At 56.0% G+C, this 227,760-nt stretch overlaps 10 protein-coding genes and 1 long non-coding RNA gene across 44 annotated transcripts; 7 read left to right on the top strand and 4 right to left on the bottom strand.

Moving 5' to 3' along the window:
* Nucleotides 1-7,950: 7,950 nt before the first annotated feature.
* On the bottom strand, nt 7,951-35,906 carry LTBP4 (latent transforming growth factor beta binding protein 4). Of its 7 annotated transcripts, none has more exons than XM_044759613.2 (33): nt 35,746-35,906; nt 33,859-33,917; nt 33,553-33,691; nt 32,912-33,021; nt 27,981-28,172; nt 27,328-27,575; nt 27,149-27,251; nt 26,670-26,744; nt 26,444-26,566; nt 25,706-25,870; nt 24,871-25,020; nt 24,603-24,746; nt 23,891-24,022; nt 23,682-23,807; nt 22,753-22,878; nt 21,685-21,927; nt 21,079-21,204; nt 20,872-20,991; nt 19,784-19,912; nt 19,427-19,552; nt 18,898-19,020; nt 18,478-18,609; nt 16,513-16,644; nt 16,308-16,433; nt 14,876-15,022; nt 13,350-13,616; nt 12,983-13,054; nt 12,543-12,671; nt 12,192-12,338; nt 11,099-11,251; nt 9,801-10,181; nt 9,255-9,410; nt 7,951-8,365 (listed from the first exon to the last, which is right to left on the bottom strand). In XM_044759613.2, the coding sequence occupies exons 1-33, from the start codon at nt 35,889-35,891 to the stop codon at nt 8,211-8,213; spliced, it is 4,902 nt and encodes a 1,633-aa protein (XP_044615548.2). In that variant the 5' UTR covers nt 35,892-35,906; the 3' UTR covers nt 7,951-8,210. The 7 variants fall into 7 exon arrangements, with proteins under 7 accessions (XP_044615548.2, XP_044615549.2, XP_044615552.2 ...); XM_044759614.2 differs by having other exon boundaries at nt 9,255-9,407; XM_044759617.2 differs by lacking the exons at nt 32,912-33,021; nt 33,553-33,691; nt 33,859-33,917; nt 35,746-35,906 and adding an exon at nt 31,457-31,764.
* LOC139042197 (uncharacterized) lies at nt 29,773-39,262 on the top strand. 2 transcript variants are annotated; one of them, XR_011498635.1, is made up of 3 exons: nt 29,773-29,907; nt 30,387-30,495; nt 39,127-39,262. It is a non-coding gene; the product is annotated as an uncharacterized lncRNA (long non-coding RNA). The 2 variants fall into 2 exon arrangements; XR_011498636.1 differs by lacking the exon at nt 39,127-39,262 and adding an exon at nt 31,107-31,228.
* Nucleotides 39,263-39,608: 346 nt separating this feature from the next.
* On the bottom strand, nt 39,609-50,752 carry SHKBP1 (SH3KBP1 binding protein 1). Of its 2 annotated transcripts, none has more exons than XM_014860279.3 (18): nt 50,605-50,752; nt 50,327-50,380; nt 50,139-50,184; nt 49,955-50,028; nt 49,603-49,661; nt 49,291-49,371; nt 47,890-48,051; nt 47,718-47,808; nt 47,437-47,627; nt 46,701-46,816; nt 45,831-45,918; nt 45,605-45,721; nt 43,534-43,704; nt 42,344-42,499; nt 41,839-41,935; nt 40,535-40,713; nt 40,135-40,246; nt 39,609-40,022 (listed from the first exon to the last, which is right to left on the bottom strand). In XM_014860279.3, exons 1-18 carry the CDS (start codon nt 50,688-50,690, stop codon nt 39,791-39,793), a joined length of 2,112 nt encoding a protein of 703 aa, XP_014715765.3. In that variant the 5' UTR covers nt 50,691-50,752; the 3' UTR covers nt 39,609-39,790. The 2 variants fall into 2 exon arrangements, with proteins under 2 accessions (XP_014715765.3, XP_014715764.3); XM_014860278.3 differs by having other exon boundaries at nt 40,135-40,249; nt 50,605-50,751.
* Nucleotides 50,753-51,114: 362 nt separating this feature from the next.
* SPTBN4 (spectrin beta, non-erythrocytic 4) lies at nt 51,115-123,783 on the bottom strand. 3 transcript variants are annotated; one of them, XM_044759612.2, is made up of 36 exons: nt 123,628-123,783; nt 121,334-121,520; nt 110,802-110,953; nt 109,536-109,709; nt 106,815-106,906; nt 105,608-105,688; nt 104,311-104,426; nt 102,471-102,583; nt 102,190-102,377; nt 101,998-102,115; nt 101,570-101,728; nt 100,322-100,624; nt 99,362-99,512; nt 95,023-95,971; nt 93,302-93,439; nt 90,209-90,959; nt 88,392-88,594; nt 85,018-85,108; nt 81,409-81,555; nt 80,144-80,407; nt 68,311-68,535; nt 67,560-67,649; nt 65,147-65,425; nt 64,925-65,055; nt 63,895-64,099; nt 63,114-63,494; nt 61,590-61,834; nt 59,126-59,264; nt 58,947-59,031; nt 58,428-58,624; nt 57,194-57,813; nt 56,073-56,142; nt 55,176-55,468; nt 53,610-53,783; nt 53,422-53,464; nt 51,115-52,148 (listed from the first exon to the last, which is right to left on the bottom strand). In XM_044759612.2, the coding sequence occupies exons 2-36, from the start codon at nt 121,503-121,505 to the stop codon at nt 51,990-51,992; spliced, it is 7,698 nt and encodes a 2,565-aa protein (XP_044615547.2). In that variant the 5' UTR covers nt 121,506-121,520; nt 123,628-123,783; the 3' UTR covers nt 51,115-51,989. The 3 variants fall into 3 exon arrangements, with proteins under 3 accessions (XP_044615547.2, XP_070354748.1, XP_070354749.1); XM_070498647.1 differs by lacking the exon at nt 105,608-105,688; XM_070498648.1 differs by lacking the exons at nt 85,018-85,108; nt 88,392-88,594; nt 90,209-90,959; ... (13 more) ...; nt 121,334-121,520; nt 123,628-123,783 and adding an exon at nt 83,499-83,652.
* A 1,348-nt stretch (nt 123,784-125,131) lies between these two features.
* BLVRB (biliverdin reductase B) lies at nt 125,132-136,864 on the top strand. The gene is made up of 5 exons (XM_014860277.3): nt 125,132-125,362; nt 132,719-132,883; nt 133,020-133,109; nt 134,232-134,360; nt 136,605-136,864. The coding sequence occupies exons 1-5, from the start codon at nt 125,284-125,286 to the stop codon at nt 136,763-136,765; spliced, it is 624 nt and encodes a 207-aa protein (XP_014715763.1). The 5' UTR covers nt 125,132-125,283; the 3' UTR covers nt 136,766-136,864.
* A 2,397-nt stretch (nt 136,865-139,261) lies between these two features.
* Nucleotides 139,262-142,665, top strand: SERTAD3 (SERTA domain containing 3). Its single transcript, XM_014860276.3, has 2 exons — nt 139,262-139,500; nt 141,427-142,665. Exon 2 carries the CDS (start codon nt 141,433-141,435, stop codon nt 142,018-142,020), a length of 588 nt encoding a protein of 195 aa, XP_014715762.1. The 5' UTR covers nt 139,262-139,500; nt 141,427-141,432; the 3' UTR covers nt 142,021-142,665.
* A 6,095-nt stretch (nt 142,666-148,760) lies between these two features.
* SERTAD1 (SERTA domain containing 1) lies at nt 148,761-151,744 on the top strand. Its single transcript, XM_014860274.3, has 2 exons — nt 148,761-148,955; nt 150,674-151,744. Exon 2 carries the CDS (start codon nt 150,674-150,676, stop codon nt 151,388-151,390), a length of 717 nt encoding a protein of 238 aa, XP_014715760.2. The 5' UTR covers nt 148,761-148,955; the 3' UTR covers nt 151,391-151,744.
* Nucleotides 151,745-156,948: 5,204 nt separating this feature from the next.
* Nucleotides 156,949-171,543, top strand: PRX (periaxin). Of its 5 annotated transcripts, none has more exons than XM_070498747.1 (7): nt 156,949-157,343; nt 161,643-161,686; nt 161,770-161,868; nt 161,980-162,105; nt 163,991-164,147; nt 166,636-166,832; nt 167,468-171,537. In XM_070498747.1, exons 1-7 carry the CDS (start codon nt 157,301-157,303, stop codon nt 171,338-171,340), a joined length of 4,539 nt encoding a protein of 1,512 aa, XP_070354848.1. In that variant the 5' UTR covers nt 156,949-157,300; the 3' UTR covers nt 171,341-171,537. The 5 variants fall into 5 exon arrangements, with proteins under 5 accessions (XP_070354848.1, XP_070354849.1, XP_014715757.2 ...); XM_014860271.3 differs by lacking the exon at nt 156,949-157,343 and adding an exon at nt 158,303-158,413 and having other exon boundaries at nt 167,468-171,543; XM_070498748.1 differs by lacking the exon at nt 161,770-161,868 and having other exon boundaries at nt 157,286-157,343.
* Nucleotides 171,544-173,866: 2,323 nt separating this feature from the next.
* HIPK4 (homeodomain interacting protein kinase 4) lies at nt 173,867-180,412 on the top strand. The gene is made up of 4 exons (XM_014860265.3): nt 173,867-174,352; nt 177,460-177,816; nt 178,499-179,347; nt 179,941-180,412. The coding sequence occupies exons 1-4, from the start codon at nt 173,888-173,890 to the stop codon at nt 180,118-180,120; spliced, it is 1,851 nt and encodes a 616-aa protein (XP_014715751.2). The 5' UTR covers nt 173,867-173,887; the 3' UTR covers nt 180,121-180,412.
* A 788-nt stretch (nt 180,413-181,200) lies between these two features.
* Nucleotides 181,201-200,225, bottom strand: PLD3 (phospholipase D family member 3). 7 transcript variants are annotated; one of them, XM_014860268.3, is made up of 13 exons: nt 200,053-200,213; nt 190,556-190,588; nt 189,549-189,640; nt 189,373-189,447; nt 189,142-189,284; nt 188,483-188,666; nt 186,462-186,582; nt 186,246-186,373; nt 184,998-185,198; nt 183,575-183,714; nt 182,775-182,940; nt 181,784-181,883; nt 181,201-181,698 (listed from the first exon to the last, which is right to left on the bottom strand). In XM_014860268.3, exons 3-13 carry the CDS (start codon nt 189,573-189,575, stop codon nt 181,511-181,513), a joined length of 1,473 nt encoding a protein of 490 aa, XP_014715754.1. In that variant the 5' UTR covers nt 189,576-189,640; nt 190,556-190,588; nt 200,053-200,213; the 3' UTR covers nt 181,201-181,510. The 7 variants fall into 7 exon arrangements, with proteins under 7 accessions (XP_014715754.1, XP_070355042.1, XP_070355044.1 ...); XM_070498941.1 differs by having other exon boundaries at nt 190,206-190,588; nt 200,053-200,117; XM_070498943.1 differs by lacking the exon at nt 200,053-200,213 and adding an exon at nt 192,765-193,078.
* Nucleotides 200,226-200,327: 102 nt separating this feature from the next.
* On the top strand, nt 200,328-219,623 carry C26H19orf47 (chromosome 26 C19orf47 homolog). Of its 14 annotated transcripts, none has more exons than XM_070498949.1 (12): nt 200,328-200,463; nt 202,091-202,203; nt 202,896-202,948; nt 204,227-204,278; nt 207,486-207,573; nt 207,688-207,802; nt 209,194-209,275; nt 213,684-213,821; nt 215,356-215,508; nt 216,623-216,693; nt 218,332-218,683; nt 219,339-219,623. In XM_070498949.1, exons 4-12 carry the CDS (start codon nt 204,260-204,262, stop codon nt 219,425-219,427), a joined length of 1,107 nt encoding a protein of 368 aa, XP_070355050.1. In that variant the 5' UTR covers nt 200,328-200,463; nt 202,091-202,203; nt 202,896-202,948; nt 204,227-204,259; the 3' UTR covers nt 219,428-219,623. The 14 variants fall into 14 exon arrangements, with proteins under 14 accessions (XP_070355050.1, XP_070355053.1, XP_044615564.1 ...); XM_070498952.1 differs by having other exon boundaries at nt 204,227-204,331; XM_044759629.2 differs by having other exon boundaries at nt 202,091-202,347.
* The last annotated feature ends 8,137 nt before the right edge of the window (nt 219,624-227,760 follow it).

Here is a 227,760-nt window from a genome sequence, read left to right as displayed (position 1 = left end):
CTACGGTTCGTCTGACCTGCCCATCCTTCTTTCTTTACAGCCCCCAGGCTGAGTCATCTGCTTGTCCAGGCACCAGGCCTAACACAGCAGCCAGGGCTCCTTGTCCCCTCCCTCCCCTTCAGCCAACAGGGCACCAAGTTCTGTGGTTTCTACCTCCATTGCCACTGGAATTCACCCCCTCCCCAGCCCAGAGTCCCCAGGGTCTGTCCCACCTGGGTCCCTGCCTGGCCTTTAGCCCTGCCATGCGTCTTCTGGGACCCAGCCCCCTCAGCCATCTAAGGGGACTTCCTAAATCTCGCCACGGGCTCCCGTATCCCTCGGGATGTCACAGAGCCCTGCCAGGCACCTCCATTCCCTGTATGACACAATTATTTCCAGTAACATCAGGAAAGGAAGCGAACAGTACTAATGGCCAGAAAAGAAATGCAGGCGGGGAACATTTTCTTGTCTTGAGCCTCATCTATATAAATTCATGCCAGCAAAAAAGAATTAAAAAATAAATATTACAGTACAAAGTAAAAAAAAAAAAGCACTACTATTTATTCAAAGTTTATTGAAAGATTGAAGGTTTGAATTTGGATCCTTTGGTTAAAATCTGATGTAATAAACCTTTATGTAAATAACTGCGAGTTTTTTCTCCTTGAGGAGAGAGAGGTGGGAGGGAGGGAGGGAGAGAGTCGCAGAGCCAGAGAGACAGGGAGAGAGACGGCGCAGGAGAAGCACGCCAGCAGGTTGCGTTTCCGAGGCTGCTTTGCAAGAGGGCTCGCTGGGCCCTGAATACTTGGGGGCGCCCTGCAAAGCTCCCCCCACCCTCCCTCAGAATTTAGGGCAAGAGCATCGCAGAAACATCACCTCCCCCTGCCCTGGCTCCGTCGGGAAGTCCGTCTGTCAGTGGCCCGCCTCCCCACTCCCAACTCGCTCAGAGCCCACTGCTCCTGCTCTGCTGGTTAAACTGGGGAAAGGAACTCAGGTTACAAAAGCTCATTGTGAGGGGAGAGAGTGGCCTGAGGGCTGGGAATGCCTTGTTTCTTTCCTTCTTTTTTTTTTTTTAAAGTTACAGGAACAGGTTTTTTTTTTTTTTTTTTTTTGGTGAGGAAGATTGGCCCTGAGCTAACATCTGTTGCCACTCCTCTTCTTTGTTTTCTTTTTCTCCCCAAAGCCCCAAGACCTAGTTGTATACCCCAGTTGTAAGTCCTCCTAGTTCTTCTATGTGGGATGCTGCCACAGCATGGCTGGATGAGCCATGTGTAGGTCCGCGCCCAGGATCTGAACCCACCAACCCTTGGCCACCAAAGCAGAGTGTGCGAACTTAACCATTACACCATTGGGCCAGCCACAAATGCCCTGTTTCTTAAGCTGGGGACAAGAAGGTTCATTTCGTGTCTTTTTGTTGTTGTTGTTGTTGTTTTAACTGTTTATTGAAGTAGGCACACATGCAAAACGCTACAAACCGTAAGTGCGCCCCGGGGCGAATTTTCACCAACTGAACACACGTGTCGCCAGCGCCCAGACCAAGAAACGTTTCCAGCCTCTCAGAAGCTCTCTGCGGCTGCTTTCAATCCATCTTCTCTCCCCTCAAGGTCGCCATCATTCTGACTTCCGATTGCACAGACTTCCTGTCTTGAATTGTATGTAAGTGGAATCAGAGCATATGTCATCTTTAGCGTCTGGCTTTTCCCCTCCACAGAGGGCGAGATTTGTTCTTGTAACCGTGTGTCCTTATGGGTTATCTGCATGCAGCCGTGTGATTCGTCTGTGTGAGTGTACCCGGTTTATTTATCCATTCTCTGTTGGTGGTGGGCGGTGAGCCAAGTGGAAAGAGTCCCCCAGGCAAAGGGCACAGCCAGTGCAAAGGTCCTGAGGTGAGAACATGTCTGGTATTTTAGAGCAACAACAAGGAGATCCATGTGGCTGGAGAGGAGCGAGCCAGGCCATGGGGGCAGGGAGTGGCGGGCAGACACAAGGTCAGAGGGGGAACAAGAAGCAGATGGTGCAGAGTCTTACGAGGACTTGGGTGTCCAGAGTCCCTCTATGCTGAGGAAAGAGACCCCCGGGGGCAGCAGTGGACAGGAAGCCCAGCGAGAAGGGTGAGACCTGGGTGGAAGCAGGCGAGGCAGCAAGAAGTGTGGAGACTCAGAACACACCTTTTGACTATGTGATTAGTGATATATTTTATCTACATCTGCTGTCTTACTCTGTGACTCTCTTGTCCCCTTTTTTCTAAACTTCTCCTCCACTCTCATTTAGGCATCTTTGAAATGGCTACATTTTTTCTTTGGTTTGGTTTTATGTTTTCTCAATCCCTCTGCTAGTTTGGAATGAGTGCACCATTTCTATTCTATTAATAGTGATCCTTGGAATTTTACCATGCACACTTTTTTTTTGGTGAGGAAGATTGGTCCTGAGCTAACATCTGGGCCAATCTTCCCCTATTTTGTATGTGGGACACCACCATAGCATGGCTTGGTGAGCGGTGTGTAGGTCGGAGACCCAGATCTGAACCCGCGAACCCCCAGCTGCCAAAGCGGAGCGCGCAAACTTAACTACTGTACCAGCGGGCCGGCCCCTCCATGCACACTTTGAAAACTCAGGTCTGAAGTTTCATCAAGAGTCGCATCGTTGTACCAAACACTACCGGGATCACAGAGTCCCTTATCTTTATCTCCCAGGGCTATTTATATTATGTTGCTGTCCACGATTTCGGATCTCTCATTTTAAAACATATTTTTTCACTTTTTATTTGGAGATAATTACAAATTTACAAAGGAGTTGCAAGACTAGGAACAGTACAAAGAACACTCATATACTTTTTACTCGTTCACTGATGTTAACATTGTTGCTCTATTTGCTTTATTGTTTGCTCTGTCTCTCTAGCATGTGGTTTTGTGGGTTTCTTTCTGCACCATTTGAGGTTACGTTGCATACACCATGACCCGTCACTCCTAAATACTTCAGTGTGTATTTCCTAAGAATAGGGATATTCTCTTACACAGCCACAGTACAATAACTAACTTTAGTAAATTTAACGTTAATACACAAAATTTTCCTAATCTACTTATTGTCGTCCAGTTTTGTCATTGACTCAGTGATGTTCTAATTTATAGCGTCGCTTTTCCTCCAATATGAGATGGCCATCTTTCATAGGTGGAGTTGATGGAATTTGCTGATAGAGTTGATGAATTTAGGGATTGGCTGGACCCAGAGGCACAGATGACGTATGTCAGGTACCGTCTATCTGTTGATCTCCCAGCCCTGCTTCCCCCTGTGTTGGCTTTGTTTTCAGACCAGCTCCTCCCCCATGGAAGCCCCCAGTGTTCCAGGCCTATGCCCCTCCAGCACAGCTAGCCTAGGAGGCGGGGCCCCAACAGTCCAGGCGTAGTCCCAGGGCTGGCTCTCATTGGTCCAGCTTCAGGGACACGCCCCTCCCTGAACCAATTACAAAGGCCAGGCGGAAGGGATTCACTCATTGGCCAATCCTGGAGTCTTCTGGGGGGCTCAGCTGCATGGAGACAGTTCTCCCAAAGAGAGAGAGTGAGTGTTGGGCACACAAAACAGCACACGTAAGGACCTGCGTTATTTTGGGCAATGGTTCTCAGAGTGTGGCTCCTGGATCGGCAGCAGCAGCAGCAGCAGCCCCTGGGAACTTATCTGAAGTACAAATGCTCAGTTCCTACTGCAGACTTACTGGGAGGGGCGCTCAGCAATCTGTCTTTTTTTTTTTTTTTTTTTAAAGATTTTATTTTTCCTTTTTCTCCCCAAAGCTCCCCGGTACATAGTTGTATATTCTTCGTTGTGGGTCCTTCTAGTTGTGGCATGTGGGATGCTGCCTCAGCGTGGTTTCATGAGCAGTGCCATGTCTGCGCCCAGGATTCGAACCAACGAAACACTGGGCCGCCTGCAGCCGAGCGTGCGAACTTAACCACTCGGCCACGGGGCCAGCCCCGCAATCTGTCTTTTAATGAGCCCTCCAGGGGATTCTGATGCCCTCCTTTTAGGATATGAGCTAAGTCGCTGTAACAAAGAGACTTCAAAATAAAAAATAAAAAATGACTCAAATAAAAAAGAAGTTTATTCGCACATAATACGCCAAGGGTGAAATGTTCCAGGCTGGCAGTGTGGGGACCCAGGCACCTAAGTTCTTTCCGCTTTGACACTCAGATGTTCTGTAGGATTAAAGCAATCCCCAACCATCAGGTTATTTCACTTCATGCTTAGTTTTGAATGGTTCAGAAGATGGACTCTGGGCCCAGGCTGCCTAGATTCGATCCAGACTCTGCCACTTAGTAGGTGTGTGATCTTGGGTAAGTTTTCTTACCTCTCTGTGTTTCAGATGAGGAAAATGGAGATGATTAGTACCTATTTCTTAGGTCTGGTGTGCGAATTAAATGAGGTGATCTATCTATCTGTCTAGATAGATAAATATAAAGCAGCATAGTGCTTGCCACATAGGAAGCGCTATTTACGTATTAGCTATGATGATGATGATGATGACGATGGCGACAAGGAGGATCCCAGTCTGCGGACCACGGCCTGGCACTGGAGGTGGGTGATGGCTGATGATGACTGTATGAGCATTGGCCATTAGGGGGCGCGGGCGGCTTGGGATGCGCCGGCGGGCGGTGACCGTCAGGGGGCGCTGCGGCTCTTGTCCCTCGAGCGCGGCGACGGCCTGGACTTTTTCCCCTCATGTCCTCTGGACATTCCAGAGGAGAACGCGTTGGTCCCGGCCGGTGCCAAGGACCCCCACAGCGCCGGGGCTGCGCTGGGGATCAGTGGGGGGGGGGGGGTGTAGACAGGATAAATGCTGGATCCTTGGCACGCCCTCCAGGCCCTGCAGGGGGTGAGAGGGATGCTTGGACATCTCAGACCTCATGCCCTGGTCCACAGGACGCTGGAATTTGACAAAGCTTCCCAGCTTCCCAGCACTTGGCCAACCCTGTCCCCATTGCCATTGCTGGGAATGGGGACATTTATTTTATTATTTATTTTTGAGAAAGATTAGCCCTGAGCTAACTACTGTCAATCCTCCTCCTCTTTTTGCTGGGGAAGACTGGCCCTGAGCTAACATCCGTACCCATCTTCCTCTGCTCTGTATGTGGAACGCCTGCCACAGCATGGCTTTTTGCCCAGCAGTGCCATGTCCGCACCCAGGATCCGAACCGGCGAACCCCGGGCTGCCAAAGCGGAAGGTGCGCACTTAACCACTGCACCACCGGGCTGGCCCCTGGTGGGACATTTATACAGCAGGGTGGTTGTTGGGGAGAATGGGATGCTCAGGGGCTTCCCAGGCACAGGGGCTTCCTGGAATGGGAATATTCGGGAATTGCCTACAACGTTTGCTTGTGTGTTTTTCTTCTGTGAACGTTCAGAGCTTTCAGGAGATTCTCAAAGAGATCTAGAACCCAAAACAGATCGAAACTCTCTCTTCCTCCAGCAGGTGTTCCCTGACATTCTCTCAGACTGGGTCAGGTGCCTCCTCTGGGCACTCACAGCCTCTGACCTTCCCCATCCCTGCCCCTCTACCTGGCCCCCCATCCCACCCTGACCCCTCTTCCTGGGCCCCCCATCCGGGCCCTGACCCCTCTACCTGGGCCCCCCATCCCACCTGGACCCCTCTCCCTGCGCCCCTCGCCCACCCCAGCACACATTGTCATGTCTGGCAGTATATGTCTGCGTCCCTCACTGGAGCTCCATGAAGGCAGGGACCAGGGATTTCTTAGGGACCAAAATTGTCACCATTTTTGGACAGCATTGTCCAACACAGAGACTGACAAATGAAAAAAAAAACCAAGGCATTTAAAGGACTTTGCCTTCCTTACCTCCAGGCCTTTGACACGCTGCTCCCTCCTGCTGGCACACCCTCCTCCACCGCCTCATCTGGCTCTCTTCCCCGAGTCGTCAGCTCTCCCTCCCCAGCTCCCAGCCCCGGAGGCCGAGTTAGGGTTTGTTTTTGTTTCCAATACTCACGTATTACAAAGCAGATGTAAAAAATGTTTGTCGAGTGAGTGAATGAGAGGTCAGTGTTTGGGCCGGGTTCCTGTGTCAGCTGGCGGGTCGCTTCCTGAGCCGCCTTTGTAGAGTTCTTTTTTCTTTTTAACAGTCTAGTTGAACTATAACTCACACACCATGCAACGTACCCCGCTAACGAGTAGGTTCCAGTGGTTTTTAGCACAGAGCTGTGCAGCCCGTGCCCTCTCTGTGGAGCCTTGAGCCCCTCGGGTCTGACGCCCCGTCCTGTCAGGGCCTCTGTGCTGGGCGTTTCTCGCTGTCCTGTTGGAGGAGATGTAGTCTGGCTTCCTCCCCGACCTGGGAGGGAGATCGGGCAAAGAACAGGTCTAGCCACCTGCCTGTCCTCCGCTGACCGGCCACAGGGCTCGGCGTTTCCCCGGAGGCCCAGGCTTGCTTGCCGTGTGCTGGGCACAGGTCTAAGGACTTGACACAGAGCGGTTCATGGAACTGCCCCCGACACTCCTGCAGAGCAGGCACGGCGAGGATGATCCTCGTGGGTCCCCGGCGGGAACGCGAACCCCCCCTGAAGCTCAGGAAGTAGGTAGGGGTCAGGTCAAGGACGCCCGTCCCCCCTTTACACAACGTGAGCTGCACTGGAAGAATTAGAACTGGTGGCTCATGGGCCATACATGACCCACAGGGTGGTCATAAAAAAATATTATTCTTTAAAATGGGGAGATTTCCCTCTCTGTTCCACCCGCCCCAACCCTGACACAGGATGTCTCTGATTGTGTGTTTTCACCTTTGCACTTCCATTTTCTTTCTTTCTTTTTTTGAAGATTAGCCCTGAGCTAACATCTGCTGCCAATCCTCCCCTTTTGGCCAAGGAAGACTGGCCCTGAGCTAACATCCATGCCCACTTCCTCTACTTTATACGTGGGACGCCTGCCACAGCATGGCTTTTGCCAAGCGTTGCCATGTCTGCACCCAGGATCCGAAACAGCGAACCCTGGGCCACCGAGAATCGGAACGTGCGAACTTAACCGCTGCGCCCTGGCCAGCCTCTGTACTTCGATTTTCTTATCCTGCACCTGCTTGCCTTTAACATCATTTGCCTGGTCCCCGAAGCATTTGACTTTGAGACCCCAACACTCATCGGGGGGTGACGAATGACTCAGTACAGTCTTTGGTTTCGGTGCCAGCGAGCTCCTCCGTTCCTGACCATCTTCTGGACCCTGAGTTTATGCCTCTCCAGGCTGTTTTTTGTTCCTTTTTCCCGGAGGGGAATTTTGGACTCCCCCATGGCCAGGAAGTCGGCCACTGAGAGGTCTGTGCTGGGCACTTTACCGTCACACACACAGCTCGTTCCTGCCTCCACACGTCCTTGCACAGGCCACCCACCAGGACGGCCACTCCCTACTCTGCCACAGCCAAACCCCAGTGGGAGGCCCAGGTCTGGGTTTAGCCTTCCGGGGACACCTGCCCCCGCCCCCTCCCCATACCCCACTGGTCCCACGATAGCTTTTGACTGCTTTGGGGAGTCGAGGAAATCTGGGGTTCCTTCTGGCTCAGTTAAGGGGGAGCCCCCTGAGCAGAGGCTGAGGCTGCCCCGTCCCATCCCTTCCTGGGCCCCACACAGGGGGAGGCGGCGGCTCCCGCGCTGATTGGGATCAAAATTCGGGAGGCAAGATCTCTCTGGAGATTAGAGATAATGAAACGGACAGAGGAGGAAAGAGACAGACACAGAAACAGACGAAAAGACACAATGACAGAGAATTCGGCAGAGAAGACGAAGCAGAAAGACAAGAGACAGAAGACAGAGACAGAGAAACAGACGGAGAGGGAGAAAGATGAGACCAAGAGAGACAGACTAAGCGACGCAGGCACGGGAATTAAGAGACAGACACGGCGTCAGCGGTGAGAAGATGATGCAATTTAGCGGCTCCAAGAATAAACTCCGGAGCCAGACTCTGAGAAACATTGGCAGATAGAGGCAGAAGGTACAAAATAGGTGTTTTTTAATTGAAAAGTTTTATAAAAAGGAGAGGGAATGTGAAGGGGACCGTGGGCTAGTCCCGGGCCCCGTGGCGGGGGTAGACGGGGCTGGGGGTGGCGGGAACAGTGAAGGGCGTCCTTCCTCCCATCGGTCTGTCTGTACTCTCCAACCAGGCAGGCATCCCTGTGCGCATGCGCGTAGGTGGGCGGGCGGGACCGCGGGGCAGGGCCCCGAGTGCGCAGGCGCCGGGTGGGCAGGCCTGGGCTCAGGCTCGGGGCCGGGCGGGCGTGCAGTGGTGCGGCTGGTGCGAGGGTGCGAATCCCGGGCGGCAGACACAGCGGAAGGAGCCGTCGGTGTTGACGCAGCGCGCGTTGACGCACAGCGGGGAGGCCGCCTCGGCCTCGTCACACTCGTTGATGTCTGGGGAGGGGGGTGCATGGAGGGCTGCTCAGGACTGGGGCCCCGAGAGCCGCCTCCCTAGTCCCTCACGCTCCTGGGGCAGAGGGGTGTGGATGCTGAGCTTCCTGTTTGGAGTCTAATCCAGCCACTCCTACCTGCTAGCTGTGTGACCCTGGGGAGGTGACTTAACCTCTCTGTGCCTCAGCTTCGAGTTCTGTAAGATGGGTATGGTAGCCTCTAGGTCACTAGGTTTTTGTTAGGAAAATAAAACTGATGACGATATCCACAACAACAAATGCTTACTCTATAGCAGACGTTGTTTTAAGCATATTACTTGTATTAACTTTATCCTCCTAATAACCCTACGAGGTAGCTACTGTGATCCCGTGTTACACATGCGCAAACTGACGCCCAGCGTGGGGAGGCCCCTTGCCCAACGTCCCGCCAGAGCCCACAGTCTGCCCGGGGGCTTCTCAGACCAGCTCTCAAAGTCTCTGGGTGCCCGGCCCCCCCGCTCTTTCACAGCTGTGAGACCCTGGGGCCCTTAATTCTCTTTTCTGCGCCTCGGTTTACACATAGGCCTCAGCAGCGTTGTAAATCCATGTTAACGATGTTCTCAAGACTATGAAATGGGTTCTATGACTATGCTCACTTTTCAGATGAGAAAACCAAGCAAGGGACAGTGACCTGTCCAGAGTCACACAGCAAGTGACTGGACTGAGTCTGAGATCTCTGCTTTCCTCCCGGTCCGACCCCGCCTTCTGCAGGCAAGCCCCACTCCAGTGCAAGAATTACTTCCTGGTCCCTCCGGGCGGGCCTGCCCCCTCGATGTCCCTGACCGCCCCCTCTGTCAGGGCTTCCCCCCTCCCCCCCCCCCCCCCCCGCATGCTGGCCCCGGCCCGCCCCTCACCGACGCAGGCCATGCGGGTCATGTCCAGGCGGTAGCCGTCGAAGCAGTCGCAGGTGAAGCCCTCGGGGACACGCACGCAGCGGCCGTGCGCGCAGCCGTCCAGGATCCCGCATTCTTCCGCCTCCAGCCCCTCGTAGGGCCCGGCCAGGGTGCCTGCTGAGAATGTGGGGACTCTGCCTTCGGTGGCTCAGGGTCTCTGCCTTCCGTCCCTTATGCCCCCGCAGTGGGGGTGCGCCCCTGGCTCCGGGTGTCCCCTTCTAAGCGGTCCATCCCGCTCAGGGCTGTGGGGGGCGCTGTGGGGCCAGGAGGGTCACCTGGCTCCGCTCTCCCCAGCCTTCCCTCTGTCCTCATGTCTTTCTTGGTGGCTCTACAGGAACGTCTCCGTTCCTCTTCATCGCTGCCCTCCGTCTGTATCTGTTTTCCCATCTCTCTGCGCCTCTCTCGCCCGGGCTTCTCTCTGGTTCTGTATCTCTCCCTCCCTCCTCCCTGTCTCCATCTCTCGGCACACCTCATCTCAGTCTCCATCACTCGGCGCGCAGTGCTCACCAGCATAGCCTCCACCTTCAGGCGACTCCTCAGGCTCGGGGAAGGAGCCGCGGGTGTCGCGGGGCCGATAGCGCCAGCGGGTGCCCGGGCCGGGTGGAGCAGGAGCCTCAGAGTCACCGTAGGGGCCACCGTCGTCCTCAAAGTCGGGCATGTCGAAGGGTGGCGCCCCGTAGGGGGCCTCCCGGCGCGCGAAGGGCCCAGGTGGTGGTGGGTAGGGGTCGTAGGGTAGCACGGGGGGCGGGTACAACTCGGGCCCATACGGAAAGCCCTGGTAAGGTGGACCTAGGTCTGGGCCATACTCGTAGGGGAGTCCAAAGCCACCTGGCCGCACGGGACCGTACGCAGGGGGGCGCAGCACATTGCACAGGGCCTCAAAGTCATCTGCGAACAGGAGCCAGGCCTAGCAGTCAGCCCTTGCTGGCCTCACACCCACCATTCCTTTTCCCCCTCTGGGAGGGGGGGCTGGACGAGAGGTTGGGAGGGCCTTGGGCTGAGGCATGGGAGGGGCTCCAAACGAGGGGCGGGATCAGGGGTTCCGGAGCCAAGATGGAGGGCTGAGGGCTGAGACTGGGATTCCACGGGTCTGGGATCAAGAGGACCAAGGACTGCAGGTGGGCATCAGGGTCCAAGTGCTGGAATTGGGGGACCCATGGGAGCTCGGACTAGGGGCCCACAGAAATGGGGTGGGAGTGCTTTAGGGACCAGGACCACTAGTCGGGGCTGGAGGGGCCAGGATGTATGGGAGGGGCTCTGAGCCACAGGCCCTGGAGGTCTGAGGATTGAGGACCGGGGTCTTTGGGCCTGGGGGTGCAGCTGGGTGCCCAGGGGCTGAGGACTGGGGGACTCGGAGGTTTTAAGAGCCAAGACTTGGGGATCTCCAGGGCTGTGTGTTGGGGTCCTAGGCACTTGGATGTGGGTGGGACTTGGAGGTCTGTTGGCCAGGATGGTGGGGTCTGAGCAACTGGTATTTGAGGCCTAAGGGTCCAGGATTTGGGAGAGGGGCTGTCTTATGGGCCATCCTGGGGTCCTAGAGACCAGGAGTGGAGGGTCTGAGAGACCAGACCTCAGAGCTCCATGGGACCGGAACTATGGGACCTGCTGAGTCAGGCATTGGGGTTTCTGTGGTTGGGACTTGGAGGTGTTTGGGATGTGACGTGGGGTATAAGGGACCAAGGTTTAGGGATGGGCTGGGACAGAGAGGTCTGAGGGGCCGAGTTTGGGGCCATCTGGGAATCTGAGGGCCTGGATCTGGAGCCTGAGGGGCAGGGCCCTGAGGGCAGCCAGGCAGGTGGCAGTACCTGAGTCCTGGGCGGGGCAGAGGGCGCAGTCCATGCCCCAGGCCTCGCCGTAGAGGCAGCAGCACTCCGTGTAGGTGGCCTGGCGGTCCAGCCGAGGGCGACTGCACACGAGGTCAGCCCCCACCTCCTGCCAGCACACCCCCAGATTGTCATCTGAGGGTGGAGACAGCATGCATCAGGGTGGGACCGGTCCTCGGGTCCTCCCCTGCTGGAGCAGCCCAGCCACCCCCTGCCTATCACCAAATCCTCGTCGTTGGCTGTGATCTGACTCCCGGCGGCCCTCTGAGGGAGCTGCGGGTGTGTACAGCACTTGGTCTGGCATGAGGCTGTGACATAGGACGAGAGAGCAGGAGGGGTCCAGTGGCTGAGAGATAGGGTCTGAGAGGGCTCTATGACCTCGGGGCAGTTGCTTTTCCTCTCTGAGCATTACCTGAATGAAGTCTCCGGGTGTGGGGGGCATGTTGTAGGAACAGGAAGTGGGAGAAGAGAGTTTGGGTCAGTGGGCAAAAAGAGAGAAAGAAAGGACCCAAAGACAGACACATCTAAAGAGTCAGAGACTCAGAGAAAACCAGGAAAGCAAAGACGCAGAGACGGAAAGAAACAGACCTGGAAACAAAGTCAGACCCAGGGAGTGTCAGCAATTCAGAGAAAAACCTAAAGACAGAAACCCACAGAGAGGTGGAAAGAGACAGAGACACACCGGGAAATAATAACAGGAAGCGCGCCTTCAGCACTCAGCAAGACCAGCTCCCGCTGTGTCCTTAAAAACAAGGTTCCTCACAGCCACCCTGTAAGGAGGTGCTATTGCCAATCCACCCAGTGTGCAGAAAGCAAGCTGGGGCCCAAGAGGCGACGAGCAACGGGCACCTGTACACACGCCCAGCAAGTGGCAGCCTCCTCTAAAACCTTTGCCTCTAACCCCCAGGCCGGCTGGCCTCTCCAAGAGGCAGACACAGACAGGCTAAACGGGGCTTGACGGGGCGTGGCCGAGACGGGCGCGGGGCGTGGCCTTTCCGAGGGCGTGGCCTGGGGGGCCTGAGGCTGAGCCGAGGGAGCGAGGGGCGGGGCGAGGCGGGCCCGGGGACGGGGTTACCGAGGCTCTGGCTCTCGTTGGAGACGCAGCGGCGCCGCGAGCCGTCCAGCACCAGCGGAGGCTCGCACGTGCAGTGATAGGAGCCGATGGTGTTGACGCAGCGGCCGCCCTCACAGGCCGGCTCCTCGTCTGCGCACTCGTCGTTATCTAGGGAGCCATGGAGGGGGCAGTTAAGAAGCAGCCCGCCACTCTTTCCCATTTCCCCAGCGTCCTGACAGTGTGATGGATGGAGTCTAGACTCCAGGAAGGACCTCCTGCTGGTGGTGGCCACCTTCCAGAGAGCAGCTGGCGTGGTCCAGGGTTGGGGAGGGTTCCCCCGGGGACACGGGGAGGCGGGGGGGGAGCTCGTACCGATGCACTCCAGTCGCTGGGCATGATAGTAGTAGCCGTTGCTGCAATAGCATGAGTAGCCTGGGGCAGTGTTCACGCACACGCCGCTCTTGCACACCTGGTCTCGGAAGAGCTGGCACTCGTCCACGTCTGTGGGAAAGATGGTCAGAGATGCACCCCCCCACTAAGAGAGATGGGGGTGGGCTGGAGCGGGGGCAGGGGCAGGGGGAGTGTGTGTCTGCGGGGTATGACCAAGGAAGAGAGAGACAGAGATGGCCATAGAGACCCAGAGGTAGAGACAGGGAATGATGGAGACAGAGAGAACAGAGGACTCGGGGAGGGTCGGGGGGCGGAGACCAAGAGAGAAACAGGGTGAGAGACAGAGAGAAAGAAGACAGACAGAGACAGGGTGAGCCGGAGCTGGGCCTGGGGCTGCGGTGGGGGCTTGACTCTGGCCTCACCTCTCCGGAGGCTGGGGTCTCCGCTGGGTACCAGGTAGCCGCGGCCGTGAGGGCACAATGACTGGTACTCGGCTGCACACAGAGACACGCCTGAGACAGACCCTGCGGCCCAGCCCCTGCCCTGGGCCTGTCACGCCCACCCATCTCAGCACTTACTGTTGTCCCTGCCCAAGCCGCCCAAGCCCTCAGCACCCATACCCATTTGTGCCCACTTCTCAGCCCCAGGCACACCGGGCTGGCAGCTCACTCTTGCCCTTGCAGTACCAGTACCTCAGCCCCGTGTCCACATGGGTCCCCTGTGCCAGTCCATGCCCACCTATTTCCACCCCACTCTGAGCCATGTGTCCACCCCGTAGCCCATGCCCACCTGTCTCGGTGCTCGGGCACTGCTGGATGCGGCAGCCGCTGCCCCAGCCCTCGCCCACAGTGCAGCAGCACTCCTGCCACGTCACGTTCCGCGCCAGGATGTTGTCACATGCATCCGGAGCTGCTGTGTCAAAGTAGCACTCCCGGCGCCCGCTGCTCAAGGGGCCCTGCCTGGGCGTGCTGGGCCGGCGGGGCGGGGGTGGCTGGGGTGGCCTGGCCGGCAGACTGGGGCTGGCAGGTGCCTGGGGCTGTGAGCCCGGAAATGTGCCTGGGGAGACCAGGGGCTTTAGCCCAGTGTGGGCTGAGCCTCTGGCCCCCACATTACAGATGGGGAAACTGAGGCCCAGAGGGCCCCCAGCCATCAGTGGCAGAACCAGACTCCACACTTCTCACCATCTGTCATCGTCTCGCTTTCTCCCATCCCCGCCTCCTGTCATTTCTGCATCTCTTGCCTCCCCACCTCACACTCTCCCAGGCAACTTGCCAATCATCGCAGCTGCAGTTTGGGAGGGAGGAGAGGGGACTTCCCTGGCCTCCTGGATGCCTCCCTGGGCCCTCTTATCCAACATGTCCCAAACTGGCCTCGCAGCCTTCATCCCCAAACCCAGGAATGGGCCTGGACACCGCTCCCTGACCCAGGTGGCCCCATAGCCTGTCCAGTTGCCTCTGGAGCCTTTCTCCCACCGACCCCTCCTCCCCTCCCATGACCCCTGCCATGGTCCAGCCCTGTCTTCTCCTGCCCAGGTCCCCGCCCCAGCCTGCTCCCTAGGCTCCCAGCTCCCAGTGTCGCCCCCTCCAATCCACCTTCACACGGCAGCCAGAGGGAGGTTTCAAAATACAATATACCCCCCTCCCACTCAAAACCCTTACATGTGCCACAGTGTCCCTGGGAAAAGGCCAGCCGCCTGACCACAAGCAGGTCACTGTGACCCTACAGCCCTCTGGCTGTGTCCTCTGCCCGGAAGGCCTTCCCTCCCTCACTTTGCCTGGCTCCTTTCTACTCATGCTATGCCTTTCAGTTCAGACATCTCCTCCTACAGGAAACCCTCCTTCCTCTCCTCTCAAGCTGAGGCAGGCACCTCCTCTGGATTCCCACAACCCCTCAGCCTTTCCCCATCACAGCCTGGTTCCCTCAGGCCTGTGCTTCCTCCATCCCAGCCCTGATTTCTCTGGGTTGCCACTAGCTGGTGATATCTCTGCCTGCACTCCCACTGGATTGTGGGCCCCTTGAAGACAGAGTGGTCTTCCTGGTCACTGCTGTGTCCCCAGTGCCCAGAATAGTGCCTAAACACCGAGGATGCCCTGTGAACATTTGTTGAATGAAGGAATCTGGTAGAGTCAGGGCCAGGATCTAGTTCTCCTGATACTGAGTCCCACTACCCATGTGAACCCGGGCATTCTAAAGTTTTTTGTTGTTTAAAACAACAACATTTAATTGATGGCAGCTGTCCACATCAGGAATGGTCAGACCACATCACTTTTCTGTGGGGCCAGCAGCCATCAGTTAAATAGACACATCTGTCTCACCAGCAGAAGTCCGCGGGGGAACACAGCGTCCGGTCATGGGGTCAAACTCCTCAGGGCTGGTGGGACAGACACAGAGGAAGGAGCCTTCGACATTCTCACACAGGGCAGCTCCACACACACCCTGTAGCGTTTCACACTCATTCACATCTGTGAGCAGGAGACAGCAAGGGAGAGGGAGTCAATGGTTGTAACCTTCTCAGATTTCAAAGGTCTAAAATCCTGAGCTTTCAAATATAATGGGTATTTTTAACGGCCCAGACCCCATCATCCACTTAACTTCTGGTGACAAACCCTGGATTTCCCTTGGGAGCCCTCTGCTCCTCCATTTTCAACTCATGTGTTTTCGAGCAGGGCTAAATCTACTCCGAGGCATGGGCAGAAGTCCCAGGCAGGGCCAGATTATTATATTTCTCTAGTTCAGAGACAGGCAGTGACCAAGCTGGGCCAATCAAAGCCAGTCCTGGGACTTTTGCTAGAAACATCCGGAAACAGCCTCCCTTTTTAGCTCTGGGGTTGCCAAGCTGACGATGTTAGCTGGGAGGGGCTGGGCCTCCTTCGTCACCATGAAAATGGAGTCTGCCTGAAAATAAATGCCACGGAGGGAGGCAGAGCCGAGAGAGGGAGATGGCTAGCCTGGTTACAAGGCCTGGATCCCGGTATGCCTGAACTTCAGAGATCCCAGGACTTCACAGTTTTAATTCCTTTAAAGAAATAAAGCCTGTTGTGTTTGCACTTGTCAAACTTAAAGAACGGACAATTAAGATTCATGCATTTCACTGTATGTAAATTGAACCTCAAATGAAAATATCTGTAAACACCTACTGAAGTCCGCTTAAGGCTATGCATACTGAAGAATTTAGGGAGACTCGAGAATTTAATTTTAAACCTATCCAAAAAATTAGGTGGACTAATGGCTAGATACGTGAAGAAACAAATATTATAAAATGATAATAATAGGATATAGGTCCCGGGTGTGCAGGTGTTCATTCTACAAATCGTTCAATTTGCTATATGTTTAGAAATCTTTCCTATAAAATGTTGGGAAAAAAGAAAGAATGTTTATATACACTTAAGATTAGGGCAATTTATACACTTTATACATGTTTTGTCTTTGTTTTGTTTTTTGGTGAGGAAGATTGGCCCCGAGCTAACATCTGTTGCCAATCTTTCTCTTTTTGCTTGAGGAAGATTGGCCCCAGCTAACATCTGACTTTATGCATGTATTTTTTAAGCACCCCCAAAATAAATCTGAATGAATAGAGTTCCCGTCATTTGCAACCAGAACAGTCCTGACTGACATGGAGATCATCTTATATTCTAAGGTCTAAATTGCACACCCTAACGGTCACATTTGTTGAAATCTATGGAGAGGAGCAGGGCCTGACCAACCTCTCCCCCACCCTGGCCCCACCCACCCCTTGGAGCCCCGTACCCACGCAGTGACGCCCGTCCCTCGCCCCCTCGTATCCCTGGTCACAGAGGCACTGGAAGGAGCCGGGCAGGTTCTGGCACACGGCGTGGGCCCCGCAGAATGACCGGTTCCGGCATTCGTCCACGTCTGCAACCACCAGACAGTCAGGCCATTGCTGGACCCTCCATCCCCTCCACGTCTCACCCAATGCCCAGGGGACACTCACCCTGGCATCCACCCCCTGGCGTGGGCTGATAGCCAGGGTCACAGGCTGGCGTGCAGCGGTACGAGCCAGGGGTGTTCTCACAGCGCTGGGCTCCACAAATCGCTGGGCCATATTCTTGGCATTCATCCACATCTGCAAGAGTGGGGAGGGGCGGGGTGGGAGTCACAGGCCTGGATTCACAGGTTCCTGACACTGCTCCTCGTTCTCATGACTGCAAATCCCTAGGAACCTGGTATCTAGGATTCTGAGCTTCTAAAGACTGACAAGTGTTGATAACTCTGAAGGCATCATTGCCATTTCTCACATAGCCAAACATGGTCCCACCTCAGAGCCTTTGCACTTGCTGTTCCCTCTGTCAGGAACACTCTTCCCTCAGCTATCTGCATGGCTTCCTCCCTCACTTCACTCAGGTGTCTAGGTTATACCTCCTAGCACCCCCTCTCCCACTGCCCTGTCATCTCTGTCCATTTCTCCTGCTTTATTCTCCTTCTTAAACCTGACATTGCATTATATCCATGTTTTTTTTTCCTTCTTCTTCTCCCCTAAGCCCCCCAGGACATAGTTGTATATTCTAGTTGTAGGTCCTTCTAGTTGTGCTATGTGAGATGCCACTTCAGCATGGCTTGATGAGCGGTGCTAGGTCAGCACCCAGGATCCAAACTAGCAACACCCTGGGCCACTGAAGCAGAGAGCACGAACTTAACCACTTGGCCACCGGGCCGGACCCTATCCATGTATTTCTTGGTAAGCCAGCTGTCACCTCCCTAGAATGCAGACTCCACGTGGGCAGGACCTGTGTCTGTCTTGCTCCCCGCGGTATCCCCAGGGCATAGAACAGTGCCTGACACAGAGTGGGTACCCCCCCAAATTGCTTGTTGAATGCATTTTGCATTTGTTCCCATATTTATTGTCTCCCCGCCTAGCATATCAGCTGCAGGAGGGGAGGGGTTTCGTTGGACTCATTGCCTGTTGTGCCCCCAGTGTCTGGCACATGACAGGTGCTCAGCAAACTCTTGTGGAATTAATGAATGAGACCCCATGAAATCAGGTTTCCATGAACCAGAGGTCTGGCAACCGGAGAGCCAAAGGGAGCCAGCCCACAGACGTCTCATTTGTTCCACGAAATGCTGGCCCACACACCATCCAAAAAAACACTTGGATTAGTCCTGGCCTCCTGCCTCGATCGGTCCCCTGCTGGAGCCTGATGGGGGAGCCAGGCAGGGGGCATGGGAGGTGAGGGATGGGGTGGGGGAGTGGAGGGCTGGGAAGGCGTGGAGAAGGAGAAGAGTAGGCAAGGGGCGGTCTGAAGGCGGAGCAGAGACTGGAAGGGGTTGGGCCTAGACGTTCCCAAGGCCTGGAGGAGTCTGAGGAGTGGAAAAGGACAGAATCTGGAGAGGTGAATAGAGTGTGGAAGGGCAGAGCTTAAGCGGGCAGAGATCAGTGCTGGGAGAAACCCGCGGAATTTCGCAGCAGGAAAGGATGGGGCCCAGGACAGCTAGGGTTGGGCCTCTTTGGAGGGGAGCTGGAGGCGGAAGGAGTGGGGAAGGTGGGAAGAGGGCAGTCCAAAGTGAAGGAGCCTGAAGAGGGGGAAACGGGGGGTTTCAATCCATAGGTCCATTGGAAGGGGGGGGAGGCTAACAGTTCTTACTATAGGAGATGTCTTACTAGGGGACCGCCTAAAATGTGGAGTGTGCTCAAGCGGCAGAGGGGCATGGGCTGCTTCTGGAAGCGAGGCTTGGCCTGTTTCCTGATAGGAGTGTCTTCCCCATCCTCCTGCCTCGCTTCCACAAGAAAGTACAAGGACACGCTGGTGGCTGATTTCCACCACAAAGATGGGGAGAGGATTAAATGCATTGGTTGGGGGCCCTTTCCCTTCCCGCAACTCCGTGAGGCCTGGTGCCCCTCCTCAGTCCCAAGGGAGCCAGCTCCAGAAACTCGTCGTGGGGGCGGGGGGCGTGGTCTCACCGTCACAGGTGCCCCCCGGGCCCGCGTGGTAGCCAGGGTCGCAGTCGCGGACACAGCGGTAGGACCCAGGGGAATTCTCGCAGCGCTGGGACCCGCACAGGGCCGGGCCCCGCTCGCGACATTCGTCCACGTCTGAGGAAGGGAGGGAGGGCAGTCAGATGGGAGAAGCAGGGAGGCAGAGAGGCGAAGGAGGAAAGGTGCGGGGTCAAGGAGGGGAGAGGAGAGTCAGAAGGGGGGAGGGGGGCGGGGGGCCAAGAGAGGAAGAGGGCAGAGGAGGGGAGATGGGGAGGCAAAGAGGAGAGGCGGGAGACGCAGGAAGGTGGAAGGGAGGAAGCAGCGAAGGGGAGGCGGGGGGAGGGGAGACAAATGGGGGACACGGGAGGCAGGGAGGAGGGGTCAGGCCGGGGCGGGGCCTCTCACCTAGGCAGGAGGCCAGGTCCGGGCCGGCGCGGTGTCCCGGAGGACAGACGCACTCGAAGGAGCCGTCAGTGTTGGTACAGATGCCGCTCTGGCAAAGGTCCTCCTCGCTGCACTCGTCCACGTCTGCAGGACAGAGTGTCGGAAACCGCCGCCCCCTCCTCCTCCGCTTAACCTTCCAGGCCCCGCCCCCGCAGCCCTTGCCCCGCCCTCCACCGCCTTTGCCCCGCCCCTTCGGCTCCAAGGCCTTTAACTCCTTCCCCCACCTGCCTTAGGCTCCTCCCTTCCCTGCCAGCCTCACCCCTCCCACGGGGTCAGACCCGACCCTTGACATTCACCGCCCAGCTACCCAGACTCCGTCGTTCCCGCCTTTCCTCTCCAAGCCTCGCCCGGGGGCTCCGCAAGCCCCGCCCCCAGGATGCATTAAGACCCTGGCCAAAAATTCAGACTCCCCATTCCGCCGTCTTCTTGTCCCGACTTTTCCTGGTATTCGCCCACCCTTTCCCGGTCCAGGCCCAGGCTGGGGACAGACCGAGGCAAGAGGCTCCGCGGGGTCCGGGCCGGTAGCCGGGGGCACAAGTACAGGCGAAGGAGCCGTCGGTGTTGAGGCACTCGCCGTGCGGGAAGCAGAAGTCGCCCTCTAGACACTCGTTCACGTCTAGGGTTCGCGAAAGAAAGGGCTGCCGCCCAGCTGCCCGGACCCCAGCCCCGCCCCCAAGGCAGCAGCCCCGCCCCCACACAGCAGCCCCGCCCCCAAGCCGCACCCCTGAGGGCCGGCTTTTAAGCTCCACCCACAGCCCCTTAGTGCAGCCTCCACCTGCCTCGCACGCTTTGCCCAAGACCCCAGAACTCCACTCCAGGGCTCTCCGGCCTCTCCCCAGCTGCCCACCTGCGCAGGGCCCAGGCCGACCAGCCGGCGCCCGGTAACCCGCCGCGCAGCTGCAGCGGAAGGAGCCTTCGGTGTTAGTGCAGTGCCCGTGGGGGCCGCAGGAGGCACCCGAACTGCACTCGTCCACATCTGTGGGAATGGGGGTTTCAGAAAAGGTCCAGTCTAGGGACACGCCAGACAGATCCCCTTGGGGCAGAGACGTCTGGGGGAGATGATGGGAAGTGTCTTAGGTTGGATATGGGGTGAGGGCTGTAGGACAGAAGTGGGTAGGGAGGACCAAGGTCCCCTGATTCTGGGGACCATGATGGGGGGCTCTGCGGCCTGGGTTTCTGGGAACTCCCTGTCCTAGGATCCTGGGGTCAGGTGAAGGGACTCTGGACTGAAACAGGGGTCAGAAATGAATAGGGTAAGGAGTCAAGTATTATAAACCAGGATCATTGGATGGGATTCTGCTGAGTCAGGGGTCAGAGTCAGTGACTGGAATCTGAGACCAATTAGGGTCAGGGGTTACAGTCAGGGTCCCAAATTCTGCCTTTAGTCAAGCGTTGAGGTCAGTGATCATGAACCCAATCAGGCCCCAAAGAAGGGACTCTGAGAAGGGGCAAGGGCAGGTGCAATGAAAGAGACAGAATCAAAGGTCACACAGAGTCAGGGGTTATAGTCAGGGTTATGGTCAGGAGTTAAGGTTAGGTCAAATGTCACAGTCAAGTTCAGCAGCCACAGGTCACATTCAAGGCCAGGAGTCGGGAGGGTCACAATTGCTATCAGGGTGGGGTCAGGGGTTATCAGCAGGAGTCATGGTTAGAGTCAAATGTCACAGTCAAGTTGAGAGTTCATGGGGCACAGAGTCAGAAGACACATTCAGGGTCAAGGGTTGTGGTCCAGGTCGGGAATTGCAGTCTGGGTCAGGGGCCCATAGTCTAGGTCAGGAGTCACAGTCAGGCTCTGGGTAAGTGCTCCAGGTAAGGAGATTGAGGTCCAGGTCAGGAGGTCATGGGCCAGGTCAGGGCTGTAGTCCAGGATAGGGGTCACAATTTGGGTCAGGGGTCATATGCAGATCCAAGGTCACAGCCAGGGCCTGGTCTCACCAGTACATCGGCCACGGTGCAGGTGGTAGCCAGCAGGACAGGCCCTGCACTGGAAGGAGCCTGGTGAGTTCACGCACTCCTGCCCAGGACATGCCAGGTGGTTCTCACACTCATCCACATCTGGGGGCCAGAGGAGAGGGTGGCCTTGAAGAGCAGCCCAATGCCCCCGTCACCCACACACGGTCCTCCCTCCCTCCCCGGCCTCACCCTCGCACTGGGAGCCAGCGGCGTTGGGTTGGAAGCCCGTGGGGCAGACACACTGGAAGCTGCCTTCCGTGTTCTCACACCGGCCGTAGGCACAGGGCGGGGGGCTGCGGGCACACTCGTCCACATCTGGGGCAGAGGGGACCCGTGGGGCTGAGGAAGGGGCCTGGACCCAGACTCATTGCCATCACTACCCACCCTGGCATTCCAGTCTGGAGGCAGCCTGCTAGACTTTGCCCAGCCTGCTCCCTCCTGCCAGGAGGACAGACCCCTCCCTCATTTCCCCAGTTAATGGTCTCTACATCTGCCAGCGTAAGGCTAGGGCCCCACTTCCTGCATGTGGCCTTCCCTGCCTCAGAGTTGTCCCCTCCTCAGGGTTCCCACAAGCACAAGAGTATCACCCAAAAAGGGAAGAGGAGTGGAGAGCACCCTTGTATTTAGAGAAGGGGAGAAGACTCTAGAGTCAGGCCCTCCCCACCCTCTCAGTACCCCCACCCCTCTGCCCCTCTCCTCTATCACTGAGCTCCATCATACTGCCTCTCTGTCCGCGGTCATGTCTCTCTCCAGTGCCCACAGCAAATAGGAGTGGAGAGGACTCAGCACCCTCACCTTGGCAGGGGGCCCCCGGCCCTTGGGAGCGGAAGCCAGCAGGGCAGGCACAGTGGAAGGAGCCTGCCGTGTTGTCACAGCGGCCTGGCCCGCAGGGTGGTGGCTCCTGGGCACACTCATCCACATCCTCTTCACACGCCGAGCCCCGGAAGCCAGCCGGGCAAACACAGTGGAAAGAGCCGGGCAGGTTCTCACAGGCTCCTCGGCCACAGAGGCCCGGGCTCTGGATACACTCATCCACATCTGTGTGGGGCAGGGGCCCGGGGTCACACCTCCCTTATGCCCCCCATGCTCCACTCTGCCTCCCTGACCTCCATTGCTTTGACATTCCACCTTCCATCATCCTGCCACCCTGTCCTCATCACTCTGCCTTCCATCCTCCATCACTCTGCCTCCTGGTCTCCATCATCCTGCCACCCTGTCCTCATCACTCTGCCTTCCATCCCCCATCACTCTGCCTCCTGGTCTCCATCATCCTGCCACCCTGTCCTCATCACTCTGCCTTCCATCCCCCATCACTCTGCCTCCTGGTCTCCATCATCCTGCCACACTGTCCTCATCACTCTGCCTTCCATCCTCCATCACTCTGCCTCCTGGTCTCCATCATCCTGCCACCCTGTCCTCATCACTCTGCCTTCCATCCTCCATCACACTTCCTCCTGTCTCCATCATTCTGCCACCCTACCCCACCATTCTAACTCTCTATCCTCCATCCCTCTACCCTTTCAACCCCTATTAAGCTGCCTGTCTGCCTCCTAGAACTCTGCCTTTCTAGTTCCCATCAGTGGGCCTCCTTCTACTTGTCCTCCATAACTCTACCCCTTCCTCTATTACTGGTACCTCCATCCTCCATCCCTCTGCTTCCTCATCCTCCATGACTCAGCCTTTCTGTTTCCATCCCGGTGTCACTCTGTCTCTACAGCCATCAGGCCATGTTCTCAGAACCTGGCCTCTGCCTCCCATCAATCACCCTCCCTCTGCCTCATTGCTCGTCTCTCCATCCCTCATCACTGCCCTTCAACCCTTCCCCCCCACATCCCTTCCCCTCTGCCCCTCCTAGTCCCTCACCCTGGCAGCCAGCTCCGTGGGGCGCAGCCTGGTACCCAGCGGGGCACACGCAGAGGAAGCTGCCTGGTGTGTTCTCGCAGCGCCCGCGGTCACACGGCGGCGGCACGCGGTGGCACTCGTCCACGTCTGCGGGCACAACCCCAGGCGGCTGAGACTGGAGCAGACACTCTCCCCACCCACCCCTGCTCCAGACAGCTGGGGGGGGGGAGGCGGGGAGGGCAGGGGCAGGGCCAAGCTTGGGCCCTGGCCAGGCTGGGACCGGAGCCAGGAGCAGTAGGGGGGACCCAGAGTGACTAGGTTTAAGGCGAAGGCAGGGCTTGAGTGGGGAGGGCAGGACAAGGGCTAGGGACCCGGCCAAGGCAGAGGTGGAGAGGGGAACGGTGAGGGGGGCAATTTGCGGAGGGCAGGGCCTGGGCAGGGCAAGGGCGGGAAGGGCAGCTTTGGGGACCCAGCACAGGGAAGGCAGGAGCGAGAGAAGGGGCGGTTTAGGGATGTAGCACTGGTGTGGCAGGGTGGCAATCAGGGGTCGTGGTCAGGAGAGAGGTAGCCGCGGTCACAGGATGGGGCGGGGCCTGGGGGTCGGTGGGAGCGCCTCTGGAATATGTAGGGGCGGGGCCAAGACAGGGGCGGGGCCAAGGCAGGGGCGGAGCCGAGACCAGTCCCTGAGAGGGGTCGGGCCCCGAAGGAGGGCAGCGACCTGCCCCGACCGGAAGGGTCAGCCGGGCGGGGAAGGGGCAGCAGTGCGGCCGAGGGGAGGGCAGGAGCTGGTCTGGGGGCGGGCCGGGGCGGGCCAGGCCGGGCCAGGGCGCGAGTATAGTTGGGCAGAAGGGGCGTGGGGAAGCGTGGGAGGGCGCCAACTGCTCCGGAGGGCCAGCGGTAGCGGGACCCGGCAGAGATGGGGCCCGGAGCCAGCGGGGCGGGTTTCTCACCCAGGCACTCCCCAGCCCGCGGGCCGGCTCGGAAGCCGGGGCCACACACGCAACGGAAGCTGCCTGGCGTGTTCTCGCAGCGCCCGGGAGCACAGGGCGGGGGCACGCGGCGACATTCGTCCACGTCTGAGGGCACGGAGGGGCTGGTCAGGAGGGGAGCGGGCAGAGCCCCCCGCCCCGCCTCCGTGCGCCCCCTCTGCCCGGCTCACCGATGCAGTGTGTGCCCTGTGGGGTGAGCCGGAAACCGGAGTCGCAGGCGCAGGTGTAGCCACTGGGCCGGGGGATGCAGCGTCCCGGGCCGCAGACCTGGGGATTGCGCTGACACACGCCCGCGGAGGGACCTGGGGGGTCCAGTCAGCCAGGGTTCCCCCATCTCTGAATCCTCTGTCCCTTTCGTCCCAGTACAATCCCCTCAGATCCTCCGCCTAAAACACCCTCACGGATGTTCCTCCCCAAGCCCAGGCTTCCACTCCCCATCCTGCTCCCCTTTATCATGGGACCTTCTCACCAGATCCTCCACCTGAATCCTCCCATAACCCTCCACTCCTCTGCCTGAGATAGGTTCTTAGTGCCATCCGTGAGAAATAATTATTTGTCATTACTGAGCACTCTCTGTGGGCCAGACACTTCAGAGATAGCTCACTGAATCCTCACAATGGTCCCCATTTTACAGATGAGGAAACTGAGGCTCAGAGAGGTTAAATGACTTGTCGAATTGACAGAGAATTTGCACCCAGGCCTGTCCCACTCCAGCTCCCGATGTAACCACCATCCAACCCTCCAAATCTTTATCTCTTCCCACCCCTGCCTTAACTCCTCTGCCGGTGACGTCCCTATTTGTTCCATCCTGGGATCTTCACCTTGGAACCTCCTGCTAGAACCCCTACCCGGCATCAATGCCGTCGATTCCCTCTATTGCACCTGATTCAGGGATCTCAGGACCAGTCCGGGCGGGGATGCTGGGCAGGGGAAGCTCAGGGCCTGGCCGGGGTTCAGGCCGGGGCTCAGGCCGGGGTTCCAGCCGGGGCTCCAGGCGGGGTTCTGGGCGACGGGTGGGCAGAAAGCCTGGTAAAGAAGGGGCATCAGTGAATGGAGATCTGGACTTGGGTGTCCTCACTCCCTCTCCTTTCCCCATGGGGCTGGGGCAGCCCCTGGGAGATGACACCCCCTCCTCCAGAAGCCAGCTCACCTGAGGGTGGTCGAGAGGTGGAGGGGGGGGCTCGGGGCTGGCTGAGGGACACGCGGGGTGGCTCCTGGCCCAGGGGTCTGGTGTTGTAGCGGAGGTCGGAGGCCGAGTAGTGGTAGCCAGGGCCAGCAGGGCAGATCTCCCGAAAACCCTCTAGGAACGGGGAGGCGGGGTGGGCAGAGAGAGGGCATGAGAGCAGGAGGGAATGAGAGAGAGAGGAGGGGGGGTCTAGGGTTTGGCTTTGGCTGGGGGCGGGGCTTGGCCTGGGAGTGTTGTCAGGGGTTTGGGCTGGATGCTGGGATGGGGTGGTACCCAGGCTAAAGACTGGGAATTCTCAGAGGCTGAGGGTGGGACCACGGATGTTTTTCCTTATTTGGGATGGGGGCAGCAACAGGGGTTGAGGGTCTGCTTTGGGGTCTACAGGAACTGCGTTCAAGGCCAGGAAACAGGTCCATTGTGGGATCTGGTTTTAGGCAGAAGCTCGATTGCCAGGGAGGTGTCCCAGAGAGGGTCGTGTCTAAGACGGGGCCCAAGGCGGAACCTAGGCTGAAGGTAGTGTTTCAGGAGCTGGGGACTAGACCAAAGCTTGGGGACAGCATATCTCAAGGACTAGGAGCGGCCAAGGCTGGGTGTGACGCTCAGGGGGCTCAGCCTAACTTCAAGGTGGGGTATCTCAGGGGTGGGTGTGGCCAAAGGTGGGCGGAGTCTCAGGGGTCGGGGCGTGGCCAAGGCTAGCGCCCAGCCAGGCAAGTGGGCGGGGAGTCTTCGGCTGGGGGTGGACCGAGAATGAGCACAGAGCGCGTTAACTCTAGAGACAGGCCCGGCGGGAGGCGCTCACCTGAGCCGAAGGGTGGGCAGAGCTGGCAGCCCCGGCCCCAGGCTTTGCCCACGCGGCTACAGCAGCAGATCTGTTTGGTGATGTTGCGCAGAATGGGCAGCGAGCAGCCGCCGTCGCGCAGCACGCGGAAGCAGGGCCCCTTGGCCTCTGAGATCACGTGTTGGGCTGGGGGAGGGGGAGGAAATTCTTCAGGGCGGGGTTGGGAGTGCAGCGGAACTGGGGGATCTGAGAGGTAGGGGAACGGTCTCAGGGAGGGTTTGGTGGGTGTGAGGGGCACTTGGGAGAGGTCTGAGAGGGTAGGAAGGAGAGGCGCGGGGTCTGGAGGTCTGAGGAAGGTCTGGGGCCTGCGGAGAGTCTGAGGGGTGAAGGAGAGAATCTGAGAAGGATCTCAGGGTCTGAGGAAGGTCTGGTGGTCCAGGGAGGTGACGGGATTTGGGGGCCGAGAGGAGCTGAAGAAAGTCTGGGGAGCTGAAGGGGTCTGAATCCAAAAGCTTGGAGGGGTTCTTAGAGGGGCTGAAGCAGGTCCAGGGGGTCTGAGGTGTATGAGAGTCTGAGACGTTCTGAGCGGGATCTAGTAAGAGTGACTGGGGGGACCTGGGCTTCTAGGAGGATGCGGGGCGCGGGGGTGGGGGGGCGGGGAGCTAAGGGAATTAAAGGCCCAAGGATGCTCTCCGATGGGGTCTGAGGGCAGGGCGGACAGACGTGGGACCCAGCCTCAGCCCCCTCTGGGTGGCTCACAGATGCAGCTGCTGCGGGACGAGTCGAGCAGGAAGCCATCGGGGCACACGCATGTGTACCCGCCGTGCGTGTTCGCACATTCCCCGTGCTGGCAGCGCCCTATCGTCGCGCATTCATCCACATCTGCGAGGGATGGGGTGGTCCCAGTGGCGTCAGGGACCAGCTCTTTGCGAGCTCTGCCTCTAGAGCCACGCCCCTCCCCCCTACCCCGCTCACCCCCGCTCACCTTCGCAGGACCCATTAACCCTTTCAAAGCCGGTTGGACAGGGTCCATCTGGGGCGCCCAGGCGGTCCGAGTTCCCTGTCGAGAGAGGAGAGGGGTAGGCCAGGGGCGGGAGGAGTGAGAATGGAGTGGGCGGGGACGAAATTGGGGTGGGAGGGACTAAAAGGTGTTGGGTGTGGTTTGAGCGCAAGGTCAGCCTTAGGTTGGCAGTCTGACAGAAGGCAACGTGGAAGGTTCCAGAAATGCAAGAGTGGGGCCATGGCACAGAGGCAGGGTGAGAACAGTGTAGTCAAAGTCAGAAAGTGGGGTGAGCGGTCCCAGAACGGTATGGATAGGTCTAGACTGGAAATGATCCCCACAACTGGGCAGGTGTGGCAAGAATTTGTGAACAGGGTTCATTTATGGGCAGGGTACGAGCAGCGACGGGGTTATTTATCACCCCTCCCCGGCTCCGAGCACCTCGGGGACGTCCTGGGGCTTACCCAGGTGCTCGGAGCACGGCTGACAGTCGTGAACGCCCCAGGCCAAGCCGGCCCCTCTGCAGCAGACCTCCTGCGTCCGGAGCCCGGGCAGCGGGGACGCACACTGTGGGGAAGTGTTGGGTGAGCGCGCCCCCGCGCGGTGGCACGCTCCGGGCCCCTCCCCACCAGCCTCTTCTCACTTCGCCTCTGCGCAGCTCCCGAAAGCAGTAACCGAAGCCCGAGGCGTCCGAGTAGCCGTCCTCCCGCGGCGCGCTCTGTGCCAGCACCGTGTAGGGCGCCGCCGCCTCTGCCCGCGCCGCCGCCTCTGCTCGTGCCACTGCCTCGGCATCCGCCTCTTCCCAAGGACCGGACACACGCTCCACCTGGTGCACCACCACAGACGCCTCCTGAGGGTGCTCCACGTGGACGCTCACCATAGATGCCACTCCTGGAGGGAGGCACGTCGGGCAAAGGGGTGTCTAAACGAGTGTGGTTTTTTGTTTGTTTTGTTTTGTTTGCTGGAGGAAGATTAGCTGTGAGCTAACATCTGTGCCAGTCTTCCTCTACTTTGTATGTGGGGATGCCTCCACAGCATAGCTGATGAGTGGAGTGGGTCCGCGCCCGGGATCCAAAACCGTGAACCAGGGCCGTCGAAGCGGAGCGCGCATAATTTTAACCACTCGACCACCGGCCCGCTCCTTTACACAAGTTCTTAGGGACTGGGACTAAGAAAGGGGGTAAAGGGCGCACTGGAGAAGGGTACTCCGGGGAAGGCAGGAAAGATGGAGGATCAGAGGAAGGGAGAGGTGGTGGACGGAGGGGTCAGAGAGGACCCCAGCCTCACGCTCCTCACCATGCTCGTCGTCGCGGTGATTGGCCAGCGGCATGGTGTACACGGAGCGGGTGAGGCCTGGCATGGCCGGGGCCGGTGGCCGGGCACCCGTGGAATGCAACTGGCAAAACTTGCCAGCGAAGTCCGGCGGACAGAGGCAGCGGTCAGGCTTCACGCACACACCGCCGTTGTGACAGATCAAAGGACACAGGACTATGGGGAGAGTGAGTACACTCAGGGTCGGTAATTGCCCTGGCAAGCACCCCTGGAGCCAGCGCATCCAAGCTAGTTCAGTCCCTAACGTTATAACTACACCCTCAAAGGCATCACTCTCAGTCGCTCCACCTTGAGCTGTCTTGTGCCACCCCCACCAATCCTGGCTATCTACACTGGCTGGGTCCGGTCGTAGTGCTCTCAGAGGTATAGCTCCGCCCACTGGATCGGCTCACCACGCCCTCCGGCTCTTCATTCACTTTCATGTCACCCCGCCCTCGCTCTGGAGTCCCACTTTCTTGCAGAGTCCGCGGTGTACCAGCCCCGCCCAGACAACGCTGTCCCCGCCCACTCTATCTCCTTCCTTAGCATGGTAGCCCCTCCCATCTCGTCGACAGGCTAGGTCTTTTGCTGTTCCAGTCCCTCAGCTGGTCCCTTTCATTGACTAAAATCACAGTTTAGTCACTGCCTGGCACCGCTCCTCCCTCCCAACTCTGTGGTACCATTCTAGACACGCCCACACCCTGTCTGGTCGGGTCCACGACGTTCAAGCTCCGCCCACTGTCTAGGCGTAGACAGGGTCTATGCGGCCCGCCCACATCACCTTCTACCCGCGGGATTCTAAACCCCGCCTTATCAAGGCGTCTAACATGCTGCCTTTAGCCCCGCCTACCTTCCTTTCCTCACTCTGATTTGCCCGGGCTCTTTCGCTCACGCCCCTCCCACCCCACCTCCCAGCCATCGGGGCACCCTAGCCCCGCCCACCGCGCTTTGTCTCCGCCCACCTCCCCTCTGGCTCTGGATCCAGCGTTCTAGCTCTGCCTTCCCGCCTCCAGTAGCCCCGGGGCGGGGCCACTAGCGGGAACGCGCCTCCTCTCCCCTCTGCGCGCCCTCGCTGGGCCCCGGGCCACCTCTGGGCGGGGCACTGCCAGCTGTGCGGCGGGGTAAACAAAGAGAGGGGTGCGGCGGGGGTAGGGCGGCGGCTCCGCATTCCGGACCCTTGGGGAGCCCCGAGCCCGCGGAGCCAAAGAAGGCCGGACGTATCCTGCGAGGGCACCCCCTCCCTTTCTCCCCCGGGGCTGCCGAGAACAGCTGGAGACAGCTGTGCGGAGGGGAGGATGGGGGCAGGCGGCCGGGGCCGTCCAGGAAGGCGTGTGTGCACACTGGAGAGAGGAAAGAGAGGGGGTCCCCTCAAGAAGGGTAAAGAGACTGGACTCCTGGGCGATCAGCTAGGGGGCAGTACTCTGGGGTTCAAAGACGGCTCGAGGTTTCTGGAAGGGAAAGGGAGCCTAACTCAGAGCAAACTGAGGCGCCCTTCAACAGGAGTCCTTTGAGTCCTTTTGGGGAGAGTTACCTAGACAACAGGACTCTAGTGTCTTCTAGAGGATAGCCAGTTAGAGAGTGCTGAGAACAGCATTTAGATTCAGGGGGAAGTGGGATCCCTGGGAGTTCCCAGCACATGAGAGCTTCAATTGTCTGGGAAGACTCTATTCCCCCCTCCCCTCCCAGCTAAGGGATTAGGTACCCAAGTCTTTTCATTAATGATTGCTTCGGGCAAGAACAGTGTCTAGAGACCTCTTGGGAGGATCAGCAGATCAAGACCAACTCTGGGGTTCTCTGAAGGTGGATGGAGCAGAAGTTCCTGGGGAGGGGAGGGGTCAGCTGGAAGAGCGGGACTTGGATAGACAGGAATGGGGGATCTCTGACGGGACTCCATCGGAAATATAAGAAAACGGTAGGCTTTGTGGGAAGAGAATTCAGCTAGGGACCGGGGTTAACTGTCATAGGGTTTATAATCTAGGGTTTCTCAGGGAAGTGGGGAGGACTAACTGAGGGACAATACTACCGAGTTTTCCAGTGAGGGGTACAGTTTGGGGAGATCACATAAGAAGAATGGGAGGGAACTTCGCTGGAGGGGCTGGTCTCTGGAGCTGTTGATAGTGGTGGGGAGAGTGTTTAGGGTCTGAAGGCAGACATTCTGGGCTCCCTTAGTTAGAGGAGTCGGGCCAGGACTCCAGGGGGCTCTAATATGGGTCCTTAATTGAGTGGCAGGCCTAAAAGAGGCTTAACTAGGAATCAAGATTCCAAAATAGGAAATCTGCTGGGGGTCGTGGTAATCCAGCTAGGTCTGGGTGCATTTCCCAGCCTCCAAGGGCACTTCTCAGCCTTCTCTTGGCCTGAATGCAGCACCCCCCCCCCCCCCCCCCGCCCCAGCTCCCTGAGGGCTCCCACACCGGGGGAGAGCCGCTCGATGGGCACCGACAACTCCATGGCCCACGACCCTGGAGGAATGAGGAGCTGAGGACATCGAGGTCCTGCCGAGGTCAGCCCCCTTTCACATGCCCCTCCTTGTGCCTCCAGGGGCTTGGCACCCGCCTGGGCATGGCGCCTGGCACGGGGCTTGGGGCCGGGAGGGAGTGAAGGAAGGAGAGAGGAAGGGGAGGAGAGAGGGAGTGGCAGCGGGCGGGGGCTCAGGCGGGAGATGAGCTCACGCCGGCCCCGGGCTGGGTTGGCTGGGGGCCAGGCTGGGCGAGTTCTCGGCGCCAGGGGCCCCCACTCCCCACTCCAGAGGACCTCCGGGGTTGGGGGCAGGTAGGCCCCGATCCCGAGAGCCCACCCACCCCCGCACCTTGGGGCCAACAGGTGGCCCACCCTTCTCACCTCACCTGAACCCCCCCGCGGGCTCCTCATCTCTAGGGGTGCCCGGTGCGCACCCTCCTCCTGTCCCCCCGGCCCCCAGGGGGCGCCCCTTCCCCCTAGGTCTCCTATCTGGATTTCTCTCCCACGTGGGACCCTTGCAACTCAGGGTCCTGCAGAGACCCTCCTTCTGGGGGCTCTTTCCCTCGCAGCCCTCCGGATCAACTTTGCTCACCCCAATCTCCCTCCGGCCAGGCACTCCCATCCTGGACTTTCTTAATCCCTCCCACCCCACAGACGGAGCAACTGGGACACCACCCCGCAGGGCCCTGAACCTCTCTCTTGGCCTCCAGGGACCCCTTCTCCCAAGCTCCCAGGACCCTCAATTCAGGTATTCCCCACTTTGACTCAAGGGCAGGAAAGCCGACCCCAGTCCCCTCACGTGGGACGCCACAGGTCCCCGAGAACCCTCATTGCTTGCAAAATCAGGACCCTCAGGACTCAATTCCAAAAGCCAGGAATTTGATTCCCCAGCGCTACTGCACACGGAATCTAGGCTCCCTCTCCCTGGGGGACTGTCTCCACCATCCCTGGGGATCCTCCTCCCCCGGGGAACCCCTCCCGCGGGACCACCACCCCGCACTCACAGGCGCGGAAGCCGGGTCCCCCCGGGGCCGCCCCGCCGGGCGCGCCGCTGTCCACGCTGGTGGTGTTGCGGGGCGCGCAGGTCGGGGTACAGCGGGGGCCGGTGGGCCCGTGGACGCAGCGCAGGCCGCACACGGCCGGGGTGAAGCGCACGCGGAGGCGCTCTCGGGGCCGGCCCAGCCCGGGCTGCGGCCGGAGCAGCGCCAGCAGCACCAATAGCGACATCCAGAGCAGCCGCGCGCCGCCCGCCATGGCTGCAGCGCCGCGCTCCGCCGCGCCGCCGCCCCAGCCCGCCCGAGGGGCCCGGCCGCGCCCGCCCGCCCGCGGGGGAGGGCGGCCGCGCCCCCGCTCAGGCCCCCCCTCCCCACCACTCCCTCCCCGGCGGCCGCGCGGGGGCGCGTGGGGCTGGGCGCGCAGCCAGAGGCGCGCAGGCTGGGCGCTAGGCTCGCAGGGGGGAGGGGACGCCCCCTCGGCCCCCCCTCGCACCAACAAGTGAATGGGGCCCGCAGGGGAGCGGCGAGGAAGGGAACAGGTGGGGGCGGGCCGGTTTCTCCCCAAACAGGGCTGAATCCATAAAGAGGAAAGAGTATTGGGGGCCGCATTTGGGGAGGCCGCTAAAGGCTGATTCTCCGCCCTAGGCACAGAGAAAGGGCCTTCAGTGGATAGGGGCCTGTCATTGCACATCTGGGCAGCCAGGTGGCACATCTGGGGGAGAGGAGAAGGGTCGGTGCACCTGGGCACATGAAGGAATTGAGGGTCTGGATGGTGGGCAGGACGCTGGGGTGGGGGACACACTTGAGGATGTAGTCACGTCTGACCAGGACCCCCACACCTGGTAGGAGAAGTCAGAATGGATAAGGGGAAACGGTGGATTGAGGCTGTGGGCGGGGGTCCTCACATCTGGCCGGAGGCCCACATCTGGAAGACTTTAGGGAGGAGGGGACACATCTGGGCTGAAGGCCACAGCAGGAGGGGGACTTTTGAGGGTGGTTGAGACCAGGGGGTGTGCTGGCCCAGGGGCAGAGCCGGAGCTGGAGGAGGGCAGAGGGAGGGTCCAGGAAGCAGGGGGAGGCCTTTGGCCCCTAGCCGCCCCGCAATTTTGGGCATTCGGTGACAGGGCAGGCGCCAACCCGCACAATCGCTTTTGTTGTCTGGGCTAGTTCGGCTGCGCTCTCTGCAGGCACAGCGCCCCCCTCTTCGGCCGCGGGGAGCCCGGACGCCTGGCTTCCCGGCCCCACCCTCGCGGGTCAGCGCCTCTGGCCGGCGTCTGGTCCTGTCCCAGGCTCACCTCACGCGGCCGGACGCCGGGGTCCCTAGAGGGGGCCATGTCCTGGGGGGGGCTGAGCTACAATGGGGGGCGGCTAGGCGGCGGCTGGACCGTGGGAACCAGACGGTTTTATCTGGCCCGGAACCCCCCCCCCCCCGCCCCCCGGCAGAGGAAGGGCGGATGTTCTTACCCCGAGCCTGGCCGGCAGGGGCGCGCTGTGGGGGCCTCCTTCTCAGCAGGGCCCGGCCCCCCGGCCCGCGGGGCCGACGTCGCCTTAGCAGAGCTCGGGCCTCCTGCAGCCTGGGTGGGAGGGGGCAGAGAAGGCGCTGTTACCGCGGTTAGGCTGACCCCCACCCCCCCCCACCCCACCCCCCCCCCCCGCTGAAAGGGGCCTCCCACACCAGGATGTTGTCCAGTGCCGGCTCAGCCCAACTCCCCCAACCGCTTTATGGGGACCAGGCCTCGAGTGTTGTTTCGAGGCTTGGTGAGAAACAGAGACAAAGTTACAGAGATGAGGAAGGGAGAGAGAGAGAGGAGAGAAGAGAGACACAGAGACAGACAGAGGCAGAGAGAGACACCGAGGAAAAGAGAGGCAGTGAAGAGAGAAACAGAGACAGAGATGGAAAGAACAAATACAGAAAGAGGGACATGGCAACAGAGACAGAGAGACAGAGACTGCAGGAAAAGGAGAAACAGAAACAGAGATACAAGTTGACAGAGACAGAGAGAACAAGGGAGAGAGCCAGGCTGTAGAGAAAGGTGAGCCGGAAGTGCTGGGCTTGGGAGCTTCTGAGCACCTGGCGTGGGCAGGGGGAGAAATTGCACACTCACGTCAGTGGCTGCCAATTCAGGGACACCTGTCTCTTCCTCGCACTGGGGCCGAGGCTCGGCAGCGCCCGGGGCACTGGAGTCAGGCACCGCTGAGGGCCTGCACACTTTCCTGGCAGGCAGCTCCGGACCCTGCAGGAGGCTTCGGAGATGGCCAGGGACTAAGTGGAGAAGGAAGGGACCAAGTCCCTCTTTCCACCAAGTGCATTCAGCTCTCCAGCTGCGATGAGGGGTGGGGAAGGGAGCCCCCAGCCCCTCTGCTCCTACCCTCTTCCACCCCCCTACCTATACCCCCCTAGAAGAACCCACCTCTGAAGCAGCGGCTCCTCCTGGGCGATTGGCCTGGGCAGCAGCGACAAGCAGCAATGCTATAAATAAAGGAGAAGTCCCTTAGGCCCCTGGCACCCTAGAACCCCCCAAAGGAAGGCAATGGGGGATAGGGGAGGGAAAGCCAAGATGAGGCCTGAAAATGCTCCAAAGAAACAGACGTGCGACCAATTTGAGGCACTGCGCTCGATGCCTCAGTTTCCCCATCTGTACAATGGGAGGCAAATCGGCTTAGACTCTCCAGGGATGAAGGCCACAGCAACCTTACTTTTATTTATCTTCTGAAGTGTTTTGCGGTGAGGTCTTACTGGAAAAGACGTTTGAAAGTCTTCTTTAAAAGTGATTTTTCAAAAAAGACTCAAAGAGGATTTCTGAGTGCATTGCCAAGCCCCGACTGTCTGGGAATCTAGAACTCGGCCCAACGCGCACATCCCCGTCCAGGACTCAGCCGTCATCCCGCGCGTGGCCGGCAGGTGGCGCCACTTCCACAGGCCTCAGCCGTTGGGGAGGGAGGTCCTCCTTTGACGGTGGGTCCAGCAGGGTGCTGAGGTGGAGCGGGATACAGAAGGAGCCACGGCCCAGGACTGGGAATCCCGAAAGTGGGAAGCCCGTTCCTGCCCTTCCACGCTGTGTGTCCTGGAGCCAGCGTCTCCCGCTCCTTGGGCCTCAGTTTCCCACCTGACTAAGAGGAAGGAGTCGTTTTTGGAGAAATCTCCGCGCCCAGAGGATCTCAGACTCTGAGTAGCGGAGCCCTCAGCTCCGGCGCAAGTGCGTCGCAACCAAGGGGCCCCCCAGACAAATCCATTATCCCCAGGCTAAGGGGGACGCGGGATGAGGGCTTGCGCGCGCAGGCCCCGAGAGAAGGGCAGTGGGGGGATGCTGAGAAGGGACGTCGGGCGCATGGACTCTTTCCAGACGGGTGGGGCCCAGTGGGGGAAGAGGGTGCCCGCGAGGAGCCTCCGGGACCCCGATTTCGCCGTCATCCCTCCCTCCTTTTCTCCAGGTTAACCCCTTCCCGGCCCCGCCCCCGGCCCGGCTCGGGTTACTAAACGCATTCGCAGAGACCGAGGCGGGAGCTGAGCCCGGGGCCTTTGTAACGGAGCGCTGGGCCGCTGGGCCGCTGGGCGGGGGGTGGGGGTGCTGGGCAGATTGTTCCCTTCGATCTCGTCACCCGCAGACAGGAAGGATGGCTGTAACCCCCAAATCTATAGGAAATTCTGGATCTCTCGCCGGGAAATCACTGGTACCTCATTCAAGCCTGGAGTTCTCTAATTCTGGGAAACTAGAGCATCCCAAACATCATGAAATCTGGACACCCCCCCGCCCTGCACAATTCCCCACAAGCCCCTCGGCCATCAACCCCAAAGTTCACTTCTTCCTAATGAATTAGGAAAATCCAAGGGTCCCTCTTAATTAACCTAGCCCCCCAAACCCTTGAAAACCAGGACATCTCAACTCCTCTATGAAGTCCCTTCGTAACCCCCCATACTCTTCCTCCTTATGAACCCGAGAAGTTTGCGGAACCCCATCCCAGCTCGAGGGCACCACTCATCTGTCATCCTGGGAGAACTCAAAGCCCTAACCCCATATAAACTGATACCTTTCTCCGAATAAACCTTAAAATTCCCTGGAGCCGTATCCATCTCTACCACACCGGAGGGGAACCCCTCCCCTCAGAATCTCAGTGCTCCCCGGATTCTAAGCCCCACAAAATAGAGGGCCCCAATAAATCCAAGGGCTCTGGCTCTTTCATCCCCACCCCTAAGCAGTGGGTTCGTATTCCCCTAAATCTGAAAGTCCTGGTCCTCCCGGATCACCAGCCTCATTGGGTGGAGGGAGCACAAAAAAGGGGGCCGCAGCGGGGCTTACCCGGCCCGGCGGCCCGGGGTCATCACCTCGACGGCCTGGCTGGAGCCGGGGCTGGCGGCAGAGGCGGCGGTGGCGGCGGCTGCGAGGAGCGGCAGCAGCAGCACCAGCAGGAGGGGGCGGCGGCCGCGAGGACCAGGCCGCAGCATCGTGTCCGGCGTGGAGTCCGGCTCCAGGCGGGCCGTCTGTCCAGCGGGTCCAGCTCAGCGCGGCCCCGCCCCCCGCCCCCGCCAGAGGCCGACTCATTTTCTCCAGCGTCCCAGCCGCGGGCTGCGAACTTCCCGCCAATCAGAGCCCGCTGCCGCCAGGGGGCGCTGCCCGCGCGGCCAATCGGGAGGCGGCAGGGGAGGGGCTAGAGGGACAGGTGCCGGGCGGGGGGCGCAGGGGCCGAGAGTTCTCAGTGCCATTGGGGGGGAATGGGAAGTCGGGTACCAACTCGGGGACCCCTCTGGTGAAGGAGAGGCCCATGTGTTGAGGGTCTGGGACCCCTCCCACGACGGGGAGTGATGTGCAGGCAGTGGGCAGTGTCCCCTAAGATAGACTTCCACTCGCAGCCTCATCCCTCGGCTCGCAGTTGTGGAAGAATTCCATCAGAATTTGCTCCCTGACTAGTGGGGATGCTGGAAGCCCCCACAGGTGCCCACTTCTCACGTGAGAGACTCAGGATTCTGGGGACGGAGCGCTAACCCTGCACTAGGCCCCAGGTCTGGCCCTTCTGAGGGTCCCAGGGCCCCTCTGGACCTTCCCAAAGGATTTGCCGCTTCTCAAGGCCCTGTGCTTCAGGGGTTCCAGGCTCAACAATCAAGAGCTTGTTCCTTAGAAGGCTAGAGTCTCTGCCCCTCAGAGGACCCAGGCTCCGCCCCCGACCCACAGACTCAGCTCCCAGAGGGCTCCCGGCTCTGCTCTCCACCTTCCACCCCTCTCCCCGGGCCGCCTCTCGAGGGTACCAGACCCCCTTCCCTGTCTGAATCTTTAAAGGCTCCCAAGAGCACCCCTCCCACTCCTAGAACTGCAGACTCTCCTTAGAAAATTCCAGTCCTTTCCCTTCGCAAGCCACAGGGGGCCTTGGGCCCCACCTGCACCCCCTTTAGCGGGTTCCAGGATCTAAGCCCTGCTCACAGCCTCCCAACGCAGGGGGTCTCAAGCCCAGCCGCTTCCCTTCATTATAAATTCAAGGCCCCACTCTCTTTCCTCGGAATTACAAACCTCCGCCTCTCTTCTCCGAAAGGCACTGCCCCCAGAGCTTCAGACCCTGCCCCCAGTCGCCCCCTTCTCCCGTTAAGTTTCAGGCCACACCCCTTCCCAGAGAGAACTGGGGAGCGGCCCTAAGCTTAGGGTCCCAAGCACCACCCCTTTTGTATTTGCCCCGCCTCCAGGGGTTCCTGACAGTTTGATTCTTACGGTTTCCAGTTCTGTAGCGTGAGCCCCGCCCCCAGTGGATCCCAGGCTCCGCCCACACAGGGTACTAGGCCACACGCCCTGACCATAGGGCCCACTCCGGGCTAACAACAGCAGCTGATCCAGCGTCCTCATCGCCCACTGCCGCTCCTTCTTCCAATGGAGGGTTTGCAGGACGGACGGGAGACCCCTTCATCCTCCCCCGTTACAATGAGGCACTCGGGCTGACTCACACAGCCACACTCACACCGTTACTGCCACCTACAGCAATCCACGCCTCCATTCCACACTGACACCCAGAAATCTGGGCTTACCCACTGTCCAGGAACACACAGCCCCTTGGAGCAGTAACGACGGCACTCAGACCTCACTCACGGGCATTCGTGGGCTGTCCCAGCGTGATGATGGAGTGCCTGGCTCTGCGCACAGAATGTGCTCCGTGGCCCTGCCTTTGTGTAGTCTCCGCCATCCCTGCTAACATGGCCTTGCAGGACAGCATGTCCCTGCCCCGGTTGCCCCCCTTCTCCCCCTCCTACCCTGTGGCTGGAGAATTTGCTGGGGGCGCTGCCGAAATTTCTCCCTTCTGCCTGGGATCCAGGGCATCTTCAATGCTCGTTGCTAGGCAACAGCCTCTGGCTCACCACTGCAACTTCCGGGGATGGCGTTGGCTTCCCCTCCCCCTCAGAATTTGGAGTCCCCAGCTCCCAATCCCTCCCTATCAATGCCACTACCTCCCAGGGTCGTTTCTACGTCACCCCTTGGATCCTGATCTGATCTCAACCCTTCAGAATCCCTCAGAGTTCTAGAGCTGTGGCATTCCAGAAGCTTCCTCCCATTGTTTTATGCGAGGGTTTTATGTCTGGTATTAACAAACAAACAAATCTCTTCAGTGTTCTAGATTTTCCGACATTCTCTCTGTTCTGCAATCAGTAGCATTCCAGAAACACAAATGTTCTGGATTCCCTGGCATGGAAAAAACTATCGCAATATTCTAGACCTGTGAGCATTACAAAACACCCCCATATTCTAGATTACCTGACATCCCGACCCTCTCCTACGTTCTAGTCTCCCCAATGCTCAAACATCCCTTCAGTGTTCCGAATGCCCTGGCATGTAAAAACATTTCCAGAGTTTGAGGTTCACAGGCATTCCAGAACACTCATGTTTGAGAATCACCCACCTTTTAGGCCTCCCATTCATGTCTAGATTCTCTGGCATTCCAGAACCCCAGGCATTATGAATTTCTTGGGATGCAAACAAGCCCTCTAACGACCTGGAAGGGCTGACATTCCAGAATACTCCTATGCTCTAGATTTCCTAGTAACCCAGATTCCTTTCTGTGTCCTATAATTCTCAGCATTCCAGAATCTCTGGCATGCAAAATATTCCTACTGGGGTAGATTCATAGGTATTCTAGACCCCTCCCCTATTCCAGAATCACTGACTTTCCAGGTCCTTTTGTCAGAAATGTCTACAGTCTGGATTCTCTGATATGCAGGAGAGAACCTTAATATTGCTCATCCACTAGCACTCTAGAATATGCCTGTGTTCTAGATTCCCTAACATTCTAGACCCTGCTCCACCATGTTTCAGAAGCTCTGGCATTCCAGAAACTCTGGAATTCTAGAAGTAGCATACTCTAAAATCCAGTGTTCTTAGTCTGGCCTACTTTCTCTCTTCATTGGCCCAAGGAAAAGAGGCTGAAAATGCCTCTGGGGAGACCCCATAGTAATAAGTATTATTTGGGGAAAAATCCCAAAGATGTCAGGCTGGGGCAGGTTCAACCTGTCCCACATGCCCTCTCTGGTGTGGGCAAGAAAGGGGTGAAAGCCCGGGCAGCCAGGGATGTGGGCAAGGTGTTTGCCGTGGTGAGGTTTCGGGTACAAAATTTAAAGATGTGGCAATCACATGGCCGACAGCGGTGTTTCTGCCAACCACTAGCCATTCATCCCACCTTGGGTAACAGTACCCCAATTCACCTTTCAGGAACTCCTCCTGCACTCTGTCAACATGGGGCTGACCCCACCACCTGGCTTGTGCGGGCACATGATCCCTGGGACAATGGAAGGCTTCCATCACCCTGGCCATAGTGATTGGTTCAAGGATGGCCATCTGACTCAACTCAAGCCAATGAGAATCAGTGTTGCAATTTTTGCTGCTGCTCGAGAGAAAAATGTTGCTAAGGAGCTACCTAGAATCATCTTGGCACAGAGAGGGGAAAACCTGACTGAGAATGATGCATCCCAGAAGAAAGCAAAGCCAAAGGATGGAAAGGTATTCTGGATGTGTTTGAACCCCTGGATCCAGCCATGCCTGAAGCCAAAGTGTAAACCATACATTCCCCTTCTTTGCTTAAACCTGAAGAGACAGATGTTCCTGAATCCACAGCCAGGGACCTGGTTGGGGCCCCCACCTCTCTCACTCTTTCCCTAGGAGTCTCAAAACTCTTTAAGAATGTAAGCAAGGTGTTGGCAGTGAGAACTTTATTAGAGGAGGGTGACTTTGGCTCCAGAAAAGGGGGATAGTGGGGGCCTAGTAACAGTGACCACTCCAAGGAGGCCCCGGCCCTGAACCCAGGGCTCTGACAGGAAGCGGGAGGCACCTGAGTCCCCCAGGACCTGGGTAACTGAAGGCACCATGGCAGCTATGTTCAGAAGGAAGTTTCATTGAGCTTCACCTTGGGGGGGGTGAGGGGAGCCCCGAGACCGGTGGAGGGCCGAGGGGCTGGGGTAGGCGGCCGCCGGGGCTCCGGCCCACTCCGCACCAGTTCCTGGCAGCGCTCCACGAAGCTGCCTCCGCCCCGGCGCCGGGCCTCAGCCTGCGGGGGGCTCGGGCTCCCGCGGCGGCCAGACAGGGAGGTGTTGCTGGAGGCTGAGTGGAGGCTGAGGGGGTGATGAGGGTCAGGGCAGGTCATCGTGGGGCAGCTGAGGCCCCATGGCCACCATGTTCTCGCCACCCCCCAGGGCACAGAAGGGGAAGTGGGGTCATGCCTACCTGGTGAGCGAGGTACGGGGTGAGGGGCTGGGGAGAGAGCCCCGTGAGGAAGCCAGCGGGGCTAGCTCGCACTGCTCCAGCTGTTCCATCAGCTCTTCCTCTGTCAGGCCACCTGCTGGGGGCAAGGAAGCAGGGTCAGGGGGCAAGACAAGGGTCACAAGTCAAGGAACAAAGGTCATGTGCAAGGATTGAGGTCAGGCTAGGAAAAAAGATGTAGAGGTCAAGGGACAGGGGTCAGAAGCTAAGAGGGGGTTGAAAAGCCAGGGCCCTGAGGGGTTGGAGGGCAGAGAAAGGGGTCAGAGGGCAAAGCCTGGGAGGAGAGATCACAATGGAGGTGGTGGAGAAGGATTCAGGGTGAGTGTGGGGGGCTTGGGACGGGATGGAGGCAGGGCAGGAGTACCAGGGGCCTGGCCGAGGCCGTCCATGGCGGTGGTCAGGTCCCACATGGCCAGGCTGCCATTGGCCTGGCCGGTGAGCAGGTAGCGCCGTGGCCGCGAGCCAAGCCGCCGGGAGCCCTCGCACTCGAGCACCGTGAAGGCGGTGGTGGGCGAGCCGTCCACCGAGCGCACCGAGCACACCCTGAGAGGGAGGCGAGGAGGGGTCATCCCAGCCACACCAGGGCCTGCCCTGGCCCCTCTTCTCATCCTTACCCGCTCCCCAGGCCACAGTCCCCACCATTACGGCTTCAGGTCCTGCCTCTCAATGACCACCCCGAGCTTCTTCATCCTTCCCCAACTTCCTCTCTTGGGTTCCAGCCCTGGGCATGCGCAGCCTCCTGGATGTCCCCCACCCGCCCACACACTCACCCTGTGTCCCAAATGGGATTCCCCCCAGATTGGCTGCTCCCCCCTGTTCCTGGCTCAGGGAAGGCCTGGGTCCCGGCCTCGGCGCCGCCCTCGCCTCTTATCCTTCTCGTGGCCGGTCCACTTGGCCCCCTCCCCTCCCCGTCTGGCTCTGCTCAAGCTCTGAGCCTCCTCCCTGGGCTCGTGGCCTCCTCTCCATCCTCCAGTCCATCCCCCTCACAGCAGCCAGGGCTCCCCAGTACCCTCAGGACAGTCTCGGCTCTTCCATACGATTGCCCTGCCCTCTGCAGCCTCATTCCTCACCTCCAATTCTGTGCTCCAGGCCCCAGACACCACGTGCACATCACTGGTTACCCTACTGGGCCGCTCCAGCCCGTGCATGGCTGTCCCTTCAGCCTGGCACACCCTTTCCCCTCCCTTCTTTCTTCTGTTCACTCCAGTTGTCCTCGGGGTCTCTGCTCAGTCTCCTCTTCAAGAAAATCTTTCCAGGCTCCCTTCCCAGGCTAAAGCAAGCAACTCCTTTGGGATCCTACAGCTCCCTGGGCCCCTTCATGCCGTACTGACTCCCCTGCCTGGCCCCCCTCCATCCCGCCCTGACCCTTCTGCCTGGCCCCAATCCACCCCTGACCCCTCTGCCTGGGCCTCATCCCCCGCGACCACACAGGGCGACCTCTGTTTGAGGTCCAGTACGGGCACCCGGGGTTTCTCCAGCTCCACTCCCACCCACACAGGTTACATCTTTGATTCCGGCAGCCCCAGACCTAGGACCAAGCTCCTGCCCCGTTCCAGGCTTTGCTCCATCCGTGCTCTGGGGCTGGGACCCCCGTCTGGCCACCGTAACCCAGCTGGCATCTTGCCTTCTCCTCTGACCACCCTCCCCATTCGAAAAGCCACTCCTCACCGCTGCCCAGTGGATGAAAGGCGCACGAAGAGCTGGCTGGCGCTTGGCACCACCTTCTGAATGAACACCTGCTGGTCGTCCCGCTCGCCGTACGGGCCTGGCCAGGCAAGGGTGGGGGTCAGGGCCGGCCGGGTCCCCAGGGCCCCCAGCCCCAAGGCCCTGCCCCCTTCCCCACTGAGCAGCCCCCCTGCCAGGACTAGGACTGCATCCCCGGGCTGCTGGAGCTGGGCGGGTCAGAGAGGGCTGGGGGTCAGCAACAGTCAGTAGAGTTCGGCCACATCAGGGAAGGGGGCAGTGGCTTGGAAGGGGGTCTTGGGTCAGGTGGCGGTCAGCAGGAATCAATGGGAGTAAAGGGAGGTCAACAGGGGTCAGGTGGCGGTCAGTGGAGGTCAACCAGGTCAGCTGGGCAGTTCAGGACAGGTACAGGGGTCAGGTAAGGGGTCAATGGAGGCCAATGGGGGGCAGGCAGGGCCCGGGGGGTGGGGGGCAGGGGGCCAGGAGGCACCGATGTCGTTGCCAGCACTGCAGCCGCCATGCCCATCAGCCGACTCCAGCGCCAGGATCTTGAAGGAAGCGAGTGGGGTGGAGCCGGGCTGGGTGGAAATCATGCCGCGGAAGCGAGTCACAGACCACGTCCGCACGTGGTTGTTGTCGGCACAGACTGAGGAGCGCGGGGACAGTGGCAGGTCAGCCCAGCTGGGCATCACTACTGCCTGACCTTCCCGAGCCCCGGGATGACGCCCTTTCGAGGGCGGCAGGATCCAGGCCCCTCTGAATCCCTCCGCCCAGAGAATTCTCTCTTTCTCAGAACTCCAAAGGTCAAAAATCCTCCAAAATTATTCCAGAGCCTGACCTCACCTTGCCCCGCCCACTGCCCCCACCTGCTCCTGTCCCTCTCATCTCCTCCCTGGTGTCCCTACTCCTGTCCTGCCCCCACAGTCTGTCCCGACACGCAGCCTGAGGGGGCCTGTGAACACCTGCCTCAGGTCATGTCCCTTCTCTGCTCAGAGCCCTCTTGTGGCTCCATCTCAGCCAGGGTCAAGGATAGTCTTCTCCATGGCTTTCAAGGCCCCGCCGACTTGCCCCTGTCACCTCCCACCCCTCTCCGTCGCCCACTCCACTCCGGGCCCAGGGGGCCCCCTGCTCTTCCTCAGACACGTCAAACATCCTCCCACCTCAGAGCTTTTGCAACGTCCGTTCCCTCCGCCTGGAACACTTGTCCCCACCAATCGGCACTGCTCATTCCCTCATTCTGCTCAAAGCTCCTTCCTCAGAAAGCCTGTCCCAGAACCACTCCCTCTCAGCGACCCCGACAGGCTCTGGCCACCCACACAGCTGTGTTTCCTTCACAGCCCTCATCACTGCCTGATTCTGACTTGTATTTTTATTTCTTTAGTGTCTGCTGGCCCCACTAGAATGTCAGCTCCACAGGGGTAGGGACCTGGCCTGTCTTGTTAACCACTGTATCCCCTTTGCCTAGCATACAGCAGGTGCTCAATAAATGCTTGTTGAATTGATGAATTCTGCTTCTCCCCCGCAAATTCACTCTTCCCTAAACTGGTCCCCTTCTCTAGGGGCCTCTCCCTATACAATGCCCCTCCTCAGCGGAAACCCTCATCCACCTGGTCTCGTGCTCTGACCTGAGCCACCCCTCCTGCAGGGAGTCAGGCCCCCGGGGAAGCTGGCGAGGCCCACCTGAGATGAGGTGCTTCTCCGAGAGCATGATCTTGGTGACGGGGCTGCGGTGCACGGTGAAGGTCTGGAATAGCTGAGGCCCCGAGCCCACCGTCTCAGGGTGCTGCACAATGACCCGCACGCCCCCTGAGCTGGTGCCGTAGGCGATCTCAATCCAGTTCCCACTGTCACCTGGGGAGGGGCCGAGGATGAAGACAGGGACAGGGTCACAGAGATCAAAACTCAGGCAGAGAGAAAGAGACAGACAAAGACCAGACATAGAGTCAGAGAGGGAGATAAGGTGGTCAGATGGGGGAGACAAAGGGACAGATCAGAGAGATAGAGAACTAGAGACAGAAATTCAGACAGAGACAGAGCTAACAAGAGAGGGAAGAGAGATGGGGCGGCTCTGTGGCACAGTGGTTAAGTTCCCGTGCTCCGCTTCAGCGGCCTGGATTCGCAGGTTCAGACATACACCACTCGTCAGCCATGCTGTGGAGGCATCCCACATATAAAGTGGAGGAAGATTAGCACAGATGTTAGCTCAGGGCTAATCTTCCTCAGCAAAAAAAAAAAAAAAAAAAGAGAGAGAGAGAGAGAGACGAGAGAAAAATAGAGAAACAGACACACACCGCCAGCCAAGAAACTGAGTCACAGGGAGGGTTATAGAGACAGAGACACACAGACATAGAGACAGAGGGAATTAGAGAGACAAAAAAAAATAGAGACATATAAACAGACAGCCAGTAAGACAAGAAAACACAACCCCATGTGTCTGAGGGACTCCTAGCTCAGGCCAACTTTCCACAGGGGAAAAGTTACTTCGTAGCTGTCAGAAACTTAACAGACCATCATAAGGAATGCGGGTAGAAAATGTGTTGTAACATTTGTGCAGCAGTTGCCAGCAATGGATCAGGGTTGTGCAGAGCAACACGGATGGGTATTAAACCCGGGGCAGGCAGACAACAGGAAGGGACAACTGGGATGGACACCCAAGGCCATTTATGCAAATTCAAAAACCTGTCTACCACCCCCATTCTGTAAGGACACACACAAATGAAGAGACACACACTGAACATGACAGAGCAGTGGCAGGTGGCAGGAGGGGCAGGGGAGGGCAGGACTAAATAGCTGGAATAAGAAAGGGGCTGATGGGACAACACGCTGAGCACTTAGGTGTGGTAATCACTGACTCCTGCAGGAAACAAGTGTGCTGTGACCCCGACCTCACACCGTACACAGAAGTTCATTTGAAATGAACAGAAATCAACATGCAAGAGCTAAAACTAAACTATAAGCTTCTAGAAGCAAACAAAGGGGAAAATCTTTGCAACCTGGGGGTAGGCAAAGATATCACAAGATCCAAAAAGCACTAACCATGAAAAAAATGGACCCTTATGCTAAGAGAAAAAAGCCAGGCACAGCAGGCCAATACTGTATGATTCCATTTACATGAAACGTCTAGAAAAGGCAAATCTATAGGGACAGAAAGCAGATTAGTGGTTTCCAGAGGCTGTCATGGGGAAGGAATGGGGTGTGACTACTAATGAGGATGGGCTTCCTTTTTGGGGTGGTAAACATGTTCTGGAACTAGACAGTGACAATGGTTGTATAACCTTGTGAATCTACTAAAAATCACTGAATTGTGAATTTTAAGGAACAGGAACTATACTGCAATAAAAACAAACAAACAAACAAAAATTAACCCTTTTTTTTGCCTTTGTGGTCAAGAAAACAAAACCAAACATTTGTCCCAAGTGAGGGAACTCAACTCCGGCCACTGTAAAACATGCAGCCTCTTTGTGTTAGGAGCACGCAAGCATCATGCCCTAACTGCAGACATGGGAAAGAAACACAAAGATGAAGGACTAGCAGCCAATTTTGCCCCCGGTGGAGAGACCCATCACCATCCAGCACCTAGAACAGTGCTAATATACAAGCAGTGCTCAGTATTTGTTGAACGACTAAATGAGAGTTAATCTGTCCTCCGCCCAATAAATCTCACTGGGTCATGCTACCCACGCAGGGGGGACACAGCTGCGGGCTGGGGCTGGCTGCTGATGGCAGAGCGGGGAGCTGGGTCATAGCTTACTGGTCTTGGGGGTGAGGTAGACGCTCAGGGCTGTGACCCCATCCTCTGCCGGGTCCCGGTAGAGCTCACAGACAAGGAGGTCATTGTCCTTCATGCGCAGGGGGAACTTCTGCACATCTGGGGTGCAGGGAGGGTAGAGCGGGGTTGTTCAAGGTCCCAGCCTTTCCCCTCCTCGCCCGCTTCCTGAGGAGGGGCCCAGGCACTGGGGGCGCCGTCTGCTGCTCACCCACGTAGTAGATGGAGCCATTGTTGCAACCCAGGAGGAGGAAGGAGCCGGCCGCGTCATAACTGGTGATGGGCTGCACCTCCTGGACCTGGGGGCAGGCAGGACAGCCTGTGGCCCTGGAGGTCCCCCTGCCTCGGCCTCCACAGGGGCCCCTCCCGGCATGCCCTCTCTGCCCAGCTCCAAAACCCTCCTGGGGTTTCTAGGCCCCCTTCCCTCCAGCCTCGCCCAGCCCAGGCCTATCTCCATCCGTGTCTGTCTGTCTCTGACTGTCTCTCTGTCGGTGTTTCTGGCTCAGCCTCCCCTTGACTCTATTTCTGACATTTCTCTACGCATCTCCGTCTGTCTCTCTGCGCCCCTTCATCTACCACAGTCATTCAGTCCTGATTTCTCTCTGTCCACCCTTCTTTCTGTCGCCTCTTCCTCTGCTTCTATTTATCTGTTTCTTTCTCTCTTTCTCAGCTGGTCTGTTTCTCTCTCCCCCACATTCACACTTTAGCAGGAGAAAACATGATGTGTATTTTTTTTACACTTTGGACATGGCTTGGGGTGGGTGCAGAGAGAATGACAGATATTTGCACATCCATCCCTGGGTTTCTGTCTCCTCACCCTCTCCCCTCACCTGCTTCCCCATCCAGTGCCTGGAGAATCCTCTCTCCTCCTTTCCAAACCCACCCATCCTTCATGTCAGCTCAGCAGCCCCTCTCCCCTGATGCTCCCCAGGCCTTTATAACACCCCCGCCCCCCAGGATCTGCCCACTGCTGGGTTCTCTGGCTCTCTCCAGGTGGAGCGGGGCAGAAAGGAGCCCCTCCCTGCGTCTGCACAGTCTGGACACCTGGGACAGGGGCAGCCAGGCTGGCCAGCACTCTGACCTGCCAGTGCTTGGTGACGGCATTCCAAACCCCGATGCGCCCCGTGTGGCTTGTGGCGATGAGCTGGTTCCCGACGAAGAATAAGGCCTCCACGGTCACCCCCAGATGGAAGACCCCTGCAGGGGGCAAGGAGCGCTCAGCCAGGACCCCGCCTCACAGGGGGAAAGAGGGTGGTGGGAAGAACTCGAAGGGCGGGAGGATTCAGTGGGCCATGGAGTCTTCATAGGATAGAGGATTCCAGCAAGAACGGCAGAGTTTACAAGGGGCCAGAGCGCTGACGGGGTGTGGGACTCTAACCCGGCTGAGATGTTCAATGTGGCAAATGACCACCGGTGGCAGAGGATTCTTATGAGGATGGAGATTTGTCAGGGCACAGATTAGTCTAAAAGTCAGAGATTTCTAACGGGGACACAGATTCTAGCAGGCTCTGGGACTCCCCTGGCACGGAGAACTCTCACAAAGCAAAGAGATCCAACAGGGCAGTGAATTCTGACGGAGGAGAGAATTGTATGTGGGGGCATTTTTCTACTAGGCCAAGGAATTCTAACAGGATGTGGAATTCTAAAGGGGCGGGGAATTCTAAAAACATAAAGAGTTCTTATGGGTCTGAGAATCATACAGGGTGGGTTATTTGAACAGGCCACAGAATGCGAATGGGGTAGAGAGTTTTCACAGCTCACATGTTGGGGGAGAATTCTCAAGGGCAGAGGGTTCTGGAAAAAGCCTTGGGCCATACCTATCTCAGAGCCACCACCTTCTGCCTGCAGAGCCCACAGCAGGATCTCGTTGCCTGTGGCCGCTGCCACCATCTTGTCATGTTCACCCAATGCCCCACCGAGCACCCGGGCTGTGAGCGCCAGTCGTTCAATGGGCCAGTCCAGGCGGGGGCTGGAAAACACCAGCTGCCAGCCAGAGGCCTCCTTCAGCCTGGAGGATGGGGGCACATCGTGAGCCCTCAGCCCAAGCTCTTCCCAATAGCAGGGCCCACGGCCTCCCACGGGCACCCTCCCCAAGCACCTATAGCAGACAAGAAACTGGGTATAGGCCACAGCGATCCAGTTGTGGTGTCCACACACCAGCCGCACCATCCCCGGCTCCTCTGGTAGTCCTAGGGGGGGCAGAGCAGGGCTCAGGGCAGAGTCACAGGGGTCCCCCTGGCTCCCCAGCCTCCCAGGAGACAGACACATACCTGATGGGGACGGAGGGGCTTTCTCATCCAGCATTCGGCCCAGCAGCCCCGCGTTGCCCAGGTTGGGGGGCATCGTGTTGCTCCGTCGAACGGGGGCCGGGCGTCCCCCCGTCTGCTGGGGCCCCACCATGCTGTGCCGGTTTCGCCGCTTCACCGGGAACACTGCGGCAGGGAGAAGGGGTGGAGTGACAATAAATGTGATAATTGCCATGTAGCAAGCACTTAAAAATATGCCAGGTACTGACTTCCCCATGTGTAAAGCATAGTCTCCTGGGGAAAAGATTTTAGGTGGTGCGGGGGGGACACGGCATTCAATGACATTGAATCACACAGCGAGTTACTCCCTTTTCAGTTCCCTTTGAGCCCATCACAAAGGAAGAATCAGTTTCCATAATAGTGATACCTCTTCAATATTTGCTAATCTTCCCCTTTTTTGTTGTTTTCAAAATTGGCACCTGAGCTAACATCTGTTGCCAATCTTCCTTTTTTTCTTTTTTTTTCTTCTTCTCCTGAAAGCCCCCCCAGGACACAGCTCTATATTCTAATTGTGAGTGCCTCTGCTTGTGTTATGTGGACGCGGCTGCAACATGACCCGACAAGTGGTGCCATGTCCGCGCCCAGGATCCTAACCAGTGAAACCCTGGGCTGCGGAAGCAGAGTGCGCAAACTGAACCACTTGGCCACGGGGCCGGCCCCAATCTTCCCTTTTAAGAGATGATGCCTGTTGCCTTGGCAGGCAACAGCATCCAGCCAGAGTTTAATAACACTGATGTTTGGGTTTTAATTTCACGTTTACTTACTCATGGAATAAAGGTATTGATATAAAGCTTGTATTTAAAACGATTTCTTTTAAAAAATCAGGGCAAAACTAAGTTTAGGAAACAACAGCATATGTCTTCATATTTGGCAAACTTCATGAAGGTAGTTGAGGTTAGAGACATAAAGCCACAAACTGAATTTCCCCACTCTGTCCTTTCTACCAATCAGCAAAGCCCAGTGGACTACAATTCCCAATAGCCACTGGGGCATATTATCCGTGGCCAGTGGGCTGGCTGCCCCAAGGTCTCATGGAGATTATGGTCAATAACTCTCCTCTAATATGTCTCCCCTCCATGCAGTGGATCCCATATCTTCCTAAGCTTCCCCACAAGGAAATCAAACCTGGACTACAACTCCCACAAGCTCTAGGGCACGCTTCTGAGCCTTAAGGAGGCTAGCTGGCCCATTGCCTCATTGGAAATGCTGTTTCCTACTTCCTTTCCACGCATCAATCCAAGCATCTGATATAGAACTACAACTCCCATGGCATCTCAGGGTTCACAGCATAGGCATCCAAGGGCTGCAGCCTTATGGGAAATGTAGTCTTTGCTCCACCTCCCTTCATCCCTTAATAGTGCCCACCTGGAGGAGGCAGGTAACCGTTGAAGAGGACATTTCCGCAAGAAGATCGATCCAACTCCTCCCGCAGCTGTAGACGGCGAACTGAGGCGGAAGGACTCGAAGGCTGGGACTTGGCGGGTACTGAAGCAGATCCCTTTTCCCCTCCCCCCTCTCTTTCTCCACAGAATAGGACCACCACTCCCCTGAGACCCAGGACCACATCCAGTGCTCTCAGCTCTAACCCCACCTTCTTTCAGGAAAGAGGGACAAGAGGGAGGATCACTAGCGAGCTAGATTTCTATGCAATGCGGATGCTAATGGGGCCCTGCTTACCCAGAGGAGTGAGCCCATAGAACTGAGCTTCGTGGAGGAGGCTGGAACCGTGGACACCCCTGGGTAGTAGAATTGACTAGGGGTCAGGGTCTGGGGGGTGGGAGTGGGCAGAGAGTTCTGAGGGGAAAGTTCTCGAAGCTGGACAGAGAATCCCCACAGGTAGCAAATTTTGACGGGATCAAGATTCTAAGGAGCGATGACATGGGCGGTGAAAACGTGCGTGTGTTTGGGGACGATTCTAAGGACACAATTTAAATATGATCAAGGAGCTTTAGTGAACATTCTGGGGGGAAGATGAGACTTCTCAGGGGGTGAAGACGGTCGGGCATTCCCCTTTATCCTCCACGCCAACCTGGGGTCCAACTCTTTGGTGCGCAGGAAGTTGAGGATGGGGGCGAAGACGGTGGGGTCCCTGTCGATGAAGATCTGCGAGTAAGGGGAGCAGAGGATGGATGGGGCAAAGAGCGGGGCTGAGGCGGGGAGGGTCCTGTCCCTCCTCCTACCGGCCGCCCCGTTTCAGCTCTTGCCCTACTCACGGCTCCGGTCTCATCTTTCAGCGTTGAGATGCGTCCGCTCAGAAGACTGCAAGGAGGGGACGCAGAGCAGGTGTAAGGGGCTGGGGGGGCGGGGTGTGCGGAGGGTCTGGTGGGGGTGGGGACTGGATCTCCCCATACCCTCCTCTCCCACTCCCCAACTCCTGCCCCAAACTCGCTCTCACACTCACCTGGAGAAGAAGGAATCTGGAATCCAGGTGAGAGTCTGGCGAGAGGTACTGAATCTGTGCGGGGAATGTGAGCGGACGCGAGAAGAGGGAGGGAGGGTGAGGAACGCGCCCCCTACTTCAGGACCGGGGTCCCTCCCGGTACGCTAGTCCGGGCTCTCGCGCCTCCAGCAGGGGCGGAGTAATCCTTGATGGACAGGGATTCCCCCCGGGAGAGGCGGGTACTCCCACCCTGCTCTCCGCCCCCGACGGTGGGGGCCTCAGGAATCTCCTACACTCACCTCTTGCCTCCCACGTTCAGATGAATCACCTCCCCAGGAGGCCCCCGACCTGGGACCCCCTCGGCTGCAGGCGCCACGGCAGCCATGGCCCCCGGGCGAGCCGGCCGGCCAGCACCCGCTTCCGGGTGCGCACCCAGATCCCGCCCCCTCGCGTGCTCATTGGGCCGGAGACTCCCGGAGCCGCCGGCCACTGGACAAAGCGCTCACCCGTCTCAGTTAAATTCTCCGCCTCCTTAAAGGGGCCCGCCTTTCCTGTCCTGGACGGGGCGGACCCGGCGGCTTCTTTGGGGAAGTTTGGTTACGAGAAACAGCAAAATGTTCCTCCACCCCTATGGGGTTCCCATTTCAGGAATGGCATCTAGGTACTTCGTCGGGGGTATGTATTTAGACCCTAAAATTAATCCACATCAAGGGGGACATCTAAATGTTCTCCGCAGCCCCCGTCTCTCCCCCACACCTCACATCTTCCCGGGCGCAGCCCATAAAACGCGAACAAACCAGCATCGACCGTCAAAGCCAAAGGATTTATTATAGATACATACAGTGTGCGCCTGCCACACCGCCCCACACCCCCGAGCCCCAGCGGCTTCTTCGCAACCCGGTCCCCCACTCCCCAGGGAGGTGCTCCAGCCAGAAGCATGCAGGGGGAGGACTTCCCCTCGCCCCTCCCCTCACGAAGTCGCTTTTATAGCTGGAGGGGGGAGGAGAGAGGAAGACTGTTTTGAGCTTTGACGCCCCTCCCATTAAAAGCCTTCGCGGATGCGGGGCGGGAGAGGAGGAGGTCGACATTTTGCAAAAATAAACTAAGTCAGGAATTAACCGCATGGCCCTGAGACGGCGGAGTGCGGGGGCTAGGGCCCCTTCACTCCCCCTTCCCAGACAGAGATCAAGGCAGCATTGGAAGTGAGGTAAAGGCGGGGAGGGCGCGTCCCCTCCCCACCCCCTAGCACCCTGGATGGTCCAGGGGACCTCACCAGCGCCCCCGTGCCCATCCCTAGGGCGGAGAGAGGGGGCAGGAATTCTCGCCCCTACCACCCTAGCTTCTTGGGACAGGATCTGGGGATCGGGGCAGGGGGCTTGGCTCAATTGGCCCCTTACCCGCCCCCCCAAGCTCAGTTATTGCATAAAAACAATGAAGCCCCAGCACCTGGGGTGGGGGCGGGGGTGGCGAGCGGGAAGGGGCCGAGATATGGCTATAGGGGCAGCAATCCCGCCACCACTTCTTGGGGTGCAGGAGAAGTCCCCTCCTTTCCAGTGCCCGTCATGGCGCGTCCGCAGTGTTGGTGGAACTGGGGGCTCCAGCCCCTGCGGAAGAGAAAGTGTCTTTGTGGCCACAGTGCAGAGAAGAGGGGCGAGGATATGTGTCAGGCCCCAGGGGTGGGAAGTCACTTCCGGCGCCCGCTGGCCCTGCGTTCCCCCGCTTCCCGCTTGGGGTTGCCCTCGTCTGTGGACGACGTGGTGGGCAGTGTCTGGCCCCAGCGGGCGATCTCGGCGTGTTCCCCCACCGAGGCGGCCACAGCCTCGAGCCAGCCGTTCATCTCCTCCTGGAGAGAGAAACAGGGCAGAGTCCGTATTTGGAAGAGAAGAAATGGAGTAATCGATGAGTCTGGAAATCAGACTTCCCTCTCTCAACTTCCGTTTCTTCATCTATTGAATGAGATTGTAACAATAATGATGATGATGATGATGATGATGATAACAATGATGGAAACGGTTACACAGCACTTATCTGCCAGGCTCTGTTCTAAGCACTTTTGTGGATTAATTCACTTAATTCTGTGCAATAGGATTATATCTAATTCCCACTACAGGGATAAACAACAATAAAACACTCGCAGTATCAGCAGACACTTAGAGAGCACTGACATTTTCCAGGCCCTGTAAGGACTCTGCATATGTCAACTTATTTCTCACAATAACCCTATGGGGTTGATGGAAAACTATTTTTATCTCCATTTTAAAGATAAGTAGCGGAGGCATGGAGAGAATAAAGGCCTGCTTTGTAGCCTCTTGTGAAGATGAATAAGATAACAAGGAATTGTTTTCAATGTCTCTTCAAACCACCTCCACGCCTTCTCCTCCCCTGACCTCTCACCTTAGCCCCAGTCCCAAGGTCCACTCCCATTCCTGTCTCTCTCACCCACCTCTTCCTGCCCTCCCCACAGGCCTGCCCTGATCCAGCCTTGTGCTCTCCCATTTGGGTCCCTGTCCTGGCAGCCTCCTGGGCTCCCCACCTCCATTCTCACCCTCTCCAATCTACCCTGCATCTGGTAGCCAAAGGGATCTTTCTTATGCATCTCTGTAACCCTCCCTTACTCAGAACTCTGCCATGGCTCCCCAGTACCCTTAGGACAAACTCCAACTGCTTCCAAATGGCCCACAACGCCCTTTGAGATCCAGCCCCTGGGAGCCTTCCTCCCTGAATGCTCCTCCAGCATGGCTGATGCTCTGCAATTCTGCACCTCTGGTTCTCTGCACTTGCAGTTCCCTCTCCCTGTCTCATCCTTTTTTGTTTTTTTTTAAGCTTAACTCTCTCCTCTTATCCTTCCAGTCTCACCTCAGAGGCCAAAGCAAGGAGGCTGGACTTTATCCTGGGGCCTCCAGCAGCCCTCCGGACCCTCCTCCTCCGCCCACCCCCAGCCCCATAATGAGGTTAGGAGCTTCCTCTGGGCTCTCACTGCCCATGGGCTTTCCCATGACAGCCCTGGTAACTCTGGCTTGTGCTTCCCCTCTCACAGCCCCATCACGCTGGGCCAGGAACCAGCCAGCCTCGTGGCTCCTGAGGTCCCAACATAGAGATAAAGGACTAGATCTCACCTCATCTTTAGCTTGGAGCAAAAACTCGCTGCCGTCCTGGGTCCTGTAGGAGGGGACACAGGACTTGGGGGATCTGGGGCAGGGTCCTGGCCCACCCGTCCACCAACCGTCTTCCAGGGGAGCAGGGTATTGCTGGGAGGGGGACGTTGGGCCTTGGATCCCTCCCTCTTGCCCATTGGGGGGCTCACTGGAGCTTGAAGACGTGCTTCTTTTTCTTGTAGTCACTAGCCACCTCGCTGGTGGCTTTGTGCAGGCTGAGCAGTGGCTCCCCACCGTGCGTGCCCCCAGATGCAGGGCCCTTGGCGTCCTTGTAGAAGCCCAACTCCCCCTTGCTGAGCACGCAGTATAGGCTCACCCACGACCTGGGGCGACGAGACGGGGCTCAAGGCAGAGTCGCAGCACCGCCTGGGTCCTCTTCATTAATACCCTGCCTGGGTTTCCTAAGTCTCCCGCTGGGCCTTTGCCCTGGTTGGGCCACATGCCTAGGGTGCTCTTCCTGAGCTGAGGGGCAGGTCTAAACCTCTCAGTACCAGGCCTTTGCCTAGGCTGGCCCCTGCCGGAGCTGCCCTTCCTTATTCCCTCCCACACTGAATTTCCTGAAGGCAAGACTTAAGCTGTCTCCTCCATAAGCCTTTACTTGGACACGCTCTTCGCCACTCCTCCACCAGCCGCGTAAACCCCTTCAGGGAGATCTATTGGTCTACTGTCTGGAATAAGAAATCCCTGTCTCCCCCTTCAGCCAAAACCTCAGCAGAGGAGGAAGTCTCCCGAGAGCAAAATACACAAGGTGGCGGCCAGCCTGGTGGCACAGTGGTTAAGTTCACACAGTCCGCTTTGGCTGCCCAGGGTTCGCAAGTTCAGATCCAGGGTGTGGACCTAGGGGCCGCTTGTCAAGCCATGCTGTGGCAGGTGTTCCATATATAAAGTAGAGGAATGTGGGCACGGATGTTAGCTCAGGACCAGTCTTCCTCAGCAAAAAGAGGAGGATTGGCAGCAGATGTTAGCTCAGGGCTAATCTTCCACAAAAAAGAAAAAAAAATACACCGAGGTGCCCAATTTATTCCCACCTTGGCCTCTGCACAAGGAAGAAAGACCACCTCCAGATCCTAAAGGCAAAATCTACTTTCCTCCCCATTTCACGTCATGGGTCCGCGGCCTCACTCTGCTCACTGGCCAGCGCTTCCCTTTTGGGCTCCTCCTCTCCCCAGATTCTGCCTCCCAGTTGGACAACCCAAAGCTGGACTCCAAGAGCAGACACATCACCGTTAGGCCCCCATTTGGAAAGCTATATCAGGTACCTGCCTACTCAGGCCTCAGAGTTTCGGATCCGCCCCTTTTCAGACCCTCCCCCAATCTGAAACTTCGAGGGTGGATCTACCCCAGTCATTGGTTGGATGACCTCTCCAGGCTCCACCTCATTGGAACCTTCTAGACTGGACCCCACTTCCAGTTTGAACTCCTGAGTTGGTTGCTGTGAGATTGGGTCACTATTTATTTACGTTTGGAACATTTTCTCCAGGTCCCGTCCCCACTAAGCTCCACCCACTCGCCCATTGGACGCACTAAACAGAGGCCTCGCTCCTCCTGTTCATTGCTTGAAGTTAAGCCCCGCCCCTCTTCAGGCCCCGCCCACCCCCGCCACCGGTTGGACGCCCTGAAGCTTAGCCCCACCTCCCCGCCGCAAACCCACCTATCCACTCATTGGACACGCTGAGCTTGGGGCCCGCCTTCCACAGCCCCGCCCACGCGCTCACCGGTTGGACGACTTGCGGTTAGCGTCGAGCTCGCGCTTGCGCAGCAGGAAGCCCTCGTGCTGCACCGTGTGAGCGGGCGGCGGCGGCGGCGCGGGGGCGGAGCCGCCCTGGGCCGGGGCGGAGCGCGAGCGCCGGCTTCCCCCGCCCTCACCACCCTCCCGCGGCCGCGGCCGCCGGCGGGGCTTGGGCCGGTCCCGCGCCCGCGGCCGATCGGGCCGAGGTGTCCGCTCGGGGGGCTCAAGCCCGTTGGGCAGGCGGCCGGGGGGAAGCTCTCGAGGCTGAGGCAGCGACGGCTGTGTGAAGGGAGGGGGAGAGGGCTGCTGTCCATAGCGGGGTGTGGAGCCACCTGTCTGGGGGAGCTCATCGTCTGGGGACCATCTGTCTGCAGGGGCCATCTGCCTTGGAGGCGAGGATGGGAGGCCCAACGCTTAGGGGCCCCTCGGGGGGTCTTGGCAGTGAGTCTGCCAGGACTCCTAGGTTGGAAGCCCTCTCAATCTTGGGGAGAAGGGGGTAGACCTAGGGAGGTGGGGGTGCAGGTGGCTGTCCCAGCTGTCTGTGGGAGGAATCTGGGGCTTCCTTCTGTGTGTGTGTGTGTGTGGCTGCCTGTAAGGAAATTTGAGACCCCCCACTGGGCTGGAACAAGAGTCCAGGACAGATGTCTGTGTGTATAGAGGGGGCAGGAGTCTCTTAGGTTGGTGGCCTCATCTTTCTAAGAGAGACATTTTCAGATTGTCGGGGGGGTGGGGAGGGGCGTCCAGGGGCCCTCTCCATCCCCTGAGCGTCCCCTGCAGGGTTCAGATGGGGCGGGCCGGGCTAGGCACTGGTGTTTCTGGGATCCTGACTCCTGCTCTGAGGAGAGGAATCCTGCACCCCCACCCACGTTGAGCCTCAACTTACCCCAACGGGGAGCCCTGGGCCTGCCTCTTTCTCCTGCAGCTGCTCCACAATGTCAGCCAGAGTGGCCTTCCTAGGGGGGTGGGGAGGGGAGCAGAAAGACCCAGTGGAACTGGGGGACCTTGTCCGAGGGACGGAGGAGCCTCCACTTCAGCGTGTATGCCTGACCCTTGTCCACTTCTGCAGCTGCCTGTCCCTTACACACCACAGGTGCCAGGGACACGTCTGTGGAACGGAGCACGCAACCTCTCTCCCCTTTGAGTTTTAAGCAGCATAAAGCAAAATGCAGACGGGTGCCTTCCAGCCTTTGGAAGTACCAGTGCCTTTCTCCACCCACCCCCTGAGCTCACAGGGTCCCCGGACTTCACCCATCTCAGCCCTGATCGTTCTGGGTCATCACTGTCTGGTGACAAGTCTATTTCCCCCCTGGACTGTGAGCCCCCATGAAGCAGGGCTCAGGCTGGTCGGGTCACTGCTCTCCCAGCACGTACCACACACAGAGTGGGCACTCAGCAAATGTTCATGAAATATGAAATTAAAAAGGGGTCAAGAAGTCATTGTCTCTGACACATATTTGACCAAAGGCCTCTTTCTGGGGATGCAGTTTGCACAACACACTCTGGCTAACTCTGGATTCTGAAAGGCCTGTATTCCAGTCCTGGTTCATCCAAGCTGGGTGGCATGCCCTCTCTGAGCCTCAGTTGCCCCATCTATAAAATGGAGATTACAACAGCCCCCAGTTTATAAGGCTGTTGAGAGAGATTATGATAAAGGGTCTTAATCTCTAGTCAGGGAGGTGATGGTTCCACCATTAGTGGAGTGGAGAAACTGAAGTGCAGAGAGGACAAAATCCCTGCCCAGGGCCACCCAGAGGATTTGATGCAGGGGTCAGAACTCAGTAACTGAGAACCTGCACCTGGAGGAAGGCACTCTGCCGCTGTGGGACAAGGGCGCGTCTCCTACCCTCTTTCAGCCTCAGTTTACATCTCTGCAAAATGGGTACCACGTCGGAATCTCCCTCTTTAGGCAGTTCTGAGCCCAGAAGCTCTCTCCACTGGGCCTGCGGGGCTCTAGGAGCTCTCCGTGTCCCCCTCCCCGTCCTCCCCGGCCACACGGGGCCTCACCCCTTGGCCAGGTCTCCTCTGGCGGGCATCTCCTGTTCGCTGGACTCCTGCCGCTCCAAGCGCCGCTCGCGCCGCTCGCGCCGCCGCTCCATCTGCTCGTAGCGGCCCAGGGTGAGGCTGTGCGCCGCCTCGTGCTCCGCCGACTCCTGCCGCTCTGGCCGCCGCCTCCGCGCCGCCTCCTCGGATTGATCAGCCGACTCCTGCCGCTCCGGCCGCCGCCTCCGGGGCAGCTCCTCCGCGCGATCAGCTGACTCCTGGCGCTCCGGCCGTGGCCGGACCTGCTCGGCCGCCGCGGGGGCCCCGGGGATCTCGGCCGCGTCCTCCGATGCGGCCGGCGGGGCCGTGGGCTCCACCCTCCCCGGGACCTCCGGCAGCCGGTCGATGCGCGGCTGGAGGCGCTCGGGCTTGAGCTCCTGGCGCACGTACCCCACCCGGGTCCGCACCTCCGCCGACAGCGTGTCCGAGGCCCGGCGGGCCAGGGGCTCCAAGCCCCTCTCGTAGCCCCCTGGCCGCAGCAGGGGCGCCGCCTTGGCCGCCAGTTCCGTGGGGTCCCCAAAGAACTTGCGCCCGAGCAGCGGAGTGGGCGGCTGCTTGCTCTGTTCCGCCTTGAGCTTCTCTATCTGGGGACGGAGGGGCCAGGGTCAGAAGGAGGGGCGTAGGGGTGTGTGTGTGGGGGGCGAGGTCTGGGAAGACGGCTCAGGGTTGTCTGCCTCACCACCCGGTTTATTAGTTTTTATTAGTGAAAAAGCAAGGTTGGCCAGGCCCGCGCCCATGCTTTGCTCTCTGCCGAAACCTCATTCCTATTTTCTCCAGCAAACATCGAGGGTTCTTTTAAGAACGGGCTGAAGCATCGGATCCTCGAGGTGCCTTCCTGAGCCGCATCACCTCCTACCTCAATGTCCCCCCACCCGGGGCCTTAAGACTTTTTCTTACAATGGTCTCTTCTCCTCATTCTTCAGTCCCAGACCAGACTCCCCCAGGTCAGGACAAGTGCTTCCGGGTTCCCGCATCTCCCGTGCTTCCTCCATCCTAGCCCCGACCACTCTGGGCTGTCACTATCTGGTGACAGGTCTGTCCCCTGTTCCCCCTCCCCAGGCTGGACTGGGAACCCAGTGCGAGTCTGTCTTGGCCTCACTCAACACAGCGCTGAGCACCAAGCCTGCGTGTCTATCTCCTATGGAGGGATGGGGGCGGGCCCCGCGGGGGGTGTTGGAGCAGGATCTGGGGTGCTGACCGTGGTCAGGCGCCGCAGGGAGCTGAACCTTTCTTCCCAGGCTGCAGCCGCTTTGCGGAAGGCCTCGTGGCGCCGGATAAGCTGCTCCACCTCGTCCACGCTGCTGCCCAGCTCGCGGCTCTGCAGCAGCGGCTCTTGGGCTGTCAGCCAGGCGTCGGCCACCACCGCCTCCTGGGCAAACTGGTGCACCTCCAGCACTGAGGGCAGACGTGCGGGGTCAGGGTGCTGGGAGCACCTGTGGGCCCTTCAAGGGGCAGTGAATGTGTTCTCGGGCCTTCCACCCTACCCCCCACCCCCTCGGCTTCCCGTATCCCAGCTCTGACCACTCTGGGCTCTGCAGGAATGAGAGGCTGTGGCTGTTTCTGAGGGCACCAGCTTCCTCCTACTCAGGTGTCTGCCACCAGGACTCAATGGCAAGGCAGCCCCCTTGTCCACCCTCCCAGGCCTTCACGTTTGCTGCTGGGGCCCCGTGAGTGGTGTCCAAAGCATGACCGTGTCACCCTCCGGGCCCCCACTCACTCTGCTGCAGCCACTCCCAATGGCGGTCCCACTTGTCCGACACCTCCTCCTTCCTGGTTCCCAGCTTGTCCAGCTGTGCCTGGATCTGGGAGTGGTGGGTGGGTGGGAGAGGTGTCAGGGGTGGTTCCTGCCCCAGTGGGCACGGATGGCAGAGGAGGACCCCTTGTGCCCCTCCCCACCTCATCAGCCATGGCGCTCTTGTTGACCAGCAGAGAGCGCCCCAGCTCCTGGCAGGCCGTCAGCTCCGGCACCCTGGCCTCCAGCTCGGTCTTCAGGCCCTGGTGGTAGTTCATGAGCACCTCCACCGAAGAGACGTCCCTACAGGGGCGGCGGGTGGGGATCTGAGCCACGGGCAGCCGCCCTCGGCCCGCCCCATATGCGCAGCTCCTGACGAGCCAAAACCACGAAACTAGGGTTTCCGCGTCATCTCAGGACACCCACCTCCTACGACCAGTCTGAGGGTCCAACGTACTTCACTGATTCAATGATTCCAACTTTTTCCAACGTGCTAAAATGTCCCACTTTTGGGATTCTAACCTAGAATTTCAAGATCCAACTTTTCTAATTTTCTAAAGTTATGTTTCTGAAGGTTCCACCAGCCAATGACTCTAACCTTAGGTTAGACACGGTCTAGACACCAGTAGACATGGTGGCAACTGAGAACTTAAAATGCGGCTAGTCTGAATTGAGAGGTGTCGAAGTGTAAAGTAAACACCACATTCTGAAGATTTACTCTAAAAAAGAAAGTAAAGTGGCTCCATAATTTTAATATTGACTACACGTTGAAGTGATAATAGTTTGGGTCTACTGGGTAAAATAAAATGAATTACTAAGATTAATTTTCACTTGCTTCTTTTTACTTTCCTAATGTGGTTACAAGAAAATCTTAAATTATATATGTGGCTCACTTTTGTGGCTCGCCTTGTATAACTATTGGACAGCGCCGTTCTAAGCTGTCGTGGGTCCAAAACAAATTCCAAATTTCTGAAGCTTCCACCAATCAGCAAGTGTAGCTTCATAAGATTTAACGTGTCCAAACTTCTTTCTGAAGGCCCCACATTGTAGTAACTCCTACCTCAGACTTAGGATGTCTGGAACAATCTTTCTGATTCTCCCAAACGGGCCCTCCCTGGAAATTCTCCATCTCAATAAATTCACCCATCCTTCATCCATGACTTTTCTTTCCCTCGGCCCCAAAGCTAATCCATCAGTCATGACTGGACATTTATAACTTAAAATATACCCTGTGAAATGATATGAAACCTGAGATTTGTTTTAAAATAACTCAGCAAGGGGTGGAGGGGGAGTGGGGGAATGTATAGATGAACCAAGATTGGCCAAACGTTGACAGTCGTTCCAGCCAAGTGTTTACTATACATATGTGGGTTCACTATACTGTTACTGCTACTCCTGGATATATTTGAAATTTTTCATAATAGAAAGATTTTTTAAATCCCTAAAACCAATTTCTCCATCTCTAAAACCACCACACTTGGCCAAGCCACCAACATCTCTCACCTGGATTATTGCTGCCTCCTGATTATTGCTGCTACCTTGCTCTCCACACTCTATTTCCCACAAGGCTTATGGAGTGATCTTTTCCAAATGTCCATCATATCGCATCACTCCTCTGCTCTATACTCTCCCATGGCTCCCATCTCACTCAGAGAAAAGGCAAACTCCCCATGACACCCTATTGCCCCTCAAATCTCATTTCCTGCCACTCTTCACTCCCTGCCTCACTCACTCCATCCAGCCACAATGATCGGTTAGCTCTTCCTCAAACACGCCTAACCACGACCTACCTCAGGACCTTTGTACTTGCTGATCCCTCCACCTGGAAACCCTTCCCCCAAAACTTTACCCAACTCATCATCTCTTCCTTCAGGTCTCCACTCTAACATCACATCGTCAGAGGGGCCTTGCCAGCTAGCCTCATCCCCTTACCTTGCTTTATGTTTCTTCAGAGCACTATTACTGTGTGAGATAATATTAGGTGTCTGTTTATTTACTTATCTGTTGCCTGTCTCCACCCTCAGAATGTAAGCTGCATCAGGGCAGGGGCTGGCCCTGCTCACCATATAGCACACAGTAGGCATTCAATAAATATTTGCTGAGTAAATGAACGTAGGCCCGAGGCCCCCAGTCACAGAAACAATGCTATGTGAGTCTCTGAAAGTTCCCCGTGACCCTCCTGCTCTCTTTTTCTCATCTGCAGCTGGATGCAGAGGGTCCAGGCAACACCTCCCAGGGCCGAGGGATGGAGGAGCCTTGGCTCCCGGTCACTGTGGACCAGGCTTCTGCTAGACACTCACATCGAACCGTGGCATGAGCATCAAATCAAGGTCCACTAGGTTAAGCCACAGATACGGTCCCACACTTCCGGGCCGCAGCCCATCCCATGCTGTGACACCCCCAGGGGAGAAGCAGCACGGGACAACTGGGGAGGACAGAGGCAGGAGGATGCCCCATGGTTGGAGCCCCCGTGCCAGGCCTGACAATGGGGTCTAGATACACACGAAGCATTTAAAAGAGTGCCACGCAGGGACGGGCTACCGGGATTTCTCATGACAAGGGGACTGCTGGTGGCTGGGGGTGGCTGCCCAGAGGCGGGCAGGAGGCCGGAGGTGGGATGAGGGGCACCTGGGCTTGTCCGCTGCCCCAATCTGGCCGGCGATGCCATCCATCCAGGAGAGCAGGTCGCGGGCCTGGCTGTGGAACCGCAGGGCGTCGGCTGTGGAGCTGACGTGCAGGCGGGCGTCCTCGCAGGCGGCCAGCAGCTCCTTCCAGCCCTGCAGCACCTCCTGCTCCCGGCTGGCGATGGCCTCCGCGTGCTCCCCTGCGTACACCGTCCGCAGCTGCGCAGCCCCCTCCTGCAGCTGCCGCACCTGTGGGGTATGCCAGCTGGAGCGCCAGCCCTGCAGGGGGTCCAGGCCCCGCCCTCTCTTCCTGCCACCTGCTGGCTGGGTGCAGAGCCTGAAGATATCAGGAGCCCGCCCCCTTGGGATCCCACAACTGGGTTTCCCTCCTACGCTCAGCCTGAGTTCTTTTTGACTTGCCCACTTTCTGACTTCCTTGGCCCCACTACCACATTTCTCTCATGCCTGCTGCCTGAATTGTCTTTGACTTACCTGCATTCTGACTGCTTCTAGACCTCCTACCAGGTTCCTTTCAGTCGCTGCCTGATTGCTTTCTTCTGAGAGCTCTATTCTCCTGGGCCGTCACCTCATCTCAGGCCCGCCCCAGTCTTGCTTCAGACCGATCTTTCAGGAAACCTCTCTCTACTCTGATGTCTATTAGACTTGGGGTCCCATTTTCACTCAATTTTTTTCAGACCCACCACCGACTGCCCAATTTCTTTCAGAACGCCTATTCACTGCCGCTCAGGGCTCCTGCGCAATTTCTATCGGTTCTGCTGGGGGAGTTCTACTGGATCCACTGCTCACTCTCTATCGAGTCAACCGTCCGATTTCTCACAGATCCACCACTTCATCACTATCAGTCTCTCCGCCTGATTTCTAACAGTCATCTGTATGATTCGTATGAAAATAACCGTCCAGTTTCTACCTTCCGTCAGCCCTGCAGCCTCATTTCTTTCAGTTCCGCTGCCCGAGTTCTGTTAGGCCCTCGGCTTCATTTCCATCTGATTTCTCAGATCTGCCTCCCAATTCCTGTCAGGCCCCCTGCCTGACCTCTGTTAGCTCTGTTGCCATTTCCACTACATCCACCCCTTCAAATTCCTTTGAGGGAAATCATAGGATTCCTATCAGAGACCTGCCGCCTAATTTCTATCTGCCCCACAGCCAAATTTCTCTTAACCCTCTCGCAGCTCCCTTTAGACTCTCCCTCTGGATTTGGGTAACATGCACTTCGCAGTTTCTAGGAGAGCCCCTGCCCAGTCTCCACGGGGAATATTGTCTAATTTCTACCAAACATACCACACCACTTTTTTCAGTCCCCGTCTGCTTTCTGTGTGCCACACAATCGGTCCATTTTCCACTTGCCCCATCATCTAATTTCTCCCTGTGCCGTGGTGTGTTTTCTGTCTGTTCCCCCGTCTAATTTCTGCCTGCTCTTAAGCCTGATTTCTGCCTGCTCTGCTGCCCAGCCTTCCTTGGCCACACTGTCCAGGCCCCCCACCTCCCCTCCCGGCCGCCGGCGCCCCACCTGCGACACGAGCAGCTGCAGGTCATGTTCAAAGGCGCGCAGGGTCCGCTGCATGGCGCTGGCACTGGGCCTTGGCTCAGGCGGTGTGGTCAGGCGGGGCAGCCGCCTGCGCTTCTCCTCGATCTGTCCCTGAAGCTCGCGGGCATCGCTGAAGAACTTGTGCAGCTCCCGCGAGGCGGCCAGCAGCTGGGCCCGGGTGCCCATGAGCTCGAGCAGCTCGGCCCAGGCCTCGTTCAGCCCGTCCTTCCACTCGGCCATGGTGGCCGCCGCCGTGTGGCCGCACTCGATCAGCTCATCCACCATCTGGTTCACGGCCGCCAGCCGCTCCCGCCCTGCCGTGCCCGTCTCGCTGGCGAACTCGGAGAATTTCTCCTGCAGCACCTGCCACCGGGAAGTAGGGGGCACAGCATGGGCGAAGGTACTGTATGACATGCAAGCCCCCTCCACCCACCATCCTACAGCAGGTAAGAGTAATAACAAAAATAGTAATGACAATAGCAATAAAAAATAATATCTAACACTTTAGTCTGCAGCAATAATAGTAACCACAATAATAAAAATAAGATGATAATCATAATGAACACTCACTGTGTCAGGTACCACGTGTGCTGAGGACCATCTTAAGTGCTTTACACTATGTTAATTCCTTTGTCTCACAACAGAGCCAGGAGTTGGGTGCTGTTATTACCCTCAAATTATGGACGGGGAAACTGAGGCCCAGAGAGCCTCAGCAGCATACACAGGGGCCACTGGTGTTACTGCTAGTACTGAGGATGCTCACCGTGACGTGCTCGAAGTCCTGGCCGAGCTCGGGGGAGCCAGCCACCACCTCCTTCTCGGCAATCCAGTGCTCGAGCTCGTCCACCTGGCGGCTGAGTTGGTACAGCCAGTACTGCTGTTCCAGGCTCACCCTGCGCTCCTCTCCCAGCTCCTTGAGGGCTACATACAGGCGGTCCACCTGGGACTGCCGCCGGCTGATCTGCTCGCTGTTGGGGGACAGGCAGGGGCCGGGATGGAGCCTCGTGAGACTTCCAGGATTGAGCTGTGACCGCCCCCCCCCACCCCCACTCCCAGGCCAGGGCTGAACCTTCAGGCAGGGCTGAGGCCCCTGGGACTCCGTCCGGGTAGGACTCTGTTTTCTACATCTTGGATTCAGTTAACCCGGTCCTTGCATCTCAGCGCTCAGGGCAAACTCAGAGCTTGATGAGCTCGCTGCCCTCTCTCCTTGCAGCCTTTCTATCTGTGGCCCCACACTTGCCCCTCCAGTGACCGGGGTGGGGCTCAGGACTCCCTACATGGGTCCCCAGCCAACCTGACTCACCTACAGTCCCACTCTCTGGGCTCAGGGGGACAGAGGGCCAGCTCGCCCTCCCTCTCAGATCTCAGCCCTGGTCCAGGCCTCCCAGATGTGGCCCCTACTCCTGACCTGAGAGAAGCCACACGCTGGGCCATTCCGGAGATCTCAGGCCCAGCCACAAAGCTCCAGGCTTCTCTGTCCTCCCACAACTGGGTAGCAAGAGGGTCCTCCCCTGTTCTGAACTCTTACTTCTCTCCTGAGTCCTACACATCGCCCCCCCACTACTACACGCAAATGCTCGTGCTCCTGGCCTCACCCTCTCAACCATCCCTGGGCAGTGCCCCTCCATTCCGGCCCCAACCACTTGCCAAAATCCGAGGGCTCTGGCAGGAAGCAATGAGGGTCCGTCCCACCCAAAAGTCCAATTCTGGCCCTGTCCCAATTTCCACAGCGAAGCTTCAGATCCTGCTGGACTCTACCCTAAGAACTGGCCCGGATCCCGCCGCCCGCGCACCTGTCCGGGTGCCCCATCTCCAGCAGCGCCCGGCACTGGCGCGACAGCTGCGCGATGCTCTCCTCGTAGTTCTCCACGCCCTGCTCCAGCTGCAGGTGCTTCTTGAGCAGCTGCAGGGTGCTCTGTTCGTCCTGGGGGCACAGGGCGCCCGCGATGAGGCGGCAGCGGCCGGCCCCGGGCTCCAGCGCCCCCAGGCCCCCCGCACCCCCAGCCCGGGCGCACCTTGCCCTTGTCCTCACTCATCATGAGCAGCTCCTGCTCGCCCAGCCACGCCTCCACCTCGGCCACGTCGAAGTAGTACTGCTCCACCTGGAAGGCGGCGTCCAGCACCTGCTGCCGCCGCTCGGCCGCCTCCCGCAGGCCGGCCCAGGCGCTCTGCAGCTGCTCCTGGCCGCGGCGCACGGCCTCCGCGTCGGGGCTGCGCAGCGAGGCCAGCGCGCCCGCGCGCTCCAGCACCTCCTCCAGGCGCGGCCCGTGCGCCTGGATCTCCCGCCGCAGGCCCTGGGGAGGCGGGAGGGGGGCGCGTGGGTGGGGAGGGGGCTCCCAGGCCGGGCCAGACCGCGTGCGCCCCCCGCCACCGCACGGCCCGGGAGAGAATGACAAACACTGCAGATGGCCCACCACGGGCCAGGGACCGCGGAAGCGTTTTGCGGTGACTCGCTCACCCACACCCCCATGTTGCAGGTGGGAAAACGGGCACCCTCTGGAAGGACGTCGCTTGAGAACAAGCAGCTAGGAAGGGGGTGACACGGTTTGAACACGGGAGGCTGGCTCCAGAGACGGCGCGCTGATCCAAGACGCGGGGTGACACAAGATACCCCTTATTGGTTGAAACACAGGCCTGAAAATCAGGTTGCTCACGGGCAGCTGGGGTATAACTTATAGATAGTGAGTGCTCGAATCTTAGGGGTACAGCTCGACATACTTTTACACATGTCTACACCCGCATACCCAGATCAGGGCATGGGACACTCCTATCATCCTAGAAGGTTCCCTCAACCAGCGCTGTGCTTGCTGATGACCTTATTTCACCTCTCCTGGGCCTCAGCTTCCTCAGCTGGTGAACAGAGATGACTATAACAGCCCACACTGAGCGCTGGCCTCCTGCCCAGTACTTTGCCAAGTAAGGGCTTTGCATAACGTAGCCACTCATCTAGTCCTCACTCGGGGACCCCAGGAGCCAGGTCATTAGCGTCCTCACTTCACATGAGGAGGCTGAGGCTCAGACAGCTTGAAGAGCTTGCCAGAGTCACACGGCTATGGTGTCCCGCCAAGATCGACCTTACGGGGTGGCTGTAGCGTGGAGCACTCAGAACTGGGCCGGGCACGCAGAAGGTGCTCCGTCAGTATGAGCTGCGATTATTCATTTAACAGCCCCGATGTATCCGGCGCTCTCACACACGGCTGAGCGGCCCCAATTTTAAGCATTAAGTGCACTCGATTGGGTCCCTCGACTGTGAAAATGACAAACCGGTTCTGTTTGTCCCCAATACTGTCAACAGCCAAGAGTACTTTCATCAAGAGAGAAAAACAAAATCTAAGACAAAGTCCAGCCTCTTGAAGAACTTATCCAGTGCAGCATGAACACGAACCATTCTAAACCACCTGTGTAGCCTCCTCCCCACCATCCTTCAGTGCCCTGGTCTCCCAACCTACATTTTTTTTGGTAAAAGGGGGTAACGACAATACCTACCTCATAGGGTTCTTGTGGGGATTAAATTAAATAACTGACATAACCCCCAGGACAATTCTTGGCACACAGTAAGTGTTTAATCAACGTGTTATTATTATTATTAATCTCTTTTGTGTGTCTTTCTTTGGGCTTTGTCGAAAGAGTTACTTTGACCTACAGGTTCCTCTGCGAAGTGACTGGAGACCCACTGCTCTAGACCACCTCTCTGCTTATTTAGAAGTGGAAACTGAGGCCGGAGAGGGGAATAGAGATTCAGAGATTTTAGGGGCTCAGAAGCCCCCCGCAGTGCTCAGCTTAGAAGTCAGCACTGGCTCGCTGATGATCTCTGCCCTTTCTCCCTGTGGGCGTTTTGAGCTCTTGTTGGTTGCTGTCTTTTTCCTTGCCCAATAGCCATTCTCCTCACTTCTAGCCATGGGACCCTGGTTTTCCTTTGGGGAACCCCCTTGCCTCCATCTCAGCCCAGGTGACTAAGTTAAAGCTGACTCTACCTGCAGGTTCTGAGGACGGGCCCTGAGCCCAGCCCAGTCAGAGCTGTCTAAATTCCAGGCCGCCATGACTGATTCAGGGGTGGACATGCCACTCAAGTTGCGCCCATAAGAGTTATTCCCAGGACGATGGCTGAAATTACTGAGAGAGAGAAACTCCCTTCAGTTTTACTGGTGGGATGCAAACTTGAATCTGTTGGAGGTCTTTTACCATCAGGAGAGGAGAGCTGGCCTGAGAATAAAGTTAACACAGAAAAAAACCCCAACAAACCAACAACGGAGCTGAGAGATTCATGACATCATGGAAACACCTGGATGCATCTGTACCTGCTGTCCACAAGTCTTTTCATTACAAGAGCCAATAAATTCCCCTTTTTGGTTTTTACCACCTTGAACTGTTTTCTATCACTCATACGCAAATGTGTCCTCACCCACCCCTCGCTCTGGCTCTGCTCACCTGGTTCTTTTTGATGTACTGCTGGACAGCCTGCAAACCACTGCCTCGCTCTGTCTGCATGGCCAGCGGCAGCCGCTCCTGGACCCACGCCTGGAGAGCACACAGGGAGCAGGTCAAGGGGAGGAGACAGGGAGCAGGCCAAGGACCTCTGCATCCCAACTAAACTGTCAGCCACCTGCACAGCATCCAAGGCCCTTTCTCGCCTGCTCCCATCTTCGACCTCTTCTCTGGACATGTTCTGTCTGCACTCTGCACTCAAGCTTACCTCTGGCCTCTGTGCAGGCAGGTCTTGCTTCCTGGAATTCCCTTTCCACTCCCCCAGCTCAGACTCCATCTCCTCCGGGAAACCCTCCCCGACTTCGCACCTTGGTCAGTTGCCTCCTCTGGGCTCCCACAGCCCCCTCGTCTTGCCCCGTCACAGCCCTAACCACCCCGGGTTGTCGCTGTCTGGGGACAAGTCTGTTTTTCCCTTTGGATTCTGTATAGGATGGAATAAAGGATGAGTCAATGAATAAATGACTTTATGCGTGATTGGAAGTGAATAAAGGAATGTGAAAGAATGAATGAGTGAATAAGCAAAGGAGTAAGAGAAGGATTGAATGACGGAGCCTCTGGCGGGTTCCACCCTGGGTCCCGCCAAGGTCCCACGGCCCCGCCCCCGCGCCCAGGCTCCACCCCCTCGGCCCGCCCATCCTCGCCCATCCCTCCGGGTTTTGCGGGTCCCGCCCCAGATGCCCGCGCCGGTCCTCACCAGCTCGTCGTCGAGGTCGTGCGCCACCTGGTGCAGCTCCTTGGAGGCGAGCAGCAGGCGGCGGCGCTCCTGCAGCGGCTCGAGCAGGCGCACCAGGCGCTCGCCCACCGCGTTCTGCCGCTCGCCCACCAGCTCCTTGCTCGCCGGCTCCAGCGGCAGCGCCGCCGTCTGCGCCTGCAGCTCTCCCACCTCGCGGTACCACTCCTCCACCTGCGACTCCATCGACTGCGGGGACAGGGGCGGGGTCAGCGGGCTCCACCCTCCCTTCCCACCCTGCTGTGACTCTCCAGGACCTTTATGGTGACAGCCAAACCCCTCGCCGCCGCCCACCATCCACTCTCCCCTGGCTCAATTCCCTGCAGAAGCGCTGCCCTCACACACTAAGCTAGTTCCTGCCTCAGGGCCTTTGCCCTTGCTATACCCTCTGCCAGGTACGCTCTTCCTTGTCAATTAGATTTCAGCTCAAATGCTACCTTCCCAAAGAGGCTTACCTGAGCCCCGGGACTAAAGTGGTCCATTAATTCATTAATTCTCAGAACAATGCTTCAAGATTGGTGGGATCCGTTTCACAGAGGAGGAAACTGAAGCCCGGAGCAGTTAATTTGTCCAAAGAGCCAGCTTTCCAAGCGTCATAAACAGAAAGCTATAGTGATTTCAATGGTTGATGCGATAGCGGGATAGAAAGTACCAAAGCAGACCCACATACACAGGAGAATTCATATACTTTCTAGAGGCCTTTTCAAATCTCTAAGGAAAAGGTGGATTATTCAATGAATGGTCATGGGCCAACTGGCTAACCAATTTAGCTGGATCCCTTCCTCGCTCTTTATGCTGAAAACAATTCCAGATGGATTAAAGACTTAAATGGAATAAGTAAATCCTTAAGGCATTAGAAGAAAACCTGGGCAAACGCTTTTGTAATCCTGGGATGGAGAAAATCTTTCCAGGCATAAAAACCATAAAGGGAAAGATTTATAAATTTGGCCACATAGAAGGCTTTTGCATCAACCCAAATTTCTAGAGGTCGTTAGAAGGCAAAAGACAAACTGGAAAAATATTTAATACGTATTAGAGCAAGGAACCAGTTTCTTGAACAATCAAAGAATTCTCCTTTATCCTGCTTCCTTTGTCTCCACAGCAATTAGCACCATCTGTAACTCTGTCTTTACTTGTGGGTTGGTTTTGGTTTGTTTGTTTGTGTGTGAGGGAAGACTGGCCCTGAGCTAACATCCATGCCCATCTTCCTCTATTTTATATGTGGGATGCCACCACAGCATGGCTTGACAAGCGGTGCCATGTCTGCACCCAGATCTGAACCCACGAACCCCTGGCCACTGAAGCAGAGTGTGCGAACTTAACTGCTACGCCACGAGGCCAACCCCTACTTGTGGGTTTTTACTCGTCTCCTGCTTCTAGAATGTGAGCCTCATGAGGGCAGCAGCTGTGTCAATTCACCTCTGTATTCTCGAGTGCCTAAAACTGTGTCTGGCATGTAAGAGGCCTTCAACTCTGAGTGGTTCAATGCATAAATGAATGACATCAACAAAGAAAAAGACGGCCCCAAAGAGACATGGGCATCCGATGTGAACAGACAACACATAGAAGGGGGAGAAAAAGCACATGAAAAGATGCCCAGTCTCACTAATCAGCAGGAAAATACCAAGTAAGACAAGGTAGCCTTTTCTACTCATCAGATTGGCAAAAATGTAAAAGATTGATAATATCTAGTATTGGCAAAGATGCAGGAAAACGGGCACACTCAGCCACTGTCAGTGGTGTGTAAATTACTAGAGCCTTCCTGGCAGGCAATTTGGCAAATCCTATCAAAATGCAAAAATGTGCATATGCTTTGACCCGGCGCTTGCACTTCCCCTTCTAGGAATATATCTAAAGAAATACTGGCACATATGCGCCACGATGTCTGTCGAAGGATGTTCATCGTAAAAGGGATGTTTGTCCAAGGATCTCACTGTAGCAGAGTTTATAATAAAAATAATTGGCAATCACCTTAAAGCCCGTCAATGTGAAATGGTTAAATAAACCCACATCAGTATGGAATAATAGCCAAGACTTACCGTTCAGAGGAAAAAACAGTTTAGAACACACCTATGAATATATACTTGTAGTGGCTTGCACATGCATAAAAATTCGCTGGAATAAACAAGAAATTAATAACAGATGGTACGTATTGGGGGAGGAGAACTCAGCGAATGGGTACAGAGATGAAGGAGAGATTTTTCCCACAGGCTTTTTAATATCATTTTTGATGTCTGAACCATAAAACTTATTTATTTAAAATTATAAATTATAAATAAACAAAACATGAAAAGCAAATAAAATAAAATGCACATTAAAACTCCATATAGGTAGATTCCTAAACGGTCTAGAAGAACGCGCACCAAATAATTGAGGTTCCCTTTGGGATGTGGGACAGGAAGTGGCCTGAAGGCGGACTTTACATTTTACTGAAGACTTCTGGGTTAGTAAGATCATTTACCAAAAGACTAGATTTATGTATTCTTCATGTGATTCTAAACAGATGGAGGAAAACTAGAAAAGAAAAGAATAATGAAATTAAGTGGTAACAGATTACAGCAAATGACTACAGCCCCAAACTTAAAAACCAAGTGAAGACTTTTGTCCCAGGGTCTCTGGTGCAGAGCTGTTGTCTTTGCCTGCCCAACATCCATCCCCTCCCAGGACCTGAATCCCACTCTCAGGTCCTCCACTTCGGGAGGGACTAAGAAAACCTAGAGGTCCGAGGGTGGCCACATGACCCAAGCTTAACCAATCAGAACACTGAAATCACCCTGGCCACAGGGATTGGGTAAGAGATGGCATGTGACCTAAGCTGGGCCAATGAAAACTCTTCCAGCTTCCACAGGGGCTGATGAAATCCCGTGGTCCAAGGATGGCCATGTGACTCAGGCCTGGCCAATGACAACACCGAATCACCCTGGCAACAAGGATTGAGTCAGAGACGGCTCATGTGACTTAAGATAAGCCAATGAAAACTCTACCCACTTTTCCTGGAAAAGTGTTTGTGCCCAGAAGGGGTGCTCTCTTTCCCATGGGGTTCCTAAGCTGGTAGAAAGTAGGTCTGGGGTACTGGGGGCCATCTTGCCACCAGGAGGGAACAGGCTCCCTGACAACGAGGCCGATACAGAGGCAAGCAGGGCCCAGAAATGCAGACAGAGATTCCTGAGGACGAGGTCTGAGTAACTGATCCAGCCATGCCTGAAGCTGCATCGCCTCTGGGTCTTTTAGCTATCTGAGCCAATAATGCCACCTTTCAGCCTAAGTCAATTTGGGTTGAAGTTCCAAGAGCTGTATCCCAAAGAGTTCCAGATGGTACATGCACAATCTGTAGGAGTCATAAAAATCAAACCTCACAACAAGTCAAAGCTACGTAAGAGGGAAATTTTTAAAAGGCACAATGACAAGCTGTAGAAATAATAAAATAAAATAAAACAGTCACCCCAAAACCATTCTTGCTGAGAAAATTATTGTAGTGCTGTGTAGAAAAACTAAAATGCATTAGATTTCAGGAACTCTTAAATATAGTCAGAACTGTGAAGGTTATAAGTTCTGGTTCCCCATTCAAGGAAAACCCCTCCACAGCCTCTCCAGAAAGTGGCTGTGTGACCTGAGATGGTATACTTCCAGGCACTGATACTTTTCTACCTCTGCAAGAATGCCACATATTCTGAACACCCATTTACTGTGTATCCTTTCCTGCAAACACGGGCAAAGGATACAGAAGTACAAAGGTCATTAAACACACGAAGAGATGTTCAGCCTCTTTCAGTGTTCAGAAAAATGCAAATTAAAATAACTACAAAACAGTATCTTGTAGGGCTGACCCCATGGCCGAGTGGTTAAGTTCTAGAGCTCTGCTTTGGCAGCCCAGGGTTTCGCCGGTTCAGATCCTGGGAGCGGACATGGCACTGCTCAACGCACCCATCTGAGGTGGCATCCCACATAGCACAACCAGAGGCACTCACAACCAGAATATACAACTATATACTGGGGGGTTTTGGGGAGAAGAAAAAAAAAAGGAAGATTGGCAACAGTTGTTAGCTCAGGTGCCAATCTTTAAGAAAAAAAAAAAGTATCTTGTAGAGAAAAGGGAACCCTTGTGCACTGTTGGTGGGAATGTAAACTGGTGCAGCCACTATGGAAAACAGTATGGAGATTCCTCAAAAAACTAAAAATAGAGCTACAATATGATTCAGCAATTCCACCTCTGGGTATTTATCCAAAGAAAATGAAAACATGAATTCAAAATGATACCTGCACCTCCATGTTCACTGCAGCATTATTTATAACAGCCAAGCTATGGAAACAAACTAAGTGTCCATCGACGGATATATGTATAAAGAAATCATGGTGTGTATATATATATATATATATATACACACACACATATACATACAATGGAATATTATACAGCCATAAAAAAGAATGAAATCTTGATATTTGCGACAACATGAATGGATCTTGAAGGCATTAAGCTAAGTGAAATAAGTCAGACAGAGAAAGATAAATACTGTGTGATGTCTCTTATATATGGGATCTAAAATATATGTAAGTAAAATATATATATTAGATTTAATATATTATATATTTTAATATAGAATATATTATACATATATTTATAGATTACATTACATTATACATATATGTATAGATATAAATACATATATATAATATAGATATAAAATATATATTAGATATATATATTATATAAGCTCATAGATGCAGAGAACAGAGCCAGAGGCAGGGGTCGGGGTGGGGGGTGGGAGAAACAGGGGGATGGTTTTGGGTGGTTTTCTAGTTTAAATAAATTGAATTAAAACAAATAACTAAAGACAGCATCTTTCCTTTCTCACATTAGCAGAGATCAGAAAGCTTGGTGATACCTAATGATGGTGAACAGGTGGGGAGCGGACGGCTGTCATGTGGCAGGTGTGTCCACTGTCTTGGCAGGAGGACACTTGTCAATATCTAGCAAAAATATTAATGCGGGGGCCAGCCTGGTGGCACAGTGGTTAAGCTCGCGCTCTGCTTCAGCAGCCTGGGGTTCTCGGGTTCGGATCCCGGGCGCGGACCTACACACCACTTATCCAGCCATGCTGTGGCAGGCGTCCCACATATAACATAAAGAAAGATGGGCACAGATGCTAGCTCAGGGCTAAACTTCCTCACCCAAAACAAAAAAGAATAAAATATTTTAAAAAGTTAGTGCACACTCCTTTGGGTCCCAGAGCTTTACTTGGAAGGACTGTTTTCTGCGGAAACACCTGCAGGTGGGCTCAGATACACACGGATGGGGCATCTGCAGCAGCACGATTTATACCAGCAGAAGCCTGGAAACAGCCCAAAGGTCTGTCCACAGAGTGCTGGTTAAGGATGGACTGTCAAACGACCCCATGGAATACCACGCAACCGTCTAAAAGGACGAGGTGTATCCAGAGATTCTGCGTCAGGGAAGGACACCTAGGATGTACTGTCAGGCAAAAAGGCGAGCTTCGCTGTGGTCTGTAGGGCACGTGTATGTGGGTGCGTGCACAGAATGTTTCTAGAACGATAGAGAAGAAACTGTTGAGAGCAGCTACACCCGGGGAGGGAGACTGTGTGCGGAGGGGCAGGAAGACTTGCGACTGTTCCCATTAAACGCCGAGGTTTGAGTTTCTTCCCTTAACAGCAATCATAGCTAACACCGCCTGACGGTCGCTCCCTGCCAGGCACTGCCGTAAGCACTGGACGAGGAGGAACTCATTTCATCCTCACAGCAGCGTCTGAGGTCAGCGAAGACGGGGCTGTTTACTTCCCTCACCACTGGATCCAGGCAGCGGGCACGTGCCTGGCACGGAGCACATCTCTGTAAACGCGTGTCGACTTTGCTGGACTAGTCACCGTGCTGTCCTGCCTCTCTTAGCTGGGCAGCATTAAAGATGAACATTTAAAAAAATTAAACTCTATTTAAACAAGAAAACCAGTAGGAGCCACTGATGCATCCTTCAACATGGATGACTCTCGAAAACATTATGTTAAGTGAAAGAAGCCAGACGCAAAGGGCCATATGTTGTATGATTCCATTTATATGAAATGTCCAAAATAGGTAAATCTAAGGAGACAGAAAGATTCGTAGAGGGAGTAAATTAGGAGCGGGAGCTCATGGGTACGGCATTTCTTTTCGGGGTGATGAAATTGTTCTGGAATTAGTTAGTGCTGAGAGTTGCTCAACTTTGCAAATATACTAAGAACCACTGATCTGTATATTTTAAAAGTGTGCATTTTAAGGCAGGAAATTAAATCTCAATTTTTAAAAAAGACATCAAAGTTCAAAAAACAAAACAAAGACAGGAACCCACTTCCAAAAGGCCTGAGGCTATGTGGGTAGTGATACAGCCAGTACCGACCCCAGATCAACCCGGCTCCTGCTCAGACCCACCTTGCTGCCTTCCCATTTTCCAGTTGGGGAAACTGAGGCTCAGAGAGAAGCAGTCACTGGCCCAGAGCAAAAACTGCCAGAGCCCGAATTTGAACCCAGGACCATGTAACCACAAAACCCTCGTGGCTCTCAGCCACTCTGCTTCTCCATCATTCGGGAGGATGAGGATCAGAAAGGTAGAGTCCCTTGTCTCAGGTCACACAGTAGTGGATTGGGGATTCCAACCCTGGCCTGTGTAGCCCCTGGGGCTGGACTTTTCGCCTAGGCCATGCTCAGCTAGATGAAGAAATGGGGGACGCAGAAGGAAAAGGGGAAAGAGGCCACTCCTTGGCCAGAGAGCGAGCCCTGCTTAGGGTGAGCGGTGAGGAGCCCCCAGGGACTCAGAGTAGCAGCTGCAAAGCCTCCAGTGCATTTTCCCCTGGCTCGTCCCCCTCAGATTGCAGGAGACCAGCGCCTCCCTCCCCAGGCAGGAGCCGGTGGCTGAGCCAGACCAGCTGGCTGGGCCCCTGAGGACTGCGAAAGCAGGGGCTTGGGACTCCACCATCTGGTCCCTCAGCCAGGAAGGACAGTTGGGCAGGAGGCCCTGAGAGAGGGCTCTGGGTCATGTGGCCTAGACCTGGCAGGTGGGGTCCCAGGAGGCCTGCTGCAGCGGCTGGGGCAGGGGGCAAGGGGGAGGACAGAAGAAGGACACAGGGACAAGGGAGAGAGGCAGAGATGGAGAATTGAAATAAAAAGAGAGAGAGGAGAGAGTGAGAAAGACAAAAATACAGAAAAAGAGAGAGACCCAGAGATGGAGACAGAAGGACAAAGATACAGAGAGACAGACAGAGAGATGAGAAAGAGACAGAGATGGGAGAGACGGAAACTAAGAGAAAGAGAGACACAGAGGAACTTGGGGCGCAGGACTGAGAGACAGGCCCAGAGAGAGGCAGAGGGGGACAGATCACTCACACATCCACACCCCCTCAGACCCGAGCCAGCACCTCCCCCAGCTCAGCCTGGCCCCAGCGAGGCAGCCAGGAAATGCGCCGGCTGGACGGCAGCCGCCGCTTGCTCCTGCGTCTGCCCAGACTCTGGGCTCTCAGGAGGGCCCCAGAGGACAGCGGCCTTGGGAGCCCCTCCTCTCCCCAGCGGCAGCTCCTGAGGCCCAGCTGGGCTCCATCTGGGGGCCGTGGCCCACTGGGTCACTCTCTGCCTCGGGCTCCCTCTGCTGGGGAAAGGGCCCAGGAGTCCTGTGCTGGGGCCTGCCGCTGAGGTCCATCGCTGTGTGACCTCGAGCCACTCCCTAGTCCCCTCTGGGCCCCAGTCCTCCCTTGAACAAGGAGGACCCCACCTCATGGTCTCCAGAGCTTGGTGGGGCTACACCCGCCGTGGGGAGGGACCAGCCGGCTCTGCACTCTGCCGGAGCAGGAGCCCCAAATTCTCCCTCTGCGATGTGAACGGCCAAGACAGACAGGATACTCCAGCTCACCAGTTCCCCCAAAAATGCAGGTGCAAACACTCATCCATCAGGCTGGGAAAAATCTACAAAATCTGACAATAGCAAGTGTGGGCAAATATGGGCAGAAACAGGAGGTCTCCTTGCTGCTGGGGAGAGGGCATTAACGGCCACTAGGACTCGGGCAAGCAACTTGGCAAGATTAAATGAACTGATGAGAGTTCTGACTTCTAACACTAAATTAACGTTTCCTATATCACCCTCCAAAATACATTTTTAAACAGCTATATGGGTGAGGGGAATGCCCAAGTGGAATACAAACAAACAACTGTTTCACATAAATAACATAACGACACCGAAGGGGGAGAAATAACTAACTCTGGGAACTTTCGAACACAGTGTAGTGATGATATATACCCTCTGGGTGAAAGCAATTAAAATTTAAACACCTGTAAACAAATACTGAATCTTAGATTTGTTGCATCAGCAATTCTGGAACGACATTACACATTGTGTCTTATAATCTTTACCACGTCCACAAGAGGTCAATACTGTAATTACGTCCATTTTACTGAAGAAGAAACCAAGGCACAAAGAGAGAAGACATTGCCAGGTCACCCTGTTGGTCAGTCACAGAGGCAGGGCGTGACCCCAGGCAGCCAGGCTCCAGCACCCATGGCCTTGACCTCGGTGTTGTACTGTCTCCCACAATCCCGCTGTCAAGGAGTGGCTTAGCATTAGGGTCCTTCTCGTTGCACAGACAGGCACCTGGGGCTCAGAGCCAGAAGTAATGCCACTTGCCTAGCATCACACAGCTGGTAAGTGGCGGGGCTATGATTTGAACCCAGACCCTCCAGAATTGGCTCCCCCGCCTTCTGGCTTGCAGGTAGGCTGGGCTCAGGAGTGGCGGCATAATCTATGGGGTCCAGGGCAAAATGAAAATACAGGGCTCCTTGTTCAAATATTATTAAGAATTTCAAGAGAGCGACAGCAGAGCGTTAAAACAAGTGCGGGGCCCTGCGCGAACACACGCATGAAGCTGGCCCTGGCTGGATTAGGGGGAGCCCGCAGGAGCCCGGAGGAAAGAGGAGGCAGGCGGGAGCATCATTTCCCAGCTCCTCCCTGCAGCAATGCCTCGGGCTGGCTGCCATTCTGACTGAGGATCCCAGCTCCCGCCTGGCGACTCTCTCCTTCCTCTCCCGGGGAAGTCAAGGCTCCTGGCGGTCAGCCCCACCATGCTGCACTCCCCCTGTGGCTTCCCCATTCCCTGTTCACACCTTTGTCAAGACTGCCCATAAGCCCTCCTCAAACTGTCCTCAGAGGACGCCTTCTGGTTCCCGCTGGCACCCTGACAGTCACCGACCCCCATTTCGTGGGAGCCCACCACACCCGAGGCATGGCACTAAGTGGGTGCTGTCTGTGCACAAACTCACCTGGCCCTGGGAGGCCCAGACAGATGTGGTCCTCCTCAAGTCCTCAAGAGGGGGCGACAGAGGCTCAGACAGGGACTGAACGTGCGCCCTGGCTGGGATTTGAACCCAAGTCCATCTGCGTCCCCTGTCCAACCTTTCGTCACTTGGCCCCCGGCTGCTTGAACTGCTTGCTCCCTTCTCTGCCTGACCATCTAGGCCACCACTTGTCTCTGCTGACATTCTGGGCAATCCTTCAGAGCAGACTTGGGGCCGAGTCACCCCGTGTTGTCCACGGCCTGCCCAGCCAATGGGGTCTGGATCTCAGGCAGTGATCGGTTTCTCAGAGGCCAGCAAGAGGGCCACTCTCCCCACTGTGGCCTGGGAGAGTCAAGGGAGGAGGGTGGACAGGAACTAAACAGGGCTCTGAATGGCCTCTCGGTGGCTGTGTGACCTCAGGAAAGCCACGGACCCTTTCTGTGCTGTGGTTTCCTCAAGAGTACAAGAGCACCTCCCTCGCAGGGCTCCTGGGGAGGCAGGAGGGCGACCAGTGCCCAGCACGTAGCGTACATCAGCGGTTCTCAAAATGCGGGCCAGGGACTCCCTGAGATCTTTCCAAAGGGTCTGTAAGGTCACAACCATTTTTATAAAAATACTAAAGTGTTATTTGCCTTTATCACTTTCATTCTTTCCCAAGTGCACTGCGGGGTTTGCAAGGACCAGATGACCCGTGCTGGTGTAACAGACTGGACGCAGAAGCAGAGGTGGGGATCTGCGCTTTTCTCCAAAGCCAGCCATGAGAGAGAGCTGCGACACTGAACACAAGGCCCATCTTCTGACTGCATTTTCTTTTGTCTTGGAAAATAGAGTTATTCTTCCTAAAAGAATGCTTTGGGGTGAATAAGTGATGGATTTGTTACTGCTGTTTTTATGAGAATCAATAATTTAAATAGTTCTCAATTTTATTTTTTTATTTTTTTTGCTGAGGAAGATTTGCCCTGAGCTAACATCTGTTGCCAGTCTTCCTCTTTTTTTTTTTTTTAAATATAGGCAGTATACTCTTTTATTTATTTATTTATTTATTTTTGAGGAAGATCAGCCCTGAGCTAACATCTGCTGCCAATCCTCCTCTTTTTGCTGAAGAAGACTGGCCCTGAGCTAACATCTGTGCCAGTGTGCATCTATTTTGTATGTGGGTCACCACCACAGTATGGCCGCTGATGAGTGGTGTTGGTCTGCACCCGGGATCCTAACCAGGGCTGCCAAAGCAGAGCACGCCAAACTTAACCACTAGGCCACAGGGCCAGCCCCAGTTTTCATTTTTAATATGGTACATTTCAAATCAGTATAATCCACACACAAAAGCTCTCTGGGGATTGCAATGATTTGTAAGAGTGTAAAGGGCTCCTGGAGACAAAGGCATTTGAGGCAATGATGTTACTGGCGTCATATCTGATCTGCTTGTCTCTCTGCCCCTTTGCCTGCCTCCCCAACAGGGCAGTGATGTGGGGTCACTTCTGCCCACTGCTGTATTCCAGCCCCTAGAAAAACACCGTGCATTCAGTAGGTGCTCCATAAAGATTCGCTGCATAGATAAAGGAATAAATACTAATCCGTGTCATTATGCTTTTATTAGTGGTCAGCCTTTTTCTTTGCCAGACCCAGTGCCAAGCACTTTAGAAGCCTAACTATGCAGGACGCGCATCAAAGGGGCAAGAAGAGTCGAGGGACCTGGGTCTGAACTCAGGCTCTGCCGTTTGCTACCCTGGGCCAGTAAGTTCACCTCCCAGAGCCTCAGCCTCCCGCTGGTCATGGCCAGGCATTGTTCCTGGCACGGAAAGGCAGGAGCTGTCACACGCTGGGAGGCGTGACGCAACACACATGTTCACACCTCCAGTCATTCAGATCGAACGGTCAGATACTGAGCATCCACTGGCTGCCAAGCCAGGAACAGAGATAAAGCAGACACTATGCCTGTTCTCTCAGAGTCCCCTGTTTTGTAAGGGGGACACTGGCTAGCTGTGTATCCTTGGGCCAACTATTTCACCTCCGTGCCTCAGCTTTCCCACTGGTAAAACAGGGGATAGTAACAGTATCAATCTTATATGGCTGCTGGGAGGAGTCAGTGAGAGCTCAGCACAGAGACTGTTGGAGGACGTACTCCATGACTCTCACTATTATTCTGTGCAAAGCCATTCCCCTGCCTCTGGGTCTTGGTTTCTCCATTCAGGAAACAGGCATCCAGGTCCTGTGAAACCCTCCGTGGGCTGGTTACCCATTTACTGCTTCTTGGCTCTAAATCCTTCCTAACCCCTTTGCATCCCATGCCCAAGGGGTGGTGGCTGCCTCCACCAGCTACTGTTAGCTGGACTGCCTCACTATTCCCTTTCTGCTTCCAGCTCTTCCAGCACATCTGCAATAAATCCCTGTATTAAATCCCCTCTGTTTGAAATACCTTGAGTAGGGTCTGACACCGATTCAGGCCCCACTGTGGTGTAGAAAGCCCCACCCAGGACGGCCAGGCCATACCTGCAGCTTCTTGAGTTGGCTGTTGACGGTGGCCAGGTCCCCACCAGGGTCTACGTCTTGCAGCTGGCTTTCCATGTGAAGGAGCTTCTTGTCCAGCTCAGCAAAGCTCTGCACCAGCTGGTCAGCCTTGCTGGCCTCAAACAGCTGTCGTGCCTTGGCCTGGGTGGTGCTCTCCAGCTCCGCCCAGCACTGCCGGATCTCACCCAGCTTCTTCCGCACCGAGGCTGCCAGCTCAGGCTTCTCCTGCATCAGTTGCTGGCCCTCCTGCCCCAGATGGGTAAGAGGCAGGAAGTGAGGGGCAGGGCATGGATGGTGGGGAGGGACAGAGAAATATGGGGACAGCAGGACACAGGGGCAGATGTGGAGAGAGAGAGATAAGGAGTTGGAGACACAGAGACACGAGGGGTGGATGCAGAGACAGGCCCAGAGATGGAGGGAACCAAGGCATGGGAAGAGAGACAAGGAGAAAGACAAACAGATAGAGGTATGATGAGGGAGACAGAGAGATACAAACAGACACATGGGAAGGAGACAGGGAGAGACAGGCACTCATAGAGTGATGCACACAGAGACATACCCATAAAGTCAGAAACACAAGGAGAGGACCATAAGAAAGACAAGTAGGGGGAGAGAGACAGAGACAGAAGAAAGACACAGAGAGAGAGAGACAAAGAAAATGAACTTCCATTAAACTCAAAGTCAAGAAGAGTGGCTTTGCCACGTGCCACCATTTATGGGGCATCAACGACCATTTAAGGGCTTAAGGCCAACCTGGGTGTCTCCATTTGAGTCAGAAGAGTGGGGGTATCCAGGGCTGCAGGTTTGGGGTTCAGCCAGCCTAGGGGGCAGTTTTGGTGGTTGAGGCTTGGAGCAAAAATCTGCCTGGGACCCTCCAGGACTGAAGCCAAGCTCCAATATACGTTGGCCTAGAGCCACATATGCCACATTACATGTTGAAAATAAACACTATAGCAATTACAGCTCCTAGGTGCCTGGCTGCGTGTTAAGCACGTTACGTGCTGAAGGGCCCAGGGAAGGAGCAATATTTACTATTTCCTTAATTTTAAAGCAGAGCAAACTGAGGCTCAAAGAGGTTCCATGAATGACTCAAGGCCACACAGCTAGGAGCAGGTGTGGAAATGGTCCGTGCTAGTTCAGAGGTGTGAGAACAGCCAACTGGCAGCGGAGGGTGTAGGAGATGACATGTGGGTTCCCTGGGGGCCTCTGGCACCTGCCACGGGCAGAGGGGGCTTCTGCATCCTCACCCTCTCGATCTTCTCCAACCACTCCTTATTCTGAGCCAGCTCGGCCATGAACGCCTGGTGCCGGAGCCATCTCTTATGCAGCTTGTGGCCATCTTCCCGCGTGCCATCTCGAGCCATCAGCATCTTCTCATGGATCCAGCCATCCAGCTGTGCAGGGCAGGGGGTGGGGCTCAGCTGGTTCCCCCAACCTGGCATAGTTCCCCATCCCGTCCTGGAAGTCCCAGGTTCAGGGCCTACGATGCTGGGTTTGAGGTGGGGAGGGGAGGATGCAAGTGAGGCTTTTATGTGTGTGTGTGTGTGGGCAGCTCAAGCTCTTTCCACAGAGTGGAGGACGGATGGACAGGTCCCCAGAATGGCCCATCCTTTAGCACCCCTCTCCTCGGGCAGCCCTTCTCAACTCCCTATAGTCCTTAAGCTTCAAGGCAGGACTACTGGGCCACTCAGAGTCCCCCCACCCACGGCCAAAGCAACCCTCCAAATTAATTCAGCATATTTCCAATTCGCCCCCTCCCCAGTAGCAACACTCAGACTCTTCAATTCAGCCTCCGTCACCTCCAAAAGGACCAGTTCAAGATCCCCAACCCATCCCCAAGGGTATCAAGTGAAGCCCCCATATGTAGCCCCAGGCCCCCAATAGGGTCAGATGAACCCCTAAACAACCTCCCAACTGGTGTCAAGTCTAGGTCCCTCCAAACCAGCCCTCCCATCTCAGGTAGACCCGTTCCCCACAAGCCAGACCAAGCCTTCCTAAGGAGCCCACAGGTCTCCCCAAATCCAGCCGTGAGAATCCAGCCCCAAACCACAACCAGTTCTAGTCCCCTAACCAAAGCCAACCCCCCAAATGCCAGCAACAGGGCTGCCTTCTGGCTCCCCAAACGAGCCTGCCTCAAGCTCTAGCCCCAGGCGCCCCAACACGGACAAGACAGAACCTTCCCAGCCAGCCCCCCTCCCAGACTAAAGCCAGTGCTAGTCCCCCCACTCACTAACAGCACCAGCCGTCCAAAGGCAAGCACCAAGAATGGGCCCCTCACTACCCTGACCAGCACCAATGAAAAGGCTGCTTTCTGAGCCCCCCCAAAATAAGATTTGCCCCCCAAGCCGGAACCTCCCCACTCATGACCAAACCAGGCACATGGGCAGTTGGCTCCTCCCCCTCCGCCTCCCCACCTCAGTCACAAGATGCTCCTCCTCCCTCCTGAAAAAAAAAAAAAAAAAAAAAAAAAACGGACTCCAGCTCGTTGGTCCCAGGAGGCAAATGCAGTCATCGCCAAGGACGAATCCGGAGCCGACCAAACCCCACCCGGAGTCCCCCAGCATCTGCTCCCCAGGGGTCCAGGGCAGCTTCAGACTCCCTCATACGCACACACTACAGCCAAGTTAACTGCCCAATTCAATCCCCCAACTCAGTTTACAGGGTCCCGATACCCAGGGAAGAGCTGGCCAATGGCAGCCACAGCTCACAGTGAAGGCGAAGCCCCCAAAGGAGACGGCACTCCGTCATCAAGGTAAAGCCCCCCAAAAGTGACCGGCCCCCATCAGTGAGGGCAAAGCCACAGTCCCCAACAACCAAGGCAAAGCCCCCAAAAGTCAGAGCCCCCAAAACCAAGTGCCAGTCCAAGACCTCATCGCCCAAGCAGCCCTTCGCAAAAGTGATTCGCCCCCATCATCTAAGGCTAATACAGATCCCACAAAAACCAAGGAAGAACCCCCCAAACGGATGAAAGCCCCCCTACCCCAGGGCAAATCTCAGATCCCCCGTTACCCAGGCCAGAGCCCCCTAGAGAGGCTGAGACCCCCTTCACCCCCAAGGCAAACCCACACTACCCCAGGAATAGCCTCAAAGTCCCCCTTTTCCGCTTCCCTCCCTTGGGACCCGGTCCCTTCGTCCCGTCCGCAGCAGCACCGCGGACAGCTCCCGGCGTCCCTGCCCCTCCCCAGGGCTGGGGTCCCGGCGCCCAGCTGACCCGCCTCCGCGCCGCCCGCGCCCCTCCCTCCCGCGGCCTCGGCGGGCGGGCACGCGCCCAAGCCCCCTCCCCCGCCCGCCTCGGCGGGGGCGCGCGTCAGCCCCTTCCCCCGGGCGCCCCCGAGACCTGGAGCGGCAGCGGCGTTGGCGGGGAGTCCCTGCGGCGGGCGGGCGGGCTCTCGCCCCTCCACTGCGACGGCGGCGGCAGCGGTGGCGACGGCTGAGGCTCCGGCGGACGCGCGCCCCCTCCCCCGCCCCCGCGCCGCGGCAGCGCGCCCGCCCGCGCGCGCCCCCTGCCTGCCTCCGTGCCCGCCTCCCTGCCGGGCCCCAGTTGGGGGTAGAGGAGGAATCACCACCCTCCCTACAGCACTGGGGGCGGTGGAGCAGGGGGAGGAATTCCTGCGCCATCTCAGATGATTGCTTCTCGGTCCAGAACAATCTCACGAGAGGGGGAAGGGGCTCCTGGACCAAACGGAAAGGCAGGAGGGGGGTGCCTGGGGCCTGGGCTACCTCCGCTGTGTGAAGGTGCGGAGTATGAGGTGGTGGTGGGGTGGGCTCCTGAACCATCTCTAATGGGAAAGGACTCAGGTTCCGGGATACCTCAGCTATACAGGGTAGGGCATATGGGATGAGGGCCCTGGAACATCTCTTGTAAAACTTCAGTCCAGAATAATCTCCAACGGGAAGGAGGGGGACAGGGGGTTCGGGGACCCATCTCTGGTGGGCTTGAGTCCCAGACCCATCTCTAATGGGCTTCAGTTATGTGGGGGTGGGGCTTATGGAGGCCCTTGTCCATTTCACATGCGGGGAGAACAATCTCCCATGGGAGTTCACCATGGAGGGAGTCAAACGATCTTTAATTAGGGGGATCTGGGCTTGGTTCCCGAACCATCCTTGGTTGGGGTAAATAGGTACTGTTTCATCATGGAGCAGGGGGCCGACGATCCTGGGTCAGGTAGATGGGTGAGGTCGGGACCATCTCTGCTTGGGATTAGGAGAATGTTTACCAGGCCATCTCCAATGGGGCCGTCTCTTACATGGTCAGAGTCCAGAACATTTTCTATGGAATGCAGGGGAAAGGAGGGGAAGGCAGCGTGTCTCCTGAACCGTCTCTAATGGGAAAGGGGACCTGGACCACCTCTGATTTGGGGCGATCCTTACGGGTGTGTAGACCATCCCTAAAGGTGCAGAGCTTGATTCGCGGACAATTTTAAAGGGGCGAAGGTTGGTTCTGGACCATCTCTGACCGAAGTTGCGCTCTGGGCGGCTGGTCCACCCACACCTCCCCCGCCCCTCCCCCGTCTCCCTCCTCTTTCCCCAGCAGGACGCTTCTCACGAATCTCCCCAGAGAAAGGTGAGATCAGCGCGCGTCCCCGCGAGACCCGTAGGCGCGGACGCGAGCCGTTGCCATGGGCGCCCAGGGCCTCTAGCTCCTTCCCGGCGCCCGCGTGGGCGGGGGAGGGACCTGCGGAGCATGCGCACTGAGGCCAGGATACACACGCCCCCTGGCGGCGCAGAGTGAACATCGCTCGGCGACCCACTTAGACGGGGCGTGCCCGCCGCCACCGCGCCCCCGCCCACCTCTGCCCTGGAGCGCTTCCCTCCGTACGAAAGAAGTCACTGCCCAGCAGAGCTGGAGTTCCTACCTCGTGGCAGTCTCGGAGGAAGTGCTGCAGCTCAAGTTGGTCGTGTAGCTTCTGCATCCATTGCTGGGCCCGCAGTTGGTTTTCCTGGCTCCTGGGGATGGGGAGAGAGGGGCTGGGGGAAGCCTGGATCCGCGGATGCTGTCAGTAGGGCTGTGAGGGCATCGGGCCTGGCACGGCTAGGAACCTGGGGCATATGTAAGAGCGAGGAGGAGGAGAGAGCAAGGTGGGGATGGGGGGAGGGACAAGGAAACATCAGTGGGGGCAGAGCAGGGACAGGGCTGGAGAGGGACAGAGAGAGAGAGGGTGGGAGAGACGGAGGGAAACAGACATCTGGAAAGAAAGAGATAGAGACACTTAGAGACACACAGAGAAAGAGACAGAGAGACACAGGTCCAGAGAGAGAGAGAGAGAAACAGAGACACACACTTAGACACAGACCAGAGACAGACAGAAACAGAGACCTCAAGAGGGAGTGATTGACAGGGACCCAGAGAGAGACAGACAAAGAGAAGAAGACTCAGGGAGAGAGATAACAGGGCACGACAAGGAAGCAGGAATAGCGGCAGAGAGAGAGAGCAGGAGACAAGGAAAGAGAGAAGGAGGCAGAGGGAGGGAAAGTGACAGGGCAGGGACAGCCCAGAAAGAGACAGGCAGAGAAGTGCCGAGATGCCACCAGTAAAAGACATGACACACAGAGGGTGCCAGAGAGTTGGAGAGAGGGAAGAGAGCCGGGCATGGGGAGAGATGGGGCTGGAGCCACAGTGAAGGTTTGTGGGTGCGCCAGCAAAGGGGCAGGCCTTTGGCCTGAGTGAACCCAGGCCTCCCGACCCCGGAGCCAGCCAGCACCACAGCCCCAGGCAGCCTGGCCTCCTGCCCACTGTGCAGGGCAAAGGGCCACAGAGGCCTGGTGGAGGGGGCTGGGGGCATCCCACTTTGCTATGCTTTGAACAAGCCACTCCCACCTCAGGGCCTTGGCACTGGCTGTTCCCTCTGCCTGGAATGCTGTTCCCCCCAGCGTCTACTCAGATGTCACCTTCTCAGTGAGGCCTCTCCTGACCACTCCCAAACACTTTCTGGCTTTCTTTCCTTTAAGTTTCTCCTTCGCACTAACACTATCTAACACACTGTATATGTCACTTAGTCATCTTCTCCGTCTCCGCCACTAGGATGTCATTCCACGAGGGCAGGAATTTTTGTCTGTTTTGGTCACCACCGTATGCCCATTGCCTAGGAAGAGGGCCTGGCACACAGTAGGTGCTCAATACATATTTGTTGAATGAATGAACGAATGAAAGAGAGACACAGAAGCAGAGAGAAAGAGAGATGACAGAAACAAAAGTCAAGAGTGTGAGAGAGACGCAGAAAACAGAGAGATGAAATGGAGTTAGAGAAAAGCAGGGAAAGAGAGACAGAAACTGACACGGAGATGGAGGCAAAGAGACAGAGAGCGTGCAAGGAAGGTACAGAGAGAGCCAGGGGCAGAGCTGGAAGGAGGAACAAGAAGGACCAGACACACAAGCAAAGTACTGACTCCCTCCTGCCCAGACTCAGCTCTGGAGCCAGGAACTAGCAGACGCCTCTGAAACGGAGCTGAAATCAATTCCTCCAGGCCCTCCCCAGCCACTTGTGAAGCATCAGGCCCGGGGAAGAAAACCCCTCCTCTCCAGGAGGGTGAGAAAATGCAGGGGTCACATCCTGCCTGTGACCTTGGGCAAGTCGATGACCTCTCTGAGCCTGCCGTGCAAAATGCAGATAAGATGAGCACCCTGCCCACAGGGCTGGCACGTGAGGCAGGCAGAGAGAATAAGTGACTTGCCCTGAATCCCGCAGGTTGAGGGGTGAGGCGGGAACTGTCTGGGTCCCAGCCCCCAACTCTGCCTGGTTCTGCCCGCCTTGGTGGTGTGGAAAGCCCCCCCCCCCCTTGAATGGATGTGTTATTAGTTCTCCTGAGTGGGAAGCGTGTCCCTAGACCAGTGAATGACTGGGATCCTGGGGTGAGGGTGCAGGAACTGGGTCTGTGTCCATTCCTGCTGTTCCCTGCCTCCCCGAGCACAAGCCTGGGGCACGTGCCCCCGCTGGGCTCCCCCAGCCCCTGTGCTTCCCCCATCCCGGCCCTGACCACTCTGGGCCATCCTTGTCAGACAGCCTGCGAGCTCTGAGAGGGCAGGAATAGTGTTCTGTGACAGGGCCTGGAACAGAGCACGGACTCACTACCTGTTTAATTGGCTGAGAAATAAATGAATAAACAAGAGAATGAAAGGAGCAGCTATGACTAGCAAGGGATGAATGAGTGAATCAGAGAACGAGCAGTCCTCCCGGCTGCTCCTCCTCGTTGGGCGGCGCCTGGCAGACAGCAGGTACTGGAGAAATGTGAGACGGAGGAAGCAAGAGTCCAGGCCTGGAGCTGGGGGCACTCGATCATGAGTCTGCATCTTTAGGAGCAGTATCCCCATGAACGTTTCCTTTAGAAAACTCCAGCCTCGTCCCAGGTGAATTTAGGGGAAAAGCGCGCCTGAGCTCCAGACTGAAGGGGGCCGGGGTCTCGGGGCTGTGGATGACCGTGGAGTGACTGGGGGTGCTCTCCTCCAAGAGACAAGAAGACAGAAGGAGGGGCGCTGGGCTCTCTCCCAGCCTGGATCATGCCAGAGAGGAGAAAGCTGGGGTCCCCAGGAGGGGCAGAAACAATGACTGTGACAGAAAGAAGTGGGCCTGGCAGAAACCCTAGGAAGGGCTCTGCTGGAGGGCTGAGATTTTTGGGGGGGATGTGATTTTGCTGAGGGCATAGAATACAGCGGGGCACACAGTAGATACTCAATTAGTGCTCAGTTAGTCTCTTGATTAGTGCAAGGACAGACGAGAGGGGGTAGTGGTGAGACAGAGGGCAACAGAGCAGAGAAGGATCATGTGCAAGAGAAGTGTGAAAGACACACACACACACACACACACACGCTCTGCGTGCCTCCTAGAGAAGGGGGCGGTGGGGGCCCACGGCAGGGGCTCATTCACAACATCCAAGCAGCAGCAGGGCAGGGACACCGTCCCATCGGGGAAGCTGGAACAGAATCTGTGCCTAGCTGGTAGCTGCTGGATCTGGGGACATCTGGGGGTTCCGAGGGAGGGGCCTGGACAGCAGAGCAGATGCTGGAGCACCCAGGAAAACATGTTAACACTCTAACAACGGGTCCAGTCATCCCTGAGGGCAGGCTCGCAGAGAAACTCCCATTGTAAATATCAATTTAAATCGAATCAAACCAAGAAGGAAGTAAATAGAAACCAGAGAGGAGCAGAGAGGCAGAAACTGCGATGGAAAGGACAGAACCTTGGCCTCCCTCACCACCCACCCCACCCCTGCCCCTGGGGATAGAGGCACCTACTTCTCCAGCAGCCGGGTCACGGCCTCCTGGGCCTGCTCCCCGTAGGCGTTGCCCTGCCTCAGCAGGCCCTCGGCAGCCTGCACGGCCACCTGCATCTTTTGCTGGTTCAGCTCCATCGTGGTGAGAAACTCGCGGTGCCGTTTCAACGCCTCCTCCACCGACTCCACGGTGCCCGGGAGCTCCGGACCCGACAGCGCCACCTCCTGGGAAGGGGGGAGGGGTGGCGCTCAGGTCCGCCCGGATCCATTCCAGGACGCGGGAGAGGCCACCTGCCCGGCTTGCCACCACTGTCGTCTCCCCCTGCTCACTGAGTTCTAGCATCCAACATGCCAGGCATGGTCCCACCTCAGGGCCTTTGCCCATGCTGGTCCCTCTGCCTGGTAGTCTGTTCCCCTCAGATATCCCCATGGCTGGCTCCTTCACTTTCTTCAGGTCTCTGATCATCTGCCAAAGGTATCACCCTCCACCCCAGCTATATCCCTTGACCCTGCTTCATTATTTTTCATAGCATATAGGTGACATGATACTATAGACGCAGTTACCTATTTACCATCTCTTCTCCCACATACACACACACACACACGAGCATGCTGGCCACACGAGGGTGGGATTTTGTAGAGCCTGGCAGGAGGCACTCAGTAAATATCTGGTTAATTGATGAAGACTGAATGGGTGCTATGAGACCTCAAGGAAGTTCTTCCCCTCTCTATCTCTCTTTTTTTTTTTTCTGAAGAAGAAGATTAGCCCTGAGCTAACATCTGCTGCCAATCCTGCTTTTGCTGAGCCCATCTTCCTCTACTTTATATGCGGGGTGCCTCCACAGCATGGCTTCATGAGCAGTGCGTAGGTCCGTGCCTGGTATCTGAACCGGGGAACCCTGGGCCACTGAAGTGGAGCGTGCGAACTTAAACCACTATGCCACCAGGCCAGCCCCAGTTCTTCCCCTTGCTGAGGTTAGTTTTCTAACTGGTAAAATGGGTGGGTCAGAAAAGGTCTCTCAAGGCCACCTCAGCTCCAATTTTTACTAACCTCATGATTCTGGGGCCTCCCTGTCTGTCCCCTAGATAATCCTCAAACTGGGTCCGCTTTCTCCAGACAACCAGCACGGATGGCCACCCTTTCTAAAATGATGCCTAAAACTTGGCACCTACTCTGGGACAATCGGAAAACTGAGTGTTCTATCTTGCCCAAATCCTCAAACTTGCTCCCCTCCCAGAATGATCCCCAAACTGAATCTGTTCCCAGATAACCATCGTGCTTGATGCCTCAAGGCGAATACACAGTTACTTTCTCCAGATAATCTGCAAATTGCCATTCCCAGCAAGAAGGCAGTTCCCTAATTGAGGCGCCCACAACCGCATCATCCACAGTCACTTACTGATCCCGACAATCTCTCAGTTTGAATTACCTACTTCCATAAGCTTTATCCTCGGTGATGCTCCTCAAAACCCCCATTAACCGTCACCAGCCAACCTCTGACTCATTTCCTTCCAGATAATCCACAAACCCACGAAGCCACTCGAAGGAATATCCGAGAGCATTACTCCCTCGCGATAGTCCACCAACTGTCAGTCAGATAAAACACCAACTCACCCATCATAATCCTCAAATTCTGTCACACACACTCACACACAGGGTCACACTGGATGATCCACAAACCCGGCCATCCATACCGGGTACCTCTCCCTACTCCCACTGCCCTCGGAGGAGCCACGAACCCAGGGGTCCCCGGAAACACACTCTTGCGTGCATCTCCCCATTCCCGCAATACCCCGAGGCCTCGGACCCTCCCAGCCCGTGAACCCCGAAGCGGGCACCTGGTTGCGCAGCACTGCGCGCGCCTGGCGTAGGTCGCGCAGGAAGAGCTGGTAGACGTGCGCCTGCACCAGCGCCTCCCTGCGCGCCTCCCACAAGCCGAGCAGCTTGTGCCAGCCGAGTTCGAGGTGCGGGAGCCACTCGTCGAGGGCCAGGCCCGGGCCCAGCTCGGCACCATCAGCCGCCAGCAGCGCCTCGCTGGCCGCCACGATGCGCGCATAGTCCTCCTCGCGCTGGTCCACTTCTTCCTTGAGCGCGGCGTGGCGCGCCAGCAGCGCGTCCGCCTCTTCCAGGCTGCCGGGCAGGGGGCCCTCGTCACCGCCCGCCGCCTCCTGGGCGCGCACAAGCCAGTCCAGGAAAGCGTCCAGGTCGTGCAGGAAGCGCTGCAGGCGCCCGGCCGCCGCCACCGCCTCGCCACACGCCTGAGCCGCACTGGCCAGCGCGCCCCACTCGGCGCCCAGTTCCTCGGCGCCCTGGTGCAGCCGCGCAGCCTGCGCCGGGAAGCGCGCAGCCAGCAGGGCTGCCTCCTCCAGGAGGGCCGCCTGGCGCGGCTCCAGTGCTTGCAGAGCCGCCTCCAGGCCGCTCAGGCGCCACTGCAGGGCGCCGCCAGCGCGGGGCGCGCTCTCCACAGCCCTGCGCTTCTCGCGCACTTGCGCGCGCACCTCAGCCACCTCCAGCACGTGGTTCTCCACCAGCAGTACCGCGCTCATCTCCTCTTTGCGCTGTTCCACCAGCTCCACGATGCGGTTCCATCTGCCCAACAGAAGGAGGGCGGCTTGAGGAGGACGGGGACTCCTCTTGGGCGGGGAGGGCCCACCGGCCTGGGGTAGAGCCCAGCTACAGTGTGACTTTGGAAAGTCGCTTTATTTCACTGAGCCTGTTTCTGTGTGTAAAATGGAACCCTACCCAGCACATTTGTTTAGAGCAGCTGTTCTCAAAATGGAACCTGAGCGACGTCAAAACTATCTTCGTGAAAATGCTAAGATGCTATTTGCCTTTCACTGTTATTCTCTCCCGAGTGTCAGTGGAGTGTTCCAGACGCTGCGTGGCGAAGACCCAGGGCAGGAGCAGACCTGGGAATTCAGCTGCCTTCTCTTAAGCCAGACGTTAAAGAGAGCCACAAAAAGCAAAACAAGGCCGCTCCACTCACTACCTTTTTCATTAAAAAATATTAGTTAACATAATAGATTTATTATTGTTATTTTCAAATGACTTCATATTTTTGTTACTCAGGATTAATTTCTAATATAGTAAATACTGAGAGAGAGGACCCACGAAGACGAGTTCTTTGGGCTCCTTAATGGTTTTTTACAAGTGCAAAGTGTTCTGAGATCACAGTGGGAGAATGGCTGGCTGACAACATCGGATAATATGTCGTCAGGTGCCAGGGATGGAGTGGTGCAAAGACAGATTTGTTTTACTCCACAATAAATCGGTGGAAGAAATTATGCATTGCTCTGTGCCCTCAGGCTAAGTTATGGTACTACTTCGGGCCACAGTTTCCCTTCACAGGCAGCGTATGGTCCAGGTTACAAGCATGAAATCCAAGCCGGGCTGCCTGGAGTCAAATCTGAGCTGTGCATGCTTAGGTTAGTCACCCTCTCTGTGCTTCAGTTTCCCCATCAGTGAAATGGACATGATCATAGCACAGCGCCTACCTCATAGGCGGGTTGTGAGAGTGGAATGAGTTATAGCTCATGAAGTGCTTCAAACGGTACCTGTTTGTTACTGTTATTGAATGGGGACAATCTCTGAGGACATATCTAGCCCTTTTCTGCCTCAGGGCCTTTGCCTAGGCTGTGCTCCCTGCCTGGGATGCTGCGTGCTCTCCATCCCCTTCCACATCCATACTGTTCTGTGGCTGGCTCCTTCTCATCCCCCTTGAGGGCCCAGCTCAAGACGTCATGGCTGACCACAAGATGGAACATCATCCCAACCCCTGGCCATGCCCCACCAGCTCTCTCTATTCCCTGTGCCATCCTTACGATTCTCCAAACATCTTCTTCATTTATTACTTTATTTGTTAAGTGTCTCCCTGCCTGCTCTAGAGTGGACACGCCACAAGGGCAGCAATTAGGACTCTGAAATCGGAAGGACCGGAGATCAAGTTCTGCTCCAGCCAGATTTGCTCTGTGACCTTAGGCAAATCATTTCCCTCTCTGATCCTCATTTCCCTTATGGAAAATGGAGATAATAATGTCTATTTCATTGAGCATTTAATGAGATCACCTGGCTAAAGCACATCACGGATCATCTCGCTAAATGCTGTACATCGTTATTGTTGTTATCTTTTGGGGTCCCGATGTTTGGGGATTGTCGAGGCCACAGAGGCTTTGAAGTCACTGGTTATTGGGATCTTACAGCACAGCAGTTAAGAGCACAGTCTTTGGAGTCAGACAAATTCAACTCCAAATCCAGGCTTGAACCCCTAACTTGCTGTGTGACCTTGAGCCAGCGTCTTCACCTCTCTGAGCCCCTGTTTCCTCCTCTCTAACACGAGGTAATGTATACCCCACAGGGTTGCTGGGAAGACTGAATATATGCGATCAAGAGGCCCAGCGCCAGACTCAGACAGAACTGGGTTTGACTCCTCCTGACTAGTTCGAGTACTCTGGATAAGGATTTCACCTCTGTGGGTCTGTGTCTTCATCTATGAACCTGCTCCCACTGGAGAAACTGCTGGTAGTGTTCTAGGGGGAAAGATATTAATTCGTTACTATTTTTAAAGAGTTCTGAATTCTGGAATCTTTACTAAGGAAATTGGGATCTTGGGAGATAAAAGAAAGTCTAGAAATAGAAAAAAAAGAAAGGGCTTAGAAAAATTCCTGGCAGATAGTCGATACTCAAGAAATCATTTCTGAACGAATTATTAAGCCCACTGAACAGGACTGAACCCTCATTATACCACATCATCACTTGCACTGGGTATTACCATTTTTTTCAAGATTTTGCTGATTTACTCGGGGGCCCTTATGATCTCAGGGGCTTGAAATGGCGTGTCCTTGATTTCCTCGGCTGAGTCAGTGGGGAAGGGAATAACGGGAACGACTGGCGCGAGACACCCAGAAGGCCTTCCAGCCCCAGGCCCTGCCTACCTGCTGTTGAGGTGGTCCTGGCAGGAGCGCACCTCCTCTGAGCTGGGGTGGCCTCCTTCCACCAGCTCCTGGACCGTGTGGTTGACATCGAGGACACGGCCCATCAGACTGTTCATCTCCTGGTCCAGACTCTCAAACCTGCAGATGGAGAAGGGATGCGCTCAGAGAGGCCCGGACCCCAGGGACCCGCCCACTTCCGGGCTTTCAGGAACTGCCTTGTCCTGATCTCCTCCCAGCTCTCCAACCTCACCCTCTCAGGCCCCTTTGTCAGCTCCTCCTCCTTCTACCTGCTGCTTAAATGTCAGCTCCCTCCGGGCTCTGTCTTGGGCCCTGTGAGCTTCCCCTTGCACCCTGCCTGGACCACCTCACCCATGGCCACAGCCTCGGTCCTCACCTCTGAACTCACGACCCCCACAGCTCAGGCTCCTGCCTCAACCTCTTTCCTTTTGCACTGTCCTCAACTTCAAAGCCTGCTGTACCCCTCTTCGGGGCTCCTCCCACCTCCGGTGCCTCAAACCGACTTCAGCATCTCCCCCCACGTTTGTTCTTCCTCTGGGTCCCCAACTCAGGGACAGCCCCGTCATCCCCTAGGCCAGAGCCCTGGGCCCCGTCTTGGACACACACTCCCCCCACTCTGTCCACCCCCTTGGCCTGTCCAGTTGGCATTCTACTCTGGTCCAGTCTGTCCCCTCCTACCTGGGTTGCCACCCCAGCTTCCTCTCTGGGCTCCCAGCCACCACTGTCACCCCTTCCAACCCACCCTCCACATGCCAGCCAGAGGGGTTTGTTTGTTTGTTTGTTTTGGTGAGGAAGATTGGCCCTGAGCTAACATCTGTTACCAATCTTCCTTTTTTTTGCTTGAGGGAGATTGTCCCTGAGCTAACATCTGTGCCAATCTTCCTCCATTATATGTGGAATGCCTCCACAGCGTGGCTTGACAAGCAGTGCTAGGTCCGTGCCCAGGATCCGAACCTACGAACCCCAGGCCTCCAAAGCGGAATGCATGAACCTAACCACTATGCCACCAGGCCAGCCCCAGAGAGATCTTTTTAAAGCTGGGCTCGGTTCTCCCTTGTTTAAAACAGTGCCCAAGGCTGCAGCTTGGGTAACTGTGGGCACAGTAAGGGCGGGGACCAGGCCTGTGTTTCCAGCAATGCCCAGCACAGGACCTAGAGGAGCGTGGGAGCTCAGGAAGTACCTGTCAAATGAATGGACGGATGAACAAGATGCTGGGAGGAGCAGGGGGTCCACCCACTAACCTAATGACTCAGCGCTAAGTCAGCCAACTTAGAAATCAGCATCTAACGTGTCACAGGGTGGTGAGGACCATAAAGAAATGTAAACGGGGTGAGGGGAGGGGAAGTGACAAGGGCCGGGGCTATCTTATTAGCTAGGGAGGTGACATTTGTGCAGGGGCAGTGCGAGTCCCAGGTGAGGGGCCAGGCTGGCACGTCCCCGGAGGACCTCAGGTTAATTTCAAGCCAAGTGAATACACGCCTCATAGTAATAATAGCAAACGCTCCTGGAATGCCGTGAACCTGTCTACACGCATTAACTCATTTTACTGTTGGCCACAAGCCCGTGAGGTCGGGACTAATGTCATTCCCATTTTACTGGAAGCCCTGGTTCCAGCAGAGCGAAAATGGGAACTGTTGAACCCACAAAGGCGAGACTGTGCGCGCGAGCAAGGGGAGCCGGGAGCCCCACGAGCGCGCGCTCACCGGTGCTGCACCACCTCGACGTCGTCCAGCGAATCCGGGACACGCATGGCGAGCAGCCATTGCTCCTTCTCGCCGATCCACAGCTCGCACGCGTGCACCTCGCCGAACATGCGGTAGACAGCCAGCGCGTCTCGCAGCCACTGGCGCCGCAGCGCGGCCACCTCGGTCACCTCAGTGAACAACTGCTCCGCCTCCACCACGCGCACCTGCAGCGCCACCACCAGGGCCCCGGCGCCGCTGGCGCCCCCCAGGGTGGCCAGCTGACGCCGCAGGCCGCCCACGGGGCCGCGATGCGCCTCCACTTCCCCGGTGAGCGCGCGGTGCTGGCGGGCCAGGCGGCGGCTGGATGCTTCGTCGTGGCCGAAGTCGCCCGCGGCTGCCAGGCGGTAGGCGTCGCGAAGCCAGTCCAGGAGTCCGTCGAGGTCGGCGCCGAACTGGTGCAGCGCCCGCGCCTCCTGCAGCCGCCGCTCGCGCCGCGCCGCCGCCTCCTCCAGCCGCTGCCAGCGCCGCCGCGCGCTCGCCGAGCGCTCCGCCAGGCCCGCCAGCTGCACCGTCTCGGCGCCCGGGCCCACGGCGCCCCCAGCTGCCGCCAGCTCCTCGCCGCGCCGCAGCGCCTGCTGCAGCAGCGCCCGCCGCCCACCCAGCTCGCCCTGCAGGATCTTGTGCTGGGCCAGGAGGCGCGCGGTGCTGGACAGGTCGTGGGCACCGTCGGTCGTGCCCGCCGCGCCCGCCGCGCCGCCGCCGCTGCCGCCGCCCGCCGCCTCCAGGAGGCGCTCCTTGTCGCGGGCCCAGCTCTCGGCCTCCTCCAGCTCCTGCAGCAGCGCCCACAGGCTCCGCGAGGCCTCCAGCTCTGCGCGCCGCTGCGCCGCCTGCTCCTGCAGCTCCGCCAGACAGCCGTGCACGTGGTTCACGCGGTTGCAGATGACCTGCGGGTCGCAGGGCTGGTAGCCTGGGCCAGGAGAAGGGGGGGTCCCGGATTGGGCACGGGCCAGGTGCGCCCGAGAGAGGGTGGTGCTGCCCAGGCCTTGGCCTGATTTCATCAGGTGCCAGGTTCCGCGTCCCCTCCTCCAGGCAGCCTTCCCTGACACCCCAGGTCTGGAGCAGGCGCCTTCTCTGGCTCTCCCAGGCTACTCCGCTTCCCCCATCCCCGCCGCGACCACTCTGCCTGGGACGCCCTCAACTCAGCCCTGATCCCTCTGGGCGGTCGCTGCCAGTTCTGTCTCCCCCACTGGACTGGGAGCCCCATGAGAGCAGGGCCTGGGGCTGTCTCCGTCACACCGTGTCCCCACCACTGCCCAGCACAGGGTGGAGCCCAGAGCAGTAGCCTAGTGAAAATGGTGACTTATTGATCAAATAATAGATAGAAATGGAGATTCAGAGAATCCTAGAATCTGTGTATTTTAGTGTAAATTGTGTTTCCTTCAAAACTGGACCAAATGAAACTTCTCTACTCTTTTTTTTTTTTTTGGCGATGAGGACTGGCCCTGAGCTAACATCTGTTGCCAATCTTCCTCTTTCTGCTTGAGGAAGATTGTCCCTGAGCTAACATCTGTGCCAATCTTCCTCCACTTTGCATGTGGGATGCCACCTCAGCATGGCTTGATGAGTGGTGTGTAGGTCTGCACCCAGGATCTGAACCTGCAAACCCTGGGCTACCAAAGTGGAGCATGCAAACTGAACCACTATGGCACAGGGTGGGGCCTCAAACTTCTCTACTCTTTTCTTTCTTTCTTTTTTTTTAGGAAGATTAGCTCTGAGCTAACATCCGCTACCAATCCTCCCTCCCCCCCCACCTCGCCTGAGGAAGATTGGCCCTGAGCCAACATCCGTGCCCATCTTCCTCTACTTTATACATGGGAGGCCTGCCACAGCATGGCTTGATAATCAGTACACAGGTTCACACCCAGGATCCAAACCAGGGAACCCAGGGCTGCTGAAGCAGAGCGTGTGAACTTAACCGCTGCACCACTGGGCCGGCCCCAAACTTCTCTACTCTTAAGCCATGTTTCTGGGTCCCCTCTCCCATCCTCTGTTGCCTTATCCATTAACCCCAGTGATGACCAGAACTCTCTTTTTCATTCAAACATTTCACCTTCCTCCTAGAACTCTAATTGTGACTGGAGAACTGTGAAATTGAATTAATGGGTCACGGCCAGCATTTCTTTAATGGAATAAAGTAGAAGGAATAGAAAATATCATAATGCCACACCCAAGGGGAAGTATTGTTTTACAAAACCTTTGCGTCAGTGTGCGTGCCTGTGTGCCTGTGAACTCTGGGTCGTGAGGTAGATGCATTTCTTACTGGGTCAAAACAGTGTGAGAGACACTGCCCTAGATGGCATACGGGATTTCTGTAATTCTGGACGTTCACTGAAATTGACCCGAATACCAAGCCATCTAACTAAAGAATAAACAACAGCGTCCACGTATCCAGCCCTTACGCTGACACAGTGTCATTTCATCCTCACAGCCATCCTATGAGCTCAGTATCCTTACTAGCCCCATCTTACAGAAGAAGAAACTGAGGCTCTGAGGGGGGAAGACCCTTGCCCAGGATGAGCTAAGAAATGGCGGATCAGGAGGCCACACTCTGGACCATTCATCAGGCGGCGCCACCTCCGGTTGCCATGGCAACACACACTAGCCTCTTTGCTGTAATCGAGGTGCTGTTGGTTGTCACCAGGTGCCGAGATCGCACAGGAAGACCTCCCAGGAGCCTCCTGGGACGAACATCCATAAGAAGGAGAGGGTGTCTCCTGGGGCTGTGATGTGGGTGACAGGGGCTGAGCCAGGATGGGGATGCCCGCGCCAGGGATGGGAGGAGGAGACCTCAACACTTGCTCTGAGGACATGACTCAGCCCAAGAGTGTAAGAAATTTCCCCACCATCCTGCAAGCCGGATCGGCTCTTCTTTTTCAAACAATGCTCCGGGATTCCATAGGGCTGTGCCTCCGATAAGGAGCGAGACAGACCGGCCTCAAAGCCCTCTTAGCAGCTCTGCGGCTCTGGGCCTCACGCTGTTTATCAGTGAGAAAGACAAATGCAGCTCTGACGGCTGTCAGCGCTCACAGCGAGCACGCACAGCTTCCTGGGACCCCAACTTCAGACAAGACCACTCAGCGACCGTGAGGGAGTGGGACAAAAACAAGCCCACTCCATAATCACATCTGAGCACACGCAAAAACAAGGTCACTGTGCAAACCACAAAAATGGCCACCTATCCCCCTCACCCAGCCAGGGTGAGTGACCACTGCCAACTTCCATTCCTCCCACCACCTGGAGAAAAATGATTAAGATGTACAATCATCTTATTACCCCCGCTTCCTGACAGCCTCTGGTCCACAGCAAAATTATGCATGAAATCATGCCCAAGTCATCTAACATGAGCCCACATATCAGAACAAGCCCCCTCAACGCCCGCCTACTGAGACGCCCCGTGGTTCCCCACGGTGTGTGCAAGGAGCCCACAAACGTGACTTGGTTTGACCACAGGGGGTTCCTCGTGGTCTCAGGCTAGAGGGCATCGACATCAGTAAAATGAGAAACTTCTTAGAGCCAGTCTGGGTTTTGCCCCACAGCATCCACGCGCCTGCTGCTGGGAACGGCGGCCCAGCCTCCTCTTTCTCAGTCCATGTCTTTAGAGGGAGCTGACCCCACTGTAGGCCAGATAGATCACTCTATAGCCTGGGGCCACAATGTTTGGCCAAGCCATGAGGATGGATCCCACAGTGGGCCAATGAACGCTCTCCTTGGACCTTTTATCAGAACTACTGGGGAAGAGGAGCCTGTCTTCCTGGTGGGTCTGCTAAGCTGCTGGGATGTAAACGTGGGGCTGAATGATCCCAGACTGACACCACTGCCCAACAGTGCCACAAACACAGAGACTAGAGGAGGAGAGAGATGGAGTCTTAAAAGCATCATTGAACCATCCCTGGATCCAGCCCTGCCTGAAGCCAACCCACCCCTCCCTGGATATTTTAGTTATATCGGCCAATACATTCTCCTTTCCTCCTTAAGCTAATTGCACCGAGTTTCCAGCACTTACTGCTTACACAGTCCTTTCATGATAGTCACTGAGATCCAGCTGTCAGGGCTTAGCATATGACAAGCACTCAATAAATGTGAGCTGTTACTATAGAATCTCAAAGCAGGAAGCAGTCGTGTGGCTCAACCTCCCACTCAAGATGCTAATTCCCCCGATGGAGTGTGCTCCTAGTCCGTGCTTGGATGCTTCCAAAGACAGGGAGCTCACTCTTTCCTTCTGTCTCTCAGGAGTCCTTCTGCTCCTATTAGCACCAGCCCTGGAAGTCTGCACCCCAATCCCCAACCCCAGACTCACCCTGCAGCTGGGAGAAACGCAGGGCAGCCGCGTTGAGCGCCTCCACCCGCTCGCTCTGGGCAGCGATGTCCCCCTCCAGCAGTCCGTGCTTCTGTAACAGGTCCTCTGCCTCCACAAGGTGCTGCCCGCAGTCCCGGGACAGCAGCTGAGCCTACGACACCGGGCGGCATCCAGTGTGTTTTTGGCATTGGTCCTCAGGCCACCCCCTCCGCCCCCATTGCCCCGCCAGCCTTCTGCTCCTCTGCACCGTCACTTGAACTCTGATCTCCGTCTCGGTCTCCTTACCCGTCATCACCTCTCCCATGTCTGTCTCTCTCATCATCTCCGCATTTCTGGGCTCTGGCTCTGCGACGGTGTCTCCGTCTCTATCTTCCGTCTCTCTCTGCCTCCACCTCGAGCTCGTTTACACTTCTCCGTCTCCATCTCTCTCTCTGTCGTCTGCATCTCTACCCCTGTCTCTTTCTCTCCACGTCTCTCTGTGTGTCTGTGTCTCTCTCTGCTTCCATCCTTCTCATCTCCATCTCCCTCGGTATCTGCCTATCTCAGGCGGGTCTCTCTCTTTCTCAGATGGATCCATCTTCTTATGTGTCTTTCCCTGTAGCCGTTTAGATTTCCATCGCTAACTCTGTGTCTGCTTCTTGAGCTCTCTCTTTCTCTGATTTCTCTTTCTACCTCTCAAACTGTCACCATCTTCCTCTGGAATAATTTCTCTGTCTCTGTCTGTCCCTGACTCTCTCTGTCTCTATCTCTCTCTACTTTCCTATGTGTCTTTCTCACTCTTTTTCTGCCTCTCTGTCTCTATCTCTCACTCTTTCTCTTTATCTCCCTGACTTTCTTTTTCCCTCTTTCTGTCTCTCTCCCCCTCCCCCTCCATCTCTCTGACAACTCTTTCAGTGTCTATGTCGCTGCCCTCCCCTCCTGGAACGCCTCGCCCATCCTCGGCCCCCGTGTGGTCCCCACCTGCATGTCCCCCATCCAGTCCACCATGTACACCATCTCCTGGAAGACCTTCTGCAGGGCCAGGTTCTGCTCGAGCCGCGTCCGCCGGGCACCCACCAGCCCGGTCAGCAGGGCCCACTGGCGCAGGACACTGTCACGCTGGGCCGCTACCCGCCGAGCATCATAGTAGCCTTCTGCTGCCAATGCCTGGGCCAGCTCCGCCACGCCCTGTACCCTCTCCTCATAGGCTGCGATGTCCGCCTCGATTGCTTCGTGCTTCTTCATGGCTGCCTCCACTGCCGGAAGCTCATACCCAAAGTTGTCCTGGGGTGGGGCAGGCCACAGACACTCATTCATGTTGCCTCAGCAGTTTACCTGCTACCTTGACCCTGTGTGACCCTGGAAAGTCCCTCCCTGGCTCCTGTTACCCAGGAGATCAGGCCCATCCTCCCGTTACCCTGGAGACCAGCCCCATTATCCCCTGTCACCCTGGAGACCAGCCCTACCCTTCCCTGTCACCCTGGAGACCAGCCCCACCATCCCCTGTCACCCTGGAGACCAGCCCCACCCTCCCCTGTCACCCTGGAGACCAGCCCCACCATCCCCTGTCACCCTGGAGACCAGCCCCACCCTCCCCTGTTACCCTGGAGACCAGCCCCACCATCCCCTGTCACCCTGGAGACCAGCCCACCATCCCCTGTCACCCTGGAGACCAGCCCCACCCTTCGCTGTCACCCTGGAGACCAGCCCTACCATCCCCAGTTACCCTGGAGACCAGCCCACCATCCCCTGTTACCCTGGAGACCAGCTCACCCTTCCCTGTTACAACTCTAACTCTAAACTTGTCACCCAGGAGAAAGGCCCCATCTTTCCAATCCCCTAGAGACTGGGGACCAGACCTACCCTATGCTGTTACTTAGGAGACCAATTCTATCCTCCTGGGTTACCCTGGACACCAGATACAATCTCCCTTGTCATTTAAGAGTCTAATTAAATACTCTCCCTATTTCTGAAGAGACTAATTCTGTCCTCTCCAGTCACCCTGGAGACCAGCCTCACCCTCCTGTTACCCTGGAGACCAGGCCTGCTCCCCTCTCCCCATCAATCCCTTAGGAGATCAGTTCTCCCCTCCCGCCCTCACTTGTCACCTAGGAGACTAGTCCAACAGGTCTCTGTTGCCTAGGAGATCAAGTCTCCCTCTCTGGTCCCAGGGCCGTCAGCCCCACCCCTCCCTCCCTTTCGCCCGGAGCCAAGCCCGACGCCCGGTACCTGGGAGACCAGGCGCTGGTTCTCATTCAGCCAGCTCTCCCTCATGGCCACCTTGTGGTCGAACCTCTGGGCCAGTAGCTCCAGCTTCTCCTGCCGGATCAGCTCGGCCCGAAGGGCAGCCTCCCGCTCATGTTCCGCCTTCTCCAACTGGCCCCATGCCTAGGGAGACAGGAGGAGGCAGTCAGACTCCAACTCCCCACAGCTTAATAACCCTGGCTCCTCTGGCTGAGGTCACTCCCAGCACTCACGGCACCTCTGTGCAAATTGGAAAAAAATGTTGCTTCCTCAGGATCCTTGATTGCCAGGTAACTGTCAGAATGAACATCCAATCCATGATGTCCACAATGTGAATGGCTCCCTTGAGCAGTGCACAATCTACACAAACTGCCCAGAGCAGCCCAGCCTCTCGCCCACATCCTCAGCCTCACCTTGTCGATATCCCAGATGCCACAGCCCTCCCGAGGCACGAAGAGGCGACGGTTGCAGGCACGCAGTTTGCTCTGGATGCTGAAGAGCAGCACCTCCAGGTTCCCCTTCTCCTGAAACCTGAGGGGGCTTGCGCTCAGGAGCCCCGCCCCCATCCCTCCACCTGCCACCCTCCCTCCTGAACTGGGCCTCACTTGACGGGCTTCTCGAGCGTGCAGTAGGCCGTGAACGCCTGGAGCTGCTGCTGCACCCCGCTCAGTGAGTTGGCGAACTTCTGGTTGCTGATGAGGCCCACGGTGCGGTGGATCCAAGCCAGCAGCTCGGCCGCCAGCTCCTCGTAGCGCTCGATAATCTTCCCCACCTCCAGCACCTGGTCCAGGACCTGACCCGGTACAGGAAGACGAGTCGGCCTCCTCCAGAGACGCCCCCACTGGGTTCTCAGGCTCCCGCCCACCCCATTCTTGGCTCCTCAGACCTTCCCAATCCGCTTCCCCTCCACGGCCAGAGCCTTCATCTTGGAGAAATAGTGGTAGAAAGAGACCACATAGGTGATGATGGATTTCTCATCTGGAGCCTCCATGTTCACATCTGGGGGATAAAGAAGAGTGGGAGGGCAAGGTGGTGAGCACTCTGACAGAAGGATTGGGTGCACAGAGGGAGAACCCCCACTCTTACTATCTGTGGGAACTTGGGCAAGATAACTCTCTGTTCCTCAGCTTTTGTATCCGCCAAATGGGGATCTGCCTCATGGGATTCAATAGTGCCTGACATTTATAAACCACCAGAGAGAAATTATCTAGTTTTTTCCTGAGCACAACCTTCTACCTTCCACCTCAGGACCTTTGCACATGCTGTTCTCAATGTCTTCAACACTGTTCCCTCTTCTGTGTGCTTTACTCCCACTCATCCTTCAGGGTGCAATTCAACTTAAATTTTCTCAGACAAGCCTCTCTGTTCGCCCTTTCTAGAGTTAGTCTCTTCCTGTTATTCTTGCTCATAGCATCTTATCATTTTCTCCTTGAACTTACTATAATTCGTAATTAAATATTCACTCATGTGATTACGTCCTTATCTAGAGTTTGAGCTTCGTGAAGACAAGGGCTACGTCCGTCTTTTTGACCACTGTTCCTGCCATGCCCGGCACACAGTAGGAGCTCAATAAATATCTCCTAAGCGTATGAATGGCGTAAGAGGTATGAGGCATGGTGTACAGGCTTTGGTGACAGCGTGAGCGTGAATGCCACTTACTCACTGCACGTCCTTAGAAAATAGACCTAACTTCTCTGAGCTTCTGTTTCCCCAGTGGTCCTCTAGGCAGAACCACAGCGTCTACCACCCAGGAACACTGCGAGAATTAGAAAGAACGGCCTGACGGGGGAGAAACTCCACGAACTCCGATTATCGTTTCAAACGACCCATTGAATGCACAGCGTCATCCTCGGCCCTTACTCTTCCCCATCTCATGGGGCTGACACCCACTAGCCACCCGCCACGCGGGCACAGAACACAGCTGTCAGAGGGAGGGCAGACGGTGACTAAGACCCTGGAGACTGGAATCAGAAAGTCCTGTCCGCTGGATTTCAGTATGACGCTGGGCAAGTGACTTCACACCACTGAGTCTCCGTTTCCATCATTTAGAACAGGATGGATCAATTCTATCCACCAGGTCAGGGGGAGGATGAAGGGAACGGTTTGGACACAATTCCCAGCCACGTGCTCGGCACAGAGGAGGGGCTCAGCCAAAGGGAGCGGCTGCTATGCCAGAGCCAGGGGATCGTGGGCTGGGCATGAGGCTCAAGTCAGGCGCGGGTTGGGGACAGACTGAAAATGGGAGAGGAGCTGGGGCTGGGGACAGAGCTGTGGACGGGGATGGACACAGGGCTGGGCTGGGGATAGGAATGGGGGTGGAAGTGGAATTGGGGATGGGGATGATGATGGGCATGGGCTGGGGGTGAGAGATGGATGGCGTTAGAGACGGGGCTGAGGATGGTGTTGGCGGTGGGGCTGGGGCTATGGGGAGCGGAGGGGGGTGGGTTTGGGGGAGAAGATTGAGGACGGGGTTGGGGAAGGCAAGGGGCTTCAGGTGGAGACAAGAATGGAGATGGGGTTGCAGTTAGCAATGGAGATGGTGAAAGTAAGGTATGTAGGGGTGGGAAGTGGGGGAGACTGGAGGTGGGGGGGGCTGGGAGGGAGCAGGGATCAGGAATGCCCTCGGGGTTTGGGGTGGTGCTACAGTAGGACGGAGGTGAGTTGGGGACGGCACTGGGGCTGAGAGCCCCTGGGGGAGGTCCGGGCCCGGGCCAGGCGAGGCTCACCCTCAGGGTCCAGCAGCCGCGCCAGCCCCAGGTGCTGCTCCGCCGTGCGGAAGGCTCTCTGCAGGTTGTAGTTGGCATTGGATTTGGTGAGTTTGCTGAAGTCCACGAGGTCAGGCCTGGGTGGGGGCACAGAGTGGGCGGGCAGCAGGCAGGCTCCAGAGCCGACGGGGGGCAAACGGGCAAAAGAAATCCTTGTCTGAGCTCCCCCGCCCCCCGGGGCGAGGGCAGGAGGGGCTCAACCCCGAGAGGGGCAAGCTCTGTGTGCTGGTGCACGTCTGTGCAGCGTGTCTCTGGGAGCGCGGGCACTGCGTGATGGCACGTGTTGGCTGACTTCACGGCTCACACGCGTCTACCTGGGCGTGTACAGACAGTACCACGTAGCTGTCAGAAGTGCAAGGAGCCAGCCCGCCTGGGCTCGAACCCCAGCTCGGCCATTTCTGCTGTCACTCTGCGTGAGCTACTTCATCTGTCTGTGCCTCAGTTTCCTCATTTGTAAAATGGGGATAAGAACAGCATCTGCCTCATGGGGTCATTGAATATTAAATGACCTATGGGAAGGCACTTAGAACAGAAAGCACTCCGTAACTGCTACCATCATTGGCATGACCCCAGTTACGGCTTGTGAGTTTCTGGGTGTGGAGGTGGGGCTGGGTCTCCTCGTGTGCATGTGTGACGGGCCAAGGGTTGTAAGTGACTGTGTGTCCACAGCAGAAAAAGTGGGGTTCGGCTTCCACCACAGCAGAGCAAGGCCCTCCCAGGCTCCAGGCCTCAGCCTCAGTTTCCCCCATCTGTCATGTGGACAATCACGATGTGGATGTCACTTGTCTGGGTGCCCACCCTCAGCCAGTTCAGTGCCAGGCCCTGAGGTATGAATAGGAGGGCGTGCCGGGAGCCAGAAGGGTCCTCGGGGGGCTCACCTTAAGGAAGGACGTTCTAACGGAAGGAAGAGCGGGCCATCCACGGGGGAGTGAGCCCCCCACCCTGGGGGCATCTAAGCAGCAGGCGCAGGCTTACGCGCATGAGTATCTGCGTGTGTGCACCTATTTGTGCCAGAGCGCATGGGTTTCCATGTGTGCACAGGGTATGTGGCCTGTGCAGGGGTCCGGGTGGGTGTGTGCACCTGTGTGTAAATGTGGAGGGCGTGTGTGTGAAGGGCAACGTGCGTGTGTGCACAGAGATGCAGGGGTGGGTCCTTGTGTCTGTGCGTGTCATCCATACACACATGTACATACATGTGTCCCTGAGGGATGGGGGGTAGGGGCAGGACAGGGCGGGGCTGCCCCAGGCCAGGGGGTACCTGTGCCGGTGGATGAGGGCATTGAAGGCCAAGCCATCCCGCCAGCTGGTGGTGAAATTCTGGATGTTTACCTCAGGGTAGCTGGCAGTGCGGAAAGGAGAGACAGAGACAGAGATGGAAAGAGTCAGGAGGAAAGAGGGAGGAAGGGAGAGAGGAAGGGAGGGAGAGACAGACATAGACAGATGGATAGATATCGATGGATGGATGGATGGATGGGTGGATGGATAGATAGACAGACAGATAGATGATGGATGGATGGATGGATAGATAGATAGATAACCAGGGAGATGGAAAGACAGACAGAGAGATTGAGAGAGAGAAAGGAGAGGAGAAAAAAGAGAGAGGGCAGAGGGAGGAAGGGAGAAAAGGAAAGAAGGAAGAGAGAGGAAGGGACAGAGTGAAAGCAACACATAGACAGAGATGGGGAAAGAAGGGAGGGGAGAGAGAGACGGGGCAGGGGGAGAAAGAAAGGAGGGAGGGAGAGAGAGATGGAGAGATAGGAAGAAGGAAAGGCAGACACAGAGGTAAAGACAGACACACAGAAAAGCAGATATCATTGCAAGCCAGCCAGACAGCTCCAGAAGGATGAAGCCCAGTTTCGGTCCACACCCGCCCCCTCCCTCCTTCCTCCCAGGGGCTGCTCTCCAGAGGGCACTGGAGTTCCAGGCCTTGCCCCTCCCCACAGGGCCGAGCGTTGGGGGTCCAGGGGCCATGCCCAGAGTCTGTGCATGCCCCTTCTCAACCCCACTGAAGGTCCCAGGACCCTGACCCCCGAGGCGAGCTGCCCGAGCCCCTGGGGTGCGCCCTCCTGGGCTGGGGGTAGCTGCTCTCAGGGGCAGGTGGCCAGAGCTCGGGACCAGGGCTGGGGGTGCCACACAGGGACACAGGAGGCCTCTCAAGGGGCAGGATGAGAAGGGAGAGAGAAGGGAGCAGGCTGGAGGGCTGGAGACAGTCCACCCCTTTCCAGCATTTCCAGTTCTCTGAGGAGTCCGAGTTCTAAATTTGAACCTGGCCTCCGGATTGTGACACAGGCTTATTCGTCAAGGTCCGCAGCATGGACGTATTTTATTTACCAGTTTGTCAGCTTCAGATGTGACCTCTGACACTGAGGACTCGGGCTGCCCCTTGCACTCTTGTCCCAGAAGGAACCCCCGAGGTTAAGGCCTCCCCGCTGGGAGGGGTCGGAGTGGGGGGGGGCGGCGCTTACCCAGCTGTCTTCATCTGACACCACAAGAGGAGCGCGTCCTTGGCAGAGCGCGTCTCTCTGTTGTCCTCAGTCTCGATTTTGATGACTTGAATCTGTGAGGATACAAACGTGGCTGCTGGGGTCTGAAGAGCTGAGGCTGGGAGACACCCTCACCCCACTGCCAGGGAGGGTGGCAGGTGACAGAGGAAGACGGGGAGAGGCAGGGTTGGGCTGGGGGTAGGGGTTCAGGAAGGTGAAGATGGGTTCTCGAGGGGCCAGGACGTCCACAATTGGGGGAGGTGGTTGTAGATTAGGGCCTCAGTTTCCAGAGAAGCCTTCCTCCTTGGCATCTGGGCCACTTCCCTGATCCAAGCCAAGCCACCATCATCTCCCACCTGGGCTAGTGCAGTGGCTTCCATGCTGGTCTCCCTGCCCCCACCCCCACAGTCTGTTCCGCATCCGGCCGAGACGGAGACCCTGTGAACACCCAAATCAGATCACGTGCCTCCTATCCTTGACACACTCCGTGGCCCCATCTCACTCAGAGTAAAAGTCCCCAAGATCCCTCCTCATGACGTGTCTGACCGCATCTTCAACAGCTCACTCCACTCCAGAGACCTGCTGTCCTCTTCACTAACTCACCAGCATGCGCCCACCTCAGGGCCTTTGCACTGGCTGTTCCTTCTGCTGGGACATCCTTCCCCCAGGTGCCCAGACGGCTCCACCCCTCCTTGAGACCTTTACTCACTCACATGTCACCCTCTCAGGGAGGCCTTCACCAACCACTTGATTTTAAATTTCAATATGCGCACCCCAATTTCACATCCTCCTTCCTGCCTTACTATGACGGATCACCACCTAGATGTTTTATTTACTCATCTGGTTTACTGTCTCCCCCTGTTACGGACTGAATCGTGTGCCCCTAAAATTCCTAAGTTGAAGCTCTAACCCCCAATGTGACTGCATTTGGAGAAGGGGACTTTAAGGAGGTGATAAAGGTTAAATGAGGTCATTAAGGGCGGAGCCCTAATCCAGTAGGACTGGTGTCCTCATAAGAAGAGGAAGAGACGCTAGGGATGTGCACACACAGAGAAAAGACTATGTGGCGATGCGGAGAGAAGGCAGCCGTCTGCAAGGCAAGGAGAGAGGCCTCAGGACAAAGAAACCAAACCTGCTAGTTCGAAAGCCTCAGGCGGGCGTTCGAGACTTGGGCCCTGGACTCAAGAGCTGAGTTTGGCTTTTGGGTTCCGAGGGAGAGAATTCGGTTCCCGAGAGTTCCCAGCCCATCGTGCGTGGCTCCAGCTGCCAGCGGGGAGCTCCCACGTCCGCTGTCTCCGTGCCCGATGCTGTACCGACAACCCCCATACCTGTCTCCAGTCGCCACCCCTCCCCTGAGCTCCATTCCCAGGATCCAGGGGACCCCTAAATGCTTCCTCTGATGTCCCCAACCCCTCACAACCACCACGTCCCAAACTGGCCTCAGTGTCTACCCCACATCTGCTCCTCCGTCCTGGCCCTGTGTCAGGGGGGCCCACCATCCCCCGGTCCCCAGGCCACAGAGCCCTGAGTCTCTGCCCAAACATCTCCCTCCCCCTCTGCTTCCCCACAGAGTGTCCACTCCCTGTCCTGAGCATCTTTCCTATCTGCCCCTGCTTCACCTCCCTATGGCCCCACCCTGGTCCAGCTCTAGTCTCTTCCCTGGGCTCCCGGCCTTCAAATTTGGTGAGCACCCTCAATCCATAGGGATCCTTCTAAATCCGATTATGTCCCTCCTCTTGATCAAACTCTGCCGTCTCTTGCCAGCTCAGACAGAGTAAAATCCAAACCGCTAATCACAGGTGACTCAGGCCCTGCCAACCGCTGGAGACTGGAGACAGGTATGGGGGTTGTCGGTACAGCATCGGGCAAGGAGACGGCGGACGTGGGGGCTCCCCGCTGGCAACTGTTCTCATCTCCTCCCCGTCCTCCCCTTGCCTCCTACACTCTAGCCATACTGGTCTTCCTTGGATCTCCAACATGCCAAGCTTGTTCCCACCTCAGGGCCTTTGCATCTGCTGTGTCCCCGGCTTAGAGTGCTTTCTCCTTTCATCTTCGTATGTCATTCAGCTATCAGCTTCTCAGAGAGCCCTCCTCTGACCACCAAGGCTAAAACCTCAACACCATCTACCTGATATTTTAGATCTCTTTTCCCACTTTATCATAATCTATTTTTTCCTGCATCGTTCTTTTTACTTCTCTGCCTAGAATGGGTCCTTTTCCCATATATGTCTTGTTTATGCATTTGTCTCTTTGTTTATTGTCCGTCTACTCCAACACAACGTAAGCTCCATAAAGACCAAAAAATAGTGAAGATTGCCTGGATTTGAATTCCAGCTCCACTACCTAGTTGTGTGACCTTGAGCATATTACTTCATCTCTCTGGGCTTCAACTTCCGTATTGGTAAAATGGGATAATAAATAGTATCTAATTTATGGGGCTGTTGTATGTATTAAATGCCAAGTGCTCAGAACAGTGCCTGAAACAGAGTAAAAAATATACAAATGATGATTAGAGTAATGGTGGTGATAATGATCTTTTTTTTTAATTATTATTTTCATTGCCACCACCTGCAATGGGGTTCCTGGCATATTAGGAATATTTTTGGAATGAATGAATGAATGAATGAATGAATGAGTGGGTGAGGGACAACCTCCTAAGGCCCCTTTGCGGGGGACGCAGGGATGGGGTCACTTGGGGATCACCTGGAAGCGCAGGATGATGGTCCAGACCAGCCCCAGGGTCAGCCGGTGGTTCCCATCCACGATGTCATGCGAGCCCACGTTCTCCAGGTGCACGCGCTGCTCCTTCAGGAACTGCAGCGCCTTGTCCACGTTCTCCAGCGAGTGGATCCTCATGCGACCGCGCGTGGGCCTCGGCTAGGGCGGCAGGGGTGTTGGGAGACCCAGAAGCCCTCAGCCCCACCCCTTTCGAAGAAGCCCTCCTCATAGCCACGCCCCCTGGATGTCCGAGCCAGGCCACGCCCCTTCAGTCTTATCAAAGACCCAGGACCCGGATCCTTCAAAAGAAGTCCTGCCCCTACCCACAGCCAGACCTGTTCAAGAATCAAGTCTTTGCACGGTTTATTCAAGTTCCTGGCCCCGCCCCTTCGACTGAAGCTCCACCTCCGACCTGATAACCACACCTCTTATCACGAAGCCCCGCCCTCACCTGCAGCCATAATCCTGCCCCTTCCATGGGATCTCTGACGCAGGCCACCAAAGTTTTGCCACTAGTTCCCTGGCCACACGCCTCGCTGCCTCCCTTTCCCGGGCCCCGCCTGGAGCCACGCCCACTCCCACCAAGCCCCGCCCCGCCCCAGGACTCTCCCCTAGTTTATAGCTCCATTCCTTCCAATGGCGTTGGCTCCTGTTCTGTAGCCATGCCCCTCACGACTTCCTGAGCTCCAGGCTCTGGTCCTTTAATGAATCTCTAGCTTCATCACAATCCCACTCTTTGCGATGAAGCCCCATCCAAGCCCAGAAATACAGCTGCAACCCATACAACAAGCCACAGCCAGACAACAGACCCTTCTGGTCCCCCAGACCCCCACGACCTCCCCCTTCTGATGACAATCGGACCCTCTTCCATAGACCCCCTGCAACAGAGTTCTGCTCCTGTTTTAAAGCCATGCCCCTTGCAAGCTCAATACCAGGCCAGTCCCTTCTAACAAAGCTCTGCCTTGTCTTACACCCCCATCCCTTCCGATGGAGCCCCACCCAAGTCCAGAGTCCGGGCCGAACAAGGGTCCTCAAATTTCACGGAATCCGGTTTCTGTTCCCAGCCATGCCCCCAGGCAACTCACAACCAAGCTCCACCCCTGTGTCAGAGCCCCGCCCACCAGAGAGGATGGGCCTCTTGCCGTCCCGCCCTTCCAGGACGCTCCACCCATCCATTCGCCCCGCCCCCGGGGGAGCCCAGCCCGAGACCCAAGGGCCACCCTCTTGCCCCAGCCCCTCTGGCCCCCTCACCAGCTGCTCCCCAGACAGCACTTCCAGGAGCCGCGTGAGCACGAAGCCGTCCCGGAGGTCCGCATAGAGGTCCCCGATGTGGCAGCCAACGCGGGCGAGGTGCGAGTTCACCCATTTGGTGAAGGTCTTCTTCTGCACGGCCTCCCGCTCATCTGAGGCACAGGTCCTAATGAGCCCCGGCCCTCCCCCGGGCGTTCCGCCTTCCAGCTCCACCCTAGCCCTCCACCGCCCACCAAACCCTGTTCAGGCCCAGCTCTTCGCAACCATTAGATCTTCACGCCAGTGGCTCCGCCTACCTGGGGCGCCATCCCCTCCTCTCCCCAGCCCACATGAGGACAGCCTCCCAGTCCTTTGAAGTTCTCCTGAGCTACCACTTCCGCAGGAAGCCTTCCCTGTTTCCTATGTTTCCTACCCTCATCGGCTCTGTTCATTCTTCCAATAAATATGTGAGCGCCTACTGTGTGCCCTGCGCTGTTCTAGGCTCTGACTACAGGCAGAGCCCTTCCGTCAGAGTTCAGTTTTGTGGGGGCACAGATAGTACACTAGGGAGCCATGGAAGGTTAAGGAGGAGGAGGGCCAGGAGGAGAGTTCTGTTTCAGGAATATCTCCAGCTGCTGTGGGGAGGGTGGATCACCAGGCAAGAATGGCAGCTGGGAGCTCAGGGAGGAGACGGGGGAAGGGACCCAGGAGAGGGAGGGCGAGGCCGGACGAGGGCAGAGCCGTGGGCACGGGAGAAGCGAGCATATTGGAGAGTTATCTAGAGATGGAAAAGTACGACCTGGCAACTGGCAGGCTATGGGGAATGAAGAGGAAGGAATATGCTAGACTGGAGGCTCCCTGAGGGCAGGAACCTATCTCCTCCTCTGCAGCAGGTGGCCTGCCAGCCAGACGATGCCCAAGCCTAGGACGAGGAGTGAGCGCATGACCACCAATGGGAGAGGAAGAACATGTGCAACTTCTGCCTGACTTGCTTACAAAGAAATTGTTTGGGACCTCTCTTACCATCTTTTCTTTTAAGTAACACCTTAAGTATGAGCTATAATTCACATACTATAAAATTCACCCTTTAAACATGTAAATTCAGTGTTTTTTAGTATATTCACAGAGTTGTGCAGCCACCACCACTATCTCATATCAGAAGATCTTCATCACCCCAAGAAGAAAGCCTGTGCCCAGCAGCGGTCACTCCCCATCCCCCCTTCTCCCAGCCCTACGCAACCACTGAAGTATTTTCTGTTGCTATGGATTGACCTATTCTGGACATTTCACGTAAATGGAATCATATAATATATGGTCGGCTGTGTGTCTGGCTTCTCTCACTCAGCATAATGTTTTCAAGGTTCATCCATGTTGTATCAGTACTTTATTCCTTTTTATGGCCAAATAATATTCCATTGCGTGGCTATGCCACATTTTACTTACCTATTCATCAACTGACCGACATTTGGGTTGTTTCCACTTTGGGGTGAATGATGCTGCTATGAACATTCAGGTACAAACATGTGTGGACACATGTTTTCAACTATCTTGAGTATATAATAGACGTGGCAATGAAATGACTGGATTAATGGTAACTCTTTGCTTAACCTTTTGAGGAGCTGCTAGACTATTTTCCAAAGTGGCTGCACCATTTTACATTCCCACCAGCAATATACGAGAGATTCAATTTCCCCACATCCTCACCACCACTTGGTGCTTTGATATCCTCGTGGGTGTGAGGTAGTATCTCACTGTGGGTTTTTTTTTTTTTTGAGGAAGATTAGCCCTGAGCTAACATCTGCCAATCCTCCTCTTTTTTTTTTTGCTGAGGAAGACTGGCCCTGAGCTAACATCCGTGCCCATCTTCCTCTACTTTATACATGGGACGTCTGCCACAGCATGGCTTGCCAAGCGGTGCCATGTCCACACCCGGGATCTGAACCAGTGAACCCCGGGCCGCCGAAGGGAAACATGCGAACTTAACCGCTGCGCCACCCGGCTGGACCCCCTCATTGTGGTTTTGATTTGCATTTCCCTAATGATTAATGACTGCGCATCTCATCTCCTGCTTATCAGCCATTGATATTGTTTCTTTGGCCATACATCTACGCAAATCCTTTGCCTATTTTTTTAATTGGGTTATTGGTCTTTTTATCATCTGTACTATCTTTGCAACTTCCTGGGAATCTATAATTAATTCGTAATTTAATGTTTTACCAAAAAAAGGAAATTGCTGCCTGGCCTTCCTCCCCCTTCCTCTGACTCCCACAGGCTTGAACACCAAGGTCCACAGAGCGCAGGATGGAAGACGGAGCCTGGGGTCTGCCCGACTCCTTGGAGTGGAGTCTGCTGCCACAAGGCTGTCCTCTAGGGACTGTCCGGGAGAGAGAAGGAAGCTTCCAGCTCCTTTAAGCCACTGCATTGTTGGGTCTCTTCGTCACGGCGGCTTAGCCTGTACGGATACTCTCCGCATTTCATTATTAATAAATCAGTAGTCACACTTTTGAGTTTCCTATTAGTGCAGGAATCAAGATTTGAGTTGCCAGTCTATTTCCCTTATTAGCCATTTGAAATCTCCCAATAATTCCTTTTTTCAAAAATGTACATTTCAGGAACTGAAAGCCCAGGAATAAAACCACACATCTACAGACAACTAATCTTCATCAAAAGTGCCAAGAACATACAGCGGAGAAAAGATAATCTCTTCTATAAATGGTGTTGGGAAAACTGGACAGCCACATGCAAAAGAATGAAGACAGACCACTATCTCACGCCATACACAAAAATAAACTCAAAATGGATCAAAGACTTGAAGATACGTCCTGAAACTATAAAACTGTTGGGAGATAATATCGGTAGTACACTCTTTGACATCGAACTAAATAGGAGCTTTTCAAATACCATGTCCTCTCAGACAAGGGAAGCAAAAGGAAAAATAAACAAGTGGGACTTCATCAGACTAAAGAGCTTCTGCACGGCAAAAGAAACGGGGATCAAAACCAAAAGACAACCCACCAACTGGGAGAAAATATTTGCAAATCATATATCTGACAAGGGGTTAATCTCCATAATATACAAGGAACTCACACAACTGAGCAATAAGAAAGCAAACAACCCGGTCAAAAAGTGGGCAGAGGAGATGAACAGACATTTTTCCAAAGAAGATACAGATGGCCAATAGACACATGAAAAGATGTTCAACATCACTAATCATCAGGGAAATGCAAATCAAAACTACACTAAGATACCACCTTATGCCTGTTAAAATGGCTATAATCACTAAGACTGAAAATAACAAATGTTGGAGAGGGTGTGGAGAGAAAGGAAACCTCATATGCTGCTGGTGGGAATGCAAACTGGTGCAGCCACTATGGAAAACAGTATGGAGATTCCTCAAAAAACTAAAACTAGAACTACCATATGACCCAGCTACCCCACTACTGGGTATCTACCCAAACAATTTGAAATCAACAATCCAAAGTAACGTGTGCACCCCTATGTTCATTGCAGCACTATTCACAACAGCCAAGACATGGAAGCAACCCAAGTGCCCATCGACCGATGATTGGATAAAGAAGATGTGGTGGATATATACAACGGAATACTACTCAGCCAGAAAAGAGACAAATTCACCCCATTTGCAATAACATGGAAGGCCCTAGAGGGAATTATGCTAAGCGAAATAAGCCAGACTGAGAAAGACAAACACGAGATGATTTCACTCATATGTGGAATATAAACAAACACATGGACAAAGAAAACAGTTCAGTGGCTATCAGGGGAAGGGGGGTGGGGGTGGGCACGGGGTGAAGGGGAGCACTTATGTGGTGACAGACAAGAAATAATGTACAACTGAAATCTCACATTGACGTAAACTATTATGAACTCATTAAAAATATTTACCTTTTGTAACATTATTAATATAATTTGACTCTACCCGTAGAAAATATACATTGCTAGAAAACATACACTGACCGACCTGTGTTTTTTTTTACTTCAAATTAGATCTTGAATGTTTACTTCTACTTTGGAAGTGAATGTGCAGAAACCAGTAGTAAATCCAAACGCCACACCTTGCTTGTTTATGCATGAGTTTGGCGCTGTTTGCATAGGATGGGGACCTGCAGGAACACAGGATCATCTTCCACACACAAGGAAGTGATGACAGAGAAGATGTGGAATTGGGGATCTGGTTATTCTGCCTTTCAGGGGCCGATGCCCAGGCCAAATAGCGGATTTGAGCCAATGCTGGAGGAAAATGGAATTTCGGCACCCCCCACAGGGGTGCCAGAATGAGTGCAGCAGGATTCAGTCCTGCCTCTATGGATGACGGGCTGTGTCACTCTCAGAGGTCATCGCTCCTCTTTGGGCCTCCATTTCCCCACTTGCAAAATGAGGGGTTTGGACTAGATCGGCGTTTCTTCAGTGGGTTCTGGGGGATGCTGGGTGTTTGGGAACTCATGCTTAGAGGGCAGGGACCCATGAGAATATCTTTTATTTCGTAATTTCATTTCAATGACCCCCCAAAGAAAATTAATAGAAACACACCCCGGACTATCTGGATGGGAACTTCATAAAGGACTATGTCATGAGATCTCAGTTTTTGTGATTCTAATCCTGTTAGTATGGAGCTGGGGTCCAGACCTGAAATGCCCACAGGGGCCAGGCAGGCTCTGAAATGCAAAAAACTAGGCCCTCCTAAGATGGGGCAGCGCCACACGTGCCCTGTGACTGGAGCCTTGCAGGAATGGAGGCCAGTGTTGCCATATCATGTGATGCTCCCTAAGGAGCCCAAGATCTGGAATTTTTTTTTTTTTTTTTTTTTTTTGGTGAGGAAGATTGGCCCTCAGCTAACAACTATGCCAATATTCCTCTGCTTTATGTGGGATCCTGCCACAGCATGGCTTGATGAGGAGTGCTAGGTCCACCCCTGGGATCTGAACCTGCGAACGCTGGGCCGCTGAAAGAGGGAGCACAAACTTAACCACTAAGCCAATGGGCTGGCCCCCCAAATCTGGATTTTTTAAAGACAAAATCGCCCTATTTTTAAAAGTTAGTAATTGATTCACATTTTTATAAAACACAGTGGGGGTGAAACCAACATGTCTCAGAGTACCACTTCTGCGGTAAGATGACACTGAATGTTTACGGTGTTGGTGAGCGTGTTCAGTTTGTCCCTCTGGTGCCGCCTCCCCTGCTCTGGGCCCAGGGAGGCTGGGCGGTGTGGGCTGTATGAACGGGCCCCTCAAAGGCCTCAGACTTTCGATTGAGTTTGGCTGGCAGGAGATGGGAGGAGAGAGGAAGGGCCGAGGAATGTATTCCCTCCCTGCCCAACCAACTCCTGGCAGCGCCTGCTTCCTCTCCCCTCGCTGCCTTCTCCCCACTCCCCGCCCTGCCCCAGTGTCTGGGGCCTCCACCTGGCAGGCTTCCAGACCCCTGGCCACACCTCTGTAAAGAGTCCCATCATTAAACTTGCCTCCATTCTACCCCTTTGAGGGGGCCTATCTACTTCCTGCCAGGACTCTAGCCAGCACAGACACCTTTGGGCCATCAAGACTCCAAGCCACAAATAACAACTGTCCCACCTCTGCCATTGCGCTCCTATTGAGTTATTTGACCATTTACATATTCTTCTCCACTGTGGTAACCGCCAATCACAAGCGAAATACCTCTCCTTAGAATGAGACTTTCATTTAGTCCTATCTGTAATACACTGAGGCTGGCCTAGAGCAGAGGAACTACTCCTTTACCCATTACTGATCAAGGATAAAAGGATCGAGAGACAACGTGTAAATGATATTGTTGGCTATTGATCTGGGAAAAGTTAGGAGGCCAGAGAATACCAGGTATTGGTGGAAATGTGGGAATATCGTCACCCTCAGGCCAGCAGGTGGGAGTTACACACAGGGGCAGCCATTCTGAAAGCCAAGAGTCTAATTAAATTACTGCCTTCTCCCCCTGACCCAGCGATTCTCTCCCTATGTATATGCCCCCAAAACTCTGTCGCACTGGCTCCTGGGAGCACGAACGGGGATGTTCAATGCGGTGCCATCTGGGGGTGGGGGTGCGAGGGGGCAGTTTCAGGGTGGGAGGCAGCCTGGCTGTCCATCCCTGGGGAGGACGAGTGCATCCTTGAAATCCATCACACCCCGGGTTCCACGCACCAGTTGGAAGCAACACATTAGATGCACACAGAGCCACGTGGATGAGCGTTCAGGCACAGTGCTGCGTAAGAAAACAGTGCCCGAAACTCAATCTAGAGCATGGAAAAACTCACATCAGTTGGCAATGCCTGCGTGCACCAACCCGTACACATATGGCTCCCAGATTTATGGCAAAGTGCATGCAGTTCAGAGGAGAAAGGAGAATCTTTCCACTAAACGGAGCTGAGTCACCTGGATATCCATGTGGGGGGAGAAATGAACCTGGACACACACTGAACACAGTAACAAACATCGCTTGGCTTATAAATCGAAATGCGAAGGGAATACAATAAAGCTTTTAGAAGAACATATCAAAGAATATCTCCATGATCTTAGAGTGGGCAAAGATTTCGTGAAGAAGACACAAAGCGTTATCCATACAGGAAATAATTATTAAATCATTATCCAATTAGACTACATTTAAATTAAGAAATCCTTAAGAGGACGAAAAGAGAAGCCACATGGTGGGAGAAAATATTCACCACACATGTATCTGACAAAGGACTGGTCCCCAGAATATACAGGAACTACAAAACCATCGGGAAAAGGCAGGAAAATTAATAGGAACGTGGGCAAAAGATGCGAATGGGCACTTCCCAGGAGGAGATCCAAATAGTCCACAAATATCTGCAAAGGTGTTTCGTCTCATTAGTTGTTATTCATCATCAGGAAAATGCTAATTAAAACCACGATAGAACGCACACTCTCCAGAATGGCTAAAATGAAGAAGACCGGCCATGCCAAGGGCTGGATGTCTAGCGACCGAATCACTCATGCACAGCTGGTGGGAATGTGAAATGAAGCAAACTGGAAGCTTCTACTAAAGTTAGATATACACGTCCGCTGTGCCCTAACAATTTCACTCCCACGTGGGTAGAAGCCACCAGAAAGGAGTGCTTATGCCCAACGAAAACACGTACGAGAACGTTTATAGCAGGAATAGTTCGTAATAGTTTAGTTTGTAACAATAATTCCGAGTTTATAATAGTTTAGTTTGGGATAGCCCTGATTCAGCAGCAACCCAAATGCTCGTCGACAGGTGAACAGATGGGCTATTATAGTCACACCTGGAACAGCAAGAAGGAACAACCTACAAGCACAGGTAGACGCCGAGGAAGCTCATAAGCAAGTGCTGAGCGAATGAAGCCAGACACAGAAGGGGACACACGGCCCGATTCCATGCACACAACGTCAAACACCTGCAGAAGGAAGGTAGGCTGTCAGAAGTCAGGAGAGTGTTTCCTCCTGGATGTGGTGAGAGAGACAGGGCCCCAGGCGGCCTTCTCTGGGGCTGCCTTATTCTGTTTCCTGGCTTGGGTGCTGCTTATAAGAGGGTGCTCCTTTGTGGAAGTGCTGGACACTCCTGATTTATCTGCCTTTCTGTATGCATGCGATATTTTAATAAAGAGCGAAAATAGAGGTATACATGCACGCTAATTAGCAATGCACATTTTGCAAAGTCATCCACGTGCAAGGGAAAAGATTTGCATTAAAACTATCGGAATGGTTGCCTATAGGGGAGGCGGCATCGGTGTGAGATATGAGAATAAAAGAGAAAAAAGAGCAGATAAAGAGGAGAGGGCCTCACAGAAACCAGTGATAACAGTGAGCCACAAACTGTGGAAAGTGATTAAGGGGACCCTCTGAGCATGGGGTCCAGATAACTTTTTTTTTTATTGAAGTATAAGTGACATAACATTATATTAGTTTCAGGTGTGCAATGTAGACAATTTTTTTAAAAGTCTTCATGCAAAAACGTGTTACGGAGGACTCTGCTCAAAGGTTTGGCCTTAGTTGGAATAGGGGAAAACTACAAGAAAAGTGGGCAAAGGGATGCAAAAGAAAATGCACCCCAGCGGTCTACGGCACATCAGCATTTTGAGCAGCAAAAGTTCCAGCAGCACAGCAGCATCCGGAAGTCACTGTTAAGCTGGATGCTACTGGCTTTGTGGTTTGGGTCTAGAGTCCCATATAATGCATTTTAGTTGCAGAGAAGGGTAGACATAAGAGATATACACAGAGTTGTGTGCTTGTGTGCATTTAACAAAACTATAATTATAATAATTTAAGTAGGCACGAGGAGTATCCGAGAAATTTTTCTTTCTTAAAGGGGATCCCTACATTTCTCTGCACCAAAGATGCTGTCTGAGGTGTCCCGGGCGGGTGTTCTCTGAGTCAGTGGTTCTAAGAGTTGAAGAGTCCTTCATCTTCATGCTACCACATGCCCCCTCTGCTTAAAATTGTATGTCCTCCTCCAGGTACCTCCTCCTCCAGGAAGCCCTCTGACTCTCTAGACCGGATCAGGCCCCTCATCTGGGCTCCTACAGCCCCTGGGCTTCCCCAGCACAGCCCTCTGCCTGTGCCTCCCCCATCCCAGCCCTGACCCCTCTGGGTCATCACCATCTGGCCAGATCTCACTCTCCCACTGGACTGGGAGCCCTGTGGGGACAGGACTGGGGCTGGCTCAGTCACCGTTATGTCCCTCACATTCTCCAGCACAGGCCAGGCCCAGAGCAGGCATCGAATAAATATTTGTGGATGAAATAATAAATTGTAGAATTCAAAGTTGATATGCTCCCACGTTTTTAAGGTTCCAAGAGTCTAAAAATACAATTTTAAGTTTCCATGAGTATATGTTTATATCACTCTAGGTTTCTAAATCTGAGGAAGCTGGCAATTCAAGGGCTGAATTTCGTTCCTACTTTGTGGCATACATAGATTTTTTAAATTGGGAAATTGCACATAAGCATCAGAGCTAGCAACTTTGAGCCCTCATTTCCCCGTGGCTAGAGCTGGCGACCAGGGTACTGTTCTCCAGCTGACCACAGCCCCCAGACCACTCACTCATTTACGTCACCTGCTTCCCCGGACGACCTGGAGTTTGACACCGCTGCCTGACATCTTGCAATTATAAAGTTCCAAAAATCTTAGTTTCGAAGACCCCATGATTGTCAAATGCCAAGTTACTAAAATTCTGAGATTTTGAAGGAACTGATTCTGACTTTAGAGTCTGAAGATTTCATGATTATAACAATCTATAGTTTATATTTATAACGCTCTATGTTTCTGAGATGTTCATATCCCAAGAGTCAAAGGTTCTAAGAGTCTAAAGTTTGTTTGGTTTTTTTTCCTGAGGAAGATTAGCCCTGAGCTAACATCTGCTACCAATCCTCCTCTTTTTTGCTGAGGAAGGCTGGCCCTGAGCTAACATCCGTGCCCATCTTCCTCTACTTTATATGTGAGACGCCTGCCACAGCATGGCTTGCCAAGTGGTGCCATGTCCACACCCAGGATCCGAACCGGCGAACCCCGGGCCGCCAAAGTGGAACGTGCGCACTTAACCGCTGCGCCACCAGGTAGGCCCCAGAGTCTAAAGTTTTAAAACCTCAAGGCTTACGATTATTTCAGGGACAAAGTGGGAGGGTTTGGCTATTCTATGTCAAAGTTCTCAAGATCCACATTTCTAATCTGAAATTCTAAAGGTTTAGGATTATAAAGCCCTAAGAAGTTACGTGTATTAGAGTTTAGGTTTCTAAGCATCTAAGATCCTAGGGGCAAATGATTAAAATTTCTAAGGTCTGCAATTATAAAGTTCTATGTTTCCAAGAATCTCCATTTTCTTTTTCTTTTTTAAAGATTTTATTTTTCCCTTTTCTCCCCAAAGCCCCCCGGTACATAGTTGTGTATTTTTAATTGTGGGTCCTTCTAGTTGTAGCATGTGGGATGCCGCCTCAGCATGGCCTGATGAGCGGTGCCGTGTCCGCACCCAGGATCTGAACCGGGGAAACCCTGGGCCGCCCAAGCGAAGTGCGCGAACTTAACCACTCGGCCACGGGCCGGCCCCAAGAATCTCCATTTCTAAAGTCTCAGGTTTGAAGGGTCTCTAATTGTGACATTCTGAGGTCCTAAGAGCCAGCGTTTCAGCATTTGGGGATCCTAAGGAAGCACGCTTACGCAGTCCCACGTTTCCGGGATTATACGTTTCTAAGGTTCTGGGCTGATTGCCCCATACAGCAGCCGCAACCCACACATGGTTATTTACCTTTAAAGTAATTAAAACTAAATAAAATTAAAAATTCAGTCCCTCAAGGAGGGCTGGCCACATTTCAAGTGCTCGTAGCCACAAGCACTAGTGGTTAGCACATTGGACATCACTGATAGAGAACATTTTCCCATCATCGTGGAAAGTTCTATTGGACAGCGCTGGTCTAAAGATTCAACTTCTGAGGGTCCGTAACTCTCTTCCCATGCATCCTCCAGGCCACCAAGGTTCTCAGGTCCCCAGATGCCATCCCACCTGCCCCTCCCTTCCCTCCATCCCCTCCTCTCACCCCAGGCGTCCTCCAGTACCTGCCAAGGCCTTGATGCGGGAGCACTCAAAGAGCGAGGCAGCTGCGGTAGAGGGGGCAGGCTGCTCCCGCTCCCAGCCCCGGTCTGGGCTCTCCCAGCGGGCTGCAGGGTTGTTGTTGTTAGCGGCCGGCAGGCCCTCCATGTTGTCCACTTCCCCCGGTACCTGCGCCATCGGGGAAGCTGAGGCCTGGGGACAGACAGAGGCAGTTTAGGGCTGGAAACAGGGCCTGAGCTCAGAGGTCCCAACAGCGACACGCTGGGAGTCCTGTCTCCTCTCTCGCCTCAGTCTCCCTGTCTTCAAAGTGGACACAATAATAATGACGATAATGTTCACTGTGACCCCTTCATACCTGGCTTAGTTAGTGCCCGGCACAGGGCAGGGGCTCAGCAAATTGTCAATGTTATTATTGTTAGAAGGATAACCTTGTTATCAATAGAATTCTGTAATGTAGTGATAATAACATTTATTCAGCACTTGCACTGTGCTCAGTACTTTATAGGTATTATCTGATTTAATTCCCACAAATTTAACTCCCTAAATATAGGCGATTATCAGGCCTATTTTACAGAGGAGAAAACTGAGGCACAGAGGGGGTTAATTCACTTGCCCAAGGTCACACAGCTAGTGAGTAGCCAGGATTCAAAGACAGGCACTGTGATCAAATTAACCGCCCCAATTCTTCATCCTTAGAGCCACACCCTTTGCCATATAACTCATCAGTGTTCTACTGTGGGGTTGGGAGGGCTGGAAGAGTTGGGTGGCAGACATGTCCCACCCCTTGACTCTAAGTTTGGCCACATGACTTACGTTGACCAACAGAACAAGCTGGAAGTGCTGTGAGTTCTGAGCCGGGGGCTCCAGAGACCTTGCATATTTCTACTTGTGCGTCATTGTAGCCACAAGAAGAACACGGCTAGGCTAGCCCAGGTCCAAGGCCCCAGTCGTGGCAGCCAAGGCCAGCCAGAGCCACCAAGAGTCAATAGCCCCCTCCCCACCCCAACATGCGAATAAGCCCAGATGAGCCCAGCTTGAGTCACTGACCTCAGACTCGATGCTAAATAAGTGCTTAGTGTTTTAAGACAGTGAGTTTGGGGGTGGTTTCTTATGCAGCATTATTGTGGCAATAGCTAACTGAGATATTGTCCAACTCCAGAGCTATGTTCTAGAACACTGCCAGATTGTAGCTAGGAAGTTTAAGGGGGTGGGAGACATCAGATACATCTCCCCCACCCTCCGGAACCCCAGGCCTGATTCCAAGACTAAGAAAGGAGAGAACTGGCAGGAGATCCGTGTCCCCCTTCTCAAAAGATTCAGACAGTTGCCAACCCAAGAGATTCTAAGAAGGCAGGATCTAGGTATTGGTCAGCGTAGCGGACATTGTCCTTTTTGGTGGACACTCCAAAATCCATTGATATTCTTCTCTTCCCCATAGAAAGCTGTAAGTGGGCATATGTCTACCTATCAGCTGTATGACCTTGACCAAGTCACTTCCCCTCTCTGGGCCTCAGTTGGTACTTCTGTAAAATGGTAATGATAATAGTACCCATTTCCTAGGGGTGTTTGAAGATGAAATGAATTAATAATGCAAGAAACATGGTATCTAGTAACACAGCAAGCCCTCAATACATGATCCTTGCTACTATTATTCATCCTCTTGTCACATTTCTTAGCAAATCTAAACGCCCGTGCTGGAGTCGGACAGAATTGAATTCAAGTCCTGCTTCCTTCTTGCTGTAGCTTTAATCCATATCTTTAACTTGGCCTCTCTGTGCCTCAGTTTCCCTCCCAGTTAAATGGTGAGCACCACTGTTTCCTCAATGGAGGACACTTGGGGATGGGGAGGCGCTTAGCACTTGGTGAGCTCCGGGTCAGGCCGGCCGCGAACAGCTCTGGCCATTACGTGATTGAACGGAGAGGGAGGGGAGAAGGCGGCCGCGGTGGAGGTGGACAGGGGCGTCCTGCGGCCCCAGCAAGGCTGGCCCAGCGGCGAGGCTGGGGATGGAGCGCATGCTTTAACCCTTGCAAGGCCGCGCCTCTCTCTCTCTGCAGTCTAGTCACCGTGCCCAAGGAGGGGGGCCTGGGGAGGACAAGGCCCGGGTGGAAGACCCACGCGCACAGCGCGGAGGTGGGACTGGGTGGAGGGACGCGGGCTCACCCTGCCCTCGACCCTCCGCCGGCCCGCAGCCGGGGCGACCCTGGGCGCTCAGGCCGTGCCCACGGCGCGCGGGGGAGGGATGCCCGGGCAGGTGGGGAGATGCTGCAGGGAGGGGCTCTCCGTCCCCACGCCGCTCACCTGCGCCCCGCGGCCGCGGGTACCGCCGTCCCCGCTGCTCGCCGCGCCCGACAGCCCTCCCTGTCGGCGTCCGCGGCCCGGCCCAGCCCGGCCCGGCCCGGCTCCGCTCGGCCCCGCCGGCCCCGCCGCTCGGCCAGATCCGCATGCGCCGCCGCTGCCGCCGCCGCGCCTCCCCCGCTCGCGCGGCCGCCGCGCTCGGCGCGCCCCCGGGACCCCCTCCCGCCCGCGGTCCCAGCCGCCCCGGCCGCCGGCAGCGCTGGCCCCCGCGCGGTCACACGCCCGGCCACGGCGTGTCACAGACAGCGGCGCTCGCGGGGGCCAGAGGTGGCGTCACACGGTCACACACCCCCACGCTGGGTCACATACAGCGTCATGAACATCATCCACATGCACACACTCACACGGAGTCACCCCCTCACATGGGGTCACACGGGGTCAAACATTCAGACTCACATGCAGTTACACACATGCTCACACTGGGTCCCACACGGGCACAGCGCCCGGTAGCATCACACACTGTGACACACTCAGATAGTGCCACCATCACCTACGTGGTGTCACACACAAGCACACATATGTCCAGGCACTGTCACACACTCCCGTGGGGTCACGAAGAGTGTCATATACTCACGCATCATACACGGCCTCACAATCACACAGTGTTACACACTTTTACACACTCAAATTTGTCACATCTGTCACACACTCACATGGGGGTCACACTTCCTGCACGGTCACACACTCATACATCACTCAGTTAGAGGAGGTCACAACCAGCATCTCAACAACAGTAACAACCACAGCCACACACTCAATGGGGTCACCGTGTCACACATCCTTACATGACACATGTGGTGTCACACTGTCACAGTCTAAAAGAATCACACACTCCTGTATAACAGATTTCACACATGTCCCACACCATGTCCCCCCAGTGTCACGGATGCATCCAGCATCACAGACTGACACACAGTATCACCACAAGGTCACGCAAGAACAGCCTCAATGCTTGCCAGACGTGGTGTCACACAGTCTCACAGTGTAACACGGTGTTACACACAGAATGGCGCATGGTGTCACTCACAATCATGCTCTCCCTTGGGGTTACTCTCAGTCACACAGGGTCCCGTGGACACACAGACACGCGCACAGTGTCCCACACACCTATACACCCACACTGTCCTCCCTCACTTTCTCCCTTGCAGCTTCCAGGAGGCCCTGGGGCGCAGTGTCCCAGGTTGGCCTCGTGGCCCTGGGAGAGGGGGCGTGAGCCAGGAGAGGCTGGTGGGCGTGGCCCGCGCTCGCCCCGCCCCGCCCTGAGAGCCTGAGCGCGGAGGCGGGGCACTGGGGTCCGCCCGCGCCCTTCCTAGACGGCCACACGCGGCCACGCCTCCCAGGCGAAGTGGCGGGCGGAGGGGGCGGTCCTGGGAGGCAGGCGGAGCTGCCCGTCTGGCCACGCCCACCGCGTTCTCCCCGCCCAGGGGCGTGGTCAGTCCGGCCCCGACCCCCGGCCAAGAGGCGGGCGGGGGCGTGGCCCTCCGTGTCGGCCCCGCCCCGTCCGCCCCGCGCCAGGAGGACCGAGAGGGCGGCCCAGCAGCCAGCCAGTTCCCGCGCGTCCTGCGACTCGGCGGCCTCGCACCCCTCCGACTCCGCAGCATGGTCGTCAAGAAGATTGCGCTCTTCGGCGCCACCGGCAGAACCGGGCTCACCACACTGGCGCAGGCGGTGCAAGCAGGCATGAGCTCGGGCGGGCGCGGGGCGCCCCGGGGTGCGCGGGCCATGCCTTAGGGAAGGACATCGTGGGGCAGTACCGAGGCTGGTTGGGGCCGTCCGTGCTTTGGTGTATGCACGGGGCAGAAATGGGGGACGCTAGGGGGTCCAATTTTATGTGAGCCAGGAAATAGGAATCGGCCTGGGGCTCTCCAGTGACAGGTTTAGATTCAGGGCGATTACGAAATGTGGTGGTGGTGGTGGCGGCGGTTAGCACACCCAGGCAGGGCTTCCTAAGCTGGGCGTGCGCTCGCCGCCAGCACCGCCCTCTCTTCACAGGTGATAAATCCTCACGCCACTCTTGTGGGGTGGGAACTATATCACTTCAGGTGACAGATGAGAAAACCGAGGCCCAGAAAGTGAATGTCCCGACATGACACAACTGCAAAGTGGCAGTGCCGGAATTTGAACCCAGCCAATGCTTCAGCGGCCTAAAGTCCACCGGCTCTTGGTTGGGGCACCAAGGCTGGAAGTTGAAAAGGCTGGAGAGTGGGTTGTGGTGGGCACGTAGTGGAAAGAGGAGCACGGAGGCCTGGGTGAAGACTGGGGACACCGGTCCTGGGGAAGTCGATGAGGGCTGAAACTTCGCAGTTTCGGCAGGAAGGGGATGAGCATTCCGTGCCCCACCGTCCAGACTTCACCAACCCCCAGAGAGGCCTGGGACTTCCAGATAGAGGGCCCCACCTTTGCTGGCCTCGGTGATTCTGAAGATATTGACTATCTGGGTGCTCCCAAAGGGCGGAGGCCGCCAAGATCCCACTCTCTGCTGTCTCCCAGCCCAGCCCTCCCTTGGAGGGACTCTACTGGAAAGTTCCCCATTAAACCCAATCTTCTCCCCGTGCCCAGGAGGACCCAGTGAGGATCTTGACATATGGGATGAGGAGAAACAAGTTTGCTGATAGGCATTTCTGGGGGAGGAAGTAAGAGGGAGAATTTGAGAGGTGCTGAGTCACCCTGAGCAGCCAGATTCCATGTTACTACCTTTTTCTTAATCCTCAGTAAATAACCCTGAATTTCACTCATCCACCCTGGCGGTCGCAGCTGGGACTGCACCCCTGGACTTTGAGAGCTGGGGCCGTGGGGCGACCCTGCCTTCTCTCTGTGGCTCCCACAAGTCTCTTCACAGCCCTGTGCCTTGCGGTCCCCACCAGAAAAAGGAAGGGCTTGAAGTAGCTGGGCGTTTATTTACCTCCATAAATGTCCCTTAGCTGAGTGAACTCAGATTATAGCTGTGTGCTCCTGGCTCAGGTACCTAAAATTGCCTCAGTCTCCCCATCCTCAAAATGGACACTTTAATACCTACCTTGTAGGGTTGTTGCAGTCTGGTGCTTTCCACACTGTGGCTCATAGTGAGTTCCGAAATCTATTTAATTGGTTGCAACAGTATCAGAATGTTTCACATGTTAAATATTGGTTTTATGAAACTTTTGTTTGAATTATATATGTGTGGGTTTGTGTATACTGGGTTAGGCTGTGAAATCTATTTTGTACTGAGGGTGGAGATAAAAAAAAAAAAACCTTAAAAGGGGCATGATTTTTTCAACATACTCTCAAATAGTTATGAAAAAACTATATATATATAATCATATATGTATATGTATAAATGCATTTATATACACAGGTATATAGCTATGTATGTTATAGATTTATTATATAGACACACAGAAGGACAAAGGAAAAGCAAATATGAAAATCTAGGTCTTGCAACTTTTCTATAGGTCTGAATTTATTTCAAAATAAAAAATTAGGGACCGGCCCGGTGGCATTGCAGTTAAGTTCACGAGCTCCACTTTGGCGGCCCGGGGTTCGCCCGTGCAGATCCTGGGTGTGGACCTACGCACCGCATTTCCAGCCATGCTGTGGTAGGCGTCCCACATATAAAGTAGAGGAAGATGGGCACGGATGTTAGCTCAGGGCCAGTCTTCCTCAGCAAAAAGAGGAGGATTGGCAGCAGATGTTAGCTCAGGGCTAATCTTCCTCAAAAAAAAAAAAAATTTAACAGAAAAATTTAAGTAAAGAATTTGAAAAAAAAAATTGGGACTAGCTTCCCAATGCTCTTGTTCTTTGTAAAATCTATGCATTCTAAAAGTGTGCTGTTTGGTGTGGTAGCCACTAGCTTATATTTAAATTTGTCTAAATTTAAATGTGTGTTGTGTTAAAAAATTTGGGGGAAAAAAAACCATTTGTCTGTGGAAAGAGCTTCACATAGCCCTTGGCACATGGAAGGTTCTCGATAAATGTCTCTAGTCACCAATAATGTGACCCTAATGGACACCCTGTGCTGGGCCTGTGTCAAAGCTCTCACTGTCTGTGAGAACAAGTTTCTCCCCCAAATTAGCCACGATTTACTAGGGTCCATTGTAACCAGTGGCAGTTCACAAATGTTCCCATTGGCCCCTTGAAAGCCCCCTCTGCTCCCTGATGTGTGTGAGGGCAGCACAGGTTTTGTGTCATTCCTTTGTGAAAGGTGGTCCACACAGGATGGAGATGCTGGAGATTTCCATCCTCATTTTGGAGAGGAAATTGAGGTCCAGTCAGGGAAGGTGTTTCCTTACTCCAGCCAGTAATAGATGGAGCCGGAGTTTGAACCCAGGTCCCTGGGGCACTAAAGCCTGTGCTTTTGTGTTTATAAAAAGTCAGAGAGAGGGTGGCGAATATGACACAGTCCCTGGACCCGCAGGGCCCTTGCTTTATTACAGGTCAACATAAGTAGGGCCCTGGAGAGGGCGGTAGAGGATGCTCCAGGCAGAGGGAGCAGCATGTGCAAAGGCCAGGAGGCAGGAGACAGCACAGTGCGTTTGTGGAACTGAAAGTACAGTGGGTGAGGAGGACGGTGCTCCAGCACAGGCTGGAGAGGAGGAGAGGCCACCTCCCAAGGGGCCTTGAAGGCTGTCATGAGGAGCCTGACTTTATCTCAGCACCGGAGGTCATGGGAGGGATCTGAGCAAGGGAGGTACTCTGATAGAACTGTGGAAAGCTCTGTCTGGCTGCCCTGTGGAATATGGATTGGAGGGGGAGGCAGGCCAGGAGCCCGGGGATGCCAGGCCAGGAAATAAAATCATGAGATGATTAAAAGGTGTAGTGACAGCCAACGCCCATACAGCACTGCTGTGCCAGACACTCCCCTGCACATTGTTTTAGTTTTGCTTTTTTTTTTCAGGAAGATTAGCCCTGAGCTAACATCTGCTGCCAATCCTCCTCTTTTTTTCTGAGGAAGACTGGCCCTGAGCTAACATCCATTCCCGTCTTCCTCTACTTTATACATGGGACGCCTACCGCAGCGTAGCTTTTGCCAAGTGGTGCCATGTCCACACCCAGGATCCAAACTGGCAAATGCAGGGCCGCCGAGAAGCGGAACGTGCACACTTAACCACTGCGCCACCGGGCTGGCCCCTAGTTTTGCATTTTTTAATAGCAGCTTTATTAAGATATTGTTCACAACCATACAATTCACCCATTTAAAGTATACAATTGGGTGGGTTTTAGCATATTCACAGAGTTGTACAAACATCACTGTGATCAAGTTAGAACATTTTCATCACCCTCAACAAGAAACCCCTAAAAATCACTCCCCGTTTTTCTGCTTAATCCCTTCCCCAGCCCTAGGCAACCGCTCATCTACCTTTTTTTTTTTTCGCAAGGAATGTTCACCCTGAGCTAACATCCATTGCCAATCCCCCTCTTTTTGTTTTGTTTTTTTACTTGAGGAAGATTATCCCTGAGCTAACATCTGTGCCAACCTTCCTCCACTTTGTATGTGGGATGCCTCCACAGCATGGCTGATGAGTGGAGTGGGTCTGCACCCTGGATCTGAACCTACAAACCCTGGGCCTGAAGTGGAGCACACGGAACTTTAACTACTCAGCCAGGGGCTGGCCCCATACTTTTTGTTTGTATGGATTTGTGTACATTTGTCTGTTCTGGACATTTCATATAAATGGAATCACACGCTATGTGATTCTTTGTGACTGGCTTCTTTCGCTCAGCAAAAACGTTTTTTCAAGGTTCATCCATGTTGTAGCATAGGTCAGTATGACATTTCTTTTTATTGCCGAATACTGTTACATTCTATGGGTATACCGCATTTTATGTATCCATTCAGTTGATGGAAATTTGGAGTTTGTTTCCTTTTTGGCTATTATAAATAATGCCTCTAGGAACACTTGTGCACAAATTTTTTGTTTTGTTCTGTTTTAATTATATATATATATATATTTTTTACTGAGGTTAGGATAGTTTACAACGTTGTGAAATTTCAGTTGTCGTGTACAAGTTTTTGTGTGGACATTTGTTTTCATTTCTCTTGGGCACATCCCTAGGAGCAGAATTGCCAGGTTAGATGGTAACTCTGTTTCACCTTTTGAGGAACTGCCAGGCTGTTTTCCCAAGCAGCTGCAGCCTTCCACATTCCCATCGGCAGTGTCTGAGGGTGCCAGTGTCCCCATATGCACGCCGACATTGATTTTCTGTCTTTTTGATTATAGCCGTCCTAGTGGGTGTGAAGTGGTATCTCACTGTGGTTTTGATTTTCATTTCCCTGATGGCTAGTAATATTGAGCATATTTTCATGTGTTTATTGGCTGTTTGAATATCTTCTTTGGAGAAATGCCTATTCAGATCTTTTGCCTAGTTTTTAACTGGGTTATTCAATTTTTCATTATTGAGTTGTTGGAGTTCTTTATATATTCTAAATACAAGTCCCTTATCAGATATATGATTTGCAAAAATTTCCTCCCATTCTATGGGTTGTCTTTGCACTTTCTTGATGCACTAAATTTTGTGTTCTTGAAGCACAAAAATTTTTGATTTTGATTGTGTCCCATGTATCTATTTTTTTCCTTTGTTGCTTGTGCTTTTGGGGTCATAGCTAAGAAACAATTGCCTAATTCAAAGTCACAAAGATTTATGCTTGTGTTTTCTTCTAAGATTTTTTTTAGTTTTAGCCCTTGCATTTAGATCTTTGATCATTTTGAGTTAATTTTCATATATGGCGTGAGGTAGGGATCCTACTTGATTCTTTTACGTATGGATGTCCAGTTGTTCCAGCACCATTTCTAGAAAAAACTATTCTTTCCCCATTGAATTATCTTGGCACCCTTGTCAAAAATCAACTTACTGCATTAAACTTTTATATATATTGTTTAAACTTACCACAATCTTGTAGAGTAGAGACTATGATTAGTGTCACTTTACAAATGAAGGCACCAAGGCCCAGAGAGGTTAAGTGACTTGCTTATGTCATACAGCCAGCTAGTGGTAGGGCTGGAATTCAAACCCAGGGTTATTTGGAGGATTAAATGAGTTGATAGCTGTAAGGCACTTGGTCCTTGGCACATGGTGGGTGCTATAAATATTGTTTACCATTATCATCATCATCATCGCCCCAGAGTGTTCAAATCTCCCATCATTTGATTCTGAAATACATGATGACAGCTACCAAGAGAATTGGAACAATTTTATTGTTTTTCCTTTATCATTTTTCGAATAATGGATTAATCCTCTGATGTCTACCAGTGAGGACCAATGGGCGATTGGTAGGATCATTCTGAACTCGCAGATTTTTACATGTGTGATGTGTTTCAATTCTTTGCCATCACTATTCTTTTGGGCAAATCATATTACCCGTGATATGTCCCAGTGAGAACATTTCAAGTGGCTTCTGTGTCCTTTCGACATGGCCCCAAGATATTTGAGGCACTGCCTTACCACCTGGCAGATCAAGGCGTTCCAGGCTCGTCTTGTCCTTCCCTGCCCAGCCCAGCATCAGCCATTTCTCCAAGGAGCTCTGGTTCATTTTGCGTGAGAAGGATTGTTGGAGGCTGGCTTAGTCAGCTCGGGCTGCTGTGATAAAATGCTGTAGACGAGGGGCTTAAACAGCAGACATGTATTTCCTTCCATTCTGGAGCCGGGGAGTCCAAGATCAAGGTACCGACAGACTTGGTTTCTGGAGAGGGCCCTCTTCCTGGCCTGTGGATGGCTGTCTTCTCGCTGAATTCGCACATAGTGGAGAGAGACCTGAGGTCCCCTTATAAGGACACTAATCCCATCATGGGGGCCCCATCCTCATGACCTCATCTAAACCTCATTTCCTCCCAAAGGCCCCGCCTCCAGATGCCATCACATTGGGGGTTACGGTGTCGGCATATGAATTTGGAGGGGACACAACCCTCAGGCCGTGACAGAGACCACAATGAATAGTTTTATTTTTTTTATTTATTTATTTTTTTAAAGATTTTATTTTTTCCTTTTTCTCCCTAAAGCCCCCCGGTGCATAGTTGTATATTCTTCGTTGTGGGTTCTTCTAGTTGTGGCATGTGGGACGCTGCCTCAGCGTGGTTTGGTGAGCAGTGCCATGTCCGCGCCCAGGATTCGAACCAACGAAACACTGGGCCGCCTGCAGCGGAGCGCGCGAACTTAACCACTCGGCCACGGGGCCAGCCCCAATAGTTTTATTTTTTTAACACCACTATTTGGAATACATCATTTGCCACTATTTCAAACGAAGGAAGAAATAGCTTAGTTGTGAACTTTAAAATGGGCGTGTACACGTAGGTACCAGGAGACAGCGTTAGCCAAGGTTCTTTTGGGACATACTAAGGCAGTGAAAATCTTTAATGGGGGCTGCCAGGTGGCCGAGTGGTTAAGTTCGTGCGCTCCGCTGCGGCGGCCCAGCGTTTCACCGGTTCAGATCCTGGGTGCGGACATGGCACCGCTCATCAGGCCATGCTGAGGCGGTGTCCCACATGCCACAACTGGAAGGACCTACAACTAAAATATACAACTATGTACTGGGGAGATTTGGGGAGAAGAAGAAAAAAAAGAAGAAGATTGACAACAGATGTTAGCTCAGGTGCCAGTCTTTAAAAAAAAATCTTTAATGACCACAGAGGTGGAGCGTGGCCCTTCAGAAGGAAGGCTGGGGGGTCAGAGACTGTCCCAGTGCTGGGCAACCCTTGGGTAACTCATGTCCTCCTCTGTTCCTCACTTTCCTCTGGGACCATGGATGAGGGGCATAGGCCCGTATGATGCCAGGAATTAACCCTTTAGTTGCTGGAGGGTGCGGAAGTCTGGGGGAGGCCCTTGGAGGCCTCAGTATAAATTATTTAAGAAGAATCTTGAAGCTATGGCCCTATTTTAGCAATCGACTGAATATCAACTGTGGGTATGCCAGCAAAGATGTGTGAAGACCACTGCCCCAGAACAGAAGCCCTGGGTCATGGATTTAGGGGTTTCTGACACCCTCCAGGACCCAGCCCCTGGAGCCCGGAAGTGCCAGCCCGCAAGCCCACTGACCTGCCTCTCTGCCCCTTTTTGCCCGCAGGTTATGAAGTGACAGTGCTGGTGCGGGATGCCTCCAAGCTGCCCTCAGAGGGGCCCCAGCCAGCCCACGTGGTAGTGGGCGACGTTCGGCAGGCGGCTGATGTGGACAAGACCGTGGCTGGGCAGGACGCTGTCGTCGTGCTGCTGGGCACCGGCAGTGACCTCAGTACTGGGCCCCCCCTCTGCCCACGGCCCCCTCCTGCACCTCGGCCCCCAGCACCACCCCCGCCCCCGGCCCCGCCCCTGCCACCCCCGCCGCCACCGCCACCCACCAGTGACAGCCACTCTCTGTCCCCTCTAAGGTCCTACCACAGTGATGTCCGAGGGTGCCCGGAACATTGTGGCAGCCATGAAGGCCCATGGCGTGGACAAGGTCGTGGCGTGCACCTCGGGTGGGTGGCGGGGTCGTAGCGGTGGGTCTGAAGGATGGGGGGTGAGTACTGGACAGGCAGCCCAGGGGCCTCTGCAAGGCATTGGAGTCATCCCAAGTTACTGTGCATTTAGTGAGCACCAACTGTGTGCCTGGACCTTGCTGGATGATGCTGGGGACACGGTGGTGACCGTACAGCCCTGGACCCTGCACTCATGGGTCTCATAGATGGAAGGGAAGTGGTAAACAGAGCCATCATCAAACTGTGACAGGGCAGAGTGGTCAGGGCTGGAATCCAGGGGGCACAGGCAGAGGGGTCAGTGCTGGGATGCAGGGGGCCCAGGCAGAGGGGTCAGGGCCGGGATGGGGGAAGCCTATAGGACTGTGGGCGCTCTGGCCCAACCTGAGGAGAGGTCAGGGGAGGCTTCCTAGAGGAAGTGACAGAGCCATGGATACACAGACCAAGGCTCTACCCTCACAGAGCTCCTGATACGGGGAGACGGACCTTCAACAAATAGTTGCCCTGAGTAAATCCAAAAGACACAAAACCCCTTTGAGTACGCCTGCTTGTGGAGGCACATAGCAGGTGCTAGTAACGCAGAGCTGTTCTTATCAGCTCCTTGTAGAGCTAAGGGAGTGGAGGCCCGGGCAGGCCCACCGGCTCACCGAGCTCACACAGCTCGTGGTGGCAGATCTGGCGTGTGAAACCAGACCGTCTCCATGGTCCACACTCCACTCTGTGTTTCCTTGGGCAGTGAGCTCAGGGATGGTGAGGCAGACCTGGCGGGGCCTCGAGGGCCCGGGTGGGGACTTTGTTTTCACCGTGGGTGAGATGGAACCACGGATGAGCTCTGTCCCCTCAGCCCCACTCTGGCTACACTTGGACAGATCCTAGGGGGCAGGGACAAGGAGACCAGGGAGGAAGTGCTGCCATGGTCCAGGCAGGAGGTAACAGTGGGCGGGAGCAGGCAGGTGAGAAGTGCTCAGCTCTTCTGTGGGCCATGGGAACAGGACAGGAGGCCCAGAGCACCTGGAAGGCCATGGTGAGCCGCTGCAGGGTTTTGTCCTGGCACAAGACTGGCGGGCTGGGGGCCTGGCCAGGCTGTCCTCAAGCCTTGGCTGACCCTGCCCTGTGTCCCTCCAGCCTTCCTGCTACGGGACCTGGCCACCGTGCCCCCACGACTGCAGGCTGTGACCGATGACCACATCCGGATGCACAACGTGCTGAAGGAGTCGGGCCTGAAGTACGTGGCCGTGATGCCACCACACATAGGTGAGTGGGGCTGGGAACCCAGTAGCGGGGGCGCCACCAGCCTGCTCCTTCCACCCTCTGGGGAGCTCCCCCAGGCCTTCCCTGGCCAGTCTGAAGTTGCAGACCTTTGCCCTGCACTTTCTATCCTTCTTTGTGCTTGATTTGTGTCCTTTTCAGTTATCTGTGTTGAACAAGCCGCCCAAAATTTAGAACTGCGGAACAACAAGCCTCTTTTATTGTGACCATCCCTCTCCGTACCCGGAGCTGCCTAGGCTCAGCAGGCAGGTCCTGCTGGGGTCTCCACGCGGTGGCTCAGGAGCTGGGGATGGAGTCCAGTGGGAGGAAGGAGGAAGGCTTCCTCATGGAGGTGGGGGCTGCTGACTGTCGCTGGCACACGGCACGCTGCCTCCCCCAGCGTCAGATCTCTCAGTGCTGCTTCCGCTGCGTTCTGTTTATTAGAAGCGAGCTACTAGGGCTGGCCTAGATTCAAGAGAACTGGAATGACGCTTCACCACACAGATCAGATATTTTCTTTATCTTCTCTAGCGTGCGTCTCCCTCACTAGAATGTCAACTCTTTGAAGGCACGGATTTTGTCTTGTTTTGCTCGCGACTGTGTTCCCAGTGCCTAGGACAGGGCTTGGCAGGTGGTGATGCTCAGTGAATATTTGTCAGATGAACGAACACGGGGCACCACGCCTCACGGTGGTGGTGTGGAGGAAACCAGTGAGCCACACCTGCACCCACACCCACTTTTCCCCGCCCGGGTCTGGAATCCACACTGAGAGAGACACGGAGTCAAACATAGGGAGAGAGTCGTTCATTCAGCAAATGCCTCCTGCATGTGGACGGTGTGCCTGGCCACCATCACAAGCCCTGGTAACAAGAGGGCCTCTGCTCTCCTGGGGCTGCCATTGCTAGCGGGGGAGACATTTGCCTGCCAGCTGGCAGAACAGCTTTGCTTTCTGCCTTCTGGGGCCCCGACAGGAGGAGGCCAACACACCTCAGAGGTTCCAAGAAGCTTCGATGTTTAGGTTCAACGAAGCGAGGTGTATCAGGACCCTTTGAGAGTAAGTTGCAGACGGCATCGCGCTTCACTCCTCCTTCGATAGGCATCTCCCAAGAAGGAAAATATTTGTGTATGAACCACGGCACCATTGTTGCACCAGGAACTGCCATTAGCTCTGTCTCATCACTTAGTGTCCGTTCCGTATTCAGATTTCCCCAGTTGTCAAAAAATACCTTTCAACTTCTCTCTCGCCCCAAAATCAGGATCCAGTGGAGGACCATGTGTTGCGTTTAGTTGCCCATGTCACCTTTAATCTGGAACAATCCTCCACATCTTTTTTTTTTTTTTAATATTTCTCATAACATTAACCAGGCCAGGTATCTTTCTGAATGCCCCACGTTCTGGATTTTTCTGGTTGTTTTCTCAGAGATTCAGATTAAACACTTTTGGCAGGAAGGCCACCTGGGTGAGGGTGTGTGTTTCTTGTTGCACGTGACTCCAGGTTGTCCCTGTACTGGTCTGCTGCGTTCCATCCCTAAATTAAGTTGGTCTCTGTCAGATGCTATTTTTAATTATCACGCAGCCACTAGATGCCCTCGTAATAGCCAGGTCATGCCTGAACGCTATCCCCACTGTCTAAGAAAGACCCAGTCGTACCTCTGGCATCAGGACACAACAATTCCTTGTTTGCTCTTACAGTGTCTATAAAATGCAGGCCCACCCTGCGACATGTCACTCAGCCGTCCCAGGGGGTTCAGAGAAAGGAAAGCATCCAGATAGAGGGACCAGAGCAAATCTAGCCTTTGTCACTGGGAAGTGACCCTTTACAACCCTGGGAAGTGACTTCCTCTCTCCGAGACTCAGTTTGTCCATTTGTAAAATAGAGTTAATAATAGTTCTGAGCCCATTCTCTGCTTTATTTCTCTCCACCTAACACAGTGTCCATGTTGCTTTCTTACCTGATTAGTTGCCTCATCCTAGTGAATGCCTGCATGCTGAGGACAGGGCTTCTTGTCGGTTTTGTCCCCCTCTGGGTGCCCAGCACCTGACACATGGGTAATCAACAAGGATTTGTCAAATGAATGAAGTAAAGGGCATAGATTAGTGCCTGCACATGGGAGGGGGTTCATACCTTGGCGACTCGCCTGCCATCTGGGCTGGGCACGCGGGAGGCACCCTGGGACGGCCACTGGAGGGATCACGTGTTGGGGGAGGGAGGAAGGACGTCTGCTTCATCCCGCCCCTCTGTCTACCTAGCCGGAGACCAGCCGCTGACTGGGAAGTACTCAGTGACCCTGGATGGACGAGGGCCCTCGAGGGTCATCTCTAAACACGACCTGGGCCACTTCATGCTGCACTGCCTGACCACCGATGAGTATGACGGCCACAGCACCTACCCCTCCCACCAGTACGAGTAGGGTGCCAGCCCCACCCCAGAGGACGGCATCCTGGGAAATGGAGAACAAAGGAAGGGAGCAATAAATCCTGAGCCAAGAGCTTCAAATTATTCTAGAAGACCCAACTCTGGGACTCTTCCTCTCTCGCTGTGTCTGGGTGTCTCAGTGTCTCTGTCTGCCTCTATGTCAGATTTTCTGGGTATTCATTCATTTATTTCCCCAGGAACAGTTTATTGACTCACTGTGCTGCGCTCAGCCCCGTGCTGGGGACCCAGTGGTCACTGTGAGGACCTGGTGGTGACCCTGCCTTCACAGATCTCACAGTCCAGTGGGGAAGACAACCATGTCCCTGACAGTGACAACCCAGATGGCCAGGGCTCTGACAGAGGAAGCACAGAGGGCTGAGGGAGCCCAGAGGGGGTACCTGACCCAGCTTGAGGGACCTTCTACAAGGTTCTGTAGAAGAGGGGATGTCCCACCTGAAACTGGGTTTGGTAAGAATGAGCCAGGAGAAGGTTCTAAGGCTTGATGGCGTTCTGGGCAGAAGGAGCCACACAAGCAAAGGCAGGAGGCTGGAAATCACATGGCCCTTTTGAAGAACTAAAATCCACCCCCTACAGTCCTAATACTTTTCTCAGAGGTGAGGAGTGGGCAGAGCTAAGAGGCTGTTCCATGGACAGAAGAGTCATTGTGTAGAGTCGTCAAAGGTTTGAGCTTTATTCTGAGGTTTTATGCAAGGAGTGGAGCAGGGGAGAGGTGGGGAGGGGGCCCAGTCAGGTCTGTGTGTTATAAAGCTTCCTTTGGCTACCATGTGAAGGTGGATCGGAAGGGACAAGCGTGGAGGCTGGGAGCCCCAGGGGACCAAGGCAGAGGCCTGGAGGAGGAGAAGAGAGAGTGCGTGGAGCCTGGCAGCCCAGGGGGAAGGGGAGGGAGGCGTCCCGGAAGAAGCATAGCGCTGTAACCTGGGGGTGGGGTTACAGCGGGGCCACCCTGAGAAAGGGACCCTGGAGGAGGGGGAAGGGGAAGAATTGCCCCTTCCTAATCATGGCCTGCCCCACCCCCTACACACACACACTATTTCCAGACCTGCCTGAGCTACTCCTCTCACCCTATCTCCAGCCTCCCTGCACCTAGCCCCATAGCACCTCCCCTCCGCCTCCCCAAAATCCATTCCAGTCCTATACTGCTTCTGCAAACAGCAGGATGACTTGGTTGACAAGTTCCAACGGTGAGAGCCGGTCTGAGGAGCCTTAAACCTCCCCTTCCAGGGGTGACCTGGAGGAAACCGTTTGCCTCCCCCTCCCCTTAGTGAAAACGTTGGGGGTGCGGCGCCGCTGGATCAGCCTTTCAGGGCACAAGCATTGTTTTATTTCTGCCCTCTCGCTTTCTTTCTGTCACACTGTCTGGACACTGAACACTGTCACTGGGCGCCTGCCTTGTGCCCAGCCCTGTGCTAGGTGATGCCGCGGACTGAGCGGTGGGTGACCATGATAACCTTGGTACTCGTCCTCAGGAGGCGCACAGTCCAGATAGTGACAGCCCAGGGCTAGGACGGGGGGAGGCACGGGCAGAGGGGTCAGGGCCGCGATGGGGGAAGCACAGGACACCATGGGAGCCCAGAATGGGTCCTCACCACCCTAGAGTGTCAGGGAGGGCTTCCGGGACGAGAAAACCTTTGAGATGAGTTCTGGTGAGAGGCAGCCTAGGAACTGAGGGGCTATTTTCAGGACCAGGAAACAAGTTTAAAGATCCAGAGGCCTTTTATTCTCATTTTTGAATCTTTGCTATGGACCTGGCATTGTTGTAGGCACTGGGGATAAGGCACGGAAGATTCATGGTGGTGGAAGGCACTTGAAGCCATTTTAGAAAAAGTGACAGTGAATCCGTGTGGCTGGATCGTAGTGAGCAACGAGGAGCGTGCATCAGGCGGGATCGTGAAGGGCTTTGTGGCAAACTCCCAAAAGAAGTGTGGACTTTGTCCCCAGGGCAGTAGGAGCCATGAATGAGTTTCCAGCAGCGGAGATGCCATCCTGAAAGAGGAAGGATAGGGCGTCAGGTGGATGCAGGAGGGACCACCAGAAGACAAGCTGGGAAGTCCCGATGGTTAAGAAGGGTGCCGCCGAGCAAAATGTTGGGGAGCAGGAGGACAGGGGCAGCGAAGGGGCGGGGCTGCCATCGCCCAGGCAACGTAGGCCGCGCCAAACTATTGGCTGGCCTTCGGCGGCGTCCTCCTCCTCGGCCCCGCCAGAGTCTGCCCTCGGAACCCCCGGGGCGCGGCCTCCGCCGCCCTCCCGGAAAGCCGGGTCGGGAGGGGCGTGCCAGCCAGTCTTGCTCCGCGATGGGGTCCAGGCTTGGGATAAAGGGGTCGCAGAGAGCAGTGCTGAGGATCTTGGAGCGGGGACAGCTGCTGAGTTGAAGGAAATAGTTTTGAGGTCCCCGCCCCCCTCCATCCTAGAGACGTGGCCCCGCCCCCTGGCCGGTCGGAATCCTTTAAATGGTCCCGGGCGCAAGGGAGGGGAGGGCGGGTCGCGCGTCTCCTGGAGACGGGCGGGTGGCTCCGCCCAGCCAATCCGCGCCCCGCGGCGGGCAGGACTCCAGCCAATCGCGGCTCGCGGCTCGGCTCCGGGGCGGAGCCGGGTGGACCGGAGGCGAGACGGAGAGGCCCCGGGGAGGAGAACGAGGCCCCTACCCAGCCCTGGAGGGTCGCGAAGCAGCGGACGTTCTAGGACGTGGTCATCGGGAACCTGACAGCTGAGGTGAGGGGGTGGCTGCCCAGCTTGGGTCCGGGGAGGTGGAGGCGCGCCCCCGAGAGCCGTGGAGGCGGGGTCTGGGCGGGAGTGCGGGGCGCTGATTAAGGGTGATGATAGGGTTTGAAGGGTTTGGGGACCGGAGATTGAGTTCAAGGTCCTGGACGGGAGACGGGGTTGTTGGAGTTGGATTTTTAAGTGGAGGGAGTTTGAAGCTGGGACATGGGATGTTTAGAGAAGCGAGAGAACCCGGCAAGGAACTTTTGGGGCGGGGAATCTGGAGATAGGACAATCCAGGTCTCCCGCAGGGCTTGAATTCGGGGCTCTAGTGTTCTGGAAAAGGTCTGAAGGGTTGCGGCTGGGATCCCGGGCATTTGGAGAAGTGAGAGAACTAGAGGCAAGGAATCTTGGTCTCAGATACAGTGGTGGAGAGGGAGTGCTTGGAAGAGTTCCACGCTAACGTCTTGGAGGGAGAGTTTGGAGGAAGAGTCCAGAGGCGTTTGAAAGATGGGAGAATAAGGGAAAGTTAACGGGGGAAGATCTCAAAATTGAGACCTCTAGTCTCCCGAACGGAGAGAATCGGAGAGCATTTGTCGTCTTGAGCGATGTGTTGGGGCCTGGGTCTCTGGACCCGAGAGCAGTCTAGGGGAAGCATCCAGGACCTTCTGGGGTCCGAAAGACTGGGAGAAAGCAGTTTTAGAGCCGTAGTCTGGGGTGGGGGAGGGGTGTTCCGGGCGTGGAGCTCAGACCGGCCGCCCCGGAGGCGGCGGAGGGCGGGGCTCGGCAGGCGCCGGGCAGCTGGACGTCCGCGTTCCCTTCCCCCACCCACTGCGGGCCCCTGTGCGCATGCCTTGAGGGAGGGCGGGGGAGGGACGTCCCAGTGGCGTGCGGAGCCCCTGGGGATTGTAGTGTACGCTCCACGTCAGTGCGCGTACCTGGCTGCTATTGGCCCACATTTCCCAGAAGCCCCTGGGCCAAATTGGGGCGTGCCTGGGTGCTGGATGGAGAGCCGTGGGGGCGGGGCCTGGAAGGAGCCGAGGTCTGGTTGGATGAGTCAAGAGGGGGCGGGGTTTGGCCTGAGTCGAGTTCTAGCAAGTTTTTCTGTGGGGTGCGCTTTGGGGAAGCTTAAGGCGTGGGCGGAGGGAAAGGGGCCGGCCCCCGCCCTGGTGTCAGGGGCGCTCACAGTCACTCAGGAAGAGGGCGCGCGCTTAAACATCCTCCCTGTGAAAGCAGGGTCTCCACAGATAGCTGCCGTAACAGGGCTCCAGGGGGCTCAGATATAGGCACCCACGTAAAGATATTGACTGAATAAATGGCAGTTCATTCTTGCTCGTTAAGTGTTTTCCTGTGTAGTGGGCCCTGTGCCTGTTAACACGTGCGATCTCCTTGACGACGTGGTGAGAATTTTTACTATCCCCATTTTACAGATGGGGAAACTGAGGCCCGGGGAGGTAATGTCCCATCGCTTCCCAACCTCACAGGGCTGAGCAGTGTGAAAGGCAGAATTCTAACCCAGGATTCCCTGCTTCCGGCCCCAGTCTCTGTACTCCACACCTGTCGGGCACGTGCGTGCGCGTGTGCGTCCCATTTGAAGAAATGAGTATTGTGGGAAGAAAAGTTTTAAGTCTCAGAGGGACTTGATTTACCATCCTCATCTTGCAAATGAGGAAATTGAGTCTCAAAGAGGTAAAAAAACTATTCGAGGCCACAGAGGCAAGTAAGTAGGATTCAAACCCGGCTATGTGTGAGTCCTGGTCTTGTTTTCTTAGTTACATACGTTTACTCTCCACCTTAGCCTCGTAAGATTCGTATTCTCTCCATCTTATAGATGTGGAAACTGAGGTTCAGATCATTAAAAAGCACCCGCAACCATACAGGAGATTCGGGAGTTGAACTAGCACTGCTGTGTCTGACTTGCTCCTCTTCTCTGCACAGGGCATCATGGTAGGAGGCTTGAAGAGGAAACACTCGGATTTGGAGGAGGATGAGAAGTGGGACTGGGGCCCGGCAGGCCTCCGGAGCTACCAGCAAGCCCTGCTCCGCATCTCCCTAGACAAGGTCCAGCGAGGCCTGGGCCCCCGAGCACCCAGCCTCCGCAGGCACGTCCTCATCCACAACACCCTCCAGCAGCTCCAGGCTGCGCTGTGCCTGGCTCCCGCACCCGCCCTGCCTCCTGAGCCCCTCTTTCTGGGCGAGGAGGACTTCTCCCTGTCGGCCACCATCGGCTCTATCCTCAGGGAGCTGGAGACCTCCATGGACGAGACGGAGTCCCCTCCCGATCCAGTGGCTCCCGTGGGTCCCCAGGATGAGGTGCTGTCCCAGTCCGATCCAGTCTTCTTAGAAGCTCTAAGCTCCCGGTACCTGGGGGACTCTGGTCTGGATGACTTCTTCCTGGACATTGACACGTCTGCAGTGGAGAAGGAGCCCGCCCTGGCCCCACCGGCGCCTCCTCACAACCTCTTCTGTGCCCCAGGGTCCTGGGAGTGGAATGAACTCGATCACATCATGGAAATTATTCTGGGGTCCTAACACTGATGACGGGGCTCCTTCCTCATCTCAGCCTCGGGGGGCTGGATCCCTGGATCCCTGGATGCGACTGTGTTGGGGGGGGTGTGTGTGTGTGTGTTGGTGGGGGCTCTAAGCAGTGACTGTGGCTTCCCTTCCTCCCATTTCAGGGTTCCACAAACCGTCTCGCGTGTGTGTGTGTGTGTGTCTGGTGACCGCAGCCTTCTGTGAAGGTGGGTCTTTCTGAGCTAATTTATCTGTCCCAAATGCCTTACTGAGACTCTCTGTTTCTGGGAGTCTGATTTCCTACTTCCACATTTCTTCTGCCTTTCCCTCCAGTTCCTACTCCCCTTGTGACCACTGGGGCCTCAGGGAAGATAAGCTGGGCCTGGTAAAGGATGACCGGGATGTGCGGCCTGGTTGCTATAGAAACCCAGGCTCTGCCTCTCCCACCTAGAGGGAACGGGGAGGGGCTGGCCTCCTCCCGCCAGGCTGGACCCCACCTCCTTGGCAGGACCCAGCCCCAGCAGCCTCCTGATTCATACCCAGGCCGGACCACGTGCAATAGGGTGGAAACCAAACTGCTCCATGCCGCATTATTTAAAAGAAAGGCGGGTTTTTTTTTCCCGATGGTTTGTAATGAGTTTTTTTAATAAAAGTATTTTGGAAGGGATGGTGTTGCCTAAAGTTTCTAAACTTCAGTGGGGCAATGGGAGGCATCTGGTATGTCCTCTAGACACGTATACCCCTCCCCTGCCAAAGATGGGGCGGGTATATCATTAATCATAACCTTTAGGGGCCGGCCCGGTGGCACAGCGGTTAAGTGCGCATGTTCTGCTTCGGCGGCCCGGGGTTCGCCAGTTCGGATCCCGGGTGTGGACATGGCACCACTTGGCACGCCATGCTGTGGTAGGCGTCCCACATATAAAGTAGAGGAAGATGGGCATGGATGTTAGCTCAGGGCCAGTCTTCCTCAGCAAAAAGAGGAGGATTGGCAGCAGTTAGCTCAGGGCCAATCTTCCTCAAAAAAAAAAAAAATAAATAACCTTTATTGCATGCGGGTTAAGAGCACTGTTCTACCCACTTTATTTGAAGTCATTTAATCCTCATGGTTCCATAGGAGTAGATACTGTTACCATGTTTTACACAGGAACAGCCTGAGGTTCAGAGAGGCCAAGTCACTCGCTCAGGGTCACACAGCTAGGAAGAGCCAGGCCCCAGGAGCTAGGACTCAAACAGTCTGCCTCCAGATCTTTGTATTGTATTTGTTACTTCCTGATAGATTTAGACTCTCCAGCCAGCCACACGGGTGGACACAGGAGGGAGAAACTGAGTCACATGAACTACGTGTGAAAGGATAGGGTACTCTAGCGCTTAAAAGTCAGCCCATTCGTTGCATGAAATGTGCTGCTGAGGCCCAGAGGAGAAAGAAAATGCCCAGAGACCCCCCAGAAAAGCAGATCTTTCTAGAAAACTTGGTTAGGAAGCAGAGCCCAGGCTAAAGCTACGGTTCTAAGGATTTATTTGGGAGGTGCAAGGCCAGGCTGGTGAGAGTGAGTGGAAAAGAGAATGGAGGCCAGGCAAGATGCAGTGTGACACCCTGCTGTGCTGGCTATGCTGCTACAGACTGCAGCAGGTGAGTTGACACAGCATTGGGGACTTTTCTAGAAGGGTTGCAAGGAGGAACCATAGCTGGGTGTAGGCCACAGGCAGGGAAAAGAGGGAGATTTTGCCTGTGCTTCCTGGCTCAAAGCTGGATTCTTGCCCTGAGTGGGCATCGCACGTAAGTCTGAAAGCAGTGGTGTAACTAACAGGTGGGGGCCGGTCCAGAAGGAGGGAGAGGAGGCGGTCAAGGGGATCTCAAGAAGGCACATGAGGTCCGCATCTCCATACGGATGCCCATGATGTATGCCTCCTACTTAAAACTTCCAGTGACTTCTCCTTATTCTCAGAATAAAACCTCAGCTTCACCAAGGCCTGTGAGGCCTGACAGTCTTGCTCCTAACTTCCCCGGTTTAATCCCCCTCTCTCTCCACCCTCCCTCAACTCCAGTCCTACTGGTCTCCTTTGACCCCAAGCTCATTTCCACCCCAGGGCCTTTGCACTTGCTATTAACTGCCCAGAGGACACTTCCCCCATAGTTTCCAATCCGAATGTCCCCTTCTCAGAGAGGTCCTCCCTGCCCTTCTAGCTCCGCACGTCCAGATACTCCACCACTCATCACGTTCCGTCTGATTTTCTTAGAAGCACCTATCCAATCTCAGGTTATTTATTACCTGTTTATGGTTAGCCTCCTGGTCTACTGGAAACTCAGAGGAGGCGTTTTGTCAATCTTAGCCCAGCTGTATCTCCCAGTGCACTGAACTGAGCCTGTCACAGGTGGACACTTAATAGGTCTTTTTGCTGTTGTTGAAAAAAATGAACTCCCAACCTTGCAATGGTCAACCCTCCCTCCCACCTCCCTGAACTCATCTCCCCCCCAACACCCTTACTCCTCTGCCCCAGCCACGCCATTCTCTGCTGTTCCTCAAACACAGCACCGGGTCCCCACCTTGAGACCCAGAGTAACAATACCTGCCACACTGAGCGATCACGCAAAGTGTGTACGACGGGGCCTAACGCACACCAAGGATTCCAATAATTGCTCAAATTTATTGGGCGCCTACTGTGGGCCTGGCATTCTTCCAGGCCCATGAAAAAAACCAACCGTTCCTGCTCTCATAAAGCATCATGGTGGAGGAGGGCTGAAATGAACACGAAACATAAGTAAAATGCACACTCCGGCAAGCAGTGATAAATGCTGTGGAAAGAAGGCAGCAGGAAAGTGATGAGGATGTCGCTATTTAGATGAGATGGCCAGAGAAGGCCTTATGACAAGGTGACCTTTCAGTAAAGACCTGAAGGAGGGGAGAAGTGAGCCGTTTGAATCTGTGGGGGGACCATCCGGGCAGAGGGAACAGCCAGTGCAAAGGCCCTGAGGTCAGAGCCTGAGTGGCCATGTTTGGGAGACTGTGAGGAGGTCTGTGTGGCTGGATTAGAGTGAGCAAGGGGGAGAGAACTAGGAGATGAGGTGAGAGTTGAGGGGGGCAAATCATGCAGGGTCTTGTGGCGTCCCACAGGGAGGAGGAAAGGTCTACACTGAGGGAGATGGAAGCCATGAGAGGGTGTTGAGCAGAGGAAGGACGAGACCTGATCCACTTTTACACAGGCGCTCTTGGACTGCCCTAAAGATAACCACGTGAAGAGGCATCGTGTAGCCTGTTGGTACCAGAGCGAGGCCAGTATGAGGAGCACCCCCACTTTCCCGATGAATCAACTGAGGCTCAGAGAGGCCCAGCTCCCGCCCTGTTAAAGAACTGGCCGGAGAAGTGGAAAGGCTGGCCCTGCAGAGGGAAGCGGGTCCCCAGGGCAGAGTCCAGCCCGTGGGGGATGGGCCGGGCCACCTCGGGGCGTGGCCGGGCAGGCTGGTCCCTTCCCCTGCCCACCCTCCCCCGGAGCCGGCCAGCTGGCTGGACACCCGGGAGCCGGCCCGGCGCCTCCTCCCTCCCCAGGGGCCGGGTGGGGCGGCCGGCCGGGGCGGGCGCTCCGGCTAAGCCCACGCCCTCCCCAGCTGGCGGAGGCTCCTCCCAGGCCTGCCGGCCGGCGGCTCCGCTTCTGGTTTCATTTCCCAAGGCCCAGCCTCTCTCCTTCGCCCTTCCCCCAGCTTGGCTCCTTCTCCACTTTCTGGTCTCAGCTCCAATGCCACATCCTCGGGGAGGCTCTCCTGGACCACCCTGGCTACAGGCACCTCTCCCCAGGCCTCTCTATCATCCCATCCTATTGTTTTCTTCAAGCCACTGAACAGAAGCAGAAATACTCTTTCTCATTTATTCATCTTCCAGGGGCTTCTCATCCCACTTGGAAGGAAAAGCAACGGTCTATGAAGCACTTTAAAGGACCTGAAAACTTCCCAGACCGCCTCCCCGGCAGCACACAGTCCAGCTGCCGGGCCTTGCTGCCTGTCAGAGACAGCTAGCACACGCCCACCTCAGGGCCTTTGCACGGCCCTTTCCTCTGGCTGGAACACTTCCTCCAGAGCTTTCCTACCTCTCTCATTCATCAGGTCTCTACTCAGTGTCACCTCCAGTACCACCAGCACCCTGTCTAAACTGCCCACTCCTTCGTTACCCTCCTCCCGCTCTGCTTTATTCTTTTCCTTCTCACCTGTCACCTTCTAAGTTACTAAAAATGTCTTCGTTAAGTTTGTCGTGCGCCTCCTCACAGCAGGGAGTTTCGTCTATAATTTTCCTGTCATATCTTCAGTCCCCAGAACAGTGCCTGACACACAGAAGGAGCTCGATCCGTCAGTGTTTGTGAATCGGTGAAGGCATTTGTTTTCATACTTTTTTCTCTCTCCATCCCCGTCCCCTGATCCATGAGAAGAGAGTCCAGGTGAGGCATGTCCGGGGCTGGACCCCCATCATGTACAACAATGCTCACCTCATAGCGTGTACTCAATACATACATGTTAATCAAGTGACTTCTGCGAGCTCTTCTTCAGTGTGTGATCCGGGGCAAGCCACTTGGGGACTCTGAGCCTTCTTTCTCCCAGGCCAGAAAGAGAGGTTGTGGGAGAAATTATGTGAACTTGCCTAGCAGGGGCCCGGTTCTAATGAGCGCCTTACCCTCTTTTCATTATGAAAAATTTCAAGCACATAGAAAAGATTTTTAAAAAGTACATATTCTGGGGCCGGCCGGGTGGCGCAGCAGTTAAGAGCACACGTTCCACTTCAGTGGCCCGGGGTTTGCTGGTTCAGATCCTGGGTGTGGACATGGCACCGCTTGTCAAGCCATGCTGTGGTAGGTGTCCCACATATAAAGTAGAGGAAGATGGGCACGGATATTAGCTCAGGGCCAGTCTTCCTCAGCAAAAAAGAGGGGGATTGGCAGTAGTTAGCTCAGGGCTAATCTTCCTCAAAAATAAAAAAAAGTACATATTCCGAGCACTTGAATACCTTCCCATCTGGATCTAATTATTAACGTGTTAAGCGTCTTTTATCTGCATAGGCAGGTGTGTATACGTATATTTTTTCTTTTGCTGAACCATTGGAGAGTAAATTACAGACATCTCGACATTCTACCCCTAGAATGGCAGGCATCTCTTAAGATTAAGGACAGGCAGCTACAAACCACAATACTATTTCACATCTAGGAGAATTAAGAATTCCTCCATATCATCTAATATCCAGCCTATTTTCAAATTTCCCCAGAATTCCCAAGAATATCTTTTATAGCTGTTCCCCCAGCCACCACCACCAAATCAGGATCCAGGGAAGGTTTACACGCACATTTGCTTGTAATAAAGAAATTATATAGTATCTTTTATTCTGGAACACCCCCCGACCCCCACCCCAGCCCCACCAATCCCTTTCTGTGTTGTCTTGAAATTGGATTTTTAGTAGAGCAGCCTGCTTGTGCTGTGGGTGTCCCACACCTGTATTTGTCTGATGGAGTCGGTGGTTAATTTGTTACTTTCTGTTTCCTATAAGCTGGAGGTTGGGTCTCGAGGCTTGACGAGATTCAGTTTACGCACTTTAACAAGGAGACTCCACAGAGAATGCTGTGTATTTCCTGATGCCTCCTATCAGGTGGCACGCGGTGTCGGGGTGTCCCACTATTGTGGATGCAGAGTTCCATCGCATGTTTGAGGTGGCGAGTGCCACATCTCCACATCGTAAAAGGATATTTCCCCCTTTACAGTTGGCAAGAAACCTGTGGGGTGACGCTCTGGAGCCCGTCAAGATCCTGTTCCCCACTAATCTTTCACCCCAAGTTTTGAGCATTCATTGATAATCGTTGGCTGAATCAACCAGGATAGTTAGCATTTTTGAGAGCTTCCTTTGGCCAGGAGCTTTATTCACTACTAACAGTTCTTCCCACAGCTCCAGAAGCGTTAGCAAACGAGCCACTTGAAGAAGGTGAGTCCCACTGTCAGTTCCAGGGACAAGGATTAAACTCCGTCTCCCCATACCCCGCCCCGCATGTCCCCCCTTGAGGTAAGCGCCTGTGCTATTCCCACAACAGCTAGTACCACTTACAAAAGGACACGTTGCACACCACTCTGAGCATTTTGCGTGAATTGTTCTTTTTAATCTTCAAAACAATCCTCTGAGCCAGACACGACTTCTCTCATTTTAAAGGTGAAGAAACTGAGACCCCAAGGGATTAAAACACTTGCCCAAGGGCCCACAGCGACTTAGGGGATGGAGGCCAGGATGCGACTCCAGTGGCATCCGACCCCAGCCGCCTACTCCCGCCTGTAACCACAGCCGAGTCCAGCTGCCCAGCATTTGCGGCGTCTGATACAGTGCTCTTACAGATACGACCTTACTTTGATTTTCCTAACTCTCAAGAGGTAGGCAAGAAGATCCCATTTAACTGAATCTGTGTGGCTCAGAGAGGTCAAGCATTTTTCCAAGGTCACACATCGAGTTAGGGGCGAGTCAGAATTTGAACCCAAGCCTATCTGGCCTACAGTGTAGACTCCTATTGGGCTGGGTGCGTAAGCAGCTCAACTGTTGGGTTCGGCAGGTGCATGGGCAGACAGCAGGGAGCCCGCACCTTGAGACGCAAAAATCCTTGCCCGCCACCGCCGTTCAGGGCAAACAGCCTCCCCGCTTCCCCTTCCCTCACGGGCATGCGCCCTGAAGCCACCCTCCCCGCCCCTCAAACCTGCCCCCAACCGGCTCCGCCCATCACGGTCCAAGGGCCAATCTCCGAGTGGGGGGTGGGGACGCCACGGGAGTGGGCGGTCGCTAAGGGGAGTCAGGAGCCTGGAGTCGTGCGCCCGAGTCAGAACTGCGTCTCGCGAGCCAGGCGCCGGTTGCTGGAGGCGAGCGAGCGAGCGATGCTGTCGCCGCGCCTTCCTGATTGGCTGCGGGAGGCTACCTCTTCGTTCTGATTGGCCGCTGCTGAGCTGGGTATGTAAATGAAAGGAAGGGGCCTGGGGAGACAAGGGGTACCGGCGGCGGGGTCCTCCGGCAGGTTCGATCCCCGGGTCCGGCAGGTGTGCGCCGGGGCCGTCCGGGGTTGAGACGCGCGGGCCTCTCCGTGCCGCCGGCTCCGGCCGGGCCGGGTGAATCACGCCGCAGCCCGGGAAGGGGGCGGAGGCGCCGGCTCCCTGGCTCCGGCGGCGTGACTCACCCGCCCCCGCCGCCGCCGCTTCAGGAGGAGCTGCCTCCACTGCCTTCCGGAAGCGAGCGGAGGCCGAGAGGGCGGAACAGCCCACCGGGGACCCCGGCCTACACGGCCCCGGGCGGCAGGCAGGAGCCTAGCCGGGACGCGGGGCGGCGTAAAGGGTCCTGGGGTCGGAGGGGCCGGAATCCCCGGGGGATGGCCGGCCTGGCGCCGCTAGGGGGCGCAGGCACCGGGGGGCGGAGTCGGGGGTGGGGGCTGAATTCCTGCGGTTCGGGAGTCCCGGGTCTGCGGGGAAGGCGGCGAGGACCCGAGTAGTGTGAGGGGTCGCTCTTAAGGTCCTGCTGGGCAAGGGCGCCGGGGAACTGGACCCTCCAGGCTGCCTGGCTCAAAAAAGCAGCTTGGACCAGAAGTCCAGAACTCCAGGGGCCCCCACCCGGGGGAAAGTGTGGGTCCTCAAACTTCTCTCGGTGACCCACTGCCCCCCACCCCGGGCCCATCAGGACTTTCCAGCCGGCTCTGTCTACTCTGCCTTCCAAATAAATCCTGAGTCGACCAACTTCCTTCCGTGTCCACCGCCACTTTCCACTCCAAGCCAGCATCGATCGTCCCCCACCGCAAAGGGAGCCGTAGCCTCCGATTGGATCTCGGGGCCACAGTCTTGCCCCGTCTTCCCGCTGTCTTCCTCGAAGCAGCCAAGGGCATCTTCCGGAAACCTAATAAGTACCCCACACCACTCTCCCGAGCCGCTCAGAATCCCTCAGTAACTTCTCACCACAGTCACAAAAAAAATCAAACTCCTGGTCCCGCCTGCTCTTCAACGTCCCCCCCCCCCCCCCCGCCCCCCAACACACACACACTGTGTCACTCTGTGCACTGACCACACTGGCCTTGTTTCAGTTCAGGCTCATCCGGCCTCGGGGTCTTTCTTTGCCTTTGCTGTTTGTCGTTCTCTCTTCCTTGAATGCTTTCTCCCTGGTGCTTCCATGGCTGACTCCTCCTTACCCTTGAGGGCTCAGCTCAAATGTCACGTCCTCAGAGGAGCCTTTCCTGACCACCCCCAGAATCTTTGAGTATCTTCTAGCATCATTTGTACATTTCCTGTATTTGTTTATTTATTGTCTGATGCATAGTAGGCACTCAATAAATATTAAACTGTGTGAAACAGGCACTTTTTAGGTTAAAAAAGGTTGAATATTGGACATTTCATGTAATTCGTTGAAGAAATAAATTATAATAGTTATTAAGAGCACTTATTAACAGGAGTAATTACTATGCACCAGGTACTGTTGTAAGTGCTTTTTGTGTATTATCTCATTTACTCCTTAGAACAATTCAGTGAAGTAGATACAATTATCATTCACATCTTCAAGGTTCCCTAAGAAAGCCCCGGCTCAGAGAGGTTAACTGATTTGCCCAAGATCACACAGCCAGCAGTCATCAGAGACAGGGTTTGAACTCAACATTGGTTTTCCATAACTGAATGACTCTTACCTCCCCGCAGATGATGCTGAGCAAGGGCCTGAAGCGCAAGCGGGAGGAGGAGGAGGAGGAGAAGGAAAGCCTGGCAGTGGACGCCTGGTGGCTGGATCCCGGCCACCCAGCAGTGGCACAGGCACCCCCGGCCGTGGCCTCCAGTTCCCTCTTTGACCTTTCGGTGCTCAAGCTCCACCACAGCCTGCGGCAGAGTGAGCCTGACCTGCGGCACCTGGTGCTGGTCGTGAACACGCTGCGGCGCATCCAGGCGTCCATGGCACCCACAGCCGCCCTGCCCCCTGTGCCCAGCCCACCCGCAGCCCCTGGTGTGGCCGACAACCTGCTGGCCAGCTCAGACGCCGCCCTCTCAGCCTCCATGGCCAGCCTTCTGGAGGACCTCAGCCATATCGAGGGCCTGAGCCAGGCCCCGCAGCCCCTGGCGGACGAGGGGCCACCGGGCCGCCCCACTGGGGGCGCCTCACCTGGCCTGGGTGCCTTGGACCTGCTGGGCCCAGCCACTGGCTGTCTGCTGGACGACGGGTTTGAGGGTCTGTTTGAGGACATCGACACCTCCATGTACGACAGTGAACTTTGGGCGCCAGCCTCTGAGGGCCTCAAACCCGGCCCTGAGGATGGGCCTGGCAAGGAGGAGGCTCCGGAGCTGGACGAGGCTGAGCTGGACTACCTCATGGACGTGCTGGTGGGCACACAGGCGCTGGAGCGGCCGCCGGGGCCGGGGCGCTGACCCCCAGGGCTGGAATGGTTGTCCAGCGTCCAAATTGAGCCTGGTGACTGGACCAACTCTCCTTGGAAAGTCCCAGCTGGCTTCCTTAGAACAGAGAGACGGGCTTTGGAGAGGCAGGACCCAGGGCAGAATCCAGAGGCCTGGGCAAAGTCACCTCCGTCCTCTTGCCTCCGGCTGATGGGGGAGTCTGGGATCCGCCCTCATGTTGGAATGACAGGGCCCGGTGGCTGGACTGGGACTGGACCGGGCCCCGTGCTGGACTGAATCCTCAGAGGTCATAGCCTGGAATACTCTTTCCCTGATGTGGGAAGAGACCCCCAACCAGTTTTTTGAAATTAAAACCAATCGTGGGAAGTCTGTAGTGTGTGTGCTGCTTTCTCTGGGCCAAGGCCGGCGGGAGATCAGAACCTGTAACATTCACTGAGTGTGGACTGCGTCCCCCGCGCTGTCCTGAGCCCTTGACCCATGGTAACTCATTTAATCCTATCAGTGCCACAAGATGGGCATTATTGGGATTATCCCCATTTTACAGTTGAGAAAACTGAGGCTCCGGGAGCTCATGGCTTGGGGAGGTGGGTTTGCAACCCTGACCTTTACAGCTTTCTTGTTCTGAGAAACAGTTAGGTCTGGTAACTGGGCCTCTAAACAGACTCCTAGAACGCACTCAGCCAGGCTTCCCTTATGTCCATGTGTGTACACTGTGGTGGTGGTGATGGAGGAGGAGCGCGAAGCCACTTTTTAAAAATGAAATCTAGCCCTGGCCTGGAGTCTACCACCTGTGTGTCTTGGGGCCCAGGGCTGGGGGCAAAAGGGAGCTTTCAGCATGAGCCAGCTCTCCAGGAAAACGGTGAAAGAAAGGAAGACTGCAAGTTTGGAAAAAATAAAATCCACGCTGGGTCTCAAATCTCCTTTTGGGGTGGGGGAGAGGGCAGTACGGCAGGCGGCTGGCTCTGAAAGAAAGCCACCAGCCTGGGTGGCTTCGCTGCCCCCGGCAGGCGATCTGCCTTCTTTCTAGAAGAAACCCAAGCCCCGGCGAGCCGGGCCACCTGCCTGCCTGCCTGTGTGATGGGGCTGGCCTGAGCGCCGGGTGTCTGCGCCGCCCCCGCGGTCCAGCCGCATTCCTGGCCCGGCTGGGAGGGGCCGCACACTCACAGGCCTGGCACGGGACCCAGGCCGCGTCCTTCCTGGCGGCCGTGGGGGCAGGGCAGCGCCCGGGGTGCGGGGGGGAGGGGCACGGGGCAGCTGCGGGGGCGGGGGGAGGGGGAGGGGCAGAGGGCCGGCGGGGGACCCGAGGGGCCGGCTGGGCCTGCGATGGGGGAAACGCCGGCAAGGGGACACCGAGATCGCTGGGCCCCAGCGCCTGCCCTCTGGCCGGAAGCTTCAGGGCGACTGAAGCTGGGGTGGAACCGGGGGAGGCGGGCAGCCCCAGGCTGGCCCCTCGGGCCGGGAAGGGGCGGGCCGAGCGGCGCTTCCTGGAGGAGCGGAGGAAGTCGTGCCCATTTCTGGAAGTGAATGCGGCGCCCGGGGAGGGAAGTGGCAATGGCCCGAAGGGAACTGGTGCCCAGGCTGAGGGTCTCCCGGGGCGCCTGGCTCCAGCACCTGGTGACTCCAACCCGCGGGGCATTGGAACTCAGACTCAGTTTGGACTCAGACCCAGAGTTTAGGAGTTTAGGCTGAACTCGGCAATGCCCCCTGCTGCCCAGTCTGGGGGTCTGTGATGCCAGTGACTTCGATTTCCTGGAGATGTGTCCAGGGGACATGGAGTCCCCCAGTGTGGGGTCAGCAATACCTTCTGTTTACAGCACCCTGGGGGCCTGCTTCTGATGTCTCCAGGTGCCAAACTCGGGGATAATCTGTGATACCTACTGAGGCAAACAGCAGACCCATCTGGCAACGATGCTTCCATCTGCCCGGTGCCTGCTTGGCCAGCAATGCCCCCCTCACCCTAGAGCCTCTGTGTACAGTTGCACAGATTGTGCACTGCACATGGGCTCCATCCTTAAAGGGCTGCCACGCATGTGGCAGGCACCGTGCATTTACATATTTATTATGACAGTTTCCCAGCAGATGGAGGTCAAGTGCCTTGGAGAAGAGGCATACTTTTTGCACAAAAGCACCATATGGGCTAGATCAGCCCTGGTCTCCCACCCCCACCCTGGTGCCCTTGGGTTTATGAACAGCTCGTGCCCAAGGACCTGCCCCACTCTCCCCTCGTCTGACCCCCAAAGATGGTGCAGGCTCCCTGGCTCTTCTGGGCCCCTCCGCCCTCAGGCTCAACCCCAGGACGCCGCAGTACCTCGGCCAGCAGATTCCAGGCCCACACCATTCCTAGCTGAGCCGCCAGTCCTGGCGCCGCTGTTGCTTTTCATAGAGCCTCTGTGTGTGCCCGCCACAACACCCCCTAGGCCAGCGCCCCTCCACGGCCTTCACAGGGACCCCCACCACATACACACACTTTTCTCCTCCGATGCCTGGGAGATCCGTGGCCAACTCACCCTGGTCTCTTTTTCTTCCTTCCCTCCCTTCTTTCTTTCCCTCATTTGGCAAAGATGAATTTATAAGTACCTCCTTTGTGCCTGCTGACCACATCTCTCCCCCGCCCTGGACACAGATTTTATCCCAGTCGTCTGGGATCTGACCTCTGCACCTCCCAAAGCACACCTTCCAGCCCTGTCCCGTTCGTCCGTTCAGTGAAGATTTACTGAGCACCTATGGTGTGCATTCCCGGTGCAGAAATCTAATGATGCCTCGTCAATGATCACGGATGCAATAAGCTACAGAGCGAAGGTCATGCCGAAGGTTAGACCACCTGCGTTGGAAACTTAGCTTTGCCATTCTCTGGCTGTGTGACTCTAGGCAAGTACTTAACTTCTCTGGGCCTCAGGGTCCTTATCCTTACACTGGAACAGTCATGCACCCACCTCAGAGGGTTGTTCTGAAGGGAGAGTGTTCAAGGGAGAGGGAACAGCATGTGCAAAGGGTTAGGAGGGGAGGGACCCTACAAGCTTCCAGGCGTCTCTAAGCTGCTGAGTCTGACTGGGATGAGGGGAAAGCAGTAAGGTAAGTGATGGGGCTGAGGGTTGGCGGGGGCCAGGATGCACAAGGCCCTGGATGGGGGACTTTACTCTGAAGGCACTGGGTTAAAGGGATCTAGAGGTAAAAAGTGTTCTCTCTGGCTGCCATGTGGACGTGGCGGTGGGAAGGTGAGACTGGAGGCCAGGAGCCCAGAGGGGAGGCTGGGAGGAACACAGCAGCCAAGGGGCAGGGGTGCGGGGGGAGGGGGAGATGCTAGAGAGGACAGGCTGTGGGAGTGATGAGCTGTGATGGACGAGGGGCCTAGGACGAGACCCAGGGCTCTAGCCAGGAGACCAGGGGATGGTGGGGCCACCCTGGGATGGTGCCCAGGAGGAGAAGCAGATCTGGGGTTGACACTGAGGCCAGAGACGGACATAGTGGGTGCAAAGGACTAAGGGGACAGCCAGGGGAAGGCACCCAGGCAGCTAGGCCCCTGGGACAGGAGCCCAGTGGAGAGGGCGGGAATCGGGCGCAGGCGTAAAGGATGGGGGTCAGGGAGCTACCGGTTTCCCTCGGCTGCACGGGGGGTGGGGGGGAACCCGGCTCCTGCTCGGCTCAGGCTGGGCGGAGAGAGGGTGGTCCCCAAGGAGAGGCTTCCGCCTCCTTCCCCAGCCCTGCAGGATGTCCTGTGTTTACGGAGGTGGCCTTGGCCGGAACCAGGACACTGGTGCCACCCCCTAAACTCGACTTCCGATGGCCACACCCCTCGTGTGAGGGAAAGCAAGAGACACAGAGAGAGAGAGACAGAAAAGAGAGAAACAGAGACACGGAGAGAGTGAGACACAGAGATGTAGAGAGACAGAGTTGAGGAATGTCGAGACAAAGGGAACTACAGACATGGAAGGACACACCGAGAGAGGGACATACCATTCATGACAAAAAACTCACAGCAAACTAGGAGAGGAAGCTTCTGTCACCTGCTAAAGGGCAGCTACAAAAACCTGACAACTACCATCTTGCATAATGGCGAGAGACTGGAGGCTTGTCCCCTCTGGACTGGCAAGGAGCAAGGGCACCTCTGAGACACGGAGAGACAGGAGAGCGCGGACCCGCCTCCCTCGTCTGTCTCACCCTGAGCAGCGAGGGGTGAATTTTCATCCCAACTGTCTAGCCGGGCCTGTAGTCAGGCTCTTTCCACCCTCAAGCTCTGACTCTGTCCCTCCCATAGACATCGGGGGCCCTCAGAACAAAGTCCAGCCTGTCCCCATGGCCCTCCCCTCGGGGTCCCCCCACACTGTCACATTCACCACTTTCTCAGAGAGGCCCTTTGCACAGCTGTTGCCTCTCTCTGAAACCCATTCTCGTGTATCCACCACTTGCAGCTTTGCATGAACTCCTATGTATCCGTCAGGTGCCCGCTCAAATGTTACCTCCTCTGGGAAGCCCTCCCTGCCCTTTCTGACAGTCCCAGAGTGCCAGGCTCCTCTGATAGACCTGCATCCATCCCTCACATCACTTAGCTCGGTGTGTAATTATACACTCGTTCTGTTGATCACTTCTTTAATGTCCGATCTGTCTGGCTGTGAGTCCTGTGAGGGCACAGTCATGGTCACTGCTGAGTCCTCAGCACTGCCCGGCCCAGGGATGGATACAGAGGCGGTGTCTGCGAACAGCTGGTGAATAAATGTATAAAGGAGAAGGAGACGCTAAGGAAGAGGCATGCTCGGCCCTGGGGACACAGGCAGGAACAAGGACACCGTTTTAAGCTCCTGGAAATTTCTTCTGTGCTCAGCTCTCTCTGGATTCAGGTCCTTTGCACAGGCTGTTCCCTCTGCCCACAACACTGTTCCCCTCCCTCTTCTCTTGCCTAGCTCCTATGGGTCATTCAAGCCTCAGCTCACATGTCCCCTCCTCCAGGAAGCCTTCCCTGACCTCCTTTCCTAGGGTGGAGCAGGCACCTTCTGCCTGTGATTCCTCCATCACAACCGTGGCTGTTCTGGGTCTGTCTCCCTGGTGGACTGTGACCTCTGTGGAAGCAGGCCCGGGCTATCTTGGTCACATTATGTCCCCAGCGCTCTCCAGCATGGGGCTGGGCACAAGACCAGGCGCGCACTGACTGCTGACACTGGGTGAAGGACTGCTGCATTCTCCTCACTGGTTCTTTGCCCACGTTTGTCCCTCCTGGCTCCCTCCTCCTCAGTTTGACTTCAGATGTCACCTCCTCCAGGAAGCCTTTCCTAAGCCTGTCCCACTTGGTGATTTTAGGCCTTTCGGCCTCCCCAGTGCCCAGCAAAGGGCCTGCCACCCAACAAGGGCTTGTGAATGTTTGTTGAATGAAAAATGAATGTTTGGACGAATCAGTGAATGACAGAGAGAGGGACTGCAGTGGGGTGAGGGTCTCCTCAGGCCCATCAGCAGCCCTGACCACACTGTCCCTCCACCTCTCCCGAAGGAGGCTCCTGGCTGGGTTCCGGCCACACCCCAACCCTCGGTGGCTGCCAGGCCTGGAAGGCATTTCCCGGAGCTCAGCACATTCCTGCCTTCCCCGGCGGCTGAGAGTGGGCAGGGGGCATTTCGGAGAGAAGAGACGGGGGGAGCCCTAGTATTCTGGGATCCTGCCAACCTGTCCTTGGTCCCTTATGCCCTCAGGAGCAGGTCCCCACTGCTTGGTGTGGGGAGGGGGTCAGGTCCACAGAGGGGCCAGCTGAGCTGGTGTGAGGGGCAAGGGTGCCCACCGAGGTGAGGGCCTGATGGCCGCGCCTGGCTGGACAATGGGACAGAAGCTGCTGACGCGCGCTTTGGGGGTAATCCTGGCCTCATCCCGGGCCGGCCCCAGGCCTGGGCTCAGAGAGAGCCACCAGCGGCCGAGGCAGCGGCCGGGTGGGCGCGAGTGGCATGTGGGGGTACTTGTGCTCCCTCTGCCGCCCCCCGGGTACCGGTGAGTCGGGGCAGGCTGGGGGCTGGGGGCCGGGGGGTCAGGGTGAGGCCTGCTAGCCTTGGTTTGAGAGTTGGGCAGGTCTGGGTTCAAATCCTGGTGCCATGGATGACCTGGCGTGGATGACCCTGGGTATCACGTCCCCTCCCGGAGCCTCCTTGTCTGTTACATGAAGGGGACAGATGAGTGTTGCAGGGTCTTTGGGGCCCAGCAGAACTGGGGCCAGACCCCGGCTTCGCCACCTCCTGGCTGTGTGGCTAAAAATTTGGCATAATCCTTTCTCCTTCCGCCCTCGATTCAAAGAGCAGAACTTCGGGGCCCAGCACAGTACTTACCACATGAGAGGTGTCCCCTCCAATGGAAACCCCCTTAAACAGAGAAGTGGGGTTCCCCTGTGCCCGGTCCCGCTCAGGCCAAAACCCCCTGACAAGTCTAACCAGCGCGCTAATTTGTATGAATAATAATACAAAATACTTACAAGGGGCATTCACTCTGTGCCAGGCACTTTGAAAAGTTTTTGGCCTCTTTTAACTCATTTAATCTTCACAACAACCCCTTGAGGTGGGCACTTTAACGATCTCTGTTTTGGAGATGAAGAAACAGAGGCCCAGAGAGATGCTGTGACTTGCCAGAGGTCACACAGCCAGGAAGTGGCCGAGCTGGGACTGGAACCCAAACTGACCAGGAGAAAGAGTGGAAGGAGTTTATCTCAGGGGCCCCAAGAACCAGCGGGGCCATGCCCGGGTCTAGAAGCCGGGACATAGGGCTGGTGGGGTGCAGAGTCTCCAAGTGGCGGTGACAACGTGGAAAGTCCCTGGAGTGGGGCTCCTGGTGGAGGTCTCAGCCCAGGCGCTGGAGCGGCGGTGTCTCCTGGCTCCCCACACGCTTGCGGTGGATCCAGCTGGGAGAGGGGATGTTTGTTTCCCCACCACCCACCCCCTGGTGATGTCATGCCCCGGCAGCCAATGGCTGGGGTCTCCCCCCCTCCCCCTCCCCATCCCTTTTCCCCCCCAGCCCCGGGCTGGGGCTGAGCAGACAGACGGGGAGCTCTCGAGGTGGCTGGAGGCCCAGTGGTAAGAGATCAGCCAGCCAGTCCCTCCCCTGGCCAGGCTGAGAAGCCATGGGAATGAGACCCAGGGTCCTGGGAGGTGCTGGGAGGGTGCCTGGGGCTCAGGAGGCAGCAGGATGTAGGAGTTAAAGGCCCAGACTTTGGAGCCAGACCCTGGGTTCAAATCCCAACATTCTCCTCCTTCTGGCTGCGCGGCCCCGGGGTGAGATGCTTCACCCTTCGAGCCTCTGCTTTCCCATCTCTGCAATGGGCCTATGGCAGCCACCTTGCAGGGCTGACTTGCGAGTCACTGAGTTGGTGCTTAAAAAGAGCCGAGAGAGGGCCAGGCTTTTCGGTCCCTGGAATGGGGTGCTGGGGAGGCAGCGCAGACCCTGTTGGTGGGAGGCCGGGGCGCAAGCTGGGTTTTGTCGCTCACCCCAAGTCCCCCTTTGGTAAGGGAGAAAGTTGGGACCACTGGTGAGCGCAGGCTGGATATGAGATGCTGTGAGATGCACAGCCGGCCACCACTTGCTGTCAGAGACTAGCATACGTTACTTGAGCACCTGCTATATACTGAGACTATTCTAAGGACCTGCTGTTATCTCAGAGCCACTCTTACTGGCTCCATTTTACAGATGAAGAAACTGAGGCCCTGAGAGGTGACATCCCTTGCCCAAGTGTTCAAACCCGATGGCCTCTGCTAATGTCCAGGGGCCCGGATGAGTCACGTCAACCCCCACGCCCATTGCTGAGGGTGCCAGATCCCTGGTGGTTGGGGAAGCCGAGGTTCTGAGTGCGGACACTTCCTAAATGAAGTGGCGGCCGGGAGGGTGCAGGAGGGCAGACAGAGCTGGGGGATCCCTCAGCAAGCCCAGCTCAGCTGAAGGGCCCAGGGCCCAGGTGACAGCCCCTGCCCCCAGCCACTCCTAAGGGCATGAGCAGCATCTTCAATGGGCATGTAAGTTGGACCTTCCCCAGGGAGGTGTGGCGAGGACTTCATGAGCCAAGCCAGAAGGGAAGGGTTTGGTACATAGTAAGTGCTCAAGAAATGGGGACTCTGAGAATTCTGGAAGCTCAGCAACGTAGTAGGGCAGTGCCACAGCTCAAGAAATGGGCTGTTGGCATCTGGGGGAGGTGGGTCCTGCCTGGCTTGGACTCACCAGGGGTGCCCCGTTAGTCAGAGCTTTCCCTAACGCAAGCCAGGGACCTCCCAGCAACATCCCCGCCTCTCCTTCCAAGCCTAGTGGGACGGGCAGAGCTGGGAACAGAGAGTGCCTGGGGTGGGGTGGGGTGGGCTTCCTTCCGAAGCTGCCCCCACCACCCCCCCCCCGCCACCGGGAGCTGGGTACGTGGCTCAGGAAGGGCACAGCTGGGCTAAATATAACCTGGGCTGGGCGGCTGTCCCGGGCCGGGATGCGGAGGGAGGGCACTCTCCGGCCTCCGCCCGGGATGAGCTTCCTGTGCCAGCCTCTGGGCGTGACCCTCACTGGCCCTGGCCTGGAACAGGGCACTTGCGGCCCAGGAGATCCTTCCGTCCGTCTCTACTTCCTCCTCACAAGTACCAGGCTTCTTCCCGGCCTGTTCAGGATGCCATGTAGTGTCAGGGACTCGGCGCTAGCTTTTCAGACCTGGGTTCGAGTCCCGATGTCATCAGTGTGGCATCCCGACTCTTAATTCTCATTTATTCATCAGTAAAATGGGCTACCATGAGGCCACGTCTATAAAGTGCCACCCGGCCCAGGGTTGACACCAACGAGGTCCCTCTAAAAATGCCTGTTTCTGGCACCTTCGACGCCTCCTCCGGCCCAGCCCGCTCCCGCCCCAGCTGTTTTGCAGCTTGGGCCTCCTCCAGGGCTCAGAGCCACCGATGCAAGTGAAGGTGCAGAGTTGGTGTCAAGGGCATGCGTCCTAGCTGTGTGATCCCAGGCAGGTCACCTCCCCTCTCTGAGCCTCAGTTTCCAACCCTAAAACAGCCCTCTCTCGGGGGATTTCAAGGCCTGTGTGTGCCAGCACAGGGCCCAGTTCAGAGGAAATGCCCCAGAGGGGGCAGCCAACCCTAGTTGGAGGGGCTAGGGGCTCAGAGAGGAGGTTGGGAAAGGAATGAAGACCGGGAATCCTAGGAGAGCCGGAGAGGAGCCCTCTGACGCTGTGGGGGGCCAGCCAGTGGAGTGCGGCCAGCTGGAGCATTGAGGGGGTCCCTGTGTCCTCTATCCTGGCCAGTGGTGGGCTATGAAGGGCCATTGTGCGGCTGGGGTGGGTGGGCAGGGGCGGAATGTGACTGAGCACAGCAGACGGGCCATTGTGTGACGGAATGTGCCGCGTGAGGCCTGACCTTTCCCCGGGGAGTGCGGGTTGGCGGGTTGGCATGCCAGGTGGGGGCCGGGAGGACAAGGCCACAGTCGGGGAGGGGGTGGCAAGGAGACAGTGTCCATCCCCTTTGAGGCTGCTTGCGGATCCCAGCTCTGCTTCCTTCTCCCTGTGCTGTGTGACCTTGAGCCAGGCTCTTGGCCTCTCTGAAGGGCTAGGGTTTTCCTTGGTGAGGCGGAAAGCGAAGGTTTTAGCACACAACTGGCACAGAGTAACCACTCAGTGCCCATTAGTTATTATTATCTATTATCTGCATAAGAGAACGCAGCTTTCAAGACAAGTTCATTTGTGACCTGAGCACGTGACTTCCCTCCTCCCAGCCTCAGGTGTCTTCTTTGTAAGGGGCTTAATCATTGTACTGGGTATTCTGAGGTCCCCATGCAATGACCCCTGTGGGACACTGGACATGAGACAGGACCACAGGAAGTTCTTAATAATAATAATAATAATAATAACAATAGCAAATGCTTATGAAGCGCCCACCATGTGCCTGCCACTTGATATTTATTAACCCATTTGACCCTCCCAACAGCCCCGTGAAGTAGGAGATCTCATTCTCCCCGTTTTATAGATGAGGAAACTGAGGCACAGAGAGGTGGGGTGACTTGCCCACGGGGAGTACATGGGAGCAATTGCCATGATTTTATAGTGAATTTGGCCCCCTCGGTCAGCCGAGGTGGTTGGCACAGGGGCTCTGCTGTCATAGGCCTAGGGGTCAGTTCTGGCTTTACTGTTTGTTTTCCAGCTGTGTCACCTTGGGTAGAGGTCTTCTGTGCCTCAGTTTCCCCACCTGCTCTGGGGGATAGAGTACTGACAGAGCGCCAGAAGGGTCAGGCCCTCAGGAGACCATCAGTGGGGTTAGCTGACAGTAATGTTTTTCTTCTTAGAGCCCGGGACCCAGGAGGCCCAAGGAGCTGGAGGTGACCCTGAGGTGAGCCCTGGCCGGTGCCACATGCCCCTCCCTGCCCCTCCCTGGCCTGCCTGGAGCCTCACGCCCTGGTCTCTCCCTGGCAGGCAGCAAGACCCCCGAGGAAGGGCGCGAGGCTCGCAGACGACTGTGTGGCACCCCAGGCTGGGCTCCTGTTAGGAGGGGGTGGCTGTGCCCAGGCTGTGGTGAGAGGACAGCGGGGTGGGGGGCCCTTCTCCCCTCGACCTGCCCCTCCAAGCCCCCCCTCCTCCCCTCCCCTCTCCTGGCCTCAAGCCTCCATCTCTGCCCCCCGGCAGGCACAGAGGCAGCTGCTCCATGCAGAACTGAAGCTGGTCCTGCAGCAGAAGGGAGAGAGGAAGCGGGCGCCCGGGGCCCACGCGACTCCCAGCAGCGCCATGGAGGCCCGGAGCCGGAGCGCCGAGGTGAGCGCCCACATCCTGCCGGGGGAGACTGGTGGGGCCCGCCTCAGGGGCTCGTACTAGGGCGGCAATGGGACACTTCCTGGCTTCTCTGTGCCTCAGTCTCCCCATCTGTGAAATGGAAATAGCAACAGTGGCCTACTTTGTGGGTCTCTGTGAGGAGAACAGTTTAACATATGTAGTGCTTAGCAGAGAGCCTGGCACAGACTGAGATTCAAAGCGGCTAATTCCTTGGAGTGTAATGGAGTTAGATGAATAATGAGCTAAAGAAAATCAAGGAGAAACTCTTCGTGGGAAGAGGCAGGATGGTGTAGGGGTTAAGGGCATGGGCTTGGGACCTACCATTTCGGCTGCGCAGCCCTGAACAGGGTCTGACTTCTCTATCCCTCAGTTTCCCCATCAGTGAAGTGGGGCAATGGTCCCCACTTCTGAGAGTGTAGAGTGGGTCTACTTTTACCGGAGCCGAGCTGAGGCTGAGGGGTGGCAGGCAGAGGTTAAGTATAAGCAGGTCACTGCCTACAGGACGGCCCGGGGGCTCTGAGGTCACAGCCCTGGGGTTGAGGCCCAGCTGCTTAACTTGCTCTGTGGCCTCAGGCAAGTCACTTCACTTCTCTGGACCTCTGTGTCCTCCTCAGGGACTGCCCAAGCCGGGGGAAGGATGAAATGAGATGCTGCACAGAAAGTGCTAGCCCAGGGCCTGCTGGGGGTGGTGATGGCCATGCTGCTCCCTGCTGCCCGCACCACAACTCTTCTTACCCCTTCTCACCGTGCTCTGCCCAGCCCTCTAGTCCCGGGGCCACTGCTGTGGGGCATCTGGCCCAGACCTGCTTTCCCCTCCTCAATCCCTGGGCTCCAGTCTGTGCCAGCCTCGATGCCCTGCCCACTAGAACATCCTCTCGGATCCCTCTTGCTTCAGGTCTCAGCTCACAATCAGAGACTCCTTCCAGTACGCCCATGTGGTCCAACCTGACAGTGGGTTAACAGGCCCAGAGAGGGCAAATTTCTCCGCCAGAGACACACAGCAGATTGGGTTCCCAGACAGTCGTGGAACTGAGGTCTCTTACTGCCTCTTCTGGGAAGCTCAGAGGTGAATCCCACAGTGCGCTGCTGGGCCAGGGCCAGGTCAGCACCATTTACAGTAAATACCAGGAATACCACGTCTGCCGGTCCACCACTCATTACCCACGCACCCCCATTCGCTGGATTCCCTCTCCCACGGGCGTTCTGCAGGTCTTAGGGTCAGAGAGCCCACAATAGGGCACAGTCACACACATTCAAGCCTCCAAGGAGGCCAGTCCTACCTCCAGCCTCCATCCTACACCACTTGAGGGTCCTGCCCTTTCTTCGCAACCCCATCCTCAACTCAACTCTTGTTCTCTTGTTATGAAAGCCCCTCCCCACAGCTCAGTCCTTAAGACGATGGGTCCCCGCCGCACCTCCACTTATACCTCTAGCCACACTCCTCTCGGATCTTCGGCCCCTCCTCTCTGGCCTGTGTCTCCGGCCGCGCGTGCTCCCAGGCCGGGCTCCAAACTGCTAGCCCCGCCCCCGGGCTAGCCACGCCCCCTTGGGAGCACAGCCCCGCCTCTCAGTCTCAGATGGGGTGCCCTCCAGCCTCTCCACCCACCCCCCCCCCCCCCGACAGCCGACCTAGGGGTCCACGAGGCCAGCCAGCACTGAGCCGTTGGACCTGTCCGCGGGTCCCCAAGAGCGAGCAGTCCCCGCGCTTCCTTAAAGGGGAGATGCCGGCGTGGGTGGGCCCGCACGACCCGCCTGCGCCGCGCCGAGGGGCGCGTGCCCCGAGGACCCGTTTAATTAAGAGCGATGGCGGGCTCTGGACGAGGTCCGGCCCTAGCGCCCCATGGCGACCCCTCGCCGCCCTTCGCAGGAGCTGAGGCGGGCGGAGTTGGTGGAGATCATCGTGGAGACGGAGGCGCAGACGGGGGTCAGCGGCATCAACGTGGCGGGCGGCGGCAAGGAGGGCATCTTCGTCCGCGACCTGCGCGAGGACTCGCCAGCCGCCAGGAGCCTCAGCCTGCAGGAAGGTGGGCGGGGCGGGGAGTGGGCGGGGCCTTCCTGCGGGGGCGGGGCTAGGACTCTGCTCTGGGTCCTGAGCGGGACCCGCGACCGGGAGGCAGGGGTGAAGGGCTTGAGGCGGGGCTTTGTGTGTCGGCGTTGCAGTTGCTCACAGGGGGCTCTGGAGGCACATTGTCTCGGTTCGACTCCCAGATCTGCAGTTTACTAGCTTGCGATCTTTCTGTGCTTCAGTTTTCTCATCTCTAAAGTGGGAATAATTCTAGTCCTTACCTCATAGGGTTATTATGTGGATTGAATGAGTCAGTATTTGAAAACACTTAGCACATAGCTAAATGGCCCATAGTAAGCACTACCTAAGTGCTAGTTATTTTTGTTGTTGGGGCTGGAGAAAAGAGGTGGAGTCAGCTTGGAGGGGTGGGGAGGCGAGCTTAGTAAGTAAGGGCTGTTTCAGGTAACATGGATGAGGCTGATGCGATTTATTCATGCAACGGTGATGTGCTAAGGGCCTTCTCTTTCCAGATATTATTCTAGGTGCTTGGGTTCCCGCAGTGACCAAAACAGACAACACTCTCTGCACTTATGGAGCTTACATTCTAGTGGGGACAGACATATTTAAGCAAAATATGTAAAATACATAGTGAATTAGAAGGCAGTACGTGCTCAGGATGCCAGGATGGAAGCTGCATTTTTAAATAGGACGAGCCAGGAAGGGAGGAAAGGCCTAGGAGGTAAGGAAAGAGTTCTGTGGCCATCTGGAAGAGCATTCTAGGAGGATAGAACAGCCCGTGCAAATGCGCCAAGGTGGGAGCGCGCCTGGCTTGTTGGAGGAAGAGCAAGGAAGCCAGTGTGGGTGGAATAGAGTTAGTGAAGAAGAGAGTAAGAGATGAGACCAGAGAGGTAAGAGAAAGGGCAGATTTTAGAGGGCTTTATGTGCCATGTGAGGACTTTGGCTCTTAATCTGGGAGGGTGGTGAGTGGAGGAGGAGCATGAATGGACCGCGCTGAACTTCTGTATTAGCAATATACTGTAGGGGGGCAGGGTGGGGAGCAGGGAGACCACAAAGAGGCTACTGTGATTATCCAGGTAAGAGATATTGATGCTCAGGGCCAAAATGGTGTTATTGGAGGTGAAGAGAAGGGTTTGGATTCTGGATATATTTTGAAGGAGGAGCCTTCAACCTGCATATGGGGTGTGATGCGAAGAGAGGGGTCAGGGGGTCAGGGATGTATCTAAGGATTCTTGATATGAGGATGGAGTTGGTAGCACCACAAATGGGGGACACTGGGACTGGAGCTCGTTTGGAGGAAGACCAGGAGTACAGGTTGCATCTGTCAGATGAGAGGTGTCTGTTGGACACCAAGGTGGACATGTGGAGGGCTGGTTGGATATATGAGTCCAGGCTGGAGAGGAGAGTGCTCACCTGGAGGGAGATTCTTGGAAGTTGTCAGCATATTTATGATCTTTAAACTCTTGAATCTGGATGCGCTTCACAAAGGGGTGAGTGTAGCAAGTAGATGGAGAAGAGATGAGGTCCAAGACCTGAGTTCTGGGACGCTGTGTCTTTAAGAGGTCGGGAGATGGGGAGGAACCCTCCCAGGAGGTTGAGAAGGATTCTGCAGAGATGTTCCAGAGGATGTGGCACCCTGGAAGCCAAGCCACACAAGTGGATGAAGAAGAGAGAGCGAAGTTGGGTCAAAGGCTGAGGGGTTCAAGCAGATGAAGTCTGGGACTTGACCACTGGACTTAGCTACACAGAGGTCACTGTGTGGGACCTTGAGAGGGGCAGTTCAGGGTTCCAGGAAGGGGTGTCAGAAGTGTGATTGGAGAAATAGAAATAATGCAGCTAGACAACTCAATGCATTTTGCCCTTAAGGTGAACAGATAAGTGGGGCGGGAGCTCCAGGAGGAGTGAGGTCAAGACAACGTTTCTTATGGGAGAAATAATGGTATGTTGTGTGCTGATGGGAATAATGTAGAAGAGAGGGACAAACTGATGATGTGGGGAGAGAGAGGCGAATTGCTGGCAGATGGCCCTGAGAAGACAGTGGAGGGAATTGACCTGAGCTAGGAGTGGGGACAGTTCATCCCCAGGAAGAGTAGAGAGTGGAGTAAATTGCCACAGGAGCAGGGGGGTGAGTAATGGGGTGGGAGCTTCTGGAAGTTCTTTTCTGATTCTGTTTTTTGAGTAAAGGGAGCAAAGTCAGCGTCTGAAAAGTGAAGATGGGGGAGGGGAGTGCAAAGGCGATGGGCGTGGCCTGAGTGGGCGTGGATTTGCTCAGTCGGGGAGGCGGAGCTAAGGCAAGGGGTGGGGCTTCGTTGTTAAGTGTCCCATCTCGAACAGGGAGGAATTTTGCGTCTGGGTCCTGCGCTCGGGGATAGGCGGGGCCGAAATTTGGGGCGTGGCCTCGCTGCGCTGGCTCCGGGGAAGCCGGTGCAACGAGGCTAGCGCAGAGCCCGGAGATGCTCACGCCCTGCCCACCTCCACCTCGTCTGCAGGGGACCAGCTGCTGAGCGCCCGCGTGTTCTTCGAGAACTTCAAGTACGAGGACGCGCTACGCCTGCTGCAATGCGCCGAGCCTTACAAGGTCTCCTTCTGCCTGAAGCGCACTGTGCCCACCGGGGACCTGGCGCTGCGGCCCGGGACCGTGGCCGGCTACGAGATCAAGGGCCCGCGGGCCAAGGTGGCCAAGCTGGTACGCGTGCTTAGCCCGGCCCCAGCCCTGGACCACCCCAGCGATCCCGGCTCGGCACCGTGAGCCCCCACACCGTGGGCCACCCTTGCCCTGTCTCTTCACTAACCCAGCGCTAATCCCACCTTCTGCCTCCTGTTCTCTGCCCCAGAACTCCTCCCTGGGGAGGGGGACCCACCCATCCCAGACCAGAGTCCTCACCCGCCTCGTAGCGGCATCCCCACCTTCAGCTCCAGGCTCACCAGGGGTCCTGAACAGCGGACTCCCAACCACGGAGGCCAGGTCCCATTCGGGGCACTGCTCACTTTGGGAGTGACCCTGGGCCAGTTTCTTTCCCTCCTTGGGCCTCAGTTTCCCCATCTCTAGAATGAGGGTATCGGAGAAAATCCTGGACGAGGATCCAGAAGTCTTGGGTCCCAGTTTCCACACTCCTCTTGACTCACTGTGAGATTCTAAATGAGCGTCTTTGCTTTCTGGGCCAGTAATGGTGAAATGCCAGGAAGTGGGGACGCTGTTTTGGGGACAAATGCTCAATCCAACACATCCCCAGCCTGGTACAATACCAGCTGGGGCTCCCCCTGTCCACCCCAAGCCACCCCACTGTCCCACTGCCTCCAGCCTCTCTCCTCTCTCCCCAGAACATCCAGAGTCTGTCCCCTGTGAAGAAGAAGAAGATGGTGGTGCCCGGGGCCCTGGGGGCCCCTGCAGACCTGGCCCCCATTGATGTCGAATTCTCCTTCCCCAAGTTCTCCCGTCTGCGTCGGGGCCTCAAAGCCGAGGCTGTCAAGGGTCCTGTCCCAGCCGCCCCCACCCGCCGGCGCCTCCAGCTGCCTCGGCTGCGCGTCCGAGAAGTGGCGGAGGAGGCCCAGGCAGCCCGGCTGGCCGCTGCCGCTCCTCCCCCCAGGAAAGCCAAAGAGGAGGCCGAGGTGGCAGCGGGAGCCCGTTTCACGGCCCCCCAGGTGGAGCTGGTTGGGCCCCGGCTGCCCAGCGCTGAAGTGGGTGTCCCCCAGGTCTCAGCCCCCAAGGGGCCGCGGGACGTGGCCCCCGCAGCGGAGGCAGTCAGCGGCTTTGCCCTCCACCTGCCGACCCTTGGGCTGGGAGCCCCAGCTCCGCCTCCTGTGGAGCCCGTGGCCGTGGGGATCCAGGTCCCCCAAGTGGAGCTGCCTCCCTTGCCCTCGCTACCCACTCTGCCCACGCTTCCATGTCTGGAGACCCGGGAAGGGGCCGTGGCGGTGGTGGTGCCCACTCTGGAAGTGGCAGCACCTTCAGTGGGGGTGGACCTGGCCTTGCCGGGCGCAGAGGTGGCGGCTCCAGCAGAGGCACCTGAGGTGGCCCTGAAGATGCCCCGTCTCAGTTTCCCCCGCTTTGGGGCTCGAGCAAAGGAAGTTCCTGAGGCCAAGGTGGCCAAGGGCATCCCCGAGGCCAAGGTGAAGGGGCCCAGGCTTCGGATGCCCACCTTCGGGCTTTCTCTCCTGGAGCCCCGACCCACTGCCCCTGAAGCCGTTGTCGAGAGCAAGCTGAAGCTGCCCACCATCAAGATGCCCTCCCTTGGCATTGGGGTCTCGCCGCCTGACGTCAAGGTACCCAAGGCGCCTGAGGTGAAGCTCCCCAAAGTGCCCGAGGCGGCCCTTCCAGAAGTGCGACTCCCAGAGGTGGAGCTCCCAAAAGTGTCGGAGATGAAACTCCCAAAGGTGCCAGAGATGGCGGTGCCAGAGGTTCGACTCCCAGAAGTGCAGCTGCCGAAGGTGCCTGAGATGAAGCTCCCTAAGGTGCCTGAGATGGCCGTGCCAGAGGTTCGACTCCCAGAGGTGCAGCTGCCAAAGGTCCCCGAGATGAAGCTCCCAAAGGTGCCCGAGATGGCTGTGCCAGAGGTTCGACTCCCAGAGGTGCAGCTGCCAAAAGTCCCTGAGATGAAGCTCCCAAAGGTGCCCGAGATGAAGCTCCCGAAGGTGCCCGAGATGGCCGTGCCAGAGGTTCGACTCCCAGAGGTACAGCTGCCAAAAGTCCCTGAGGTGAAGCTGCCCGAGATGAAACTCCCAAAGGTGCCCGAGATGAAGCTCCCAAAGGTGCCCGAGATGGCTGTGCCGGAGGTTCAGCTCCCGGAGGTACAGCTGCCGAAAGTCCCCGAGATGAAACTCCCGAAGGTGCCAGAGATGGCCGTGCCAGAGGTTCGACTCCCGGAGGTACAGCTGCCAAAAGTCTCAGAGATGAAGCTCCCGAAGATGCCTGAGATGGCCGTGCCGGATGTGCAACTCCCAGAGGTGCAGCTGCCAAAAGTCCCAGAGATGAAAGTCCCCGAGATGAAGCTCCCGGAGTTAAAACTCCCCAAGGTGCCCGAGATGGCCGTGCCGGACGTGCGCCTCCCGGAGGTGCAGCTGCCAAAGGTGTCGGAGATGCGGCTGCCAGAAGTGCGGGCGCCAAAGATCCCAGAGGTGCATCTTCCGAAGCCCCCCGAGGTGAAGCTGCCCAAGGCTCCAGAGGGGCAGCTCAAAGCGTCTGGGGCGGAGCAGGCAGAGGGTATGGAATTTGGCTTCAAGATGCCCAAGGTGACCATGCCCAAGCTAGGGAGGGCGGGGTCCCCATCACGAGGCAAGCCAGGCGAGGCAGGGGCTGAGGGCTCGGGGAAGCTGGTGACACTCCCCTGTCTGCAGCCAGAGGTGGGCAGCGAGGCTCGCGTGGGGGTCCCCTCTCTCACACTGCCCTCAGTGGAGCTGGACCTGCCACGGGCTCTCAGCCTGGAGGGGCAGGTCCCAGCAGCAGAAGCGGGCAAGGCAGAGCGGGCAGAGGGCCCCGGGGTGGCAGCAGGGGTCGGGGAAGGGGCCTTCCGGATGCCGTCTATTGAGATCGTCACTCCACAGCTGCCCACCGTGGAGGCTGGGGAAGGGCGGCCGGAGGTGACAGAGATGAAAGGCAAGCCAGCCTCCAAGTTCTCCCTGCCCAAGTTTGGACTCTCAGGGCCAAAGGTGGCAAAGGCAGAGGCTGAGGGGGCCGGGCGGGCCACCAAGATGAAGGTGTCCAAGTTTGCCCTCTCCCTCCCCAAGGCTCGGGCCGGGACTGAGGCTGAGGCCAAAGGGGCAGGCGAGGCGGGCCTGCTGCCTGCCCTCGATCTGTCCATCCCGCAGGTCAGCCTGGATGCCCATCTGCCCTCGGGCAAGGTGGAGGTGGCCGGGGCTGACGTGAAGCTCAAGGGGCCCAGGTTCGCCCTGCCCAAGTTTGGGGTCAGAGGCCGGGACACAGAGGCGGGAGAATTAGTGCCGGGGGCGGCCGAGCTGGAGGGCAAGGGCTGGGGTTGGGATGGGAGGGTGAAGATGCCCAAGCTGAAGATGCCCTCCTTTGGACTGACTCGAGGAAAGGAAGCAGAAATCCAGGGTGAGCGTGTCAGCCCTGGAGAAAAGTCAGAGTCCACGGCGGGGCAGCTGAAGATCCCCGAGGTGGAGCTAGTCACGCTGGGGGCCCAGGAGGAAGGGGGCACCGAGGGGGCAGTGGCTGTCAGTGGAGTACGGCTTTCAGGCCTGCAAGCATCCACGACCAGGCAAGTGGGCACTGAGGGCCAGGACGGGGGGCTGAGGATGCCCCTGGGCATCTCCCTGCCCCAGGTGGAGCTGGCCAGCTTTGGGGAGGCCACCCCGGGGCAGCAGGCCGAGAGTGCAGCCCCTCCAGCAGAGGGCACGGCAGGCTACAGGGTCCACGTGCCTCAGGTGACCTTGTCTCTGCCTGGAGCCCAGGCGGCGGGCGGTGAGCTCTTGGTGGGTGAGGGCGTCTTCAAGATGCCTGCAGTGACAGTGCCCCAACTTGAGTTGGATGTGGGGCTGAGCCGAGAGGCACAGGTGGGTGAGGCAGCCACAGGTGAAGGTGGGCCGAGGCTGAAGATGCCCACGCTGGGGGCCAGAGCTGGGGCTGGGGGAGAGCGGCCTGGGGACCAGTCCCCGGGGGCTGAGCGCACCTTCCATCTCTCGCTGCCCGACGTGGAGCTCTCGCCACCCGCCGTGGGCAGCCATGCCGAGTACCAGGTGGCAGAGGGTGAGGGGGATGCTGGACACAAGCTCAAGGTGCGGCTGCCCCGGTTTGGCCTGGCGCGGGCCAAGGACGGGGTTGAGGAGGGCGAGAAGGCCAAGAGCCCCAAACTGAGGCTGCCCCGCGTGGGCTTCAGCCAGAGCGAGGCGGTCCCCGGGGAGGGCTCCCCCAGCCCAGAGGAGGAGGAAGAGGAGGGCAGCGGGGAAGGGGCCTCCGGGCGCCGAGGCCGTGTCCGAGTCCGCTTGCCCCGTGTGGGCCTGGCTAGCCCTTCCAAGGCCTCTCGGGGGCAGGAGGGTGAGGCAGCCCCCAAGTCCCCTGGCGGGGAGAAGTCCCCCAAGTTCCGCTTCCCCCGGGTGTCCCTAAGCCCCAAGGCCCCGGGCAGGAGTGGGGACCAGGAAGAGAGTGGATTCCGGGTTCGGCTGCCCAGCGTGGGGTTTTCGGAGACAGGGGCTCCAGGCCCCACCAGGATGGAGGGGGCTCAGGCTGCCGTCGTCTGAAGCCCCGGGCAGAGGGAGACCACTCCCGTCTTCCCATCAGCCTCCCCCTTGTTTGTGTGTGAGATAACTAGCACTAACCCCAGAGGGCTGGGAGGGGGGGCGACTGACGGGGCAGGGCCGGGGAGGCCCCGTGCCCAGCTCATTGGCAGGAGAGCCTGTATCTTGCCAAGCCATGTGAATAAAGTAATCCAGAGGTAGCCTTGAGTCTGTCTCCTCTGTGTGCGGGAGGGGGCGGGAGAGGGTGCACACAAGGAGTCCCTGAGGAGGAAGGAGGGGCGATTTGAGCCTGGCCTGAGGGAAGTCTGTGTGTGGGTGACATAGGCCACCCCTGGTCTGAGGAGGTCACGGAGGCCATGGGCTGGACCCGGTAGGAAGGGAGCCTGCCTTAGTCCTTCAGAATGACCAGGGGCCTCTGAGCAGGCATCTGGGAAGTTCCTGGAAGAGCACAGCTGTGGGACCTTTCTGTCGGGGACTCTGCCTGTCCTGGGGACCCACTCCTGGCAGGACAGCCCTGGGGGCCCTAGAGAACAGAGTGATGGTTATCCACCTGTCCTCTGCTGGCCGCCTCCCCACCGCCAAGAACACCCCCGCATCCTGGCTGTCCCTTTCCTGTCTGGCTGGTTTGACTGCCCGGTCCACCCCGGCCCCACCCAGGAAGGCTCCTCCTGGTCCCCTCTCCAGGCTCATGGGTTCAGAGCCTCCAGCAGACACCTGGCCACCTCTTAGGACTAGGTCCCGGGGTCCTCAGCCCCCGTGGAGGCTGGGCCTCGGCTCCCAGGGACCCATCCCCACTCAGGATCTAAGCCCTCACCAGGGCCTCCAGCCTCCCCCACGTCTCTCTGCAATGCTCCAGACGGGACTAAGACAGCACACTGTCCGGTCACAGATCTCCCCCTCATGCCCCATATCTGCCACTCTGTTCACATCTCTGCCCTCCCACCCCAGCGGATGGAGGGCCAGGCCCTTCCTTGACTTGTCATGGATTCCCCACCTACTCCACCTTCTCCCTTCAAGCCGGCTAGCCTGTCACACGCTTTCTGTTCGTCCCCACCAAACATGGAGGAGTCATTAACATTCATGGTGCGCATCCTCTGCCCAGCCCAGCATTTGGGGTTTTCCTCCCACCACGGCTGACTTGTTGGTGTCCGCAGTGACTTCTCCATGGCCACCCCAGGGGTTTCCTCTGTTCCCTTGTCCTGACTTCTTAGGGCCCCTTCCTCCTCACGAAGGCTCTCTTCTCTCTCTTCCCCACTCCTCCTCTCTCTCCTCATCATCCACCCCACACCCTCCCTGAGCCGTGTCACCTTCCCTGCGGCTTCCACTCCTCACCTCTGTGCCGACAATTCTCAAATTCTCTCCTGGGCCCATGGGGATCCAGTGGCCTCTGCACGCCTGCCCTGGGTGTCTCCTGGGCCCCGGGAGGATGGGTGGGTGCTGCGGTTTGGAGCTGCGCTCTAGAACCAGACTGCTTGGGGTCTAAGCCTTTGTGCCTCGATTTTCTCTTCCATAAAATGGAGCTATGAAGATGGATGTGGTCAGGATCAGTTAAGGCTTCTAAAGCACTCAGCACACGTTTAAATGTTTCAGTGTTAGATTTCCTAATCTGACCTCAGCATCCCCTCCCCTAATGTGCTCCTTGTCCTTGTCCCCATCCCAGGGACCATCCATCATTACCCAGGCCAGAGCCCTGGGCCTTGTCCTGAACGGCGCCCTTCTTTCCTCCCACAGCCTGGCCTCCTGGTCTCCGGAGTGTCTCATCCACCAACCTCCTTTCCGTCCTCCCCAGCCTCTCCCCGCTGGGCCCTGCTCCAGGCTCGGGGCCCCCACTCTTGCCCCCCTCCAACCCACTCTGCTTCACACAGTAGCTTTCTCCGACTCAAACCTGACCCGGCCCTCCCTTGTTCAAAGCCCTTCTGTGGCTCCCCAGTGCCCTCAGCACAAAGTCCAGACTCCTTAGCCTGGCGTTCAAGACCTTTTACGACCTGGCCCTTCTCCAGCCATACCTCGCCCACGGCAGTCCCAGATAGGGGAAGAGTTTTGTGAACACACACACACACACACACACACAATCCCCCTAGCTTCGAAAGCCTGCCTTTCCTCTGTCTATCGTAGGAATGTCCCCTTCCCATCTGCCTGAGGTCCGCGATCTGTTGACCCTTCACCTGTCACCTGCAGGGTTCTGCTGCTGGGCGGGGGAGGGGCTGGACCTGCCACCCCAGCCCCCGTTCCAGCCAGCGGCTGGGGTCTCCGACAACAGAACCAGAGCCACTCAGCAACGCTGGAACCCACTCAGGGGGGCGTGGGGCCCCTCGTCCCATGCTGAGAGGGCTTCAGGGGTGGGGTGCAGCCCCTGGCAGACTCGCCGTGCGGCCCAGCGGGCTGGGGAGTGCCAGGGAGGCGGGGGCGAACCTCATCGGGGGAGGCACGTGTGCCGTTCTCTTTCCCCCGCTGGGAGGGTCTTGGGGCCGGCGACGGGGCAGGTGGCCTCGGAGGCAGAGCCTGCAGGGTGGGGGTGGTGGCCAGGCAGTGTCTGGCAGCAGGGGCACCATGGCCACCATCCAGTCGGAGACTGACTGTTACGACATCATCGAGGTGCTGGGCAAGGGCACCTTCGGGGAGGTGGCCAAGGGCTGGCGGCGAAGCACGGGCGAGATGGTGGCCATCAAGATCCTCAAGAATGACGCCTACCGCAACCGCATTATCAAGAACGAGCTGAAGCTGCTGCGCTGCATGAGGGGCCTGGACCCCGAGGAGGCCCACGTCATCCGCTTCCTCGAGTTCTTCCACGACGCCCTCAAGTTCTACCTGGTTTTTGAGCTGCTGGAGCAAAACCTTTTCGAATTCCAGAAGGAGAACAACTTCGCGCCCCTCCCCGCCCGCCACATCCGCACGGTCACCCTGCAGGTGCTCAGGGCCCTGGCCAGGCTCAAGGAGCTGGCGATCATCCATGCCGACCTCAAGCCCGAGAACATCATGCTGGTGGACCAGACCCGCTGCCCCTTCAGGGTCAAGGTGAGTGGGGCTGTCCGGAGGGCCACAGTATCCCTTGTCCCCGTGGCCTCCCAGCTTCCCCCAGCCCTGGACGCTCTTCTGATGCTGACGCTCCCTTTCCCACCTCTCAGCCCTGGTGTTTCCTCGTCCCTGTCCACGATTCCTCTCCCCACCTCCTGGCCCTGAAATCCTTCCCATCTCCCCATCCCACCGCTGACACCCTTTCCCTCCCAGACTTGAGGTCTCCCCATCTTTGTTCAGTTCTTAGCCCAGCTTCTCTGGCCCAGTCCTGTCCTTGTGGGGCTGACATTCTAGTGGAGGAGACAGAGTTGCCAAGATAGATGAGTAAAGTACAGTATGTGAGTGAGAAGCAGAACAGATAAGTAGGGAGGGGGAGGATGTGGGGTGTTGATCGGGGCTGGTGGTGATAAGTGAAACTTTAGACACGGTGGTCAAGGAGGCGTCACTGAGAAGGTGACACTTCAGGGAAGTCCTGAAGGAGAGAGGGAGCTGTGTAGACATTTGGGGGAAAGTGTCTGGCTAGAAAGAAGAGCCTGTGCAAAGGCCCTGAGGTAGGAGTCAGCCGAGAAGATGTGTTTGAGGAGCACTAAGGAGGCCAGTGTGGCTTAAGCAGAGTAACTGAGGTGAAGAGGGGGGAAATGGGATCAGGGAGTGCTGGGGCCGGTCATGCAGGGCTTTGTGGGCCACAGAGAGGACTTTGGTTGTCTCCTGGATCCTGGGCAGAGGAGGGGTGTGATCTGACTCAGGTCTTCATTCACAGGGTCCCTCTGGCTGTGTGAGGGAACCGACTGTGAGGGGGCAAGAGCGGGGAGATGGGGAGGGGTTACTGTACTGGTCCAGGTGGGAGATGGGGGTGGGTGGGACTAGAGTCAGGGTAGTGGGAAGAGCGGACACGGGTGGGTTCTGGGTAGATTTTGGAGCTCAAGACCACAGGACTTTCTGGCAAATCTTATACGAAGTGTGAGAGAGAAAGAGAGGATTTGAGACGAAAGCTGTTGGCCTGAGCAACTGGAAGGATGGTGGCCTGCGCGATTCCTCATCTCAGTGATTTTGTCCATCAACAAACATTTACTGAATGTCTGCTCTAGGCCTGACCTGTGCTGGGCACGCAGAGGCGCCTCTTCTGCTCTGTCGGAGGCCCCTGGCCTCCCTCACCCCGTCCCTGACCCCTCTGTCTGCTGGTGGGTTTGTTACTGTCTGGTGATGGGGCTGAACTAGGAGCACCGTGAGGCAGGTGGTCACCACGGTGTCCGCGGCCTCTCCAGGCACAGCACTGTCACGGAGTCAGTGCTAGACGAGTGTCAGAGACACACAGTGATACAGAGACAGGAAAAGGCAGATCATTCTGCTCCAAGAGATCGGACAGATCCACAGCACCTGGCCAGCATGGGCACCCCTACCGTGTCTGTGGAATGAATGAATGTGTGAATGAATCCCACACACGTTGACTGTGTGCTCAGGGTCACTCGAGCTCTCCGAGATTCAGGCCTCGGCAGCCTGTGTTCAGAATCCAGATTAATAACCATTTCCTCATACCGCCTTCTACAAAGAGAAGGTGAGGGGCCGGCCCAGTGGTGCAGCGTTTAAGTGCGCACATTCCACTTCGGTGGCCCAGGGTTCACTGATTCAGATCCCGGGTGCAGACATGGCACCGCTTGGCAAGCCATGCTGTGGCAGGTGTCCCACATATAAAGCAGAGGATGATGGGCACGGATGTTAGTCCAGGGCCAGTCTGCCTCAGGAAAAAAAAAAAAGAGGATTGGCAGCAGATGTTAGCTCAGGGCTAACCTTCCTCAAAAAAAAAGAGAAGGTGAGGGATGGATGGATGAAAAGCAGAGAAACTCAGAGAGGGAAACTGAGGCAGGGACCAAGGTAGATCATGGAGGTGCCGTGTAACAACGAAGGCAGAAGAGGACATGGGCTTCAAGGAGGTGTCTTCCTAGTGCGTGACACGGGGTTGGAGATGGAGAGAGACGCTGAGAGATGAAAGATACAGACGAGTGAGGAGGAGGCAAAGAAAGAACGAGAGAGAGACACAAGAGACAGAAAGAATGAGAATGACAGGGACAAAGGCCCATTCATTCACTCTTTCCTGAGCCCCTGCTGGGAGCCAGGCACTGTTCTAGGCATCTAGGGCCACAGCCGTGAACAGTCAAAGTCCCTGCCCTCGTGGGCCTGACATTCTAGATGGGTGGAGGAACCATGGCCTCGATATGAAAGTAAAACAGAGAGGATGTGAAGTGGTGTTAGGAGCTACGGGGAAAAACAGAAGGCGGGAGGGGGACGGGAAGGATGGGACTGTTAGGGGAGGCCTCACTGAGAAAGTGACATGGAGTAAAGACCGAAGGAGGTGAGAGAGGAAGCCATGTGGAGATCTGTGGGATGAGCATTCCAGGCAGTGGGAACAGCCAGTGCAAAGGCCCTGAGCTGGGAATGTGTCTGGGTGGTTCAAAGAACAGTGAGAGGCTCGTGTGACCAAGGCAGGGTGGGTGAGGGGGATGTGGGAGCTGCTGAGGGCAGAGAGGGGACAGGGCAGGTAGCTGGAGCCTTGCAGGCCATGGGGACTGCAGCTTTTATCACACAATGTGATGAAGCCACAGGAGGACTCTGAGCTGGGGAGGGACGTGATCTGACCCTGGTGTTCACAGGATCCCTCAGGTGCATGTGAGGAGCAGTCTGGGGGGCAGAAAGGGGAGCAGGGAGACCCGCGAGGAGCCCCCTCCGTTAGCCTGTACAGGAGATGCTGGAGGATACACCCGAAGTGGGGGCTGTGGAGGGACTGCAGAGTGAGCAGATTCTAGATCTGTTCAGAATCAGATCTCAACAGAACCAGATCTGCTGATGGAGGTGTGGCGTGAGAGAGAGGGATCCTCACCCTCCTCGGCATAAGTTCTAGTGGTGAGAAACAGAGACAGACAGACAAACCCACAAACCTGAGACAAAGGCTGGAGGAGGCGGACAGGGACACAAACGAGAGAGAAAGACTCACAGGCACAGGGACAGACGGTGACAGATGCCAAAAGACCCCGATGAGAGATGCCAGGGGAGGCCCAGATTAGCTGTCCCTACTCCCCACCCTGCCCACTTGCCCCCCTCCTCCCACTCAGGTGATCGACTTCGGCTCAGCCAGCATTTTCAGCGAGGTGCGCTACGTGAAGGAGCCGTACATCCAGTCGCGCTTCTACCGGGCACCTGAGATCCTGCTGGGGCTGCCCTTCTGCGAGAAGGTGGACGTGTGGTCCCTGGGCTGCGTCATGGCCGAGCTGCACCTGGGCTGGCCCCTCTACCCAGGCAACAACGAGTACGACCAGGTGCGCTACATCTGCGAGACCCAGGGCCTGCCCAAGCCCCACCTGCTGCACGCCGCCCGCAAGGCCCACCACTTCTTCAAGCGCAACCCCCACCCTGACGCCACCAACCCCTGGCAGCTCAAGTCCTCGGCCGACTACCTGGCCGAGACCAAGGTAAGCGGCCAGGCGGGGGGAAGGCGGTCAGTGGGAGGGCTGCTGCATCATGAAAAAATCTAGGTTAGACCTCAGGGAGGACTGGAAGCTTGGGGGTCGGCTGTAGCGGTTATCACAGCAAGAGAGGTCTGGGTGAGACCGAAGGTGGGACTCAAAGTGTCTCGCGGCTTCTCTGATGGCTCCATGGCTGGGGCTGTCCAACTAGTGTGACGAGGTGCGACCACTGGGAGGTGCGGAGGGCTGGGATCGGCTGTGGGGGCTGTAGCAGCAAGAAGGATCTGGATTTAATTCCAAGGAGGACTCGCGGTTTAGGGAGGCCCCTCTGCTAGCAGCTAGTAGGGGCTGGACCCATGGCTCTGGAGAGGACTGGGGGTCTGGGGTCAGTGAGAGCTCCGGGTTGGATGATGGGAGGACCAAAGAACATAGCCAGGGGTCTTTGTGCAACAGGAGGAGGGCTCTGGATTAGCCTGGAGGGGGTCTGGTGTTAGGGAGCAGGTGTGGCCCTCCCAGCAGCAGGAGAGCTCCAAGTCAGACCACAGGCAGCACTGGAAGTCAGGGCGCAGGTGTGTGGCCTTCACAGCAACAAGAGAGCTCTGGACCAGACTGGAGGGCAGACTGGAAGCGGTGGGGGGTCGGGGGGTCATCTGTGCCTGAACTCCGCGTTGACCCCGTGTCCCACCAGGTGCGGCCCCTGGAGCGTCGCAAGTACATGCTCAAGTCTCTGGACCAGATTGAGACGGTGAATGGCAGCGGGGCAGCCAGTCGGCTGAACTTCCCAGACCGCGAGGCGCTGGCCGAGCACGCCGACCTCAAGAGCATGGTGGAGCTGATCAAGCGCATGCTGACATGGGAGTCGCACGAGCGCATCAGCCCAAGCGCGGCCCTGCGCCACCCCTTCGTGTCCATGCAGCAGTTGCGCAGCGCCCACGAGACCACCCGCTACTACCAGCTCTCGCTGCGCGGCTGCCGCCTCTCGCTGCAGGTGGAGGGCAAGCCCCCCACGCCCGTCGTGGCTGCTGCAGAAGATGGGCCCCCCTACTACCGGCTGGCCGAGGAGGAGGAGGCCGTGGGCATGGGCAGTGTGGCGGGCAGCGGGTCCTTCTTCCGCGAGGAGAAGGCCCCGGGCATGCAAAGGGCCATCGACCAGCTAGACGACCTGAGTCTGCAGGAGGCAGGCCATGGACTGTGGGGTGAGACCTGCGCCGATGCGGTCCCCGACATGCTGGCCCCGCTCAAGGCGGCTGCCGCTGGCCGCCGGGGGCCCGACTCGGGCCCTGAGCCCATCCTGGCTTTCTACGGCAGCCGCCTGGCAGGGCGCCACAAGGCCCGCAAGCTGCCCATCGGCTCCAAGTCTGACTCCGGCTTCAGCAACCTCATCCAGCTGAGCCAGGCCTCACCGGAGGATGACGGGCCCTGCCGGGGCAGCGGCTGGGAGGAGGGAGAGCGCTGCGGGGCCTCCGCCGAGCCGCCCACCATCCTTCAGAGGGACGGCGATGGGCCAGACATCAAGGATCTGACCATGGATGCTGAGGTAAGCTGGGTGGGCGGGCAGGCTGCAGGTGGCTCTGAGACTGCGCTGCCCTCTGAGCTCCAGGATGGAGGCACGGTGAGCCCGGCCTTGCCTCCCACACATCTGCACAGCCTGCAGCTGGCTCAGGGTCTCCCACACACTAGCCCACCCTGAGGCTGGGACGAGGCTCAGCAAACACGAATGTCTATTCGGGCTCTGATTCGGATTTGATAAGGCTCAGCAAACATGAACGTATATTCAGGATATAAAGTTCAGCCCACCCTCGCCTGCCCTTACAATGGATGACGCTCAGTACATACGAATGCACCTTCAGGCCGTGTACAAACTCAGAACAGAGTAATCCACCTACAGAAGGTGATGCAGGCCTGGCACTCAGAACATGGCCTGAACACAGGCTCTCCCACCCTCAGGAAGATGTGGCAAAGCCTCGGAGACAGTAACATACCCTCAGGACACATTAAGGGTCTCAGCACACATCACTTAAGTCCCCAGGAAGTAAGGAGGGCTCAGCTGGGACAGGAGAGGGGGCAGGCTGGTTGTTCCCAGGGCTGGGGGCTTCTTGGCTGAAGGCCCTCTTTTCTTCTCTCCCACAGAGGCCAGGCCCTGACCTCTTCGACCCCGGCAGCTGTCCTGGGGAATGGCTGAGTGAGCCAGACTGGATCCTGGAGGGCGTCAGGGGGCCACGGGCTCAGGGGCTCCCGCCCCACCACACCCACCCACACGGTCCACCCCGGACCACCAGCTTTCTGCAGCACGTCGGCGGGCACCACTGATGGTGACCCCACCACTGCCCATTGCTGGGGGCTGTGCTAGCTGGGGTGTCATCCCCTCCTCAGAGCTATCCCCTGAACCCACAAATTATTCTTACAGAAAGACAGTTATGCAGAAATTCCCCATTCCCCCCACCCCTGGCGCATGCCTGCACACACACCCCGGACACAGAAGGGCCTTGGGGTCTGGCCCATGGCCCCCTTGGCCAAAGACGCAGGGAGGGGGCTGCACTCTGCTGGCTCTGAGCACGCCCTCAGCCCCGCTGTCTCTGCCTATTTCAATAAAGAACCGTTCAGCAGCCCTGCCTCGGGCCTGTGCTCCCTGCCCGAGGCTTGGACTGGCGCTGGGGTGGGGTTCAGGCTGGTGCCAGGGCCTTGCTCTCCGGTGCTGCACCCCGTTGGCCACTGGCTCGGGCTGGAGGCTGGGCTGCTGTCACGCTGAGAGGGACAGGCTGTGCTTGGCACACTGACCCATCCCCTAAATATGGTAAGTGCTTGGCACGCGAGAATCCACCCTCAGAACATTCTCAGTGTTGAGCAGGTGCCAACTGCCAAGGTCTCATTGTTGACCTGTCCTCGCCACACGTCACAGGCTTGGCAGACACTCACCCGTGCTGGGGACATGCTGTGTGTGAATTCACTTGACAGGCACATATTCACGCACGGTGCACGCTCCAGTGTTCCGAAATGCGATTCTACCCTTGGGAGGTGGCGGTGTCTCGGCGTGTGCTCATCTGGCTGAGGACATGCTGACTGTGCAGCACACGCTACCCCATGCTGGTCACATGAGCTCAGTTCATACGGGCCCATGCAGTCACACGCTGCATGCTCTGCACACACCGGCTCACGTGCATTGCACACGGAGGGCTCAGCACACGCCAGCCCATGACGGTCACCCACTGAGGGCTCAGCGCACCCCAGTCACATGCTGTGTGCTCAGCACAGGCCAGACACACACTGAGGGCTCAGTACACACCAAACCCCAGTGGTCACACGCTGAGGGCTCAGAGATGTCCCCACCAGAGGCCAGCGCCAGCGGTCCCCACCCTGCCACCCCACCTCACATCACTCAGGCACAGGCTGTACAGACAAGTTATTTACTTCTTATTTTAACCTTGGGCCCTCTTTGTCCTGGGAAGGGGGGTGGGCCAGGGGGCCGGGCCCAGCATGCACCCCCACTTCTTAGAGGGCAGACCGCTCCCCCAGCTCAGCTGGGTCCAGGGGCCACAGCGTCAGGCCGGTGGGGGTGGAGGTAGAGGTGGGAGAGCAGGAGAGAGCTGATACAGCCACAACGGGGCAGACAGAAGCAGGGGCACGGGGACAGGGACCGGGACCCAGGACATCTGGGTCCACGGGGGCCTCGCAGGCCTCGGGCTGTCCACTGGACCGGGCCTCAGAGCAAGCGACAGGCGTTGCCCACACTGTCAGCTGAGATGTCAAGGTCATGGCTGTAAGGGGAGTCCCAGTCCCTGAGGAAAATGGCCTCCAGCTGGCTCCGCAGGCCACCCCGGCCATTCTGCGTCACCAGCAGCGAGGTGCCCGCCGTCTCCGTGAAGTAGCTGCCTGACCAGTTGGAGGTCCCTACAGGGCGGGGGGCAGAGAGTCAGGGCCCGTGGCCAGGCCTGGGCTCCCCTCCTGTTCCCCCAGCGGTCCTTGGGACACTCACCAATGTAGGTGGCGCGTTCGGTCACCATGTACTTGTTGTGGTTGACGCGGGCGTACGGGATGCGGGCCTGGGCCTCGTCCGCAGGGACCACGAAGAGTTTCTGAGGGGGGCGGAGAACGGGAAGAAGTGGGGGATGCAGGGCGGGGTGAGGGAAGCCCCAGGGCCTGGGTGGGGGCGGAAGCAGGTCTGCAGGGCCGGGGTCTCTGCTGCTCCCCAGGAGCCCTCGGGCCAGAGCAGGGCCAGCGGGGTGGGCGCTCAGGAAACGCCGGCTGAAGGGGAGGATCCAGTTGCCTCATATGCCCCCATTACCTCTAGAATGGCTCCTTTTGTCCCTTAGGTCTCACCTCAGATGTCCCCTTTTCCAGAAAGTCTTCCTTGACCTCTCAGACTGTTGCAGGTGCTTCTTCTGTGCCCCCCGATCCCAGCCCTGACCCCTCTGCCTGTACACTCCCATCTCGGGTGGGTCCCTCTGCCTGTGACCCCCATCCTGGCCCTGGCCCCTCTGCCTGGCCCCCCATCCCGGCCCTGACCCCTCTGCCTGCACCCCTCATCCCAGCCCTGACCCCTCTGCCTGTGCCCCCATCCTGCCCCTGACCCCTCTGCCTGTGACCCCCATCCCACCCCTGACCCCTCTGCCTGGGGCCCCCCATCCCACCCCTGACCCCTCTGCCTGGGGCCCCCCATCCCACCCCTGACCCCTCTGCCTGGGCCCCCCATCCCAGCCCCGACCCCTCTGCCTGTGCCCCCCCATCCCACCCCTGACCCCTCTGCCTGGCCCCCCATCTCACCCCTGACCCCTCTGCCTGGGCTCCCCATCCCGGCCCCGACCCCTCTGCCTGGGCCCCCATCCCAGCCCTGACCCATGGTCACCCCATCCCAACATAGGTCACTCTGGGTTGTCCCTGTCAGGTGACAGGTGAATTCCACGAGGGCTGTGTCCCCAGGCCTGCCCCGCATGGGGGCTGCGGGGTGGGCTGGGGCGGGTGCTTACCAACTGGATGTCGCAGTGGGTGTGGTTGTCCCGCAGGGCAGCCAGGGAGAGCAGGAAGGCCCGCATGGAGGGCTCAGAGTGTCCCCAGCAGCTGATCAGCAGGCGCACCTTGACGCCCCGCTCGTAGGCAGCCCGCCGCAGCCCGTCATCAATGGCAGGCCAGAACCTCAGGGAGAGGGTGAGGGTGCGAAGGGCGGCTTTACCCAGGGGCCTCCCCCTCAGCTTCAGGGAGCCAGGCCTGGGCTCTGCGGCAGCTTCCGAGAGCCCCCAACCCAGAGACCACCCCATCTCTGGCCCCCGGCCTATTCCTGCCTCCTTAAATCGCACATTCCCCCATGCTGTTTCTGGCTCCCATTCCTAGTCCCCTAATGCAGTCTTCCCATCACCTTGTCTGCTGCCCCCAGACCACCTTCTCTGAGCCCCCCAAGCCCAACCATCCTCTTCCTATCCCAGATCACAGACCCCAACCCTGCTGCCCCGAACCTCAGGACTCTCAGCCCCCAGCCCCTCATCCGCTTCTAGCCCATGCTCCCTACTTCCTCCCTCTGGAAATCCCTGGCCTCAGGCCTCCAGCCCCCCATCTCTGCCCCCAACCCCAATATTCCCATCCTTTTCTCTGTCCCTCTTTCCTCTGCCACAGGTGCCCAGACCGCCTCTCCCTGTTGCCTCTGTCTCCTCTCCCCATGGCTTCCTCTCCACCTGTCCCCCTGCCTGCTCTCTGGTCCCACCCTCCCCTCTCCTGTCTCCTCGTCCACCCACGGGGGCTCCCTGCCCGGAACCTGGCCGTGCGCCGGTGGTACCTGTGAGGGTGGGAGAACTCCATAGTGGGCAGGTAGTTCATGACCGAGATGTAGATGAAACTCCGGGCGTTGTCCACCACGTTGAGCAGGGCCTTCAGGTCTGGGGTGCGGCCACTCGGACACAGCGGTGGGGGTGCACTCTGGGGGCGAGGGGACACTCAAGACACATGCCCTGCCAGGGGTGCCACCACAGTGGACCCCGTGTACACACAGCTCGTCACAAGCCAGCTCCTCGGGGACTCTCTGAATCCTCAGCCTCCGTGAAGGGGGGGATAATTACCATGTCCAGTTTGCAGGTGAGGAAACTGAGGCTCAGAGAGGCTAACTGACTTGTCTAAGGTCACACAGCTGATAAATGGAGCCAGGATTTCAACCTAGGCTGTCTGGTTCCAGAATATATGCTCTAACACAGGGGTTCTCGACATAAGGTCCCCAATCCAGCAGCAACAGTATCACCTAGGAACTTGTTAGAATCGCAAATTTCTAGGCTTTGCTGCACACGTCCTACTGAATCAGGGTCCCAGGGTGGAGCCCAGAAATCTGGGTTTTAACAAGCCATCCTGGTGCTTCTGATGCATGCTCAGGTTGGGGGTCCTCTGCTCTAATCACTTTTGTCCCTGACTTGCTCACCGCCCACCCTGCCAGCACTCCTTGTGTGCCTGGGCCACACCAGCCTCTCAACCCGGCTCCCTCCATCCTTCTGACAGATAAGCCAACTCAAGCTCTGAAAGGGGAAGTGGTAATGGCGAACCCTGACCCCTGCGGGAGACCACTGGAGCAAAGGACCCCAGCGAGTCACGCGGCCCTGCATCCACCGCTGTGTGGCACCCTCAGCCACGACTCTGGGCATGGCCAGGTGACTTGCTGGGGGCACTGAAGGGAACCCAGGCTGGCCACCCCAACTCATGAAAACTTCAACAGTTAACAACAGCAGTGCCTCGTCTGTGGTGCTCAATATCTGCCACGGGCCATGGCCGGCGTGGTGCCTTAGAACTTTCCGCTGTGATGGAAATGTTTTCTCCCTGCACAGTCCTATATGGCAGCCACTTGCTACAGGTGGCTACTGAGCACTTGAAATGTGGCGAGTGTGACCGAGGGGCGACATTTTTAACCCTATTTAATTTTAATTGATTTAAATGGAAAAAGTCAAACGCAGCTATCCTGGATAGCTTCACCAGGCGCTCGGCCAGCGCCGACCAGCCGCACCTCCTCTCAGCCCTAAGAGGTTGTAAATATTGTGGTACCCATTTTCTAGAAGAAACCGAGGCCTAGGGAGGTTGCGACATAGCCCAGGCCCCTGACAGAGTGAGCAGGAGTGAGGGCTGGTGGTCAGGAGCCCCCTCTCCTCCAGTCACTGGGCCGGGTGAGACAGAGGCCATGCATGTGGCCAGGGCGTGACAGGCCCCGCTTCCCTCACACTCACTGCCAGGTAGGCCAGGGCGGGGGTTCCGTTGAGGCAGATCTCCATCGGTGTCTCTTGGTTGTACCGGGTGTCATAGGGCCGGGGCCACGTTGACGGGATGGAGCTGCCCGCCTGGCCCAGGTACCAGTAGGCCTCGAAGATCTTGGTCAGGTCTCGAGCCAGGCAGCTGCAGTTGTACATGACCACGCCCAGCTCCTTGACCTGTGGGAGGGTGGTGCTGAGCCCAGGGTCAGTGACCTGGTGCTCACAGATGACATGGACACCCCCGGCCCCCCGGCCTCCCTTCCTGCCCCTTCCCCTCAATCTTGAGTCAAGTTTTGGAGAAAATCATCAGTTATCCCCAAGCGCCAGGTCTCCTGAAGCGTTGCAAATGCTGTTGCTTCTACCCTCTATCAAGTGAGCTCCAACTCATTCTTAGGTCTCAGCTGACAGTTTCCTCCTCCAGGAAGCTCCCCCCTTGACTGCCCAGATTACGTGAGGCACTCCTCTGGGCTCTCAAGGCCCCGTGAGCTTCCCTCGTCACTCCTTCTGGTGACAAACCCATCTCCCCATTGGACCGGGAGCACAGGCACCGGGGATGGCTCAGCTATAGCTGTATCTTCAGCATCTCCCCGCAGACTGGGTGAGACTGGGGGCTTGGGAAATGTTTGTTGAGCAAATGCTACTGCCTAAGCTGAACCTCTTTCCTGTCTTGTGCTGATCCCTGCAGGTCCTTTAGGTATCAGATTAGCTGTCATCTCCTTGGGTCTGAGACCTTCCCTGGTACCCCAGGTTGGGTCCCCCATCCTGGCCCTGACCCCTCTACTTGTGTTTCCTCCATCCCAGCTTTGACCTCTCTGGGCTGATGCTGCCTGGTGACCAGCCTGTCTCCGCACTGGACTGGGATCCAAGAGGTCCATCTGTTACCACCGTGTTCCCAGCATTGCCCAGAACATAGCTGGGCTTAGAGCAGGCACTCGGAATGAATAATGAAGGCTGAACAGGTGGCAGGGCCTTGAATGCCCTGGAGAGGGGCTGGCAGCTGCCACGGGGGGTCAGAGGGAACCCCAGGCTTCCATGAGCAGGAGGAGGGGAGTAGGGGGCTGGATTTGGGGACATTCAGGGAGGCCGGGTAGGAGGTGGGGAGGAAGCCACTGCAGAGACTTGATACAGGGGACTCCGGGAATGACGAGGGGTGCAGTTGGAGACTGGGCGCCGTGTGGGGCAGGGAGTGGCCTGGAAGGGCGGGTGGGCAGGGCACAGGCAGACCTGGGTCAGGGAGCGCCAGTCCATGTTGGCGCTGCCGAGGTAGAAGTGGGTCTGGTCCACCACCCAGAACTTGGTGTGCAGGACGCCATGGGTCAGCTTCTGCATGTCCACCATGCGGACCTGGGCACCTGCAACCGACAGGGGTGGTGGTCAGGGGCCGGCGTGGGCAGCCCCAGGCCCGCCCCCCACCCCCGCCCCAGCCGCCCTCGAGCTCACCGCTTTGCAGCAGGGCTTGCAGGTCTGCCTGCGGCTGGGGCCCGTTCGGCTTGCTCACGGCAATGCGGACCTTCACACCTCGCGGTGCCAGGGTCTGGAGCTGCCGCAGGACCTCCTCGCCCTGAGGGGAGGGGAGGGCCTCTGAGGGGCTGGGCCAGCCGGCTCTCCAACCCCACTCAGCGCCCCTCGCAGGGCTGTTTTGAGACTGGGCTTCTAGATGAGATCGGGAGGGACCAGGCTTTACGTTCACCCGGACGCCTAGGGATGGCTTTACAGGTTAAGATATTAAAACCTCTCTTTTTCTGTTTTGATGACTGGCCACGCTGAACCCTGCCAGGGCCTCCCTGTCATTTCTGCCCTTCCAGGGACTTTTCCCAAGATCCTGCTCTGGAAGGGTCAAGCCTGGCTCTGCAGGGGTCTCTAGGCATCTTACAGAATGCTGGAGGGATGCTGAGGGCATGGTGCAGGCTGGAGGTCCGGGGATGTACGAGTAAGGTTTGATGATGCCAATAACAGGAATGGCAACAGCCCACGACTCCCTGGTTCCTACTGGGAGCCGGGCCCCGCTCTAGCCCCTTCGGGTCTGAACTCACTGGATTCCTAGCACTCTTATCCATGAGGCAGGTCTGAGTCTAGTCCCTGAGGAGCAGACGAGGAAGCGGGGCACCCGAGAACTCAACGGGGAAGCAGGATTGGAATCCAGACCGTCTGCCTCCTGTGTCTGTGTTTTGAACCACTGCAGCGGGAGTGAGCTGGGAGTGGGATGTGTATCGCTTCTAACTTTTCTCTTTCCTTTTTCAGGCAGTGCCTAAGGAGCTCCACAATCTTAAGATTTTTTTTTTTTTCTGCTGAGGAAGATTGGCCCTGAGCTAAGAGCGGTTGCCAATCTCCCTCCTTTTTTGCTTGAGGGAGATTGGCCCTGAACTGACATCTGTGCTAGTTTTCCTCCACTTTATATGTGGATCGCCACCACTGCATGGCTGACCAATGGTATAGGTCTGCGCCCGGGATCCGAACCTGCAAACCTGGGCCGCCGAAGCAGAACACAGCAAACTTAACCACTACACCACGGGGCTGGCCCCAATTTTAAGCCCACTTTTGACAAAAAGAGGCAGCAGGGAGAGGAAAAAGAGAAGGGACATGCTCGTTGCATTTTTCAAAGAAGGGGTTATCCACTGAGGCTGTTCTTTTTCAAATTTTTTTTTTAAAGATTGGCACCTGAGCTAACAACTGTTGCCAATCTTCTTCTTCTTTTTTTTTTTCCTTCTACTTTTTCTCCCAAATCCCCCCAGTACACAGTTGTCTATTTAAGTCGTGGGTCCTTCTAGCTGTGGCATGTGGGATGCCACCTCAACGTGGCCTGATGAGCGGCGCCATGTCTGCGCCCAGGATCAGCGAAACCCTGGGCCACTGAAGCGGAGCGTGTGAACTTAACCACTCGGCCACGGGGCTGGCCCCCTTTTACAAATCTTGACATTTTATGTGTTTTAAATTATCTGTAGGCCCTAACAAGGATATAATGCAAACATTTATAAAGGCTGAGTGTGTGTCAGGCCCCGTGCTATCATTTTCATGGATTAACCTGTTTGGTCCTCACAAGAGGCAGGTGCTATGTACCGGCCCCATTCTACAGATGAGGACACTGAAGTCTGAGCAGCGGGGTGACCTGCCCAGGGTCACACAGGTAGGAAGCGGCAGCCTGGCTTGAGGCTCAGCTCTCCCTCCGCTCTTCCCTTTCTTTGTGGGACAAGGTTGGGGCAGCTTGTGGGCGAGCGACATCTGCCAGCCTAATCCTTCGTAACCGAACCCACACCCTGACATTCAGAGGCCTCCAGATGACCGTGACAAACGCCCCCGGGCCAGAGGGCCATGTGAAGACAGCTGCTTCCAAACACCTGTGTCCAACCTGCTGTTTGAGACGTGCCCACCTGTCTCCCGGGCTACAAGGGAACCCCCTTCACTCCCCCAGCCAATGCCTCCCACCGCCCCTGCTACTGGCCAGGGCCCAGGTTGCCAGGTACCTGCTGGGCAGAGGGCTCCTGAGTGTGGGTGTCATTGTTGGTGAGGGTCCAGTAGAAGGAGGCGATGTCCAGGCTGCTGTGGGCACCGGCGAGCAGGCCCAGCCAGGCCTGGCTGGTGGAGGGGTTGGCCACGGAGGCATTGGGGAAGTCCAGGCCCTCGGGAATGCTCTCCACCAGCACTGCTCTGGGGGGTGGGGGACGGTGTCAGCCACAGGGGGCCGGAGATGGCCAGCTGGAATGTGAGTGCTCACCTGTCTGCCCGCGGAGGATAGGAGATGTGTATCTGCGTGTGCCTGTCCTCGTGATTCTCTGTGTCTGTCCATTTGTCTGTCTAGAGGTGTGGAAGGAAGGGTGTGGATGTGGATGTCTGTGTGTGTGTGTGTGTGTGTCTGTCCACAGATGTGGACGGAAGATGCTGTGCGCGTCTGTGTGCGTCTATGTGTCCACAGACCTGGATAGGAGATGATGCTGTGGCTGCCATGGGAACGGCGTGGGGGAGGGGGTGGGCATGGAGGGAAGAACCTGTGACGTTTCACTGGGGAGTCTGCGACCACCTCACTCTGTCAGGGGCACGGGGGGCAGCCAAGTCAGGCTCTGCTTAGCGTGTGTGTAAGTGTCCCTGGAATGGTAGGGCCCCCCGCCCCTCTTCCCCCACTTACTCGCAGGGGTCATAGCAGGGGGCTGGGCGCTGGTTGGGTCCAAAGAGATGCAAGTCGCCGTATTCCCATAGAAACAGCTGAGTCATCAGGGCACCGAAGCCCACCACCGCTAGGATGAGGACCAGCAGGACCCACCGGGCTTTCTGTGGGGAGGAGGAGGCGATCAGCCATCCCAAGGAGGGGAGCCCAGCCCACGCCTGAGACAGACAGAGGGTGGCAGTGGGTTCCTACCTTCTCCGCAGCCTTCCACGCCTCGATCTCGTTCATGGGCAGCTCACTGGCAGGCTCCTCAGCAGGCACCTTCAGCTGGGAGGATGGGGACGGGAGAGGGGTGACTGGGCCACTCGGTGGGGCCCCCGCCCTCCGCTGCGCCCAGCCTCTCCCCAGTGGGGCTCCCAAACACCTACCTCCTGGTACATCAGTTTAGGCTTCATCTTGCCAGGCAGCAGGGGGATACGCAGAGCCCAGGCGGGAAAGTGGGTGTGTCAGGGTCTCCGAACTGCGGGGAACAAAAGCCGGCACTGTGTGGGGTGTTCTGCGCTTTTGGGGGATATCACGGAAGGCGGAGCAGTCTCGGGATCACAGGATCCACTGGGTTTCCTTACCCGTGATCACGGGGGCCACTGGCACGAGGCCCGGCACCCCAAAGGAGGAAGCTGACCGCCGGTCAGCAGGGATTTCGAAATCCCTCAAGATCCAATGCTTGTGCTTTCTCCTCATCACTCTGAAGTGCCCCCCTGGCCCTCTTTAGTGCCCATCCCGTCCCCCTTAGCGCCTACTGTGCTCCTCATTAGCGCCCACACTGCTCCCCATTAGCATCTTCCCTTCTCTGATCTCTAATTTAGACATTTCTCAAAAGACAGCTCTGGATGGGGACAGCGGAGCCCCCAAAATTCGTGCCTGGCTTTCCCCCAGCCCTGAGACTATCCAGGGCACGTTTTCCAGGTGGCTCGTCTGTTCTCATCCTCAGGTATCCACCACACAGCTCAAGCCGGGAACCTAGGGCTATCGGGGCCTCCCCTCCAGCCCCCAGCCCATCCCCCCAGCCAGCCTCCTCACCCTACCCCAAAGGGGCCTCGGTCTTACTCCGCAGGCGGCAGCTGCTACCTCCACGGGGCCCCAGCTTCTGCCCCAACAGGCTGAGCCGGGGTGGGAGGAAGGAGGGGGCGGGGCCCGAAGGAGGCTCCGCCCACTGCAGCGGGGAGTCTGCGCAGTGCGCCCGCCGGCTCGCGCTCCCTGCGGGGAGAGGGGGGCCGGGACCCCCAGATACTGTGCGGCCGACCTGGCCGGGGTAGGGGGAGTACACGGCTGGATGATGGGCTCTGCCACACCTCACCCCAGAGCCCCGGGGTCGGGTAGGAAGGCCACAGGTAAAGAGAAAAAGGAACCCCACATCTTTTTCTCGTCTACAAACCTTGTGACTTTTTGTACCATGGGCATGTATTACCTAGTCAAAAAACAAATACATAAATAAAATTAATGATTAAGGAATTTATAAAATAAAATGGAGAGATCAAGGTTGAGTAATAGGATTTCGAGATGTAGCGATTAGATCAGCAGAAGACACAGCCCACGCTATGGGAGGGGAAGAGCGGGGCGGAGCAAGAGTCGGTGGGGTTTCTGTTGGAGTCTGTTTGAATGACAGTACTAGATTTTTTTTTTCTTTTAAAGCCAGCTGATATTTTGATAGGAATTTTAAAAACTTTGTTTCTGAAATCCAGGCTCTGGCTGGAGGGATAAGTAGGGTTTCTCACCTCCCATCTCCCATCTCGAATCTCGCAAGCAGGATTTAAGGCCACAGCTGGGGAAATAAATGGGAGAAACCCCTCCCCACCCACCTTTCTCAATGAAACCGGGCCAGGACCCTCTTGACCCCATCCAGGCCGGAAGTCAACAGATAAATGCAGAAAAGGATTACGTAGCACTGATAAGCAACAGTGGTGGCCCTGACAGTTGGATTTTGGGGTGGGTCAAAGCTGCTTTTTATTGTACGCCTATTTTCTTTTTTAAAAGTGTGAAATATAAGCGACTTACAGAAAAATCGAGAAAAAAAAGTCTCCGTGCAGGTTAAGAAATAATTATAAAGCGAACACATGTGTTGCCACATCCCACGTTTTGTCACTTAAAAAAAATATGCACATTCATTACTGAGATTTAAAAAAAGAAGGGGGTAAAAAAGGAAAATTCCAAAAAGGAGCCAGATTCTTCTCTCACTGCAAAATCCAGGCCAGATCTGAAAGGACAATTTGGAAACCCCTTCCCCTACTGCCCCATCAGATTGGCAGGGGCAGAGCACAGCTGGATGGCCTTCCTCCTTGCAGGGAGGCAAAAAGGGGATGGCGTGAATTGGTTCCAGCAAGAAACGGCAACAGAGCAAGGTTATTTGGGACTCCAGAGGTCACCGAGAGAAGCAGAAGATAACACAGTCTTAGAAGTGGCTGACCACAGGGTTTCAGGGTGAGCGAGGGGAGGCGTGGGGCAGGAAACAACGTTTGCCTTTTATTATTTGCGAAGGCCTTGGTGAGAAGTATTTATTTTAGAAGACTAAGTTGGAACAGCAGGGGATGTGAAATTAGAGATGCTAAAAAAAACCCAAGCGCAAAACGGAGGGAGAGGTGGGGTGTGGAGATGGGGGACAGGACCCAGCACGGGGAAGCCGGGGAGCTGGGACGGCCACTAATAAACCAGAAATAGGAAGAAAATGGACAGAGTTCATTCCAATTGTGGGTGACCTTTCGGCTTTCAGATTGGACAGTGATGACAGCTCTGTAATGATGGGTTTAATTTTAACCTCTGTTATATTTTCATCAAAGCAACCTATCTAAGGTGTTTAAAAAGAAAACGAGCACTGGAGAGGTGGTTCAGACTGGGTTAGGTGGGCGAGGCAATGAATGCTGTGGGTTCCAGGGCCAGGGGCCTGAGTTGAATCTGAAGCTCAGCACTTATGTGACTGTTTGAGGAGTGACAATGCATCTGTGCCTCAGTTTCCTCATCTGCAAAATGGGCCTGCTATCAATAGCATCTACTTTTCATGAGGCTGTTCACTAATTTTACACCTATTTATTGACTACCTACTGTGCACCAGGTATTGTTTTAGGCCTTGAGGATACTACTATCAACAAAACAGACATGAGAGAAGAGACACAAAAAACAAGTTAATAAGTAAATTATATGTTAGAAGGTAGTAAGTGTTATTGAGAATCAGGGAAGAGAGACAGGGTGGGGTAGGATTGGGCTTATTTGCAATTTTCAGTAAGGTCAGGGAAAGCCTCACTGAGAAGAAAACATCAAGGAGGGGAGGGAGGGAGCTATGTAGACTTCTTAGGGAAGAGTGTTCCAAGCAGAGGGAATGGCCAGTGCAAAGGCCCTGAGGCAGGAGTGTGCCTGGTGTGGATAAGGAAGAGCAAGGCAGCCAGTGTGTCTATAGTGGAGTGGGCAGGGGGGAAAGGGAGAGGAGATGAGTCAGCGAGGTGACAGGACCAGAGCTTGCAGGGTTGCCTGGACTGTGGCGAGAAGGACAGGGCCACAGTTAGCTTCTGAGCAGAGGAGGGACATGATCTGCCTTGGGTATTGTAGTGGGTTGAACAGTGGCCTCAAAAAAGATACATTTGACGTGGGCATACCTTCCGGAACTTGTGAATGTGACCTTATTTGGAAAAAGGGTCTTTGCAGATAGAGTTCAATTCAGGATTCTGAGATGAGATCATCCTGGCTTATCTGGGTGGACCCAAATCCAATGACAAGAGTCTCCAAAAGAGAAAGACGACGCAGACAAGGCCACGTGACCAGGGAGGGAGAGATTGGAGTGATGTGGCTGCAGACCCAGGTTTGCCAGGGGCCACCAGAATCTGGGAGAGGCAAATGGAATGTCCCCTGGAGCTTCTGGAGTGGGAATGGCCCTGTCAGCACCTTGATCTCGGACTTCCGGCCTCCAGAACTAGGAGAGAAGACATTTCTGTTGTTTAAAGCACCCAGTTTGTGGTCATTTGCTATGGGAGCCCTGGGAAACTAACAGAGGTGTTGGCAGGCTCCCGCTGGCTGTGAGGGACAGGATGGCTGGGGTGCGGGGTGGAGCAGGGTGCCAGGTAGGAGGGTCCTGGGACGACAGGGTGGCCAGCACCAGCGTTGGGGCAGCCAAGGGGCCAAGAGGAGGTGGAGTCTGGGTAGGCTTTGAAGGCAGAGCCAACAGGATTTCTAATCAGACTAGACCTGGACTCCAGGTAAAGAAAGGAGCAGAGGATGACTCCAAGGCTTGAGCAGCTGCAAGGAGGGAGGCGCCAAGAGATGATGTGGGGAAGACTGAGGGAGGAACAATTCGGGGGAAAAGACCAGATTTTGAGCATATAAATTTTGAGAAGTCTAAAATCTATCCAAGTGGCTCCTTGAACTAAAGGAATGAACACCTATCAGGTGCACAGATGGGCATGCAATAGTTCTCTAGAAATCTGAGTGACTGTGTTAAGGCTCCTGACCAAAAAAAAGGCACCTCCCCTTCCTCCCAGCGGCAAAGAGGGTTACTTTTCTTTTTTCTTTTTTTGGAAGATTAGCCCTGAGTTAACATCTGCCGCCAATCTTCCTCTTTTTTGCTGAGGAAGACTGGCCCTGAGCTAACATCTGTGCCCATCTTCCTCCACTTTATATGTAGGACGCCTACCACAGCATGGCGTGCTAAGCAGTGCCATGTCTGCACCCGGGATCCGAACTGGTGGATCCTGGGCTGCCGAAGCAGAATGTATGGACTTAACCGCTGTGCCACTGGGCCAGCCCCAGATGGTTACTTTTCTTTGTAGGCCTTTACTATTTAATTTTTTAAAAGGCACATAGGACTTCCAAGGAAATTAAATTATGAGGCTCAGACTATGAGCTGGAGTACCCCTTCCCCTACAACGCAGTCTCCAGAAAAGGACGGTGGCCTCAGCTGGAGAACTATTGGAACGCCCCTACCCCCAGATCCCAGTGGGCTGAAGGTGGGATGACTGACAGAGCCAGGCTGGCAGGGGCCAGCATTGTCCTCAGCTCGCGTCCGCTCCTGTGTTCCCAGGAACCCAGAACCCCCACGGGGCTCCAGGGCACCGCCGAGGCTGGTCCTTATGCTCAGTGTCCTCCCTGGTGTGGAAGGCACCTCTGCCAGCAAGGGGGGCCCCTCCCAGCCCACAGAATGTCCCCATCCTCTTGGCTGTGCCCTGCCTGCCTTGGAGTGCGACACCGCAGCCCGCAGAAAAGGAGGAAGCAAAACCACTGGCCTTCTGAGACACATGTTGAGTCACAGCTCCCTGAACACCCCACCCCCGAGTGAGGGTGGAAGAGCGGCTCTCTCCTCCATAGCAGAGCTTGGATTTATGTCCAGGGTTCGAATCCCACCACTGTCACTTTCTTACTGAGTGACCTCAGGCACGGGCTTTACTTCTCTGAGCCCTGCTGGCCTCATTTCTAAAACAGGGGTCATCTTATACCCATCTGGGGTGGGGGGGTGGCCCGAGAATCACTGAATGGTTTAAGGGGGTGGGTCTCGGAGTCCCACAGCCCTGGGTTCAGATCTCAGTGCTGTGTGTTACTGGGAAAAGAGGCTTCCTTCTCTGAGCCTCACTTTCATTCTTGGAACAATGAGGGGACTCATACACCAACCTCACATTTGCTGGGAAGGGTCAATGAAACCATTCATGGCAGGCAGGTGGCACAGGAAACCTCCAACACACGCTGGCTGGTGAGATCCGTGTGTCCCCTAGTGCCCGGGACACACTTTTGTCACAGATAAACTTATATGCGTCCCTTAAAAACCTAAATCGGGGTCTGATTTATCCCTCTAAGCCCCAATGACCAGCACACGGGAACCCTCAATAAATGCTGAAAACAGAAGAAATGGAGCAGTGGAATGGAAGCCTTCGAGAGACTGTCTCAGACGTCTCTCTAGACCTACGGACTCTTCTTTTATACACAATGATAACCCAGAGCAAGGAGCGAAGGTGCAGATGATGGCGTTTCAGCCTTAGACCAACATTCAAGGTCGGTCCAAGGTTGATTTAAGACCCCTGAGCATGCGCAGGAGGGCAGGGGCCAGTTAGCGGCTGAGATGCGCATGCAGCCCTGGACGGGCCACACCGCAGGAAACATCCACACACCTACGGACCTTCCATATGGTTCAAAACAGAAATGTCCTCGTGTTTAAAGGAGCCGATTTTCCCCTGACCGTGCAGACCCCTGTGGACTGAACGATCGACTGTCTGTGGTCAAGTCTACAGAAAACAGAACGGGGCACTGGGTTTGTAAACCTTTTCTGTTTGTCTGCTTTGTTTTTAGCAGTAGAAACTTTATTTCAAAGGACCCCTAGAAGATGTCTCTTCTAAGGAGAGAAGATGCTCGGTCTGAAAAAGAATTAAATAGGTAAAGAAAAACAAACCCCAAAACCCATCATGAATGGTGAATACGTCTGAATTGGAACTCAAAAATCAAAGCTGTCCCACCTCTGCTCAAAATCCCTCTGTGGCTCCCCATTGCCTTCAGGACAAAGTGCAAACCTCCTATGTGTCCTCTAGGGCTCCACAAGGACAGGCCCCTGCGGACCTTCCCCGCCATTACAGCCTCAGGTCCCCTTTCTGACTCCAAAGCTGTCTCTAACTCCCACCTCATCCCTGAACCCCAGCTCTGGAGTCCCATGGCCTCCTAGGCACCTCCCTTCAGGTGTTCCAAGCCCCTTACAGCCACCCTGTCCCCAACTGTCCTTAGCATCTCTCCTAAACCTGTTCCTCCTCCCGGTCCCTATTTCAAGGACAGCTGTCCTACTCATCCTTCAGGTCTCAGCCTGTGGGCCACCTCCTCCAGAAAGCCCTCCTTGACTTCCCCGGAGCCCTGGGCCTCATTCTGCACTCCCCACAACTTCTCCCATCACCCCCTTTTCTCTTCCCTCCATGGCTTCCACCGGACTGGTCCTCTTGCACCTGAGACCCCTCTCCAGCTACCTCCCTTGGCTCCCGGCCTCCACTGGACCCTTTCAATCCCCCCTCTATGTGAGTCTGACTTGTCCCTCCCCTGCTTAAAACCTCTTCGCAGCCGCCCTCCCGAAGCCCTGAATGATCTTCCCCTAATAAATATCCTCTCGCCATCCGCCATACCCCAGCCATATTTAATTATCTTTCAGTTCCTTGAACTGAAACCACAGTCACCACCAAACACCCTCCCGCAGCAGCTCCTCCCGCCCAGCACACCTTTCTCTCCTCTGCATGTTGGTCACTCCCAGCAGCCCCTGTACCGCCTCCTCCAGGGAGCCCTTCGGGATCCCCAGGCTCTGACCGCCCCCTGGGCTTCTCCCTCCCAGGCCTGACCCCTCTGCCGGTGGCCCTGACCACTCTGGGCTGTCAGTGCCTGGTGACGGGTCTGTGTCCCCGACTGGACTGTGACACCCATGAGGGCAGGGCGGGGCTGTCTCCCTCACTGCTGGGTCCCCAGTGCCACCCAACACAGGGGCACATGGCAGGTGCTCAGTGGCCAGTTCCTTCATCTCTTCTTCAACTAGTATTTATTCAGTGACTACTTGCTGACAAATCCTGTCTGAAAACCGGAGACACAGCCCAAAAAAGAAAAACAAAATCCCTACTAAGGATGATATTTTGGTGGCGTGAGACAATAGATAAACGAGTAAAACACATAATATTCGCCTCGGAGAAAAATAAGGGGCGCAGAGGACGGGACATCCCAACTGAAATGGATGATGTCTCAGTTCAAAAGGAACCACCCATCGGGGCCCACGGAACATTATTCTCCGTTTTTCAGAGGCGGGAATGCTCGGGGAAATCACCCCCCACCCCCGGTGGCACAGCGTCGGTTTGTCGGCTGGGAATTGGAACCCAGAGCTCAGTTCTGTTCCAGGACGCTAAACGGTCGACCCAATTCATGAACCCAAAATGAGGCAGAGCGTCTTCTCCTCGCCACCCGGAGGGAGGCCTGAGCCCGTGAAAAGGCAGGATGTGGGGCTAGAGGGTAGGGCTCCTTATGGGTATGAAAGCAGGCAGCGCTCGAAGCACTTTATCTATTTAATTCTCACCACAGTCCTTTTTTTAAGCCCCACTGAACAGATAAGGGAACTAAAGATTCAGAGAGGTTAAGTCACTGGCATAAAGGAACACAGCAGGGAAATGGTGGAGCCAGGATTTGAACCCAAGATGCCTCAGGGTCCCGGGTGTAGACAGGTGCCTCTCCTGTTGTTTAGCATCTGTAGATCAGTAGCTGCCCGCCCTCCCTCCCTAACAGCAGCTGAAGCCAGAGGTGGCCTCAGACACTCTATCAACGTCCCCTCCCTCTCCCCCTCTCTGAGGGCGGCATTTGAAGCGTTCTCTGAATATAAAGGATATGTGAGTGCAGCTTTCAGAAGAGCACTCTGGCTCTCCTTGCAACCAGGCTGCTCTTGCCGATCCATCCTTGGTCGAAGTTCTGGAGCTGCTGCTGCTGTTTCATGTCACATCAGATCGCGTCCTTCCTCTCCTCCGAATCCTCCCGTGGCTCCCGCCTCACTCAGGGTAAAGCCAAAGTTTCCTCCACAGTCGATGAGACCCCAAAGGATCTGCCCTCATCACCCCTCTGACCTCATCTCCTAGCCCTCACCTCACTCCCTGGCCTCCTTGCTATTTCTTAAATATTCCATGCACGCTCCTACCTCAGGACCTTTGCACTTGTCGCTCTCTCTGCCTAGAATGCTCTTTCCCCAGACAGCCATGTCACTCACTTCAAGTCTTCATTCAAATGTCACCACACTCAGAAAACCTTCCCTGACCACCTTCTTTATTCTTTTTTTTTTTCTTGAGGAAGATTAGCCCTGAGCTAACATCTGCTGCCAATCGTCTTTTTGCTGAGGAAGCCTGGCCCTGAGCTAACATCCACGTCCATCTTCCTCTACTTTATATGTGGGATGCCTGCAACAGCATGGCATGCCAAGTGGTGCCATGTCCGCACCCAGGATCCGAACTGGTGAAACACGGGCCACCAAAGCAGAATGTGTGCACTTCACCGCTGTCCCACTGGGCCAGCCCCCACCTTCTTTATTCTTAGTTATTTATTTTGGCTGAGGAAGATTTGCTTTGAGCTAACACCTGTGCCAGTCTTCCTCTATTTTGTATGTGGGTTGCCACTACAGCATGAGTGGTGTAGGTCTGTGCCCGGGATCCGAACCCTCGAACCCAGGCTGCAGAAGTGCAGCATGCTGAACTTAACCACTACGCGCCGGGGCTGGCCTCTGACCACACCACCTTTAAAACTACAACCTTTACCGTGCATTCTCCACCTCCCGTCTAACATGTCATAGAATCTACTTACCTGTTCTCTTATTGCCTCTTACCCCTGCTAGAATGGAAATCCACGAGGCCCGGGATCTCTCTCTGTTTTGTTCAGTGATGTGTCCCCAGTGCCTAGCACCGTGTTGGGCATGCAGAATGTGCTTAATGAATATTTATTGAGTGCGTAACTTGCGTTTTCATTCCCGTATTGCAGGTGTAGCGACTGGGGCACAGGGACCTTAACCCACCTGCTCAAGGTCATGCAACTATTTAAGTAGGAAGCGTTAGACCCGATCGGAACCAGAGTGTGCCAGCCTCCAGGCACACACTGCTAACTACTGTGCTCCATTGCTTCGCTAAGGCAAGCAGAGTGAGTAAGATACTTACCTCCCCCCCTGGGGATTCAGGGCTGCTGGGGTTTGACTGAGCTGTGGGGGGACCTGTCTCATCTCTCTGTACCCCCAATTCTAGAAGTCAAGGGAGATCTGGGCCTAAGCTCACTCCACGACCCCTCCGTGACTCCCACCGCAGCATCTGCTAAATGCTCTCCTTTGGGGGTGGGCGATCACTCACCCCAACAAGGTAAAGAGATAGGAAGTAAGGATTAATGTGAGCAAGGTTCGTGATGGCCGATGGGCCACCCCCTCAGGGGTGGTGACGTGGCCGAGGGGAGGACAATACGGAGATCGTGACGTGGGGTGGCATGAGGTGGCTGCCGTGGCAGAGGGTATCATGATACAGGGAGTGTGACGACACCACAGGAATGATGAGGGCCGCTGGGGGGAGGGGGACAGTGACAAGGATGAAGGGGACTGGACAAGGGTGAGGGTGACATGGTTAATGGAAATACTAGCCCCAGTCACCCCACGTCAAGCTGCCACACCACAAGAGCAAACTCGCAGAATCCTCACGCTTGTCCCTGACGCGGCTGTCCTTGTGTGCATTTTACAGATGGAGAAGCTGAGAGGGCAGAGGTGTGACCAGCGGTCAAGGGCACGCGGAGGTTTAGTGGTGAAGCTGGGATTCTGGCACACCCCGGGAAATGGGTCTAGTACCCCCTATGGTGGCAAGTATGTGAGAGGTGACACGGGGAAATGACACGGGAGACACGGAGGGAAGAAAAACGACTGTAAGGCAGGGTGACTCCTTATGGGGAAAACTCGAAGCATGACGCACGCATGGTGACTGTCACAGTAGCAAAGTCGACATGGGAGGGTGGAGACATACGGGGTGAGGATGACAGAAGGGAAGCGTCAGTGTGATTTAAGGAGACGGTGACTGGAGGCGTGCGAAGGTGACACGGGGATATGATGACGATTTAGGAGAAGTGAGGATTTCACAAAGGAGAGCGAGCAACAAAAGAGGGGTGCAGGAGACATAAGGCGATGGCGACTTACAGGGGGGAAGATTGCGACATAAGGTGGCAATTGGGGCTTAAAGGGAACAAAAGCGAGTTAAGAGGGTTGACGGCGACATAAGGAGGGTGATGGCGACAGAAGGGGAGTGGTGACGATTTAAGCGGGATGCGACATAGGAAGAATGGGAACATAAAGGGACAGAGGACGACATAAGGGGAGAGAGACAGGATAGACGGAAGGACAACACGAGGAGGGCGGCCGACGCGCCGCGCCCCCAGAACGCACAGTACCTGCACTCCACGTCTCCCACGCCCGGACCCAGCCCCGCGCGCACCTTCCAGGCTGGAGCCCGGTCGGACCGCCCCCGCCGCGCGCAGGCGCACTCCGGGGGGACTGCGGGCCGGCGGGGGCCAGGTATGCGCCTTTCTCATTGGCTGCGCTCCTCGCTAGCGCGGGGCGGAGCGAAGCGCCTGGGAGAGGAGGGGGCCTGGGGCGGGGCGGGGGGGGGGGCTGTCACGTGACGGGGGCCGCCGCGCTCTCGCTGGTGGCAGCCGGGCGGGCTAGAGCGGCCGCGGTCAGTGCGGCTTCCGGCGGCGAGGGCGGTGCTTCCGGGCGGGCCGCCGGGCCGAGGGAGGAGGGTCTGACAGTTGGCGCCGCCGGCCGGGCGGGCGGCGCGAGGGGGCGCGGGCCCTGCGGGGCAGGTGAGGCGCGGGGCCGGGGGTGCTGGGCCTGGACCGGATGCGGTGGGGATGGATGGATGGCGTCCGGGGCCCCGGAGTCCTTCCCGGCGCCGCTGTGCGGCCCGGGACAAGCGACTTCTTTCTCTGAACCTCAGTTTCCTGCTCTGGAGAATGGGGCTCAGAACCTGACCATAGCATCCTCCTTATGGGTTGGCGTGGGGTCAGCTCGTGCATGTCGGAGCCGCTAGCTCCGCGCCTGCACACTGCTCACTTCGTTACTATACTCTTCTTGTTGGTCTCAGTGATGATGTTTGCGCTTGGCGTGGAAGGTGTGGGTTGGGAGCGTGAAATCAGAGGCCAGCAGATTCCTGTTGAAGTCCCAGCTCCACTTTGTGGCAGGAGGCCTGGATCTTCCCCCTCTCTGAATCTCATTTTCCTCATCTGTGCAATGAGGGCTGATAGTCCCAGTGTCTTAGGGTCGTCGTGAGGATGCTGATGAAATGTGCGTGCAAAGCCCTCAGCACAGGGCCTGGCACAGCGTTGAGCAGGAGCTCAACAGATTGGGGCTGTGTGATCATGATTCTGAGTCATTGGGGTAGATGGGACTTCCAAGGAAGTGGAGGGAAGGAGGAAGCTCAGAGACAGCAGGAGGAAAACCTCGGAATCTGGAGTCGGGGCCGGTCAACATCCTGCCACTTACTATTTGGCTCATCTTGCCGAATCCCATAGTATTAGATTTCTCTCTTTCTTTAAAACCACTGATGTCTTTTCTCCAGTGTACTGATTTGAGAAGGAAAATTTGTATTGCTATCCTAGTGGAAAACTAGCATTGCTGGCTGTGAGAAGAAGGCGATATTAACCTGAAATACATTGGAAGCAGAAAAGTCTATTAAGTCGTAGACAGAAAATGAAAGAGAATTGGGAAGGGAATAACGTGTGCAGAGTGATTGCGTGCTGTCAGATCCCACAGGCCCTGTCGAGTTGTCTTATACTCTGTTCTCAGCTCCCGCTTTGCATATGACTGACATTAGGTCAATGACTGTCCTGTCCTTTGCCTAGCTCACTGAAGGTTTATTTTGTTTAATGCACGTGTACATAGTGCTTATCACCTGCCGAGCATCGTTCTAAGGCCTTAGGTTTTATGAACTCATTTAATCCCTCTAACCACTTAAGAATAGATATTTCTTTCATTCTTACTCTATATTTGAGGGAAGTGAGTTCCAGAAAGATTAAGCCACTTGCCCCAGAGTCAGGATTAGGAAGTGACAAAATCAAGTTTTGGATTCAAGTCTTCTCAGGGCTTAGCACAGGGTGTCTGGTACCTGGTAATTACTTGAGTCAGGAGCTATCTTTTTTCTACTATTATTAATATTATATAACTTTCACTGTTCAGGAGGTCAGCGCTGGAGCTGGGCTCTTAACGGTGGAGAGAGGAATTTGAGTCTAGCAGGGAATTCTGCAGCCATAGGGGGAGGATACCAGTATTTAAAGGCTTCTGGTGAGCGTTCACTGAAACTTGGCAAGGACAGACCACAGTGCCTGGCTCATAGTAAGCCCTCGACCGGCGTGAATCAGAGCCTCTGGGCTGTGACCTTGGACCTGCCACACTCATGTGTAACACGGGGATCATTTTTACTTTTTTCCCCAGGTGGCTGTGAGGAGTGACTGAGATGTGGATATAGTCAGTGCCCGGCACGTAAACATTCGACAGGAGCTGCCACACGGGCACTGGAATCAGGGAGAACTGGTTTTTGAATCCTGGTAAAGCCACTTGCTAGATTTGGCATTTGGCAAATGACTGCGCCTGGATGAGTCGGTTTTTTCATCGATTGAAATGGGGCTGATAATAGTCCTCACTCATGAGGTGGTTGTGAGGCGTCAGCATGACGCCCAGCTCTGGTCCTGGTGCGTAGTTAGCGCTTCATGTGCGAGATGTTGTTCCGTCTGACTTATTGAAGCCTGTCCATGCCCTGCTCTTTGACAGATGCTGGGTGTGTTGTCTTTGTCCCATGGTAAAATCCAAAAGGGAAGGTGGATCTTAGGGAGTTAAATACAGGGCAGACGTCTGTGGTCCTGTTCGTCAGTAAGAGATGCAGCTGAAGCTAGAGACCGCAGGATGAATCTTAGCCGGGGATAGAGAGGAGAGTCTCCCATGTGGGTGAGACTTCTCAAAGCTTCACAGAGCAGGTGGCAGCCAAGCGGAGTGATGGAGAGCTTTCTAGAAGAACGGGAGGAGAAAAGCATTCCAGGCGCAGGTGACATTCTGTGTGAAAACCGGGAGGCGGGCAAAGGCCCTGGGGGTTAGAGGGGAGGCTGGGCGTCAGGCCTGGGGGTGAGAATAGCCCACACTTCTAGAGTACTTCGTATGCACCGGGCACTGTGGCAAGTGCTTTGCACATAGGCGCTCAGCTGGCCCTCCCAGGTAGGTAACGTTTGTACATCCCAATTCACAGATGGCGACCCCGAGGCTGGACTGGTGAAGCTGCTTGCCAAGGCCACCTAGCTAGTAAGTGGTTGAGGCAGATTGGAAGCCTGCAGTCTGCTTCCAGAGTCTTTCCTCTTCCACCAGCCCTGTTATACCATCAGCATGAGGGCGGGGAGGGGCAGGGAGCGTGTGATGGTGAACAGAAGCGTGCGGATACAGCCTTCTGTACCCTACAGGGGAGGCGGAGGAGCGGGGAGGGCGAAGGATGAGAATCCAGGGCTGGGCTGGGTAGAGGGAACAGAGTGGAGGAAGAGGCCGAGGAGATGGAGGAGAGGGCAGGGCCAAAGAGGAGGGAGGGCTCAGTGGGAAGTTTGGGCCAGGACAGGGAGGGCCAGGTGGTCCTGGGGTCAGATGACATCGGATCCTCAGGCGAGAAAGTTCCTTCCTTTAATTCTCTTTTTGAAACTGTTACTAATGTCCAGGAGAAAGTCTCCATGGGTGCTAATATGTCCTTAACTCCTTTCTAGCATTTGCTAATCTTTTCTAAGTGAAAGTTGCTTTTCCGTTTCTTCTCTGAGGCCCCTCATGACCTGGTGCCCCAACTCTCTGCTCCCAGTTCCCCTCACTCTCCTCCCCACTCCCCTGCCCCTGCCATGCAGGCTCCTTGCTGTCGCCTAGACGGCCAGATGGGCTCCTGGCTCAGGGCACTGGACTTGTACCTTCTTCTGGAACACTCTTCCTTTGTGAAACCGTGTGGCTCACTCCCCCACCTCCTTCGGGTCTCCAAATGTCACTGTCAGAGGTCTTCCCCCAGCACCCTCTTTAGAACCGCAGCCCCTCCCTCCCCGGGGCCGCTCTTTCCTCCATGGCACTGAAGGCTTTCCCACGCACCATCTCGTTTACTCTCTGTCTCTCCCTTCCATCTGTCCTCACCTAGATGCCAAGCTCCATGTTTGTGTCACCTCAGTATCCCCAGCTCCTAGAACAGGGCCTCACACACAGTAGGTTCTCAGGAAGTAGTTTTGCATGGATGAATGAAGGGGTATTGATGCTTAAAGGCTTGGGCAGGGGGTGTCTGTTTTCTGTCCCTCTCCTGTTCCAGCCAGATCTTCTGAGGTGTGTGGGAATGGAGCTGTGGACACTTGCTGTCCCTGGGCCCTGTCCCAGGCAGAAGTGACAGTTGCGGTGGCAGCCCTGTCCCGGGCTGACTTCCTGCCAGCTGCTCCAGGCTATTCCTGGGCTGTGAGCCCCCAGCCCAGGAACTCTCCTCTGGCAGGCAGACAGACAGGCAGCGAGAAAGGGACAGACACTCACAGCCGCCGCGACTCATGGGCCCTCTCCCCTTGTTCTCTCTTCCAGGCTCCAGGGAGCAGCCTCAGGGCCAGGGAGACAATGGTCTCGGTGACTATGGGTGAGTCTGTGGCCTTCTCTCCGGGGCCCCCTCTCCCTACTGCCCTTTTTGAGGTATGACCTTGGTGGGGGAGACGGGGTGGGGGAGGGAGGGCTGGGTCACTGGCAGGAACAGCTGTACTCTGAGGCGCGTGGGGGCAGGGCGGGGCCTGCTCTAGGCCTGCCTGCCCCGGCCTCTCCGTGCCTTGGCCTCCTGACAGTGTGGTCCAGCCGCGCGGGACTTGGGTTGCGGAGTCCCGCAGATTGCCCACGTGGCCCCTCACCTGTAAAATGGCGATGCCGGCACTCCCTGCGTCCTGGGATGCTGTAAGGATTCAGGAGGTTATTGCATGTGAAATCTTGGGCCTAGGTCTCAGCAAACGTTAGCTATTTTTATCCTCATGAGCCTGGTCACCGTGTTCCCTTCAAGCTCTATATTTTGGGATTGCCGCAGCACAGAGGTTAGCTGGTAGCTTTTAGATTTTTTGAGATTTGTACATATGGGAGACGATGTAAAACGTATCTGTGTGGTTATAATAGCAGTTCAAAAGTGAACGGCTGGGCACATCCTCTGGGATTCTATTTACATACAGCACAGACACAGGCAAAGCCAATCTGTGCTGTCAGAAGGTGGCGGTTGCCCTGGCGAGGCGGGGAGAAGTGACCACAAAGGGAATACGAGGTGGGGGCTTCTGGGATGTCAGGAATGTATTTCCTGATCTGGGTGCTGGTTACGTGGGCGTGTTCATTTATGAAAATGTATCAACTTGTGTGTACTTTTGTGCATATACATTGTAGTTCAATAAAAAGATTAAAAAAAAAAAAAAAGCAAACCCTCTGTAATCATCCAGGTCAAGAAATGGAATGTTGCAGCCCTACTGAGGGCCCCACCCCAACACAAACCCCCTCCCTCGTCCGCATGGAATAAACCACTATCCTAGCTTTGTGATAATCTCTTCGGCCCTTTCTTTATACTTGAACCACCAGTGAAAACATTCCCGTACGGACTTTGGTTTTGAACTTCTATGAGTGAAACTCCTGCCATGTGGTCTTTTGTGTCTGGCTTCTTTGGCTTGACGTACTGTCTGAGGGTTGTCGGTGTTGCTGCGTGTAACTGTAGTCCTTTCCTTTGCCCTACTGTGTGGTATGTTCCATGTGAGTGCCCACCGTTTGTTTATCGATGCTGCTGTCACTGGATCTTGCGTTGTTTCTGGCTTGGGACCATTCCAGACAAGCTGCTGCGAATATTCTAGTGCCTGTCTGCTGGTGTGGACAGCAGCCCGCACCTCACTGAGTCCGGGGCACGCCCCCGTCTTCTCGTTTCCTCAGTAGGGGTGCGTTTCACAGCCGCTGCCTCTGAGCATTTACCTGGCAGCATATTTTCCTCCTTCGCAGGACACGAGACAATGGGCCAGGGGTGGGGACTCTGGCAGTTCCTCAACTTTGCTTCAGGCAGCCAGCTACCCCCAAACTACGTGGCACTTTTTCCCCGCTTCCTAGCAGCTTAATTGAGATACAATTCACATTTCATACAGTTCACCTATTTGGAGTGCACAGCTCAATGGTTTTCCTATTTTGTGTTCACAGAGTTAGACAACCGTCACCATAGTCAATTTCCAACATGGTCATCCCTCCCCTAGAGACCCCATACCCGTTGGCAGTCATTCCCCCGCCCCCAGCCCCTGCCACCACTAATCTGCTTTCTGTGTCTCTAGCACTCTGTAGACTGACCTGTTCTGGACATTTCATGTAAATGGAATCATTATGTGGCACTTTTCGATACTTAGACAAAGGTGCCCACTTTTGGCTAATGGGACCCGGGCCCCATGGCCTGGCAGGTGGACCGTGCCTGGGCACAGTGGGAAAAGGCCCCCTTGCCTCTGGGCTGGTGGAGGAAGTCCTGAGGGCCTGGGCCCCTCACCTGCCTGCATCCTGGGGAGACGAGCCTGTGGCGGGGACGCAGGGGCCTCCTGGGGAGAGGTGTGGCCCCTGGGCCTGGGCCCTGCACTGCCACCCATGCAGCGTCTGACCCAGAGTGTCTCTTTCTCCACTCTGAGCCTCAGTTGTCTCATCAGCGACATGGGCATAGTAATACGCAATTTATTCTCATCTAAAGTAGCACGGATTGTTGGCTGCAGTGTTCTCTGCCACGAGAAAGCAAAGAAAATGTTGCCGATTAAACCGTGGCACACCACTGACTGTGAGGTAGAGCCTAGTTTCAGAGATATTAAAATGTGGAAAAAAGTGCTACTTGGAATTAACAATCTTATCTAACACCTGGCCTGACACGTCAGCATCAGTTTGAAAGTCACATCGAAGAGGCCGACAGGTTTAGAAATAGTAAAGCTCCGTGGGTGGTGTCTGCCTGGTCTTGGCCTTGGCTCCGTGTGTTCTGCTGGCAGAATAATATGATGATGAAGATGGTGCTGGCGGTGGCTGTAATGGGTTGAGGACATCCTCTGGGCCAGGTGTCATTTAAAGCCGTCTGTGTGGACTTCCTCACTGAGTCAGTGCAGTGACCCCAGGACATTGGCGCTATTGTCACTAGAATGTCAGCTCAAGCTCCATGAGGAAAGAGGAATTGTCTTGTGCCCTGTGGTCTCCTCAGTGCCTAGAAGAGGACCTGGTCTGTGCCTGGTTCTCTGTGAACACTTGTTGAAGGTATTATCCTAAATTTAGTGAAAGGAAACTGAGGCACTGAGTGTTAACTTGCCCAGAGTCCCTCAGCCGGGAAATGGCAGAGCCAGGATTTGAACCAAAGCTCCAAAGCCTGTGCTCTAACCTCCGTGCCCGTGGAGGCTCTGTGACCCTTCTTTCCATCCACCTCTGGATCCTGTCACCCTCGAGTGGGCCCACTGATGAGCCCTGGGTCCCCCAGGTCAGTCATTGGCCAAGCATGATGCCGCCGGTCACTTTCCAGGGCAGGGCAGAGCTGTAGAGAGAAGGCGTGTGGGAGCACAGGGGCCTGGGCCTCTGCTGCAGGTTAGCAGTGTGGCCTGCAGCGCGTGGCCCAACCTCGCCCTGCCTGTTTCCGCACTGGCAGAGGAGGGAGTCATAATGCACTGAACTCGCGGGCAGGTGGGCTCAGTTCCATCGTACGTGTGAAGCACTCAGCTGGGGCCTGGCGTGTGATGAGCGTTTAATTTGTGGAACCACTGCTTTTGTGGTTTTGCTGCCGCTGTTCTCTAAAGAGAGTAATGTGAGTAATGAGCCCTGTCCACCCCCCTAGCCACTTCTGAGTGGATCCAGTTCTTTAAGGAAGCCGGCATTCCTCCGGGACCTGCGGTCAATTACGCCGTGATGTTTGTGGATAACAGGTAAGGCGGCTGGGGGGACAGAGCTGAACCGGGGTGGGCGGGGGAGTAGACAGGATTCTGGCTGGCCCGGCAACCCGGGCCCACTGTGGCCTCACTGCTGACCCTCTGCTGTAGGATCCAGAAGAGCATGCTGCTGGATCTCAACAAGGAAATCATGAACGAGCTGGGCGTGACTGTGGTGGGTGACATCATCGCCATCCTTAAGCATGCTAAGGTGGTGCACCGCCAGGTGGGTGCTCTGCCCGACCTCTCTGTCCGTGGGTTTAGGGTCGGGGTGGAGGGGCAGTGGCAGAGTGAACAGGAGGCTTGGAAGCAAAGGCAGGCAGACCTGGGTTCTGAGGCTGATTCTTCCATTTTGCTGTGTGACGTTAGGCACTTTGCCTAGCTTCTCTGAGCCTTACTGTCTCAATGCAGATAGGCAAACCTATTTTGCAGGGTAGTTGTAAGTATTGAGTCATATGAAGCCCTAATACGGGGTAAACTGCCCTTAGTGGGACCTCAGTAAAGGCTCTCTGTAATTATCATCATCACTAGTTCTCATCTTCCTCATGATAAGTATCTTGACCAGGACTCTTCTCTGTCCCCAGGACAGGAGCTCCCTCTGTAGGACCCATTTGGTGACTGAGCCAACAACATGGCGGTTCCATTCTTGGCCCCTCTGCTTACAGTGACTTTAGACCAGTGAGGTCACCTCCCTGAGGTCCTCTGAAACGGGCTTTGCACACACCCCTGCTGTGTCGCGTCGCGGTGGCATCTGCCAGATGGTGTCTGCGGCACCCAGTGCCTGGCCTGGAGTGAGTGCATGTCGAGTTAGGATCGCTAACACCTGCCAAGCCCTGTCTCCATCCCTCATACATATGACCCTGTTACTCCTCGCGCTGCCTGCCCACCGCCTGACCGACAAGGAAACCTGTTCTCGAGCTGCGCTCTCGAGCACGCCGCTTCACCAGATGGTGGCTGCTGGGCTTATTCTCACCACGCTTAGTAGCTTCCTCCGTCCCAGGGACAGGCCTTCATCTGTCCATGATCCAGGACGGACCCCACCTTGAGCACTTTCTCAAGCCAGGGGCTTTCTCGGCCTTATCCCAGAGAAGGTCACTGAGCAAAACTTTTTTTTTCTTTAAACTTTTACATTTGGGAACAGTTTTAGATTCTAGAAAAGTTCCAACACTAGTATGGAAAGCTTCTGTGTTTCCTTCACCCAGCTTCCCCTAATGTTAGCATCTTACATAGTCGTGGCGCATCTGAGAGATGAGTATCAGTGCGCGTCCGTTAACTACACTCCAGGCTACTGGGGTTTCATCAGTTTTTCCGCTAATGTCCTTTTTCTGTTCCAGGAAACCACGTTGCATTTTCTTATTGTATCTCCTTAGTCTCTTGATTTGTGAGTTTCATAGTCTTCTGAGGTGCTGCTTCTGAAGAGCCCTGGGCAGCTGTTGTGTAGAATGCCCCTCAGCTGGGGTTTGTCTGATGTTTTCTCACGGCTAGGAGACAAATACTTTGAAATCTCCTCTCGCAGGGGCATTCGGATCCCCCTGGTGTTGCTCAGATCTCTGGGTCTCCGATTCCCCCGCCTCGTGTCCCTGTCCCCCGGGTAACCCAGGTGTCAATTTTTTCCAGGACATGTGCAAAGCTGCCACTGAGTCGGTGCCCTGCAGCCCCAGCCCCCTCCCTGGCGAGGTTCGCCGAAGCGCCTGCAGCGGTGAGTTCCCTCGGCTCGGCCTCCTTATGCTCGGGATTCTCACACTCCGGCAGCGAGGGGGCCGCACCTGGAGCTTGCAGAGCTGCGAGCAAAGCCATGGGGGCCTCTTCTCTTAGGGAAAAATAAGCTGGGTAGTGAAGGGCTGTGTATACAGTCACTTCTCATTCTGGTAGTTCTCTTCTTTAAAGGCGCTGCGAACATTGAATTAGCCAACACGGACCCACTGCTCCCAGGGGAGCTACAGGGTTAGGTTCCTACAGGCCTCTGGTCACAACATTTTTGTCTGCTGATCAGTACCTCACCTTATTTTATGTGTATTTCTGTTTAAGACACTTTATTTAGGGGGCCAGCCCCGTGGCCGAGTGGTTCAGTTCGCACACTCTGCTTTGGCGGCCCAGAGTTTTGCTGGTTCAGATTCCGGGCACGGACATGGCACCGCTCATCAGGCCATGCTGAGGTGGCGTCCCACATGCCACAAGCAGAAGGACCTACAACTAAAATATACAACTATGTACTGTGTGGCTTTGGGGAGAAGAGAACAAGAAAAAAAAAGATTGGCAACAGATGTTAGCTCAGGTGCCGATCTTAAAAAAATAGATAAATAAAGACACTTTATTTAATATATATTGTTGCTTGACTAACATTGAGCTCTTGGCCAACAGCATGATAACTCACGCCTGAGGCTCACCATGGCCTTCTCGAGCTTAGGGACACTAGACAGCACTTCACCATTGTGCTTGGGGGCCATTTGAAACAGGAAAATCTAAGAAAAAGCACAAAAATGTGAAAAATGTGCCACTGAATAGATCGCAAAAAGGACACTTGTTTTCTGTATGAGAGCTGCAACCAGAAGACCGTAGTTGACCTCAGATGGGGCGTGTGCATTGATTGACTCAAGTTTTTCGCCATTCTGGGCATGCCTGTGAATGACCGCAAAAGCACCACAAGCTTGGTTTGGGGGTCACAAATAAATTTTAGCGAATAGGCAAATTTTCAAATATGGAATCTCTGAGAATTGATTGTATTTATACTTTTATTTTTTCAACAGTGTGATACTTTAAAAAAATAACCATAAACTTAAAAAATTTAACGTGCGTATAAGTTAGTCTTGCTGCTTAACAAGCCATCCCAAAACTGGTTTAAAACAGAGACTTTTATTTCTTTTGAAATTTTTTTTTTTGCTGAAGAAGATTTGCCCTGTGCTAACATCCGTTGCCAGTCCCCCTCTTTTTTTTTTTTTTTTTGAAGATTAGCCCTGAGTTAGCACCTTGCCGATCTTCCTCTATTTTTGGTGTGTGGGACACCTCCACAGTGTGGTTGGTGAGTCAAGTAGGTCCACAACCTGGATCCAAACTTGCAAACCCAGGCTGCCAAAGTGGAGTGCTTGGAACTAACTACTCGGCCACAGGGCCAGGCCCTCTTTCTCCTGATTTTATGACTTGGCTTGTCAGTTCTGTTCTCGGCCACCCCGCTGATCTCAGTGGTCACCTGGCAGCTCGGTTGAGGCTGGGTGATCTAGAATGGCCTCACTCACGTCTGATGGTTGGCTCGATGTTATCTGGGCCGAAAGGGGTGACTTGGCCACCTGTGTCTCGTTATCCAGCAGGCTAGTCTGGGCTTGTCCACACAGTGGCGGGTGCAGGGTTTCCAGAAGCAGCCGAAGAGGGCAGGCCCCAAGGTGCAAAGTACCTCTTAAGCCTCTGCTTGTATAACATTGGCCACCGCAAGTCACGTGGCTGGGCCCAGAATCAGTGTGGGCAGGGCCAACTCGAGGGCCTGGATGCAGGGGAGGCTCAACAAATTGGGGTTCCTTTCTGTATCAGTCTCCCACAGTTTACATACAGAAAAGGGTTTAGATCATAACAGTACATCCAAATGACTTTCACAAAGGGACACCCACGTAGCCAGCAGCACCCAAACCCAGAAACAGGAACGTGACCAGTGTCACTGCCCCCTCGAGGATACCCACTACCCTGATTTCTACCAACATGGATTAGTTTGGCCAGTCTTTCAAGTCTGTGTAGAAGCCAGCCTGCTGGTGTAGTGGTTAAGTTCATGTGCTCCGCTTTGGTGGCCTGGGGTTTGCCAGTTCAGATCCCAGGCAGGGACATATGCACCACTTATCAAGCCATGCTGTGGTGGTGTCCCACATATAAAATAGAGGAGGAGGATGGGCACAGATGTTAGCTTACAGCCAATCTTCCTCAGCAAAAAAAAAAAAAAAAAAAAAAAAAGAGTCTCAAGTCTATGTAAATGAAATCACACAGTAGGTACTTTTCATGCCATTCTGAATGCCTTCCATAGTTTAAAATAAGTCTGAAAAATGAAAAGTAACAAACATAAACCCTAGTGGAGAAAGTCGGCAATTAAGAAGAGAAGGGGAAGCAGGCGAGGAAGGAAAGGAGGGGAAGAGTGCCCAGAATCACTTTCCTGAGGTGGCTGCTGGTGTACGCTTTATGACACAGGATACATGTGTCCTGTTGGGGAAACAGAGCAGTCTTTTCTCCCCTCACATCCTGGCTGTGGCTCAGCTTCTGTAGAGCCCAGGCAGGGGGGTTTCCCTCCCTCAAATGGTGCTCACGCGCCGTGATAAAGCATCCTACCCCGGAGCCCGTTTGAGCAAGACGGTTCCCTCCGTGTGCTCTGCGAGAGCGGGGCCCTCAGCCACATACCTCTGGCAGCAGGACGGCCCCGTCTATGGCCCGGCCGGTCAGAGAGGGCCGCGAGTGACTCTCCCCGTCAGAGTCTGCACAGCCGCTCGCAAGGAAGCCACCTCTCCAGCTCGAGAAGGGTCTGAAGAAACGTCTTGGGGAAACTGTGGAAGGGTATATAGCTGATTGTTACCAGGGAGGGAGCAGGGCCGAAAACCACCCCTGTCTTCCCTTGGGGAGGGGAGCAGGTCTGATTGGGAGGGCCCCACGGGGCCATGGGTGTGTGGGAGCTCACCTTTTGTTAAGTGGTCTGTATGGGCTTGATGTATTTTCCTGTATGTTATAGTTAGAATTTTTTTTAAAAGGCAATATGTAATTATAATGTGTTGACGGTCATTATGGGCACTTCAGGAGGTTTTGAGAGGGAGCACGTAGCAGGAAAAGAGACTTCTTAGGGGGGTAGGTAGGACAAAATACCAAAACCTGAAAGCCATTGGAGGGGGCTACCAGGCCTGTCCAGCAAGCAGTGGTAGCATGAAGATTCCCCCCTTCTTTCCCCACAGGGCTTCCCTGAGAGCTGGCCTTTTTTTGCTGAGGAAGATTGGCCCTGAGCTAACATCTTTGCCAGTCTTCCTCTATTTTGTATGTGGGTCACCGCCACTGCATGGCCGCCAGTGAGTGGTGTAGGTCTGTGCCCAGGAACTGAACCTGGGCCGCCGAAGCAGAGTGTGCTGAACTTAACCACTAGGCCACAGGGCCGGCCCCCCAAGAGCTCTTGAAAGCCGTGTGCTCGGGCTAGCAGCAGCTGCACCCTGAGACAAGACCTGTCACCTTCCCACAATGGCATTGGCCCCCCAGTCTGTGTGCTATAGCTCCCACCTCGCACCCTGGGACAGCCCGCCTCCCTCTCCACTGAAGACAGGGGCCCCCAGACACTGCCCCCATCCCCAGAGGAGGCCACTGCTTTCCGTGCCCAGCCCAGTTGGAGCCGGACCCACACTGCCCAGGGGCCTGGCTGAGTGAGCCGCTCCCCGAGACGCAGTGCCTCATCTGTAGAGCTGGTTTGCGGTGTATCCTGTCTACAGAGGTGCTGGGAGGTTTGGTGGCGACGTTCCTTCTTTCAGGAGGTGTTTCCTGAGGACCCGTGAAGCATCGGACATCGTTTTGGGCACTGGGGATACAGCAGGAAACAGTGTCTCATCACGGGGCTCGCGTGCTGGTGGGAGAGCCCACCAGTAGACAGATAGATGTAATTTCACGTCAAGCAGCGCTCAGGGCTTGAAGAAAAGAAAGCCTGGTGCGGGGGAGGGCGGTAGAGGGGGATGGGTGGTCCGGGGAGCCTTCCCAGAGGAGGCGCCGCCTGAGAGGGGACCTGAGTAAAGAGTCAGAGCGAGCCCCCGGGACTCGGGGAACTGCATGCCGGGCTGTGGGAACAGCAAGTGCCCTGAGGAGGCGCACGCTTCTGAGCGAGGAAGATCCTGGGACGGCGACTGAGCTGCAGTGGAGGGGAGGGATGAGCTCAGGGATGGGTGAAGTGTCAGGGGAACCAGTCTGGTCTGGGGCCTCAGGAAAGGCCGCCAGGCAGGAGGGGTGGGCTAGTTCCCGTCGCCCCACCCCCAAGCATCCCCCCACGAGGACAGTGCAGCCACAGGGTGCCTCCGGCCACCCCTTCCCCGTTCAGTCCCCAGGCTTGCAGCCTCCATCCTGGCCTCCTTCCCAGGGCCTGCCCAACCAGACGCTCCTCTTTCCTCCCACAGCTGCCTCCCGAATGATCGCCAACAGCCTGAACCGTGACTCCCCACCCGGCACTCCCCCCAGGCGGCCAGACACCGGCGCCTCCAAGATCTCCGTCACCGTGTCCAACAAGATGGCAGCAAAGAGTGCCAAGGCCGCCGGTGAGGGCTCTCGGGCAGGTGGCGGGGGAGCTGGAGGTGAATGTGGGTTGGCAGGCAGTACTGGGGGTCGTGTTGCCAACATTGCAAGGTGCTTTGACGGCCATTGGCGTCCAGAGTGTTCGGGCCTGGTCAAGTCGCTGCACCTCTGTGGGCCTCGCCCTCCACGTCTGTGGAATGGGGCTGGGACAGCCTCCCCAGAAGACCGTGGAGGCGCTCGAGGCGGTGTGTTTGAACACGGTGCACCGTGGTTCTCACTCAGTGGTCGCTTCAGTGTTTTGATTTTCTGTTTGATTTATTGTGGTAAGAACACTTAACGTGAGGTCTACCCTCCTAATGAAGTTTGACACGTACAGTACAGTGTTGTTGACTATGGGTGGTTCAGTCTTTTTTTAACAGATGTTCACTGAGCCCCGCACTGGTGCCCGGCCCTGTGCTTGATGCCTGGGGTCAAAGGTAAAGAAGCTACTGTTTCCTCTCAGCAGCCAGAGGGATCCTTCAGAACATTCTATCTGAGCCTTTCACACCCTTCTCTAGAACTCTCCGGGGCTTCCCATTGTTCCGGTCACGGAGTCCAGTCTTCCCATGTGGCCTTACAGGGCCCTGTGTAGTGTGGATTCCTCTTGTGTATCTCCCCCTTGCTGGCTCAGATCCCCTCCGGGCTCCTTCCCATCTTGGGGCCTTTGCCCCGATGTCCCCTTCTCCTGGAGCACTCTTCCTCTGCAGACGTTTCCATGCTGGGCCTCGGTTCCTCTCCTCAGTCTCCTTGAAAGCTGGGCATGGGACTCCGGCCTCGGGCTTCCGAGCCCTCCCTCTATCCACCACACTCTCCAGCCTTTGTTGGACCCATCCCCACAACAATGATCTTAGCACAAGTGGAAACTGAGGCCCAGGCATGGGCTTCGTTTATTCTGGTGCCCAGCCCCATCGCGCCCTGACCGCCTCCATCACACACTCCTCTTTTTGCTGTGTGTGTTTGACAGTGCCTCACCCCCTCTGGCCTTTTGATTTGTGTGCCACGAGCAAGAAAGTTCAAATTAATTTCCAAAGTATTAAAAAAATGGTGGGCCTGTGGGGAACTGGCACTGTTACCCCTCGACATGTTTGAAGGGGTTCTTTTTTTAAAAATGCACATATGCTTTGTTTATACACAAATAAGTGTAGAGCTTGAGTGATTTTTAAGTGAGCAGGCCTGTGAAACCACTGCCTAGATGGAGCTCTCCCCCACCCAGCATCTGAGGGCACTCCGGCTGGGCTGGGAGGGGAGCCTGCTCGGGGCAGGGACAGAGCCACAGAGAACCTGGGTGGCCCACTCCCGCCTGGGGATTCTGAGTGTCTGTGCACCCAGCTTGCCCAGACCTCTGCCTTTCTCGGTTCAGAGTCAGTGGTGAAGAGGGTGGTGGGGAAGATAGGGGATTCCAGTCATGCAAGGGCATAGAGATGAAGGGCACACGTGTGCCCTTTGCAGGGCGTCCAGCCCCCATCCCCAGAGAACATTCCACCCCAGAAGGTGCTCACTGCTGCCCCCCTTCCCCAGCTGCCCTGGCCCGCCGGGAGGAGGAGAGCCTGGCCATTCCCACCAAGCGGCGTCGGGTCACTGCCGAGATGGAGGGGAAATACATCATCAACATGCCCAAAGGCACCACGCCCCGGACCCGCAAGATCCTGGAGCAGCAGCAGGCAGCGAAAGGTACGGCCTGCAGGGGCACGCAGGGTGCCGCCGCCTTTCCCTCTGCTGCCTCGGGCAGGGCTGGTCCTACAGGCGTTGGCTGAGACGCAGGCTCTAAGGGACTCTGGGGGTGCTTGGACCAAGGGGACAGCGGTGGTGGCCATAGGGGAGGGGCCAGTCACCCACTCTGCCCTCTTGTCCTGCAGTTAGTGTAGCTGATGCCTCTTGCCCAAGGGGCAGGGGCCTGGATGCGCTGATGCCAGCCTGGGAAGTGGGTGACTGTGCCTGGCTGAGGGCAGGTCCCCAAAAAAGCGGGAGCTGTCATTCTGAGCCAGAGAGATGCGGCTGAGCGTCAGGGCACAGCTGGGGTTTGTGTCTGGTCGTGTGGAGCTGGTCTTCCTCACAGGAAGCCTTTTAGAATATTGTATATGTTCTCGTGGAAAGACATTCAGATAGGATGCGGAAGCATATACTGTAAAAAGAAACTCTCCCCCTCACTCCCATAGCCCACGCCTCCTGTTAACCTTTCCAGACCAGCATCCATGAGCTTACGTGCAGCTGTACGTATGTGTACACAGGGATGGGTGGTTTTTTTCTTTTTAAACACAAATAGCATGATCTCGCAGGTCTTGTTCTACAGCTTTTTAATTGAGCTCTTTTCACATTAGCGCATGTACAGCTACCTCTTCTTGGTAATGAGGGGTTGGTGTTTCCATCGTATTCGTAAGCCGTCATTTAGTAAGCATCCTCCTGTTGGTGGCTCTTCAGTTTGTTCCTTAGGGAGAGGACTCGTTACCGTTCATCAGATTCCCTCTGACGCCCATGACCCCAAAAGAGTGGAAGGGACGAGCAGGGATTAAGAACTCTTCTCGCACACGCACTTCATGAACTGTAGTACGGTGCAAGGAGTGCGCATCCGTTTGAGTTCATCTTTCCCACGTTTAGCACTAGCTGGAGTGCGTAGGTTAAGATCAACGTGAGCCAACGGCAAAGATGTAAAACCACATGGGGCCTGGTCTGTGGCCGCCTGAACGAGGGCTGCCGGGGGTCCCCGCCCTTGTCTGCAAGGTGCTGGCCAGGCTGGGCTCCCAGGGGCCCTCAGCAGAGCTGGCTGATGGCCGCGCTTCCCTCCTAGGTGTTCACAGGACGTCTGTGTTTGACCGCCTCGGCGCTGAGACCAAGGCCGACACGACGACGGGGAATAAAGTGAGTTGGCAGTGGGGGGCTCCTCGGGGCCCTTGGCTCTTGTCTCCCTGGGCGCCACTCCTGTCGCTTCCCACCTCTCACCCCTCACATACCCCTTTCCAGCCTGACATCCCTTCTTTGCATGGGTGGCTTCCCTGGCCTCCTACTGCACCCACCTCTCCCAGTTTCCAGCCGTAAGGGTCTGGCCGACTCGTGGACGCTGCCCTTAGACCCTTCCCTCTACTGTGTCCCAAAACTGTCTCGGCATCTTCTCCCGAGGTGACTCCCCTCCTGGCCCTGTCTCAGGGGTGCTCCTCCCCCCGATTCCAGGCAGTCATGGGTCTGATGGCGCTATCTGTCTGCACCGCTCTGCCACCTCTCCCTGTCCGCTAGGGCAGTGGCCTCCTGACAAGTCCCTGTGCGGCTGCCTTGGCCCTCTCCCACAGCGGCAGCGTGTGCCGCCCACAGGACAGCCACCCGCTCCCGCCCCCGAAGTCCTTCCGAGGCTTTCCCTGGGCTCAGGATGAAGCCCGTCCCTCTGGCTGTGGCCTCCCTCAGGCCCAGGTACAGCTGCAGCCTGAGTCCGCAGCCCCGTGTGAATCCTGCTCTGCCACCACCTGGCTGTGTGACCTTGGCCATGTCACTTAAGCCCTTTGTCCCTCAGTTTCCTCATCTGTGTAGTCCCCACCTTATAGGTGGTCATGAGGATCAAGTGGATAGACTCGCACAGCGCTGGGGGCATCCGGTGGGTGGTAGGCACTCTCTCGGTGTCCCCTTGATTCACTGTGGCGAGCTCCCCTGCTGCATGTCCCACCTCCCAGCCCCTCGCTCGCCAGGCTCGCCCGCTCTGGCCTTTTCCCCCTCCTAGAATCTTACTGTGAGCGTGATCATAACACTCAGGATCAGGCGGCTCGAAGGGGCAGCTGTCTAGAGAGCTTGGCACATAGCGAGTGCCCCGTGAATGTGACTGTCATCCCTGCCTTGGTGACTTAGCCTGCACTCTCTTCTCTGCTGGCTCATCCTGAGGGCCTGACTTGCACATGGTGCCTCAGAGACGCTCCCCTGACCTTGGCGAGGAGGCACGGCTGTCCTCCCGCTCCAGCTCCCTCTAGAGAATGCGCTGCTCTCGTAATTACAGAAGTACTTGTGTCATTTCCGATGCCAGGTCTGTCTTCCTCACTGGACTGTGAGGGCAGCACAGGTCTGTCCTGGTCACCACTCTGTCCCCAGCACCACCCAGCACAGGGCCAGGTATAGAGTCGGGACTTAGAAAGTATCTGTTGAGTAAATGACCAGATTCGTCTTTTCTCGCATATTCATCTGTAGACCTTTGCAAATAGTCTTCCCTCTGCGTGGCTCACCCCTTCCTCCCCGTCATTATTAGACCCACTGCCAGTCAGCTTCCAGATCTCGGCTCAGATGGCCCTTCTCCAGGGACCCTGCCCTGGACTTTGGGTGAGGTCAGGAGCCTCCTCTGAGCTCCCCAGCTCCCTGGACTGCCCCTGCCACGGCTCTCACCACTATCTGGAGTGTCACCAAGGTGTGTTTCTCCCAACTGCGAGCCCCATGAGGCCAGGCACAGATGAGGCAGCTGTCTGTGAAGGCGTGTTGAGTGACTGAATGAAAATGACTCTTTTGTCCTGTCTCTGACCTCCACAGCCCACAGGAGTCTTCAGCCGCCTGGGGGCCACCCCAGAGATGGATGAGGATCTGGCTTGGGACAGCGACAACGACAGCAGTAGCAGCTCTGTCCTGCAGTATGCCGGGGTCCTGAAGAAGCTAGGCCGGGGCCCAGCCAAGGCCAGTGCGCAGCCGGCGCTGACTGTCAAAGCCAAGGCCACGAGCTCGGCGCCCACGGCTGCTGCCCCAATGCTGCGGCGCCTGGCCCTCGCCTCACGCCCCGGGCTCGAGAGGAAGCCGGAGTCCCTGTCCAAAGTCAGCATCATCCAGAGACTGGGCAAGGCGGCCCTCGTGCCCGAGGCCCAGGACAGCCAGGTCACGAGCACCAAGAGTAAGTCTTCGACTGAGGTCAAAGTCACCATTAAGAGGACCCTGGTGGGGCCCCGGGGGAGCAGCTCCAGCGAGGGCCTTGGTGCCCAGATGGACCATGCGGGCACCGTGAGTGTGTTCAAAAGACTGGGCCGCAGGACCTAGCCCCGGCTGGGCGCAGGCCCCTCCAGGCAGAGGCTTCCTCGAGGGCGCGCCCGCCCTGCTGCCGGCTTCTGGACGACACTGCTTGTCTCCCTCAGGCGTTCGAGCCGGGCCGAGCTTTCTGGGGGTTCACCCCGTTCTTCCGAGTCTGAGACGGTCGTTGCGGCCTGGCCTTGCCGCTCTGGGGCGCTGCCTACTGTCGTGTCCTAGTTCTCTCCTCTGACTGCGGCCTTGGCAGGACCCCTCTCCACCCCTCCCCGTGCCCAGTGTCCTCTTCCCTCCTGCCCCACTTCCTCCCTCTCAGCAGCAGCTGCTGCCCTCATCCCCCCTGGCTCTTCGCCTCCCGGTCCCCCAGAGTGGGTGTCCCCTGGAGGGGCTCCCCATCCCGCCTCCCCCCGCTGCTGACTTCCCACCCCTCCCCTACTCCTCCGCCCCCCCCCCACACACTTTACTTCTCTGTCTCTCCCTCTCTTCACTCTGTTCATTTCTTTTCTGTTTTCTGTCCCCGTGGCAAGGCCCGACTGTGCGCTGCGTCCTGCCTGACCCTCCAGCACCGCCAGCCTCCCCGCGGGCCCCGCGTCGACGGTGGCGTCGAGCCTGTTGAGACTGTTAGCCGCCCTCACTCCCAGGCTGGAGGGACCGCCCCACGCCCTGGGCTGCAGCAGGGGCACCTCCATTTTCCTGCCCCGGCATCTTTTTCTCTGAAAGTCTGTGGCAGGGGGTGGGTAAGGGGCACTGGGGAGGGAGGCCAGTGCTGGAAGAGAAGAGAACGGCTGTTTTAATATATTTTTGTGACTTTCCGACTGTTTCCCTCCCCTCCTTCAGGGTGAGTCACAGGATTGTTTTTCACACCAAGCACGATGCGGGTGGGGGCGCCAGTGGGGCCCGGGCTGTGTCTAGAGGTCAGGCTTCCCGCACACACATGGGCCATGTCCTTTCGGCAGGCCCCGGGTCAAAGGAGTGATGGTCACAGTCACTCTTCGGGTGGGCCTCCTCCTCCCCTCAGCGACCTGGCGGATCTGTCCCTGCCCTCCCCCCTCCCCTGTGGATTTCCCCCGTTCCTGCCGCTCTGCTTGGCGGCCGCCTTCCAAACGGCAGGCTCCGTCTGTGAGGCCGTGGTTCCTGTGGCCTTGGTCATTCGCCTTCTCTCTGCCACGCAGCCTCTGCCCCGTGCCAGGCCTGTTCTAGGAGCTGGGGCTCCCCCCGTGAGCAGGGCGGCCGAGCCCCGGCCCGCGGGCGTACGGTGATCACGCTGTTCAGAGAATCCGAGGGATGGGCGAGAGTGACCAGGGCCTCTTTCGATCTTGGGGGTAAGAGGCCTTTCAGAGGAGGTGACATGTGGGCTGAGCTGGGGATGGAAAGAAGTGACTCAGGGAAGTTCAGGAAGAGAGCATCAGCCAGAGGAAACAGCCAAGCAAAGGCCCCGAGGCGGGACAAGGACCACAGAGGGAGGCCATGGTGGCTGGCGAACAAAGGAGGGGCCTGCCATCCAGCGCAGGTCGGGGCTGGTGGGCAGGAACCAGACGACCTGGGGCTGTGTGATCCAGGGTGGGGAATTCAGATACCGTCCTGGGAGCTCGAGGGGCTGGGGAGCATTTGGAGCAGGCAAGGATGATCTGAGGGGCCTTTGATGAAGAGGGCTTTGGCCGCTGTGAGGAGGATAAACTGTGGGCAGGGCAGGGGTGGGAGCCAGGAGGCAGCTGCTGCCGTCGCCTGGGCAAGAAACGAAATCCCAGGTGCACAGGGAGGTGGTGGCGGCCCAGAGGAGAGAAGTGGGTGGGCCTAGGTGTGCAGAGGAGGAGCAGGCTGAGCTGATGGGTTGGAAGTGGGGCGAGGGGTGGGTGGGAATCTCGGATCACACCCACCTGGGCACCTTGGGCATCTAGAGGAAGGTGCCGTTTGTGGAGATGGGAGGCAGGGAGTGAGGAGTGGGCGGGGCAGGAGGGCGTCGGCTCTCACCAGGTTGACTGAGAGGTAAGCAGGCCACTGCGCTCGGGGCCACCTGGGCTGGAGGGCGGCAGCGGCAGCAGCGGGCGTGCTCAGGTGTGTTCAGAGCCAAGGCCTGGCCACACCCGCTGGAAAGGAGCAGAGAGAGGAGAGGACCCAGAGGGAAATTGGGGGCCCTTTTCCCTTTCAGAGAACAGGATCTGATGAGATTACCAGGAGTGGTCAGGGGGGTTTGGAGGGGAAGTAAAAGCAGGTGAAGATGAGATGAGACCTCATCCTTTTTATTTTATTATAGTAAAATGTACATAACATAAAAGTTACCATTTTAACCGTTTTGAAGTGTACTGGTCAGTGGCATGAAGTTACACCCGCATTGTTGCAGAGCCATCACCAGCCATCTCCAGACCTGTTTTCGTCTTCCCAGACTGGTCATTTATTTTTAGTTTTTCAGTAATGTCCCATTGGGAGGCTACTGTGTGTCAGGCAGTATCCTGAGCACTGGGCCTGGGGTGGGAGGGGCCGGACTTCAGTGTGACCGACAGTGGAGAGAGCGTAGCCACAGAGCCCTCTCCTGGTGAGGGCCCAGGCTAGACCCTCCGGGGACTGGTTGAGGTTGGACCTCAGAAGAACAGCAAGTGATGGCAATGTCACGATTCCAGAGGCTGCCCCTTCATGTCAGCGCCACAAGGAGGCGCTCACGCACATAGGCACTTTCCTTGCTGATCTTCTACTCTTTTTTTTTTTTTGTCCCCCCCTAATTTCCTCTGGTTCCGCTTTGTGGATAATTTTAGCAACTGCCAGGATTCACTGGAAGAGTTCCAGTTCCTAAATTTAAGAGCATGGGGTAATTTCTTGATAGGAACTACAATGATAGAAAAACCCATATTGCTCTCTTACTGTGAAAGGCTTACCTGCATGAGGTAAGTCGTACTCTTGCTCTTTACAGAGGTTGAGACGGGAGGAAGGTGCCCCAGGCCTCGCCCAGCTGGCACGCGGCCGCCTGGGTCTGAGGGCAGGGAGCCCACCAGGGTCCTGGTCCCTGAACCCCTGCCCCGTGCTGCTCAATTGCAGATTTGAAATGGGGCCCTTTTGGAAAGGGCAGGGCAGGGGCCTAGGACAGTGGGTTTGGATTTTTTAGAGTTGTCCATGTGTCCACGTTTTCCTCACTGCCATCAACCTGCCCAAGGAAGTGTCTGCAGCTCTGGGATGCCACGGGCCTTGAGAGTCCGCCCCGTCCTGCCACCGTCTGCCAGACGGACCGGAGCCGGACACTCCTCTGCCTCACTGGATTTGGTGATTCCCCCAAACCACCCCCAACAGCTGTGACCAACAGGGGTGCATTATTTTTCCTCTGGTTCTATTAAACATTTTTTTTTTTTTTGAGGGGCCAGCCTGGTGGTACAGCGGTTAAGTGCACACGTTCTGCTTCAGCGGCCCCAGGGTTCACCGGTTCGGATGCTGGGCGCAGATATAGCACTGCTTGTCAAGCCATGCTATGGTAGGCATCCCACATAGAAAGTAGAGGAGGATGGGCACGGATGTTTGCTTAGGACCAGTCTTCCTCAGCAAAAAGAGGAGGATTGGCAGCAGTTAGCTCAGGGCTAATCTTCCTCAAAAAAAAAAATAATATAGATATATTTTTTTTTGAGTATAATTTTTGGTGAGGAAGATTGGCCCTGAGCTAACATTTGTTGCCAATCTTCCTTTTTTTTTCCTCCCCAAAGCCCCAGTACATAGTTGTATATCGTAGTTGTAGGTCATTATAGTTCTTCTGTGTGGGACGCTGCCACAGCATGGCTTGATGAGCAGGGCGTAGGTCCGTGCCCAGGATCTGAACCAGCGAACCCTAGGACGCCAAAGTGGAGCATGTGAACTTAACCACTTGGCCACGGGGCCAGCCCCTCTATTAAACATTTTCAGCATAAATAATATGCACATGTGGTTCAAAATGCAAAAGATACAAAAGGCTTTACAGTGGAAACTTCCAGAGCCTCCTCGCTCCCCAGTGCCCTCCTCAGAGGCCACCAGTGTTAGCAGTGTCTTGAGTAACCCTTCCAGAGATGTGTTTGTGTGTGTGCTTGTATACATGCACGCGCGTACACACATCTGTATATACGTGCAAGCGGAGGGACAGGCAGTACGCACACACGGCCTCATTTACACCCAGTCGTTTTTGGATAGGGATCCAGGTGGCTCCCGGTCTCGCTGTCACAAGCAGTGCTGCCATGGGTGACCTCGTTCACGTGTGGGGCCAGTTCAGGGGTAGATTTGAAGAATTCCAAGCATATCACTTCAGTGCAAATACCGATAGAGGGTCAACAGCAATCTGAACCAGGCTGCCCCGAGATGACTGGCATTCTTCAGATGACTTATTTATACGTTCATCACCCCACTCTGGAAAGGAATGACGAGCAGCGGGCCTTCTCATCAGAGACTGCTGGAGGAAGCGGGTCAGGGGACACGAAGAGCTAACACTGAGCACCACGTGGGTGCCGGGAAGGACTAAAGATGGGCTTTGCTGTGTCAAGGGACTTGTGGAGTCCTCAGGGTGAGGGCAACACCACGAGTCAGGGACTTCTGATGCACATCCCACAAGACGATGCGGAAGGGCGGGGCAGCGAGCCCAGCGCTCCCGGGAAATCTCAGAGCCGGAGCGGAGCTGGCCCAGCTGCGTGGTTCTAGGGACGAAGTCACCGCCTCTGCTGGCTCACACCAGTGGGTGCAGAGGGAAGAGGGGAACTTGCAGCTGCCGCGGCAGGCCGCCAGGGTCCAGGCCAGCACCAGCGCCCCTTCCTCCAGTGTCTGAGCCTGCTGCCAGGAGTGGGGCCGCAGCGACGGTGGCCCTCCTTGCCCTCCTCTGGGGCTCTGGGCTGACTTAGTTTGGTGAGCGCTGCTCCCATAGACCCACCTTTGAGGGCCTGGCGTTCACTGCCTTAACTTTACCTGCTTCATAAACTTCAAACCAGGCATTCGCACACTTCAAGAAGGCAACACTTCCTCTTTTTTTTTTTTTTTCCAGTAACAGACTTTATTTTCTAGAAGTTTTAGATGTACAGAAAAATTGAGACATACAGTCAGTACAGAGTTCCAATATCCAGTTTCCCCTATTATGAACGCCTTACATTAGTACGATACATTTGTTACAATTAATGAACCAACATTGATACTTCCGTATTAACTAAAGTCCACAGTTCCTCAGATTTCCTTAGTTTTAATATCTTTTTCTGTCCTAGCTTACCATATTGCATTTATGTTGTCAAACATTAACGTTGACAAATGTCATCGTATCTCCTTGGGCTCCTCTTGGCTGGGGCAGTCTCTCAGACTCCTTTTTGATGACCATGACAGTTTTGAAGAATATTAGTCGGGGACATCACAGGATGTCGCTCGGCTGGGGTTTGTCTGATGTTCTCACAATGGGACTGGGGTGTTTCAGAGGAAGAGCTCAGATTGGATCACGTCATCTCTAGGGGACATGCCGTCACCTAATGTGTCACCGTGTCTGTCAGCCTCGATCACCTGGCTTGATCCCGTACTATTCATTGGGTTTCTCCACGGTAAAGTGACTCTTCTGTCTCCCTTCCGTACTGGACTCTGAATGGAAGTCACTGCACAGCCCGCACCTGAGGATGATAGGCTTGCGCTCCGTCTCCTTGAGGGCAAAGAACTGACAGAATTAGCTGAAATTCTTTTGGGAGGGAGATGTGTCTTTTCTATTTATTAACTTATTCCATCATTTATTTTTATCAGGGCAGACTGAAGGCTATTTATTTTATACTTTGGGTTATAATCAATACTGCTTCATTTTGTCATTCACCTTGTTCCACTGTGGCCATTGGGAGCTCTTTCAGTTGGCTCCTGTGTCCTTTGACAGGCTCCCATCGCTGTGTGGTGGTTTTGTTTGTTTGTTTTTTGACATTCCCTCACTTTGCGGTGAAATGGATCCTCCAGGTGCATCTCGTGCCCAGCCTGCCCTGGTCTCAGAGTCCACCATTCCCCCCGACCCTGGTTCCTTTTACTGTAGAATGGTGTTAGAGACCAGAGCTAGGGGCTGGCCTGGTGACGTAGTGGTTAAGTTCACGCACTATGCTTTGGCGGCCTGGGGGTCAGAGGTTCGGATTCTGGGCACGGACCTATACACCACTTGTCAAGCCATGCTGTGGTGGTGTCCCACATACAAAAATAGAGGAAGGTTGGCATAGAGGTTGGCTCAGGGCTAATCTTCCTCAAGCAAAAAGAGGGAGATTGGCAGTAGATGTTAGCTTAGGGCCAATCTTCTTCACCAAAAGAGAAGAGAAGAAAAGAAACCAGATCTAGGCATGAGATATGCTTGTTGCTACTGGGGCAACACCTCCTTTTTAAAAAATGCGATTGTAATATGGAGCCCCAATATATAAAGTGTGTTTAAAACAGAAAAGCAATACTTTATTAGCCTACATTTAAATGTTTATTTTGAATTAATTCATGCAAACAGTACAAAATTCAAGGGTACAAAAGGATACATAGAGGGGTCAGCCTGGTGGCACAGCAGCTAAGTTCATGCGCTCTGCTTCAGTGGCCCAGGGTTCACTGGTTTGCATCTCGGGTGCAGACATGGCACCACTTATCAAGCCATGCTGTGGCAGGCGTCCCACATATAAAGTGGAGGAAGATGGACACAGATGTTAGCTCAGGGCCAATCTTCCTCAGCAAAAAGAGGAGGATTGGCTGCAGATGTTAGCTCAGGGCTAATCTCCCCGCCACCCCCCCAAAAAAAGGATACATAGAATAAGACTGTTTTGTGCCCAGTGGAGTGGCAAAGTATTTAGTCTCAAGTGTTGGGGAAGATTTGGAGTTCTGGGAGTATGTGCACTGCTGTTGGAATCTAAGTTGGTACCAACCATTCTGGAAAGCAGTTTGGTGGGTTGTAGGATACTTGAAGATGATGCAGTCTCCAACCCAGCAATTACCTTCCGGAGAAACTTAGACACACACACATAGAGACGCATATAAGAATGTCCAGAAGCCGGCCCCATGGCCAAGTGGTTAAGTTCATGTGCTTGGCTTCAGTGGCCCAGGGTTTTGCCGGTTTGGATCCTGGGCGCGGACCTAGCACTGCTCATCAAGCCATGCTGAGGAAGCGTCCCACATAGCACAACCAGAAGGACCTACAACTATGATATTACAACTGTGTATTGGGGGGCTTTGGGGAGAAGAAGAAGAAGAAGAAAAAAAAAGCAGATTGGTAAGAGATGTTAGCCCAGATGCCAATCTTTAAAAAAAAAAAAAAGAATGTTCATAGGATCACTGTAGGGGCTGGCCCACTGGCATAGTGGTCAAGTTTGTGTGCTCCGTTTCAGTGGCACGCGGTTCACAGGTTCGGATCCCGGGAGTGGACCTATGCAGTGCTCATCAAGCCATGCTGTGGCAGCGTCCCACATACAAAATAGAGGAGGACTGGCACAGATGTTAGCTCAGGGACAGTCTTCCTCAAGCAAAAAAGAGAAAGATTGGCAACAGATTTTAGCTCACCAAGAAAAAAAAATGTTCACTGTGATAGCATAAAATTGGAAACAACCCAAACATCCATCAGCTGGAGAATGGGCAGATTGTGGCATACTTGTTCCAATTAGTGCATAATGAATCACCTCAAAACTTAGCGACTTAGATCAATAATCATTATCACTTATGGTTCTGGGGGTTGGCTGAGCTCAGCTAGGCTGTTATCACTCGGGGCTCTCATGGGGTTGCAGTAAGATGTGGCGGGGGCTGGAATCCTCTTGAAAGTGTCCTCAGTCATCGGTGGTTAACCAGTACTGGCGCTTAGCCAAGATCTCAGCGTGGGCTGTCCGCCAGAGTGCCTTCACAGGGCTTCTCCATGTGGCGAGCCCTCCTTACAACATGGCAGCTCATCCCAAGAGTGGGCTTCTCAAGAAAGCCAGGGAAAACAGCACTGCCTTTTCTGACGTGGCATTGGAAGTCACGTTGCCTCCCATCTGTCAGTCTCTGGCCCACCCAGATTCAAGGGGTGAGACCACAGACCCCACCTCTCCAAGACAGGAATGTCAGGGTCTCATTGTAAGAAGAGCATGTGGGATGAAATGTTGTCCTGTGGCCATCTTGAAAAATTATATATCCATATTGGATGTATAATATTATGTATTGGGTGTGGAATGTTATACATCAGTGAACAAGAACTACGTTTGCACGTATCAATATGAATAAAGCAAAACATTGTAAAAAGCAAAATGCAAGATATGTATAGTTTAAAATATGCAAAGTAATGCTTATTGGTTATAGATACTTAAAGTGTAGTAAATATATAAAATGCACGGGAATGATAAACTCCAAATGTAGGATAATGTTCCCTCCAGGAGTGGGATGTGACTACAGAGGGGCACATGGGGGTTCCACAGTGTGGTAATGGTTTTTTTTTTTTCTTTTGAGGAAGATTAGCCCTGAGCTAACTACTGCCAATCCTCCTCTTTTTGCTGAGGAAGACTGGCCCTGAGCTAACATCCATGCCCATGTTCCTCTACTTTATATGTGGGAGACCTGCCACAGCATGGCTTGCCAAGTGGTGCCATGTCTGCACCCAGGATCCGAACTGGTGAACCCCGGGCCGCCAAAGTGGAACGTGCGCACTCAACTGCTGCACCACCGGGCCGGCCCCAGTATCGGTTTTCAAGGCTGGGTGGTGGGCACACAGGTGTTCACTGTGTTATTCTTTATGCTTTTTTGGTTCCCCTCTCCAGAAGCAATTGGTGTTACTGGGGTTTTATGTGTCCTCCCAAAAATATTTCCTTTACAAATAATTAGATTTTTCCACTTGGAAACATTTGATTTACAAACGTAACTGTATTTTCCCACTGAGAAGGTAGCATATATGATTATTTTGCACTTTGCTTTTTTCACTTAATATATCCTGGAGATCATATCAGTACATAAAGAGCTTTTTTTTATTAAAAAAATAAAACTTTCATATAATTCACATACCAAACAATTCACCCA

Source organism: Equus asinus, chromosome 26 (assembly GCF_041296235.1).
Source record: "Equus asinus isolate D_3611 breed Donkey chromosome 26, EquAss-T2T_v2, whole genome shotgun sequence".
NCBI lineage: Eukaryota > Metazoa > Chordata > Mammalia > Perissodactyla > Equidae > Equus > Equus asinus.
Note: the sequence above shows the minus strand (reverse complement) of the source record. Positions and strands in the feature narration are given on the sequence as shown.

Excerpts from the sequence above, each read along its gene's own strand:
- SHKBP1 (XM_014860278.3), bottom strand. The coding sequence starts at position 50,690 with ATGGCTGCCGTGGCGCCTGCAGCCGAGGGGGTCCCAGGTCGGGGGCCT. Across the intron at positions 45,722-45,830 it reads TGGCTCCATCTACTACGTGG|ATGTGCAGAAGTTCCCCCTG; the intron begins GTGAGCAGCAGA and ends CCTGCACCCCAG. Across the intron at positions 40,714-41,838 it reads CTTTCATCCACTGGGCAGCG|GGTGTGCTCGGTGCGCTCGG; the intron begins GTGAGGAGTGGC and ends CCTCCCTCTCAG.
- HIPK4 (XM_014860265.3), top strand. The coding sequence starts at position 173,888 with ATGGCCACCATCCAGTCGGAGACTGACTGTTACGACATCATCGAGGTG. Across the intron at positions 174,353-177,459 it reads GCTGCCCCTTCAGGGTCAAG|GTGATCGACTTCGGCTCAGC; the intron begins GTGAGTGGGGCT and ends CCTCCCACTCAG. Across the intron at positions 179,348-179,940 it reads ATCTGACCATGGATGCTGAG|AGGCCAGGCCCTGACCTCTT; the intron begins GTAAGCTGGGTG and ends TCTCTCCCACAG.
- SERTAD1 (XM_014860274.3), top strand. The coding sequence starts at position 150,674 with ATGATGCTGAGCAAGGGCCTGAAGCGCAAGCGGGAGGAGGAGGAGGAG.
- PRX (XM_070498747.1), top strand. The coding sequence starts at position 157,301 with ATGTGGGGGTACTTGTGCTCCCTCTGCCGCCCCCCGGGTACCG. Across the intron at positions 157,344-161,642 it reads CTGCCGCCCCCCGGGTACCG|AGCCCGGGACCCAGGAGGCC; the intron begins GTGAGTCGGGGC and ends TTTTCTTCTTAG. Across the intron at positions 162,106-163,990 it reads CCCGGAGCCGGAGCGCCGAG|GAGCTGAGGCGGGCGGAGTT; the intron begins GTGAGCGCCCAC and ends CGCCCTTCGCAG.
- LTBP4 (XM_044759613.2), bottom strand. The coding sequence starts at position 35,891 with ATGCTGCGGCCTGGTCCTCGCGGCCGCCGCCCCCTCCTGCTGGTGCTG. Across the intron at positions 33,022-33,552 it reads CTGAATTGGCAGCCACTGAC|GCTGCAGGAGGCCCGAGCTC; the intron begins GTGAGTGTGCAA and ends CCTCCCACCCAG. Across the intron at positions 19,553-19,783 it reads TCGGCCTGGGCCCTGCGCAG|ACGTGAACGAGTGTCTAGAG; the intron begins GTGGGCAGCTGG and ends CGCGAACCCTAG.
- BLVRB (XM_014860277.3), top strand. The coding sequence starts at position 125,284 with ATGGTCGTCAAGAAGATTGCGCTCTTCGGCGCCACCGGCAGAACCGGG. Across the intron at positions 125,363-132,718 it reads GGCGCAGGCGGTGCAAGCAG|GTTATGAAGTGACAGTGCTG; the intron begins GCATGAGCTCGG and ends TTTTGCCCGCAG. Across the intron at positions 133,110-134,231 it reads GGTCGTGGCGTGCACCTCGG|CCTTCCTGCTACGGGACCTG; the intron begins GTGGGTGGCGGG and ends GTGTCCCTCCAG.
- C26H19orf47 (XM_014860257.3), top strand. Across the intron at positions 207,574-207,687 it reads GTGATGTTTGTGGATAACAG|GATCCAGAAGAGCATGCTGC; the intron begins GTAAGGCGGCTG and ends CCTCTGCTGTAG. Across the intron at positions 207,803-209,193 it reads CTAAGGTGGTGCACCGCCAG|GACATGTGCAAAGCTGCCAC; the intron begins GTGGGTGCTCTG and ends AATTTTTTCCAG.
- SERTAD3 (XM_014860276.3), top strand. The coding sequence starts at position 141,433 with ATGGTAGGAGGCTTGAAGAGGAAACACTCGGATTTGGAGGAGGATGAG.
- SPTBN4 (XM_044759612.2), bottom strand. The coding sequence starts at position 121,505 with ATGGCGCAGGTACCGGGGGAAGTGGACAACATGGAGGGCCTGCCGGCC. Across the intron at positions 100,625-101,569 it reads ACCAGCGCCTGGTCTCCCAG|GACAACTTTGGGTATGAGCT; the intron begins GTACCGGGCGTC and ends GCCCCACCCCAG. Across the intron at positions 88,595-90,208 it reads GCGCAGTGCTGCGCAACCAG|GAGGTGGCGCTGTCGGGTCC; the intron begins GTGCCCGCTTCG and ends CCCCCTTCCCAG.
- PLD3 (XM_014860266.3), bottom strand. The coding sequence starts at position 189,575 with ATGAAGCCTAAACTGATGTACCAGGAG. Across the intron at positions 189,448-189,548 it reads CTAAACTGATGTACCAGGAG|CTGAAGGTGCCTGCTGAGGA; the intron begins GTAGGTGTTTGG and ends CCATCCTCCCAG. Across the intron at positions 188,667-189,141 it reads CCCTGCTATGACCCCTGCGA|AGCAGTGCTGGTGGAGAGCA; the intron begins GTAAGTGGGGGA and ends CCCACCCCCCAG.